Genomic DNA, 288,358 nt, shown 5'->3' with positions numbered 1-288,358 from the left:
CAAACAACCTTGTCTGATAAGAGCAAAAGTAAAAGGGTGGCATGCAAGGGACTATGGGTAGGATTGGTCTCAGGAGGCGTGTCCAGTCGGTAGCAGCCAATCACAATATAAGAGTGGTTTACCACTGCTGAATTGCTCTAATGTATATAACCTATCTTCAGGTTACTATTGCCCCACTTATGGGCATGCCTACATATCCACGAGCTTCCACAACATTATTGAATTCAGAAGTTGATGGGCATACATACATTCATTCCTATGTATAGCTGAATGAGTTCCCTGCTTCACTCCACTTTTGATAGCTCTTTTTTATTCTATTCTTACAATACTGTGGAGGGATCGTTACCACATCAAGTGATATTTTATTCATTCTCTGACTAACAAACAAAATTGATAAAAGCATCTATGTAAACAGGTCACATTTGTCATCTGATGACTGCCTGTATAATTATGCATCGAGTCCACGCTGCTGAAGATCCAGCTGCGCTGGGTGGGTCACGTCTCCAGAATGGAGGACCATCGCCTTCCCAAGATCGTGTTATATGGCGAGCTCTCCACTGGCCACCGTGACAGAGGTGCACCAAAGAAAAGGTACAAGGACTGCCTAAAGAAATCTCTTGGTGCCTGCCACATTGATCACCGCCAGTGGGCTGATATCGCCTCAAACCGTGCATCTTGGCGCCTCACAGTTTGGCGGGCAGGAACCTCCTTTGAAGAAGACCGCAGAGCCCACCTCACTGACAAAAGGCAAAGGAGGAAAAACCCAACACCCAACCCCAACAAGCATGTCTGCCTGTCCCGCATCGGACTTGTCAGCCACAAACGAGCCTGCAGCTGACGTGGACATTTACCCCCTCCACAAATCTTCGTCCGCAAAGCCAAACCAAAGAATACTGTACTGTGCATGATATATCCAAAAAATTATTTCCTCAATATTGTTTGGTTCATTTCAATACAATATAGAAATGCCCTAGCTCTAAATATCACTGATAGCTGAAAGAAATGATGGCGCTGCCAGAACTGCTGTAATGATAGCGTTGCCGCTAGTATGGACCCGCAGAGAGTGGGGAGTGGAGAGACCGCACAACCCCACAGGTAATCTACTGCCCAGAGTCCAACTGCCATCAGCTGTATACTAGCTTTAAACTGCCTGTTAAAGAAACCGACAGTAGTTTTACTTAAAACCCTGTGGCCTAAGATGGCAGTGCCTTTGTTCAGCCGCAGCTGCGAAGGGTTTCAGACTCCAAGGAAGCAGAGGACTGGTGCAGGGCACCAGAAAATGGAGACACTCCCCCCCCCCCCATTTGAGAAGAAACAGAGGAGATGATCTACAGGACAGTGACTAACAGAGGAGATTACCTACAGGCTATAGCCGTGGACCAGCGAGGGGCTCTGACACTGAAGAACACATAGGCAGTGGGCTATTGGTGACTCAAGGTGAGGACCCAATGCAGGCTGTGTGCTGCTAGCGATTTGTGCTCAAAGGGCTCACATGATGCTGCAGACTGCAGACTTCTAGAGACTGGCTCAAAGCTGGCTGAAGGGGTACCGGGTATTGGAACCGAGATGCGAGTGGGTGCCAAGAGCTTCCTGATCATGTCAGAGGTTTGGATCTGGAGCTCAGGCTGCTGATGGTTTGAACTGAAAGCTGTGTGGCTGCAGGAATGCTGGAAGTGAGTCCAGAATCACTCAGCGACTGGAGGATTCTCTTTTGCTTCTCTTTCTTTGACTGTAAGGGGCACTGGGCAATTTCTGCTGATGGTGAATCTTTGTCTGCCTTATCGTAGTCTAAAGGAAATTTAATGTAATAGTACACCTGTATTATTGAATGATAATTAAAGAATCCTGAATGTTGAATCTTCACAGCAAAAGATTTGCAGAAAATATTTTGAGGTTTAATATCTCAAGCCTTGAATAATCTTAATAAGAACAACCAGTGGTGCATGGAATTACATAAGATAAAATACTATCACATCTCCTCTCATCTGTGAAATCTGCTTCACTTCTCTTAAATATTCTTCCATATATCCTTCTTCTCCAAGTATAGATAGAAAGAGGTCATAAACTAGTTTTTTTTCACAGAGATTATCTCTAGCTGCTCAGCTGCTTGATCTTTCCCTAACACACAAGGGAATTGTTCTCTTAATGTACACCTCTTCCTATCCTAATTTATTTATTTTATTTCTTTCTTGTCTTTGAAACCACCTCTCAGTCCCTTGGGCTTATTCCACCAACTGGTGATAACATTTTCCCCTTGCCCTATATCAGATGACAGTCTTAATGGTTCTCTTTCCTACATCCTGAGATCCTACCTTTCAGATTATAACCCCATTGCTATACATTGTAACCTACTTTTCTTGCAAACTATAACTTCATGACATTCGAAAGTTCCTTTCCCTGCTCAAGTTTGCCACAATATTTCTGCCAGTGTGAATTTGTAAGCAAGCATTCTTCATTCTTCTTTATTCATTTGCAGTCTTTAATAAGAACATAAGATATAGGAGCATGAGTAGGTCATCCGGCCCAACAAGCCTGCTCCACTATTCAATGAGATCATGGCTTATCTGATCATTGACTCAACTCATCTCCATCTTCAATCGACTCCCCTGAATCTTGAGGCTGTGTCCCCTAGTTCTGGTCTCACCTACCAATGACAACAATTTTCCTGCCTCTATCTTCTCTATCACTTTCATAATTTTATATGTTTCTATAAGATTTCCTCTCATTCTTCTGAATTCGAGTGAGTATAATCCCAGGCGATTTAGCCACTCCTTGTAGGTCAATCCCCTCATCTCTGGGATCAACTTGGTGAACTTCCTCTGGGCTGCCTACAAGGCCAGTATATTCTTCCTCATGTATAGAGACCAGAACTGCACACAGTACTCCAGGTGCAGTCTCACCAGTACCTTGTACAGTTGCAGCATGACCTCCCTGCTCTTGAATTTAATTCCTCTAGCGATGAAGACCAACATTCCATTTGCCTTTTTAATAACCTGTTGTACCTGCAACCCAACTTTTTGCAATTCATGCACAATCTCTCCCAAGTCCTTCAGCACTACAGCATGCTGCAGTTTTTCACCATTTAAATAATAATTTCCTCTTCTATTTTTCCTTACGAAGTGGATGACCTCGCATTTACTAACATTGTACTCCTTCTGCCGGACCTTTGTCTACTCACCTAACTTAACTATAGCCTCTCCACATCCTCTGTACAATTTGCTTTTCCACTCAATTTAATATCATCTGCAAACTTGGCTACACTTCACTCTGTCCCCTCTTCCAAATCACCAATGTAAATGGTGAACAGCTGCAGACCCAGCACCGACCCCCACAACACCCCACTTACCACTGTCTACCAATCAGAAAAACACCATTTATCGTAACTCTCTGCCTTCTGTCAGTTAACCATTCCTCAACCAATGCCAATATACTTCCCCCGACTCCATTCATCTGTATCTCATTGATGTCTCTTGTACGGCATCTTATCAAATGGCTTCTGGAAATGCAAATATACAACATCAACCTGTTGCCCTCTATCTACCACACTCATTATTGCCTCAAAGAGCTCCAGCAAGTTAGTCAAACAAGATCTGCCCTTCCCGAATCTGTGCTGCATCTGCCTGATGGATCCCTTTCATTCTAAATGTCTCGCTATTTCATCTTTAATGACAGATATTTTGTTTCAGTCTTCATGGTTGAAGACATGTCCAGCATACCAAAGTGCATTTTCCCGACTACAGACATTGAGCTAACTGGCCGATAATTACCTATTTTCTGCCTACATCAATTTTTTAAAAGTGGCATGACATCTGCTGTCTTCCAATCTGTCAGGACCTGCCCAGAATCCTGAAATTTTGGGAAATGATGACAAACGCATCAACAATAACTCCCGCCATTTCCCTCAGTACCTGAGATGCATCCCATCAGGATCAGGGGATTAGTCCACTTCCATTCCCATCAGTTTGCTCATCACTATCTCTTTTGTATCAATTATTTTATTGAGGCCCTCACCTCCCTTCGCATTCCTAACACCACAATTTGGCATGCTGGTCATGTCTTCCACCATGAAGACTGAAACAAAATATCTGTTGAATTCCTCGGCCATTTCCTCATTACTTAATATCAATTTTTTTCTCATCTTCCAAGAGACCTATGTAGACTCTAGTCACCCTCTTCTGTGGTATATATTCATAAAAATTTTTACTATCTGTTTTTATATTTTGTGCTAATTTAGCTTCATGACCCTTCTTCCCTTTCCTTATTTCCCTCTAAGTTGTCCTTCAGTTTCCCACTACTCTTGGCTACATTGTGCAGATGAGCTTTTAATTTTATACTTTCCTTTATTCCCTTAGTTAACTAATGCTGACTCTTCCCTCTCTTACTGTCCTTATTTTTAATGGGAATATATTTTTGTTGAGCAGTGAAAAATTTCTTCAAAAGTCTTCCACTGTTCTGCCAAATAGCCTGTGATCCTAGTCCACAATGACCAATTCCTCCCTCATCCTGTTGTCGTCTCCCCTGTTCAAGCATAATACACTAGTTTTAAATTTGATTACAGCATCCTCATCTTCCATCATCCAACCAGGTGACTATAACAGCTGTCAAAAGAAGCAAAGATCTGTGCCACAAACTTCTGTCTGTCTCCCTGGGCATTTTCAGTGATTAAACTGAACTGCTCACTGTGATAGTGTCTTATTTAACTTTGAGTTACAGTTTAGGAGCTCACATCCATAACTGTCAAGACTGTCTTCTTTCATCTCCATCACCCCTTCCTCAGCTGAAGGAACCTTGCAGAAACCTTTCTCCGTGCTTTAGTCTGTGTTAAATTTAATTGTTCCAATGATCTGCTGGTCATCCTCTCAACTATCAAACTACATTAACATGCTCACCAATGGCAATGGCTTAATTTTAATATTCTCACCCTTTGCTTCCAAACCCCTCCATGGCCTTCTCAATCCCTCTCCTAAACTCCATGTCACATCTGTGGCTTTTCAGCTCTGACCTCATATAATGTAAATCAATTTGCCACCAGGGTGAAGTGTCAGGTGTCTGGGCTCAAAACACTGGGTGGAATTTCCTCACTAAATATCTTGGGTTCTCTACCTCTCTTTACTCTGCTGGATATGTTCTTGATATCTCCTTATGTAGCTACAATTTTCTTGAGAACACACCTCCATATATTAATTTGGGATGTTTTAGTCTTTGAAGATTCTGCATAAATGTAAGTTGGTATTGTTTACATTTCTCCTGATCTCTGCCATAAAATTAAAATAATAAACATCGATCATGCAGATGTCCATTATGGTGACTGACTGGGACAATGTCTAGTGTCAAAACGGTGAAGGCAAATTGAAACAAGGCTACATTCAAGAGAACATTGAAATTATTAGACAACCAGGAAATGACTGAGCCATTGCGGGATAAATAATATACATGGTCTACCGTAGCTGTCATAACATGCCATAGAAAAGCTGAAATGTTGTGACACATTCAACTGGTATCAATGCATTTATCAGTTCAATGTCATGGAGATTTGTACATATAAGTTTATGCACCCTGAACTCTTGCAAGAAAATGATTTCCAATGTCTAGCCCACCCCCACCTTCAGATGACCAGCATTCTCACGTCAAGGAGCTTTTCAGACAAACTCATTTTCTGAAATATTCATAACCCTATTCATACCATCGCCATGGTAACATTTTACTGTGTTCTTTGCTTGAAGTTAGTTTCTATTAATGGGGCGTGATTGTCACAAAATGATATTTGACAGACCTTTTGTTTGTTTAAAGCACATGACATAAACTATGTCACGAATTTCATTGAATAGATGTACCATTGTGAGGGAAATGTTGCATGACTGTTGCAGTCTCCTCTCTCCTCAAGCCATAAAAAGACGGTCAAATATTTTCCTACAAAGATGGTCCTTCTATAAAATCAAGATTAAATAGGTGAAATGATCGATGATCCTTATGATTAGCAATACTATTGTACCTGACATCTTCTATAAATAGGAAAAAGGATGGCATTTTAAACAAGAAACATTGCATATATAAAGGCCACATCATTGAAAAACAGTCTGAACCAAAATAGCTGTAAATGTACAAAGGGACAACTGCTTTCTTTGTCATCAGAGGAGGTCAATGCAAAATGAACACTGGAAAAAATGCAGCCCAATTTTTTTGAGTGAAAACCTGAGACAAATGAGCATAATTTAATAAGGGGGATTAAGTTACTTGGCTTGCACAGAGTGGAAGCAAGGATATTGATTCATGAAATATCATGTTGCTCTTTTAAGTGGAACTTTTCAGATTATCATCATTATGAGTTTTAGGGTGGATCTTAAATGGTTGTGTATATTTGGAAATTCCAACCACATTCTTTCTACTTGTGATGGTGATTTTTATGGTTTACGAAAGAGAAAATGAAGCAAGTCCCCCCCCTCTTTCTTCTCTCAAATTTAAGACAATTCAGCTGATATCTTGGTGTACTCCACCTGACCAAACATTCAATGCAAATGTTAATGGAATAACAGCACAAGTATCTTACTCACCAGACCTAATAACTCTCAGCTTCAAAATCTCCCATAAGCAAATAATAAAAATAAAAGATACAAATTGTAACTATTCATTAACTGCACAAGAATTCAAAGAGACAGTGAAATAGAACTGTGTAATATTAGTATATGAGTGCTTTCAAACAATCCATGTGCTTGCTAATTAAAGAAAATAGGTTACCGTCTCGATTACAAAGCAGGCAGATGAATATTAGATAATAACATTAATGAAGTTATCTTGGAAATGAAGAGTGAAATGTCAACAGAATAAGTTAGTACTGTTGTACATTTCTTGATTCTCCAAATATTCTGATCTCTAATATTAATTTTAATGGTCTATCTGGTAGGGCAGTGTATCTTTAACATTTGTCATTTTCATGTGCTTGGATCTGATATAAACACCAATTTCTTGCACTCAGAACCCAATATCTAGTATTTCAGGTTAAAGGTGCTAGTTGACATCACTGCATGTCAACACTCCTTGTTTCCACATAAACAGAATCTCCTATGGGGCTTTGCGAGCCCAGTCCTGTGAATGTCACATGAACATTGCAGTGAAGGTTATACATTCAAAAAAAAAAGCTGCCTAAAATGAATGAGAGAAAAATAACCCCTATGCTGCCAAATAAAATCAATAGAATTCAATATTATTGATGCTGGAAATTGATGCCATCCTGTGCACAGTTAGCAAGATTTCATTTCTTCTTCCAAGGGCATCTGATGGAAGCAACAATTGCTTATGCTAAGCTATTGCACATTTAAGCAAAGCAGAAGAAGTGTCGAATATGGATTTGCAGGCTGAATTTTTATTGTGTGAAAACCAGAGCAACAGCTCTTTTATCTGTAATTACCAGATGTAGCCACCATGCAAGGTAATCAAGCTGTGGTTCCCAACCCAGGGGCTGAACATCAATGTCAGTTTATGATGTCATTTCTTCTGGTTTGAGTTTAGAGTTGGAAGATGATCGTTGTTTGGGGGATCTCAAGATGATCATGGGAAATTGTGTATTTGAGTGCAGCTCATGCATAGTTACATAGAAAACAGGTGCAGGAGAAAGCAATTTAGCCCTTCAAGTCTGCTCCAGTTTTCAATGTGATCATGGCTTTCTTTCCATACCCCTTAATCCCTTTAGCCATGAGAGCCACAAAAATCTCCCTTTTGAATACATCCAATGAAATGGCCTCAACAATTTTGTGGCAGGGTTTTCCACAAGTTCACAACACTGAGTGAAGACGTTTCTTCTCACGTCAGTCCTATATGGCTTCTCTTTATCCTTAAACTATGACCCCATGCGTTGGACTTCCCCAACATTGAGGAAGTTCTTCCTGCATCTAGCCTGACCAGTCTTGTCAGATTTTTATGTCTCAGAGATCCTACCTCATTCTTCTGATTTCCAACAGGGGTATAACCCTAGTCTATCTGGTTTTACTTCATATGTTAGTCCTGCCATCCGAGAAATCAGTCTAGTGAATCTTTACTGCACTCCCTCAATAGCAAGAATGTCCTTCCTCAGATGAGGGGACGAAAACCATGCACAATACTCATTGTGTGGCCTCACAAAGGCCATATGCAATTTCAGTAAGACCTGCTTGCATTTATATTCAAAACTTCTTGCATTAAAGGACAAGATGTAGCAGGCCAAGTGGCTGTGTAATGTAGCAGGTTGAATTGCCACCCATGTAGCTGGCCAAATGGCCATGCAACACCGCAGGCCTAATCACTGCTTGCCCAGCTGGCCAAGTGGCCGTGCAGTGTCATAGGCCTGATCGCCGCTGATGCAGCTGGCCAAACAGCTGCGCAACACCACAAGCCAAGTTGCAGCACACAGGATGGTTAGGAATTTATCGATAAGGTGATGTGGGGCTACCATCATCTCAACTTAAAGCCCCACGCTCTTCGCATGCATCACAGGGACATGATGATGCCACTTCCAGTCCCAGGTGTGCAGACGAGAAGTGACTTAAAAAGAGAAGTGACTTAAAAACTTGCTTCCTCACTAACGACTGTGCCTGGAGCATTGATTTAGTGGCACAGCTGCAGCAGACCCCACAATGATGCCATTTTCTTTCTACACCACCTGCTATACCTACATTCCAACTTTCAATGACAACAGGTCTCATTGCTCCTCCCCTTTCCCTAATTTCTCATCATTCATATCATTATCTGTCTTCCTGTAATTGCCAACAAAATGGATAATCTCACATTTATTTACATGATACCATATCTGTCACATATTTTCCTATTCCCTTAATCTGCCCAAGTCACACTACAGCATCTTGGAATCTTCCTCACAGCACACACTGCCATCCAGCTTTGTGTCACGTGCAAATTTAGAGATGTAATGCATGATTTCTTTGTCCAGATCAGTGAGAACCGTGCAAGAGAATAGAGAACATGGACAGGACCATTTGAAATTATCATTCTCTCCAAGGTTGGGCCTATGACACAGGTATATGCCAGGGTCATGTTCCAAAAAGTTAACAATATGAGGGAGTGAAACAATAAAGTCCGCAGACACTGTGATTGTAGTCAATACACAAAAGTGCTAGATAAATTCAGCAGGTTCTTCAATGTCCATAGGAGGTAAAAATATATACCCAATGTTTCAGGCCTGAATGCAGAGCTGGAGGAAAGGAAACAGAGGGGCAGGGAAGAAGAGAGAGAGAGAGAGAGAAGTATAGGGAAAGGGAGAGATGGGGTGGGGAGATGGCTAACATAAACTGGAGAAGTCATTGTTAATGCCATCAGGTTGGAGGGTGCCAGCGGCCTCATTTGGGCAGTTCATGAGACCATGGAAAACATGACACAATGTGAATAGGGTGGGGAATTGAAATGGGTGGCCGCTGGGAGATCTCCGCTTTTGCAACAGAGTAAAGATGCTCAACGAAGTGATCTCCCAGTCTTCGTCCAGTCCCTGCAATATAGAGGAGGACACAACGGGAGCACTGGATGCAGCAGATGTCCCCTGCAGATTCACAAGTGAAGTGTTGTTTCACTTGAAAAAGCAGTTTGTGGCCCCAAATGATGCTGAGTAGGGAGGTATAGACACAAGGGTAGCATTTTTGTGATAATTGGGGTAGGTTCCCTTGAGGAGTGGATGAGGGAGCCGTGAAGGGAGTAGTCCCTTCAGAAAATAGAAAGGGAAGGAGAAGAGAAGATGCGTCTGGTGGTGGGATCAAATAGGTGGCAGAAATTACAGAGGATGATATGTTGGACATGGAGGCTGGTGGGTGGTAGGTGAGGTCAAGACAAACCATGTCCTTGTTGCATCTGGAGGCGAAGCGGGGCAGAGCAGATATGCAGGAAATGGTATGCCAGAGCAGCATGAAGCCAGTTTAAATGAATAGCATGTGCTCAATATAGGAGAATAGCATACACAGGTTGCAGACTGGAATATTGTGTAAACATCGTAACTACATGGTTTATCTTGATGGAATATCAGATGGTGATTAATTGACCAGGGATTATCTGAATGACACCTGCTGCTACATGGCTACAAATGGTGGTCATGGTGATTATTGGCCTGACATTGGTCGGTTTTCCTGAGGTAAGTGTTGGATCTGCTGGCTAAACACAGCAAAAGGGTCGGTCAGTAGGTATTAACAGTGGTGAAATCAGGTATTGACCTCAAATTAGAAATTGTTTTTGCATTTATACTCTTCAAACAATGAATATGGTGCAGGATGGGTCAATGCCTGCAGCTACCATGAGTTCCTGTCTCCACATCTTGTCAAAGATCAATGCTTGATTTTAAACTGATTTTCATTGGTTCCTAATTCATTGTGCAGTAGAGCAGGAGTACAGAGAAACCAAGATAGAGAGAGATGGAGGTAGGGGTGGGGAAGAGAGAGAGATGGATGACAGAGACAGAGGAAGAAATGGCAGCAAAGGAAAGAGTGAGATGATAAGGACAAGGAGGGAGAAAGAGAGGAGAGGGAAGGAGAAAGGATAGAGGGGAGAGAGGAAGAGAGAGATAAAAGATAAGTACAGGGAAGGCCAAGAGTAGGTGGAGCATTAGGTCAGCACCATCACACTCCATCTACTCTGTATACTCTCCCCCCCCACCCCGCCCTCCAAACTCAAGAATATCTCAACATTTTAAACAAATAATGCAGGTTAATTACACTACAATAACAAAAAAAAAATTCAATATTTAAATGCTGTGGAAAAGATTGGGAAGTCCTGTTTTAAAATCATCTTTTCAAGTCACTGGTGTGTTGTGGGCTATATATATGGATATTACACTATAAATGTTGTTTAAGATCTTCCCTACTTCCCTACTTAGTAGTGGCTGCTCTGTACACTGTCCTCTATGAAAAGATGTAAGGTCAACTGCTAGCTCAACGGTCATAGAAAATGTTTCTGGGAGGAATGCTGACATCATCAAGGATGATTTTGATTATGTTCTAGATCTGAGACAAGAGCCAAATAGTTAAATTTTATAAACCAGGATTGAGAGAAGGTTAGATCTCGCCAAACCCATTTAACTTTTTTATTGACATGCCCTTTCGGTCCATGAGCCCATGCCGACCAATGACACCCAAATGAATGGTGGAGGAAACTGGAGGACCTAGAGGATACCCACACAGACACAGGGAGAATGTATAAACACCATACAGACAGCACAGGATTCGAACCCCAGTCACAGTCATTGCCACTAGCATTGGAACATCTCTGTGCTAATTGCTATAATGGTTCACCAGTACACTAATCTTTCATCGATCTTTCAATGATCCACACTGAAGGTCCAAGGTAAACCATACACTAATGTAAACTTAACAAAGGAATAAGGATGGGTTACTGAAAGTTTGATGTGTTGAAACTGCTTGTTATCAGTACATAGCACCTTACAAGTAGCATCACAAATACATCAGGTAGTCAAAATGGCTTTTGGCACATTGGTCTTCATCAGTCAGAGTACTGAGTATAAAAGTTAGGAAGTCATTTTGTAATTGTATTAGATGTTGGTGAGGTCTGATTTGGAGTATGGTATTCAGGTTTGGTCATTGTATGACAGGCGAGATGGGGGAGGAGTAGGGAAGATTTATGATCTTATTGCCATTGAAAACACTAAATTTAGTGCACTATATTGAAAAAGAGAAGTTAAATTCTGCTTCATGTGGATAGATCGGTTGGGGTGTTGCCTATTGGAAGGGAGGATGTTAAAGCATGTGGAATTGGATGGGTTGGCATTGTGAGGAGAATGAGTGTTGATGGAAATGGAAGAGTGAACCAGAGTATCCCAAAGGAGTTCCAACAGAGTGCTGAATGTGCAATGAAGAGAAGATCCATCTAATATTGGCAACATCATGGAGTTTTTCAAAGCCATGGAAAATTATCCATTGAATGTAAACTCTGGTGGGGGAAGTAAAGTATAATTCTATCCCAGAGGAGAGAAGAGGTAAGAGTAGTTGTGAGAATTTTAAAAGAACAGGCCTCATGATCTAGTCAGTGATGGTTGAGGGGGGATGCACGACTGAAAATAAAAGGAAGATGTAGTATATTGGGAGCTCTGGTGTGGAAATTGTGTCATTAGAACAGGTCTGAGAGTGAGAAAAACTGGAAGAATAAAATCTTTCAGGAAGAAGTGTGTGGGAGGAAATATAGTCAACATAGCTGTGGGAGTGCCTCGAAAAGAGTCACCTAGACATTTCCCCACATGCTCCCCACAATCTTTGGATAGGTGGTGATTTAAAGAGTTGTCATCCTGTATAGAATACTGATCACTAACTAGGGAAGCAGTGAAAGGGAAATGAAAGTATAGGAGGTCAGTGATGTGAAATGAGAGCAAGCTGGAAATTGACTGCAAAGTTAATGAAAGCTTCTGGTTTCAGGTGTGTAACAAGTAGCACTGATATAGTAATCAGTGCACCAAAGGAAGAGGTGAGGGAAGAGACACAGGTAAGAATGAAATTAAGAATATTCCACATATCCCATAAAGTAATGAACATATCTTGGACCCATTTGGTTTCTCCAAGCAATTTGGACCATCTATAGCAAACCCATAGACCACTAATGGTCTTGAGAACAGATGTTGAGAAACATCAATGTAGAAGATACTACATTATGGCCAGTTGTTATTAAATATTGGCATTGAGAGTCATAATTAGATTCTAATACAACCCCTGCCATCTGTCTAAGCCCCTCCAATTTGTTCTCCAGTATCTTTATAAGAGGTAAATGATCATCTAAAATCTTCCAATTTTAGAATTTCAAAAACTAGATAGCAAAGCATCCATGCACTGGTGGGTAAGATCTCAGTTTCACATTTGATTCCTCTGTTGCCTATAAGAATTAAATTTCATTCAAAGAAAATGTTTCATTATAATTAATAAAATTTATCTGGATCAATGCATAGTTTATCTGTCAGAATATAATTAATTAGGAAATAACTGACAATGACCTCAAGCAAGAGTTAGGTTTTCAGTTGGTGGTATGCAAACATTGTACCGCGAGTTCTACCATATTTGTATTTCATTTGTTCAAAAGATTATTTCCCAACAAACAATTTTCTATTCTTTTGATCCCTTTTCTCTCCCATTCTCTAAAGGAAAGATTATCTATTGTGAAAGGGATTAGTTGATTTTGCGACAATATTAATTTTTGTAGTTGGTAATTTATTTATTTTTTCCTTTCTACGTGATTCTTCTTCCAAATGTTGAGCAGATGGTGCAGTACTGGTGAATTCCTATGTTGCACTAGCTTTTCATCCCACTTTTATAGTATATGTTCAGGTACCTTCTCCCCTATTTTATCTAGCTCTAATCTGGTGCAATCTGGTTTTTCCCTTGTTTGATAAAAATCTGATAGGTATCTTAATTGTGCTGCTCTATAATAATTCTTAAAGTTTGGTAGCTGTAAACCCCCTTGTTTGTACTATTCTGTTAATTTATCTAGTGCTATCCTCAGTTTTCCCCCTTTCCATAAGAATTTCCTTATTATTTTCTTTAGCTCCTTGAAGAATTTCTCTCTTAGGTGAATTGGTAGCGATTGAAATAGGTATTGTATCCTTGGGAAGATATTCATTTTAATGCAATTTACCCTTCCTCTCAGTGTTAGTGGTAAATCTTTCCAATGTTCTAAGTCATCTTGTAATTTCTTCATTAATGGCTGATAATTTAATTTGTATAGATGGCCTAGATTATTATCTAGTTGAATACCTAGGTATTGGATTGCTTGTGTTTGCCATTTAAATGGTGATTCTTTCTTAAAATTTGTGAAATCTGCATTATTTAATGGGATTGCTTCACTTTTATTTGCGTTGATCTTGTACCCTGATACTTCTCCATATTCCTTCAATTTCTTGTGTAATTCTTTTATTGATAATTCTGGTTCTGTTAAGTATACTATGACGTCATCTGCAAATAGACTGATTTTATATTCCTTCTCTTTTATTTTTGGATAGATTTATTATGATAGCCTTAGCTGTAGCAAAAAAAATGTATAATGTCAACCTGGAAATCAGAAGATAGCCTGAGAATACAGCAATGGTACATAGAAATGAATAAATGTATTCCAGTGGAAAAAATAACATATAATTTAAGAAATAACATCACAGTATTTGAACAAATTTGGGAACTGTACATGGAACACAACAGAGAGGTCCTACCGCGGACCTCCACCACCTAAAATGATAGAATGAGAAGACGAAATGAACTGACCCAGTGTGTAAAAGTAGATGACACAATTTTCTTGTTTATTTTCATTGTGTGATGACATTGTTTAATGGGTTTAATGTATATGTTGAACGTTTAGTGGGTGGGGAGGGGGGTGGGAAGGAGGGAGGGAAGGGAGGGGGGCAAGGGGAGAAAATTACACTGTGTATATTCAAGAGGGAAATGTTTATGTGTATTTTGGTCAATATGGTTGATAGTGTGAAAAACTTTTTAAAAAATTTTTAAAAAGCAAGAGTAGGGAAAAAAATTAGCATCAGAGGGATTCTGTATTTGTTCTTCCTGGGGGGAGGTGGGATAAAGGTAGTAGAAGTGTGAGAAATAGAGACATACTAGTGCAGGCTTTATCAGTGCCAGCATGGGGAAATCTACTTCTATAAAAGAAGAATTCACTTTGGTTGCTTTGGAATAGAAGGCATCATCCTGGGAATATATATGGCAAGGAGGAGGAATCAACTCAGCTCTTACCCACATCTCCTCCATTTCCTGCACAACTACCCTGACTCTCTCTGTCCCTAGAACAGGATTCCCCTTGTCCTCACCTACCACCTTACCAACCTCCACATCTGACCCATTATCTTCTGCAATTTCTATCACCCACAACATGATCCCACCACCAGATGCATCTTCCCCTCTCCTCCACTCTCCACCTTCCATAGGGACTGCTCCCTCTGCAACTCCTTGTCCATTCATCCCTTCCCACTACTTTCACCCTTGGCTCCTTCCCCTGTTACTGAGAATGTGCCATACCTGTGCCCACACATCCTCCTTCACCATCATTCAGGGTCCCAAACAGTCCTTCCAAGTGAAGTCATCTACTGCATCTGGTGCTCCTGTGGCATGGCCTTCTCTATATCAGAGAGATTGGTTGCAGACTGGGAAATCAGTTTTCTGAGAACCTTTGCTCTGTCCACATCAATTACAGGGATCTCCCAGTGGCCAATCATTTCAATTCTGTGCTCAACTGCTGCGCCAACATGTCTTCTGCCAAACTAAGGCCACCTATAAATTGGAGGAGCAGCACCTAATATTCCGTATGAGCACTCTCCAACCAGACAGCATTAGTGTGGACCTCTCCAGTTTCTGATAATGCACTCACCATTCTCTCTCTCCTATTCATCCCTCAGTTTTCTTTCCACTAGCTCCCCACTCCTTTTCCTCTCCATTCATAGAGCCAATCCCTCTCCCCTATTTGCTGTTGTACCCTGCCTCCCTTAACAATCTATTAGCTCTTGCCTGCAGACCTGTGCACTATTTTATTCGGATGCCTGCCTACATTGATGAAGGCCTCAAGCCTGAATCTTTAACTCCACCTTTAATTTCCCCAGTCATTGTCCAATTTATTGAGAATTTTCAGTTTTCTGTGTTCTTATTGCCTGTTCTTATTTATTGGTATTGACCTGAATCCAAAAGCAGTTTAAGTACTGTACATATTTGCATACTATTATTGAGACTGGCAATATTTTGAATCACATGATGAAAGATTGGTTGGGGGGGGAGTGTTGGGAAGATTTGGCTGTATGTATGTTGCAAGATTTGGCTTTGGCAAATAACTGCAGATCTGAAATAAAAACAAATTACCTGAAATATTCAATAGACAACCTTTGTGCAAAGATAACCAAAGCCAATATTTCAAGATGGATGCTGTGCATTTCAAGTAATTATTTATCTTTTCTTTATTTTAGGTCCATAGCTTCAAGCAGTTGTATTAATTTTCAATTAACATTTCAGCTAGATGGGATTTTATGGACTGAAAAAGTTGGTGGAAAAGTGCTGAAGGGGTGGGTAGAATGTCTGTGATAGAGCGGGGACTGAATAGCACAAATAGTGGTGATGCTGGCTGTGTATGAGAGCGAGAGCGAGTGTTTGTGTGCACGTGCATGGTGTGCGAAGGTGAAAAGTGTGTTAATCTGCAGATCTGTCAAGAGGAGATATAAATATAAAAATATAAATGGCAATGGAATGCAGACAAAAACTGTGATGCTGGGACTATAGGTTGCAAACTACTGCAGTTTGATTGCTTGACTCCAGCTCTTATGCCATTTAGTGGCAGCTCATATTAGGTCCATCGCCTTCCCAAGATCGTGTTATATGGCGAGCTCTCCACTGGCCACTGTAACAGAGGTGCACCAAAGAAGAGGTACAAGGACTGCCTAAAGAAAGCTCTTGGTGCCTGCCACATTGACCACCACCAGTGGGCTGATATCACCTCAAACCGTGCATCTTGGAACCTCACAGTTCGGCGGGCAGCAACCTCCTTTGAAGACCACAGAGCCCACCTCACTGACAAAAGACAAAGGAGGAAAAACCCAACACCCAACCCCAACCAACCAATTTTCCCCTGCAACCGCTGCAACCGTGTCTGCCTGTCCCACATCGGACTTGTCAGCCACAAATGAGCCTGCAGCTGACATGGACATTACCCCTCCATAAATCTTCGTCTGCGAAGCCAAGCCAAAGAGAGATATACAGCTGTTTCTTTAATCCTGCATAGTACCAGTTTGAGAACAACATTTTCTGCTGGAGAGTTGCTTTAAATTTACCTCATTTTCCAAATAATACAGAAAAAAAAATTAAAGTAAATAACATCATAATAATATTGGTAAACAATAAAGTCTGCAGATGGTGTGATTGTAGTGCAATATAAAGAAAAGTGCTGAGGAAATTCATAATGTCACACAGTGTCTATCGGGAGTAAAGAGTAACCAACATTTTGGGCCTGAGCTCTTTGTCAGCATATGAGCACAAAGCAGGTAGGTGCCTGAATGCAAGGGTAAGATGGGGAGAGTGGGGTGGGGGTGGGGAGAGGAGAGGAGAAGGGGTGGGGGTGAGTATGGTGACAGGTAAGGAGATATAGGTGGATTTGGGTAGAATAGAAAATCACAGAAGTGATCAGGGGGTGGGTTAGTTCACTGATTGGAGACATTCCCTTCCCTCTCCATTCAGAGAGCTACCTCTCCCCCATTACCTCAGCATTTTTCTCTTCTACCTATATCCACCGATGACTTTTTGTCTGTTAACCTCTGCTCCTACCCCTTGCTCCCTTCCCCTCCCCCTTTTGAATCAGGCCCCTGGTTTTTTTCACATTTTGATGAAAGGCTTAGGCCCAAAATATCAGCTACCCTTTACTTCCTGAAGATGCAGCATGACCTTCTGAGTTTCTTCAGCAGTTTTGTGTATCATAATAATATTGATCATTGTGATAGTACAGATCTATCACCAATGTATATAGTGTATATAGTTACAGTATCTAGACTGTGCTTACAGTGATTGGCTGAGAGCTTGCCACATCTACTGTCTGGGCCTTATAGGGTTGTGTCCCTAGCCAGGTCGGATCATTCCGGACTGGTCGGCCACCTATGAAGAGCTCCTGTCTTTTCTTAATAAAAGCCTTGGTTTGGATCAACAAGTCTTTGATTCTTTCGACGAGCTCTACAATCATATATTGGGATAAATAGGGAACTTGTTGGAGATGTTGGGATGCACAAATTGGTCACAGTACCCAAATTAGACATTGTTCATGTGCCAACTCTTTGCTAAGGAAATCCTACATTTATCACAGTACTCCATAACCTCCATAACCTCAAAGTTCCTCTGATTCTGGATTACCTTTATCCATAATCCCATGCCAGCTTTCCTTAATTCACTTATTTTCTCACATGCAATTTGCTCTTATTAAGTTCAGCATTGACACTGGCCACATTAACAATCCTTAATTACCCACTCAGTTACCCTTCTGTTGTCTCTCCAAACTACGACATTTTTTTCCGAACCAAATTAAGAAAATTTCAGCTTTTTCTTGACATTCCTCTCCAATACTTTGTCAAACACACCCAAAGAATCAATTGACACTGAGAGTCACTGGATACCTTTTAGCTGTTAGTCTGATACTTCTTAAAAAAAAATCCAATTTCGTAAACTACCTTTCCCTTGACCAGAACTGTGCTGCTTGTCAATGCATCTGACAATCTTTCTCTGCATGCTGAAAATGTAATTTCATAAGCCCGTTGTTTTCTCGTTACATACAAATTGGAGCTATGTTCTATCAAAAGCAAGATGTCAATTTTATGTTCTAGTTTTGTTTTCAACGTACAGCTATTTGACTTTTTTCTCCTTTCTATGTGTATTTCTGACTCACCTTCTTCAGTCTCTCATCTGAGATTCAATGTTAACTCCAGGTCCAATATTTAAAGATTAAAAAGGATTAGAATTTATTTGTGATCTATGACCACTGGCAAAATATAATTGATGTAAAACTAGTTATAGGACCTCTGTGCTATCCCAAAGGATTACTGGGCCCCAGTCACCATATGCAACTGACTAATTAATACCTGGAACAGATTCTTCCTGGACACTATTTATTCATGTGCACAATTTGCAATTTAAGTCAACTCTTTGTTAGTTTAGTGGTGGAAATACTTTGCACATATGAATAATCCTCCTGACTTATTTTGATAGTCTTTGAGACCATGATTAGAATATTCATACAATATTAATCAAAATGTTCAGACTATAAATTCCCTTGTCAGTTACTAACTAGTACAAATGTTTATTTTACACAAATTGATCAGAATTTCTGTTCAGGTCTTACTTAAGGCACCTCCACATCGTGCAATAGTCAATCATTTTAAGACAACCAGGTTGTGTAAATTTCCCTGAATTCTAATTCACAGTTTAGGCCAATATCCTGGTTGCCAAGGCATGCTTTAAGCAGTTAAGGGTGCAGAAGGTGGAGGTGTTAACTGAATGCTTTTTGGGTATTCAGGACCACTATGAGCAGAGCAGCAACTTAACCACAGGGGACCTACTCAAGAGGGTCAAGCAACAGAAGATTGTAACCAAGTAAACAGTGAACCTGGTCTGAATATAATTGGGAAAGCCAGCTCATTGCATTTGTTTTTAAATAGTGACTGCACCAGACAGGACGTCACAGTCTGCTTAAATCTTCTGGATTACTGGAGGCAAACTCAATTTGTCTTTTCTGTAGGATTATTAGTATTCAACTTCAGTGACGAATCTATTGGGAAATGCTGGTGTATAATCTGCAAAATAATATCTGTATTTTTCAGATTGTGCTTGCCCTGGACTCTTGTAAACAATACCCTGGATCTCATTAAGCATACAAAAACACATCATGTGAGTAGAACCCAAATGCATTAACCATTTCCTATTTTAAAATCAGTAAATGTGAATGACATGTTATATTAACTAACGTGATAAAATAAGTCAACAGTTTATTTTTAATTACCTGTTAATGACACAAAGGAATATGGAAGGAACTTGGTTTAATGGAGTTAAGTACAGACCAACCATATTGAAAGAGACTGGAGGAACAGGTCTGATGGGCAGAGTGGCCTACTCTTGTTTCTGCTTCTTCTCTTGAAGACATGTTTCTTGACGGGAGATAAAGTTTAAAAAAAATCATGCAAGTGTAGCAAAGTATTCTACACTGAGCTACTATTGACGTCGGTATACACATTGTGGAATTGCTTTACACATTGTTAAGTTGATGTATATGCGGTGAAGTCAATCTACATGCAGTGGAATCTAGTGCAAGATTGACACATCCAGGCTTGCATGCTGGGCTTATATAAATCACTGCTTCTGTCACATGGGCAGGAAATTACATCATCAGCCCAGACAAAAGAGCGGTGATGGATACAGGTCAATTTCCCACATCACTGCTTCTGTCACATGGGCAGGAAATTACATCATCAGCCCAGACAAAAGAGCGGTGATGGATACAGGTCAATTTCCCACATTTTCCACAGCACATCAGCCATTTTGGGAGCAATTTCACTTGCTGGTAAGTGGGTCATCAAACGAACTCCACACCCCCGCTGCAGAACCAGCATTCCTGCTGTGGATCCCCAAAGTCTATACTTTTTTTTTGGGTGCCCTTCCTCTCTACTGAGGTGCCTGAACCATGACTGGTCCATCCAGATCCAAATGGGCAGGTTTGAGGTGGTCAATTGCAAAAGCTTCCTCTTTCCCTCCAATGTCCAAAATATATGTCGATCCATTGCATCTTAATACCATGAAAGGACCCTCATATGGATGCTGGAATGGTTCTCTGTGTGCTCCTTTCTGTTCAAAAATGTACTTAAAGTCCTCCAGTTTCTTGGGTATATAGAACCTGGCCTGACCATGTTGAGATGTTGGTATGGGTGGTAAAGAACTGAGTTCTCACTGAACTTGGTTAGGACCATTGTGGGCATCTCCTCCCACCCTTGTGAGTCTGATACAAATTCTCCTGGAACTATCAGGGGGGTGCAGTAGACGAGTTCTGCTGATGAGGCACCTATATCGTCCTTAGGTGCCGTTCAAATGCCCAAGAGTACACACGGCAATTAATCAACTCAGTTAAGTCCCTGCGGATGTGCCACAAGGACCTAATTCTAGTGCCTGTGGAACCTTTCTACTAGTCCGTTGAATTGTGGGTGGTACGCAGTTGTGTAATGCAACTTGGTTCCAAGTAGGGTGGGCATTGCTGACCACAGGCTTGACATGAACTGGGAACCCCTGTCAGATGTGTTGTGTGCTGGCAGACTGAAAAGTGCTTTCCAGGTGGAAATGAGGGCCCTGGAGCAGGTGTTGGTTGTCATATCTGCCAGTGGAACCGCCTCTGGCCACCACTTGGCCCATTCCACTCCAGTGAGAACAAATCAGGAATCATGTGACATCAGCAGGGCCCTACAATGTCCACGTGTACATGGTCAAACCTCCAACACATCGGCTCAAAAGATTGTAGTGGGGCTATCGTGTGTTGCTGGACTTTGGTTGCCTGGCAACAAGTGCACATCTTCACCCAATTGCTGACCTGTTTTCAAAGGCCATGCCACACATATCTGTTGGCTACCATCCGGACAGTCATTCTAATCGATGGATGTGCTAACCCATGTACCATGTCAAATACCTGCCACCTCCAGGCCACTGGAATGAATGGGCGATTACGACCTGCCGATACATCACACAGGAGTTTGAGTTCCCCCGGGCCTACCAGAATTTCTTCCAGCTGCAGGTTCAATCTCCTGTTCTGTAATGGGGAATTTCTTCTTCTGCTGGTTGCACTTTATGAGTGTAACATAGTCCACCCCTTGGGCTAATGTCTGCACGGATTGTAAGGCTGAGCGAGACAGTGCATCTGCCATTACATTGGCCTTTCCTGAAATGTGTTTGATGGTCATTGTCAACTCAGAAATATTTGATAAATATCTCTGCTGATGAGACAGCCGTGGAGGCAAATGTAAGCGGCTTGTAGTCGTAAATGCCGTGAAATGCCTGCTTTCTAGAAAGTACCTGAAATGTCTGATAGCTAGGTACAGTGCCAACAATTATCAATCTAAAGCACTGTACTTGATAGATGCTTGCTAAAGAAAGCCAATAGTTTCTAATACCCATCAATATACTGTCAAGCACTCCTCCTACTGCCATACTGGACACAGCCACTGTCCGGGTTGTCAGGATATCTGTTCATGGACCAGCAATGCAGCATTAACCAGTGCTTCCTTGGTGTTCTCAAATGCTGCCAACAATCCTTCAACCGAAGTCACATCTCTTGCCTTGACTAACACCAGGGCGAAAAGGGGACATATGAAGCGAGCCACTGATGGTAGAAACTGGTGATAAAAGTTCACCATTCCAACAAAATCTTGGAGGCGTTTAACTGTGCTGGGCTTAGCAAATGCCTGGATTGCCTCGACCTTTGCCGGTAGTGGCTTTATTCTGTGTTCATCGATTCTATGGCCCAGGAAGTCAAATGTCGCTAAACCAAATTGACACTTAGCCGACCTGAACTCATTCAAATGAGTGAAAAGCCTATGCAGGTGAAACAGATGTTCCTGACAACTGTGGCTAGCAATAAGTATGTTGTCTAGGTATATGAAGGTAAAGTCGAGATCCCGTCCCACTCTGCCCATTAAATGTTGAAAAGTCCGCGCAGCATTCTTGAGCCCAGAAGGCATCCTTCTGAATGTCATCCGGGTGGACTAGGATTGGATGATACCCCCAGACCAGGTCTATCTTGGAAAAGATGTGGGCTCTCTGCAGGTTGGACGCAAAGTCCTATAAATACAGTACCAGGTAACAATCTGGCTTGGTAACCTCATTCAACCTGCACTAATCACCACAGGGTCTCCATCTGCCTGCGGCCTTGGGTACCACGTGGAGCGGGAGGTCCTGGAGCTATCGGACTGCTGTACAATACCCATATCTTCCATCTTTAAAACTCCTCTTTGGGCAGACGAAGTTTATCTTTGGTTGGTATGTGTTGCTGCACCCATATTTCAGCATCCCCAAGGTGAATTGCAGTGTAATTATTGTGGGGAATTCTGCCAAAAACCTGGCAAATTCATGTTCTGAAAGAGTAATGGAGTCTAAATGTGGGGCTGCCAGCTTGGCCTCACCTAGCATGAAGGTTTGGAGAGTATTGGTATGAATGAGCCTTTGTCACAGTAGATCAACCAGCAGGCCACATGCTCTGAGAAAATCAGCTCCCAGTAGCAGTTGTGCAACCATGGCCAATGTAAACATCCCCATGAACTTAGTATTGTCAAACTGAAGCGGGATCCTACATGTGCCAAATGTCTGGAGAGCACTGCAGTTTGTGGTTTTCAATGATGATGGCCCAGGTTTTCTGTTAGGTGTGTCACTCCCTGAAGAGGGAAGCTCACTGATCTCACGCCCTGTATCTACTAAGAAACACCAGCTGGAATGTCTATCCCAGACATATAAAAGGCTGCCTTGATGGCCAGCCACTGCAGCCATTAGTGATGGCTGGCCCTGGCAGAAAGCTTCTGTGCCCCATCATTGATGGTAGAAACACCAATGGGTGCTCTCTTCGTCCCATTGTCTCCTGGCAGTCAGACAATGGATTTGATCAGCCCAGCTTCCAGGTTAACATTGGAGTTGCACTGTCCTGCTGTAGTGAGCAGGATCTGGTGACCTGTCCGATGAATGTCAGGTTTTCTTGCTTTGCCTGCCATAGAATGTCAGCACGGGCCATAACTCTCCATGGGTCACTGAAATCCTCATCGGCCAGCAGCATGCAGATATCTTGTGGCAACTGCTCCAAAATAACCTGATCAAACATGAGGCAGGGTGTAGTGAACTGGGATTGACTGGTTGCTGTGCTTCCCATCTGCTCACATATATAACCCTGATTTCCCACCTAAACCCAGAACCCTTCCAAAGACTGCTGTGAAACCCTACCCATAGTTATGATAATAAAAGCATTTGTTCTCCCTCCAGTCGTGGGAGCTTTTATTCACATGACACAGGGCCTATACCCTTCCACTAGTGGCAGCATTTCATTCATGCGTGCGGAAGGGGATCTGTCTCCCAAGCCATCCAAGTGAAGTAAACAGGCCACTCGCTCACTTCATAAGAGGTCAAGGTATAGATGAGTAGGGCCTTGAGCACCATATACTTGCCCTCCTCCAGAGGCTGCTGTATAAAATTAGAAAGTTGAATTGCTATCTTTTGATCCAGGGCACTTACTAAATAGTGGAATCAGATGTTATCTACCCCAACTGGAATTGGGCTTCATCTTGGTTAAACCATACACTTGGTGGTGAAGTCCAAAACATTGACAGTTTCAGAGCCACTCCATTCATCAAAGAAAGATTTTCCATTTTGAGGTCCAAATATTATTTGGATAGTCAGACTTACCAAAGTATCCTATAATGAGCTACTATAGATATGAGGCAAAGGAGGAAAAACCCAACACCCAACCCCAACCAACCAATTTTCCTCTGCAACCGCTGCAACCCTGTCTGCCTGTCCCGCATCGGACTTGTCAGCCACAAACGAGCCTGCAGCTGACGTGGACTTTTACCCCCTCCATAAATCTTCGTCCGCGAAGCCAAGCCAAAGAAAGAAAAAGATAGATATCAGTGTAAATGTTGTACACAATCAAATGTTGTACACAATCAAGTTGCTGTATACACTGGAAAGCCACTGTGGAGTTTAGTGCAAGACTGACACCTCCAGGCTTGAATGCTGGGCTCATGTCCAGCACTGCTTCTGCCACATGGACAGGAAGTTACATCATCAGTGATGTCATAGCCCAGTTAAACACCTTGTTGGATGCTGGTCAATTTCCCAAGTTTTCCACCACATGTCCACCATTTTGGGAGGTGGTTTGCTTGCTGGGGTAAGTGGGTCATCACATAAGTATCATTATATTACTTACAAGTTGTGCATAGATACATTTAACATAATTCGACTGCATGCTACAAACAAATGAAAATTAAAAGTTCATCAGTTTAATTTTCATGAAGCAATTCTCTTAAGGTCACTAAAAGATTAATCAATATAATTTCTTTATACCCAGTCACAGATCAATTATACGACAAACCTTGGCAAGAAACCTTATGGAGCAATTTTAATCAACAAAAATAATTAGATGAGGATCAAGTGGGTCATTAAACAAGTTAAGTTTAGATTATCATTGCACCGTGGGTGCAATAGTGTTTACTTTGGCTTGGCTTCGCGGACAAAGATTTATGGAGGGGGTAAAAGTCCACGACAGCTGCAGGCTCGATTGTGGCTGACAAGTCAATTGCGGGACAGGCAGACACGGTTGCAGCGGTTGCAGGGGAAAATTGGTTGGTTGGGGTTGGGTGTTGGGTTTTTCCTCCTTTGTCTTTTCTCAGTGAGGTGGGCTCTGCGGTCTTCTTCAAAGGAGGTTGCTGCCCGCCGAACTGTGAGGCACCAAGATGCACGGTTTGAGGCGATATCAGCCCACTGCCGGTGGTCAATGTGGCAGGCACCAAGAGATTTCTTTAGGCAGTCCTTGTACCTCTTCTTTGGTGCACCTCTGTCACAGTGGCCAGTGGAGAGCTCGCCATATAACACGATCTTGGGAAGGTGATGGTCCTCCATTCTGGAGACGTGACCCACCCAGCGCAGCTGGATCTTCAGCAGCGTGGACTCGATGCTGTCGGCCTCTGCCATCTCGAGTACTTCGATGTTAGGGATGAAGTCGCTCCAATGAATTTTGAGGATGGAGCGGATACAACGCTGGTGGAAGCATTCTAGGAGCCGTAGGTGATGCTGGTAGAGGACCCATGATTCGGAGCCGAACAGGAGTGTGGGCATGACAACGGCTCTGTATATGCTAATCTTTGTGAGGTTTTTCAGTTGGTTGTTTTTCCAGACTCTTTTGTGTAGTCTTCCAAAGGCGCTATTTGCCTAGGAGAGTCTGCTGTCTATCTCGTTGTCGATCCTTGCATCTGATGAAATGGTGCAGCCGAGATAGGTAAACTGGTTGACCGTTTTGCAGCAGAAAAGGACAAGTTCTACACTGACCTGCGCAACCTCATTCAACGCACCCCTACAGCCGACAAGGTTGTCATCCTTGGCGACTTCAACTCTCGCGTCGGCAAAGACTCAGAAACCTGGCCAGGAGTCCTGGGCAAGCATGGTGTCGGCAAATGCAACGACAATGGGCGCCTCCTGTTGGAGCTCTGCGCAGAACAGCGGCTTGTCATTACAAACACCCTTTTTCAGCAGAGAGACAGCCTTAAGACTACCTGGATGCATCCCCGATCCAAACACTGACACCTCCTGGACTACGTCCTGGTGAGAGAAAGAGACAAACGAGATGTGCTCCACACCAGGGTCATGCCCAGCGCGGAATGTCATACTGACCACCGGCTGGTTCGCTGCAAGCTCAACCTTCACTTCAAGCCAAACCCCAGGAACAGTAGAGCCCCTAGAAAGAGGTTCAATGTTGGAAACCTGCAGTCAGACGAAGTGAGAGGAAACTTCCAGGCAAACCTCAAAGCAAAGCTTGACGATGCAATCCACCTCATGGACTCGTCCCCTGAAACCCTCTGGGATCAGCTGAAGACTACCATACTGCAATCCACTGAAGAGGTACTGGGCTTCTCCTCCAGGAAAAACAAGGACTGGTTCGACGATAACAGCCAGGAAATCCAGGAGCTGCTGGCAAAGAAGCGAGCTGCCCACCAGGCTCACCTTACAAAGCAGTCCTGTCCAGAGAAGAAACAAGCCTTCCGTCGCGCATGCAGCCATCTTCAGCGCAAACTCCGGGAGATCCAAAATGAGTGGTGGACTAGTCTCGCCAAGCGAACCCAACTCAGCGCGGAATAGTGTTTATGATCATGGATAATCTGTGAATATAATTCTAATCAATAGTCAGGGTTTTATTTAGTTTAGATAGTGGGGAGTTATTAAAGCCTAGCCTCCTTTCAGAAGGGAAATTTAGCGGCTTAATCTCTGATCAAGTGTTTATGTTGGATCTAGATGGAGAGTTGAAGTGAGACTGGAGGGTGGGCAGGATGAGGTAATGGACTTATTTTATGGATGGAGAGGGTGACTAAACGAGTGGTGGGATTTATCTGAATGGGATCCAAGCCCACAGTAGTGTTAATAGAATTTGTTTGTTCTGAGAATGCCCAATGAGTGACATTCCTTCCTCCAAACAACATGCTCAAATTTCTATGTCAAAAGGAATGTTACAAGGGAAGGAATTGTGCAAGTGCAAAGATGGTTCATGATTGAAAGTACCTGGTTGAATTTCTAGAGTAGCTTGAATTGGGGAGGTTACAATTTGTTACCATTCGGAAAAAAAAAATTGTCAAGGAAATATCAGCAATGAGTGCCTGAATTTAAAGGTCACCTAACATTGCATGCATTATATTTTTCTGCTTTCAAATGGAAGGTGAATACAATATGTTCTTCGAAAAGAGGAAAAACTCAGGTCTTATGGATGTAACAAAGCTGCAACAAAGTGAGTGAGTGATGAAAGACAATGCTTCAGGAAAATGTTCCAATCATTCTATATGATGGAGGTTTAGCTTTCCTTAATACACATTTGAAATTTTATCAGACTCATAAAGGGTAGTGGCATAGAAGTTTTAGAACAGTGTCATAACTGAGTTATTTCATTCTAGTGCAGCATATAAATTATAGTTCATTAACACCCAATTTTATTTCTGCCTATGAAGAAAGGATTATGTGGTGTCCAGAACTGAAGCACGGAAGAGGGGGTCAGGAAGCTCCAGTGTGATTTGGATAAATTGAGGGACTGGGCAGATACATGGCAAATGCACTACAATGTGGATAAATGTGAGGTTATCCACTTTGGTAATACAAACCGGAGGGCAGATTACTATTTGAGTGGCAATAGATTAAGAGATGGGGAAGTGCAGAGAGACCTAGGGGTACTTGTACATCAATCTCTGAAGGCGAGCATGCAGGTACAGCAGGCGGTAAAAAGGCAAATGGTATGTTGGCCTCCATATCAAGAGGGTTTGAGTATAGGAACAAGGATACCTTACTGCAGCTGTACAGGGCCTTGGTGAGACCCCACCTGGAGTATTGTGTGCAGTTTTGGTCACCTTATCTAAGGAAGGATGTTTTTGCAATGGAGGGAGTGCAGAGGCGATTCACCAGGCTGATACCTGGAATGGCAGGAATGACTTATGAGGAAAGATTGCGCAAATTGGGATTGTACTCGCTGGAGTTTAGAAGATTGAGAGGGGATCTCCTGGATACATATAAAATTCTGGCAGGACTGGACAGAATGGATGCAGATGGGATGTTTCCAATGATGGGAAAATCCAGAACCCGGGGCCATGATTTGAGGATAATAGGCAAACCATTTAGGACCGAGATGAGGAGGAATTTCTTGACCCAGAGAGTGGTGAATCTGTGGAATTCATTGCCACAGAGGGCAGTAGAGGCAGGTTCATTAAATATATTTAAGAGGGAATTAGATCTATTTCTTCAGTATAAGGGTATTAAAGGTTACGGAGAGAAGGCGGGGTCGGGGTACTGAACTTTAAGATCAGCCATGATCTCGTTGAATGGCGGAGCAGGCTCGAAGGGTCGAATGACCTACTCCTGCTCCTATCTTCTATGTTTATATGTTGACCTGGAGTGTTAGGGATGGAGAGAGCCAGACATTAAATGCCTGTTCAAGGCACAGGGTCTGCTCAAACTTTGAAAGATTTGGGGTTTTGAGAAAGTGATAGTGTCAGCCATTGGAGCATCCAGAAACTGAAGATAAGTGGAGTAGGAGAGTGTTAAGGTTGTCTATAATTGGGCATGTACCCCAATAGGGATTGTAGTATATAACTCAATTGCTCTGTGTATATTGCAACCATATTTACAAAGAAGTTTCCAGAATCTCTGTATATATAGATGCTGTTTGCTTGTTCACAAAAATAATCTATCCTACTTGTATAAATTTTTGCTTAATAAAGTGATTTGTAAGGGATGCTGATACATAGTAAATAATATTAACCCCTGGTTAAGTAAAGCAGCAAAATTCATACCTTTGCAATATCAATAGCATAATGGATTGAACTCCACAATTATCAATTTGTACTCCCATAACAAACCACATTCTATCACCCAATCTGTTTCTTTGCTTTTATTCTTGTATTAGAAAGAAAAACATGACATAATACATCCACCCTTATAAAATGTGATAGCTGATTCATGTTTAACAACACCAAGGTCATTATATTTAAAAACCAAGTATTATATTTTATATTCCAATATACACAAGGAATTGCATTTAATACTTATTTTTTCAATTCATTCAATTTTGGATAAATGCACTTTACGAAAGAGCTCTGTGGAAATTATTCCAAAGGACAGGTCAGCCCTGTTTTTTGATTAACTACGTTCAATTCCTTGTACTTTGCAATATTCTGACCTTTCTGCAGGCAGTGGCTGATATTAATGCAGAACTAAGTCAGAGAGGTGCCACATGGCTTTTATCTGAAATCACTATTCAAGCTTTATCAGAGAAAAGCTCAAATGAATTGCCAAATATCTGTGTACTCAGAAGGAAATGCAATCCATTATTACTAGCAATCCTTTCCCTTCTCAAAAAAAAGATAAGTACTAGTGTGTTAAGAATTTTAATTTCAGAATTTTTTTGTCATGAACATGTCAAAAAATTTGTTGTTTTGCAGCAGCTTTCATAGATGTAGATATTGCAATTAATTACACTTCTAAAAATTAATTAATGCAAAAAGAAGAGAAATGAGGTAGTGTCTGTGTTTTATTATTCCATTCAGATCTGATGAAGAAGCTGTTTTTGCACCATTGGTGTTTACTTTCAATACTTCCTTCATGATGAAGAGGTCATGGCCTGGGTGGTGAAGGTCCTTCAGGATAGAGGCTGATTTCTTGAGACACCGGCTCTTGTAGATGTCCTTAATGGAGTAAAGTCATGATGAGGCCGGCTGAGTTCACAACTCTGTAATATTTTCCTCGCTTGTACATTGACACTTCCACCAGACAGTGATGCAATCAGTCAGGATGCTTTCCACAATTCAAATGCAGATATTTGCAAGAGCCTTTGGAGACATAGCAAATCTCTTCAAACTCCTCAGGAAGAATAGCCGCTGGCAAGCCTTCTTTGTGATTGCATCGACATGGAGGCCCCAAGATAGATCTTCAGAAATATTGACTCCTCGAGGAGTACTAATTTGTGTGCTCTTGATTTTCCCTCAACACCTTGGCCATGCTCTTCTCGCTGCTACCTCAGGCAAATGGTACTGAAACTTGCAGTATGGTGCCTGTAAGTTCCAGACCAGTGATCAAGATCTTGAAATAAGACTTTTATTGCATTTGTAGATTGTACATGTGTGTATAATAATATTTTTTTCATTCATTCTCAATCATCATTGTGCATAATATCATGGATCTACATAAACCTTTTAATCTCAAGGTCGTGGGTTTGTGTCCCACATTGGGCACTACTTTCTAGTCGGCAACACAGTTAGCGCAACACCTTCACAGCACCAGTGACTGGGAATGGGGTTCGAATCCTGTGCTGTCTGTAAGGAGTTTGTATGTTCTCCCTGTGGCTACATGGGTTTTCCTGGGGGCTCTAGTTTCCTCCCACTGTTTGAAATGTACTGGGGGGTATAGGTTTATTGGATTTAAATTTGGTGGCATAGAATACTTGGCCTGTTACTGTGCTGTATGTTAAATTTTTAAAAATTAAATATATCTTGATTACCTTCAACATATTGTTCCTTACTTCCACAATCTCTCCATGGCTCCACCTTGACAATCTTCCATCACGTGGTAGTTGGAGCATTCTCACAAATCTTATTGTGTCTCTTGATTTTGAGGTTTTTACCACCCATTCTGTCCCTCCTCTTTTCCTCCATCTGTTTCCAAGTTAGGCTGCTTCAAGCCTTGTCACATTCCCAAACATCAGCCCATTAGTATTGGATCCAGGGACTACCCTGTGGATGAGTGTGGGATAGAACAAAAGCAGAAATTATGACTCGTGGACATTTGTTGAATAACTGCCATATCATTGTGCTTTGTTCGATTCTTGCTTCCACTTAATATCTGTCAAACTGCCTGACACTTTCTAATGAAACTGTTTAGCCACCATATTACCTATCAATATTTATGTTTGTGCCAGAAAACTGCACTGCCAAGAAAATTGTCAATGTTTTGAATAAATTGTCCAAATTATTTCCACATTTCTTCTGAAACTCAGAGAAAAAATCTTGATATCCTTCCAGAATTTCCCACCGATTACATTTTAGGGTATCCATTGGCCACCATTTTCTTTTTCCAAAGAGATTTGTTTTTCTTAAAGTTTTAGGTTTTTTTTGTGGTTATTAGTAAGAATTTGCTTGACCACCACCTCCAGCAACTATTTGATTTGCTCACTTTTCTATTTTTCTTAACATGATGTTACTAATTCATACAGTTACAGCCCCTCCATATCACCTCAAATACAAGGATAATGCAAGATTGTTAATTTCTTCTTTGGCTTGGCTTCGTGGATGAAGATTTATGGAGGGGTAATGTCCACGTCAGCTGCAGGCTCGTTTGTGGCTGACAAGTCCGATGTGGGACAGGCAGACATGGTTGCAGCGGTTGCAAGGGAAAATTGGTTGGTTGGGGTTGGGTATTAGGTTTTTCCTCCTTTGTATTTTGTCAGTGAGGTGGGCTCTGCAATCTTCTTCAAAGGAGGTTGCTGACTGCCGAACTGTGAGGTGCCAAGATGCACGGTTTGAGGCGATATCAGCCCACTGGCAGTGGTCAATGTGGCAGGCACCAAGAGATTTCTTTAGGCAGTCCTTGTACCTCTTCTTTGGTGCACCTCTGTCTCAGTGGCCAGTGGAGAGCTCGCCATATAACACGATCTTGGGAAGGCAATGGTCCTCCATTCTGGAGACGTGACCTACCCAGCGCAGTTTGATCTTCAGCAGCATGGATTTGATGCTGTCGGTCTCTGCCATCTCGAGTACTTTGATGTTGGAGATGAAGTCGCTCCAATGAATGTTGAGGATGGAGCGGAGACAACGCTGGTGGAAACATTCTAGGAGACGTAGGTGATGCCGTTAGTGGACCCATGATTCAGAGCCGAACAGGATTGTGGGTATGACAACGGCTCTGAATACGCTAATCTTTGTGAGGTTTTGCAGTTGGTTGTTTTTCCAGACTCTTTTGTGTAGCAAATACTAGAGTGCCTCAGATGCCCCCCAAAGTTCCTCAACATGGTTATCCAACTGCACGAAAACCAACAAGGTTGGGTCAGATACAGCAATGAGCTCTCTGAACCCTTCTTCATTAACAATGGCGTGAAGCAATGATGCGTTCTCGCACCAACCCTCTTTTCAATCTTCTTCAGAATGATGCTGAAACAAGCCATGAAAGACCTCAACAATGAAGACGCTGTTTACATCCGGTACCGCACGGATGGCAGTCTCTTCAATCTGAGGTGCCTGCAAGCTCACACCAAGACACAAGAGCAACTTGTCCGTGAACTACTCTTTGCAGATGATGCCGCTTTAGTTGCCCATTCAGAGCCAGCTCTTCAGCGCTTGGTGTCCTGTTTTGCGGAAATTGCCAAAATGTTTGGCCTGGAAGTCAGCCTGAAGAAAACTGAGGTCTTCCATCAGCCAGCTCACCACCATGACTACCAGCCCCCCCACATCTCCATTGGGCACAAAAAACTCAAAACGGTCAACCAGTTTACCTATCTCGGCTGCCCCATTTCATCGGATGCAAGGATCGACAACGAGATAGACAACAGACTCGCCAAGGCAAAGAGCGCCTTTGGAAGACTACACAAAAGAGTCTGGAAAAACAACCAACTGAAAAACCTCACAAAGATTAGCGTATACAGAGCCGTTGTCATACCCACAATCCTGTTCGGCTCCGAATCATGGGTCCTCTACCGGCATCACCTACGGCTCTTAGAACGCTTCCACCAGCGTTGTCTCCGCTCCATCCTTAACATTCATTGGAGCAACTTCATCCCTAACATCGAAGTACTCGAGATGGCAGAGGCCGACAGCATCAAATCCACGCTGCTGAAGATCCAACTGCGCTGGGTAGGTCACGTCTCCAGAATGGAGGATCATTGCCTTCCCAAGATCGTGTTATATGGCGAGCTCTCCACTGGCCATCATGACAGAGGTGCACCAAAGAAGAGGTGCAAGGACTGCCTAAAGAAATCTCTTGGTGCCTGCCGCATTGACCACCACCAGTGGGCTGATATCGCCTCAAACCGTGCATCTTGGCGCCTCACAGTTCGGCGGGCAGCAACCTCCTTTGAAGAAGTCCGCAGAGCCCACCTCACTGACAAAAGGCAAAGGAGGAAAAACCCAACACCCAACCCCAACCAACCAATTTTCCCCTGCAACCGCTGCAACCGTGCCTGCCTGTCCCGCATCGGACTTGTCAGCCACAAACGAGCCTGCAGCTGACGTGGACATTACCCCTCTATAAATCTTCGTCCGCGAAGCCAAGCCAAAGAGAAGAGAGTTACATAATATTTATACTTATTATAAATTATTAATATTTATGTTTTAGATGTGGACAAGAAGTTGTTACGTTTTTTTATTTGACTTGGCAGTGTTCCACAGTTAAACCTTTTTGGCTTGAAGTGGGTAATTAGAACAAATAACTGGAGTAAGATTCCCATAGGTCTCCAATGTTATTTTTACTGGGAGCTGTTAGAGAGATCAAAACTGAATATGTATCAAGTAAAATTTGTTCAAATCACCTTGGCAATAGCTAGAACATGTATTGCTATAACTTGAAAGTCAGATATTAATTTGGGAATAGATAGATGACATGCAGAAGTTCAGAGTTCCATTTGAGAAAATTACTTACATTTTAAGAGATAAATATCATACATTTTTTTGAAATATGGAGCCCATATTTACAAACTGTTGGTATTAAAATTTAAATGAATCTTGAACATACCATTTTACTTCTCAGTCTTTATAAATATTTATATATTTAAAATATTGGAAAGTGAAGTACTCTTGTTATGGTCTTCTTGTCCCTCTCCTTTTTTAATTTTTTTTTGTTTGTAGGAGGGTGGGGGGATTTATAGGTTTTTCTTTCTTTTGTATTTCTTTATTTTTTTTCTTTTTATAAAATACCAAACGTATTTGAATGAAGTTTGAAATATTGTGATATGATTGCTAAATGGTTTTATTTTAAATAAAGTAGATATAAATAAAGTACAGGGATAATGAGGTGTATAAGGTAAAAACATCATGAGTTGGAACCGGAGAAGGAGTCACCCAGTACTAAGGCGTAACAGGATGCAGGTGTGACCTTGTACGCTCAAGATAAGTGTGGCAATAACAAGAATGATGTGCAGCAGACTAACAGAGAAGGGTAGCAACAGCTTATTCATTGGACAATGTAATGGTATGATAATTTACTAAGTGCTTGTCCTGGGGTATAAAAAAAACACCACTTGCTGATATCGTTAGAATGCGCCTTCTCCAACTAACACTTTTAGTTGCAAGTGTTACAATCCGGTAATAAAGAACCTTGATTTTGACTCAGTCTGGTGTCTGACTCACTCATTCTCGAACAAAGCAGACCTAACAGGTGTTAACCAAGATAGGATGAGCTACCGTTAAGAACATTTAATTCCTGAATATTAAACATTACAAACACTGTAAAGATTTCTCACTATTTTAACAGTTCACACTATCTGACCTCAGAACAGCTAATGCTTTAAAAGTATACACGTCAGGTGCATTGGTAATGCTACAAAGCAAATATATCAGTACTACATACTGGCCCCAGAACACAGAAGAATGAAAACGAGGCAATATCCACATTGGTCTTGAAATCCACAGTTATTTTCTTGCACTTACATAGTTGGTTTGGTTTTATTAGGATTTACAGAATAGCTTTGTTAAGATTGAAGGTATTTCAGGAAGTTTTTTTTTCAAAATTATTGATTCAGAACCCATAGCAAGAATATTAAGGAGCACGCCATGTCAGTTTCCATCAAAATGTGCTCAGTAGGAGAAAACAGCAGTGAGTTTGCAATATAAGAACGACAAAAATTTCCAGATCTCAATGATAAACCATCATCAATATATCCTAATTTAAATTAATTGCATTTTTGTGCCACAATATTTATCACATTGAAATGATGTCAACAGTAACTCCAGTACTCACAATACTTGGGTTTTATAGCAGCAACAGTGTATTTGATATATTTTTGCCAAACTTCCTGCTTTGCTCTTCTTATGTTACTTTTTTTTTCATTTTAGGCTGGTAAATGCACAATGTATTCTCCCACTTAAGTTAAATTTACTGAAACATTTAAACAGAAAAATATATTTAATCTTGAAATCCATGAAGTGCATTCAACTGAGTCGTAACTTTTACAAGGCCACATTGTTCCAAGCATTCTGGGAGTGATTTAACAGTTTCCTGTTTCCCAAACTGGTAACTGTACCATGCGATTGATATCATATACACAAGTTTTTAATCACTATTTTCCATATTGTGACTTTCTGACAAAATTAGCGGACATACATTGGGAGACGTAGATGTACCATCTGTTATAGCCTTGTGTCCTTTCCTCTTTAAATAGATGATTTCCTGAGTAAATTGGCATTAACTGGTGTATTATCAATTTTGTTTTGTGAATACAATTATGCAAGATGTGCTGACTATCATAGATTCATTGATAAACATTCTGTTTCTATTGTATCACAATGTGCCTACTGGAGGCAGCTTCAGCATCTAAGTGCAAGTATCATTTTGCTGGTTTCAGATGTGTGAAATTTGCTTTTGGTTCGTTGGTGAAAATGATGTGTTAATCACTCACAGAAGCACTTGATCCTGATCGTGTGTGTGTGTGTGTGTGTGTGTGTGTGTGTGTGTGTGTGTGTGTGTGTGTGTGTGTGTGTGTGTGTGTGTGCAAGTGGGGTGGGGGGGGAGCAAAGAGGAAACCTAGAAGTTTGCAAAGTATCAATTTCTGCCACATCTGTCATTTATACCTAGTGTGAAAGTGAGTGGTGGAATCTGAATGCATTTAGTGGGAATGTGAGGAGAATAGTTGGAATAGAAGTGAGGTTGAAAGAGCTTGGGTTTTTCTCTTTGGAACATGGGGCAACATCTCGCAAGGTTAGTGATCCTCTCAGGGATAGGCGGCTGGGAAGATGGATTCATGATTGGCTCATGCACGATGATTCCCATCCCCATATACAGTTCCTTCCCTGCATTAGCTGGAGGGCAGACCATAACCCAGCAACTGAAGCTGGCCAATTATAAAATTGGAAATCAGGCCTTATCTAAGGCATTCAATCACATACAGTTCACCCACATGTCACAGCAGTTTAGTTAACGGAAATTCGGAAAGGATGAGAGGTGACTTAATAGAGTATATAAGACCATGTGGTAAACAGACAGCATCTTTATCACAGAGATGCAAGAAAAATAGAGGGTAATGGGTGTGAGGTAGGAAAGTATCAGATTGTTGAGGAATACCTTTACATAGGTCTGCACAATATAATGGGCCTAAGGGCCTGTACTGTAATGTTCTATGTTCCCCTTCCAGGCATGAGCTTAATTGATGGATTTGACTCCCTCTTGAGTGAGGAATGCTCTGGAAGCGCAGCTCACTTTCCAGGTGGGTTGGTGGCAATGTCAGGAGGAGAGAGATTAGATTCTCTTGTACAAGTTCTCAAGAGTATCCATTGCACTCTTGTACGTGGAGCAGCCTTTGGTTGCCTGGAAGGCATGGGGACCCAGCTTTGACCGGAGTAGGACCAACCTCTTCCGATCTGAGTCCAGGATGCCGCCTTTGTGTGCCTCGATGATTGCCTCGACCGCGTGCTGCCAGATCTTGAAACATGTCTGGGCTTCCAGGTGGCATGGTCGACTTCGAGGCTCCCTGCGCAGAGGTGTTTCTCCATGGCAGCCGTGGGCAAATTTGTGGATTAAATTGTGGTGAGCTGTTAGCCAGAATCAGACACACACAAGGTAAAGAATGTACAACAGGCTTTAATCCACAAAGACTTCCACAGAGGCAGGCTGGTTGTAATTGCAGTAACTCTGAGTGAGCTTTGGGAGGCCGGCGCAGGCTTGTATCCTGGACGGTGATTGGCACCCGACCGGGTGGGGCTTGATCCCTTCAGGCCAATTGATTAATAGCCAGCCAGGTGTTGACCTGTCCTCTTATCTTCCTGCAGGAACAGAGGTTTCCCCCTGCAGTAGGGCAGTGGTGTACCACCACAACTATATACATGAGAATAAATGAATTTTGAAACACTCCGAAGGTCGGACAACACCTTTAGAAAAGGAAATGGGGTTAATGTTTAAAGTCTGGGACTCTCTGTCAGGAGAAGGATGATACACCTGAAACATTAACTTGGTTTCTCTGACAATAATTCACATGTGCTCTTCTGGGTGTTTCCAGCATTCCTTATTTTTATTTCAGATTTTCACAATCCTGTAGTTTTTTATTTATTTTCAAAGACAATAATAAAAAATAATGATGTATTAAATGGTGAAAAAGTTAATGCATCAGTTACAAAATAATCAGCTTACTGTGCAAAACATATGATTAATATTTATTAATGCAGTGGATGCAAATTAGCTGACAATTTATTCCATGGTACTTTACTTAGGTGAAGAAGTTCCAACAAATTAATGCATGGCTGACTTAAGAAACAGCACCATATTTTTTCTCATTACCTGAGTCCTGTTTAACCATTGGCTCAGGCTGAAAGCAGATTGAAGATGGGTCCAAAAGATCTGTCCCAATTTAAATGGTAATTTTTAAATGAGATTTATCCAATGCTACTGTGGGTAAAAGATTGCTGAGTCACTGGTGATGATCTTTGAATCTTCACTGGGAATAGGAAAAGTAGTGGAGGATTATAGGGCTGCAAATGTTTTTCCCGTGTTCAAGAAAGGGAGTAGATAAAACCCAGGAAATTATAGACAGCGAGTCTGACTTCAATCATGGGCAAGCTATTAGAGAAGATCACAAACATTCCAAAAGGCATAATCTGATTAAGGATCGTCAGCACAGCTTTGTTAAAAAAAGGTTGTGTCTCATAAATCTGATTAAATTCTTTGAGGATGTTAAACAGAATATTGATGAATGTAGGGTGGTGCATTGTGACATATATAGATTTTCAATAAAATTCCCATACAATGCTCATTCAGAAGATAAGGATTCATGGAATCCAAATAGGCCTTACTTCATGAATACCGAATTGGGTTGCCCAGAGAAGGCAGGGGATAGTTGGAGATGGTTTGTATTCTTCATGGAGGTCTGTGACCAGTAGTGTTCTGCAAGGATCTGTTCTGAAAACCCATTCTTTTGAATTTTTTTATCAATGAACTGGATAAGGAAGTGGAAAGGTAAGTTAGTAATTTTGTGGATGATAGAAAAGTTGGTAGTGTTGTGGATAGCTTGGAGGGTTTCTGGAGGTTATAAGATTTCAGATATATTTTTTAGATTTCAAATTTATTGTCAGAATACATAAATTACATCACATACATCCCTAAGATTCTTTTTCCTGCAGGCGAGGCAGAATTGCCACTTATTCATAGTGCAAAAAGAAAAAGGTACACAACATACAAATGTAAACAAATAAAGGAATGAAAACGAATGGGCTGTGAACAAAGAGGAAAAAAATCAATAAAGTGCAAAAGAATGATTAAATGAGTTTGTTGTTGAGGAGTCTGATGGTGGGGGAGTAGCAGCTGTTCCTAAAGCTGTTGGTACATGTCATGTGACATCTATACCTCCTTACTTAGAGAACAGAGCATTTGCTGGGTGATGTGGATCCTTGATGACTACTGCTGCTCTTCAACAACAGCATTCCCTGTAGACATTCTCGAAGATGAGGAGTGTTTTGCCTGTGATATCCTGGGCTGTGTCCACTACCTTTTGTGAGCTTTATGCTTGTGGGTATTGGTATCCCCATATCAGACCATGATGCAGCTGGTCAACACACCTTCCACCAAACCTGTGTAGAAATTTGCCAATTTTTCTGATGTCATAGCAAACTGCCGCAAACTCCTGTGGAAGTAGAGGCTTTGACATGTTTTCTTCACAATGCCAATAGTGTGTTGGGTCCATGTAAAATCTTCCGAGAGATCGTGACTCCCAACAACTTAAATTTGATCACCCTCTTATTGATAGGATACAGAGCTGGGCTGAGAAGTGGCAGGTGGAGCTTAACTCAAAAAAGTAATAATTTTCATTGGTCAAATATTTAGGCAGGATACAATGTTAATGGAAGAACTCTGAGTAGTGTGGACAAAATGAGATATCTTAGGGTCCATGTCTGTAGGACACTCAAAGCTACTGCATAGGCTGATAATATTGTTAAGAAAGCACATGATGAGTTAGCCTTCATTAACTGTGGGATTGAGTTCAAGAGATGTGATGTAATGTTACAGATATATAAGACCTTGGTTGGACCCAACTTGAGATATTTTGTTCAGTTCTGGTCACCTCCTTATGGGTAAGATGAGGATGCTTTAAAGGAGATTTACAAGGATGTTGCCTGTATTGAAGAGCATGAGAATAGATTGATTGAATTTGGTATTTTCTCCTTGGAGTGATGGAAGATGAGGAGTGATCTGATCTGATTGAGGTGTACAAGATGATGAGAGGGGTTGAATGTATGGATGTGCAGAGGCTTTTTCCCCAGGGCTAACATGAGCAGGAATAGATTTAAGGTGCTTGGGAGAAAGTACGGTGGGGGGGGGGGGGGTGCAAGAGTTAAATTCTTCACACGGAGAACATGGAATGCGCTGCAAGCAACAGTGGTAGAGGCAGGTACTAAAAGATCTTTTTTAAGAGACGATTGGATAACTACATAAAAATGAAGGGTCATCCAATAGGGTAATTTCCAGCATTTGGTAGATTATTACATCAGCACAACACTGTGGGCTGATGGGCCTGTTCTGTGCTCTAGATTTATATGTGCTCTGTATATCAAACTTACCACATTTTAAGTTCTTTCAAAGCCATTGCCGTTGAAAATAAACTAAAGATCCATATTTTGTGGTAATGCACCCATGATCACTGCTGCCCTGCAAATAAAGTCTTCACTTGCTATTGTAGGTCTCCCAAAGCAAGCTTGCTTCACAAGGACATCTCCATCTTCAACAACATTATATCCATCGAACCTGACATGCATTGGACAGGAGTACAAGCAAAATGTGTTCCATACACAAAAAAAGCCCCCAGTATTAACTGGTTACAAAAATAATGAGTTTAAATCTTTTTGACATTCAGTAGCATCCAAAAACATTTCAAAGTGATTTCCAACTATCCAATTGATTTTTTTTAATAAGAAATTTAAACAGAATATAAATACACATTTAAAATGAAGCAATTCTTTCTTTAAAATGTTTATTGAGTTTAACATAATAATCCACATACAAGTTATTAATAAAGTGAAGCCCTATGATAACATATACATTGTGTATAATTAAAGTAAATGCACAATACGACAAAATTTAAATTTCATCCATTATTATTAAATCTGATTGTTAAAAATCAGTTAAATAATATTATAACTTCATTATACCTTAATATAGTGTCTAAAAAAAAGAGAAATAATGTAGGATAATCATAATTAAACCCATAAATTCAAAATGAAGCAATTATGTAAATTTAATTTGTATTTGCAAAAATTCTATGAACTAAAATTTAACTTAATTTTTTAAAATTTATTTAGACATAAAGAACAATAACAGGCCCTTCCCACAAGCCAATGCCACCCAAATACATCAATTAACCTACAAAGCCTCTATGTTTTGAAGGGTGGGAGGAAACTAGAGCAGGTGGAGGGAACCCACACAGACAAAGGGGAGAAAGTACAAACTCATTACAGACAGCGCTGGATTTGAACCCAGGTTGCTGGCGCTGTAATATCATTGCACTAACCTCTACGTTAACTGTGCCACTCCAAAATCCTTATGTTCTGCAAAAATATTGTACCTTTGAGATCCCATCGTTAGTCTATCATTTTGCCTTCCATAAAACTTAGGATATCTGTCTGTCTTGTCTAAGTCATTTATAAATGTTCTGAATAGATGCAACCTTGAGTAGAACCTTACAGGTTATAATTTAGTATCTATCTTATATCAAGGTTCAGAAAGATGTATGGTTGGAGCTAATGGAATATATTAGGATAGATAAGTTTTGGGACTTGATAAGATCTATCCCAGGTTTCTACAGAAGGTGAGGGTAGAGATTTCTGGGATGTTGACAATGACCTCCCTCACCATAGAGTGGTGCCAGAGGATTGGAAGATGTCAATGTAGTTCCCTTGTTCAAGATAGAATAAAGGAAGAATCCTGGGAATTATAGATCAGTGAATTTTATGTCAGTAGTGGGCAAAATACTAGTGAGGAACTTAGGGATGAGTGTACAAACATATAAAGAAACATAGTTTTATTAACGATGGTCATCATGGCTTTATAATGGGCAGGTCATGTTTCATGAGCCTAATTGAGTTTTCCAAACAGGCAACAAAAAAGAAAGTTGAATGGTGATGTGGTGTTTTTGGATTTTAGTAAGGCATTTGACAAGGTTTCCCATAGTTTGAAAAGTGGAGAAGTAGAGAGCATGCCCTTGTATATTGATGATTCGTCAAGACTAAAACTGATTGTGAGAAACAACATCAAGTCCTTGTTTGGCAAAGATGGTAAGACTATTAACCATTGGATAAAGGAAATGACCAGGTGTAACAAATCCTAAGAAACATTCTAAGAAATAGGTACTTGCATGGAAAAATTATTATGAAAATCTGTTTGAATTTCTGGAAACTGGATATTTTTATGTTTAAATATGCAATTTGTGAGCCATGCAGTGGACTCCCTTGAGAGACAAGCTGCATGTAACAGTGCCCCTCATTGTAATGGAGTTCTCACATTTTGCAAAGCAATAATTAAGCATGATGAAATTTGTAACTGTATTTGCATTTGTTTATCAAGTAATCTCAAGTCCACATTCAAAGTAGGCTCACCCAGAATGACATGAGGCATGGGTTCCATAGATCCGTGCCTATGTAGATTTGGAATTGGCTTACCCACAGAAGGGAAAGGGTAGAAGTAAATGGATCATATTCTGCCTGGATGTTGGTGACCAGTGGTGTTACACTGGGATCTGTCCTGGAACCCCTGCTCTTGGTGATTTTTTAATAAAATCTTGAATGGTGAAGTGGGGGTGAAGGGTGTGTCAGTACGTTTACAAATGACACAAATGCTAGAGGTGTTATGGATAGTGTAGAAGATTGTCGTAGGTTAAAAAGGGATATTGACCAGATGCAGATTTGAGTATAGAAGTGGCAGATGGGGTAAAATCTGGAAAAATATGAAGTGATGCGTTTTGACCATTTACTTTGACAACAAGCTCAATTTTTCAATGGCAGGATTCTTAGCAGTGTGGCAGAATAGAAGGATCTTGGAATCCAAGTCCATATAAGCCACAAAGTTGCCACACAAGTTGATAAGGTGGTTAAGAAGGCATATGGTATATTGGTCTTCATTGGCTGGTGTGTTGAGTTCAAGAGCCACAAGGCAATGCTACAGCTAAATAAAGCTCTGGTTAAACCACCCTTAGAGTATTGTTTAGTTCTGGTTGTCTCATCATATGAAACTTTAGATAGGGTGCAGATTTACCAGATGCTGCCTGGATTAGAGAACATATCTTATGAAGAAAGAAATTAATAAACAAGGTTTTTTTTTCTCTCTGGATCAATGGAACTGATATAATAGAAGTATACAGTTCAACTCCAATTATCTGAACTCCTCATTTATCTGAATTGTTTAAATTTTGGATATCCTAATTTATCAAATCAGAAATCTTAATTTATCCAAAAATTTTTGGAGCCAAACTGACCTCACAGGTAGAAAAAAAATTTTACTCGGCATGAAATTAGAATGACAATTGTCCTTGTCTCAGGTAACTCCCTCCACTCTCTCTTTCCATTTCTTCCTTGCCTTCCCCATTAACTGTTCTCTCCAACTCTCCCTCACAAGCTGTGCACCACTATCACCCAGCCACAAGCAGTCAGAACAATCTTTTCTACCGGCGTCATCAAGGAAAGCAGCCTCCCAGGCAGGAGCAGGACCTTGGGCTCAGTGGTGTTCCCTCCCCTCCCTCCCTCCTCAGCACAGCGGAGCTCCTGATGCTGACTCTAAACCCTCGCCTCGGCCTACTACTGCACATGCACACAGTGAGGAACTTGTATATCCATCGGGCACACAAAACCCTTAGGCCTAGGAGTCAGGACTCTGACGTTGCCGTTGGGCTGGGGAGACAGGAGCTGGCCGACTCACCAGTGAGTGTTCCACTGGCCCAGAAATCTCCCAGAGGATCAACGGCAGTGGTGGTTGAGAGGTCTCAGTAATCAGCTGCTGCATTGCAGCCAGCAATTCTTTTGGAGAGAATTAAACATTTTAATGCTTTAAAAGCCTTCCCTTGTTATTTATTGATGATTAAGCACTGCTACAAGTGATTTGCTGTTGCAACTGGGCTGTTTTTTTTTAAATGACCAGTTCTCCAAAAAAAAAACTTGGGCCTGGTCCTGACCATTTTGGATAATCAGAGTTGAACTGTATATGATTATGATAGACATAGAAAGTATGGACAGCCAGCACATTTTTTCCAGGAACAGCAATGATCAGAATCAGAAGACATCCATTTAAAGAAAATGGCAACAAGCTTAGTGAAGATGACATGTAGATTTTTTTAAAACATAGAGTACGGTGGTGAATACCTGGAATGCATTTCTGGTGGCGGTAATGGAGGTTATCCAATAGGGACATTCAAAAGATTTAGATAGAACATATGGATGTAGGAAAAGAATTGGGTGAGGGAGGGAAGGGTTAGATTAATTGTGGAGTATGTTTATACAGTATATCCATATGTATATCCATCGGGCACACAAAACTCAAAACGGTCAACCAGTTTACCTATCTCAGTTGCACCATTTCATCAGATGCAAGGATCGACAACGAGAGAGACAACAGACTCGCCAAGGCAAATAGCGCCTTTGGAAGACTACACAAAAGAGTCTGGAAAAACAACCAACTGAAAAACCTCACAAAGATAAGCGTATACAGAGCCGTTGTCATACCCACACTCCTGTTCGGCTCCAAATCATGGTTCCTCTACCGGCATCACCTACGGCTCCTAGAACGCTTCCAGCAGCGTTGTCTCCGCTCCATCCTCAACATTCATTGGAGCGCTTTCATCCCTAACGTCGAAGTACTCGAGATGGCAGAGGTCGACAGCATCGAGACCACGCTGCTGAAGATCCAGCTGCGCTGGTTGGGTCACGTCTCCAGATTGGAGGACCATCGCCTTCCCAAGATCGTGTTATATGGCGAGCTCTCCACTGGCCACCGTGACAGAGGTGCACCAAAGAAAAGGTACAAGGACTGTCTAAAGAAATCTCTTGGTGCCTGCCACATTGACCACTGCCAGTGGGCTGATATCGCCTCAAACCGTGCATCTTGGCGCCTCACAGTTTGGCGGGCAGCAACCTCCTTTGAAGAAGACCGCAGAGCCCACCTCACTGACAAAAGGCAAAGGAGGAAAAACCCAACACCCAACCCCAACCAACCAATTTTCCCCTGCAACCGTGTCTGCCTGTCCCGCATCGGACTTGTCAGCCACAAATGAGCCTGCAGCTGACGTGGACATTTACCCCCTCCATAAATCTTCGTCCGCGAAGCCAAGCCAAAGAAGAAGAATATCCATGAATGTCCACATACAAAATGATTACAGTTACCATGTTCAGTTACCTCTTCAAAATTTTCAATCCTGTTCCTTGGGTCTGAATGATTTATTCCTTGCAAATCTGCATTGTCTCTCAGTAAGCAGTTGAAAGTTGTTAAGTCATTTTATTGTGAATAATAGACTCTAATAATTTGCCAACAACAGATGTTGGGTTAAATGATTTGTAATTCCCTGGTTCTCCACTCTTACTTTTCTAAATTAGTAGAATAAAATTATGCAGCACACAGCAGATGTTGATACTTTCTGAGCCTCTCAACTTTTAAGTGTCACTGTGGTTCAGCTGATCAAATGAGATGTGGATAATGAGGAAGGTAGTTTAAACTACACCAGAATAAAGATCAGACAAAAAGTTGGAGCGTTGGCAGGTGGAATTTAATCCTGGCAAATGTGAAGTGATTCACTTTCGGAAGTTAGACAGAGGTAGGACATTTACAGTAAATGTACCGTTCTCATGGATCTCAAGTTGGGGCTGTGGGAATAAGATGTGAACAAGGGGCAGAGCATGCAGGTTCCTATCAGATAAATAGACAGCAGGAATGGTAATTTTTGTTTTGAAGCTCTCCATTGGCCAATTAGTTCTAGCCAATAAAAAGAGGAGAAACACAAGCCAGTGTGTGAGGGTAGGGATAGGATTTTGCACCAGAGGCTTCAGTGGGAAGAGGCTGAGGAGAAGGTGCAGGAGTTGAGGCAAGGCTCGGAATTTTCCAACATTTGTCTTCCTATTTCATTGATTGTGGGAACGGCAGCCAGGGCAGGGGCATGCTCCCCTTGCAGGATGTGGAATGATAGGGAAGTCACCAGCATCCCTGATGATGTCCTCTGTGAGGTGCATCCAGCTTCAGCTCCTTACAAACTAAGTTAGGGAAATGGAGCTACAATTGGATGAATTCCAGATCATTCAGGAGTCCTGGAGGCTTGTCTACTGAGGCACTAAGGGTGGATCTGAGGAACGGGAAAGGATACTGCTGAAGTCTGTTGAGCCCTATCACTCTTCTACCCACTCACTCCATTTCCCGTTCCAAAGGCGCTACTTACCCACAGAAGGCTGCGGGGTCTCTGCACTAGTCCCATCTGAAATGATTTCTTAGGAAGAAATGATTTAATGATTTAAATGTATCTCTACAAGAACAGTAAGCATGGAACCCAACATGCCAAGGACATGAAGACCTGAGTAATTTGTTTTGTCTGTGGCAGCCCACAATTGCGGAGATCAGGCCGGCACATCGTGCGACAGCTAAAGGGACTCCCAGGACAATGATCTGGCAGGGGTAGAAGCTGGGGCAGTATCAGACCAACAGCCCTAAAATGGCATTGGTCAAGTTGCCCAGCTTACTTAGCAGAAACAGGCTGGGGAAGAATGGCATTCATATGCATGGAAGTTCCCGCCCACTATTATTATACATATGGATGACTCAGTCAATCAGCAAAAATGGTGGGAACTTGAACAGTATAAAAGCAGTCTTTCCAGCCCTAATAGAGGAGTGAGCTTAACCTGCCACACTCTGTGTGTGTGTGTTTCTTTGTAGTGGTCGGCTACATGTCATCTTTCTGAACTCACTTGACAACAATTAAAATGTCAATTGCAAATTGGGAAAATAAGAAAGGATGGCCAGCTGCGGGATGTACTGATGGTATGCGATTTTACATGGAGGACGTGATACTGCTGTCTTGCGAAATGGACATTGCTCAGCACTCGGGACATCTGGTGGGAAGTGTACGCATGTGCGAGAAGGTTCCCATCTTAACATTTATCATGTCAAGACACTGGACTAACAAAGCATTCACACTTAAGTGCCACAATGAAACTTGTACTGTAATGTCTTAGAGCTGCTTTGTTCAAGAATCAAACAATGTGGGATCCCCATTACCACAAGAACCCCACATTGTAGCAAGGGTCAGCGGGACATTTCTAGGGGGCATAGGGGTGTGGAATAGTTATTGTTTGAAATAAGCAGGTGAAAGAGTTACTGTGGTACAGGCTAGAGACATGTACAGGGAGGTCTGAACCTGTCCATTTTATGCTTCCCTAATTTTTGCAGGGATAAAACAAATTGTCTTCTCCAACATATTCTCATAGGCAATTCAGTTGTAGTGAGTTTAGGACAAAAAGACAGAAAAGGAAAAGGAGCTTGATGGAGTTGTTAGGAAGAGGTTATGCAATGGGTATTCCACAGTGACGCAGGATCAGGCCTGTTCAATACTTGGATGGGAGATCACTTAGAAATACCAGGTGCCATGTGGAGTTCATGTTTGAAACAACAGGTGGTTTATTAAAATTGATGCACATCAGGAGATCAGTCAAAGCTGATTTCCTGAGTATGATTTTGGTTTAGGTTTATACTCACAATGGACATAATTACAGAAACTAGATGAACTTAGTTTTACTGTTTTGATTACAGAATAGGAGTTAGAAAGATCTAGTTACTGCAAGATAAAGGTTGATTACAGAGCAAGATGCATATTTGTGAGGAAGTTTTAGTAAACAATGGGTCTAAGTTTCTCTTTACAGCAATGGGTGCATGCTAAGATTTTACCTGAACAATCAATCCAATTTCCTATTAAAGCAAACTGTAAACACTCTAACCTAATTAATTGTGGCCCTGAAACTTAGCAGTTATCTCTGCTATATTCCCATGGCTCTACTCTTGGGCCTGTCTTCAGTTCCCTGTTAAACCGCATCAGCACGATCCACTACTAGTTATAGCCCTCACTTTTCTTTGCCCGTAACAGTACCATATGAGAACATCTGGATACAGCAACAGCCAACACTGTCAATCTATCACAGTGATCATTGTCATAGCTGGGACAGAATTATTTCTCTTGTCATTTTATTTCAGCATTTGCCATGTAAAGTAAATGTAGTCCTTCTGGAATTCAGCCAGCTCATTAGTTCATTTGTTTACTGAAGCAACAAGAACACGGTGCCAGCATTCCCAGGTAGTTTACCATCAAAGCAATGACTAGATCCAAGTATGTTCAGCTGGGTACATACAAGGGGCTTGACATCCTCAATCTTTTTACTCCCAAAGTTGGGCTCCAGTCACCATCCTCTCCTTGAACTTTGATCTTCAATGATCAGAGAGAATTTTTGATCCTCCTTTGCGTTGGTTGAGAGATTTTTCCTGCCTGATCATGCTTAGTTTGTTGTTGATATATGGATGGGTTGGGAACAAGCCAAACATGGGTGTAAAGTATTGTGAATTAATTTCTATGTCAGCATTGAACAGTATATTAGTTGGTCGTTAATTTTATTTTTGTATTTTGCAAATCGTGGTCATATAATAATGAAGAGCTGGGCTAATTATTTGCCTTCCAACTGTAAATTTCAGCAACTCTACAAAAAAGGCCATTTTTGAATTATCTGATTTTGAATAATTCAAATAGGAATTATCTCCAGTGAGAAAAATTCATAGCCTCTTCTGGCTTGCAACGAAAGTTGGCTGATATCATTGTGTACAGGGAATGATAGAGACAAAGTATTCAAGAACAGATGGGTAATGCTGTTCACATGTCTGATACAAAGTCTGCTTGATTTTGTCAGACAAAACTAATGGCAAATGGTCTTAGCATAAGATCATAGATGTGAATTTCAAAATTAGAAATTAGGAACTCAATCCTCATTACATTTTTTTCTGAGGGGATGCACATTGCTAACTCGTAACCTGAAAGCAAACAATCTATATCAATCTCAAGAATGTATTCTGCAATTGTAGTGAGGTGAACTGTATTGAAACCTTGATAATTCATGGTCTTGGTAAGAAAACAATAAGATGTCGAATAATTCAATTAAGCAGCAAAGTGCCATTTAAACTGAAATTAAATTAAGGGCAGTATGCAATTATATTTTACCAGTCACCATGGATGATACTTCAAGTACAATGTACCTTTTCCATAAAATGCTTTAGCAAGTGGAATGAGCCAAGTAAAGTGAAACAATCAATAAATAAAAGGCAAAATACTTGCATACACTGACAACATTTAGCAGGAGATCATTTTAACCTTTAGAAAGAGATGGATAACTGAGGGACACCCATTATAAAATGCATCCAAGTTGCCCTTCTATTATTTGAAAATTGGCCAGGATTAATTTTATTCATCCAATAGTTACCATATATTCTGGCATGTGACAACTGGCTTATAAGTTGATCCCCACTTTTTTCAGCCTCATATCAGGTATATGGATGAGAAGAAGATGGAGGGTTATGGGCATTGTGCAGGGAGGTGGGACTAGAGAGGGGTGTTTGGGTGCGGACTAGAAGGGCCTAATGGCCTGTTTCCGTGCTGTAATTGTTATGTTATGTTATGTTAATATCCAGCATATGTCAACCCCAATTTTCTGGATGCCTGAATTGGCCTGCTGACTGGCATATATGTCAACCCCCCAAAGATCACATGGATTGATCTGGGTGTTGACAAGAGGTGATTGCTATCATGGAGGGTCCATCAACACAATGCAACTTGTGACGAAAGTTTTAAATTGAAAGTGTAAGGAATGGCCAAGAAAAACCAACAACTGTGGTGTTGCAAGAAAAATTGATGTAAATGAGATATTGGTAAGAGGTTGGAGGAAGAAAGAAGAGACTTTAAGAAAAATACCAAAAAGGCAATGTTCATTGAGAAAAGGAATCACTCGTTGGCCAGAGTGGGGAAAATCACATTGCAGAATGGGTACATGAACTGAGGCAAGATTGTTACATAATCACCAGAAATGAAATAAAAACATTTGCACTGTAGTGGTTAAAACTGCACCCAGACCTCAGTAGTGATTTTGAGGCTACAGTAGGCTGGTGCAATCATTTCATAAGCAAGAAAAATCTGGTATTATGACAAAAAACAAAAATTGTGCAGAAACTACCAAAAGATCTTGATCATAAAGTTGCAATTTTCATCAGTTTATTATACATCACTATGAGAAACACCAGTTTGCATTGGCAAAAATAGGAAATATGGACAAAGACCCCATGATTTTTGCATGATAGGTGATAGAACAGTGGAATGGAAAAGTATTCAAACTATCCAAATCAGAATTACAGGCCATGAAAGGACCAGGCTTGTCGTGGTGTTATACATTGCCAACATGACAAAGTTGAGACCAATGGTAATCTTCAAATGCAAAATTAAACATAAAATAAAATTCCCTGTGGGTATTTTTGTACATTTTCTTAGAAAAGGATGGATGGATGGATGAAAATGGTGTAGAACTATGGATAGACAATGTGTGGAACAGGCAGCCAGGCAGTTTACACAAAGAATGGAGTTTGCTGGTCTGGGATATGTTCCATAGATACTTAACTGAGAACATTGAAAGTAGATTAGCATTACATAATACTTACATGGTGTAGCATGAATAAAAGCTCTCATAATTGGAGGGAGAACAAATGCTTTTATTAGCTTATACCTAAGGGTAGGGTCTCACAGTAGTCTTCAGAAGGGTTCTGGGTTTAGGTGGGAAACCAGGGATACATGTGAGCAGGTTGGGGGTAGAGCCAGGAGGCAGAGCCAACCATCAGCATGACACACTTCCAGTGAATCCCAGATCACTGCATTCACCCCTTCCTGTAGATTTTAGAGTCTGTGAATGAAGACCGAGATCATAGGTTCAGAAACAAATGGTTAAAAAAATATAGTTATTTACAAATTTACAGATTTAAGCAGTTCAGGGGTCTAGAGATCCTGGTGGAGTGCTCTAGCACTCCTTGAGTCTCCTGGTCCCCTTGTGAGGAAGGAGAGGAGGGCTGGGTCTCTGGCTCGAAGGTGGAGAAGGGTGCACTTTCCTCCTGAACCAGATCCCCTGAGGCCCTGACTGGGGGTGGCTTGAATGAGCTCCAGGGCACCTGATGCAATGGACTCTCTTCTCCAGGTCCCTGATGGAGATGGTGTCCTCTCTGCCATCCGGGTACTCCACATAGGTGTATGTGGAATTGGTGTGGAGCATTTTCACTCTTTCCACCAGGGGGTCAGTCTTACTTCTCCTCACATGCTTCCTGAGAAGGACTGGACCAGGAGTGGTGAGCCAGGTTGGGAGTATTGTTCCCAATGCCGACCTTCTTTCGAATGTGAGTAGGAGCTTATGAGGAGTAGCATTGGTCATGGTACATTGTAGTGACAGGATGGAATAGAATGTCATAGGGAAGACTTCCTGCCACTGTGAGTCTGGAAGGCCTTTTGACTTCAGAGCCACTTTGACAGCCTTCCAGACCGTGGCATTTTTCTTTTCAACCTGTCCGTTCCCCCGGGGGTTGTAGCTAGTAGTCCTGCTGGACGCGATGCCCCTCACCAGCAGGAACCAACGCAGCTCTTCTCTCATGAAGGATGAGTCCTGGTCACTATGAACATAGCTGGGATACCCAAACAGAGTGAAAATTGAGTCTAGGGCCTTCATGACTGACAAAGTGGACGTGTCTGGGCATGGGACAGCGAACGGGAAGCGGAAACACTTGTCAATGAGATGAAGGTGCTCCTGTTCGTGGAAGTGAGAGGTCCCTTAAAATTGACACTGAGCCATTCGAAAGGCCTGGAATGCTTGATCGGGTGCACGTTTGTGGGGAGGTAGAAGTGTGGCTTGCACTCCGTGCAGACCTGACAAGACCTAGTTATTTCCTTGATGTCTCCCACAGAGTAGGGCAGATTGCACGCCTTGACAAAATGTCCCATGTGGGTAACCCCTGGATGGCAGAGCTCATTATATAGAGACCACAGTTGGCTGGTGTGTGCAAAGGCACAGTTTCCTCTGGATAAGGCATCTGGAGGGTCACTGAGGGCTCCTGGCCGATAGGCAATGTCATAGATGTAAGTTGAGATATCGATCCTCCACCTAGAAATCTTGTAATTTTTGATTTTTCCCCTCTTGACATTACTTAGCATGAATGCGATTGAGCACTGGTCAGTGAGGAATGTAAATCTTCTACCAACCACTTAGTGTCCCCAGTGCCTCACAGCTTCTACAATGGCTTGAGTCTCCTTTTCCACTGATGGGTTCCCGAGCTTGTGGCCTTGTAAAGTCCACAAAAAAATGCAATCACCCTGCCCGCCTGGTTGAGGATAGCGGCCAGGGCTACGTCCAAAGTGTTGCTTTCCACTTGAAAAGGTATATTCTTATCCACCCCATGCATGGCGGCTATCACAATGTGGTTCTGGAGGTCGTTAAAAGCCGTTTGGGCTTCAGCTGAGAGGGGAAAAATAGAGGCTTTTATGAGAGGGCGAACCTTATCTGTGTATTGAGGGATCCATTGGGCATAATATGAGGAAAAACCCCAGGCACCTCCTCAAATCCTTTGTGGTCGTGGGGATGGGGAGCTCTAACAGGGAGCGCATCCTATCAATATCAGGCCCAATGATGCCATGCTCCACCATGTAGCCAAGGATAGCCAGACATTTAGCCCTGAATATCCACTTGTCAGAGTTATAAATGAGATTCAGGGGTTTCGCTGTGAGGAGGTTGGCATCATGGTCTTCATGGCCACAGATGGTGACATTATCAAGGTATGGGAAGGTAGCCTTCAACCCATACTCTTCCACCATTCTCTCTGGAAGATAGAAATCCCATTAGTGATACCGAAAGGAGCCCATCAGAATTGATAGAGACGACCATTAACCTCAAATGTTGTATATGGACGGTCCTTGGAACGGGTTGGTAGCTGGTGATAAGCAGCTTTCACGTCAATGGTCGAATAGACCCAAACTGTGCAATATCATTCACCATATCCAACATTCAAGGGAGGGGTATGCGTCCAGGAGTGTGTATCGATTAATAGTTTGCCTCTAATCAATTACTAGCCTGGACTTATTTTCCCCTTTTACCACTACCACTTGTGGTCTCAACAGGCTGGTCCTAGGTTCAATTATATTTTCTTTGAGCAGACGTTGTGTCTCAGACTTTATGAAATCTTGGTCTGCTGTACTGAACCTCCTACTCATGGTAGCAATAGGTTGGCAGTCGGAGGACCGATTCGGGAAGATATGTGTGGGGTTGATATTCAGTGTGAAGAGGTTGCATGTGGGTTCTGATTTTAGCAGCCCTCCATTCCGAACAGTTACAGGGTCACACTTTTAAGGTAACGCAGAGCCAACAACAATTCATCAAGTACATACAGGCGAATCTTACAGAATTCCCCCCTTCAAACAATAGATGTATTATACAATGTTGTTAAAAACGTGTTGAATGCGAATGAGATGTAAGAAATATGCAGTAATTAAAAGGATACATCTTCAGGTTGTATTTTCGCACAGTCCGTGAGTCTATGAAGCTTTCAGTAGAGCCCGTGTTTATTAGGTATTTAGTGGAATGTCCGTTTACCTTTACAGTCACCATGGAGTTGCTGAGCTGGTGAGGACTGTCCTGATCTAGGACCATCGAGGCTAGATCCCCAGAGACTCCATGCTCCTCACTTGAGTGGCCCCACCATCCTGGGTTGCCCTCTATGGGTAAGATGGTGTCAACCTCATGACATGGCAAGATGGCCACCCTCCTTCCTTCTCCAATGATAAAGGTGCCAAATTTGAATTTGGGTCACAGCAAGATGCCACTGAGCCTTTTCACGCCGTTTCCACACCACCACCCTCCATCAGCATGTTGCACAGCAAGTGGGTTCAGGTGAATTTGGGGCACACAGCTGGAGCACACTGAGTCTTTTGCCAGGCAATGAGATTGGGGATGCTGAATCTTGCCACAAAAAAAGCACTCCCTAGCACAAAGGTAGCATGAGCAGCCTGTCCTCGGAAGAAGTCGCCTGGGTGAATGATCTCACTGGCTTCGAAATCATCGTTCTCGAGCTGGGCCTGTTCCAGAGATTTGGTCAGCTCGATGTGGCTAGCCAGATCCTTCTTTCCTGACTCGAGCAGTCACTGCCTCGTACCTCAAGCGGACCCCTGCGTCTAGAGTGTCCCGAATCTGTTCTTCCTCACAAACACGGCCCATAGCCACTTCATTCTTGGCAAGAATCCACAAATCCAGTAGGTAGTCATTGATGGTCTCTCCTGGCCGCTGGCAACGTAGAGCGAGCTGGTGCTTCGCTAGGACCTTGTTCTGTGGCTTCAGGTACCAAGTCTTCAATGCCTTGATAGCAGCATCATATGTAGAGCAGTCCCCGATGATTGCATACCCTTTCGTTCCTACCCTCAAAAAGTGTGCAGACCTCCTGAGTTCATTGGAGTGGAAGATATCTCTGGTCACATTCAGGTAGGCCTGGAAGCAGTCTAACCAGTACGTGAACTCCTCAGCTGCGTTGGGGGATAGAGGATCTATCAGTAGCACACCTGGCTTGAGTAGCACTTCCATCTTCTAGGGAATAAGCTAATAAAATTGTAACGTGAATAAAAGCTTTCATGGCTGAAGGGAGAACTTACGCTTTTATTAGCTTATAACTAAGAGTAGGATTCAACAGTAGTCTTCAGAAGGGTTCTGGGTTGAGGTGGAAAACCAGGGTTATATGTGGGTAGATGGGGGCGGAGCCGGGAGGCAGGGCCAGCCATCAGCATAACAGCTCACCAGTGAATCCCAGTTCACTGCTCATAGCAGTTATCCTGGTTGGTTTGATGTCATATTGCAACCTCTCAATATCTGCTTGAACAAGCCATTCAAGTCCATGTGAACGAGGAATGGAATTCATCGATGTTAAGTACAGAAAAGTTTACAAAAGGCGGGCCAATGCATGCTGCAGCATTTGATGTACTGTATAACTTCATGCTCAAGGCATGGGACAAAGTTAAAGTAGAGATTGTGATAAAATCATTTTTATAATAAAGTGAGGTATCTTGTGCAATTGATGTCACAAAAGATGATTTATTGTGGGACACTGATGATAAAACTGAAGCTGCCTCATCAGATATTTGCTCTGACCCATATGATGATGGTTTAAATGGTGAGAGTGCTTGCCACATCTTTGCCTCAGACGGTGATAGTGAGAGTGATTTTGAGGGGCTCTAAATGTGTTGTTTTCAGACAATGATAATGATTTTGAAGAGGTCCAATTGTGCTGTTGCTTTCAATAGAAAATCTCAATGAAAATAAGGCACAGTCTCCTTTATTTTGGTTTTTCAATGGTCGACTTAAATGCCAAACTCGTTTTTCATGGGTTGACTTGTACGCCAGATCAGCGGGGATTGGATTTTGAGCTGAATGTAAGGTCTCAAAAGTATATCCAGTGTATGTCGACCTCCACCCCCTGCCTCCTTTTTTTGAGAGTTTTTTTGGCGGTTTCATGACTTGACTTGTATGCCAGTATGCTCCATACTGTCACCACTGTATCAAATTAAATATGAATGTCATCCAACATGTCATCCAACAGCATGCACACATACACATAAATGCACATGGACACACGCATGTACACACACACACCAGTCACCATAAAGACATAAGGCGAATAGAGAAGGGAGTTCTAACATTGTAGATTGTTTTCATTAAAGTGTGAGAGGTTAAATATAATACAAAGTATGTGTCTGAAACTTGCTCCCAATGAGGCACATTTGCCTTTATGTATTATTCTCCCATTCTATTTCCCTGACTCCATGAAGAGGTGGATTAATAATGATGTTTTTGTAAAACTGGTCTTCAAACTTACAGTGCATGAATAAGTTTCCCAGGCTTCCCAAAACATAACACTAAAGGAAAGACTGAATTCAAGGCTCCTTTAGTGTTATGTGCATAGATACACAAAATATGGTTTTCTTTTTACCCGTAATGATGCACAACAAGATGTTATTTGGCTCATTAAAATTTAAGCAAACAAACAATATCATTCGTAGTACAGATAGCAACATTCTTATCTGCCAGTGGTAAAGGAGTTATTGGATGTACATTCGGCAAGCGGCAAATTTGTTCATTTGAGTTATTGGTGATTATAAACATGATATCTTATTTGTAGCATAAACAGTAAATGCAATTGGTACATACTTTTCTTTGTGATAATTGTACCATCATTTCAAGATCTAAAATTCCTTTATTGTCATGTAATAAATATACAAAATTTGTCAACTTTTGCTTGCCATAAAGGCACATAAAGAGGCCACTAGCCTTGCACAAGCCAAAAAGAGAAAGCAAAAGTGCATCAATTCAGAGACACCAAATGCAACCACATGACACATTCTTCTACAAAGTGTCAATGTCACTTATGGTTTTTTCTTCCCCCTTCAGCAGTGCACATGGAATTGTTTGAAAGGCTGTTGCATTGCATCCAGGATTCTGGTAGCAGGTCCCAGATGTTCCCCACAACATTTTTGTGGTGGTTGCAGTAAGCTTCAGTCCATCCTTCTGCAGGCACTCCTGTACATTGTAATGTACACATTTTCATGCAGAATCCCTTTCATTTCATACAACTGATCAAGGACAATTTTCTGGACAGGCACCCAACCCCACCCACTTTCTGCCTATGAAGCACTCTTGTAAGTTTCATCAAGGCAGAAAATCAATATAAGCATGAACAAGCTTGTCAAGTTGTCACTAAAGTAGACAGTTCAGGACCTTTTCTGCAGTTATATTCAATATTAAACCACTTACATTTCCTAATAATCTATGGCTCTTGCCTGAACATTAAAGTAAGTGCTTTCAAAGGATGGGTGCACAGGCTTTCTGTCAATCCAAAAACTTTGCTGACTGCTGGCTGTGGAGCACAAAATAAGCTCCATCCAAAAGAAAACTAAGACAGACACCCAAAGAGCAGGAATGGTCAAAGACATCAAAAGCCAAGAATTTCTGAAAAATTCAGAACTCGGAACAAATACAAATTAACTCAAGTAATTTAAGTAACAAATGTGTCCATTGTTCCAACTGAGAGGGTTGCTCAAGGTAAATACAAAATTTTTCAGAGGTCTGTGGCAGGTTACTAGTGTTCATTACCAAAAAGAGAATCTTGGGTCATTATAGGAAGGAAATCTGGTACAAATTCTGGTTCATAGATCAAGATTGGCCAGGTCTTAATCAAAGTAGTTGGAGGTACCAAGTCAGAGAAATGTTATTTGCTAAAAATGGGATGTCCTGTATTGACTTTAGAGAGGACAGCCAATATTATTGTGGACTATGGGGTGACGCATGCATTATATGGGGGTTGGCACCACAATTGTGAACAACAAATAAAACATTGCATTGAAAGAACTACAAACAAACCCTTGCTTTCTCTGGAAGTAATATTTGAGCAGTGAGAAAGGAGAAGGCAAAAAGGTAGCTGTGGCATTTCCTGTGCACTGATGGGAAGTGCCCTTTCAATGGCCCCTTTCAGAATGATAGAAGTCGTGACAGGCAATTCTGCAGATGGAAACTTGTATTTTGTTCTATATTATTCACAAGTACAGGTATATGTTTGTTTTAAAGGCAGAAGATAGACTCCTAGAATTGTTAATGGCGTTTGAGACTTATTTATTGCCAGATTTAATTGCCTGAATGCAGTTATTTTGTTGAAGGATATTGTGAGAAACAGTTTTAGCAAGGCAATGGTTTGTGGGGAATTGGACCGATTCGATAACATGCCTTTCGGGTACACGAGCCCACACTGCTCAAATATACCCATGTGACCAAATAACATACTAACCCTTTTCATCTTTGCTACATGGGAGGAAACCCATGCAGACACGGGGAGAAAATGCAAACTCCTTTCAGACAGCAGCATTGATGGATCATAAGATTCCTTCCTGGAATTGATAAATTTGATCATTGCAAAAATTGTTCAAATCATTTACACAATCCTTTCGTCGGGAGTCGGACTTAGATATCAGATTTGCAATTTTACATGATTATGATGCAAATGAATGAGAAACAAAACTGAACTGCAAATGGGAAGATGAAGGGAAAGGGAACAATTAAGTGCTAGACCCTAAGAGTTAAAGAAAGGTCTCTTCTTTGGCTTGGCTTCGCGGACAAAGATTTATGGAGGGGTAATGTCCACGTCAGCTGCAGGCTCGTTTGTGGCTGACAAGTCCGATCCGCATCGGACAGGCAGACACGGTTGCAGCAGTTGCAAGGGAAAATTGGTTGGTTGGGGTTGGGTGTTGGGTTTTTCCTCCTTTGTCTTTTGTCAGTGAGGTGGGCTCTGCAGTCTTCTTCAAAGGAGGTTGCTGCCCGCTGAACTGTGAGGCACCAAGATGCACGGTTTGAGGCGATATCAGCCCAGTGGCGGTGGTCAATGTGGCAGGCACCAAGAGATTTCTTTAGGCAGTCCTTGTACCTCTTCTTTGGTGCACCTCTGTCACGGTGGCCAGTGGAGAGCTCGCCATATAACATGATCTTGGGAAGGCGATGGTCCTCCATTCTGGAGACATGACCTACCCAGCGCAGTTGGATCTTCAGCAGCATGGATTCGATGCTGTCGGCCTCTGCCATCTCGAGTACTTCGATGTTGGAGATGAAGTCGCTCCAATGAATGTTGAGGATGGAGCAGAGACAATGCTGGTGGAAGCGTTCTAGGAGCCGTAGGTGATGCCGGTAGAGGACCCATGATTCGGAGCCGAATTGTCATTCGGGTATGACAACGGCTCTGTATACGCTAATCTTTTTCAGTTGGTTGTTTTTCCAGACTCTTTTGTGTAGTCTTCCAAAGGCGCTATTTGCCTTGGCGAGTCTGTTGTCTAACTCGTTGTCGATCCTTGCATCCGATGAAATGGTGCAGCCGAGATAGGTAAACTGGTTGACCGTTTTGAGTTTTGTGTGCCCGATGGAGATGTGGGGGGGTGGGGGGCTGGTAGTCATGGTGGGGAGCTGGCTGATGGAGGACCTCAGTTTTCTTCAGGCTGACTTCCAGGCCAAACATTTTGGCAGTTTCCACAAAACAGGACGTCAAGCGCTGAAGAGCTGGCTCTGAATGCCCATAAAGGAAAGTATTGGGAAGCAAATGCTGGAATTGGAGTATAGAGGATTACACAGACTACAGTGGTGGTAATCTTTAATGATTAGATAGATATGTAATCCTTTCAATATATGTTGCACTAAAAATGTTATTTATAATGTTAGACAGGTATCCCCTGCTTTTCATAAGTTCACTTTATGCCACTCACTTTTTTGAAAGACTTACATTATTACCTGTTTTCTCTAACTGAATGAAATCCAAGGAGAACTTTTTGCTTTTCCGAAAAAAGGTGAAAAACAAAAATATCATTCAGTGTTTGTTTTGTAACGAGCCATTATAGAGACAGCATGCACCCCGAGCAGCGAGAATGGCACCGCCAAGCTCCTTCTCCGGGAACTACACTGAGCATCTCAACATCAAGCCACCATAACTTTGAACTGTGCCTGTGAGCATCTATGCTTTAGCTCAATTTATTTTGTGCATCAGTTAGCAAGATCTATCCTAAGGTATCAGAAAAGCCTAAAAGATCTTGATCATGTTAAATGAAATAAAGACATTGTGCATGCGCTGAACTTGGAATTCAAGCAACTGTCAAAGTTTAAAATTGGCACGCCTAACTGTTAATTCACCAATCCACACTTGAGATCCATAATCTCAAGTAACCAGAAAATTCACCTATCTAGCATGCACCAATCCCCATAGGGCTGGATACCAGGGATTTTACTGTGTGTGTGTGTATTATGTGAGAGAGAGAGAGAGGAGGGAGAGAGAGAAGTTCACACAAGACATGAAGATTGTTGGAATTATGGGCCATGTAGAAGGCTATCAAAGAGTACAAAGGAATATAGATCACTACATATATGGGCAGAAAAATGGCAAATAGAATTTAAACTGAGCAAGTATGAAGCGTTGTATTTTAGGAGGTCATATATAAAACAGAATGCAAACAGTTATGCAAGGATTCCAAAAAGCATTGATGTGCAGGGGCATCCAGTCCATAGATCCTTGGAAATGGCTGCACGTCGATATGGTGGTAAGAAGTTTTGCTATGCTTGGTTCCATTGGGCAGGGCTTTTAGAATAAAAATAAAGAAGTCATGGTACAGCCAAATTAGACTTGAGTTTTATATTGTTGGAACATGGTTATTGTGAGTATTGTGTGCAATTCTGTTCTTCCCATTACAGGAAGGATGTGGAGGCTACAGAAGAGATTTATCAGGTTGTTTCCTGGGTTAGAAGATGTGAACTATAAGGAGCATCAGAGAATGAGGGGAAACCTGATAGATGTGTCTAAAATTATATAACCATACAACAGTTTATGGCATGGAAACAGGCCATCTCGACCCTTCAAGTCCATGCTGGTTCACTCAAACAACTCCGCTAGATCCCCCCGCATATTTTCCACCTATAGCCCTCCAACCTCTTCCTATCCATGTATATATCCAGCCTCCTCTTAAATGAAATAATTGACTTTGCCTCAACTATTTCCTCCAGAAGATTATTCCATTCAGACACCACTCTCTGAGTGAAGAAACATCCTCTAATGTTTCTCCTAAAATTTTGCCCCCTTACCCTCAACTTGTGCCCTCTTGTTTCAACCTCCCCTACTCTCAGGGGGAAGAGTCTACCTTCATCTAGTCTATCTATTCCTCTTCATAATTTTAAACACCTCTATCAAATCCCCTCTCAACCATCTACGTCCCAATGAATAAAGTTCTAACCTCTTCAATCTTTCTCTGTACTCTAGGTATTTTAAGCTAGGCAACATCTTTATAAATCTTCTCTGCACCCTCTCCACCTATCTATATCCTTCCTATAATTTGGAGACCAGAACTGAACATAATACTCCAAACCTGGCCTCACCAAAGCCTTAAACAGTTGCAACATCATTTCCCAGCTCCTATACTCTATGCTATGATTTATGAAGGCTAACATACCAAATGCCTTCTTAACCACCCTGTCAACATGTGAATCCACCTTCAAGGAATGCTGCACCATAACTCCAAGATCTCTTTGTTCTTGTGCATTCCCCAATGTCCTCCCCTTTACTACGTGTCCTATTTTGATTATTTTTCCGAAATGAAGCACCTCACTCTTCTCAACATTAAATTCCATCTGCAATCTTTCAGCCCAACTCTCCAGACAAACCAAATCCCTGAAAACCTTCCTCGCTATCCACCACTCCCCCTATTTTGAATTGTCTACGTATTCACTTACCCAGTTAACCACCCCATCATCCAAATCATTAATATAAATTATGAACAACAGGGGACCTAGCACCTTGATGCACACCGCTCATCACAGGCTTCCACCTTGACAGATAGTTGTCCACCATGACCCTCTGCTGTCTCTCCTCCAGCCACCTCTGAACCCATCTTACTATTTCTCTATTAATCCCTAGTGACTGAACCTTCCTTACTAACAGAGTACCAGAATCTTTATCTCAGGTTAAAAATTTCAATTACCAGAGAACATGTCCAAAATGGAGGGAAGTTTAAAGGGGTTGCATGGAGCAAATTTTTTTACACAGTATTTTAGGTGCCTGGAATGGGATACCAGGTGTCATAGTGGAAGTATCTCGGCTGCACCATTTCATCAGATGCAAGGATCGACAACAAGATAGACAACAGACTCGCCAAGGCAAATAGAGCCTTTGGAAGACTACACAATAGAGCCTGGAAAAACAACCAACTGAAAAACCTCACAAAGATAAGCGTATACAGAGCCGTTGTCATACCCACACTCCTGTTCGGCTCCGAATCATGGGTCCTCTACCGGCATCACCTACGGCTCCTAGAACGCTTCCACCAGCGTTGTCTCCGTTCCATCCTCAACATTCATTGGAGCGCTTTCATCCCTAACGTCGAAGACTCGAGATGGCAGAGGTCGACAGCATCGAGTCCACGCTGCTGAAGATCCAGCTGCGCTGGGTGGGTCACGTCTCCAGAATGGAGGACCATCGCCTTCCGAAGATCGTGTTATATGGCGAGCTCTCCACGGGCCACCGTGACAGAGGTGCACCAAAGAAAAGGTACAAGGACTGCCTAAAGAAATCTCTTGCTGCCTGCCACATTGACCTCCGCCAGTGGGCTGATCTCACCTCAAACCGTGCATCTTGGCGCCTCACAGTTTGGCGGGCAGCAACCTCCTTTGAAGAAGACCGCAGAGCCCACCTCACTGACAAAAGGCAAAGGAGGAAAAACCCAACACCCAACCCCAACCCACCAATTTTCCCCTGCAACCGCCGCAACTGTGTCTGCCTGTCCCTCATCGGACTTGTCAGCCACCAACGAGCCTGCAGCTGACGTGGACATTTACCCCCTCCATAGATCTTCGTCCGCGAAGCCAAGCCAAAGAAGAAGAAAGAAGTGGAAGTAGATATAATAATAATGTTGAAGGGGCTTCTAGATAGGCACGTGAAGATGGATAGGATAGAGTGATATTTACTATGTGCATGCAGCAGAGTTTTAGTTTAATTGGGACATCATGTGGGCTGTTCCTGTTCATTGTCTTATGTTCTATCTTCCTATTGAGTCATTTTGGATGGCTATGAACTGGGTGCAGGTCGTTGGGACAAGTGGAATGTTATTTCAGCATGGATGAGAAGGACCGAATGCCCTGTTTTCTCTGCTGTTGGGTTCTGTGGTTCTATTCCCAACAATTACCAATCTGGCGAGAGTGTTACGATTTCCAACCCTTGGGTTTTCAGGAGAAGAAATCCTTCTGGCCACTAAATACTTTATAACTTTACTCGATTGTAGATAATATACCTTAAGAATTTCAACCAATTTAAAGTATTAAAACATGAAGCTAAATTTTGGCAAATGTCTATATTTTTATGATTTATCATGATTTAATAGCAGCAGTCCATCACTGTAAATATATTTAATATTTGTCTAAACATTGCATTCTTTGAGAATCTTCTTTCTTTGGCTTGGCTTCGCGGACGAAGATTTATGGAGGGGGTCAATGTCCATGTCAGCTGCAGGCTCGTTGGTGGCTGACAAGTTCGATGTGGGTCAGGCAGACACGGTTGCAGGGGAAAATTGGTGGGTGTTGGGTTTTTCCTCCTTTGCCTTTTGTCAGTCAGGTGGGCTCTGTGAAAATAGTGCATATTTAAGATGCACCTTACACATTTGCAAATATTCAAAATATCATCCTTTAAATATCTCAACATTTTAACTTAATTGGCCCCAAAGAAAGAACCAAAAACAAATTTGCAATAAAATGTCAAATAGTTGATGTTAATTTATAAAGAAATTTTATTTGCATTTATTTTATTGGCCAGTCAGTGTTTTCAAATAAAGAATGTCACCCTGATGCAAACCATTGGCAATAAAATTGTTGATCTCCATAACCTTTAAACTGAAATGATTAATTATTCAGAGGCTAGTGCCCATTGCATAATAAATTAGCCATAAAATTACTTTGCAACCAATGTACCGTCAAATCTGATTGGTATAACAGTTAAATGCAGCATAATGGTTTCCTGGGAGTGATTGCAAAGTGGTATTCTTTCTGAAAGGTTCAGAGGACATTATAATCATGGAATTTCAAAAGGCTTATGACCACCATCTGATTTAAGGGATCAGATTAAAAGTTTCAACCATTCTCTCACTACTGTTTGTGGTATGGATTTGCTCATTTTCCCTGTGACCATGTGGGTTCCTGCAGGCTCTGCAGTTTCCTCCCGAAACCCAAACACACGCAGATAGGTTACATAGCTATTATAAATTTACCACTAGTGCACAAGTTGCAGGAATAATTGGGAGGAATTTATGGCCACGAACAAGAGAATTTTATATTGTTAGTCCTTCCATTCAAAGAAGACTTGTTGTTGTGCAGTTCATCTGTGGACATGAAGGTGACTTTGCAGTCCCAGTCTGGAAGCGCAGTGTCTAGCACAATGGGGCACTGGAAGTCTGTTATCCAGCAAGGTGACGACATTTCAGATTCCAAAAATCAGTTTTCTTTGATTTATTTTTCTTGTATGTTGACCACCAAAGAGATGACATGTGAGCCATGGTTAGCTAGCCAGATGCTGTTGTGGGGCAGGCAATGTTTTGGGTACCTTTTCTAACACCCTTCCTCATGCAAGGGTAGGCAGTGCTGTCCTAAAAAAGACTGCCCAGTTGCCCTGGAAGCTGCCCTGGGTACAGTGACGAACAACCACTCGTCCAACGGCAGCCTATATGCAGGTTTGTGGCTACAACTGCCAGTGGTCATCTCTATCTGTTGCTTTGCCACTCCCCCATCACTGCAAGACTTGATAAGTTGGGTTAACTGAGATGAATTGCATGATAGAAACCTGTGTGTGACAGAGTTTTAAGTGGAACAGCTGTTGCACAGGGGGGATCCCACTCTCTCAGCAGAAGACACCTTGATCTAGTGGCACAGACAACATTTATGGCTGGAGACCTCCTTTGCTCCAGTGGGTGGCCAGGATGTCTAAGTATCTTGTCATGTTCTTGGAGCTCCACAATGCCTGCTGGGCCTGCCTTCTTGACCGTTGGACCATTAATTGATCTCTTCCACTCAATCCACCAGGGCCAGACTTCACACGCTAGGATAGACAAATCCCCTACCTCACCTGGTTCAGCCCGTCTACCTAGATGGTTCACAAGGGTGTAGACACTGAATGTGCTACAGCTACTTGGAGCCACAGTTAAGAGCTGTGGGACCAAAGGTGGATGAGCTGCCCAAAATGGGCACAGTAGCCCCCCTCACCTCCCCACCCCCACCAGAAGTGCTGCTCTTCCCTGGACACCCCATATACCCATACAAGAGAATAGATTACAGGCAAATGGAATTAATGGGATTACTCTGAGAATCAATGGGCTGTATGATTTCCTTCTATTTAGCACATAAATAAGAAAAAAAATGTTAATATGAATTGTAAAATTGTTTGGGCTATTATTTTAAACATTGTTTTTAAGCAATTTTCAAGGTGGTTTAAGGTCATTACAGTGATGTCAGCTGATCGAGCCACTGGCTGACATCTTCAACGATCTCGGTCAATGCAACTTCTAGTGTGTTGATAATGTGACCACATGGTTCTATTTGGCTGCTTTGTTTTACTTCTTCACCCCAAAGTCATGCTGTATGGTAGGCTGACTGACCACTACATTGCCCCTTGCGTGTAGGTGAGTGGTATAATCTGAGGACAGTTGATGAGGAGGTGAGGTTTTTTTTAAAAATGGCAGCAATGTAGGATTGTGTAAGTGGATGGCTAATGGCTGATGGTTGGTGTGGACCCAGTGAGTCAAAGGGCCAATTTCTGTGCTGCATCTCTCTCAGATGCGATGACATGGTGTTATTTCAAAATGAAGGACTGGTGAGTATATCCCAGGATTACATAGCTCTTCTGTAATCAGAGATGAGCAGATGGAATTTTGAAGTGTTCCGATCTTCTGCTTGCTTTTGGGGATATGATACCAATCTGAAGTAGAATCATGATGTTATAATGGGCATTCCCGACCATGAGAGTGGAAGGAGGAAACTAAATTTGTCTTATTTATCTTTTCATCCAATTATCATTGGTGTTTTAACGAGTTTTTGTACATTTTTTTATTATTAACATCTTAAATTGCTTATATAGGTTTTAACAGTGTTATATAAAAGAAGTTTTATAAATCCTCCCAGCCAAAGGTAATGAGGATTTACCCTCATCCTTGCTCCTGTCAAAAACTACCTGAATAGTGCAAGGAGAAAGCCATAACTCTGGAGGCCTACTCTCCATTGAGGCTTTTATTTCGCCTCACACTTCCTGTCTCTTGTCATGCTTGCAAGGTTAATAGTGAGACTGTGGGGAATGGGTTCTGGAGCCCAATCTTGATGGGAAGCCAAATTCAAATTGATTGGGAACAAGCTCAACTTCAACAGAGTGAACACAAGGGATCTGAATTAGGATGCGCCTGTTATAAAACCCACTTTATTCAGTTTCATGTCAGTTGTAAACAGTCAGCACTGGTCCCATCTGATGATAAGTTTTCGGATGATAACTGTACAAGAAAATTGTTACTGTAACTAAAGGAGAATATCTATTGCAATGGTTGAAAAATTCTTACTCTAGGATGCAATTATGTGAAACTAACACAAGTAAAGCTCAGAATTGACGGCTTTTAATTTTAGGTCATACCATGATAGTGTAAACTGATTGTTATGAGTGACCACAGTTTGTCTGTCTGTGCAGATATAAAGGACTCGAAGTCTCCTGGGTCACACTCCAAGCAATCACCTGTTGAAAGAGTACCTTTTTATTTACTCCAGAACTGTTCTGCATGCACAACAGTCTATTCTGTTGTAATTTTTTTTAAATCAGAGCTGATTGTTTTGCATGTTGACAACTTTGTTTCATGACTTTTTAAAACTTCAGAATGAGTTTAGAAGAATGTGACTTTTTAACAAATCTCTTTTTGTGACAAGAAGTTGTGTATAATATATGGGATGAGCTGTTTCTCACTGCAGCCTTCTTTATCACTTTGTTTATTATGATGCAGCCTGATTTCCATTCCTTCCATTGTACTGTTTGAGTTGCAGCCCCATTGTTTTCGAGTACACTTATTTTCAAGAAAATAAGTACAGCAATTAACATTGAATTGGGTCTATGAACATCCGTGATTCTCTCAATCAATGATGAAACTCTCAATCAACAAGGAAATTTATGAATGCGCCTTGATTTGGTTTTCTGTTAAATTCCTCTCCCATTTACAGCAGTTCACTGAGGGTACCTGAAAGAGAATTCTGAATGCAGTGGCAATTTAAAATTATGATATGTCAATGTTAAAGAGACACCGGTTATTGCAAGAATGAGCTAAACAACAACCAACCCCAGTGGCGTTGTGACTGCTCAGCACTGCAGTGTTTAGATAAACAGCTTTCCTTGATGGTTCTGCGTCAGTATTATGTTGAAGTTTATGACCTTTCCTCTGACCTTCATTTCGATTACAATAACTGCACAATATTTCTCATATAATTTACTCCTTTATTGAAGTGGTTCCATACATAGGATTAATATTTTGACATTAAAGTGAAATAATATTTTCATTATATATTTTGCAAGGAATTTTCTCTACAAAACAATAAACGATGTTTAATTTTTTTTATTACCAACATAAGCAATATTAACCATTTCAAAATAACATTATTATGCAGTGATTTAAGACATTCAATTTCAGCAGTGGAACTGAAATGTACAGAAATATTCAAATATTTCATGTTTTGCATGTATACAGGGCAAGACAAAAAATTACTTTGAAATACATTGAGACCGATCATGGAGTTGATTTTAACTTCTCTGTTTCCTATCATGTCAGGTTGGATTAAGCCAGTGGAGGCAATGAATATTTTTAAAAAGGAGCACCCACTCGCACCCAAATATTTCACAAAAATCCTGGTGTGAGGCTGCTCTGTGATCTGAACAGAGCTCTGCTCCTGTCACTTTCTTGATCCTGAAGCTTCAGTCTAACTCCTCTCCACATTATCTAATTGAACATCTTCCATCTAGATCTGATGGGCCACTGCCCTTGACCTGAAATCCCAAGTGAATATAATGTGTGCTTCCTTGTGGCCTGATGGTGTAGGATCCAGATATCACAGTCTTTAGATTTCTACTCTTTGTTCTGACAGGCTAAACTCCTGAAATTTTAATCTCCTTATTCATTGGACTCCATCCCATAATCCTGAGTCTGACCATCGATCCAGCCAGGATCTTTCTTCCCCTTCCTTCCATTTGTATGACTCCAAATTTGATTGGCTAATTTGTGAAAAATTTAATAAGAATGGTGAACTGCTGTTAATGCCAATGCCTTCACATTATCCAACTTTTTCCCTTGTACCTTCTGCACCACCCCATTAAAAAGCAAGAGCTTGATACTCATGGTTATATCGTACTCTTGGTTTCAGGGTTATCAGTATTTTCAAGACAACTTTCACTAACAACTTACAGGAGATCAATTCTGAATGCCACAAAACCTCTGAAAGAGGCACTTGAATTATTCCTGAGCTCTAAAGGTAATAGCATCAAGCTTATGTAATAAGTAATGAAATAGTAGGTACTGGAATTATTCTTTTGGTGGAATGACATGATCCTCTGGCTCCTCTGGAAAATTATTGACAGGCACTAAGTAACATGAAGAAAAGCATTTGGTAGGCCTGGTTTTCTTGAAGCTTTATTACAGAAAGCATGCTCATCTTTTATGACTTTTAGCAAAGTATCAATAAATTAATCAGCTGCAAAAACCAAGAACTTCCTTGGTTTTAGGTTAACTTTTTCTGAACTTCTTTAAATATTCACTCACATGATGCTTGCTAATAGATTTCCTCATGCAGAAACATTTTTGGCAAACAGTCTGAACTTTTTGACATCAATGCCCACAGCAAAGCACTGATCATACACCTTGTGCAGCACATTAAAATTAATATCAAACAAAATGTGCTGGCTGACCAGGAACATAATGTTTTGAACTAGACACAATGTGGACTTGTTAAACCCCATTAGCTCAAGGACAGCAGTGAGATGGCAATAAATACAGACTTTACTCTGGGTAAGGAGGGGAAGTCAGCTGCTGTGGTTATTTTCATAACAACCCTAAAATTATTAGGGAGAGCAGGTAGTATACCTGCAATAGATAGACTTGATTGTAAATTGTGATTTTTTTTCTCTCTCTGTGCTAATTGCATACTGTACATTGCTTCAAAGGCAGGAGATTTGCACTCCCTGAGGAGACAGCTGAATCAGATCCCCTGAAAAAAATATAGCGTAATTGTCCTAAGTGCATGTAAAGGCAGAAAGCCCGTTTGACCTACTTAGTGTTACTTCAGACTTTGCTGCATACCTGCCCGAGTGTCAGCTTTTAATACTTCAGTCCCCTGAGGTGTCAGTGAAGCGCCACACAAGACCTGGCATTCTCAACAGTGAGATAAATACCAGGGGGTCAAGTATGCTGGCAGGGTGAGAGGGGTAGCTTCTAGGGTAGGAAGACAACTGAAAATGAACAGGGCACATATTCTGCACAAACCAAGACTGGTATTTGTAGTCAAATATCTCCAAGATTGTAGCTATAGTGCTTGTTAAATGTCCTCACTGAGGAACTGTTGGAAATCAAATATCTGTAGCCGACTGTTCTTCCCTCCCCAGGGAAAAGTCTGTGTTATATGGCACCTCATCACTGTTCCAGATCATATAGACCATAACAGTCCAGATTGTGCAAAACCTCATGTTCCTGCTCACAGGCTGTTAGATATTAATTCTGGTGTGCTGGCTGAGTAGGAACAGAAAGAAAGATAATTGACCTCAAACATGAATCCTGCATTTCTCTGTTCACATATCCTCCTTGACCTACTGAGTATCCCCAGCATTTTATGGTTTTACAGCAACCATTGGAAAAGCCTGCCAACAGGTGTCTCCTGATGCCTCCTACAGATGGGAGGATCACCAGCAAATCAAGTAAGACATGAATGAACTTGACATCTTCCAGAGGAACACCAGGATAAGCTAACTACCATCGTTGAAGAGAACCATCGAGAGTCAATTCAACAAATAGATCTTTTATTCATTTGTCAGGATCAGTCTGGGTGTTCTTGCAAAGGAGAAATATTATGGAATCTCTCAGCTGATTATTGGTGAGCCATGTTGAAGTTGACATTGGAAGGATGGAAAGAGTTGCACTGGCTGGAATGAGGATTATGCTTTGGGTTGCTTCCCGTCATGGAATATCAGTGCAGAAAATTAAAAACAACAGATTGGAACTCTCACAACATTTGACAAGTATCTTGATGAGCACTTGGCATAGAAGGGCCAAGAACTGGTAAATGGGATTAGTAAAGATGTGTGCTTGAAGTTTGGCTGTGCATATGGTTAAATCCCGTTTCTGTGTACAGTGTGAGAGGAATGTCAGAATATCAGGATCTTAAGGGGGTATGACGAGGTGGATTTTGCAATGTTTTCACTAATGGCAGAACCTCAAACTTTTTTGGTTGTGCAGAATCATTTCAAGACAAAGGGCTGGCAAATTATAACTGAGGTATGTCAAAATTTCTTCTGACAGACTTGTGAGCCCTGAAGATTGTGGATGCTAGCTTATTAGATGTATTTAAAATGAAGGTATTAAAGTATTAAAAGATCAGAGGGAATTGAGGTCTGTGCAGTCCTGGCACAGTGAAGGAAATGAGGCTTGAGTAGATCAGCTATGACCATATTGAACCACAGGGATAAGCATGAGGGACCTACTCCTGCTCCTATTTTCTTATGTTCTTGTGCCTGTCTCTAGTAATTTATGACTCTATGGTCCTGAGAGGAGGAAATTGAGAATCAACATCCCTTTGACCTCCATGAAGAGAGCAGACCAAGCAGGAAAGCATGGCCAAAGATTTTGTTGCAATATGTCAAATATCTCATTTACAGATTCCTTGGAAAACCTAAGACTATGAACACATTGCCCTTTTGCATTCTTTGAAGAGTTTGTGGAAACAGCCTCTTAGCACATTTGTTTATATGTGTCTGTGGACTAGAGGTCCCAGATTCACCCTGTGTGATTAGTCAGTGGGTGCAGTGAACTGAGATTCACTGGTGGTGTGTTATACTGATGGCTGACTCCATCCCCATCTAGCTATATATAACCCTGGTTTCCCACCTAAACCCTGAGCCCATCTGAAGACCACTGGAAGACCCTACCCTCAGTTATAAGCTAGTAAGTGTATGTTCTCCTTTCAGTCGTGAGAACTTTTATTCACGCTACAATTTTATTAGCTCGGTTCCTGAAGTCGCAAAACAAGGTCCTAGTGAGGCATTGACTTGCTGTACATCGCCAATGGCCCAGAGAGACAATCGATGATTTCCTGCTAGATCTGTGGATGCTTGCCAAGAAGAGCAAGGGCCATTTTTGTGAGGAAGAACAAATCTGGAACACTCTAGTCGTGGGGGTCCACTCGAGGTACATGAGGCACTGACTGCTCGAGTCAGGTAAGAAGGACCTGGCAAGCCACGTTGACTGGCCAAGTCACTGGACAGGCCTAACTCAAGAACGACGACCTCGAAGCTAATGAGCTTGCTCACCCAGGTGACCCCTTCCAAGGACCGGCTGCTCCCGCTACCCCTGCCCTAATGGCTGCCACTTTCAATGATAGGGAGCACTCTTGCACTAGGGAGTGCTTTCTCTGTGGCAAGAGCCACCACCCCCGATATCATTGCCTGGCTAAAGACACAGTTTGCTCCAGATATGGAAAGCGACACTTCAGAGGTGGCCCTGGCCACTAGCCTCAAGCAGGTGGGCAGGCCGGGTGCATATTTTTCTCAGACATTGCAAGGCCATGAGCTCCGGTACCCCTCTGTGGAAAAGCAGGCTCAAGCCATTGTAGAAGTCATGAGGCACCACCTGGCTGGTAGGAAATTTATGCTCCTCTCTGACCAGCACTCTGTCACATTTATGTTCAATAACGTCAAAAGGGGGAAAATCAAAAATGTCAAAATGTCTAGGTGAAGGATCGAACTCTCTACCTAAAATTATGACATTGCCTATTGGCCAGGGGCCCCTCAATGACTCTCCAGATGCCTTCTCCAGAGGAAGCTCTGCCTCTGCACACACTGGCCAACTGTGGTCTCTGCATAATGAGCTCTACCATCTAGGGGTTACCCGCATGGCTCACTTCATGGCAAGGCGCGCAATCTGACCTACTCTTTAGAAGACATCAGGGAAATGACCAGGTCTTGCCAGGTCTGCGCGGAGTGCAAGCCGCACTTCTACCACCCTGTAAAAGCTCACCTGATCAAGTCATCCAGGCCCTTTGAATGGCTCAGCATTGATTTTAAGGGACCTCTCCCCTCCACGACTGGGAATACTTTCTTCCTCTCCTGCTTCCCGTTCGTCATTCCATGTCCAGACACGTCCACTTCGTCAGTCATAAAGGCCTTAGATTCCATATTCACTCTGTTTGGGTATTCTAGCTATATACCAGGGCTCATCCATTATGGGTGATGAGCAACATCAGTACTTGTTGACAAGGGGCATCGCATCCAGCAGGACTACAAGCTATAAGCCCCAGAGGAACGGGCGGGTTGAAACAGAAAACACCACAGTCTGGAAGGCTGTCAAACTGGCCCTGAAGTCAAAAGGCCTTCCAGACTCACGCTGGCAGGAAGTCCTCCCTATGGTGCTCCATTCTATCCAGTCATTACTATGTAACGTGACCAATGCTACTCCTCACGAGCTCCTATTCAAATTTGAGAAAAGGTTGGCATTGGGAACTACACTCCAAACCTGGCTCACAACTCCTGGTCCAGTCCTTCTCAGGAGGCACATGAGAAGAAGTAAGACCGACCCCCCCCTGGTGGAAAGGGTGAAACTGCTCCATGCCAATCCCATGCACACCTATGTGGAGAACCCGGATGGCAGAGAGGACACCGTCTCCATCAGGGACCTGGCACCCGCAGAGCTCATTCTTACCATTCTCAGTCAGGGCCTCGGAATCGGGTTCAGGAGGAAAGTGCACCCCCCTCCATAGTTGAGCCGGAGACCCTGCCCGCTACTCCACCCTCACAAGGGGACCAGGAGACCTAAGGAGCCCAAGGCCTTCCCGTGCTTTGGTGCTCAACCAGGATCTGCAGTCCCCTAGATTGCTTAAATTTGTAAATAACTGTATATATTTTAAAAACATTTCTGAATCAATGTTCTCTGTCTTCATCCATGGACCCTAAATTCTGCAGGAATGGGTGAGTGTAGTGAACTGAGATTCACTGGTGGTGTGTTATACTGATGGCTGACTCTTCCCCCATCTACCCATAAATAACCCTGGTTTCCCACCTAAACCCTGAGCCCTTCTGAAGACCACTGTCAGAACCCACCCTCAGTTATAAGCTCATAAAAGGGTATGTTCTCCTTCCAGTCGTGAGAGCTTTTATTCACAGTGGCCTACTCACCTCCAGCAATAGTTAATGCCAGTGCTGTCACCACTGAGATTCACAGTGAATGGGTCTGTCAGCAACTAAGAGCTGTAGAAAAAGGCTTCCTGTTGATTTAAGTACCATTCAAAGAAATTTGGAAAGTAGCTGAGCAGGTTGCTGTGAGGACTGAATCTGCAGAGTGAAATTTAACTGTCAAAAGTCTGCCCATTTAAGCAAACATAAATGCACAACTTAATGTATTCCTAATTGTTTGACAAAGGTCAAAAGTTGCATCCCAGAGCTCCAATTTATTGCCACAAGGGAGGAAACACGGTGCATGACCAGTAACATCATTGGGTGTATATATGTCTGACATGAATTGAGCACAGAAGCGTCTGGTCCATTATCTGAATTGTGTGATTTACCCTAGAATGGAACACCAGTGCAATGTAACACGAATAAAATCCTTCATCTACACTTGTTCCGATTAAATGTCCAATTTCAAGCCATTTACACTTGATTTTGTAAATTCAATAAGTTCAGGATTGTTGAGCCATTAGTGCAATAAATCAAAATTACTGCAGCATGAAGGGTTTATGACAAGGAAAGGAATTATGGTTCTTAATTCCTCAAACTGGGAAGAGTTACCAACCAAGGCAATATAAACCTCTCATGGAGTGAGAAAGCATGTGTAATTTCTCAAATTTAATGTCACTATTTGTTTCACACTGGATCTTTTGTTCAATTTTAGAGCTTATAAAACATTCTCAGTTTATGATGCAGAGCCAAAATGTCGAACTGTAAGAGAGACAGAGGAGCGTTTTAACCATTCTGTCTAATAATCAATTGTGGCTTGAATGTTGATAAATAAAGAGTGATCAATGAGAGATCCAAAGGAACACAGCTTTCCAGATCTGAGTGATTTAAAAGTCAGCCTGAATGTTTGATGTGATATTGGAATTGGATGCAAAGTGTTCAGAACACAAAAACCCTGCAATGAAAATAGAGGGCTGGAGCTTCCTCTGACAAGCAGTCTTTAGAACAGTACTCATATGTTGCAACAGGAAAAACAGTGAAGAGGGAGCAATTAATTCCTGTTCTTGCACTCAACCTTTCAAGCAGTGATTTCTCCTGACCTTCACTTGGCTCCACAGCCTATTTAGTAGAAAGGAGCCAAGATTTGGAGACTTCATTGCCTTCGTGTAGTTTGAAAGCCAAAGTCTGTAAAGGAAGGAGAGGGTATTGTCTCCTACTGCCATCTCTCTCTTCTAAAACCATCCCAATCCTGTGCAACACCTCCAAACCGCAGCTGGGTTATTCAAATACATTTTGATGAATGAACTAAAGATTTGGAGGAAATGTCTGGAAATATTCTTAACAATACACTAAATATCCCAGTTCAGCAAATGATTTCAATTTATTTTCAGAGTACAGACAACCCTGATATTCTTTTTCCTCTGGGCACACAAGAATATCACTAATTGGTAGTGCAAAAAAAACTATACTCAGCGTAAACATGTAAGAAAGAACTGTAAAGAGAAAATGAATACAAACTGACTGTGCGACACAGAGAATAAAAAGAAAATCAATAAAGTGCACAAACAAGAGTCCTTCAATGAGTCTCTGAGTTTGTTGTTGAGGAGTCTGATGGTGAAGGGGTAGCAGCTGCTTCTAAACCTAGTGGTGCGAGTCTTGTGGCACCTTTACCTCTTGCCTGATGGCAGCAGCGAGAGCAGAGCGTGTGCTGGGTGGTGTGGGTCTTTGATGATTGCTGCTGCTCTCCAACGGCAGCGTTCCCTGTAGCTGTACTCAATAGTAGGGAGGGTTTTGCCTGTGATGTCCTGGGATGTGTCCACTATCTTTTGGAGTGTTTTATGCTCAGGGGTATTTATGTCCCCATACCAGACCCTGAGGCAGCCGGTCAGCACACTTTCCACCACATCTCTCTACAAATTTGCCAAGGTTTCTGGCACAAACCTCAGCAAATTCCTGAGGAAGTAGAGACACTGACATGCTTTTTTTTTTAACAATGCCATTGAGGTGTTTGGTCCAGGAAAGATCCTCTGAGATAGTGACATCCAAGAACTTAAATTTGCTCACCCTCTCCACCTCTGATCCCCCAATGATCACTAATTGTATATCTCTGGCATTCCCTTCCTGAAATCAACAATCAGCTCCTTAGTTTTGATGACACTGAGTGCAAGGTTGTTGCTGGTGCTCCATTCAGCCAAGTTTTCAATCTCTATCCTGTTTGCTGTCTCATTGCCCTTCTTTATCCAACCCACTACCGTGATCTCATCAGAAAATTTGTAGATGGTGTTATTGTCGTACCGAACCCCACAGTCATCGGTGTAAAGTGAGTAGAGCAGGGGTCTAAGAACCCAGGCCTGTGGTGCTTCATTACTGATGGAGATTGTGGATGAGATGTTCTTACCAATCTTCACTGATTGTGGTCTGGAGGTGAGGAAATCTATGGTCCAATTACACAGTGGGGTGTTGAGTCCCAGATCTTGAAGTTTTCTGATCAATTTTGAGGGGGGTGATGGTGTTAAATGCCGAACTGTAGTCGATAAAGATCATCCTGATGTATTAATCTTTGCTGTCCAGGTGTTCCAGGGCTTTGTGCACTGCAGACCTATTGCTATGATAGACGAACTGGAATGTATCCATGTCATCACTCAGACATGAGCTGATACAACAGCCTTTCAAAACACTTCATCACTGTTGATGTAAGTGCTACTGGTCAATAGTCTTTAAGGCAGGTTACTACACTCTTCTTGGGCACCGGTATGATTGATGCCTGTTTGAAACAGATGGGGACCACATCCTGCTGGAGTGAGATATTGAGGATATCCATGAATACATTGGTAAGTTAGTCAGCACAGATTTTTAATACTCAGCCAGGTACTCCGATCGGGCTGGATGCTTTCCTCTCCTGAAGGCAGCACGCATGTCATTATTGGACAAGGATAGGATACAATTATCAAGGGACATGGGTGAGTGGAGGGGTGGTCCTTCATTGAAACTGTTAGCAGTTACAATGTGTAGAAAACATTGAGTTCCTCTGGCAGCAAAGCTTTGCCATCTGCTACTTCACCTGATTTGGTCATGTAACAGGTTATAGCATTTAGGCCCTGCCACAGCTGTCAGGTGTCCCTTGTTTTTTATTCCATTTTCATGCAGAATCTCCACTTTAACAGGTCATACCTGCACCTATTGCACTGATCTGGATCTCTGAACTTAAATGCCTGTGATCTGGCTCTCAGCATGTTCCAGATTTCATTGTTAACCATATAACCACTTACAGCACAGAACAGGCCAGTTCGGCCCTACTAGTCCATGCCGTAGCAAATCCCCACCCTCCTAGTCCCACTGACCAGCACGCGGTCCATACCCCTCTAGTCCCCTCCTATCCATGTAACTATCCAGTCTTTCCTTAAATGTAACCAACGATCCCGCCTCGACCACGTCTGCCGGAAGCTCATTCCACATCCCTACCACCCTCTGCGTAAAGAAATTTCCCCTCATGTTCCCCTTATAATTTCCCCCCTTCAATCTTAAACCACGTCCTCTAGTTTGAATCTCCCCCTTTCTTAATTGAAAAAGCCTATCCACATTTACTCTGTCTGTCCCTTTTAAAATCTTAAACACCTCTATCAAGTCCCCTCTCAATCTTCTATGCTCCAGAGAAAAAAGCCCCAGTCTCCACAACCTTTCCCTGTAACTCAGACTCTGAAATCCTGTCAACATTCTCGTGAACCTTCTCTGCACTCTCTCTATTTTGTTTATATCTTTCCTATAATTTGATGACCAAAACTGTACACAGTACCTCAAATTTGGCCTCACCAATGCCTTGTACAATTTCATCATAACCTCCCTACTCTTGAATTCAATACTCCGATTTATGAAGGCCAACATTCCAAATGCCTTCTTCACCACACCATCTTCCTGAGTATCAGCCTTGAGGGTACTATTTACCATAACTCCTAAATCCCTTTGTTGCTCTGCACTCCTCAATTGTCTCCCATTCAATGTATATGACCTATTTAAATTTGCCTTTCCAAAATGCAGCACCTCACATTTATCTATATTAAATTCCATCAGCCATTTCTCAGCCCACACCTCCAGCCTTCCTAAATCACCTTTTAATCTAGGGCTTCTGTTTGCGAAAAACCTGAATGATTTGGAGGGGGTACACCCATCCACAGCTGTTTTAATAAAGTCTGTGACAGCCTTGGGTAACTCATTCAGATTCTCGGCAGAGTCCTTGAACATGGCCCACCAACTCAAGGAAGTCCTATAACCATTTTTCAGCCTCCTCTGACCACATTCTAACTGTGCTGATCTCCAGAGCCTCTCTTTTTAGGCTCTGTCTGTATGAAGGCAGAAGGAGCACAGCCAGGTGATCATATTTGCCACAATTTGGCCTCAGAAAAGAATAGTAGGCCTTCCCTTTCTTGGTGTAGCAGGGATAGAGTATGCTGGGACCTCTGGTATAGCAGGTTACATGCTGGTGGTAGTTAGGCAGGGTTTTCTCAACCCTGGCCTGGTTAAAGTCTCCAACTAAGATTTGTAGTGCATCGAGCTGGGCCATCTCTTGTTCACTGACCACATCATGCTTGTAATCGGCATTGGGAGGGGTATAAACTCTGGTAAGAATCACTGATGAAAACTCTCGGGGTAGATAGAAGGGTTTGCATTTAATCAAGGTTTTCTCTGAGACAGTAGAGCAGGAGATCAACTTAACTCTATTGTCCATGCATCACCCTGTATTAACAAAAAAAAGCACATTCCATCTCCTCTCCCTTTTCCAGAATTCGAGTTCCAATCCAGTCTAGCTAGATCTCAGTGATAAAGTAGCCTTGCCCTCAGGTCATCAATTTTATTCTCCAGTGACAGGAAATTTGCCAGTAATATTGATGGTGGGGGTGGTCTCAGACCCTTGTGCTTCAGATATCTGATGCTTTAGCCTTCTTGCCTCCATCTCTGGAGCAGAAATTCAGTTGGAGGATCACACCACAGATGATGAACTATGACTTGAAATTAATGGGGCCTTGGCAGATCTAAGGGATAATGCTGCCTCAGGAAAAATCATCTCCCACCCATTATATCTCCCACCACAAAGAAGCACAATCAGCTGCACAGATATTCGCATAAATAGATCAAGTCTTGAGCCAGACAAGGCTGTCCTTCATTCTCTGTCCTGTCTTGTTGTTTTGTATTGACCCTTGATGCCCAGGCAGCAAGGACATGCAAGTCAAAGCCTATGCGTGCTAAGCATAGATCTCCTCTGCTCAGACTCACTGCCAATTTAAAATCGATCAGCATCTACAATCAGTTCTTTGGTATCTGGTTTGAACAATCCTTTTTATGTTATATAACAATTTTTTAACAGATGGAATGTTTTGGACTGAAAAGTTGTTACTATAATGACATAATGCAAACATCATATACAATTATAAAGCTGCAAATGTAACATTCTGCATTGTAGAATGGTATATTTTATATATTTTTGGAGAAAAATAAAATGACGCACAAGCAGTAGATTTTGTTCCTTTTTTTTAATGGAAATTTTTGTATTTCTTGGAAAATGTACCCTTTAAACTTGCATGTGACAATTATTGTAAAATTAAATTGATAATCTATTTTGGGCACAAGGAATTTTAATTAGGAGCAAGCCTCCTCTTTAAAACTGTCAGGCCAAGGTTGGGCTGCAGTGCAATGACAAGCCAGATTTTGGACAATGTGAGGAAAATGGGTTACTGCAGCAATTATGTTAAATTGTTAAAACTGTTAAAAAGAACAGATTTGAACTTGATTCAGAAAATTATATGCAATGTTTTCCACTTTATTACATAAATTATGGCTAGAGGAAGTTCTGTTGCAGTGAATGGCCAGACTAAGCTTTGATGCGCCCTTTCCACATGTTGCATGATGGCTGTCGACCCTATGAGAGGGTTTGTCCGCCCTTTGACAGATCTTGTTTTTCGTCCTGCAGGGTGTCAAATTTAACATGCAGCAATTATGTTAAATTGTTAAAACTGTTAAAAAGAACAGATTTGAACTTGATTCAGAAAATTATATGCAATGTTTTCCACTTTATTACATAAATTATATTATTTTCTGTGACATTTCATTGAGGTGTGTTTTAAAGCTGATTATCTGAACTTTAGCAGAAAATAATGGGTTTTTGGACCTGTTTCTTCAATAGAGCAGTCTTTGAATTGATCAATAAATAGTTCTAAGATGAAGCAGTAGCTGACAAGGATTGGTGATTCAGGTAAAAAAAAGGATAAGACTTTCTCCTTTCAGAACTGCAGCAGAATTACATGGCGTAGCAGCTGTTAGAGCCATGTAGAGATGAGATGCAGATTTGACTCTGACCTTGACTGCTGATTGCGTGAAGTTTGCACATTCTCCCTGATATTGTATGGATTTTCCCCCAAGTGTTAACATTTTTTAATTTAAATTACATTTAGACATCTTCTGGCTATCCAGCCCATAGAACGATGATGGTTCCATTCAATCAGTTTTCTGAGTTTTCCTCAGAAAGGAGCAGCCTGTGCGTGAATGGACTTACATGAGTAGGGGGTTGCATAGGTCCAGTCCCATCCTTTCAACATGACCTCCATGATCTAGTGGCATGGTGAGATCCACGATGGCTAGAGGAAGTTCTGTTGCAGTGAATGGCCAGACTAAGCTTTGATGCGCCCTTTCCACATGTTGCATGATGGCTGTCGACCCTATGAGAGGGTTTGTCCGCCCTTTGACAGATCTTGTTTTTCGTCCTGCAGGGTGTCAAGCCACCTTCCACACCAGGCAAGCCTGGTGGGGGAGCCAGTTTATTTGCCAATCACCTGACCATGAGACAGGTAGAACTGGACCAGCTGGAAAAATGGGCTGAAACATGAGAGAATTTAATGCAGATAAGTGTGAGGTGTTGCATTTTGGAAGGACAAACCAAGAAAGGATATACACAGTAAATGGCGGGGCACAGAGAAATGTGGTAGAACAGAAGGACCTAATAATACAGATACATACAGTACAACTCTGATTATCTGAAATCAGGTTCTACCAAATCCTCATTTATCCAAAATTTTTTTAGAGCTGAAGTGATCGGGGTGTCAGGCTTCCAGCACCAGCAACAGCAGATCTCGGGCTCCCAGCACCAACAGCCATGGATCTCAGGCTTCCAGCACCAGTAACAGTAGATCTCAAGTTCCTGGGCAGGAGCAGGACGCTTGGGCTTCCAGCATAAGCCTCGGTGGGGAAGTGTTGACGATCAACAGTGACCAGCAGTTTTTTGATGAGAATTAAACTTTATTTTAATGTTTAAAAAGCCTTCCCTCATTGTTTGTTGTTGTATAAACACTGTTACAAGTGATTTGCTGTGGCTACTGGGCTGTTTTTAAAAAAAGAACTAGGTCTCCGAAAAAAGTTTATCCAAAATGGGCCTGGTCCCGACCATTTCAGTTAGTATCACCGTGTTTTGAGGTTGACAGGCCAGACTGTCCCTTTAAGATTTCTTGAATTTTTTTCATGGTTTGATGTTCAATTGTACCGCGCAGATGCGAAGCAGTTTTAAGTTTTCCACTGCCACCATCTTTGCAGGTCGACGCAAAGACAGCCCTGGCAGATGTTCCTTGACCTGGGTTATCACCGGTGGTTCCATAAGGTCATTTGGCAGCCTGCTTCAGAGTCAAGGTAGGCCCAGCTTCTTTCTTTTTCTTATCTTCAGGTCTTGTAGTCGTAGTTAATTTAGAGGCTTTTTCTTGGTGATATAATTAAAAGATAATTAATTATTTTAGAATTACTTTAAAGTATTTTGATTTTTTTTAAACTTTGCTAATTGGGAATTTTTAAAATTAAATCCAATGGGAGTCATGAGGCTGTGTGTCATCTCTCACAGCATCACGTGACATGTTCCCCCCGCACCCCCCCCCCCCCCCCCGGTCCTGACCATTTTGGATAATCAAAGTTGTACTGTAATTCTCTGAAAGTGGCAGCACAGGTGGATAAGGTTGTAAAGAGAGCTTTTGGCATATTGGCCTTCATAAATCAAAGTATTGAGAATAGGAGTTAGAATGATTTGTTAAAGTTGTACAAGACATTGGTGAGGCCAAATTTGTTGCATTGTGTACAGTTCTGGTCACTTAACTACAGGAAAGATATTAATAAGATAGAAAGAGTGCAGAGAAGATTTACTAGGATGTTGCCTTGTAGAGCTCGTCGAAAGAACCAAAGACTTGTTGATCCAAACCAAGGCTTTTATTAGCAAAAGACCGGAGCTCTTTACAGGTGGCCGACCAGTCCGGAATGATCCGACCTGGCTAGGGACACAACCCTTTAAGGCCCAGACAATAGGTGTGGCTTAGCTCTCAGCCAATCGCTGTAAGCACAGTCTAGATACAGTAACTATATACACTATGTACATTGGTGATAGATCTGGACTATCACATGCCTGGAATTAAGGAACTGAATTATAGGGAAAGATTATCAGGTTCGGACTTTATTCCCTGCAGCATAGAAAAATAAGGGGAGATTTGATAGAGGTATTTAAAATTATAAGAGGGATATACAGAGTAAATGTACACAGGCTTTTTCCACTGAGGGGAGGTGAAATACAAACCAAAGGACTTGGTTTAAGAGTGAAAGGGGAAAACTTTAGGGGAATGTGAGGGGAACTTTTTCACACAGAAAGTGGTGGGGGTGTGGAATGAGCTGCCATCTGAGGTTGTGAATGAGGGCTCATTTTTTACATTTAAGAAGAATTAGAACAGGTACATGCATGGGAGAGGTATGGAGGGCTATGGGCTGGGTACAGTTCAGTGGGACTAGGCAAAAAAATGGTTTGGTACAAATTAGAAAGGTCGAAGGGGCCTATTTCTGTGCTGTAGTTTTCTATGGTTCTGAGTTTTAATATGCAGATATTTTAGGCTAAAGAAGAAAGGAGGAAGGCAAATGTTACACTCACCTTTAATGCATGAAAATGTGATCATTTTAAATTATAACTTGATTTATAATTTAGAGAGACATCTCAGTGGCGAGTCCTTCTGGCTCAAGAGCCTGCACTTCCCAATTGCATCAAGAGACCAATTAACATTAATCCGTATGTGTTTGGAGTATATGAGATACCAGAGCTCTTGGAGGAAACCGGCAACTTACCAACTCCTTAGAGACAGCAGCACATTCAAACCCAGATCACTGGCGTTATAATTGTATTGTACTAACTGCTAAATATTACTTCAAATATTTATGGTGTCGATGGTGGTGTGCAGATTGAGTCTTCTTACCTAAAGAATGATAAACTTAAGATAGAGAAAGGCCAGTAAAAGTTTACCAGATTGATTTCCCAGATGAAGGGTTTGCATGTGGGGAATGGGTGAGTGCACTCTGAAGTTCAGAAGAATGAGAGATGATCTCAATGAAAAGATTTTTAAGGACCTTGATGCTGTAGATGTGGAATTGTTTTTTTGTTCCCTGCCTGGACTTTCTAGAACTAAGGCTCGCAGTCTCAAAATAAGGGGTTATCAATTCAGGATGAAATTAAGAACCTTTTTCACCCAAAGGGTTGTGAATTTTTGAAATTCTCTAATCAAGAGAGGTGAGGCAGCTCAGTTGCTGAGTATATTCAGAACATAGATTGATAGATATTTGGATATTAAGAAGGTCATGTTTGCAGTTGAAAAGATCAGAACTTTAATTAAAGACAATTAATTGTTATAACGACTGTAATTAACAGACTCAGAGCCCTATGCTGTAATATTTTGATTAATATAACGCTAGGGTAAATTAAGTCAAAAGAATGAAAGGCAAATCAGCAGTGATGGGAAGGGCAGTAATGCAGGTACAGGAATACTTAAAATCGTCAGGGGCAGAGCCAGGTTCTAAAGTTAGGGGGAGCGAGCACATAAAAAAGGCGCCATGACGCATACCAAATAATTTTAAATTCATTATATATTTTTATTTTGACTTTAACATCAAAACACAAGAAAGAAACAATTTGGTGACTCCCAAGAATCTAAATTTTCTCATCCTCTCCATCTTTGATCCCCCAATGATCATTGGATTCTACACCTCTGGTTTTCCTTTCCTGAAGTCCTTAATTTTCTGAAACTCCTTAATTTTGGTGACATTGAGTGCAAGGTTGTTGTTGGTGCCCCATTCAGCCAAGTTTTCAATCTCCATCCTGTATGCTGACTTATCACCTTCATTTATACAGCCCACTACCGTAGTATTTTCAGCAAAATTGTAGATGGTGTTATTGTCTTCATTCTGGATGGGAGACCAGCATTGGTATGGTTTGAAGCCAACCTTGATTGAATTCAAAAGCTACTTGAACCATTTCCAACTAATGCCATGTATCAGCATTATTATGCAATTAAATTCAAATAAAAAGAATAGTTCTCCAACGTCCTACATGATACAGCAAATCTGAAATTATCTTAGTGTTCAGCTTGAAGTTCAGGAAAAAATGTGTTGTCCTGTGTTAGAGCTATAGATGGAGACAATGATTCCTTTGGTCTACTCTCTCCATGCTGACCATCAAATACCCATCTACACAAATCCCATTTACCAGTACTTTGTCCATGGTCCTTGATTACTTGCCTCCAAAATGCAGCCCAAGTTTTAAATGACAACATTATAAGAGCTTCCTCTGCTTTCAGATGCATAGCCACCAAAGGAGCATCTGTCCACAATGTATGTGCGTCCCTCTGGGAAGTATGAAAATCATTAAGCTTCCGCAGCATTCCACAAAAATTGATGCTACCCATCTGAAATTCAGTCTGCAGATATTCAAAGACTGAGCAGATCACTATATCAGAATGTTTTCCAACATATTACTTTGCAACAGTGGCATTAAGATCACACAATTCCATTCCTCATTGTGGTTGTCATTTCCACAACAGAACAGGATCCACAAGTGAATTGAAAGTGGTGCCTGGAATGTCACTTATTGGAATGTCTTTGTTATCCCATGTTGATTTAAAATAATTAGGAAGAAATTGGGGAATTGATTTATTACAAGAAATGGAAGTGGGTCAAGTAGCTTTTGAATTAAATTTAGTTTGGCTTCAGACCCTCCCGGTCCAGACTGAAGATGCATGTCAGTTTGGAGGTGGGGAAAGGTCATTGGCTCTGCACTGCATTTGTGGAGGAAGGGGACCAACTCTGTGCTGTGGGAAATCAAAGCCTACACTGTGGGCGGGGTTGGTCTGAAGGGATTTGGGGATAGTGCTGTGGTTTAGGTGGGTGGTAAGGAGTCCACGCTGCTGAAGATGCAGCTGCGCTGGGTGGGTCACGTCTCCAGAATGGAGGACCATCGCCTTCCCAAGATCGTGTTATATGGCGAGCTCTCCACTGGCCACCGTGACAAAGGTGCACCAAAGAAAAGGTACAAGGACTGCCTAAAGAAATCTCTTGGTGCCTGCCACATTGGCCACCACCAGTGGGCTGATATCACCTCAAACCGTGCATCTTGGCGCCTCACAGTTCGGCGGGCAGCAACCTCCTTTGAAGAAGACCGCAGAGCCCACCTCACTGACAAAAGGCAAAGGAGGAAAAACCCAACACCCAACCCCAACCAACAAATTTTCCCCTGCAACCGCTGCAACCGTGTCTGCCTGTCCCGCATCGGACTTGTCATCCACAAACGAGCCTGCAGCTGACGTGGACATTTACCCCCTCCATAAGGCACAGGGAGAGCAGCGGCGGCCCCGGCCCCGGTCTAGGCAGAGGGTAGGCTGCGGCGGCCCTGACCCGGGCAGGAGCAAGGGGGAGGCCTCGGTCGAGTGAGGCAGGTGGAGGGCCCGGTCTGGGCAGAAAGTTGGAGGCGGCGGCCCCGGTCCGGGCACAGGGAGAGCAGCGGCGGCCCCGGCCCCGGTCCGGGCAGAGGGTAGGCGGCAGTGGCCCAAATCCGGGCAGGAGCAAGGGGAGGCCCCGGCCTCAGTCGAGTGAGGCAGATGGAGGCCCCGGTCCGGGCAGAGAGTTGGAGGCGGCGGCCCCAGTCCGGGCAGTATGGGCCGACCTAGGAGGGGAGGCAGGCCCCTCCAGACCGGGTAAGAAAACTGCATAGGAGAAGGCCACTCCGATATAAAACCTACGACCCAAGGACCTCGCTGCCACGTCCCAGCTTGCTTGGCCACGGCACACGAACCATGGGTCTAAAGGGTGGGGCCAGTACTGCGCACACTGCACTCCACCTAAAAGCTCCTTTGCGCAGGCCCGAGGACAGGTCCACGTCCTCCCCCTCCACGTCCTCCCCCTCCACGTCCTCCCCCTCCACGTCCTCCCCCTCCACGTCCTCCCCCTCAAAAGATGCTCACAAACTCAAGCTAGCATGCTGGAACATCAGAACCATGCTAGACAAGGCTGACAGCCACCGACCTGAATGTCGGTCTGCCCTCATTACACATGAACTCCTCAGACTTGACATCGACATAGCCACTCTCAGTGAAGTCCGCCTGGCAGATGTAGGCAGCCTCCAAGAACGCGGCGCAGGCTACACACTCTACTGGTCTGGCAAGCCTTTGGATGAACGATGCCTCTCTGGTGTAGGCTTCATGGTCAAGAACTCCATTGCCTCCAAACTCGAAAACATCCCGACAGGCCACTCGGACCGGATCATGTCCATGCGACTCCCCCTTCAAAACAAGCGTCGCATCACCCTCATCAGTGTCTATGCTCCAACCCTCCAGGCAGAACCAGCAGAAAAGGAAAAGTTCTACACTGACCTGCGCAACCTCATTCAACGCACCCCTACAGCCGACAAGGTTGTCATCCTTGGTGACTTCAACGCTCGCGTTGGCAAAGACTCAGAAACCTGGCCAGGAATCATGGGCAAGCATGGTGTCGGCAAGTGCAACAACAATGGGCGCCTCCTGTTGGAGCTCTGCGCAGAACAGCGGCTTGTCATTACAAACACCCTTTTTCAGCAGAGGGACAGCCTGAAGACTACCTGGATGCATCCCCGATCCAAACACTGGCACCTCCTGGACTATGTCCTGGTGAGAGAAAGAGACAAACGAGATGTGCTCCACACCAGGGTCATGCCCAGCGCGGAATGTCACACTGACCACCGGCTGGTTCGCTGCAAGCTCAACCTTCACTTCAAGCCAAACCCCAGGAACAGTAGAGCCCCTAGAAAGAGGTTCAATGTTGGAAACCTGCAGTCAGACGAAGTGAGAGGAAACTTCCAGGCAAACCTCAAAGCAAAGCTCGACGATGCAATCCGCCTTACGGACTCGTCCCCTGAAACCCTCTGGGATCAGCTGAAGACTACCATACTGCAATCCACTGAAGAGGTACTGGGCTTCTCCTCCAGGAAAAGCAAGGACTGGTTCGATGATAACAGCCAGGAAATCCAGGAGCTGCTGGCAAAGAAGCGAGCTGCCCACCAGGCTCACCTTACAAAGCCGTCCGGTCCAGAGAAGAAACAAGCCTTCCGTCGCGCATGCAGCCACCTTCAGCGCAAACTCCGGGAGATCCAAAATGAGTGGTGGACTAGCCTCGCCAAGCGAACCCAACTCAGCGCGGACATTGGTGACTTCAGGGGTTTCTACGAGGCCCTAAAGGCTGTGTACGGCCCCTCACCCCAAGTCCAAAGCCCGCTGCGCAGCTCAGACGGCAAAGCCCTCCTCAGCGACAAGATCTCCATCCTCAACCGATGGTCAGAACACTTCCAATCTCTTTTCAGTGCCAACCGCTCAGTCCAAGATTCCGCCCTGCTCCAGCTCCCTCAACAGCCCCTAAGGCTGGCGAGGTCCTCACCCAGGATGAGACATATAAGGCAATTGAACAACTGAAAAGTGGCAAAGCAGCAGGTATGGATGGAATCCCCCCAGAGGTCTGGAAGGCTGGCGGCAAAACTCTGCATGTCAAACTGCATGAGTTTTTCAAGCTTTGTTGGGACCAAGGAAAATGGCCTCAGGTCCTTCGTGATGCCATCATCATCACCCTGTACAAAAACAAAGGCGAGAAATCAGACTGCTCAAACTACAGGGGAATCACGCTGCTCTCCATTGCAGGCAAAATCTTCGCTAGGATTCTCCTAAATAGAATAATACCTAGTGTCGCCGAGAATATTCTCCCAGAATCACAGTGCTGCTATCGCGCAAACAGAGGAACTACTGACATGGTCTTTGCCCTCAGACAGCTCCAAGAAAAGTGCAGAGAACAAAACAAAGGACTCTACATCACCTTTGTTGACCTCACCAAAGCCTTCGACACCGTGAGCAGGGAAGGGCTTTGGCAAATACTAGAGCGCATCGGATGCCCCCCAAAGTTCCTCAACATGATTATCCAACTGCACATAAACCAACAAGGTCGGGTCAGATACAGCAATGAGCTCTCTGAACCCTTCTCCATTAACAATGGCGTGAAGCAAGGCTGTGTTCTCGCACCAACCCTCTTTTCAATCTTCTTCAGCATGATGCTGAACCAAGCCATGAAAGACCTCAACAATGAAGATGCTGTTTACATCCGGTACCGCACGGATGGCAGTCTCTTCAATCTGAGGCGCCTGTAAGCTCACACCAAGACACAAGAGAAACTTGTCAGTGAACTACTCTTTGCAGACGATGCCGCTTTAGTTGCCCATTCAGAGCCAGCTCTTCAGCGCTTGACGTCCTGTTTTGCAGAAACTGCCAAAATGTTTGGCCTGGAAGTCAGCCTGAAGAAAATGGAGGTCCTCCATCAGTCAGCTCCCCACAATGACTACCAGCACCCCCACATCTCCATCGGGCACACAAAACTCAAAACGGTCAACCAGTTTACCTATCTCGGCTGCACCATTTCATCAGATGCAAGGATCAACAACGAGATAGACAACAGACTCTCCAAGGCAAATAGCGCCTTTGGAAGACTACACAAAAGAGTCTGGAAAAACAACCAACTGAAAAACCTCACAAAGATTAGCGTATACAGAGCCGTTGTCATACCCACACTCCTGTTCGGCTCCGAATCATGGGTCCTCTACCGGCATCACCTACGGCTCCCAGAACGCTTCCACCAGCGTTGTCTCCGCTCCATCCTCAAAATTCATTGGAGCGACTTCATCCCTAAAATCGAAGTACTCGAGATGGCAGAGGCCGACAGCATCGAGTCCACGCTGCTGAAGATCCAGCTGCGCTGGGTGGGTCACATCTCCAGAATGGAGGACCATCGCCTTCCCAAGATCGTGTTATATGGCGAGCTCTCCACTGGCCACCGTGACAGAGGTGCACCAAAGAAGAGGTACAAGGACTGCCTAAAGAAATCTCTTGGTGCCTGCCACATTGACCACCGCCAGTGGGCTGATATCGCCTCAAACCGTGCATCTTGGCACCTCACAGTTCGGCGGGCAGCAACCTCCTTTGAAGAAGACCGCAGAGCCCACCTCACTGAGAAAAGACAAAGGAGGAAAAACCCAACACCCAACCCCAACCAACCAATTTTCCCCTGCAACCGCTGCAACCATGTCTGCCTGTCCCGCATCGGACTTGTCAGCCACAATCGAGCCTGCAGCTGACGTGGACTTTTACCCCCTCCATAAATCTTCGTCCGCGAAGCCAAGCCAAAGAAGAAAGGAGTGTGGAAGAAGAGATTGGACCCAACACTATTGTTAAGGGGGGAAGGGGTGTCATGCAGGCAGTTGGGAGGATGGGAAAAGGGATTGCAGGCTTTGCTGAGTGGTAGGGGTAGGAAGTTGAGGGTGGAAGGGGAAATGAAAACCTGTTAAAGTGAAAGGAATGCTCAGAGCCTTTGCTATCATTTGAGGGCAATGGTAGGGTGGGGGGAGAGTGTGGAAGAAGGGATTGAAGCCTAACTTATGGTGTGTGTCAATGGTAAAATTGAAAGGGGAAGAAAGGAGGTATTAGATCCAATGATAAGGAAGAATTTCTCAGGACAGAATCTCATTTGAGGATTGGAAGTAACAGTGTGGTGAGTGAAAGGTTGTAGGGATCATGGAGGTTGGAGATAAAGAACTTCATCATGGCCCTGGGTGTACTATGCGCCAATAAGGTCTCAAAACCCAGTAGAGCGTGGGTTCAGGTGATTGAGGTAACATATTGAGATTGGTGTGATATGGATAGTGAGTACAGTGTTTAGGTGACAGCAGAATAAAATTAAAAGTGTGTGTGAGGCATACCTGAAAGTGATCCCATTTATTGTATTGAGAGGGGCTTTATCTCTAGGAGTGTCAATGTTCCTAGCCAGGCAACCTATTCCATGTGTCCCTCCCAACAAGGTGTAAAATGGAGCAGTTCTGAGGGAAGGTTATCACCTGTGGGATTAGAAATCATGTATTAGATTATAAATGTTCTCATAATAATCATGATGGCATTTACCTAATAAGTATTGCTTTCCCATGCAGTTATATTAAAAAAGCACATTCATTTGTCTTAGTCATGAACAGTTCTATAGATTTTAATAATTATCAGGCCCTCTCAAGTCGAGTTGAAAAATAATGAACAGTGAAATGATTCACTGAATTGTATCTTGTGCTAACTTTAGCCTATTACAGCCATACATAATGTTGGATTTCTGTCTTGCTTTAATGCAGCATGGAAATTCATTCAAGATGTTTTGAGTTATTTCCTCAAGGCAATGAATCAAACATCCTGGAGAGTTCTTTTAAGAACACTGAAGACAGCAGCAAATGCAAGCTGCATTTGTTATACACAATTCCAGTGTGCCCAAAAGGTTTATGTGCATTGAAATCATTTGATATATCAGCTTGTGATGTGGTTATGTTTGCTCCATTTTTTAATGGAGCAATCGTGAGTGGAATGCACCTCAGACTGATTCAGAGGTACAGATCTTTGTAGGTTGAGATGCATATTTTATTTCTGGTAGATTTATACTGGAGAATTGTTTGAAGACATGCTTTCCCATTTTGCTGAAGGGGTGAGTTGGTTTAAAAAAAATGGCCTACACTATATGTAATATGGGTCCCATTGTGTAAACATCAATTGTGCAGATACAGTGATTTAAAGATGTGGTTTGCATTGCTGAGTGATACATCACCTGTGACCAGGACAGGTGGGTGGACACCTGCTGGTCAGCTTGGTCCAGGAGACATTTTTTGACAGGATATTGTGCTTATACATGATGAACATGCTCTCCAAATGGTCTTTGGGGAGGGAATCAGAAATTCATTTGAACTGTTCTACACAGACCTCTGTAGTGCAGTGCAAATCAATAGGTGGGAAACAGATACCTTCCCCATCAAGTCTGGATTAAGGATGGATGTCCACTCTCCTTTGATTTGTTTACTTGCTGTATCCATCAGGGAGGATGCAATCAGAGGTAGAGTGACATTTCCAGACAGTGGTCCATCCAAATCAAAAGTTCCTGTACATGCACAACATCACCATCATCTGCTCAAATCCAATGTCAGTCCACAGATTGATTGGCATTTGTTACCAGTTTGTGTTGTCATTTGGTGCTAGAGTAAACTGCAAAGAATGAGGCCATGCTGTTTAGCAATTGGACCAAAAGGTCTGCCATCTTCTTCACTGTTGGGTTCAACTAGCCTGAAAGTACTGGGGATCTGGTTTGGACGAACTGAGGTATGCAAAAATAATTGGCTAGAGTGGATAAGCAAGATTTGCAAAAGTTGGGGATGGTAGGAGTGGAGCACCCTTTCATGCTGGCCCATTCCCTGTGCCTCTTCCCTGGATGTCACCAGAGCCATCTTCTGGTTTGTCTGAGGATCCAGGATGGTGGAGGTCTGATGAGTTGCAATGTAGAATGGGGGCAAAGATCTACCTAACATAGCCATCATCCTGATAACCACTTTCAAGTGTGATTACATTAGGTTGGGCCTTCCCCATTAACACTCAAGGTCCTAGTCTGCTATTCTCGTGACAAATTTTTTCAAGCAATTTTTTTCAAGGCAAATACTTTGACCACAAGTTCATCAGGCAGTGGTCAGCATAGAACATCCGGCAGTCACAGAGAGACAAGGACTCAATGGATATTGTTGGGTTATTCCCCAAGCACTGTGTCCAAATCAACCAGCAGAATGCTTCGTTGCCAGAACTCACCAACAAGCATCCAGACCTTCCTTGACTGGTGGTGAGTGGAGACCTCCCTGTTAGTTCCTTCCTGTAAAACTGAAATATCATCCCTACACAAGTTGCCTCGAGATGACAATAGGGAGGAGACAGTTGCCTACCTCTTTGCAGACTAAAGATTTGCAAAGAGGATATGGAGAAGGGTTCTTGTTACAGTTCATCCCCAGCAACTGCACAACAAGTGACTCTGATTTATGTCACCAGGGACACAGCCAGAGATAGACATCCAGTGTTACTGGAAGATTATGGACGGTGAAAGCTAATCTTTGATCTATCTAAAACTTGTTGGTCTTCTAGCACTGCAAATTGTCAGAGAAAGAATATTGTTGACTGGCATATTTCAGACTGCAGGAGTATGAGCTGAGGGATGCACTGATGTAGCTAACACAAATGCTTTGCAGAGAATTACCACAAGTTAAGCTCCTCTTGCAGGAATTGAAGGTCTGAGATCGGTGGGGAAGCCCATCAAACAATGGAAGGGTGTATTAACCCAGGGGCTATTTGAGTGCCAATGGTGCTCTATAAGAAATTGCATTACTAACACTCCAATGTACACAATCTGAATGTATAGACTAAATGGCAATAAGAAGTTTAGAGCATATGACACTAAGAATGCATAAAGTTCTTCCACTATTCTGCTTTGAATATATCTTTCTAGTGAAAAAGGTTTATTTCTGAAATATGAAAAACATATGTATGCTAGTCATGTTAAAGAACAGATTATGAGGCCTAAGATTCTCAGCAGACCAGCAACCGGAAACAGACACGCATCAACTGTCATCACATTTTCAATGGTGTCAGTCACAGCAGCACTTCCTCAAAAGGTCAGACTGAAGTCAGGCTCCATGCCATTCCTCCATCAAAATTAACGTGGGAGATCAAGAGAACATTCTTGGAAATTAATGTCGTAAATGCTCAGAAATCACAAGTGGGATGATGTGTATTTTTAAAACATTGAAATAATCCTCATCTGTGTTTATCATACCCTGAACACATGATCTGGCCCAGAAGATTGAAGTGATTGGGTAGTGAAATTATACATGTATAAAATCCTGACATCCTCCCCTATTTGTTTTAATTCTGCAGGCTCCAATCAGATTAAAAGGAGAGATGAATGCATGCTTAACCCAGCAAAACCCAATTAGTTGCTGCACCTAAGTTCTGCTCAATGGAGAAAGGATGCCAAAAACCAAGAGCCTCTTGCAGCTCTCCTCATGGGCTCAGAGGAGAAATGATAACTTCCTGTCTTCTTGGGGAAGATTTCAGCTCCAAAATGATTTCTTGTCATGTGACAGAATATAGATAGGTTTTTTGGGAGATAAATTGGGGTGGTTATTTTTAGTGTAGGTTGCATACAAACACTTCAAAACAGATCTTCTTTAAAATATTGGAACTCTGCTAATTATAGACATGTTGGCCCCAGAACCTTTGCAGAAGCTTTGGAGAGTGCGCAAGAGACTTCACTAGTGGATTGTTGCTTACAAAAAGGCAACAGAAGAAAGAACTTGTCGGAGCTGCATTCTGTCTGGAGTGGAACTTGCTGTTCTATGAGGATCATGTGGTTTTGCAAACAGGTTTTTTCTCTGTGTGAGAGAGAGAGATACATAGAACAGAGATCAGTTCTACAGTTTTACAGTCAGCAGAGGCAGCAACTGGGATTGGAAAGCTGGAAAGCTTGTGGAAAACCCCATTTGGAAGATGGGCTGTGAGTGCTTAGTTCAGCCTGGACAAAGCCAGTGTGGTTCATGCAAGAAGAGAGCACTGGGTGTCTAGTGTTTCACTTGAAATAGGAGAAAAAAAAGGCACTCTGTGGTGACCTGAAAGAAAGAGGCTATCATCTGGAGAACCCTGAGGGGGCAAGTTTCATCAGCAAGACAGTGAAGTGGGTGATGGAAGTAAATCAGTTGTGGGTGTCCAGTGAACAACAAATCTCTCTCTGAAAATCAATAAGAACCTTCCTGAGCAGTAACCATTTACGTTTCAAGCACCAAAGCCTGGTGAACTTCATAAATGTTCACAGTATAAGAATTGCCTACAACCAATAAACTTGGAGGAATGAGAAGTGAGATTGGACTATAAATCAAAGAACTTTTCTGAACTTACACACACATTACATACACGTGTGCTTAGAATTAGAAGGGGGTTAATTAGGTTAGTTAAGTCAATAGTGATAAGTTAGCGTGTGATTCTGTTTTCATGTTTAAAGATAATTAACAGCAACTTTTGTCTTGGTGAATATCTATTGCTGCTGGGTTTTGGGTACTCTGGGCTGGTAACAGTAGGTCCCTCCCATATATCTCATCTACCCTATTGCCACTTTTTCCTCTTCCTTCCTGCCATCTCCCTCACCCCACCACCCCCCGCATTCATATTTATCTGATGTTGCTGCTCTATCCTATCTCTTATGTCCTTGGCTTCCCTGGACAATGCTTGCCCTGTTCTCTTCAGTGCACCAATCAGAATTGATCTTTGACCAGATACTGATGCGGATGGGGTGGAGGAGTGGTCCAATCGGAATAGAAGGAACTCAAATATATTAATGTGGACCTACCTTTAAATGACTTTCCGAGCAGGCAGGATTTTTTTCTTTCATTTTGTTGAGTACAAATATTTTCTTATAACAAGATGGGTTCTTCATCAAGGTAACACTAAGTATGCCATGTATCTTCATAATTATCCTGACTGGACCCTTCAAGCAATGTAACAGAGGCACTGATTTTTTTTTGAGGATTTAAATGTAAATTATAATGTAAGGTAATAAGGTGATGAGATTAAAGAATCACACAATTGATATTACCTTGACAAGAACCTGTGTTAATGTTGTCTATAACATGGCAGAATATCCCAAGATGCTTCACTGAAACATTATCAATCAAAATATTACTCTGATGGAAAGCCACAGTGAAGAGGTAGGATTTTTTTAAAGGAGAGAGAAAACCTGAGAAATTTAGGAAAGGAATTCCAGAGAGGGCTTTGACAGCCAAAGCCAGTGGTGAAGTATTAAATCTGAGGATAAGTAGGGGGTTGCGTGGTGATACACCACTGTATACTGTTACTTGGTTACTGACACTGTGTATATATATGGCCATTATGTATGGTTGGCATACCTTCCCTCAGTGACTCCACCCCCTGGAATCCCCTAATAAAGAGATTATTCCCAGTCCCTCCCTCAGTTTGAGTCCTGGGATTGGGCCAGAACTTCTCCCAGCCAGTTCTATTGTTTTATTTGCTTTTATATGTCAACAATATTTCCACTCATTAAGTAGAGGCCTTTAGGGAAATTAAGTAATTTCTGTTGTAGGCATTTGAACCTTTGGAAAATTAATATTTTATTCAAATACATTATTTGTATGCTAAACATTATTTTGTCTGCTTTGGAAATCATGCAAAAGGACAAAATTCATGCAAACTAGAATCATATTTTTTGTAAATAACATCACGATTTTGGTGTTGTGATAAAGCTGGAGTTTAGGTTCTCCATTTGAACAGGCAGGGTGTCATGTGTCTACGGAGATTACAGGAATGCAGAGGCAGTGGCATTGGAGAAGCTGGTGGGATCGATGGCACTCAAGATCGATGAAAAGACTCTCTTTTGCTTCCCTTTCTCTTCTCAGTTGAGGTGCCAATCTAGTAACCTCTTTAAATGCCTTTACAGGCAAACAAAAGTGAACACAATGTGTGTACTATGTACATGACCTGAATCTGAACTTGAACCTGAAGTACTTCTTGCTTATGCATTGAATTCAGAATTTGTTTCTTTAATTGTACTCCTATAAACCTGTTCTCTCCCTGTAACTGAATGACATTTTACCCATCTTGGATTATTTCTGAAAAAATATTTGTTTTTGCCATATTCATGCAAGTTTTCAATATACAAATTGGGATCAGACAAACTGTGAATGTTTTATCAAGGATTCTCATGGCAGAGCAAAGGGGTGCCTCTCCTCCAGCGGTGATGTCCTGCAACCCCCTGCCCCATTCACACTGGGTGAACTGGTACACCGATTCAAAATGAATCGGCGATGATACTACCTCGCTAGGCAGTTCATCTCAAGGATGATTTGACCCCTGCATGCCGATTTGGGAGCATTCACACTGGCATGTTAACTGATAGATTGGCGATTTATTACTGGGTTAAAGTGCCAGTGTGAAAGAGGCTATAAACTATAATTGTAAACAAGTTGAATTCAATTCAATTAAAATAAACAATAAATACATAAGATAAATGGATAATAAATTAATCCTCGTGCAAAAAAAGGTGAGTGCAGACAATCCTTTTGAGGTGTTGGAGCCATCAATGATGAGTTTACCAAGGAGAGGTTCAAGAGTCTGATAGCTATTGGAAAGAATTTTTAAAAAGGGTCAGGCCTGTGGACTGATTTAACATGGAGTCCTCATAATAATCCTTTTTGTTTTAAGTGAAATACAAAATCAGTATTAGTAATTTTGACTTAAGGGAATTTGTTTAATTGGACAGATCAGAGTTAACATGCATCGATATGTATCCAAAAACAATTAAAAATGAGGGCTAAAAAGAGAAAAGAAATGTTATGTTTTTTTAAAAATTAAGGTTTTTGATCATTTTCCAATTAAATATTTAATGTTCAGATAATACACCATGATACTGATTGTTCCAAGAATTAAATAACACTCTTAATTGATCTTCAACCACAAGGAATTCATGCAATGATTGTTGGGCAAATTTTGACTGAACAATAGAAGTTAGATCCTTTACAGATTGATTCTGTTAACATAATTACATTGAACTGAATGTACACTATGTTCCCACAGCCCTTTAAAAATGTTCCTTTGCTGTCGCCACTTTCAGGATCTAGAACAGGAGTTTCCTATTAGCCTGGCAGTTTTACAGTAGCATTCACAAATGACTTAACTTTTGAGTATAGTGCCAATTCTGCCATTTTATGAAGATAGAATAAAGAAATTAGGACAAAAGTATAGATTTAAATAAAATAGAGAATAATTGATTGTTATCTGATGTATTATATTGAAAGAAATTTTGTTAGTTTCATACAGGGCACTAAAGCAATCCAGAGAAAGCATGACAATTGTAAACTGGATGATGACTTCATCATCAATCAACAGGAAAGGAATGGATGATGGCACTGATAGTTCCAACAAACTGTATTTTCTTACTGTTAGCACAAAATTGGTATTAGTGAGCAGGTTTAGCCAAGATGATCTGGTTTCAGACCTTATTATATTCTTGGCCCAAGCATAGACAAGAGATTATTATTGCAGAAGAAAGGTGACAGTGACAATATGGAATCAGGCCCTTCAGCCCAACAAGGTTGTGCTGACCATTAATCACCCATTAGCACTAATCATACATTAATCCAATTTTTAATTCTCCTCACATTCTTATCAACTAACCCCAGATTCTACCATTCACGTATTCATGAGAGGCCATTTAGATGGCCAATTAATCTACTGACCCAAAACATCTTTGGCATATTGGAGGAAGTACTTAGAGGAAACTGAAGTGGTTAGAGGCAGATGGGGAAACTTCCACCCAAACAGCACCCATGACCAGGATTGAACTCTCATCTCCATTGCTTTGGGGTAGTGGCTCTCCTTTAGGAATGTGGCATCACACAGTCCCAACAAATCTAAAGTTAATGGGAATCGAAGGGAAAACACTGTACAATCTCATACAAAGCAGATTTAACCTCAGCTCCATTATTTTGCTCCAGATCTTCCAAAATGTAAAGCTAATCATATTCCTTTGTTTGGTGACTCTCCCTCCATGAATTGGATTGAAAATTGGCAGGTGGAGTTTGATCCAGACAAATATGGCCAAATGGATTTTTTGGAGGATGTAACATAAATAAAATTCTTTAACTTTGTCTAGCATAAGGAAAACAGAGAGTCACCACATTGTCAAGCACCCCTCACAGATAAGAGGCCTCAGTGAGGAATGAACTCATGGCCCCTCATTTACAAAACCAGTGCTCTAACCACTGAGCTATTGGATTAATGAAGCTAGAACAACCACCATGTCTTAGGGAGTATTGAGGAACAGAGAGACTTTGGAATACAAGTCCATGTGGAAATATGGATCGATAATGTGGTCTGGCAGGCATATGGGATACTGGCCTTCATTTGTCAGGCACTGAGTAGAGAAATAGGAAGATTATTCTCCAACATTGTAAATCCTTGGTCAGACCTCAGCTGGAATATTGTTTCTAGTCATCATGCTATAATGTGACAGTGCTGGAGATGATGCAAAGGAGATTCATCAAGATATTGCCTAGGATGGTGAAGGTCTAACTGGAGAAACTAGGTTTGTTCTCTCTGCGGTAGAGGAGGTTAAGATACGTAGGCAGCAGGGAACTTTTCATGATATCGCAGGGAAATAAAAGGAAAGAACATTCATGTAAGGTTAGGGGTAAGAGATTTAGAGGGAGTATGGGGGGGATATTCATCTGGAGAGTGGTAGGTACTTGGAGTGTCTGAGAGAGTGGTTGAAGCTGGGTCACAGACAGCACTTAAGAATATTTGAATTGCTGAGGCATTGAGAGGTATGGACCAAGCACTGGACAATCGAATTTAAATGGATGGGTCCACTGTTCATCATGGACAAAATGGGCTGAGTGACCTGTTGCTGTGCTCTATGTTTATATGACTATTATAAGATCTAAAAAATGATCACAAGTAAGCCAAATGCCACTTAGTAGCCTCATCAATTAAGTTCTAGCCAGTGACCTTCTTCACTATGGAGTCTAAGTACTCACAGAAGTACCATTGTCAGATTCTCCATCTAAATTCTAGGGCTCTGACCAGAATGATAACTAAGCCAGCCATATAAAGAGTGTGGATACATTGGCTGGCCTGAGCAGGGTATCCTGTGATGAGTGTTTCCCTCTGGACATCTGCAGCCTTTCCATTGTTTACCACACGTCCAGAATGAAAGAGTCAACTCTCAACTTTTTTTGAATGAATACAAGCTAAACACTGAGGAAGCTCAACACCATTCCAGAGAGAGCAGCCAACATGATTGATACTCAACCAAGCAATCATTCACTCCCTTGGCCATAAGCCTAGCAGTGTGTATATAAAACAAAATACATGGCAGCGGCTCATTATAATGCTTCCAAAGTAATAACATTCAATATATAGAAAGACAAAGACAGCAGATGAATGCACATCCTATGTCCTGAATGCTTCCTCCACATGTACTCTATTTTGACTTGGAAATACTTTGCTGTCCATGGCTGGACCTCCCTAAGGACACATTCTGGATTCGCTGTCTCTGGAGGAACTATAGCATTTTATTGTCAAGAGCACACAGGGATGCACAATAAATGTTAGCCTTGCCATCGATAGAATCAACCCATAAATTGATAGAAAAAGATAAGCAAATGAAGAAAATCTGGAAAATATTTGACCAACAGCTAAATCAAGCTGATAGTTTTACATTGCAAACTTTCATTCATAAAGCAAAATAAATTCAGCTCTGCAGAAGATGTTGCCCAAAACAATGGCATAGAATTGTTTCTGGAGATTTTAGAGCATATTCTTACCTACTAATCTGGAAATTGAACCTGTTTAATAGCTCTGCCATTCATTTTCATTGTGTCTTGGAGTTACCTTTACATAAAGGAAACAAGTGTGTCAGAAGGAAAAGGTTCATATGAGAAGTCCTAGTGACTCAGAAAACTAAAAGGTTGTCGCTTACAGAAAGCTTTCAGCACCTGCCTGCACTAATTTACTGCATTATCTCATTGGTTCCAGATTCTCCAATAACTTCGATATGAAGCTCTTCATGGCCTTGTCCTGCTTTGTCTTTGTATCCAGTGCTTTATTTCACCTCCCACAACTATTTCTCTTCCGATGCTGTGCTTCTGTGCACTTGACGATCCAAGCACTCTGCCTTCAGCTATCTAGACTCCTCCATACCAGAATCTTGAAGTAAATCTCTCAACTTCTCCATTTAAAATTCCTTCCTTATGATCCATAAAACTCAGTCTTTTGAAAATGTCTTTGGCCGTGCTTCCCAGCAATTACAACTTGCAAGTAGTTAAGTGGTGAAAGGTTACAGGTGCTTCGTAGGAATACTTTGTTAAAACTTGGGGCAACTGTTGGATGTCTAATCCTTCGAACCTCAGACCCACCCCTTCAGCCTCTTATTGGTGACTCAGAAGATATTACTGGCATATTGGCTAACACCTCCCATCTTATATCCCCCTCGAGAATGCCCATTCACTTATGAACAAGGGCCTTGCTGTTTCTGATTGTTATGTCACTGGTCTTGACAGAAACCTACTGTTTATAACTTGTTAATTGCATATTCCTTCCCAGCAGACCAATGGAGTGGCATTGTACCTCCTATTTTAAAATCAACCCATGGCTTATGGGCATATACCTTGGGCATATTCCCTTTTGAGCCATTTTGTTGCATCATCCTTGTCTATCATTTAACTTCATTCTGCTCTATTTCCTGTCTAAATATCATGGCAATTTTCTCTCTGAGACATCTTGACTACATTCCCACCTCTGCCTGCTCAGTGGACAATGTCAATTACACGTCATTGTGTCCTCTTCCTTTGTTCATTGGCCTCCATTCCACTCTTCAACTCTCTACATTCACCCTACCCAACATAAGAGACAACAGATGTATGAATTTCAGGAAAAATCCTCTCTCTCTTCTTCTGAGCTACTTCCGTTCTTCTCATTTACCCCACCATTTTTATTCACCCACACATCATCAACAGGATTGCAGACCCCCACCCCATTTCCATCTGATCTAATTTGTCCTTCACCTCTCCCCTAATAGTTCAAAGTTCAGATTTTTTATCACAGTACATGACATAACATACAACCCTGAGATGCAAGACAGGCTGAATTTATACTTATCAGTAGGCAAAAAATTGTGCTCAAGGAAAGATATGTATACAAAAGAGAAAAATTTAAACAAATAAAGAAATGTAACAAACTGTTCAATACAGAAAAAAAAATAATAAGTATTCACTAATAAATAACGTGCATAATTAGTCTCTGATTGAGTCTGTGGTGGAGGGGTAACAATTGTTCCCAAACCTGATGATATAACTCTTGTGACACCTCTACCTCTTTCTTGATGGCAGCAGTGAGAACAGAGTATGTCCTGGGTAGTATGGATCCTCCTGCTATCTAAAGGTAGAGTTCCATGTAGATTTTCTCAATAATATTTTCTCAAATATTTTGCCTATGATGCACTGGGCTGTGTCTGTCATGATAATGAATATGTATGAGATATACCGGAAGTCACGTGGTATGAGGGAGAGATAAGAACACAAGCAAGAGAACAAAGGAAACGGGAGAATAAAAAGACCCAGAGAAGTTCACCTGATAAACTTGTGTTTAATGTTTTATTAACTTCACATTTCGGGCCACAAATGTGACATGAAAGAAGCTTGAAGAAAATTAAAGACTAAACAAGATTACAGAGGATTGCAGACAACTTCAAGGTGATAAGAATTTTCTCTGTGACTCAGTACTTTTGGGGCTGGAATATTTCCTCATGGCTGGGGCAGACAGTGACTTTCTAACACATAGTGGAATTGCTCATTTTGACCCGACTGGTGATGCAAGCACTGTAAGTGTGAAGTGGAAGGCATGGCTGGAAGAATTTGAATCCTACGCCGACAGTCGTGGCCTATATCTAGATACCGGTACAGTTGAACAAAAAGTGCAGAGAAGGGCGTTACTTCTTTTCACTGCTGGACCTGCAGTTCGGGAAATGTTTAAAACACTTTTGAATACTGGAAGAAAGGATGAGTACCAGAAAGTGGTAGATGCATTAAATGCACACTATGCAGTGACACCGAATGCTACATTTCAACGCCATTTGTTTCGGAGAACGAGACAAGAAGATGGCCAGACAATTGCTCAGTACGTGACGAGACTACGCCAGCTAGCTGTTGGATTCAATTACATGCCAGCTGATTTGGACAACCAATTACTGGATCAAGTCGTACAGCACTGTAGATCAGATAAACTCAGAAGACGTCTACTGGAAAGAGGGAGTGAGTTGGAACTCACCGATGCTTTAGCTATTGCTGCTGCATTAGAGGCTGTTGAAGGGCAATTTCATACCATGACCCTGAAAGACAACTCAAGCCAGCAAATTAAGAGGCTCTCACATCGCCATAATCAGCCAAGATATACGCCGACACATGACGTGGAGTGTTATCGATGTGGAAACCGAGGTCACTTTGGAAAAGACCCATATTGCCCGGCCAAAGGCAAAGTTTGCAGAAAGTGTGGAGGTAAAGACCACTTTGCAAAGAAGTGCAAAAGCAAGCCCAATGCAGACCAGAAGAGGAAGAGTACAACTTCCAAAGGCAAATCCTGGGGGAAAGGAAAGTATCCTGGAAAGAAAGATACCATTCGCCAGATAGACGGTGATGATGATGATACCCAGGAGGAACAGAGTTGTAACCAATTTACGTTGAATGAAGTACATCATGAGAAAGTCCCAGTGATCATTGGTGGAGTGACAGTTCAGGTCATTGTAGACTCAGGCAGTGACAGTAATGTGATTGATCGACATTTATGGGAGAAGTTGAAAAGGAAAAAGATCATCTGTACCTCAAAGAAGTGTTCCAAGAAACTGTATCCATACACAGCAACCAAGCCATTGCAGACCATTGGATGTTTTACTGCAACTGTTGAAGCTGGAGATAAGTACACCGAAGCAGAGTTTATGGTCATAGAAGAGAGGGGAGACCATTGCTGAGTAGAAGCACAGCGCAAGACCTGGCAATACTTCATATTGGAGCTTGTTACAATTCAGTCATACGAGGATATGAAGCAAGAATTCCCCGCAGTCTTCCAAGGAGTAGGAAAGCTGAAAAGTCGACAATTGAAGCTAGCGGTAGATGAAACGGTCAAACCCAAGGCACAACCAATGCGCCGAACTCCATTTGGACTTCGTGGGAAAGTCGAAGCCAAAATTAAAGAATTGATCGAACAAGACATTATTGAACCGGTGGAACATTCGACACAATGGGTCAGCCCAGTAGTGATTGTGCCCAAACCAAAGGGTGACATAAGACTATGTGTTGACATGAGAATGGCCAATGAAGCTATAATTAGAGAACGACATCCTATACCAACGGTGGAGGAAATACTTCAAGAACTAACTACCAGTAAGATATTCTCAAAAAATTGATCTGAAATGGGGCTATCATCAATTAGAGCTGGATCCAGGTTCCCGAGATGTGACAACATTTGTGACTCACTGTGGATTGTATCGTTATAAGAGACTATCATTTGGAATTAATGCAGCTTCGGAGATCTACCAGTATGAAATCCATCGAGTGATTCAAGGCATTCCTGGAGTTGCCAACATTTCTGACGACATCATAGTCCATGCACCAACAAAGGAAGAGCATGACAAACGGTTGAGGCATGTACTATCTAGGCTACAGGAGGCAGGCCTTACCGTGAATGGAAACAAGTGCCAGTTCGGTGTGTCAGAAATTGACTTCATGGGACACAGACTTACACGGGAAGGACTAAACCCTGCAGAGGCCAAGGTGAAAGCTATTGAAGAGGCACGTGCACCTCAGAACACAACAGAGGTGAGGAGTTTCCTGGGATTGGTCAATTTTTGTGCAAAGTTCATTCCTAATTTCGCTACAGTGGCAGAACCACTAAGAAAACTAACCAGGAAAGGTGAACCATTTCATTTTGGATCTGAGCAGAAGAAAGCGTTCACAGCGCTGAAGCAAAGCCTGACAGATGCAAAAACTCTTGGATATTACGATCCGGCGGCATCAACCAAAGTCATAGCGGATGCCAGCCCGGTTGGTTTAGGAGCCGTGTTGGTCCAGATCCATGATGGAGGACCAAGAATTATTGCCCATGCCATGCGGAAAGAAGATACTCTCAGACAGAGAAAGAAGCACTCGGACTTGTATGGGCCTGTGAGAGGTTCCATGCATATTTATACGGCATTGAATTTGAACTCATCACAGATCATAAGCCATTAGAGGTGATCTATGCACCTAGATCCAAACCATGTGCCAGAATAGAGAGATGGGTACTCAGACTACAACCCTACAAATATAAAGTAATCCACATTGCAGGGAAAGCAAACATTGCAGATCCGCTGTCCAGATTGGTGAAGGATGGATGTCCACATTCCAAGTCAGAATTGGGAACTGAAACAGAGAGCTTTGTATGCTTCGTAGCTATTCAAGCGACACCGAAAGCTGTGACTACAAAGGAAGTCGAGAGAGAATCCGAACGTGATCCAGAACTCATGGAAGTAAGAGAATGCATACAGAGTGGACAATGGGACAAGTGTACTCACAAGGCTTACATTCCCATTAGAGACGAACTTTGTTGCATCGGACAGTGTGTATTGAGAGGTTGCAGATTGGTGATACCGCAAAGATTGAGACTGAAGATCGTATCCTTAGCGCATGAAGGACACCTAGGTATTGTTGGTACCAAGCAAAACCTCAGGACCAAGGTATGGTGGCCAAGTTGTGATAAAGACGCCGAGAAATTTGTTAAAACTTGTCACGGATGTCAAATCACAAGTAGGAGTAATCTGCCAGAACCGATCCGGAGTACGCAACTTCCGACAGGACCATGGATCGACGTAGCTGTTGATTTTCTTGGACCTTTACCGACGGGTGAAATAATTATGGTAGTGATAGATTACTACAGCAGATAATATGAGTACATGGTGTTGAAGTCCACAACCTCTGAAAAAACAATACAAGCGTTAGCAGAGATATTCGCAAGATATGGATTACCTGTTACATTATACTCTGACAATGGTCCACAATTCATTTCAGAGACATTTGCGGAATACATGAGGACCACAGGTATCCACCATCATAAAGTAACTCCAAAATGGCCGCAAGCCAACGGAGAAGTAGAGAGACAAAATCAGTCCATTGAAAAACGATTGAGGATTGCACATGCAGAAGGACAAAATTGGCGAGAAGCATTGCTATCTTATGTGGCTGTCTATCGAGCAACGCCTCATGCAACCACTGGAAAAAGTCCTGCAGAAGCATTTTTTGGGAGAAAAATCCACACAAAAATGCCAGAAATAAAGGAAATCCGAGACGACCAGGAGATGAGGAACCACGATGCTGAAAAGAAAGGTGCAGCAAAGCTGTACACAGATTCGAAACGTGGAGCCAAGTATTCAGACATCATGCCAGGAGATAATGTTCTAGTGAGGCATGAAACTGGTGGTAAGCTAAAAACACCTTATTATCATCAACCCTATACTGTCGTATCCAGAAGTGGCAGTATGGTGACAGTCAAGTCTCCGACTGGAGTCCTGTATAAGGGAAATGTATCAGGTGTAAAAAGGTACCAGTCCAGAGATACATCGAGCGAAGAGGTTGAAAGGCCAATACGAGATGCTGAAACTGAGAGACCTGATGATGTTCCAGAGGCAGTTACCAACACTCCTGATGAAGTGACTAGAGCGCCAGAAACACCCAAAGCTGTGGCGAGCAGTATTTCCGACGCTGAGAGTGAACAACCGAGAAGCGACGACAATATCGCAGGCAGGCCGAAACGAAACCGGAAAGTGCCCAAACGATACGAAGACTTTGTGCCATAGTTTTAATAAGAACTTTGGGACAGTATTTTAATCTTATATCATAAAGTGCATGTATGAGTGCTGTAGGAAGTAAATTTTATCTAGTTGAGTTATAGTATTACCATTAGTTACGATGTTTGTATGTTTCCGAGGGATATTGGTAATTGAAGGTAAAGTTTATTTCTGATTAAAGGAGGGATGTCATGATAATGAATATGTATGAGATATACCGGAAGTCATGTGGTATGAGGGAGAGATAAGAACACAAGCAAGAGAACAAAGGAAACGGGAGAATAAAAAGACCCAGAGAAGTTTACCTGATAAACTTGTGTTTAATGTTTTATTAACTTCACATTTCGGGCCACAAATGTGACAGTGTCCACTAGCTTTTGCAGGGCTTTTCTCTCAGAGGTATTGATGGCCCCATACTAGGCCATCTTGTAGCCATCATCACACTTTCCACTACACACCTGTTGAAGTTTGCCGAAGTTCCCGATGTCATTTCGAACCTTTGCAAACTCCTGAGGAAGTAGAGGCACTGACGTGCTTTCTTCACAGTGACATTAGGATGTTGGGTCTAGGAAAAGTCCTCTGAGATGGTGACTTCCAGGAATTTATATTTGCTCACCCTGTGCACCTCTGATCCCCCATTGATCACCGGATCATACACCTCTGGTTTTCCCCTTCCTAATGTCCACATTCACTTCAATGCTGTAACTATACATCTTTCAGTCAAGTTTTCAGTCTCCCTCATGTTTTCTGATTTATTGTTCCTTTTTATAAAGCCCCTTACCATTGTGCCATCAGCCAATTTGTAGAGGTGGTGTTGTTGTACTGAGCCACACAGTCATAGATGTAAAGTGGATAGAGCAGAGGGCTAAGAACGTGGCCCTGTGGTGATCTGGTGCTGATGTAGATTATGGAGGAGATATTCTTGTCAATCCTCACTGATTGGGGTCTTGAGGTGAGGAAATCCAGGATCCAATTACAGTGGGAAATTGAGGCACAGGTCTTGGAGTTTGTTAATTATTTCTGAAGATACGATGGTATTGAATACCAAACTGATGTTTTCATCTTTGTGTCCAGTTGTTCCAAGGTTTTGTGTAGAGCCATTATAGCTTCAATATAGCACTATTATCACCTTCTCTATTTAAAAAAAGCTTCTCTATTGATCATACTTCTGCATTGGTAGCCTTTAGCCCCTTTCAAGCAAGGAAAACACCCTTCTATAAAGGCAGAGGTTCTTCGCTCTTGCGCCTAAAGACTTCCCTCGTTGAATCTGCCATGGCCAGCCCTGAGGCACTGATTCCAACCCTTCTCAGAGAAGGATAACTGGCGGAGCACTGCGCTCCGCCTCCTGACCTAAATATACTGCCACTGCAAGCAGCTGGTTAGGGGTGGGCTGATGATGCCATCAGCCCGCAATCCATCTCCCCATTCACCCCTCTCCTGCCATGACCCCCTCAAGGCAAAGGCAAATGGCAGGATCCGTCAGGGCAGCAGGGACTGGCGGGAGCCATCAGGCAGCAGGGGCCAGCGGGAGCCATCAGGGAGCGACTGCTCAGGCTGTGACAGCCTCACCAAGCTATTTCGGCCTTTCGGCTACACTCTAAGCTCAAAACACAGCAGAGCAATGGCTGTCTTCTTTACCCATAATCCCCCACGCAGCTGGAACTGTTCTGGGAAACACAGAGCAGTTCCAGCTGTGTGGGGGATTATGGGTAGGGAAGATGGTAATTGCTCTCCCATGTATTTATGACAGGTGGCACTACGACACCAGTCACCCTGCCTCCATTGGTTCTGGAGGGTGCTATGAGACGCAGCTCAATATGAACGCTGTCTGAAAGGTAAGTTTTAAGTTTCAATCTACCCTTGTAGCCAGCCTCCAGGCAGAAGCCTGACATGAAATGTACTAATGTCTCCACACATACCCCTTTAGCCATCTCCTACTTGATGCTGCATCTTCCTCCATCAAAAACCTTTATCTTTCTTGCTTCTCTCACACTTTGTCTTGCACACCTGCCTCGACCTCATTTGTCCATCATCCTTCACTCTCCCTGGTTAACCAATCACCAATTGATCCCAGTTCAACCACTCCCACCATGTGCTCATTATAATGAATATCTCCTCTCTGCACTCTCAGTCTTACTGATGGATACTAACCTGAAATATCGACAATTGGTTTTCTCCTTCAAATGCAGAATTTTTCCAGCAATTGACTTTGCTCTATTTTCATGACGGTTTTCTTAACTAACAATCTTATATAGTTTTTCCTACCATCATCCTCTCAACCAGAGTCAAAACATTGACTTAATCTTGTGAACTGTGAAATTTTAACCTAAACAGCGTTAATCCTTCAGGTAGCAAGAAATAATTTGATACTGAGCATCTGAGATTAAAAAATTGGAAAAAATGCTGGATGTCAGCATCTATGAAAGGAGCTGAGGGATAAATGTCTTGGGTCGAACCTTTTCTAAGTAGTCATAATGATGTACACTCAAAATAACTTCTCTGTTTGTATTCATTGACATATCTACTTAGTTTTTTATTTCTGTAACAATTTTTTAAATAATATTTCTTTGAAGAATATTATTGTTGGTAAAAATTAATGGATTTTTAATATCATCCTTTTGCCAGTCACTTGACATCCTGGAAAAAAAATCAATTGTACATGTTGAAAACTTCACAAATTCTGCATTCAGAAGGTCATTGCCAGAACCATAAGAAGTGTGTATGCTCTGATATTGTATCCACTTTCAAAAGGGATAACTGTAAATTTCTGATCAAGTGCTTAATCAAATTTTTAAAGGTAGTTTAATAAGTATGATCTTAAACTTTGGAAGTGGATGAGGGAACTCAGTCAAAAGGACAGAAAGATGTTTGAACATTTCTGGACTTTGTTTAATAATTCTTTGGTGACACAGGATATAGCAACAACTTTAATTACTTTTTGATTTGATATTCAAGATGCACATCAACTTATTTACACTGAGGTTCTCATTAGTATCTACCAGCTAACTTGTCTGATTGAAGAGCTGTGTTATTTTTCTGATTATAAGGCACACTAATATTCATTCAGAATCAAAGCAAGGTTCACCGCAGACTTCAATCAATGATAAGCAATTATATAAAGTCAAATTAAAGCAGTCTTTTGTGTGGCCCCTGAGAAATTTGTTTAGCTATACATGACAGCATATCATTGATTTATACCACTGCTCATTTCAGCATCAGGCATTATCTCATTTAACTGAAGCAATTAATATGAAAATGAGAAATCCCATTGTCTCACGCCTGATAATAGGAACAAACAAGCATGGACATGATGTGTTTTCACCAAAGAACAAACTTCACAGAGGTGCAAAAATGAAGATTTTGAAGGTAAGGTCAAAGACTGAACAACTGCAAACTTCTTGTATGCTTTAATGAACTTGGACATTGGCAGTTTAGATCCAACCTTGCTTTCTCTTATCTAACTTCTATTTACTGAGGTACATTTTCTGTTGGGGGGTTTAATTAAATACTTCTCTATTTAAATCATCAAGGTACAACTAATACTTGTCTTTCTCACAATTGAGATGATAAACTATTTCCCATGGTTTGTGGAAGAAAAGTGGCTTTTTAAAATAATCTGCAGAGGTAAATCTTGCAGCAGGTGTTTTAATTCCCTGCACCATGAAATACCAATAATGTTTTCAAGGAATTAGTAAAATAACATACTTGTCAATCCAAGTGGGCTGTCTGCCAAGCAGTTTGTGTTACTGCTCCTCCTTCATGCAACTGGTCCATCCTGGCAGAGGTTGTATCATAATTTGTGGCAGACTGCATTTGAGCAGAATTTCCACATGGGACTCTGCATAATAACAAAGTGATATTTTATGAAGCTTGCCTTGGCCTGAAATCTGCAAGCAACCTCATAAATAGCCTCTGTACCTATAGTGGCAATGGGTTGGTGCACTGCTTGCTGGAAAACCAAGGGTTGTCCCCTAATGGAACATGGAAAAAAAAAACAGATTTTATTCTCACACATATTCAGGCCCCCAAAAATACTTGGAAATAAATTGTTTATGATAAAATAGTTGTGATTTTAAATGTTTCTCACCCACCAACTTTTTCCAACCACTAACCAATTAAGAAATTCTCTTAATTTATGACTATACCTAACATATGAATCGAAGCTGAAGTACTGAAGCACAGAAGAACGTTTTCCTGAACTGGTTTAAGAACATAAGGAATAGGAGTAGAAATAGGCTATCACGTCTATCGAGCCTGATCCACAATTCAATATGATCACAGCTGATCTGGCTGTGGACTCAGCTCCCTTTTCCTGTTTGTTCTCCATAACCCTTCATTTCCCTACTATTAAAGTATCTAGTTGTGTTCAATATATATAATATATATAATTTAACAAGGCAGCCTCCACTGCTTTCTTGGGCAGAGAATTCCATATATTCACAATTCTCTTGGAGAAACCATTCTCTATCTTAAATTTACTCCCCCAAATCTTGAGGCTATGTCCTCAACCAGTGCCAGTAAAACCAACTATTCTGCTTCTATCCCATCTATTCCCTTCATAGTTTTATATGTTTCTATAGGGTCCCTCCTCATCTCTAATCTCCAATAAATACCATCCCTAGCTATTCAGTCTTTTTTCAGAAGATAAGGCCTCATCTCTGGAATCAACCTGGCCAAATTCCTTTGCACTGCCTCCAAAGACAGTATATCCTTTTTCAAGTAAGGAACCATACTTTGTTAAACCATACTGATAATAGTGTCTTCCTTTTTCTTAGCCAAGCAGCTTCTTTCTTAGTAGTGGGTTTAGATTTTCCTTTTATATAATAAAATATCAATACAATATAATCTGTTTTATTAAAATGTGGGGTACCTTGGATGAAATGATATGATTTGTGTAATGTATCTTCTTGACTTTTAACATATTATCTGTATGTACTCTGTATTTTTGGATGTTAAATTTCAAAAAAAATTTAACATCTAAAAAAAATTGAAAAAGAATTAGAATTGCACAAAATAACCCAGTTGCTGCCTCACCAGTAGATTAGATTAGATTCAACTTTATTGTCATTGTGCCAAGTAAAGATTAAATGCAATTAGCATTTAAACAAAAGTTCAAAGAATAGTGCTATTTATAAGTAACTGTGAATAAAAACAAGTGCTCTGGCAAACAAATAAGTATAAAAGTACTGACAGTACTAATATGGGTGCAATACTGCTCAGTGCTGTGATATAAGGTTCAGCAGGGTCACAGCCTCAGAAAAGAAGCTCTTCCTGAGGCTGGTGGTTTAGGAGCGGTGGCTCCTGTAGCACCTACCGGATGGAAGGAGAGTAAAAAGTCCATAATTAGGGGAAGATGCATCCTTGATAATGTTTTTTGCCATGCCCAGGCAGTGTTTCTGTTAAGTGTTCTCAATGGTGTTCAGTTGCAGCAGTGCGTCCCTGGTCTTAAATGTTCCCTTGCCCTGACTGGTTGCGGAACTCATGGGTTTGGGAGGGAGCCTGGGTATCAACTGCACTGCATTTTGTAGATGACCCACACTGCAGCCCCCATGGTGGATAGGATACCAATCAAGTGTGTTTCTAAGTTCTGACAGGTTTCAAACTCCATCAATATGAATAGATTAGCCTTAAAGATGAGAAATTTGAGAGGGTTCAGGATAAAATCTTCAACTAATGTGTTCTTTATTCTATATGGACACTTCATAGTAAACATTGGATAGTATGAATAACTGGAAACCCCATCTGATTATTTCCCTCTCTCCCCCCCCCCCCCACCCCCTCATGTCTTCCCTGCTGAGTGGAAATGCTAATTTTAGAATTTCACCACTAAACTTTCTGGTAAAAACACAAAATGCTGGAGAAATTCAGCAGGTCAAACAGAGTCCTTTATGTAGCAAAGGAAGAGATACATAACTGACATTTTGGGCTTGAGCCCTTCATCAAAGAATGAGAAAATTTATCTCTGGCTTTGCTACATAAAGGACACTGTTCGACCTGCTGAGTTTCTCCAGCATTATGTGTTTTTACTTCAACCATGGTGACCACAGAATTTTGTGTTTTACTACTAAATCTTCTAGAAATGGTGGTCAATATGGATGTCTGGATCTTCAAATATGTTCTTTTCTATTGCCCACATCTACTCGAGGCTTTCATTGGGGAGTGCTATGAACTTGTTTTATGTGTTTTTTAAAAAAAAACATTTTTACTCAATTACAAAATCTTATTTCTGGAGATAATAAGCAGCAGGTCAAAAAGGACATGGAGAACTATAGGTTAATTTTTATCGAAACCTCCATCCAAGTAGTTTTCAGATGTGATGCAACTGCATGTGGATTAATGAGCTACAAGAGTGAACTATGAATTTTGTTTTTTAAAAACATAGGCTGTTGAGTTCAGAAGTGGGTGAAAATTGCAAAACAAAGCTCGTGATCTGATTTTGAAGGAGGTCAGACATAGTATTGATACTATGGAATATTCCAACTCTGTCCAAGTCATTTTAAAAATGTGCTGACCAGTGATCCGGTGCATGCGATTTTTAGTCTGTCCTCCAATTTTCGTGGACTTTGCCAATGTTTATACAAAGAATTACTCAAAATTCATTTAAGCTGCATGACCTTGCCATGCCTGAAGAACATCAACCTTTAGTTAGATTCCGATAAAACCATGTACATTGTGCAATACAAAGCTTCAATGTTATTAACTTCTCTTTAAATTCCCATGTCTGACCATTCTTTGGGTATGTTGTACATACATAGTACAAAATATTATGCACCCTTTCTCTTTATTTTCAACATTCTTCATTTATATGCCATTTTCACAAATTCTTTCATGCTCCTAAATTAACTTTGTCTTCCTTACCCAGACATGTTTCTAGATTCCACAAATAAATTTGTGAGATTGGCAACACTTAACATTTAAAAACATCCTTGTAATTCAAGGACAAATCAGGACAGATTTGTTTTATATCCTTGTCCTAATGAATAATTTTGTTTAATGCTTGAAGAACTCTAAAACATTAATGGCTAACTCTCTTTTAGCAAAGAGTATGGCACAGGGCAGCATGCTTAGCATCATGCTACTTTAAGAGGTTTGTACGTCTCCCTGTGATTTGATGGAGTTTTCCCTTGGTGTCCCAATTTCAGAGTTCATATTTTTTGTCAGAGTACATACAATCCTGAGATTCCTTTTCCTGCAGGCGAGGCAGAATTACCAGTTATTGGCAGTACAAAAATAAATTCACTCAACGTACACATGTAAGCAAATAAAGACATGTAAACAAACACAGGGAGAGCAAAGAAAATAAATAAAGTGCTCAAGTAAAAGTCCTTAAATGAGTCCTTGATTGAGTTTGTTGTTGAGGAGTCTGATGGTGGAGGGGTAGCAGCTGTTCATGAACCTGGTGTCCCCATACCAGACCATGATGCAACAGGTCAGCCCATTTTTCACCATACATCTTTAGAAATTTGGAATGTCATACCAAACCCCCACAGACTCGAGGTAGTGGAGACGATGACGTGCTTTCTTTGTGATACCATTTGTGTGTTGTGTCCAAGAAATATCTTCCAAAATAGTAACTCCCAAAAACTTAAATTTGCTTATTCTCTCCATGTCTGATCTTCCAATGATCGTAAACTTCTGGTTTTCCTTTCCTGAACTCAACAATCAATTCCTTGGTTTTGGTGACATTGACGGCATTTGTTGTTAGTACAGGTACACAATCCTTTATCCAGAACCCTTGGGGGATAGTGTGTTCTGATTTTTAGGTTTTTCCAGATTTCAGAACAAAAGCTAGTTGCCTCAGATTTAAGCCCACCCAAATTGTGCTGCCACATCCACCCCCTCCAGTTGTGCTGGTGTCTCTCTTCCCCTCTCTTCCCCCCCCCCCCACCCCCCACCCACCCGATTCAGGCTGCCGTCTCTCTCTCTCTCTCTCTCTCTCCCTCTCCTCTCCCCCGCCCACCTGAGTCATGCTGCTGGACTTTTTTAAATCTAAGTCTCTGAAATGTGATTGTCTCCACTATGCCGATTGTCTCCATTATTCCAATTGTCTAGTTTTTCATATTTTACTGTATTGTTAACATTTTTTTTAACTCATTATGTAGTTTCGTGTACATGTGTTTTAGTCGTGAGTAGTTTTTATCTTTTGTTTGGTCTGGAGCAGAAATGGTATTTTATGTAGGTAGCATTGTGGATTCAGGAGGACGTAATTTTGTTTTTTACTGTGTACTGGTTTTAAGTGACAATAAAGGCTACTTCTACTGATTGTGGGTTATAAATTTTTTAAATTTTAAATTATTTTTTAAAAATGTAAACAAACAATAACAGCCCATTTCGCCCCATGTGTCCGTGCCACCCTATATACATCCAATTAACCTACATCCCCCGGTAGGTTTTGAATGGTGGGAGGAAATTGGAGCCCCCGGGGAAAACCCATGAAGACACGGGGAGAACATACAAACTCCTTACAGACAGTGCAGGATTCAAACCCCGGTCCTGGTCACTGGCGCTGTACAGGCGCTGCATTAAACACTACGCCAACCTTGCCGCCTCCAATTGGGTGTAATTGGGTGTCACAGATTTCAATGGCCAGAATCAGATTCTACCGTGTCTTAAATAAAATTTGAAAACAAATTAAAATTTTTAAATTTAAAGCAAGCTGCTGGAGGAAATCGGTGGGGTCAGGCAGCTTTTGTTGAGTCAAAGGGGTGGTGGATGTTTAAAGTAGAGACTCCGCATCAGGATTGAGACCTGTTCAATTCTTCCAACAAATTGTGTTTTGCTCCAATCTTTTTTTTACACTGAAAAGCCACCTTAATGCTGTGTACACGTCCCATCTCTGGAAGCCGGTTTGCTTGTTCACACAGAACAGAAGAAAAGCCAGGTTGGTGAAGCCTCTTACACAGCAAGCCAGCTTCCCAGTGAAAAAGAAGTGGGATGTGTAGCACAGCAGTTTAGGTGCCTAGTGTGATGTAAAACATACGGCCCAGGAAGTGGCATTGCTCTGTACACAATAATGACGGCGGAACAGCGGGGACGTTTGCTAGCCATGTACATTTTGTGCAATCTTAGAATGCAAACAAATCTTCTATGCGTCGTAATCAACTTTATTAAGCATGCGATGTCACAATCATGAGAACGACCTTTTTGTGTGATCAGAAAAACTTTTGAGGAGAATTTGAAGAGAAGCAGAGAGCAATTTGAGGCAGAAAAGCGCACTGACCTTAGTCACTGTAAACAGACATTTAGTTCTTCTGACTCCATTTGTGCTGGTCTCTGATAGAAGAATATGGAGGAGGGTGAGTCCACTCGGGCCTGTGTTCTGGTATAGTATCCTCAACAATTATGATGAATATGATGGCAGAGTCACTTTCATATGTCTCGGAACACTTTTGCACTTTTGACTTTGTTTTGGAACTCATTGAGCTTCACCTGAGGTGCAAGACCACAAACTGGTGACAGCCTCTGGAACCTTGGCTTAGACTCCCCCTTGCTTTGTGGTGGTATGCGATCCCATGTGAATCTCGATCCATCAGTTGTATTTTTGGTGTCGGTCTCACCGCAGTGGGTATGTTGGTACATCAGGTTCCTGCGGTCCCTGAGTTGAGTGGCCAGCCTTTCGAAAATCAGGCCATCCTTCACCATGCCCATTAACTGGTAATTTATTTCATCCTGTGCCCTGAGTTTTAGGACTTCACAGACCTCGTTATCTCTGCAATCGCAAGACATGGTGAGAGCTGAAAGTATCCTGACCATTGCCATGTAGGTTGGTGTCGTTGATGTTGGTTAACTTTGAATTTCCTGCGCATACATTGCATGCAAAAGACATCATCATGGCATCATTTTCCCTTTCCACTTCGACCCAACAATGCAGCTCACCTTTTTAGACTGGTCCTGCTTAGCAAAGCTCCACCTCCGACATTACCTACCTTGGTGGATTAAAGCCGGGTAAGTTTAGACCTCCCCTCCAATTCACCCTCAATGCATTCACACAACTAGGTGAAGTGTTCAAAAGGTGGATAATACCCAGCTCGAATCCTCTGCATAAAAGTGTTTCTGCCTTTTTAAAAGTCTTGATCAATGAGTGGTCCAAAAAGAATTTTTGTCTCAACTCTTGCTTTGATTCTCATTGCTATATATGTGAAATGCATAGGTCAAATTATGAAGACATCTTACCAGTGTTGATACCATATTGGAACTAAAAACTGATTTGATATTCTAGACATAACTTTATAATGTGCGGTGATACATGCATGACCAAGTTGAATACAAAACAGCTGAATTTGTGCCATGGAAACTATAATTGAAGGAAATATTTTTTACACATTTTCAACATGCCAGTGGTATGTGACTGCATTTCAAAAATTGAGCCATACTGTAGCAGCATTTGATTTTTTATCCATTAAATGTTTCATAAGCCTCTCACCAGAGCTCTAAATTTCTAATATCTGATATTGTGTTAACAGCCTCTCAGACAAAAAAGAACAAATTTAATAATAACTTTCACATGGATTGAGCTTTCCCAAACAGAAACACCAGAAGGATAATCCAAAGTAAATTACAACAGATGCTGAAAATCTGAAATAAACAGAAAAAGATGGACATCCTCATCTAAGTCAGGTGACCTCTGAGTAGACACTTCTGGCCTATCAGCAGATCTATCTGTAATTTATCTGTTTCAGGACCACTCAAAGGAAACATCCAGGAGTGCTGGAACCCCAAAGGAAAGAAAAGGGCAAAATCCTGAAAAATGATACTTCTGTGATAAGAGCTGGCACCCCAGACAGAAGTGCCCGGCTTGATTTGCTACCTGCAGCTATTGTGGGAAACTTGGCCACTTTGCTAAAGCGTGTAAGGCGAAAAGTACTCCCACTAATAAGAAGATGAGAAGCACCAAGAAAATGCATCCTGGAGCTGCAGGAATGGAAGACAACTGTGAAAAGGGGGAATCTTCAGACAAGCAGGCTGAATCGACTTCAAGTGACGGCGAGGTGAGATCCCCTGTGATAGCTTAATTAACTCCAAAGTTTGGGGGATGTTACGGACTGGAACGGTCGACTATGAAGGGGGAGGTGAATGGTGAGACTCTTGATTGTCTAATAGACTCGGGGAGTACTGACAGCTATATCCACGAGAGAGTTGCCAGAGCCTTAAATTTGCGGAGATATCCAGCGAACTGAAAGATATCGATGGCTTGTAGTGAACTTACAAAAACTGTATGGGACAAGTGTAAAGTTACTTTAAATTTGTTGGGACATTGCCTGGCTGATGTGTGGCTCTTTATCTTGACAGAGCTTTGCACCCCTGTGGTACTGGGGTTAGATATTCAATCTCAGATGAACAGTGTAGTGTTAAATTTCGGTGGGCCACTACCCACACTTACTATCCCCCGCACTAGTTACTGCAGTCAGTCCGCATTAAAGATTAAAGCTCCTTCTTTTTTCCGTGATTTATCCCCTGAGTGTCAGCTGATTGCCACTAAGAGCCGTTCTTACAGCAAAGAGTATTGTGAGTTTATCAAAGCTGAGACCCAGAGACTGCTTAAAGAGGGAGTAATTGAACCTAGTAAGAGTCCGTGGTGGGCCCAAGTGGTAGTCGTGGAAAATCACACTAAGAGACGAATGGCTATTGACTACAGCCAGAAATCAACCGTTACACGAACCTGGATGCCTACCCCCTGCCACGCATCAATGAAATGATTAATCAAATAGCACAATACAAAGTGTACTCCACTATCGACCTCAAAACAGCTTATAACAAAATCCCAATTAAGAAAAGAGAACGACCCTTTTCAGCTTTTGAGGGTGATGGGGGGGGGTTATACCAGTTTAAAAGGGTACCTTTTGGGATCACTAATGGTGTGTCCGTGTTTCAGAGGGAAATGGATAAGATTGTTAGGACGTATGAGTTCCAGGGTATGTTTCCCTTTCTGGCTAATGTCACTATCTGTGGGAAAACATAGGCTGAGCACGACAACAACTTAAAGAAATTTTTAGCAACAGCTAAAGAACTCAACCTTACATTTAACGAGGGCAAATGTGTGTTCAACGTGACAGAGCTACCCATTCTGGGCTACTTTGTCCGCCCCGACCTGGAAAGAATGGGTCACCTTAAGAAGTTACCACCCCAAACTCAGCAAAAGCCTTTAAAAGATGTATGGGATTCTTTTCCTACTACTGCAAGTGGGTTCGGGACTACGTCACGAAGGCATGCCCTCTGTTTGATACTAAATATTTTCCTCTCTCTCCAATAGCCTTGAAGGCTTTCGAGAGAATTAAAGCTGATATTGCCAAAGCTACACTCTCATCCATTGACAAGGATGTCCCATTCCAAATGGAAACTGATGCCTCAGATTGTGCCTTGGCAGGAACTCTTAATCAAAATAGAGAGAGTGCAGAGAAGGTTCACGAGAATGTTGACAGGATTTCAGGGTCTGAGTTACAGGGAAAGGTTGTGCAGACTGGGTCTTTTTTCTCTGGAGCGTAGAAGATTGAGAGGGGACTTGATAGAGGTGTTTAAGATTTTAAAAGGGACAGACAGAGTAAATGTGGATAGGCTTTTTCAATTAAGAAAGGGGGAGATTCAAACTAGAGGACATGGTTTAAGATTGAAGGGGGAAATTATAAGGGGAACATGAGGGGAAATTTCTTTATGCAGAGGGTGGTGGGGATGTGGAATGAGCTTCCGGCAGACGTGGTCGAGGCGGGATCATTGGTTACATTTAAGGAAAGACTGGATCGTTACATAGATAGGAGGGGACTAGAGGGGTATGGACCGGGTGCTGGTCAGTGGGACTAGGAGGGTGGGGATTTGCTACGGCATGGACTAGTAGGGCCGAACTGGCCTGTTCTGTGCTGTAAGTGGTTATATGGTTATATATGGTTAAAAGGGCAGACTTGTGGCATTCTTCTCTCGCACGTTACATGGACTTGAACGTAAACATCCTGCCATTGAAAATGAAGCCCAGGCTATTACTGAAGCTGTTTGCTACTGGAGACACTTTCTAGCTGGCAGAAAATGTACTCTTTTCACTATAGCCTACATGTTCAGTACTAAACACAAAAGTAAAATCAAGGATGATAAGATGGCACACTGGCAAATAAAACTCTCAACTTATAATTATGAGATCCAGTACAGACCGTGCAGGTCTGTACAGACGCATTGTCACGATCTGCTGCTGGTGCTCAGCTGGGGGGCTAAAAAAGATCCATAGCAGACTGTGCCACCCAGGAGTCACGAGATTCTTCCACTACATAAGGGCTAATAGCCTTCCTTATTCTCTGCTAATAAAATTGAAGTGCCAGTTGATGAAGTAGACAAAGACGATGTGGTCAAACAATAATCATGGCTTTTATTAGCAGAAACTCATGGTACAATAATGAAAGACAATAGGTGCATATACAGTTATATTCAAGGGGAATGTCCTTAACAGTAGAGATAATGCACAGCCAATGTTAGTATAGCAAGGCTTGCCAGAGGGGAGACAGGCAGCTTGGCAGACATTCACCACAATAAGATCATTCCTATGCAGACTTTAAATGTTGAGTATGTAGTTACAGAGAGGAATCTCGCACAAACAGGATGTTATAGGCAGTATTTTGAGTTATATCATATTTAATATTGTATATAGATATGTTTTTGAAGGAGATAGATTGTGAGAGTAATGTAGGTCACAACCACAAACACTTTACAAAAGAGATTCATTTAAAATGCAAGAGCTCTGCTCAAGCCAGACAGTCCAGTGCCTTTGCAAAAACTTTAAAGAATGCCTATAGAGACTTCACAAGTAGGTGTTAATTGGGCATCCTGTGGAGTAATAGATTATTGTTTTAAAAGCAACAGATGAATGGATTTAGAAGATTGGGTCCAGTGCAGCAATCTGTCTGGTTGCGGTTTGCTGTTCTGTGAAGGTCATGTGGTTTTGTAAGCAAAGAGAGAGAGAGGAGACCAAACAGGCTTTCCCTAAGAAAGAGAGAGAACTGTTTTCTGCAGCATGGCAAGCTGGCAGCTTGTTTAAAACCCCCATTTTAAAGATAGGTTGTGAATTCTGAGTTCAGCCTGTTGAAAATCCTTGTGGTCCATACAAGAGGAAATGGTTGGCTAGAGTCTTTCACCTGAAATAAGGGAAACAAACAGAACTGTGTGGTGACCTGGAAGAAGAGTTTATCATTTGGAAAACCCCTGATGGGGCAAGTTCCTTCAGTAAGACACTGAAGTGGCTGATCAGAAGGAATCAGTTTGTCTCCAATGAGCAACAAATCTCTCTCTGAAACCGATAAGAACTCCTGAGCAGTAACCATTTACCTTTCAAGCACCAAAGCTTGGTGAAATTCATAAATGTTAAATTCTGTGCACAGTATGAGAATTGCCTGATACTGGTGAACTTGGAGGAGTGAGAAGTGAGATTGGACTGTGAATCAAAGAACTTTTCTGAACTTAAACACATTACATACACGTGCGCTTAGAATTAGAATGGGGTTAAGTTCATAGTAATAAGTTAAAGTTTGATCCTGATTTTTTTTTATGTTTAAAGAAAATTAATAACTACTTTTGTTTAAGTAACCATTCATCTTGGTGAATTTCTATTGCTGGGTTTTGGGGTCCTCTGGGTCCATAACATCTGAAAGCATAAAAAAAGGAACATCCTGAGCTGCTTTTGGAGCAGTGTGTAGTATATGGCTATGGTTCGATCATTCAATGACATTATAGCATGAAATATGCTCCAATCTTACACCTTTGTACATATCAATCAGAGTTGTGCAGCAAGTGAACCTATTATTTTTAATTTTTCTTTAATTTGGACACACTATACAGTAACAGGCCCTTCTGGCCAATACCATCCAAATAAATTAAGTGCATCAATTAACCTATAAATCTCCATTCTTTTTCTTTGGAATGCAGGAAGAAACGTGAGCATCCAGAGGAAACCCATGCAGACACAGGGAAAAGGTCAAACTTGTAACAGACAGTGCTGGCAAACTCGTGTCGCTGGTACTATAATAGCCTTGCATTAGCTGCTAACCATGCCACCCCACCACCAAAGAAAGCCCCTTTGGAAAAGAAATCAGCTAGTCATACACTTTAGTGAGCACAGATAATAGTCAACATTATGTTAGAGGTTATTAATGCCCTTCTAATGCAAATTCTGGCTAATTAATTTTATTCCAAAATATCAATGAATATAAGTGTACGTAATTAATCTCAGCTGAGAAGATGGTTCAAAGCATTAAACAACTGTCTGATTTTGCAAATCAAGGATTATTTACTATTTTGCAGTTGCATTGGTATTATACAATGAAAAATTGAATGCAAATAACATGAAGATCTGAATGGAGATATTACCTGCTATGCATTTTAAGATGGACATTAATTTTCTGCAAAACATTTTCCAGTCTGTTTTCTGACTGGGTAGATGTGCTTTGATACCAACATGATATTAACTCTGCAAATGTGACCTTGTTAGAAGGAAGTTTATTTGAAAAATGTGATTGCTGTATAGATTGCTGAATTCTTCAACAAAAGGAAATTTGAATCCAGTGCTTGGTGAAATTCACATTAAACAGCACTGCAAATCAAAAACAAATAGCTATGCTGCAAGCCAATTTACACTCCACTGAATACCCTGTAGCATAGATAGAGCACACCAATGATTTACCTCCTCTCTTTTCGCTCTACACCCAAAGACATATTTTACTCTATTGTTTCTGGCAAAAAAAAACAAATGTCCAATGTTATTTATGCTCTTGTTTAAACATTCAAGTTTGCACAAATATATGGAGACAGGTTCAATACAGAAAAATGCTTTCAGAAACTCAGCAGGTCATTCAGTTATCGTTATGCAGCAAAGATATGTAGCTAATGTTTCGGGCTTGAGTTCATCATCAAGGTATAAGCAAAAACAAGGCAAGCACCTGAATAAAATTGTGGGGGAGGGGCAGAGGAAGGAGCACAGACACACAGGCACAATGTCATCGATGATGGGGTTGGGGAGAGAAAAATGGTGGGAAGTGTTAGGGAGAGGGGATAGGACTCTGAATGCAGATTGGAGTTGGACTAAAGGAGACAGGTCCTGGTTAGAGCCATCCTCAGCCCCAGATCTCAATCATTGAGCCAATAATCATTTTGCAGTCAATTGAAATTAATTAGCTGGAGGAAGAGGTTGCTGAATTTTCTGATGGCACAAAGATAAGTTGTAAAATAAGCTGTGAAGAGGGCATAACAGACACACAGGCAGCTCACCGAGTCAGATGGCTCAATGACTGGGCTACCAACAGTAATTATTACATTAGTTGCTAGAAAGGAGTAATAATATTGGCCAGAAAAATGGTGCAGGGGTGGGGGGGGGGTGGGGGGGGGGTGGGGGGTGGGGGTGGGGAGGGTGGGGGGTGGGGGTGGGGGGGGGGAGGGGGGTGGAGTGGAAAGTTGGAAAATCTGGAAGCAAAAGAAATTGGGTAGTGCCCAACTACAACTGGAAAGGATAGTCAGAGTTGATAAAGGTGAAACATCCCCTCCATGTTCCCTACCAAGACCCTTTAGACCCAATTTGCATCTCGGTCTTGTGAACCCCAGTAGATATGTGTAGTCTGTTGAACCTTTTCTCCTGAGACAACTTTCATTAAATTCCTTCCTTTAATAAAGAGAGCAATAGTGAACACTCTTGATGTGGTCTACCCAATGTCCTATACGAGTAAAGCACATACTCCCAACTTTGCATTGAATTCACCAATATTTTGTTAGTTTTCCTATTAACTTGTTGTATTTATGCTAGCACTCCTCGGTCCTTTGCATCTTAGAGATCTGCAAGTTCTCACAATTTGTATAATATTATTTTTTTATTTTTCCTGTTATAAACTGACAGTTATATTTTCCAACATTACACTCATTGGCCAGATCTTTGCCTTTTCACCTAACTTCTCCAGGTCCCTCTGCAGCATACTTGCATCTTCTTAGAGCTTAATTTACTCCCTGCTTTGTGTGGCCAGCAAATGTAGCAAGCATACCTTTCATGCCTTCATTCAAGTTAAATAAATTGCAAAATCTGAAGCAAAGTCATACCATTCATTATGTTTTGCCAGCCAGAAGACCCACGTATAATCTTCCATCCACATCAATGTGTTATCATCCACACCTTATCACTTCTTAAACCTAATTGTGGTATATTTATCATTTCCCCTTCTTCAAAAAAATCTGATTTCCTTTTTCCCATTATTCTGCAACCTCTCTTTTCATGGAGTCAGAGTCATAGATGTATACAGCATGGAAACCAGCTATTGAGTTCGACTTGTCCATGGAAACCAAGTATCCTCTCTGAGCTTGTCTAAGCCTGTGCTCGGCAGACATGCACCTGTCCATGTGTCATAATTGCACCACTTCCTCCAGCAGCTTGTTCCATATAGACAGCATCCTCTGTGTGAAGTATTTTCCCCACAGGACCCTTTCAAATCTTTCCTCCCTCACCTTAAACCTATACCCTCTAGATTTAGTTTCTCCTGGCCTGGTGATAAAACTATTATTGTTCATCTTATATATATATGTATATATATATATATATATATATTTATATATACATATATATATATATATATATATATATAGCTCCTGTGATGTTGTATACCTCTGTAAGGTCAGATTCCTATGTTCTAGGGCAAAAGGTCACAGCCTGTCCAGATTCGTTATAACTCAAGCCCTCCCATCCTGGTATCATCCTTGTGAATGTTTTCTACACAATTTCCAGTTTATTCCTGTATTTACTAATTTCATTGAATTTTTCTAAATAACTTACTTTAATATCTTCAATCATAGCTCTCCCTATGAAATCTGTGCTATCCCTCACAGCAATCTGATCAAACCCATCCATTGCTCCTTCCAGCCACCTACATTGGGAGCAATTTATAGAAGCCAAATCACCTAACAATCATGCATATTCTTTGGAATCTGGGAGGAAGCTAGAGCACCCAGAGCAAATACTTGCAGTCACGGGAAGGATATGCAAGCTCTCACAGACAAAGCTGGAGGTCAGACTCTAACCCAGGTTGCTGGAGCTAAGATCAGCCGCATTATTTCAGGGCCACTGTGTCACGCGTCGAAGAACCTGTGATAGTTCAGACTACACCACTGGAATCTTGGATGTTCTGATAGGGACTCCACGTATGGCTCAATTAAATGCAGGCAAATATTAATTGCAAGTGGAGATTCCACCTGGGTATCTCGGCCTACATAATCCAATATTTTGAAAAGTGACAGTTGTTGAATGTAGACTCAAATGTCTTCCTGTTATATTCTGCAGTGAGTGTTGCTGAATTGACTGCTCCCCCATGTCCAAGTGACTTAGCACTGTTTCCATGGTAACTACTCCTTATAACGCACAGCTGACAATATGGCTAGAGTTGACATGAAAAAGACTATGTTTTAACTGCAGGAGTCTAAAGTAGAATGCTTTTCTCTGTAAAATGATATTTTATTCCAAAACTATATCAGAGTGTGTCTATAAAAAGTTAGTTTGATGTAATTTTATTAGGATTCATGAAGGATGTGGTTTATTTTGAAGGTGAATGGAGGGTTGGTGTTTAATTGGTTGAAGCCTGCTGGAGAGATTAGAAATGCTTCACTTGAGAGCAACAGTACCCAACAAGCCCATCCATCATTAGATTTCATGCTGACTTCAGTGCATGTTACTCCCATGTTACTCAGAATGTTGAAGATCCATTGCAGAGTTCCATCTGTTAGAATGTGAACTGACATCTTCACCTGTGGGGAATTACAAAGATTAAGTGCATCATGCCTGTGACTCTAACCATGTTGCACAATGAATTCAGTGGCAGATCCTTCCCCTCCTTTGATGTCTCAGCATGTTTAATTCCATTTTAGAAGACAAACATAGCTGAGTAAATTAAAATCAAAAACACGACACTTGCTGAAAATCCCAAAACAAAGCAGAAATGCTAGAAAAACTGCAGGTCAGGCTCACCTGGTGAAAAAGACACTGATAGTGTTTCAGGTCAAAGACCCTTCATCAGAACAGTTTCTCTTTCTGTAGATGCTGCCGGACCTGACCGTTAGCTCCTTTAACAGGCTCATTAAAGCTTGCATGGGGCCATTGGCATCAGGACCAGGCAGTCGGATTTTACAGAGCACCGCTATGTCTCCTCTCTCTGCTCTTCCGGGCTCATGCCAATGGCAGGACTGCCGATACAGCACCTCTGGCAGTCCCATCACTTTTGGATTGACCTGCAGCTGACGGAAAGAAAGAATCATGAAGAGAAAACCCCATTTAAACTTGTCTTCAGTGATCAACATCCTGCAAATTCATCACTTCCCCACTGCACCATCCCACATTACCAGATAGAATCCCATTTCTTGTCAATGAATTCAGCCCGCAGAAGCTAGGATAGAATGGTCCGATTTCAGGATGTGGGAAATCTGGGACAGCACAATTGTCCCTGATGATAACACCTGCAAAAGGTGCATCCAGCTGCAGCTCCTGGGAGACCATGTTAAGGAACTGGAGGTGGAGCTGGATGAATTCAGGATCATTCAGGAGGCAGAGGCAGTGACAGAGAGGAGCTTCAGTCACCCCCAAAAGTCAGGAGGCAAGGTAACTGGATGACTTTTAGAAGACAGAAGGGGAAGAGACAGACAGTGCAGAACACCCTTGTGATCATTCCCTCAGGAATAAATATACTGTTTTGGATACTGTTGGGAGGGACGATCTATCTGGGACAAGTCATGGTGGTCATGTCTCTGGTGGTGAGACTGGCCCCTTGGCTCAGAAGGGACAGGGGAGAAGAGGAGAGCTATGGAAATGGGGACTGATTGGTTAGGAGAGCAGATAGGAGGTTTGGTGAACAACATTGAGGTTCCAGGATGGTATGTTGCCTCCTAGGTGCCTGGGTCAGGAATGTCTCTGATTGAGTTCATAGCATTCTGGAAGGGGAAGGGGAGCAGCCAGATGTGGTGGTCCACGTGGGCACCAATGACATAAATCGCAGTAGGGATGAGGACCTGAAGAAGGAATACATGGAGTTAGGAAAGAGGTTAAAAGCAGGACCTCAAGGGTGATAATCTCAGGATTGCTGCCTGTGCACTAGAAAGGGTAGGAATAGAAAGTTGTGGCAGATGAATGTGTGGCTGAAAGAGTTGGTGCAGGGGGCAGGGGTTCAGATTTGTGGATCTTCTGGGGAAGGTCTGACCTGTCCAAAAAAGATGGGATGCACCTGAACTGGAGGGGGACCAATATCCTGGCAGACATGTTTGCTGAGGCTGTTGGGGAGGGTTTAAACGAGTTTAGCAGCGGATTGGGAATCAGAATGTGAGTGCAGAGATTAGAGTAGAAGAATGAAAGCATGATGCTAAGTGCTCTGAATTGGTGAGGAAAGACAGGCAGGGGACAAAACATAAATGTTGCCAATCAGAGGGATTGAAATGTGTCTATTTCAATGCTAGGTGTATTAGAAATAATGTGGATGAACTTAAGAGCGTGGATCAGTATGTGGAACTTTGATGCTTGTGGCCTTTACTGAAATTTGGCTAGAGGAAGGGCAAGATTGGCTGATACAGATACTGGGAGTTAGGTGCTTTAAAAAGAAATAGGATGGGAGATAGAAAAGGGTGGGGGAGTAACATTACTGCTCAGGGATAGTATCACGACTATAGAAAGGGAAGACTCTGAAGAGGGAATGTCCACTGAGTTGATGAGAATAGAAGTCGGAAATACATGTGGCGATTTTGCATAGTTAATTTGAAACTCTCACATTTGTTTCTGATCATTTCAAACAACGAACTGAGAGGCTAATATTGAGAATTTTTTAAAAACTCTGAAGATGGTGGCGCTGCCATGAGTGCAGACCCGCAGAGTGCGAGGGAGCAGAGATGCAGCGCTCCAGCGCGGTCCAGCAGAATGCTGTCAGCTCCATGCGGGCTTTGAATGGCCAGTTGAGGGAGCCGACAGTGGTTTTAGTTAAAATCCCACAACCATGGGTCCGCGCCCAAGATGATGCCACCTATTAATCAGCAACAAACCACGAGGGGCAGCAGACTCTGGAGGACGGAAAGATCACACACTGTTTGAGAGGGGGAAGCAGAGGAGACAACCCACAGGAACGGTGATCACAGTGGTGAACAAGTGAGGGGGCTCTGCGACTGGGGAACCAATGCATGCAGTGAGTTGCTAGTGACTCGAGGTGAGGTACCTGTGGAAACTGTGGACTGCTGGAGACTGCTGTTCGGAGACTTGTGCCAAGCTGCAGACTGCTGGGGACTGGCTGGAAGGGCATCAGATATTGGAAACGGAATGCGAGGAAGTGCCGAGGATGTTGCAGGTTCCCTTACTATGTCGGAGGTTCAAATCCGGAGCTCGGATGGCTAATGATTTGGACTGGACTCTGTGTAGCTGCGGGGCTGCGAAGTGCTGTAGGAGAATCTACGGGACACTCAGTAACTCTGGGGGGACTCTCTTTTGCATCTCTCTCCTTGACTGTAAGTCTGACTGTAAGAACTGTAAGTGGCACTTAGGCAATTCCTGCCTGTGGCAAATATGTCTGCCTTTCAGCAGGCAAAAAGAAATTTCAAGTAATATGACACTGCTTTATTACTATGACAGTAAATCAAATCCTGAATCTTGAAAAGATTACAGAAAGACAAATACAAGAAGAAATAGGATGAAAATAATGAACAATCTAAATAAGCAAACTTTTAAAAATCTTCTTCTTCTTCTTCTTTGGCTTGGCTTCGCGGACGAAGATTTATGGAGGGGGTAAATGTCCACGTCAGCTGCAGGCTCGTTTGTGGCTGACAAGTCTGATGCGGGACAGGCAGACACGGTTGCAGCGGTTGCAGGGGAAAATTGGTTGGTTGGGGTTGGGTGTTGGGTTTTTCCTCCTTTGCCTTTTGTCAGTGAGGTGGGCTCTGCGGTCTTCTTCAAACTTTTAAAAATAAAGTAGCTTTATATCTACAAATAAGGTCAAAGTGAGACCATGACAACAGACCAGCAAGAGGCTCAGCAGATGAAGGACCCACACAGGCTGCAGGCGGTCAGCGATGTGGTCGAAGGACCCACACAGGCTGTGGGTTGCTGGAGACTGGCTCATGAGATCCAAGGATCAGTATCAGAACTGGGATTCTTGAGGGTAAGAAGGGCCCCCAAAGGGCCTTGCATGCTGAAGGTGACCTGATCATGTTAGAGGTTTGGATCTGGAGCTCAGGTTATCAATGGATCAAACCGGGGTCTTTGCAGAGGCTATGGGAGTGCTGGAGGTGAATCCATGGACAGTCAATGTCTCCGAAGGGACTCTCTTTTTCCAGTCTTTCTCTCTTACCGTAAGGGATGCTGGAAAATACTAATGGTGATTCCTTGTTTGCCTTAGGGCGGGAAAAAGGAAATGTCATGTAATATTACATTTTCAGAATTATTACATGACAATAAATGAATCTTGAACAAGACTGGGAGAATAGTTCCACTAAACATCAGAAATGATTGTGAAAAAATGTTGATTCACCAGAACTGAAATTATATGTGAAGTGAAACATGGAAGTCTGCAAATGCTGTGATTGTAATCAAATTACAAAAATACTGGAGGAACTCAGTGTCCATAGGAGGTAAAGATATATTACAAATGTTTCAGGTAGAATTAAAGGCTGAGGAAAGAAAGGGGATGAAGATCAAAAGACCAAGGTGTTAATTGGATATGATAACAGGAAACATGAGGATTAATTTTTAGCTCTGTGAAAGGAAACAAAGGGAAAGCAAAAAAAAGAGATACAGACAGAGCTAGAGGAAAGGAGATGGGAGAAGAAGATGGGGAGGCAGTTTTAACGTTAGCCGGAGAAGTTGGTTAATACCATCCATTCGAAGGGTGCCCAGATAAAAGTATGAGGTGTTGTTGCTCCAAATTGCGGGTGGTCTCAGTCTGACAGTGAATGAGACCATGGACAGACATATCAGGAAGAGAATGAGGCGGGAAATTGAAATGGGTGGCCATTGGGAGATTGCCCCATATCTGTGTGGGTTATCCCTGGGGGCTCTGGTTTCCTCCCACCAATCAAAATGTACTGGGGTGTAGGTTAATTAGTTGTAAGTTGGGTTGAAATGTTCTGTTACCGTGCTGTATGCCTAAATATAAATGTTATAATTTTCCAGTCTCTTTTCTGTATTCTGCCTCATTTATTCAGCTAACAATGGTGGTACCATCAGCAAATTTATAGATTGCATTGGAGTTAAATTTTGCTAAGCAGTAGTGAGTGTACAGGGAATAGAGCAGGGGACTAAAGCGTGTAAGGCAAAAAGTACTCCCACTGAAAAGAAGAAGAAGAGAAGCACCAAGAAAATGCATCCTTTAAAATGTAAGTAAATCCTCTCAAAAGGTCTGGTTGCCTTGATGAGAATGGCCTCTGGAGTTTGTGCAGAATGCAAACCACAATACACCAGTATCTAGCAAGCAATCGAAATATAATGAGACGTTTTATGGTTGTTTACAAATTCGGGTGCTCCTTCTCAAAACAGGTGGCTCATTTGCAACCTTGGGAACTGGAACAGTTCCTGGGTCTACAATGTGGGAAGGACTGACATTGTACCCTTAAGAGATCTGGCCTCGGCTGGTTCGCCCCTTCCTCACACCCCTACTCAGAATGAGCCTGGGAGATTGGGCTCACCCCGCCAGCCTGCAACCACTAGTAAGCTTTCAGATGGCAATGCTGAGGCTTCACTGCCTCACGCTGGCGATTCTGGAGCGGGTCCAGAAGTCATTCCTATAGGTTAGTGTAACAGTTGATTGTCTGGCTGTAGTCAATAGCCATTCGTCTCTTAGTATGATTTTTCACGACTACCACTTGGGCCCACCATGGACTCTTACTAGGTTCAATTACTCCCTCTTTTAGCAGTCTCTGGGTCTCTGCTTTGATAAATTCACGATCCTTTTTGCTGTAAGAACGGCTCTTAGTGGCAATCAGCTGACACTTGGGATAAATCACTGAAAAGGGAAGGAGCTTCGATCTTTAATGCAGACAGACCGCAGTAACTAGCGCGGGGGATGGTAAGTGTGGGTAGTGGCCCACCGAAATTTAACACTACACTGTTCATCTGAGATTGAATATCTAACCCCAGTAACACAGGCGCTCAGAGCTCCGGCATAATAAAAAGCCACACATCAGAAAAGCAATGTCCCTGCAAATTTAAAGTAACTTTACACTTGTCCCATACAGTTTTTGTAAATTCACTACAAGCCATCGATATCTTTCAGTTCGCTGGATATCTCCACAAATTTAAGGCTCTGGCAACTTTCTCGTGGACGTAGTTGTCAGTACTCCCCGAGTCTATTAGACAATCAAGAGTCTCACCATTCAGCTCCCCCTTCATAGTCAACCGTTCCAGTCCGTAACATCCCCCAAGCTTTACAGTCAATTAAGCTATTACAGGGGATCTCACCTCGCCATCACTTGAAGTCGATTCAGTCTGCTCATCTGAAGATTCCCCCTTTTCACAGTTGTCTTCCATTCCTGCAGCTCCAGGATGCATTTTCTTGGTGCTTCTCATCTTCTTCTTATCAGTGGGAGTACTTTTCGCCTTACACGCTTTCGCAGTGGCCGAGTTTCCCAAAAAAGCTGCAGGTAGCAAATCGAGCCGAGCACTTCTGTCTGGGATGCCAGCTCTTATCACAGAAGTATCATTTTTCAGGAGTTTGCCCTTTTCTTTTCTTCGGGGTTCCAGGACTCCTGGATGTTTCCTTTTCGGTTTCTAGCATTTCACTGGACCGCATGGCACTTCTCAGTGTTTTGGCTAGAGTCACTGCCCAGTCGTAAGTTAAGGGCTCCATCTCCAGCATCCTCTGTCAGATGTAACTGGAGTCAATTCTGTTGACAAAAGCATCCAGCTTCAAGGGATTGCGGTGTTGTTGCACATTGATTGCCCTGACATCACATTCATTTGCCAGCAAGTCGAGGGCCAGTGCAAAGCAGCATCACTTTCCCCGGGTTTCTGGCATCTAGTCAGCAACTGGTGTCGAGCAAGCACCACATTCCGTGGCGCTGCATTGTAAGCAGTCAGACGTTCCCGGGTTATAGCCAGAGTGGTAGCTCCTTGCATTACGGTGACAGGGACCTCACCTAGCAGAGAATTCAGGTGACCCTACTGTATCGCCTTATTGACCACGTTGTTTCGAGCCATGTAGTAATCGAAACAAGCAATCCAGTGGTTGAAAATTTCTCTGGTCCTCGGTGCAGACTGGTCGATTATCAGCCGCTCTAGCTTGAGTTCTGCATCCATTTCTGTTAATAAAATTAAAATGCCAGTTGATGAAGTAGACAAAGACGATGTGGTCAAACAATAATCATGGCTTTTATTAGCAGAAACTCATGGTACAATAATGAAAGACAATAGGTGCATATACAGTTATATCCAAGGGGAGTGTTCTTAACAGTAGAGATAATGCACAGCCAATGTTAGTACTGCAAGGCTCACCAGAGGGGAGACAGGCAGCTTGGCAGACATTCACCACGCTAAGCATGCAGCCTTGGGGTGCCCTGAGTTGATAGTCAGTAGACTCTTTCAAATTGCAGTACCCGGGTACCCCTCCTGGGATCCAGGTGAGATTACTGGGTAGTGTGTGCCTCCAAGGAGGAGGTTACATTGCTGATCCATACTGATTGGGATCCACTGATGAGGAGGCCAAAAATTTGGTGCAGAGGGATGAACAGAGTATCAGTTCTCTTAGATTTTCCAGTAAGATGGTGAAGAATTGGCACCTTCAAATTGCAGCACCTGGGTAGCCTTCCTGGGCCACTTGTGTGATTACTTTCAAATAGCAGCCTAACCTACCTGTTAAATTGCCAACCCGCCTCTGTGATGGCATGGTGAGTGACATCTCATGCAGTCACAGGCAGCCCCACAGGGAATCCCTTCTAGTTTAAAGTAAAGTTATCCTAAACAACTACCCCCCCCCCCCAGCCCCCACCACCGTCAGTCGCCCCTGCTCCCGGCTGTCTGTTGCCCCTGATCCCAGTCATCAGTCATCACCCACTCCCGGTTGTCAGTCACTCCCTCACTCCCAACCGTCAGTTGATCCCCACTCTCAGCCATCTGTCTCCCCCCCTCCCAGTGATATACCACTGGTACAAACGGGTGGGGTGAGGGGTAGCTGCCATGACCGGGGGATGCTGCAAACATGCCGCTGCCATGAATGGGGGTAGCAGCTGTGATTGGGGGGTGTGTCATGACATGGCGCTGCCAGAATGGGAGGCTACCACAAATGGGAGGGGGGGTGCTTCCACAATCGGTGGGGGTGGGGGTTGCTACAGTGACATGCTGCTCCAGTTTACAGAGACGGCTTAATGCAGGAGTGCGGGAGCAATGGCCGTCTTCTTTACCATAATCCCCCAAGATGCTGGAACTGCTCTACCTGCACCTCTGAGGTCGGTCGGGGACCCAGTTGGGTTTTGATTGGGTTGACCCAGTTGGACCCTTTCAAACAGCCATGTTTCTGGGTTGTCAACCAAACAAATTGCCTGGTTAACTACATTTTACATGGCAATTTGAAAGGGCTTAATTGTGACTCAAGCTCCATAAGAGTGCCAAATTTTTAATATGTACAAAAGTAAATTAGTCAAAATTTGCTGAGTTATTTCATGCAGTATATATAAATAGTAAAAATGATTTAAACACATCAATATCTGATGAAATTATTAAAATATTAACATTAAATAAAATCACTAAATTAAATTGCTTTCTCTGCCCGTTTTACAAGCTGAGAATCTCATTTCAAATGAATGGGGCCTCTAATATTATGCCTGAATATCACCAAAGTGATTCCCAGTAAAATAATGGAATTTCCAGCGCAGTTGGATTCCATAGTTAGAATCTGTATGGAATCTAATAATGAAGGTGCATCAGAATCTGTCACTCAACTCATCCCAGATATTAATGGGCCTGCTTGTGTCCAAATGGATTTGTTTGGAAGCAGCAGGACAGAACTAAATGCCAGAGCCAACAACAATTTGACCAAACGTGTTACCTTAAAAATAGTCAACAATTTTGAGTTCTTGCATAGGATGACAGTGCAGCATGGTAGAAAACTATGGGCTTGTTTTTTTTTTAATGATCTGTTTGCAGGATTCATAAATCTCCTCCAAAATATATTCTTAAAATTACTATGCTGGTCATATCTCAGCATTATTTTCTTTTTGATTGGAGATTTACACCATTAAAATTGCCTTCGCCTTAAATGTGCTGATACCTGAACCATCCTTCATCATCCATTACCACTTGTTCATTAACTCAATATAATTTACAGTTCTATGCAAAATAGACCAGCTGCTCTGTAGAATTAATCCATAAGTGGGTTTTCATAAAATAAGAATTGCTGAAAAGATTCAGCTTTACCATTTAGAAAATTTGCTGTTTAGGCTTTCCTCTGGCATAGAAAAATCACATTTTACATGAGGGCTGAACTTAATGAACTTAGTTTGGTTTGACTCTATTCATAAACATGCAGTTTTTACTGAAGAGTATGAGATTTAGTAATGAAGGATAATCTTGTTCTTGAAATGGGATGACAATCTGGAGAACATTGTGGGTGAAGAAACTTTTCATCCTGAGGACCTATGCTGTGCAACTTGCTGTCACTTCAGCCAAACTCATTCAAAACTGTTGCAAGCTGACCTTTTACTAACAGTGTGGAAAATTGACCAGGTATGTTCTATACTCAAAAAGTAGGACAATTCCAATCTGGCTAATTATGATTGTATTAATCAATCTTCACTTTCTAATAGCCAATATAGGTGCTGTCAGGAGTTCCAGAACTCATTATCCCCTTAATCCAAATGTGGCCAAAGAGCTGAATTCCAGAAGGAAGATGACAGTGACTGCCCTTGACATCAAAGCAGCATTTGCTCAACAGTAGCATCAAAGATCCCTGATAAAACTGAAGTCAATGGGTGTCCAGTAGTTGGAGATGTATTTCCAACAAGGAAGATGGTTGTGTGTCAGGGTTAATTATGCTAATCCCAGGCTGTCAGAGTAGAAATGCTTCAGGGAGGTGCCACAGGCCCAAACACCTTCAGCTGTTCCATCAGCAACCATCCTTCAATCATGAGGCCAGCCAGAAGAGAAGATGTTTATTCCATTCACAATTCCTGCAATTGTTAGGTCTGCTTTGTTCATGAATGAGTGAGACAAACACCAGGCTGAGTCGAAATCAGGGTTCTTTGTTCTTTATTACCGGATTGTAACACTTGCGACTAACCATGTTAGTCGGAGAATGCATTCTGCCGTTATCAGCAAAATGGTGATTTTTTATACCCTTGGATATGTGCTTAGAACATCATCATATCATTACTTGTCCAATGACTAAAACTGTTGCTATCCTTTCCCTGCTAGCTTCCTGCCTCTCAATCCATCAATGTCTCTCTTATCTTGTAAGTACAAGGATGCATTCACATCTTGTTACAGCCCTGCACATTCCCATCTCATGATGTTTTACCTAACAGGAGTACAAGGACACCTCCCCTTCTTGTTACAGCCCTGTACAGGGTAACTCCTTACACATTCCCATCTCATGATGTTTTACCTTACACAAGTGAAGAGGCAATGTCTGCATATAGCAAGACCCAGAGATAATTCAGGCACAAGTTGCGAAGCAGCAAGTAACATTCACATCACTGAAGTGCCAGACAGCAACATCTGTTTGATATTCAATGATACCTCAGCCAATTTTAAAGAGAATCTGGAACATAAAATAAACCAAAAATAGTTGAAGATTTTCAGCAGATCAGGAAGCAAAGAGAAAAACATTAATATTTCAGGTCCAACACCCTTGATCAGATCTGAGAAAGAGAAGCTATCTATGTCGTTGAGAGGGGGGTGGGTGGATGTTGGTGAAACAAGTGCAATTCTTCCATCATGGTAAAGTAATGAAGGACATTTAGGGCCTATCTGTGTAATGTGCTGCTAATGTTGTAAATCTATCATGTGATATAGAATGAACGGTGAGAAGCTGAAGGGAATCAGTGGGTTTAAGCAGTATCCATGGAGGAAAATGGTCAATCAATGTTTGAGGTCAGGACCCTTTGTCAAATCTTTTTAATTTGTAATGTAATCTAGTCTATGGAGATAAACTTAGCAAGTCAGAATATGCAAATAGAGCAAAGGGAAGAGACAAAAATGGTCCTTCATGATTTAAACAAAAAAAGAGAGTAAGTTACCTGGTGTTAAGTATTGAATTCTGCAGATTGCGAAATGTCCGGATAAAACAGGAGGTGTTGATTCTCAAGCTCACCCTAGGCCTCACCCTAGAGGACAGACAGATAAGCGAGAATGAAAGTGGCAGAGGGAATTAAAGTAGGAGACAATGTGAAGGTCAGAATTGTCCCTTCAGATTGATGCTCCACAAGACCATCACCTAATCTCCTTTTGGTTTCTCCAGTCTAGAGGAGGCCACATTTTGAACACTGACTCCAAGGGCAATGGATTGATTTCACCAACAGTGGCATCAAAGATCCCTGCTAAAATTGAAATCAATGGGTGTCCAGTGGTTGGAGATATTCTTCCCACAAGAAAGATGGTTGTGTGTCAGGGTTAATTATTCCAGGGCCAGGCCGTCAGAGTAGAAGTGATTCAAGGAGGTGCCATTGTTTCACTGCTAGGTTAGCTGTAAAGAGTATTTGAATCCCTGGACAGTGGGAAGGGAAAGCAGGGGTATTTTACTGTCTTTGGCTCCAAGCAGAAGTGCCCTATGGCAGGGAGTAATAGCCAGAGATGGAGGAGCAGATCATGGAAATGTGATGGAGGTTGCAGCAAGTTATAATATTCATGGATTGGATAGATGAGAAATAGTTCTTGTCTTGATTAACATCATTCATAATTATGCAAAATTCAAAAATATTTTCCCATTATTGTCTGAAACTGGGAGGTGATATAATTACTGTTCATCCACCTAAAAACATTTTTCATAAACTATCCTCAAGATAGTATGAAAGTATGATCGAGGGAGGCGGAGGAGGCCTGTGGGACTGGTTTGAATCGGTGGACTGGACCATATTCAAGGAATAATCTTCAGGATTCAAGAATTCAATGGCAAGGAAGGTGTTATCTCACTTTTTTCTCTCTTTTGCACTAATTATTTATTTTTAAATATTCTATTTATGGCAATTTTGCACCTGTAATGCATAATGCTGCTGCCATTAAACAACAAATTTCATGACAGAAGTTCAGAATAATAAACATGATCCTGATTCTTTTTAAAAAAATGAATTTATGACAGATATGTCACAACAAATCATAATTTACACCTGTAATGTGGTCCCTGCATCACCAACGTACACCCAGCATCTGATCCATTGGATTGATGATGGCTAAGAGAGGCCCTAAAATTAATTAAATATTATTGAAAAATAAGTTAAATTTGTCAGGAATTATAAAAGTTTAGGATGACCCTAATGTTAATTTAAACAAACATTTTGTACTAACTAAAATTTAAAAAAATATTTGCTGCATTTAATGACATTTTTTGACCTGTTGAGCTTCTCCAGCATTTTGTGTTTTTTATTTCAACCACACGGTGTCTGCAGATTTTTATGTTTTGCTTTTTATTCAATATAATCATGTTCAAGCATTCATTGGAAGCTGCTTAGTTATAAGTTTATCACCCATAATGATATCTGAAACTACCAAATGATGAAAACTGAAAGTTCATGTAATGCTTTCTAAACACTTTCAAAGCAAAATTAAATGAGTTAATAGACAATATAAAACATTACAGCTGAGTACAGGCCCTTTAGGCCACAATATGGTGCTGACCTCTCTAAATCTACTCAATAATCTAAACCTTTCCTGCCTCACTCTTTTTTTTTTGCAACCCTGTCCCTGTCTGAGTCATTTAAATATCCCTATTGTATTGGCCTCCACCACCACCACTGGCAATGCCTTCTAGACACTACTCTCTGTGTTAAATATTTACCCCTGAAGTCTCCCCTCAACTTTCCTCCCTTCAGCTTGTACAGATGTCTACTGGTGTTTGCTACTGATTGCCCAGGAAAATGGTGCTGGCTGTCCACCCCACCTATGCCTCTCATTATCTTGTAGACTTTATTAAGTCATCTTCCATCCTTCTTTGATCCAAAGAGAAAAGCCCTAGCTCTGTTAGCCCTGCCTCATAAAAACCCTTCTCGAAATCAGGCAACATCCTGGTAAATCTCCGCGGCACCCTCTGCAAAGTTCCCAAACCCTTCCTCCAATGAGGAAACCAGAATGAATTTCAAATATGATCTAACCAGAATTGTATTGAGCTGCCATCTGATGTGTGGTATGGTGCAAGCGTAACAATTTGACTCTCAACATGGACAAGACAAAAGAGATGATCATGGACTTCAGGAGAACCATGAATAACCACCCTCCATTACACATCAACAACTCTGGAGTGGAGAGAGTGGAGAGGACCAAGTTCCTTGAAGTTCATTTAACTAGTGACCTATCATGGACACTCAACATCTCCTCACTTGTCAGGAAGGTGCAACAGTGACTACACATCTTGAGAAGCCTGAAGCAGGCAAGGCTACTGGCCACAATTATGTCAACCTTCTACAGGAGCTCTGTCGAGGGTGTCATGCCTGGATGCATCACAGTACAGTACAATTGTTGCAGAGAAATGGATCAGAAGTCATTCCATGGGCATATAAGAGTTCCAGGGAGGATCACTGGAGTCTCCCTCCCACCTTGCCCTCTCCCCATCAACATGATCAACTGTGAATGAAGGATGGCACTGGAATTACCCGTTCTCCGGAAGAAGGTGCATGTTCCCAAGAAGTGGACCCCGATTTGGAAACCCTTTTGATTTCAACAGAGGGAGCATGCAGGAAGACGACTCCATTGTTGGAAATGCATCAGGTAGCATTTCAATCTGAAGAAATCATTTTTCTTCGTGAATTGATGAAAAAACAACGAGATACGGGGGGAGACCAGCGGCGACCCCCTGAGGAAGTCGGGGTGCCGTCGCTGGGAGTCCAGACCCGCAGTAAAACTTTTAAAATGCCTTCTGTTGAGTTGCAGCAGGAGGTGCAGTTACCTTGTTCTGCCACTATGTCAGAGAGAGCAGAGCTGAGCTTTACTGAATCACAGTGTATGCAATTGAATGCTATTGTTCAAGCTGTTATAAAACCTGGAATGGATTTGTTGACATCTCAAATGAATGAAATGGTTCAAATGAATGCTGGTATGAGTTCAGAATTAAATATTGTTAAGGCACGTGTGGATGCATCTTATGAAGAACTTTTAAAAATTTCAGACTGCTTTTTTGGACTGTAAACAACAAGTAACTTCTAACACAGAAAAAGTGTTGAAGGTGGAAAATTCAATCATAGAACTCAGAGAATGTGAGAAGGAGCTAGAAAGAAAAATAGATGACTTGGAGAATCATTTGCCAGAAGGTATAGAAGGACAAGATCCTCTTCGTTTCTTTAAAGACTGGATTCCACAAATATTAGGGCAAGAATTTTTCTCTGGGGGATTGGTACTGGAAAGAGCCCATAGAGCTTTAAGAAGAGCACCCTCAGCTGATCAACCACCAAGACTGGTAATAATTCAATGTTTGAATTATTTGGACAGAGAAGCAAAACTTTGACTTGCAGTACAAAATCCGAGAAAACGACAAACCCCATTATTGATTCAGAATAGCAGAGTCTATTTTTATCCTGATTTGAGTCGAGGTCATTCAACGTCGACATCAATTCAATCCAGTTAAAGAAGTTTTGTGGCATAAAGGTTATAAGTCTACTTTTCATTACCCTGCAGTGTTGAAGGTGTTTTATGGAGACCATCAACTTTGGTTTTTTGAAACTGATCATGAAGCAATGATTTTTGCTGATTCATTACCAAATATAAGAGGACAAAGGCGTAGTCCACCATTATCTCCTAAGGAAAAATCTGGTTGCTCTGGAAACGGAAGAAATGGCAGAAATGGGAAAAACGGGAATGGAAAGAGTCTACCTCCTTCTGAAATGGGATCTTTGAGATTGGAATCTTCTGGATAAAAAGAAGAATTTTCTTATTCTATTTTTTTCTTTTGTTATTATGATATTTTGATGTTATTGACTGTTTGGCTGGGGAGGGAGAGATTTGCACTAAGTTCTTTACTAGTCATCAGCCACTGGTGGGTGACCCACACCCAATTTTTGTTTAGGGGATTACTACCTTTTGGTAGTTTTTTTGGGGGATTTTCTTTTGTTTTCTTTTTTTTTTAATTTTAATTTTATTTAGTTTTTAATTTGTGATTTTTTTCTATTGGAGGGCCTATATACATTGATTTGAGTTTTAATATAAAGATATTCTTGGTATTTAGTAATAATAGTAGATATGTCAAAGTTGAGGTTTGCTCTTTATATAAATTAAATTATGCTCCATTAATGAAAAAATTAAAACTGATTTGATTAAATGGAAAGATTTACCTATTAATTTAATGGGAAGGATAAATACAATTAAGATGAATATCTTTCCGCGTATACAATATTTGTTTCAATCTATTCCGTATCTACTTTATTTTTTATTTTTATTTTTCACACTATAAACCATAACGACCAAAATACATACAGACATTTTTCTCTTGAATATATAGTGTCATTTTCTCCCCGTTTTCCCCCTTCCATTCCCTCCCTCCCTCTCCCCCCTTCTCATTTATTCAAAGTTCAATCTATAAAATACATGGAGGGGTAAATTTTCGAGAGTAACTTTGAATAAATTAACTTGGAAATATTAGTTAGAGGGACTACGTTTACCACATTTTCAAAATTATTATGAAGCAGCCCAGCTTAAATTTATTAGTTCATTGATGGATTTGGTACGGCCTCCTAGTTGGGCTAAAATTGAGATGGCAAGTATTTCTGAATTTGAAATACATCAATTTTTGTTTGGTGGAATATAAATTTGTTACAACAATATAATGTGCCTATACTAAAACATTTAATGAAGTTATGGATAAAGAAAAATAAAATGATAGGCTCTAGGCATAAATTATTGGCTTTGACTCCGTTGTCTTATAATCAACTTATTTCTTTTTCAATACATAATCAAAGTTTATTGCATTGGAGATTCAAAGGTGTGAAAAATTTGGGAGATTGTTTTAAAGAGGGTAAGTTTTTATCTTTTAATCAGATGAGGGAAGATTTTGGTATTGATAAGAACTCTTTAGTTCTTTATTATCAAATTTGATCTTTGGTAAAATGTATGTTTGGTAGAGATATGATTTTACCTAAAATGACTAAATTTGAGACTTGTCTTATGAAGATACCAGAGAAGAGTTATATTTCATCTATGTATCAAATATTACAGGATGGTATAGATAAAAAGGGATGGGATAGATCTAAAATTAAATGGGAAGTGGATGTTGGTTTTATTTTTTCTGAGATAATTGGTTAGATATTTGTTGTGATAGTGTAACTAGATTGATAAATGCATGTTATGCAATGATTAATTACAATTTTTTACATCAATTATATTTGACACTTGAAAAAATTTTAAAAATATGGTTTTAATTAATCAGATTTGTGTTTTAGATGTGGTGATACAGTTGAAACTGTATCATGCTGTTTGGTTATGTATACATATACAATCTTTTTGGAAGAAAATGCAATCACTTTTAGAATACCTGTATAAGATTAAAATAGTTTTAGATCCAACAGTATTTTTATTGGGTAGTTTGCAACCTCTGAAAGGTTTGGGATTAGATAAGTTCCAGCTTGTTTTTGTATATTTAGCTTTATCCATTGCGAAAAAATGTATTGCTAGTATGTGGAAAGATACAAATATGATTGATATTAATAGATGCCATAATGAGATGAAATATTGTTTAATAATGGAAAAAATTACATATGTTTTGCATGATATTTATAATTTTTTTTATTAATAAGAGGTTGTTATACTTGGAATATTTACATTTCAATTTATATTGACTAGATTTCAATATGTATATTTAACTTTTTCTTTAATATTCTTTCTTTTTTTCTTTTTTATGGCTCTCCTTAGGAGAGTTGGCTGAAGGGGGGGGTCCTTTTCTTTTCTTTTTTTTCTTTTTTTTCTATATATATATATATAAAAATCATTCATGTTCATGTTTCACTGTTGCATATGTCATATATTATTTGATTTTTGAATGAATAAATAAAGTTTTTAAAAAACATGATCTACTGTGATTGCTGTCTGAAGAGGGCACACAAAATCATTAAGGACCCTTTCCACCCTGCACACAGCATCTTTCATTCCCTCCCATTGGGGAAGAGATACAGGAGTATCAGAGCCAGCACCTCCAGGCTGAGGAACAGCTTTTTCCCATGGGCAGTGAGAATGCTGAAAGACCAAAGAACTGCTCACACTAACCATCCGATACTTTCATACTTAGAAAACAAAATGCATTTATTTATTTATTTGTACACAAGAGTATTTGTCCAGCATGTGTATTGTTTGATTGTATGTGTGTTATATCTGGTTGTGTATCTGCATGGTTTGCACCGAGGTCCGAAGAATGCTGTTTTGTTGGGTTGTTCTTGTGCAATTAGACTTGATTTGACATTATCATATGTCTCTTGAACTTAATCCCCCGACTATTGAAAGCCAGTATGCCATAAGCCTTCTCAACTACCCAATCTTCCTGGGTGGCAATGTCTATACTTCCACACTGTAATAAACCTGGCATTAACCATGCACTCCTCCTTCAAGTCTGACCTTCCAAAATTCAGCACTTCACACTTATCTGGATTGAACCCCATTTGCTACTTTTGTACTGAACTCTGCACCTTGTCTATATCCTACTGTAACAGCAACCTTCTAAATTATCTACAATACCTCCAATCATCATGTCATCTGCAAGTTTACTGATCAATCCCTCTACTTCTTTATCAAGTCAGTTATAAAAATCACAAAAAAGCAGGAGCCCCAGAACAGATCCCTGCAGGTATCAATAGTCATTGACCTCTAGGCAGAATCTGTTATATATATCTTTGCATTCTGCAGGTAAGCCAATTCTGAATCCACACAGCCAAGGCTCCAAGGATCCATGATTCATTTGTTTCTGAATGTCTACCATGGTGCTGAGTCAAATGCCTTACCTCGATCTACATACACATCTACTGCCCAACCTTGATCAATTTCTTTTGTACTTCCTCAGAAAATTCAAATAGGCCTGTGTCCCTCATGAAGTCATGCTGACTATTGCTGAGATGACTGTGCTGACCTAAATGCTCATAAATTCTGTCTCCAAGAATTCTCTCCAATAGTTTGCGCACCACTGACCTAAGTCTATAATTATTACCATTTTTAGGCAAGGGACTACATTTGCCATTCTCCAATTCTCTGGCACTCCCCCTGTGGGTTTTCAAAATTAATTAGCTTCCTGTGTTCTCTTGGAAAATTTCAAAAACATTGTACCCTTTCTACTCTGAATGTTAACCAAGTCCATCTCTTAATTTCAAGTTAAGAAGTTCAAGTTCAAGTTTAAGTTTATTATCATCCAACTGAACAAGACAACAATACCATGTACTTCAGTCTTTGGTGCAAACACACATCCATACATGACACACTCATAGAGAGAAATGATACACTGATGTATATGCCGTATCTGTGTGTGTTTGCTATATATATATGCATTTTAAAAATTAATAAATATTGTTTCATAAATACTAGAGTCCTGGAGGGTTTGTACGAGCAGTTCATTCAATTATTCAGTAGTCGTAGGAAGAGAGTTGATGCTCAGCCTGGTAGTGCTGACTCGGATACTCCTGCATTTCTTTCCTGATGGGAGTAGCTGGAAGATGCTGTGTGCAGGGTGGTAGGAGACCTGAACAATTTTGCAACCATCTTCAAACAAAACTCCCGGTAGATCACATTGATGGGGTGTTGATGAGGGGAGAGAAACCTCCGTGATCCTCTTTGCCACTTTTATGGTCTTGTGGATTGACTTCCGATTCCATGCTTTGCAGCAACCACGCCACACTGATGCAGCTGCCCAAGATGCTTTCACTCGAGATCCTGTGGAAAGTTGACAGGAAGGTGGCCAGCAGGCTTGCCAGCCTCAGTCTTCTCAGGAAGTGCAATCACTATTGAACCTTCCTGGCAAGTGAGGAGATGTTATGTATCCAGGATAAGTCACTTCCTGAGTGGACTCCGAGGATCTAGGTGCTGTCCACTCCCTCCATTACTGAGCAACTAATGTGCAGGTCCTCCTGAAGTCCATGATTGTCTATTTCATCTTGTACATGTGAAGACTCAGGTTGTTTCTCTCACCCCCACATCACAAGATTTTTCACCTCTTCCCTGTTGTGTGGCTCATCATTGTTGGTGATGATGCCACTACTGTCGTGTCATCTGCAAACCTGATGACTCTGTTGGAGGTGGATCTGGTGATACAGTCATGGGTCAGTGTGTGACTGGAGCCGGCCGAGCACACAGCCCTAATGTATACCAGTGCTCAGTGTGATAGTACTCAACATTCTGCTACTGACTCAGACAGACTGTGGTCTTTCCATTAGGAAGTCCAGACACCAGTTACAGAGAGGGGTGTAAGGGGTAAAAAGAAAAGTACAAAAAATATGCATACAATTTATAAACATCTGAAGAAAACATACGTAGATAGAAACTCTCACATCCTAAAATAATTGCTGTTCAAATTTAGACATCTGTAATATATGCATTCATTAATTTAATGCAGGAAGACAATTTTGACAATAAGAAATGGCTGCATATTGAGTTTAGTGTTGTTTGAAACTCGTGCATGAAGATAAAGACACATTTTTCTTTGAATGACACCTAAGATGCTCCTCTACTTACGATGGTTTGTTTTATGATTTTTCAAAGTTAAGATGGTATGATAGCAATATGTATTCTAATGAAAATATCTTAATGTTGTCACTTGGTATTGTAGTTTCACAATTCGCTGCATGATGGTGTTGATATGCCTGTCATTATTGGTTATTGTCCAACAGCTGATGGATGTTTTGGCTGGCGTTATATTTTATGATTAAAATTTTTTTTTCAATGTAGAATAAAAAGTATTCAACATTTAGGTATAATATAGGCTTTGTTTCAGATAAATTTTCCCAGCTATAGACTATACTAAGTAGTCTGAGCACAGTTAAGGTAGGCAAGGCAAGGGAAGGCTATGATGTTCAGCAGTAATGTATCCTTTTACAACTTACGATTTTTTGACATGATGGGTTTATAAGAATGTAACCCCATCATACATCAAGGAGCATCTGTATGTCTACCTGAGAAATGAACCTGAGCTTTAGTGTAATATTTTAGTCTTGTATGCTACCTCTGGCCAAGCAGCTTCATTTTTAGAGTGAAGTGTCTGCTCAGGCTGTATCTCTGGAATGGAGATTCACCATACAAATTTTTAAATTAAAACTGAGGTAATATATTTAATTTATTCATCTCAGAACATCAGGAAAAGAAATGGGAGTAGGCAATTTAGACCATCGAGCCTGCTCCACCATTCAACAAGATCATGGCTGATTTGGCTATGAACTCAGATCCACTTACTTGTCTTTTTCTCAATAACCCTTAATTACCCTGCTATGTAAAGATCTATCTCTTTGTATCTTAAATATATTTAGGGAGGCAGCCTCTACTGCTTCCTTAGGCAGGGAATTTGACTGATCCACTACTCTCTGGAAGAAAGTTCCTCTTCATCTCAATCTTAAGTGTACTCCCTGAATCTTGAGGCTATGTCCCCTAGTTTGTGCAAATTACTTTTTTTCATCAATCTTACTTATTTGTTTCATAATTTTGTTTGCTTTTGAAAAATTCCTCTCATTCCCCAAAACTCCAGGTGACTCAATCTCTCTGCATTGGCTTACCCCTCCATCTCCCAAATCAACTAGTGAATCTCTTCTGAGATTTTAATTTTGCTTTAGACCTTAAATTACATAGATCAGGAGATAGAATGGTGAAAAATAAGGTAGCAAGTATGGTAATAGATTTAATGAAAGATATGGATATTTGGAGAAAAATCCATCCAAATGAAAGAGATTATTCCTTTTATTCTTTTTGATTTAAAACATATTCATGGATAGATATGTTTTTGATTTCTACATAATTTCAATATAAAGTATGAAGAGTGGAATATCAAGTGCAGATTCTATCAGATCATTCACCTTTAATTTTGTCTATTTTATTGGAAGAACCAAAGGTAGGTTATAGATGAAAGTTAAATACAACTTTGTTGAAGAAAAGGAATTTTCTTATTATATGAGGCAACCGATATTTTTTTTAGACACTAATAAAGATTTAGTTGCAAATAAGTTTGTATTATGGGATTCTATGAAGGCATATTTGAGAGGTCAAATAATAAGTTATACTTCAAAAATTAAGAAAGAATATACGAAAGAAATAATACAATTAGATAAAGAGATAATGAAATTGGAGAAGGAAATTCAAGTACATAAAGATAAGGAGAAGAGAAAATTGCTAGAGTTAAAGAAATTAAGACTCAGTACTGTTGAAACTTATGGAGTGGAGAGATACATAATGAGATCATGACAAAAATATTATGAGTTTGATGAAAGGGCTCATAAAGTTTTAGCATGGCAATTAAAAATGGAACAAATCTCATGAACAATAATTCCAACTAAGAAATCATCAGGTCAGATAACATAAAACACAAGAAATAAATGATAACTTTAAAGAATTTTATGCTAAACTATATCATTCATAATCTATGAAAGATAATAAAATAAGAGATTATTTGAGACAAGTTAAATTGCTGGTGTTAAAGAAGAGTGAAAAGTTAAGATTGTCTGAAACCTTTTCAAAATTAGGTCTATGAGACTCTAACATCACTAGAGAATAATGATACACTAGATAAAGATGGTTTAAGGAGTTATAAATGTCTGCATTAAGGAAGGTATTAGATCAAATGAAAGAGGTTCATAATTTACCAAAATCTTTTTAAAATGGCATTAATAACTGTAATTCCAAAGAAAGGAAAAGATTGTTTACAACCTTCCTCATATAGACCTATATCATTATTGAATACAGGCTATAAAATTGTATCAAAATTATTAGCCAATAGATTCATTGAATTTTTGCCAAGATTAATAAATTTAGATCAAACTGGTTTCATTAAAAATAGAAAAGCAGCAGATAATATAGTTACATTTTTAGGTTTCATAAATACAGCTCAAAATAGGAAGACTCCCATGGTAGTGATAGCATTAGATGCAGAGAAAGCATTTGATCGATTGGAATGGGATTTTTAAAATTTGAAACACAATATTTTTATGATTCCAAATATTTTTATAAATTATATAAAGGCATTATATGATCAATCAAAACAAAAGTGATTAAAAATAAACAAATATCACAACCTTTTTTTGCTAGAAATATCTTCTAGACAAGATTGTCCATTATCACCCTTTTTCTTTACATTAGCCATTGGCAGAAGTAATTAGAAATGGCAATGAAATTAATGGATTTGAAGTTGGTAATAAGGAGCATAAAATTAGTTTACTTCTCATGATGTTATAGTATATTTAATGAGACCAGAAGTGTCTTTAAATAAGTTGTATGAGAGATTAAAAGAATATGGGCTAGTATTTGGTTATAAGTAATTTATTTAAGTTAAATTATCTGCCATTGTTCAAAAAATTGGAAGAGGATTTGAAAAGATGGAAAGATTTATCAATAATGTTAACAGGATAAGAGAATTGTATTAAAATGAATATTTTTCCAAGAATGCAATATTTATTTCAATCTTTGTCCATTCATGTACCAGAATCCTTTTTTTGAAGTTTGAATAAAATAATACATGAGCTTTTTTGGAAAGGTAAGATGTCAAGAATAGGTTTAGAAAAATTAATGTGCAAATTTGATTAGAGTGGACTAAGAAAGCCAAATTGTAAGAATTATTTTAAAGCAGGTCAATTGAGATTTTTATCCTCCTGTTATCAAAGGGATGAAAAACTAGCTTGGGTTCAAATAGAAATGAATAAAATTGGTAAAACTATTCCAGAGCAAATTCTGTATAAATGGAATTGTGAGTTGTTTAAAGGAACTGAAGATCTGTTAGTATTCAAATATATATCAAAAATATGGAACAGAATTCATTTCGAGAGAGGAATTGAAAATGTTCAATTACCAAAAATTTTGTTAAAACAAAATCAATTTCTTCCTTTTACTTTGATTCATTCTTTATTTGACAATTGGTATAGTATAGTAAAGATCTTAGGATCTTTTTTTCTAACCTTTGATCAATTAAAAGATAAATATAATATACATAATAATACAATTTTTGCATATTATCAATTAAAAATGTATTTAAAAAAGAAATTGGGAGCAGATTTGAGATTCCCTAAATAAAGTCAATTTGAAGATATAATAACAGATACACTTATTGCTAAGAAATTTATTACTAACATGTATATAAAATTACAAGAAACTACAAAGAAAAAAGATTTCTATAAATCAAAAATGCGATGGGAAAAAGATTTAAATATACAAATTCAGGAGGAGATTTGGTCTAAATTATGTCAAGAAAGTGTTACAAATAAAGTAAATGTTAGATATCAAATGGTTCAATATAATTTCTTCATCAATTATATTATACTATATACGTTAAATGGACTTAATTCTAATTACTCGGATAAGTGTTTTCGATGTATGAAAGAAATAGGGGCTTTTTTGGATTTGGTATGGTTGTGAAAAAGTGGAAAGGTTTTGGAATGAACCAAGTCTATTATTAGGGCAAATTATGAAGATAAAGATACAAAAGGATCCAAGAATATTTTTACTTGAGGGTATATATGAAAAGGATACAAAATTGAAATTGGATAAATATCAAGAAAAATTATTAAGTATTGCTATAGCAACTGCTAAGAAATGTAAAGCAATATTATAAAAAGATGATAAGGAACTGCTTTTTAGTAGATGAAATGGTGAGATGGGAAATTGTATACGTTTAGAAAAAAATACATGTAGTTTAAGGAATCGAGTTGAAATTTTTTATAGTATTTGGAAACCATATATGGATTTCATGAATAATTTTATATCCACCTCTTCTACCTCATCCACTCCTCTTAATTAGAAATCATATTCAATGATAGTATATGCTAATCTTTGGCTTGGCTTCATGGACGAAGATTTATGGAGGGAGTAAATGTCCACGTCAGCTGCAGGCTCGTTTGTGGCTGACAAGTCCGATGCGGGACAGGCAGACATGGTTGCAGCAGTTGCAGGGGAAAATTTGTTGGTTGGGGTTGGGTGTTGGGTTTTTCCTCCTTTGTCTTTTGTCAGTGAGGTGGGCTCTGCGGTCTTCTTCAAAGGAGGTTGCTGCCCGCCGAACTGTGAGGCGCCAAGATGCACGGTTTGAGGCGATATCAGCCCACTGGCGGTGGTCAATGTGGCAGGCACCAAGAGATTTCTTTAGGCAGTCCTTGTACCTCTTCTTTGGTGCACCTCTGACACGATGGCCAGTGGAGAGCTCGCCATATAACACGATCTTGGGAAGGCGATGGTCCTCCATTCTGGAGACGTGACCTACCCGGCGCAGTTGGATCTTCAACAGCGTGTATTCGGAGAGGAGTCACGTGATGAAGTAGTGGCCGGATGGTGAACTCCAGCCCTCACCAGAAAAGTCGGGAAAAACAAGAGAAAATACAAAGGCACAGAAATAAAAGTTAAAGAAAAGTGAGTATAAAGGTGGAAAGAAGATGGCGACAAAAAAAGAAAAATCAAAATCAACGGTAAGAAGAGAGGAAAAGAAGACAACGGAGGAAGAAGGAGAAGGCCTTACCTGTCCGAAGAGGCCCGCTGTGGAGAGAGAAGCCCGCTTCCTCAGGTCGGTAGAAATAGGACTACAAAAATGGCTCGCAGAGCCGAGTAAAAGTGCGCAACCGCGCATGCACGAGGAGTCGCGCATGCGCGATGCGCATGAAAAAAAACACACTGACGGGAGGGGGGACCAGCTGGGGAGTCGATCTCCACAGCCGGCAACGACAGCTGCAGAACACCTGCAGCAAGAAGAGACCACAGAAGACAATGAAAACAAGAAGAGAAGAAAAGGGCAACAAAGAAACAACAGATGGCCAACCCAGAGGAAGAAGAAGAGGAAGAGTACAGTGAAATAGAAGAAGGGAAAGGCAAGGTAAAGGATATACTTTCTCTTGTTAGAGGATACATGGAGTCCTTTAAAGAATGGCAAACACAGGAATTTAATGATTTAAGAAGAAGAATAAACAACACAGAAGAGAAAGTGAATAAAATAGATATGACCTTAACAGAAATGGGAAAGAAAATGGACAAGATGGAAGAGCGGGCAGTAGCAGCAGAAATGGAGGTAGAAGACTTAAAAAAGAAATTGGAGGAATCTAATAAAAAAACTAAAGAGACACAAGAACTACAAGCTCAAAAAATAGATATAATGGAAAATTATAACAGAAGAAATAACATAAAGATAGTGGGCCTTAAGGAAGATGAAGAAGGCAAGAATATGAGGGAGTTTATAAAAGATTGGATCCCTAAGACCCTAGGATGTCCAGAACTACAGCAAGAAATGGAAATAGAAAGGGCACATAGAGCATTGGCCTCTAAACCACAACCACAACAAAAACCAAGATCTATTTTAGTAAAATTCCTAAGATATACTACAAGAAAAAAGGTACTGGAGAAGACAATGGAAAAAGTAAGAGAGGGCAACAAACCACTGGAGTATAAAGGGCAAAAAATCTTCATTTATCCAGATATAAGTTTTGAACTCCTAAAGAAGAGAAAAGAGTTCAATACAGCAAAGGCGATTTTATGGAAGAAAGGGTATAAATTTATACTAAAGCATCCAGCGGTATTGAAAATATTTATTCCAGGGCAACAAAACAGACTATTCTCGGATCCAGAAGAAGCACGAAAATTTGCAGAACAATTACAAAAATAGACTGAGGGATGAAGACGGGTAATGAGAGTAAAAATGATCACGATTGATATGTATGTGGGTAAAGACAAAAATAGACTGAGGGATGAAGACGGGTAATGAGAGTAAAAATGATCACGATTGATATGTATGCGGGTAAAGAGGTATAAGAGTGAATAGAGACAATGTGCATACGTGAATGTATCTGTACTTAGAGGAAAATATAGATAGTATAGACAAGAATTAATAAGGGAAGGTAAAGGAATAGAGAGAATAAGGAGGGAATTAAAAGAGTGACCTTTGTGACATATAAAAAGTGAAATCTTTTCTGGGGGGGCTGGGTGGGGGGAAATAGCGGCCACTGCAAAATCAGTTGACGCTTGCGAGTGGATTCGCAAACCCAAATGGAGAGGGGAGATGTGGTTGTCCGACAAGGGATAAAGGACAACTCAGGAGGGGAAGGGGAGATTGGGGATAAAGAAGATATAAATAGGAGAATAAGGAAAATGTTGGATGTTGTAGGAATGTTGTCTTATAAAGAGTTGAAAATAAGAAAACAGAAATGGAAAAGGAGGAAAGGTAATGATGGAAAAACGGAAAGAGAAGATAAACAAAATATAACATGGCTACGCTGAACTATATGACTTTAAATATTAATGGAATACATAACCAAATTAAAAGGAAGAAACTACTAAATTTACTGAAAAAGGAAAAAATTGATATAGCATTTGTCCAAGAAACACACTTAACTGAATTGGAGCACAAGAAATTAAAGAGAGATTGGGTAGGACATGTAACAGCAGCATCGTATAATTCAAAAGCAAGAGGAGTGGCTATATTAATTAGTAAAAATGTGCCATTTAAAATAGAAGAGGAAATAATAGATCCAGCAGGGAGATATGTTATGATAAAATGTCAGATATATTCAGAGCTTTGGAATCTACTTAATGTATATTCACCTAACGAAGAAGATCAAAAGTTTATGCAAGATATCTTTTTGAAGGTAGCTAATACGCAAGGGAACATACTAATAGGAGGGGATTTCAACCTGAATTTGGATCCAAATATGGATAAAACGGGGAAAAAAATTAACAGGAAGAACAAAGTAACCAAATTTATAATTAAATCAATGCAAGAAATGAAACTTTTGGATATATGGAGGAAACAAAACCCAAAAGAAAAGGAATACTCATACTACTCGGCTAGACATAAAACATACTCAAGAATAGACCTATTTTTGTTATCAGCTAGTATGCAGGATAGAGTAAGAAAAACAGAATATAAAGTGAGAATGCTATCGGACCATTCACCCTTAATATTGACAGTAAAGCTAGAGGACATCCCTCCAAGAATGTATAGATGGAGATTAAACCCCATGCTACTTAAAAGACAGGATTTTAGAGAATTTATTGAAAAACAATTAAAAATGTATTTTGAAGTAAATACGGAATCAGTGGAAGATAAGTTTATACTATGGGACGCAATGAAAGCATTCATTAGAGGGCAAATAATACGTTATGTAACCAAGATGAAGAAGGACTATAATCAGGAAACAGAGCAGTTGGAAAGGGAAATAGTAAACATAGAAAAAAAATTAGCAATGAAAGAAGATACAACTAAAAGAAGAGAATTGGCGGATAAAAAAATAAAATATGAAACATTACAAACATATAAGGTAGAGAAGAATATAATGAAGACAAAACAGAAATATTATGAACTAGGTGAAAAAACGCACAAAATCCTAGCATGGCAGCTTAAGACAGAGCAAGCTAAGAAAATGGTATTGGCATCAAGGTAAAAAGACAAACAAATTACATATAATCCAAAAGAAATTAAGGAAAACTTTAGAGAATTCTATGAACAATTATACCAAACTGAAAACGAAGGGAAAGAAGGGAAAATAGATGAATTTTTGACTAAAATTGAACTACCAAAACTACAAATAGAGGAACAAAATAAATTAACAGAACCATTTGGAACAGTAGAAATACAAGAGATAATAAAAAAATTACCAAATAATAAGACACCAGGAGAGGATGGATTTCCAATAGAATTCTACAAAACATTTAAAGACTTATTAATACCGCCCCTCCTGGATGTAATCAACCAGATTGATGAGACACAAAACTTACCAGATTCATGTAAAACAGCAATAATTACAGTAATACTAAAACAAGGGAAAGATCCACTCTCACCAGTGTCATATAGACCAATATCTTTGCTAAACACAGATTATAAGATAATAGCTAAACTATTAGCAAACAGATTAGCAGAACAGGTACCGAAAATGGTAAATTTAGACCAAACTGGATTTATCAAAAAAAGATGCACAACAGACAATATTTGTAAATTTTTTAACTTAATTCATGCAGTAGAAAGAAATAAAGCACCTACAGTAGCAGTTGCTTTAGACGCAGAGAAGGCCTTCGACAGAGTAGAATGGAATTATTTGTTCAAAGTATTGCAAAAATTCAGTTTACCGGAGAAGTATATTAATTGGATTAAAGCATTATATAAGGGACCATTAGCGAAAGTGACAGCAAATGGACATATATCAAAGCAATTTAACTTAAGCAGGTCAACGCGGCAGGGATGCCCACTATCACCTTTATTGTTTGCGCTAGCTATAGAACCACTAGCAGAATTGATAAGAATAGATAATAATATAAAAGGAATAAAAATAAAAGACGGAATATAAAATCAGTCTATTTGCGGATGATGTACTTAACAGAACCAGAACTATCAATAAAAGAATTATATAAGAAATTGAAGGAATATGGAGAAGTGTCGGGTTACAAGATAAACGTAAATAAAAGTGAAGCAATGCCTATGAATAATGCGGATTTCTCAAAATTTAAGAAGGAATCTCCATTCAGATGGCAAATGCAGGCAATAAGATACCTAGGTGTACAAATAAACAAAAATCTAGGCCAATTATATAAACTCAATTACAATCCACTAATGAAAAAATTACAGGACGATTTAGAGCATTGGAAAGATCTACCACTAACACTGATAGGAAGGATAAACTGTATTAAAATGAACATTTTTCCAAGGATATTATACTTATTTCAGGCATTGCCAATACAACTGACAGAAAAATTCTTCAAAGAGTTAAAGAAAATAATAAGGAAATTTTTATGGAGAGGGGGGAAACCGAGGATAGCACTAGATAAATTAACAGAATGGTATAAACAAGGAGGCTTACAATTGCCAAACTTCAAAAATTATTATAGAGCCGCACAATTAAGATACCTATCAGATTTTTATCAAACAAGGGAAAAACCAGACTGGACGAGATTAGAACTAGATAAAATAGGGGAAAAGATACCTGAACACATATTATATAAATGGGACGAAAAATTGGTACAACATAGAACTTCTCCAGTATTACATCATCTACTCAATATTTGGAAGAAGATTCATGTAGAAAGAAATAAAACAAATTATCAATTACCAAAACTAATATTGACGCAAAATAAGCTACTCCCTTTTACAATAGATAACCTTTCCTTTAGAGAATGGAAAAAAAAAGGGATTAAAAGAATAGAAAATTGTTTTTCAGGAAGTAGATTCTTATCCTTTGAACAAATGAGAGATAAGTACAATATAACTGGAGATACAGCGCTGGCTTATTACCAACTGAGATCCTACTTGAAAGATAAATTAGGAAGCAATTTGAGTTTACCAGAGGGAAGTAACCTTGAATATGTGATTACAGATACAATGTTAATCAAAAGATTTATAACAAATATGTATATTAAACTGCAAGAAAAGGAGAATGAGGAAACAAATGGTAAAACTAAGCAAAAATGGGAACAAGATTTAAATATAAAGATAAAAAAGGAAACATGGGAGAAATTATGTTCTGGAACGATGAGAAATACAATAAATACGAGGCTACGTATGATACAATATAATTGGTTACACAGACTATACATTACACCGCAAAAGTTAAATAAATGGGACCCAACAGTATCTGATAGATGTTTTCGATGTAAAAAAGAAATGGGAACAACAATTCATGCAATCTGGACATGTGAGAGAGTAGAAAAATTTTGGGATGATCTCAATCAGATATTAAATAAAATAACAGAAAACAATATACCAAAGAATCCAGAGATCTTTCTCCTAAGTAACATAAAAAACAAAGAATTTGGAATTGATTTGGAGGACGCACAAAAAGGATTTGTTAAGATAGCCCTAGCCGTAGCAAAAAAATGTATTATGTCAACCTGGAAATTGGAAGATAATTTGAAAATACAACAATGGTATATAGAAATGAATAAATGTATTCTATTAGAAAAAATAACATATAGTTTAAGAAATAATATTGAAATATTCGAACAAGTATGGGAGCCTTACATTAAATACAATAGCGAAAACCTACCGGGGACAAACATTACCTAAGTTGATGGAAGGAGAAGGAAAGAAAAGAAGGGACTCAGTAGAATTTCTGGTGTATTTTTGTTGAATGACAACATTGTCTGACTGGTTTAATGCAACCTAGATTGTATACCTAAAATGGATGAGGGGGGGGTGGGGGGGTGGCTTGGGAGGAGGGAGGGGGGGGAGAAAAAGTCACTGTATATGTGTGAAAAAGAAAAAGTGTATATCATGGCTAATGTGATTTATGGTGTGAAAAATAAAAAAATTTTTTAAAAAAACAGCGTGTATTCGATGCTGTCGGCCTCTGCCATCTCGAGTACTTCAATGTTAGGGATGAAGTCGCTCCAATGAATGTTGAGGATGAGCAGAGACAACGCTGATGAAAGCATTCTAGGAGCCGTAGGTGATGCCGGTAGAGGACCCATGATTCAGAGCCGAACAGGAGTGTGGGTATGACAATGACTTTGTATACGCTTATCTTTGTGAGGTTTTTCAGTTGGTTGTTTTTCAAGACTCTTTTGTGTAGTCTTCCAATGGCGCTATTTGCCTTGGCGAATCTGTTGTCTATAAAGCAGTAGGTGTTTTCTTATTTCCTTTCTTTCTTTTTCTTACTTTTGCGAGGGATGGGGGGTTGGGGAGAAAATTTACAAAGTACATTTTGTATCAATGGACATGGACATTTGATTAATGTTTTATTCATTTTTTTTCTTTTGTAATGATACAAATAGATAAAATTTTCCAAAAAAAATCTCCTCTGCACTGCCTCCAAGCCTAGTAGATCCTTTCTCAAGGAGACTAATACAGAACACGATAGTCCAGGTGAGGCCTCACCCATGCCTTGAACAGTTGCTATGACTAAAACTTTATGAGGAAACAAAGCTGGCCAGTACAGGAAGTATGAATCTTACCAGAGTGCTGCTTACCCTCCTCACTGAAGCCTAGCATCCACCAAAGCCCAGACTTAGATAGCCAGAAGCACTTGGACCTGACGGCAGCCCTTCTCAAAATGACTGCTTCTCTAGAACCCGCCTTACTTTTATGTTTATACAAATCTAACAAGCAGTTACCTTAACTTCCATATTTTAAATCTGCTGCTCAGTTCTGTCTCCTTGTTTCTTCTGAAATTGTCTGTAGAAAGGTAAACTAAAAATCCATTCCTATTAAAAAAAAAACCATTTTCTGTAACACACAAAGTAAAATCCATTCACGAAAGTTAGGACTTCTGGGTAGATTACTCCCACCTATGTCCAAGTCAAAATTGCAATAACTAACCCCTTTCATTTTCAGACTTCCCCTGGGATATTCCTTCAAACACTAAAAACTTGATCAAGATGCAGCACTTGAGTATAATACATTATCCATTTACTCTCTTAGTAAATTTTTGATTGCAATATCACAGCAATGTTTGTGCTACTTTTATAAATTGCTCCATTATGATACTTCCCCATTATACACAATTGTTCAAAGTAAAAATGTACTCCAAACCAGGGTATCACAAATATGATCATGTTCAGAAACTGGCAAAAAGATGCCTCGATATCATTTTCAAAATACCTTACAAAAATCATTGAGGTCAAACTCTGATATTTTTTTAATCAGATCTGAAGGTGAAAAAAGTATACATTTAAACAATCAAATACCCTTTACAAACTCAAAACGCGATCTAAAGCTCAAATGTATTTCATTTGACTGACAATTATTCTGCACAAAAGAATTGCAGAAGTATAGAACAGTAAGTGCAGGTAGACACTTACTATTTCAATATATGAAATGAGCTTCTCCCTCTGTGACCTCTGTGTCAGCTACTTGAGTTATTTGGTAGAGTTAACATTTTGTGCTCAAAATATATCTATGTAACTAACAGATAAATCTAACAGATATCTAAAGGTTTGAAAGTCTGTGTGAAACATGTTGGTTGATTTAACAGAGATTCTGAAAGCACGTAGCAAGTCTGGTGATAGCTGTTTGCAAAAAAAAAAAGTTGAGTTAATGTTTTAGATAATGATCTTTCCCTTTATCACTCTTCATATAATCCTACATAATAAATACATCTGGTTTATTAGGATTACTGCCATGTCATTTTAAATTACTAGTTTATATTGGTTTTAAAAAACTGAGATGTTTAAATATTAATGGAAAATAAAACTACTAATCAGGACCGATTCAATCCATTGTGCTTTTAGCAGCAATTCTCAGAACACATCAGCTATGTTGAATAAATTACTTTTGTCTATATTTCATGGTCTGAAGTAGTTCAGTTCATGATTCTATAAATAATATGTATAATGTAACAAATAGATATTTTTTAAATATCACAAATTACTCTTAAAATTAACACATAAACATTACAAATGCCCTCAAGAAGATATCTCTGTGCAGGCATCTCTCAAAAAGAATTGCTCAGTTGACCTTGTCTCCAGAATGTGGGATTCCAAAAACAGGCTAATGCTGTGACACATATTATATTAATGTGTAGGCCTGCCTATATTGCTGTTTAATCCAACCAGTTCCCATCAAATGTAATTATACCACCCAGGAAAGATGGATCTGCAAATGTGAGTTGGTATTCCTGTTGAAAGTTATTGCAAAAATCACTGAAATGCTGGAGGAACTTAGCCAGTCTTTTTAGCATCTAAAGGAGACAAAAATATATTGCTGAGGTTTTGGCCCTGAGGCCTTCTTCAAGGAAAATTCAGAAAAGGCAGAAGCAGGATATATCAGAAAGTCTCAGTATTCAAACAATGAGGGAGGAATCCAGATCAACAAAAAGTGTTAAATGAATATAAGTGACTAGGTAGAATTTATCATGTCTGTGCGACAGGGAAAGGAGAGATGGCAGGGGAAGAAGGGGGTGGAACTGACAGGTGGCCCATTTTACAGTCAATTCATTATTTCTTTCCATGGAGGAAACAATTGGATTGTGTAAATCAGACCATCAATTTGCTCTAATTCCTTTGCACTGTTGTGGGAAATGAAATTCACCTCTCCAATGTGATGGCATGTGGGTTTACATCAAGAAAAGGTCTGTTACTTTCCTGATAGTCATTTTATTCAACACGTTTTAAATACAATTTTTCAGCATGTCAGCTCGAGGAATGATTTCTCAGTCCTTCACTGCTCCAGTTTTGCTGTATATATTTAAAAGATCTAACAGCTCCATCGCTATTCTTTGATCTTCCTTGCCTAAAGAGTCTTTGGATCCATATTGTCATTCTTTAAACAGTGTAGAATAGAAATTCAAAATTGCAATGATACTCCACACCTTAATGTAGTTCAAGTTAACACAATAATAAAAAGGAAAATCAAAATGCAGATACTGGAAATCTGAAATAAAAACAAAAATTGCTGGGAAAACTCAACATATCAGGCAGCATCTGTAGAAGAAAAAAAGAGTTAACATTTCAAGTCAAAGGTATTTTATCAGATTTTAAAAGAGAGCAAACAACTTAGGTTCATGTTGCAGAGTTGATGAGGCAGGGATGGACAAAGCAAAGGGATTAGTTTTAATAGAATTGCTGTGAGGATTTTGTAGAGATCAACTGTTGATAGGTGAATTGGGCCAGTTAGAGAGATAAATAGCATCTTGATGAATGCATATTTACTATCCAGATGTTATCTAAATTTATTAACTCCCACCCAAACATCAAGTTTGACAAAGATCCTTTTGTAGCTTAAAAGGGTAACTCAACAACAGCAATAATAAGTGTGTTCAATCACCTAATATTGTATTATCTTTCCTTATATGAAGTATGTTTGATTGGATATGACATTTTAATCTGCAATCCCCAGCTTCCCTCTTCTCTAAATTAGTTCAAAACATTTTATTGTTTATTATATCAATGTCTTGTCAATGTGTGTGTGTATGTGCATCTGTGCATATGAATGCCCACACGCACTCGTGTGTTTGTGTGTGTGTGTATGTGCATCTGTGCATATGAATGCCCACACGCACTCGTGTGTTTGTGTGTGTGTGGGTGGGGGGGGGGGGGTGTAGCACTGGACATGGTGGTATCCAGGTCTGTATTCATGTCTGAGCCAAAAGTCAGGACCTCTTACCATTGCTTTAGCCTGCAGTTTTAGAATATATAATATATTACCATTATTTTGCTTCATTTTTAATGCTTGGACTTTGAGATAATTTTATTTCTAATGCACTGGTGAAAATGATTCTTGGATAGATGACAGACTGCCACAGAGCTATTTTAATAAAGTCCTTTGCGCTTCATTGACACTTCAAAGGTCTTAGTACAGACATTAAAGCTGGTGAGTGCAGCTACCCCATGGACTCATTCGTTATCAATTGGGTCCAAACTGCACCAGCTGTTAAGGGTTCATTAAACATTTAAATGCACAGTTGATAAGTGGTTTGTCATTTCTTATGAGACCGTAACAACCTGATAGATAGCCATGGAATCAAAAATATTTCATCATTAACAAACCTTTTGGTGTGTGGATGACAATATTGTAATTGAAAGAGGATAAAAATCACAATATTTGGATAATCTTGCTGCTGCAGACTGTTTATTCTGTTATGGCCCACAGCACTAGAGATGGTTACCCTTTAAAGACAAAACTTGGGAGGAGGGAGGGGGGGGGGTGAAGAAAAAGACACTGTATATGTGTGAAAAAGAAAAAGTGTATATCATGGCTAACGTGATTTATGGTGTGAAAAATTAAAAAAAATTTTTTTAAAAAAGACAAAATGTGTTGTAAGATTTACTAGAAATGAGAAATTCCTTCTGCTCCTCCTGTTACAATTTTGCTTTTCATGACATTGTTAATTCATTGCCTGCTTAAAAAAAATACTTGGCTGCTTTTAATTGCTTCTCTGTGGCAAGGCAGCGGTTACATGGCATTCAACCAAACCATTATATTACCCTTTTCTAATGGTGAGAGCTCAGGATGTTTGCAAATGCTGCATTTACTGTGGATTGAAGAAAAAAAAATCAATTTGCAGCACCTGTCTTCCTCATTATCCTATGCCCTTCCTAATATTAATTACATTTACACCCATGGCCATTTTACCACTCATTTAGCAGTATATTCTACTTTGGCAGCACCAGCTCATTTAAGAGTTTGCTTTTGTTTAACAAATTTAAATTACATGTATAGCTGCAGTGTGTTCTTCCTGTTTATTTACTTACAGTCAGTTTGCAGCTTCAAAATAAAATGTCTCTTGTGTTATTTCTGGACAGTGAAGTCATATACATAACAGCAGGCCTGATGATGCTTCAGTAAACCTGAAACAAACTTGAAGACATTGTTGATATTAATTTAGTAAAGTGAAACAGTACTTTGTGCAAGTGAATATAAAATTCTGATTTCTTGGACACTCCAAATGAAACTGTTCTGCATTAGTGTAGTGCAGACACGGATCAAAAAAAAATTCCTCCCAATTTGGCATTAATCCAAACAAAAATCTTTGGTCCAAAAGGATAGTGATTGTAATTTGTCTAAACAAGCTAAAATGTCTCCAGTACAATAAAATCCTTTAAAAAATAATCCTATGACTCCAAAATATATATTAAAAAAAAACAATGTTATGAGTAAAGGATTGTACCACATGGAAGCAGGCCCTTCAGCCCAACATCCATGCCAGCCAAGTCTCCTAACAGAGCTAGTCCCATTTAGCAGCATTTGGCCTATATCCCTCAAAACCTTTCCTACCCATGTATCTTTAAAATAATTCAAACCCACCTCTACCTCTTGCTATGGCAGCTCATTCCACATATTCATCACCTTTCTTGTGAAAAAGTTAAATTTAAATTTTATTTACAGCATGGTAGAAGCCAATTCCAGCTATTTAAACCCATGTGGCCCAACTACACCCAAATTAACTTACAACCTCATATGTTTTGGAGGATGGCAGGAAATTGAAGTACCCAGGGAAAACCCACAGAGACACAGAATAAAAATTCAAATTCCTTACAGAGAGCACTGGACTGGAACACGGTTCACTGCCACTGTAATAACAGCACAAACCACTACTCTAACTGTTCCAAGTGTGTCAGCTCAGATCCAAGATTGGCTTTGTGGCATTTTGTTTAAGAAATTAACATGCAGCCCTCAAGGCTCATAGAGCTTACTGAAGATTTCTGACTTTCCATTACAAAAACAGCATTCCAGGATATTTTTTATTTAGTTGCCAAATCTAGGAGTATCCAAGCCTACTGGGAAAGCACTGCACCTGGTTACTCCTGGAGTAGGAGTTGGGCCACATGTCAAAGTAAATAAGTTTTCTAACAATGCCCTTTCTGTACATTGTGATGAAATGGTTTGAAAAGCTGGTGATGAAGCATTGGTTTGAGCAGTGACATGGATCTGTTCCAATATGTCATCCGCAGCAACAGGTTCTCACTGGCTCTACGCAAAGCCCTGGACTACCTGGACAACAAAGATGCAGACAACAGGATGCTCTTTATTGACTACAGTTTAGCATTCTGCACCATCATCCCCAGAAAATTCCAATACCTGGGCCTCAATAATTAGATCCTGGATTTCTTCAAGTCCAGACCAAAATCAGTGAGGATTGTAAGAAAATCTCTCCACAATCTCCATTTTGTACCAGAGCACCATAGGTCTGCATTCTTGATCCCCTGCTCTACTCGCTGTACACCTATGACTGTGTGCCTTGGTATGACAACAACACCACCTAAAAATTTCTGACAATACCACAAGAGTGGGTTGTATAAAAGGGAGGGGGGGGGGAAGGATGAGTCAGTATACAGGAGGGAAATTGAAAGCTTGAATGAATGGTGCACCAACAACAACCTCACACTCAATGTCACCAAAACCAAAGAGCTGATTATGGTCTTTGGGAAGGGAAAACCAGAGGTGTCTGATCCAATAATCATTGGGAGATCAGAAGTGGAGAGGGTGAGCAAATTTAAATTCCTGGGAGAAACTATCTCAGAGGATCTTTTCTGGACCTGACAAACAAATGTCATATCATAATGAAGAAAGCATATCAGCACCTCTTCTTTTACAGGAGTTTGTGGAGGTTTGGTATGACATCGTAAGCCTTGGTGAACATCGAAAGATGTAGAGTGGAAAGTCTACTTAACCAGCTGCATCACGGCCTGGTATGGGGTGGGGGGGGGGGCATCAATGCCTCTGAGCCTAAAGCCCTGCAAAAGGTAGTGGACACAGCCCAGTACATCACAGACAAAACTCTCCCCACTGTAAAGAACATATAAGTTGAACGCTGTCGTCGGAGAACAGCAGCAATCATCAAGGATCCACACCACTCAGGGCTTGCTCTGTTCTTGCTGCCATCAGAAAAGGGGCATAGGTGCCACAAGATGCATACCACCAGGTTCTGGAACGGTTGCTACACCATCAGACTTCTGTACAGCAAACTCAATCAGAGATTCATTTAAGATCTCTCACTTTGCAATTTTTAATTACTGAATATTTTTTAAAAGTTTATTGAATGAACTTGTACAAGTACAACCTGACAAAACAATATTCTCTGGTTCTTGGTGCAAAACATGCAGACACACAACCAGACATAACACACGTACAGATAAACAATACATATGCAGGTTAAGTATTTAATCGATACAAATAAATAAATAAATAGTGCTTTGCACATATGAGAGTCTTGAATGGTTAGTGCAAGCAGTTCCTTTGGTCGTTCAGCATTCTCACTGCCCATGGGAAGAAGCTGTTCCTCAGCCTGGTGATGCTGGTTCTAATACCCTTGTATCTCTTCCCTGACGGGAGCAGTTGAAAGATGCTGTGCGCAGGGAAGAAGAGATCCTCAATTATTTTGTGCACCCTCTTCAGTCAATGATCCTGGTAGATCACATCACTGTAATGGAGGAAGGCTCCTGTGATCCTATCTGCCACTCTTTTAGTCCTGTAGATTGACCTCTGATCCATTTTTCTCCAGCAACTGGACCACACTGTGATGCAGGTTATTATCTGTATTGCACAGTCAGTTTGTTTGCATTATCCATTCAAAAATCTGATGGTGGAGCAAAAAAAGCTGTTTTCGTATCGTTGGGTGTTCATCTTCAGGCTCCTGTATCTCCTTCCTGATGGTAGCATAGTGAAGAGGCCATGGCCTGGGCGGGAGGTCTTTGAGGATAGAGGCTGCTTTTTTTAAGACACTGCCTCATGTAGATGTCCTCGATGGAGTGTGGTCTGGTGCCTGTGATATCACAGGCCAAGTTAACAACCCCCCCTGGAATTTATTCTTGTCCTGAGAGTTGACACCACCATACCAGTCAGTGATGCAACCAACCAGAATGCTCTCCAAGGTATACTTGTAAAACTTTACGAGAGTCTTTGGTGACATATCGAATCTCCTCAGACAATGGCGAGTCTTCTTTGTGATTGCATTAACATGAAAGCTCCAGAATAGATCCTCGGAGATGTTGACACCCAGGAATTTGAAGTTCTTGACCCTTTCCACTACTGAGCCCTCAATGAGGACTGGGTCGTGTTCCTCTGACTTCCTCCTGAAGTCCACAGTCATCTCCTTGGTTTTGCTGACGTTGAGGGCAATATTGCTGTCAATAAGCTGATCTATCTCTGCTGCCTCTTTCTGGCAAGATTATGAATATCTCTTTCAATTTGTGGGTGGTGCAGTCCCAAGTCTGAATGGGTTTTCTGTGGATTCTTTAGTTTTCTTCTGTCCTCAAATACATACAGGGATTGTTGTTTAATTGGTGTATTTGGGCAATGCGAGCTCGTAGGCTGAAGAGTCTGTTACTGTGTTGTATCTCCAACTTTAAATGAAATTAATTTAAAAATCTAAAAATTCTTTGTGATACTAATAAGCACTAAGAATAATCCTGATGCTTGATGAACAGTCCTACACATTACCTTCCCTGCATTACTTATCTCAATGTGCCAAACAAAAGCTAACAGAATCTGTAAATCATTGCATGCTACATTGATGATCTAAACCACACATGTCAAACTCTGGCCCGCGGGCCAAATTTGGCCTGCAATATAATTATATTTGGCCCGCAAGATCATTTCAAAAATGTATTAGAGGTGGCCCGCTGGCCGCCGCGCCAGTATAGCGCATGCACAGTAATACAACAAATCCCAGAATGCATTGGCGTCAGCCCGCTAATCGCCCACACCTCCTCTGTTTACGTTGCAGGGTCTAACCGTGGACTCTGGTTTTGGGGCCTGGCCGGTGTCAGGGGAAGCTAAGGCCGCTTCCCAGCGCCGAGAACTGGAGGCCTCGGGCTTGACCTCGCCAGGACCGTTGCCAACTCCCCCTCCCTGCCGCAGGCTGACCCGCAACTCACGGTGACGGGGCCGCTGATCCGCCGAGATTCCGCCCTGCAGCGAGAGCCGATGCCCCCGCTCTGTCATTGTCCAACCCGATCGCCCGCAAACCCCCGCCCTCCCGCACACAGGCCTGAGTAAGTATTATGAACTTTAATCTCAGGATAAAATGATCTTCCAATAGTTTCATGTCACAGTGATAAATATATTCCTGGTTAAAAATGGTCCTGCACCTGGATACAAGCTCATTAGGCATAAAACTTGAAAAGTGTGTAAATCAAAGGATATCTGTACCAATGGAAAAAGGGCATGGCAAATAACCCTGCTAGAGTTCATGCCCATTTGATTGTTTCAGGAATCATGTTATTCTCCCACATTCTCAATAGCCCTCAGATTTTACTATTCGACAGCACACTAGCAACATTTGACAAATCCTCTATAGAGAAATATTATTTATTGAATATTTTATTTCTCATTTGTTAATGCTTCTGGAAAGAGTTTATCCAAAACTATTATTAAACATTTATTTTAGTAAGAAAAAGTTTAACATTACATATGTTGAAAGAAGAGAAAACATGCAGATGTTGTTGAAAATTTTCAATAAATATTTAGTTCGGCCCTCGACTTAGTCCAAGTTTTTAATTTTGGCCCTCTGTGAATTTGAGTTTGACACCCCTGCTCTAAACTGTGAGTGAGGTTGATGATGCAGCTGAGTGGAGATGGGCACAAAAGGCATGAGTAGTATTCAGCCATTTAGATTCTCCATTTTCTTCCATTTATCTTGATAATAGGGATCTTCTTTTGGTTCAATCAGTGCAGCCCTGAACAGACTCACAGTCTTCTGTGATTTGGCAGAAGAAGCGACTTTAACAGATGCAAAGTCGTGATTCTGGACTTTAGCACCCATCAAGGTTTTGGAAAGCTTTTGATACACCTTGTCATCCACAGTATACAAAGTCTATTGAAAATAAACAATATTTTGTTGAAGTTCCATTTTTATTATAAAGTACAGAAAATAAATCTTCTGCAATAAAAAAGGCTTTTGAGTTGATAAAAAATTACTACGTTTTTTTTTTAATTACACATCTTGCATGCTTCCTGACAGGTGTAATATCACCATTGAAATGAATGGAATTGAAATTAGCCTGCACACAGGATCTATGAATGATTTTTTTTCATGTAAGTACTGGGAAATATCAGCAAGTATGGGCCGTGTTACTGAATTCCATGGGGAGTTGAACAACTCAGCATAAATTTTATCGGTTATATATCTGCTAACTTCTGCATCTGGATATGCATGACCCAAATTTATAGGGTTACAAGCCAATATTTCTCTGTACAACTACTGTCATTTAACACAAAATTTATTCCACGGTGTTTGAAGATGCTTTCAGTCAGCTTGTTCACTTTTATGAGGCTACTGCACATGTTAGGCTCTCCATAATGATTCTCAGGGTCTACTGGCTGCTGTAGATCCCCACAACTATCTCCTCATGGTGTGTGTCTACAGGATTTTCTGAGCCCCTTTAAAAATAGGATGCCTCTCCTCCTCTGCTGTCATCCATGTGGAATCCTTCATGCAAAGCAGAAAAAAAAAAATCACCCAGAAAATTATTCTTCCCATAATCGTTCAAAGGAGAACAAAGGTTAGGTGCTACATTAAGAAAACAGGAAGTATAATGACATCTAGGTGTCCTTGTTCATCAGTCACTGAAAGTAAGCATGCAGGTACAGCAGGCAGTGAAGAAAGCTAATGGCATGTTGGCCTTCATAACGAGGGGAGATGAGCATAGGAAAAAAAAAGGTCCTTCTGCAGTTGTACACGGCCCTGGTGAGACCCCAACTGGAGTATTTTGTGCAGTCTTGGTCACCAGGTTTGAGGAAGGGCATTCTTGCTATTGAGGGAATGCAGCATAGATTCACGAGGATAATTCCCAGGATGGCGGGACTGTCATATGCTAAAAAATTGGAGCACTGGGCTTGTATACACTAGAATTTAGAAAGATGAGAGGGAATCTGATTGAAACATAAGATTATTAAGGGATTAGACATGGCAGAGACAGGAAATATGCTTCCTATGTTGGGGGAGTCCAGAATCAGAGGCTCTAGTTTAAGAATAAGGTGTAGGCCATTTAGAACGGAGTTAAGGAAAAACTTTTTTCACCCAGAGAGCTGTGGACCTGTGGAGTGCTCTGCCTCAGAAGGCAGTGGAGGCCAATTCTCTGGATGATTTCAAGAAAGAGTTAGATAGAGCTCTTAAAGATAGTGGAGTCAAGGAAAATGGGGAGAAGGCAGGAATGGAGTACTGATTGTCGATGATTGACCATGATCACAGAGAATGGTGGTGTTGGCTCAAAGGGCTGAATGGCCTACTCCTGCACCCATTGTCTACTCTCTATTGTCTATTCCAGAAGAGTTATATATTTAGGCACAGACCTTTTATTTCCATATTGCATTTAGCTCAACAGCAAAGTAATGAAGCATTTCAAGTCTAAGGCCTTCTCTCACCAGAGTCAAGATGATGGATTCAAGGCAGGTATTGTTGGCCACAACTGTTTCTAATTGTCCCAGCTTGCATTTTCACAATGAAAGTTCCCTTCCTGAGGAGAGTTTGGAATCAAGGTCCCAGTATAGTTTTTTTTTCAGTTGGTGTCTCCAATAAATCAGATGCTATTCAAAGCAACAGGTTTCCTTGAACATTTCACCACTTGGAAATGATTTTTGTATATTTTCCACTTTTCTGTGTCCTTTAACAAACTAATGATGAATATGAAGTAAAAGCTTCACTTTTTGAGGGGAAGGAAATAAGAAAAAAAATATTGTTCTTATGGGAACAAAATCCAAGACCTTTAAGAGGGTGGAAGTGGAGTGCACTGGTTCCCCAGAAGAAAACCTTTACACCTTCATCAAATTTAAATTTTTTAATTTAGATATTCAGAACGGTAAGAGGCCCTTTAAGCCATGGGCCCATGCCACCTAATTAACCCTGGTACGTTTTGAACGGTAGGAGGAAACCAGAGCACCTGGAGATAACCCACAAAAACACCGGGAGAATGCACAAGCTCCTTATGGAAAGCGCGGGATTCAAACCCTAGTCCTAGTCGCTGACACTGTAACAGCATTCCACTAACTGTGCCACCCTGCAGCTGGAGAATTCGTCAGCCAAATTATGTTAAAATCTTAGGTTTTCTTATTCCGTTGTTGAGTTCAATACATCATGATAATGGGAGAAATTAAAAATAATGCAACATTAATTTCAGTCAAAATTATTAAAATGAGCTTTGCTGTCTTGGTCAGTTTGTCCTTCTAAAGCTTTCAATTTTGTGCAAATGCTACTTACTAAATTCATGTTGCTTCAGTATATGAAGTTGTGATGAAAAATTATCAATCTGAAACTCAGCTGTTTCTTACTCTGTAAAAGCTCCTTGAGTTTCATTGGAGTTAAAATAACATAATTCTGGCAAAAGAAAGAAATGAGCTCAGAATTACAGAGGAACAAATGGTTCAAAGTCTCACTGACATTTTAATAATGTCACTATCAGGAATCTATAATTGACTTGAATGCCACACACTGCACTGATGTGCTATCATCAAAATCTTCCAATATATTGGATAATTTTACTAATTTCTCATAATGAAAATAATTATTTGTTTTCATGCTATTTATGTACTGGATTGACTGGTGAGAAAATTTTGTATAGAGCTATAACTAGGCAGATTTTTAATGTTCTCTGCTGCCTTAAATGGACACGTCCCAATCAAACCTTTCTTGTGAATTCCATCTCGCTAAGCTGCATAAAATGTTTGTTACATGGACCCAAAAACCTAGCCAAGATGGAATGTTTCAAAGAGCTTCTAAAGGGACACAAGGAAGCAAGATCAGAGCCTTAGGAAGAGTTTAATGGAGCCTGAGAATTGGGGAAACACAAAAATCCAGTAATTAAGTAATTTCAGAAGGCTAAATGAAGTACATATATGAAGAGGCAAAGCAATAGAGCAGTTGAAATGTAATTCACAAAAGAGATGTAGAAACTCAGCAGGTCATGCAGTGTTCTTTATGTGGCAAAAATACATCATCAATGTTTTGGGCCTGAACCCTTCAACAATGTATGAGCAAAAAGCAGGCAGGCGCCTGAATAAGATAGTGGTAGGAGATGCAGAGGAGCAGCACCTGCCCACAAGCTGGAGGTCATAAGTGGATATGGATGGGTTGCCGGGCAGAAAGAGTAAAAAGCTAGGAAGTGATGGGGGAGGGGATAGCTCCCTGAATAGAGAGCCAATAGGTTGGGGATCTGGAAAAAGACATAGGGACGGGGAAAGAGATAGATATAGGAGAGGGGCCTATTTGAAACCAGAGTAGTTGATGTTAATGCCATCTGGTTGGAGAGTGCCCAGATGTAATATCACGTGTTGTTCCTCCAATTTGGGGTGGCCTCACTTTCACAGTGCGTGGACAGAGATGTCAGCATGGGAGTGAAGTGCAGAATTGAAATTGTTAGCCCCTGAAAGGTCCCCGAGAGGCCACAATGGGAGCATCAGAGTAGTTGATGACCCTTGCAGTCATGGCCGACATCATGGGGGGGGAAAACACATTCACGGGCTATGTCCCCCAAATGAGTTATTGCACCCCCCCCCCACTCACCCACATGCAGGCCAAGCCTTTGGTGTTAACTAATTAATTTATATTATCATATTAAAAGCAAAAAATTTTTTGCTAAATTAAATAAAAACAAAACTAAGAAAATTTAAAAAAACATGCTTATGACATCAGAAAGGAAGTTATGTTGTAATGCATAGAACATGTGGCGTCATAAAGGGTGTTGCGTCGGAATTAGGAGTAGTGTGTATGCCATGTTAAACCTGAATAACGTGTGCTTACTGTTCCTCCATTTTGAATCAATTCTTAATGACACATACACAACAGAAATGGCTCCACTTATCTGCTTCTTCAAGCCTCCTTCAACTCCACCAATGACGAGGGACCAAATGCGCTTGCACCCAGCAAGGCCACCTCTGAAAAGCAAGAGTCTCTATCTGCGAGTAGCCATGATGCACCTGCTAAAGTAAGAGCTAGCTGTGGAAGACAACCGACAGCCATAGATAAACTCGTGACTGACCAACCCAACCAAATTGTCTTATAACAGAACCCTACCAGCATTTTCAGTGGTAGGAAGCATTCAGTTGTCTCTGTTTGGTATCACATCCAAGACTGGCTTGAATACAGCATCAAGGTCGACGCAGCATTTTGTTTTTGCTGTCAGCTATCTAGTGCCGCTCTGACATCTTGGACACTGGATGCCTTTGTAAGTGTGGGCTTTTGTAACTGGAAAAGTGCTGTGGAGAGAGATCGGGGATTTCATAACTATGAATCTTCAAAGGAGTATATCTCTTGCTACACACTGTGGAAGGAACTGGAAAGGAGATTTCAACACTTTGTCAATGCAGACCAACTACGAAAGAATAGGTATTATGTTTTCTCTCTCATCAAGATGACCAAGCCCAGTTTCTAATTCATTGCCAAGTTAGTGCACACAGTTCTTGCCCTGTTGGACCCACCAAACAAGCTTCTATAGAAAGAGGACACACTGACTTGATGACAGGTTTAAATATCATGGCGAGTGAAACAGCTTGTGTACGGACACTCCATTGTGATGAGGAGTTTAATAAGGTATGGGACATGGCCACAGCTGCCAGTACATCACTGAGACCCACGATCACCAAACAAAGATGCAAAGTGAACACGATTATAGATGATTATGTTGTTATGGGAACTACGGGACACAGGGATGACAAAAATAACAGAACATCAGAGACTGAACTACAACATTATTGATTCAGTGCTTGGAGAGATAGATCACAGATTCAGTGAGTGCAACTCACAGTTGGCTCGTGCACCTGTTGCACTGAATCCAGAAAGTGATATATTTCTTGATGGAAAGGCTGTGAAGAATATTACGGACCTGTCACGATCACCCATAATTGAGACAGAGTATAAAGTTGCTAAACAGTTTTTCAGCTCACAAAACAACCGCAGCCAATCGAGGGGGATTGGACTATACAGCACATCCTCTCAAAGTACCACATATATCATATCACACTGACTGCTTTCAAACATGCCTTAACATTTGGCGCCTCCACGGCAATGTGCGAGAATTCATTCTCCACTCTGAGAAATGTATTTTCGGACCACAGACGTGCAATGCTCCACAAAAGAAAGGTCCAGTTGGTTCAGCTAGCGTTTGAGAGGGACTTAACCTGAAAATGCACAAAGAGCAGAAGGACACCATTCTTAGGAGATTCAACACCAACACTCATGTCCTGCAACTCCTGTAAAGGATAGCCATGCATTTAATTCACTTTATGATGCCAGCCTAAGCTTTCATGATTATTACTCAAAACGTTGAATGATTTTTGGGACTGTGTGCATTTATTTAGTAAGAGTGGAATATATAGTCTATTTCAAATTATGTTCTAATGATGTGCCCAGTGCAGTGTGTGTGAAAGAGTGAGACTTTGTAGCAGGTTTTTAATTTGAAACTGGGTTGGTGTGTTGGTTGTTGATGGCAAAGTCTTATTATATCAGCAGCTTGTGTGTGGATAGAAAAGGAGAGTTTCCGGCCAGTTGGACCCACAACTGAGAACTGAGACTAAGGGGAAACCCTTTCAAACAACATAAGGGGGAGTAAGGACATGAAGCCATTGTGGTGGTAATGGTGTAAATAGAAATGAATATAACAATGTACAGTGAAGGAAATGTATGGATACAGAACTGTTTACAGTTTTCCTTTAGTATTTAATTTATTGTGAATAAAGTTTAGGTTTGGTTAAAAAAATTCAATGCTAGAGGAGCTCAGCAGGTCAAGCAACATTGTATCATATCAGCATCTGTAGTTTTTGTGTTTCATTGAAGTTCACGTTCATCTTATTTATAGCATTGAGAAGATGATAAACACATCTGAAGTACAAAATGGTTACTTTCAAAAATAGCTTTATTCTATGGACTTTGGCTACAACAGTCGAGTGCCGGAGTACAGCTTGAACCCAAAGTTTTAGGTCATTAAGCTGTTGGTCCAAGTGCAGAAACGAGCTAAGACATACAGTATTTCATTCAGTATTTGTAAAGAATTTGCATAGGATTGGTCAAATGTCAATCCAGCAGTAGGGTTATATATATTGACCTCTGCTTATACATGGGCTACCATTGTGCCCCCAACCCAAACACAAATGGTGAACGGCACACAAAACTGCCACATGAATGGCAGTTTGTGGCTCCCAACACCCGCCCCCCCCCCCCCACCCCGCACTGCGGTCACCTGAATGCCTCTGATTAGATTTGTTCTGATGCCGACCGTGCTGCAGATTCACAAGTGGAGTGTTGCTTCACTTCGAAGGACTGTTTGTGGCCCCATATGGTGCTAAAGGAGGAGGAGTGATTACAAGTGTATTTGAAAACACAGGTGGGAATTTTAAAACCAAAATATTACAAATATTGAAAAATATAACCATGACCATATTGATGGTCAAGCTAACAAAGGGCATGAATTCCCTTTAAGTCAGCTTGACCATCAATATGGTCATGGTTCATCCACGAGCCTTGATTCATTTGTGCCAAAAAATGTATCTTCTTCTTAACTATCTTTAGTCCTCTCAGCCCTTGGTGGTAGAGAATTTCCTATGTTCTCTGCAATTTTCTTTTGCATGCTCAACCTCTTATAGCAAAAGCCTTTCAAAAATCCAAATCTGACAGCTCTCCCTTGACTATTCCATCTTTGTGGAACTTCCCTTTTGTCTAATCTTGTTGCTGTTTCTTGTAATGGACACTACCATTTCCTGACTACTGATATTGGACTAACTGCTCTGTAGTTCCTTTTGTTTTCTCTACCTCTTCTTTCAAATACCAGAATTGGATTTGCCAGTATGCAGGAATAGTTCATGAAAGATGGCAACCAGTTCATCCACTACTCCTATGGCCTTCTCTTATAGTGCCCTGGGATGAAAATTATCAGGAACTCTTTCCACCCCATTAATGTTTTCATTACCAGTAGGGCAAACATTTGGTACAGCATGTAGTACTACTAAGTAGTGACCTAACCTGGACACACATCTTCTCACATGTCAGGAAGGCAGAACTGTGACTGCATTTCCTAAGAAAACTGAGGTAGGCAAGGCAACTAGCCACAATCCTGTTGACTTACTACAGAAGCTTCTTTGAGAGTCTTGGCCGGCTGCACCACAGTGTGGTACAGTTGCTTAGAGCATTGGATTGGAGGTCAATCCACAGGACCATAGGAGGAGCAGAGAGGATCAATGGGGTCTTCTTCTCCCCCCGCCATCCCATCAACGTGACTTCAAGGGGGCTTGAAAAATCATTAAGGACCCTTACCAACCTGCATGTAGCATCTTCCAGCTACTCCTGTAAGGAAAGTGATACAGAAATAACAGAGCGAGAACTACCAGGCTGAGAAACGGTTTCTTACCACGCCCAATGAGACTGCTGAACAACTGATGAACTGCTCATCCAATCCCCCTGAGAATCTATTATTATTTAACAATATTTATTTATTTTTAAATATGTACTGTATATAAATTGCTTGTAAATACTGTATGTGTGCTATGTCTGCATAGTGTCTGCATGCTTTTACACCAAGGGTCAAAGCATACTGTTTCATCCAGTTGTACTTTATAATTGTATGATAATAATAAACTTGCATTTAAACTTGTTACTTCATTCCTCCTGCAAACAGCGTTCAATCCTTACCTCCAGCGCTGTTTGTGTGGAATTTAAACGTTCATGTGACCATGTGGGCCTCAATTTCTTCCACAGCATAAGAACATGTTGGCTCGTACATTAAATGACTGCTGTAAATTACATCTAACAAAAGGTATGTGGTAGGAGAATCGGAGCAAATTTAATGGGCATCTGAGGGAGAAGACATTGTAGTGGAATGGGAGTAGTAAGAGTGTTCTGATAGCTAGCAGTGACATAATGAGTTGATGGCTCCCTCCTCAGTCATAAAATATAGCATGTTTTCCTTATAATAATTTCCTTTAATTCCCCTTTTCATTTGACAATTGGTTCCCTAACATTACTGGCAACTTACCTGTCTTCTATTCGTGAAGACCAAATCAAAGTATTTATTTTATTTTTCTGCCATTTCTTTGTTCCCCAGTTTATTTTTCCACTTTTTGACTAAAATAGATCTACACGCATCTTCACTGATATTTCCTTTTCACATCCTTTTGCACTTACTCATGTTCCGTATTTTGTTTTCTTAATCAATTTCTTGGTTTCTTGTGGCTTAATTCAAACTTTGTCCAAATTGTAAGGATGCTACTTTTTCTGGAATCTTTATATGACACCTCTTTGGATTGAATAGGGTTTCTAAATGTGCTTGTTGAACATAGTTTGGTCATCTTTCCTCTTGCAATTTAGATGGAAATATGACACTGAAATAGCCCCCTCTATCCCAGCAAGTCTGTGGCAACATCAACTTCCCATTTACTTTAATTTTATATTAATATTTATTTTATTCTCTCAGCATTCTTTTTAAAAATATTTTATTTATAAATTTTAAATCATATGACTTTAATTATAACATATTCATACAGATATATAGTTGAATGAACCCCCCCAACCTCCCTCATCCACCCCACTTACACCCTCCCTCCTCCCCCTTCCACCTACAAAGAAAGGAGAAAGGAGATTCATCACTAAAAAAATGACAATAATTAACTTTTTCGCTTTGGAGACTGAGACACCTATCAGAGCGGGTTGAAAGATTAAATTTTCAAACCAAGGATTTTTAAATATGGGCTCCACACTCTTACCAAAAAAATGATATTTATCCCTCAAATAATATGTTATATTTTCTAAAGGAATACAGAGTTTCATTTCAGTTTGCAATTTTGCATTCCTAAAACTAAATCAGATTTCCAAGTAATGGCCAAACATTTTTCTTAGAAACGGCCAAAGTTAAACATAAAAATTCGATTTGATTCTCCCCACATTCTCATCAACTCCTCCAAGATTTCACACATAAGGGACAATTTACAGTGGCCAATTTACATCCTGCCAATCAGGATGTAGGAAGAAACCCAAGCACCCAGAGGAAATCAATGCAGTCACCATGAGAATAGTTGAGATAGTTGTGCAGGCTTATAATGGATAGTTTGTCACTAACCTATTCACTGAAGTGTTGAGAGGGAAAGATCCAGAGAAGATGGACTGTGTAAAAGTGAGAAGAGGAAGGAAATTAACACTGAGATTACTTGATGTGCAAATGCACTCAGTCAAATGAAGGGGGAGAAAGGGTATATTAATGCAGAGAAATTAGTTTAGTCCCCATTCATGGAAGAAATAGAAGGTCCTCAAGCCATTCAGCATTTTTTTGCCCTAGATCCTCTTTACCAGAGCACTTTTTCATTGATATGCAGTCTCTTCCTGAAACAATTTGATTATCCATATCCCAATTAGTTTTTCTGCATTGCTTCTTGTCTTTTCATTTTATTTATGTTCTGCAATTCTTTCACCAGGACATCTCCTCTCCCTACCATTTAGTGTAAAGCTCTATCAACTCTTGAGTTATATGAATTGACAGATCTCTGGTCCCAGCACAGTACAGATGTAATCTATCCTAATTGAATAGTTCTATCTTTCACCAGAGCCCAACAAATTGAAACTCATTTATCCCACATCAGTCTTTGAGTCAAGTTTTCACCTCCCTGATCCTATTAATCCTGTGCCAATTCACTCATAGTTCACATAATAATTCAAGGGTTATTATTACCTTTGTGGTTCTGCTTTTTAATTTAGACCATAGGTATTCAAGCTCTTCCAGCAGAACCATTTTCTTAGCCTTTATACAACCATGATTCCTCAGTGAACCATAACTATATATGAAAAGAAAGTCATGTTTGACTAAACAACTAGACTTCTTTCAGGATGTACCTATTTAAATAGATAAGTGGGAACCAGTGAACAGTGTTTTCAGATTTTAGAAGGCTTTCAGTGAGATCCCACAAAGGACGTTGGGTGAGAGCAAATAGAATTGAGGGTAAAAAAAAAATGATTTGGATTGAGGACTGATTAATCAGACAGAAAGCAAAGAAAAGGAATAAATTGATATTTATGCAGTTGCCAAGCTGTGATTCATGGTGTACTTCAAAGACTGATGTTTGGCCCCATATCTGAGGAAACAAAATGTTATATATTTGATATATTCAATGTTTACTATGAATTTGTACTCAAATATTTTTAGGTTCAATGGAATTTTTACATCAGATTTTATGATAAATACTTATTTAAAATGTTTTAGACAAAGAACATTCATTGCAGGAGGAGAGATTATGCAAACAAGGCCTGTAGTTTCTTGAGTTTAGAAGAAAAGGAGATGATCTCACTGAAATGCACTCTAATTCTTATGGGAATTTGGTGTCCACTAACTGGGATGTCTAGAACCAGGGACACCAGTGGATGGCCAATCAGGCTAAGAAAACAGGATTTTTTTCTACCCAAGGGGTGGTGAATAATTCGAGTTCTTTTCCCAAGAAGGCTGTGGAGAATCAATCACTGAGAATATTCTAGACAGAGTTTATCATGTTTTTTATTATTTTACAAATAAAAGGATCGAACACAGAACCTAAAACATTACAGCACCATGCAACAGATACTGTGCTGACCTACATAAACCTACTCACAAACTGAACATTCTCAATCTCACATCCATAACCCTCTATTTTTGTTTACATCCACATTCCTGTCTTAGAGTCCTCTAAATGTTCCTATTGAACTAGCCTCCATCGCCACCATTGCCAATGCATTCCATACACCCATTATTCTCTTTGACTCCTAAATTTTCCTCCTTTCACCTTGTAGAGGTGTTTACTACTCCTGCCCTCGGAAAAAGGCTTTGGCTGTTCACCTTATCTAACCCTCTGACTCATTTCAACCTCTATTAAGCCTCTTCTCATCCTTCTGTGCTCCAAAGAGAAAAGTCCAAGCTCTGCTAAATCTGCCTCATAAGACTCGTTCTCCAATTCAGGCAACATCTTGGTAAATCTCCTCTCCACAGCTTCCACACCTTTCCTATAATGAGGTGACCAGAACTGAACACAATAATCCATGATGCCTAACCAGAGTTCTATCTCAAAATATTACTTGAACTTAATCACCCATTTAATGAAGCCCTAGCATAACAGAAACTGTTTTAACTACCCTAACAACCTGTGCAGCAACCCTGAGAGACCTATAGATTTGGACCACCAGGTCCCTCTGTTCTTTCACACTGTGGCTTCAGGTTTAACCTTCATTGTGTTTAAATGCATAGCGTTTTTATGAATAAAATTAAGCACATTTGGGAGAGCGACTTACAAACTATTCTTTCCAAAGATATATGGACCAAGTGTTTAAAATGAGTCCATTCCAATTCCTTTTGTGCACATCATTCACTTATTCAATTCAAGATGGTACATAGAGCACATTTATCCAAAGATAAATTAGCTAAGATTTTTCCTACTATCAACCCTGTATGTGACAGATGTCATAATAAGATTTCTTCCTTATTTCATATGTTTTGGTCCTGTTCAGCATTAGATCACTATTGGAAGGACATTTTTAATGCATTTTCCCGTATTCTCTCTGTTATTATTCAACCACATCCCATTACACTTTTATTTGGTGTGGTGATAGAGGACAGTCAATTATCGGTATTGGATGCCATGTAATAGCTTTTGCCACTTTAATGGCTAGAAGACCTATATGCTAAGATGGAAAGTCTTGATCCCTCCCAGTTATGCACAATGGACAACCCAAACCCTATCATGCTTGAACCTTGAGAAGTTCAAATGTAATGTTTTGAAAACTGAAGTTAAGTTTGATAAAATGTGGTACACTTTCATGGAATATTTTAATGTTTACTCTTTTGTATCTAACATACGAAATGTTCATAATCTCTTCCTGAACTTATTTATTTCTTCTTCTTTCTTCTTTGGCTTGGCTTCGCGGATGAAGATTTATGTAGGCAATTCACCAAAGTTACCCTTTTTGGTGGTTTAAAGCATCCCAGCAGCTTTTTTCTTTTTTGTTTAGGGTTCATAGATTTAGGATAAATTAAGTACAGTTTTTTTCTTTCTTTTTCTGCAGAAAAAAAAGTTTTAAGAAACCAAAATGGTTGATCTTCCAAAATCCATCACTTCACACTTGTCTGGATCAAACACTATCTGCCACTTTTCTGCCCAAATCTGCATCTTGACTACTTTTTATTGTAACCTACTGCAACCTTTTACATTATCCACAACATCACGTCATTTGCAAACCTACTGATCCATCTCTCCACTTCTTCATCCAGGTCCTTCATACAAATCACAAAGAGCAGGGGTCCCAGAACAGATCCCTGCAGAACTCCACTATTCATTGACCTCCAGGCAAAATGCATCCATCTACTACAACCCTTTCCTTAAAAAGAAAATTCCGTTGTCTTTATTACATATAAATTGGGAAAAATCCCCATTTCTTTTCAGGAGAAATAGATAATATAACTATCATTCTGATACATGTGTTTAAATTGCCAAGATGCCTAGCAACCAATCAAATTCAAATATGTTATTTTCACAAAATAAGCCAGAATGGTTTGTGGGCATGGAAAATTATGTATCACAAACCTGATCCATTTTTTTAAGGAGGTAAGAGGATTGTTGAGAGCAGACATTAGATGTCTATGTGGACTTTAGCAAGGTATTTGACATTAGTAGGCTGGTCTGGAAGGTCTCATTACATTGGATCCAGAATAAGCTGGCCAATTGGATACAGAATTAGCTTGATGGTAGGAAACTGAGGATGGTAATGGAGAATTGATATTCAAATTGGAGGCCTGTGGCAAGTAGCGTGCCATAGGGATCAGTGCAGCGCCCTGTTGCTTGTCATCTATTTTAACAATTTGAACGAGGATATATTTGGCATACTTGGTAAGATTGTGGATGACACCAAAACAGTGATGAAGTTTATCTGAAACTACAACAGGATTGAGATGAACTGGGAAAGTGGGCCAAGGATGGAATTTTATTCTCAAAAGTGAGATGTTGCTCTTTGGTTGGTTAAACCAGAGCAGGACTAACAGAGTAAATGGTAACGTTGCAGAACAGAGAAGCCAAGGAGGAGAAGAACGTAGGCTCGTGAAAGTGCTATCAAAGTCGACATGGTGGTGAAGAAAGCATTTGGCCTGTATACCTTCATCAGTCAGAGCATTTAGTAGAGGTGATGGGATATCATGTTACAAATGTACAAGATGTTGGTGAGTCCACACTTGAAGCTTTCTGGTAGTTCTAACACTCAAACATAGCAAATTATCACTAAGCTGGAATGGGAACAGAAAGGATTCACAAGAATGTTACTGAAACTAATGGTCTTGTATTAGAAGGAGCTGCTGGATAGGCTGGGCCTTTTCTCTCTAGAATGTGATAGGCCTAGATAAAGTAGCCATAGTCTTTATCCCAGAGTAGGGTGGTCAAAAACTTGCAGGCATAGATTTAAAGATTTAAAAGAGACCTGAGGGGAATCTTTCTCACTCAAAGTATGTGGAACAAGCTACCATTTTATTTATGAGAGTTAAAACAGATTTCCACAAATACCTGTAATTTATCCAGCATGGTTGGCATAGCCTTTATACCGCCAGCAATCAGGACCTGACCAGGGTTCAAATCTCATGCTGAATGTAAGGAGTTTGTACTTTCTACCCGTGTTTGTGGGGTTTTCTCCAAAGCTTCTGGTTTCCTTCCACCATACAAAACATACTGGGGGTGTATATTGGGTGCCACGGACTCGTGGGCCAAAATGGTCTGTTTCAGTGCTGTATGTAAATTTAAAATGACATGGCTTATACGTATTTTACCCAACTTCAGCCCAATCTTCATGGTTTCCTTGATGGAACATACAAAGACGAAGTAGAATACTTTAAAAGTAAAATGCTATTAGTGATGCACAATTTCATTATGAAACAATAATCCAATGGCCATTTCCATGCAAGTCCCAGCATTGCAAACTTTAACCCAAACAACAGAATCAAGGGTAATGGAGTTGTTACTTAGTCCTCATGTTTCTGGAGTCTAGGGATATGAGGAATGGGATCCTGAAGAATCTAGTGCAGGACCGTTGAGAAATTGGAAGAAAAGAGCCAAGGAATTTTGGGAGTATTGGGTAGTTTGCTTAAAGACTGAGGAGTGGGTTTCCCAGAGGATAGCAGACTGCAATGAAAACATGGATTTTAGGGATGAAAAACATTAACAATGTCCCAGGGCAAAATTGTCTATTTTTCCTTGCAACATTCCATTGAATATTTGAACCATCTGAAACTGATAACTGATGTGCAAGTATGACTCACCATTAGCTAAATTTGCAAAAATTTTGGGAACAATCAGAAATGCTTGTAATCACATTTCAATCAGTCTCGAAAGCATTTTCAATTACCGGTACATTTTGCTGAAATAAGTGGGACTGCAATTTGAATTTCTAGCTCAATAACTCTAATGTATATGTTATTAGTATGAAAAATAACCCAGCAATGTGGCAAGCAGGAATTGCAAATTGCCCAAAAGTTGTTGACAATTTACATTGTTCTACATAACCCTTGCAAAAACTGAAGCTGCCTCAACATTATTGTGAATATCCAAAAATAAAATATTTGGGACAGAAGTAACAAATAAATGATGCAGAATATTTAATAATATGACATGTCATGTGGAGGGACCTCTTATGGAAATATTTGTGTTCTATCAATCTTTGGTCCAAAAAAAACAATTAAAGCATTGGGATTATTTTCTCACAGTATTAAATTGTTGTTGGACAATTTCATGTCACTTTTGCCTTTTTCTTCTTGCTTTCTCTTAATCTAATCATTCTTTTCCTCATATTATGACTCTTTCATCAGCTGGCATTTCTAAAATCACCCATTTCCTTCCTTGAAATTGTTTTCTCTCCAACTGAGACCCTTAATTTCATTGGGAAAGAAAAGACTTCTTTAACTGAGATATGGATCAATATCTTTTTTCTTTTAAAAATATTTTTGATTTTAATAAAGAACTTATACAAACAAAAAGGCTACAATTCAATAAGATGATATGGAAAGTTACATAAACTAAATAAGATATTCCATATATCATCTAATAATATTAAAAAAGAAAGAAGAAAATAGTAGAGGAGAAAAACTCAAACCCCTTACCTAACCACATTGCTATATGCTATATATAACTAGTATTAAAAGAAAAATGAAAATAAAAAAAATATAAGGAACGTGAAAAAGATACAAGTCAGACTATTTAATTATATTGGAGTAAATTATAAAGTAAGATAGTGAGTCATAAATGACCCCCATAACTTCTGGAATCTTATAACTGAATTATTAATTGAATAATAAATATTTTCCATATTCAAACAGGACATGATGTCGTGCAACCACTGATCAAAAGTAGATGGGGCAGCATCTGTGGATCAATATCAATATTCATTTGCTACCCTCTGGAAAACATTTTAAGTTCAACTGACAATTCCTTGAGCATATTTTGACTTCACTGGTCATTCAGAATTTTATTCCTGCAGAAAGAACATAAAACTCCTTGTTTAATAAAAGCCTAAAAATTGTAATTAGTGGTAAGCTATCCAGACTCATGGTTGACATATAATAGATTTTGTCTGAAACGTTGGATACCCTTTACTTTCTGTAGATGCTGAATGAGCTGCTGAGTCTCTCCAGAACATTTGGATATTGTATCTGATTCAAGTTCCCAAGAATCTCACTCAATTTACCCCAGCAGGAAGTGGCAGAAGTCATTTCAATCGTTAGAGGTAAGATACTGGATGGTAGAAAATTTATTGGCAATGTAAGTAGTGGCATTAGCTGGAGAAATTTGTTCACAAAACAAATGGGGAACCTCATTTCACAAACCTAATAGCAGTAAATTATACTCTTGTGGACTTCCACAATAATTAGTAGAAAATCTCCATAATTTGGTGTTTCTATTTTGGACTTCACCCAGAAATCTCTAATTTTCAGGTGCTTCAACTGGTGAATACTGGAGTTAAGTGCCAAAATGTTGGCATTTCCATCTGTGCCCCTACTTTTGTCAGATCCAGATTCTTGAATCTGATAAATAATGTAGAGTATCAAATAGTAGTGTCTCCCATACAATTGTGCATCTATATGGACAACAGAAGGACCTTTAGCATCATAGGAACCCCTACTTGTTGTCTTGCCAGATCATTCGGTCCCTTCCATACATCCTTTTTGTGTCTTGATCTCATAAATATTATTTGGTTGATTGGTTGTTCTTGATGATATGATCCATGTTTTGTTTTCAGGAAAAGAAGTTCCACCTGGTTTTCATTTATTACTCTTAAATGTCTGAGTGCAGTTTGCCTGTCATTTGTCCATGTAATAGTTAGATTCCCCCACATCATGGTGAAGGATCATAGACCTGCTTTGCCATGTTTCTACTTCTTTTATATCATCTTTTGTTTTCATTTAAGGGGAAGACAATAACATAGAAAAAAGCAAGTGTAGCAGTATCTGAGATTTCATGAAAAATGCTATAGTTGAGTTTCATTAATTCCTGAATGGTGCTATTATCTGATTTCACCTGCATTGAATTCGTCCATCGTTATTGAATGAAGATCTACCAGGACCAATGCCTGAAGAGGGCGCACAAAATCAGTGAACCGGTGCGGACTCGAAAGGCCAACATGGCCTGTTTCCGCTCCGTAAATGGTTATATGGTTATGTAGAAACAGATAACCAAGGTTATCTAACTAAATACCCATGCCCCTGGCTTTCAAAATGACCAGTGCCATCAGAATGTCTTGAATAAGAGACGTTAGTAACATATGCAGTGTATAAATGTTGCCACAGACCACATCATTGTAAGAGCTGGGGAATTCCTCTATTTGAGTTAACAGAAATAGAACTGTATAATAAAGCCCAACAGAGCCATATTTTAATTAAGTGAAGGTTCCCTTCTTGAGGTACAATAAGAGGCACAGTACTGGATCGTTCAAGATTACTGCTGAAGTGCCCTCACTTTTAAAATGAATGATATTTACTGGTGCCAATTTTCAATACTGTTTATCCTGCTTGGTTTCCCTTGAATCCTGTTGAAATACTGTCCCCAGATTATTTTTGGGCAATAAAATCTGACCCTTTGCTTCTACCTTCAAGTCATCAGAATGGAAGCTGAAAAGCAGGATGTAAATATCCTTCAGCTTAAGCAGTCATAAAATGATGGGAGTCTTGCGAATGAGGTTTCACTGCATTCACAAGATGCTTTGCAATCTGCTGCCCTGCAGTTGTTCTCCACATTTGAAGCATGAATGTTTTGATCACCACTGCATTACTTACTTTCCTTTGCAAATGATCAAAGCCAATCCTTCAAGGTGCAAATCTGCATATCTATGTTCCATCAACACTTGAATGCATTGATATAAATTAGTGCTTCTTGCCTTCAATTGCAACATTACATACAAAGTAATGAAGTCTTGGTATTAGGATTGATCTGGTTTTCTAAATTAGCTTATTTTTTTCTACTCTCAAGGTTTTATTCATGGATGCCTCCCAAAGAATGAAACACAAAAGAGGCTGGCTGCTGTTTCGGAAAATAAAGCTCAACGGACTAACTTCTTGTCAACAGGGTTTAGTGCTGAGGAGATATAACAGACTCCCTGGTCCACCAGACCTCATCTCCTAAATGCAATTGGCTTGAGACTTTAAGAATATAGGCTAAATGACTCACCTCTAGTGTGATCTAGAGAAACACAACACTCATGAACTACAATTCTAGATATCGTGGCATCCATGGTGCTTGAAAACCACAATCTGTTTAGTGTATCTCCACCCGGGGTCCACTGAGCTGAAGTTTATGATTTCATTGAGGATGATCAACTAATAGGTTTTAGACCACTTCTGATATAGGCTATGACCACGAGCTCCCACGAAGTTGCTTTTTACAATATTATTAATGAAGAGAACCGTAGAACACAGAATCTCAATCAGTTGCTATGTATCCTCTAAAACAGTAAACAGAACTTGAACATAATTTACTTTTGGCTTTGGTTCAAACTCTGCTCCCTGATTCTCATGTAAGCATTCAAACAAAGTGGTTTTGTGGGCAAAACTATGGCAAAATAGTGCAAAGGACCTTCAATTCATCTCAGGGATGGTGAAGAAAGAAAACAGTTTCATGATCATTTGCAATCACTCCAATAGCATTAGAGTCCCATGACTCAGCCACTGCAGCAGCCTTCTCCACAGACTCCACTGGGAAGCTGGCACATCATTACCCAATACTTCCTGTACTTGCTGAATCATGAGTTACAATTCCATGCTGAGACATCGTGATTCTGCATTGCTTCATTTTGGCTTCAAGACAATGTGAGGAAGAAATTCTGGTGAGATCTTTCTATGCTAATTGGAATGTTTGTTATAAATATGCATTGTCTGCTTTCTGTTGCGTGGGAGAACTTTAAATCTTTGCTATCATTGCAGAGGGATAAAACATGCTGTCCTGTTTTGTGTGCTGGATGATTCTCAGCAGTGTGTCTTGACATTAAAGTAGCACTCAGACAACACCTGTCAGAATTGTTCAAGCACAATACAATATACTCTACACGAATCTGTCAAGTCATAATGATGGTTTACCTCAAGTATTTCAAACAACTGCCATGATTGTTCAGTTGTGTAACTTTCAAAAGATGATTAGCCAACAGAGAGCACAACCACAGGATGCAACGAGTGCCTCAAATTTATGCTTGTATGTTTCCAGTTACTTTCAATTTTAATTATGACCTTGTATCCAATTGAGTATAAAATTGCCTGCTTCCTCAGCAGTCCCTGGGAAGAATCAAAATGGCTTTGCTCCATTCTGGAGTGACTATCTCTGACAAGGGCTGCTGTGTTCAACTGCTGCGTGAGAATCAGGAAGCAGATTTCAGAGCAATGCCAATTTGTTCCAGGCATCACTTTAAAATTGATTGAGAAGTATTTAAGGTGTCAGCACTAGGCCTGTTACAGGCTACATTGAATAAAGAACTTCGTAAATTTTCTAATGCATGTTGTCTGGTCATTATTTTGACCTCTGCCAAGTATTTGGCTGGTAAATGCCTCCCTTTCTAAGAATCTGTTTGAGAGCCAATCTCCCACTGACGAGCATTGCATTTCCGCCTTCACTTAGAACAAAGCTCTCATCTAAGCTTCACCTTTTTGCTATTACTTTCTCTGATGCTCAATAGGAAAACCTGGCACCAATAAGGTAACATCCACGGAATTTAAAAAATCTATTTTTGTTATCAAGGTCAAATCACCTTATTCACTCCTCCTAAAATTGGACATGTATGGATAAAATTTTCTCTGTGATACATGACATGGTCTCCCTGTAGTCCCTGAAAAGGTTTACCATTGCTAAAGTCATAACACAGAAGCAAACTTTTGGTGTGGTGTGCATTGTTCAACATGCCAAAAACTGGGAAAGGAAAATTGTATTCAAATTGATAAATTCTGTTCTATTCTGAAGAAGAATCCTATTTATATCCAGGCCAGTAGCAGAATTGCAAAAATCTGCTTCACTTCTTCTGGGAAAAAGAGGAAATAAAAATTGAGATGATGAGCCAGATTGACTGAACAGCCATATTAAATGTTTACACAGAGGGTGGCAGATGACTGGAATGCATGTCAGAGGTAGTGGTGGAGGCTAGTACATTAGGGGCATTGTAAGGACTCTTAGATAGGCACATGGATGTAAGAAAAATAGAAGGCTATGAGGTTGTGGTTAGGAAAGAGTTTGATTATTGTGGAGTAGGTTTATATAGGTCAGCACATCATGGGCCAAAGCTATGTTCTACAAATAGCAACATTTTTAGTGTAGCCAAAAATGAAATCCCATCAAACCTATCCTCGTTCTCCTAGAATTCACAGAGCATTCAGTAAACATAGCACCTGTGGCTGTCAGGTACTATGAAAATGGATTGGGCTACTGGTCCTGCTAGCAAGCATTCAAGAGAGCTAAATAAATAGGAGCTATGAGCTGTGATCCTTCTGTTCATGTATTTATAGTTTTGCAGGAGCTTGGGGTTGTTCCCATGGGCTGAATGGAGACTCACTGGGTATCAATATTAAAGACAGAAATTAAATTACGGACAAATTAATTGGATTTCAGTAAGAAATAAATTACTTTCTTCGGTCATTACAAGGCATGATATGATCATGAGGATGGGAAAGGAGCTAGTGGAGAAGCCCAACAATTTTCACCCTCTAATTTATGAAAGAACTAAATTGGTGAGCACATTCATGGTGGATATAAACGTGCATTCATTTTTTCATTGAAAATATTGAAGATCTGCTGGAATGCCATGGAAACAATTAAACTTCAGAGATGGTACAAAAGATTTCTAGAGGGCATTTAACATCTTGATGGCTAGCACATGAATATCACCCAGCTCCACTTTTCCGCCATTTCTCTCTCAACCATTTCGCTGTTGTCAATTTATCCAATGTGAAGCTAGACTGAAAATTACTCCACATAAGCAATTGAATGTTTAAGATGAGTGGAGGAAGATGTTGGAGGCTTTTCTTTTTTTTACAGTGTGGTGGGTACCTGGAATGAACTGTCAGGGATAATAGTTTAGGCTGATACAATAGGGGCATTTAAAAGACACTTAGATAGACACATGGATTTTTTAATTTAATTTTTTTTAAATATTAAATTTAGACATACAGCACGGCAACAGGTCATTTTGGCCCATGAGTCCATGCTACCCAATTTACACCCCCGGTACGTTTTGAACAGTGGGATGAAAGAAAACCCCTGCAGACACGGGTGGAACGTACAAACTCCTTACAGACAGTGTGGGATTCGAACCAAGTTCAGTCCTGATCACTAGCTTTGTAATGGCATTGGACTAACCACTATGTCAACTGTGCTACCCATTGTATGTGGATGTAAGAAAAATTATGTGTCATAGACTGTGAGCGAGGAAAGAATAAGATTGATCATGGTTTATGTGGGTTGTAACAACATTGTGTGCTGGAGGGCCTTTACTGTGTTATACTGTTCTCTGTTCTAAGAAGACCAAAACAATTATCCTCAACTCCTCCAGAAATCCTAGAAACATACGAGTCCATCATTCCCTTTGGCTAATAACTCGGACTCAATTCAAAATGTGTGCAACTTAACCATAAACAGACCACAACATAAACTTTTCATTATAAATTCTATGCTTGCTTAGTGAGGCAGCAATATTTACCTGAACTACTTCATGTGCTTCTGCTCTCATAGTCAATGTAGCAGAAGTCAAGTTGCCTTTCCAGAGAGTGAACTCACAGAAAACAACAAGGCCAAACAGAGTCTCTGGACAAGCCTAAGAGCCCATTCAAATTAGCTGGTGGATGTACTCACAGATATCTTTACCATATCTCTGCAGAAAGCCATGCTTTGCACCTGTTTAAAGAAGGCCACCATCATACAGGTACTGAACCAAAGCATAATAACTAATGACTGATGGCATTGACATCCACCACCATGAAGTATTAGTCATGGCTCACATTGCTGTAGCCTACCAGCCATGTAGGTGCCATCTTCCTCACCTTCTACCGGCTCTGGACCATTTGAACACCAAGGACACCTACGTCAGATTACTGTTCATTGATTAGAGCACTGCCTTCCATATTAATTGTCCTCCGAAATCCTGAAACTTCAGGACCTCAGTTTTAGCAACCCCATCTGGAAGTGGATCCTTGACTTCCTGTCTAACAGACCACAATCTGTGAACAAGGGTAGCAACATCTCCTCTGCAATAACACTCAACACCAGGATTCCACAAGGATGTACACTCAGTTTCGACTATACTCCCTCTGACTTTACAACCAAATACAATTTCATCTGTATATATAATTTTGTTGAAGACAAACCAGTGATAGGTCAAGTATTAAATAATGATGAGACTGAATGCAGGATGGATATTGTGCCTCTCATGGTATAGTGTTAAGGAACAACCTCTCAATGGCAGTGAGACAAAGGAGCTGATTATAAACTTCACAAGGCGGGCGAGACCCCACATCCCTGTCCACATGAATGGTACTGAGATGAAGAAAGTAGATAGCTTCAAGTTCTTGGGAGTAAACATTTCCATTGCCCTGACCTGGATCAACCACATTGAAGCCATAGTCAAGAATGCTAAGGAAGTTTAGCATGTCCTCCATGACCTTCAGTAACTTTGACAGGTGCACAGTCAAAAGCATATTGTTGAATGCTTCAGAATGTGGCATAGAAACTACTCTACCAAAGATTGGAGGTTGCTGCAGAAGGTGGTGAATGCAGCTCAGACCTCCCTCCCTCCACTTACATGCATGCAAACCTCCCTCCCTCCACTTACACCTCCTGTTACCTCAGCAGTCAACATACAACCCCACTCTCAACACACCCTTTTCTTCCTCCTCCCATCAGGGAGAAGGATCAAGTATGGAAAATCATGCATCAACAAGGTGAATAGCAGTTTCTTCCCTGCAGCTATCAACCTGTTGAATAGACCTCACCACAGTGCTCTCATCTTGTCTTTTGTGTGCACTAATTAATCTATACTCTGGAATTGTGCTGTTGCTCCCCTACTTTGTATTTTTGGCATAGAGGTTAGTGCAACACCTTTACAGCGCCAGCGATCGGGACCGGGGTTCGAATCCAGTGCTATCTGAAAGAAGTTTATACGTTCTCCCTGGGGTCTCCAGTTTCCTCCCATCGTTCAAACCATACCGGAGATGTAGGTTAATTGGGTGTAAATTGGGGGACTTGTGGGCCAAAATTGCCTGTTACCATGCTGTATGTCTAAATCAAATTGTATGATGTAACTGCTCTAATGATCTCCTGAATATCCTCCAAGCTCTGTAAATGTCATCTTGCCCAATGTTGTACTGCCTGAATCCTATCTGCACTCATTTGTAACTCAGGCACCTCTCTATCTTTGCAAGCTTGATTTATTTCTCAGACTCTCAGAGCTACCATTTGTGAATATTCATCCCCCACCTAATTTTGTTTAAATGTATTCATTGCCTTCTCTTCCCCATTTCTGTTACATATTTTTTTTTAAATAGATGGGATACATTCCAGTGGAAACTGTAAACTTGTGTATTGGTTGATATTTTTTGCAATCATTCCAAAATACTGCAATGCTGACCAATGTTAGGGTTGAGCAGCCACAGTTATAGATATTTATGGCATTGAAAGAGCCCATTTTCCCAAATTATCCAGCCAGACAAAAAAAAAACTATCCAGATGCCCCACTTTCAAGCTTGTGATCTGTATCCTGGTAAGTTGCAAGAATTTAATTGCATACAACACTTAAATCATTTAGCACTTGTCCCCATCACCATTTCAGGCAATGAATTGTGCATCAATCCTGGCTTGATAAAAGCTCTCTTCATCAGTTATCTAAACCTTCTGCCAGTAACTTTAAATATTCACCGAATGGATATTACTATCTCTGACAATGTAAGGTGTTTTTTTCCCCCTTTCTACTCAATGTAGCCTTCTATTAGTTTATGTTTCACTATTAAATCTTTCCTTGCCTTGTCAAAAAATTCAAATTCAGAGCATCATATTTTTCATCAAATCTCAAATTTTCCTCTCCTGACATTTGTATGTATCCTTTCTTCTCCATGGATTGTCACCTTGTCGTTGTGGAGAAGCTTGTGTGGTCCTGTGATCCTGATAGTGATGCTGTCTGAAGCTATGCTTCTGATAGGGACACCCATGGCAGTAAAGTTAAGGGGGAGGTCACTGACAAAGAACAATCCAACCAAGACCTCAAAGGTGGAACAGGCGGACAAACTTACTCTGAACTCAATGGCTGTGAAAGCAGACGAAAGCTGCAACAAATCCATCAGCTCCAATCATTGTAGTCTTCATGCCATTGAAGTTCTTGATTTCCTACCATTTATTATGTTTTCACATGCCCTGTCCACCTCCCCCCAACATATATTATCTCAACACTCTTTTGAATTAATCCTTTTCGAACTGTATCCAGCCTGTCTAATTAATCCATTCTGATCTTCTGAATTCTGCAACTTTTCTTCCTTTAACTACTACCACCACCACCACCTGCAGATGCCTTAATTACACCCCTAAGATTTAAGTTTAAATCATTAACCTATATTAGAATAAAGGAAATTTGCTCAGTCATGTGAAATCCCATTGGGCCCCAGCCTGCAACAACAAAAGCATCTTTCAGTGATTACCATTTGCTTCTAGCCACTGTTTAATTTGGTTTGAACTTATTCCTTCTTTTAGATGCCATGATATCAAGGCAGGCATAATGACAACATTTAAAATTTGGGCAGGCACACAGATCTGAAAGGGTTAGAGATATATGGATCAATATTGGGAAATGGGATGAGCATGAGTGGGCACCTTGATTGGCATGGACATAGGCTGGAGAACCATTTTCCATCTGGATAACTCTAAGGGACCATTGTCACCAATAGATGTGAGGCACTGTTTTCCTTTATTCATGGAAGGCTTAATCCCAATTGCTTTTCTTTGCAAACTCATGAAAATAGATGGAATAGTAGTTTCAAGTTTAGCCTGCAAAATTACCTAAACACCAACAAAACTGTAAACTCATCAAAGCAGGAAAACTGTGTGGTAAGCACAGGAATAACTGGACCTTAAAATTATTTCTAAATTATCCAGCAGATGACAGAGTCCAATTACAGGTTCTGAATTAAATTAGAACAGAAAGATCAGATCTTGTCATGATCTCTATAATCCAAGGATTTTGTCTGTACTGACCTGTAGACTACATTTTGTTCTATTGAGAATTAGTCCCTTTTTTATTGTTATAATGGCCATTTGACCATTCAGGACAGATATTCATGAAGAGCTATAACATAGTTTCCAATTCTTTGGTGAAATAACAAACAGAGTGTACAGAGATACACATGAGAAACAAGCAAACAGCTCCAAAAGAAGATCTGTCTGCATCGACTGCACCCGCTGGTCTTATGGCCCTTATGGTTCCAAGAGATATTCACTTCACAAGCAATTCAGACATGGACATCCTGCAACAACTCCGCAAGGGTATTGCTAACAGCAAACCATCCTCTACCAACTGGCATGCCAAACCTAGGCAACAAGTGCCCCAATCACTATTAAACACTGAATTTGTATTCATATGAAGAGTTTCCAGGGGCACCGTTACTAAAACCATATGAAGGACCATTTCGGGTGATTAAGAGAAATGGAGTGGTATATACATTAGTCATCGGAGGGCATCTGCAGCTATTCAGTGTGGACAGACTTAAACCTACCCATATGGACTCTATTTCACCAGTTCAGTGCCCTCATCCCAGCCGACGTGGATGTCCGCCTAAGTCAAGCTTATTTGGCATCTTAAGTTAGGGTGACGATTTTGGGAGGGGGCGGTGATGTAGCGGGTGCACAGTGCAGTATTGCGAACCTCCACCGTCAGTTCAAAGACTTACCTGACACATCACGGGCTAGCAGTGCTGGCCACCAAAGAACAGCGTGTGGATCAGATGAAGCCCCTGCCTAAAAGCGCTAATGGCTCATAGCTTTAACCTGCTGGTCTTGTGGACCAGCAGCTGTTCACTAACGAGCTCATTAACAGGAAGGTCTGTGTATGTCTGCAATAAACCAGTCTTGAGTTGACTACGTTTGTGTGTGTTTGCCTTTATTTAGTAGCATCTACCATAGTAGCCGCTACACACTCATAATTTATTCAAAGCTTTCTTCAGTGTTGCTTTATAATTCCACAAACCCACACCGTTTATTCTGCTTTGAACACCACAATAATGGATGACATCCAATAATTTCTGCATTTTATCCAACCCACAGATGCCATAAGATACCTGTTGTAGGTAGTCCTTGACTCCAAAACATAAAAAACAGCAGGAAACACTGTTGTCCAAAAGTCCATGAACTTTCTGATGCCTTCAATATCTTGATCTTCTAATATTCTTTGGATGGGTACCAGTTGTACATGTACACTGGAGGTGATGACAAATTTTACCACTGCTTCCTTCACTAAGATAGTTCCTAGGGTATAGAGTCATCCATGTTTTACCACAAAAACCATTCCCGATTATCTACTTTGTGCTCTCAACAGATATTTTAGTCAACTCTTCTTCTACTTGAGCCTTCAGCATATTTGCTACTGGTCTAGGATTACAGTAAACTGGCATGGAATTTGGTTTATATGCATGTGGCCATTGTGCACGCTTATGTCAGTATATGGATCCTTGCAAATATCTGCATATGAAACTCCCCTGAAGCATTCATATTTAAACTGATGTTAATTCTTTGAGCTTGCCTTTTCTGAATAGAGCTATTTCCTAGTCAACCATTATAAGCTGTAAGTAAACATTTCAGCATTTTGAAAAAGTAGACAGCGTAGATTTTCAATTTTAATATGCTTTTCATTCAATTTATTGGTAAATATATATCCATTCACATCTGAACAATCAACTGAGCCACCAAGAGATTAGCATACATCTTTCTTTTTGATCTTTGGCTTGGCTTCGCGGACGAAGATTTATGGAGGGGATAAAAAGTCCACGTCAGCTGCAGGCTCGTTTGTGGCTGACCAGTCCGATGCGGGACAGGCAGACACGATTGCAGCGGTTGCAAGGGAAAATTGGTTGGTTGGGGTTGGGTGTTGGGTTTTTCCTCCTTTGCCTTTTGTCAGTGAGGTGGGCTCTGCGGTCTTCTTCAAAGGAGGCTACATCCTGGTGCGAGAAAGTGACAAACAAGATGTGCTCCACACCAGGGTCATGCCTAGCGCGGAATGCCACACTGACCACCGGCTGGTTCGCTGCAAGCTCAACCTTCACTTCAAGCCAAAGCCCAGGAACAATAAAGCCCCCAGAAAGAGGTTCAATGTTGGAAAACTGCAGTCAGACGAAGCGAGAGGAAACTTAGCATACATACATATTAACATACTGGTGATCATGCTCAACACATTTTGCTGGAGGACTCAATGTATCAAACAGAATCAGTGGGAGTTCCATCTCGTCTCTCTTTCTTCCACCATTGTCACATTCTCATCAGATTCCAAGCACTGCCAGTTTTGTCTTCTAATCACCCACTCCTCTGTGTTTAACTCATCTTCCTCCACCCAACCTTTTTCCTTTGCTAGCTTCTCTCTCCCATTTTCTGGCATCTGCCAATCTTCTGTATGTGTCCATCATGCTTTACCTCTTCTTGGTCCACTAATTCCACATAGGCCCTTGTCCTGCTCCTCCAACTCTCTCCTCTTTACACTAGCTTCTGTCTTTGTGTTTTCACTCTTCATGATGGGCTCCGGCCCAAAATGTCGGCCATTCTTTTTCTCCCACTGATGCCACTCAACCTGTCGAGTTCATGCAGCAGACTGAATTTAGTCTCAGATTCCAGCATCTATAGTCTCTTGTGAATCTCCAAATTACTGATCATAGTATTTTACTTTGATTTTAAAGTCTCTGCATTTTTCATTACTGAATTGCCACTGGTGACACATTCAATTATAAGTTCCACTCTCCACATAGATTAAATACTGCATAAATCTCTCTTGCAGCAAGATCTCTGGGTTTTTTGGTAATAATATCTGGTTTAGATCTTCCCAAAATTGCATGTATTGTTGTTTCCGTTTCCTTTTTACAGCGAAAACATCCGTCTGATACTGTTGGGTCCCATTTATTTAACTTTTGGGGTGTGATATATAGCCTGTGTAACCAATTATATTGTATCATGCGTAACCTCGTGTTTATTGTATTTCTCATAGTTCCGGAGCATAGCTTTTCCCATGTTTCATTCTTTATCTTTATGTTTAGATTTTGTTCCCATTTTTGTTTAGGTTTACAGTTTGTTTCCTCGTTCTCCTTTTCTTGCAGTTTGATGTACATGTTTGTTATAAATTTTTTAAATATCATTGTGTCTGTAATCACATATTCAAAATTGCTTCCTTCTGGTAACCTCAGACTGTTTCCCAATTTGTCCTTCAAGTAGGTTTTCAGTGGGTGGTATGCAAACCTTCTAATTAATATAAGAAATAAAGAATTTGGACTCGATTTGGATGGAGCACAAAAAAGATTTATTATGATAGCCCTAGCTGTAGCAAAAAAATGTATTGTCAACCTGGAAATTAGAAGACAACTTGAGATTACAATAATGGTACATAGAAATAAATAAATGTATTCCATTAGAAAAAATAACATATAATTTAAGAAATAACATCACAATATTTGAACAAATATGGGAACCATACATGAAATATAATAGAGAAATCCACCACCTAAAATGACAGAAGGAGAAGACAACGAAATGAACTGACTCAATATATAAAAGTAACAGACAAAAATTTATTGTTTATTTTTATTAAGTGACGACATTGTTTAATGGGTTTAATGTATCTTATAGATTGAACTTTGAATAAATGGGAAGGGGGAGAGCGGGAGGGAGGGAAGGGAGGGGGGAAAAGGGGAGAAAATGACACTGTATATATTCAAGAGAAAAATGGCTGTATGTATTTTGGTCAGTATGGTTTATAGTGTGAAAAATAAAAAAAATAAAAAAAATCTCTCTTTCAGCTTTCTGTTATCTATATTCCCTTACATTGAGAAACTAACTTAGCTGATATAATTTTGTATTGAGTAAAGCTAAGGTTCCTCACTTATCCTACTGATATATTTCACAGATTTTGCAAAGATAGTATTGGTGGTACCTCTCCAGAGATTGTTATATAGGTAGTCCTTTTCTACAAAGCATGCAAAACATTAAGAAACACTGCTGCCCAATAGATCATGAGCTTAGTAATACCTTTAAAATCTTAATATTTGAACATTCTTTACCTTGGATGATCAAAACTTGTGCATACACACTGCAGGTGATAAAGAATTTCACCATTGTTTCTTTCACTGAGAAGGTAGCATTCAATACATCCATGTATAAATGATCCATGTTTTACCACAAGAACAATTCCTGAATATTTGTTTAACATTCCCAACAGCTATTTTTGAATGGTGACAATAGTGCTACTTGAGAACATATGTAGCAATATACATTAATAAAAATGTATGGATATGACATTAGCATATGAAAAGACTTTGAATAGTTTATTTTTGTATATTATTGTGAATAAAGATTATTTTTGGGAAAAATAAAGTACTTCAAAATGCAGTTAGTGGCTGAACTCAATTGGATATAGAAAATAATGTACCTATGTCAAAAATCCAAATAAAAATATTGATGAAGCAAAACTAATCATTTACTTGACCTGAAACTTCTGAACTGGGGTTTAGTGAATTACACCACTGCCATCTACAGGAGAAAAACTGGAATAAACTTTGACAAAAGCACAAACAAGCCTGAAATTCCATTAACCATCTATAAAGTTAGCATATTTGGCAATTCTCCTTTGTTAATTTTAATTTGTGGCAGATTTTTTGAATTTTTACACCTATATTTACTGCTAAATTGTAAAGCATTTGATATTAGATGTACAATTATAAATTAGCAGGAGCCCTCAGGTTTGTCTTTACTTATTTGGTTATTGCATGGTTTTAGAAATTAGGACACAACTGGGTTAAAGAAAATAAATAAGGACTGCAGATGCTTGAAAAGTGGAGCAACACAGACCAAAGTGCTGGAGGAGCTCAGTGGGGTCAGGCAACATCCATGAAAGGCAATAGATTGTTAGCATTTTGGGATGAAACCCGTCATCAGGAACTTCAGCTCAAAATATCTTCCTCAAGCATTTTTTGTTTATCGTGAAAGAGATACTTTTTGGTGGAAACCTGAACCTTGGAATGATAGGACCTTGTCGGCATTCAGGGGACAAATGGTGGTCAAGAGACCTCTCATTCAGGATTTATTTTATTCATTTACCTTTCACTGAATCTCACTTTTTTTTTCATCAGTTCATCTGCTTGTCTTTAAATTAAAACAGCAGATTTGAATTTGAAAAAGTGAAGATTCCATGTTTAGTTTTGGTTGGCATAATAACCATTTTAGTTCTGTATTTTTTCAATCTGTATTAATCTATGTTCCAGTTTGCATTGTCTATAGCTTCTTAAAACATATATTTCAAAATCTATAACCCCTTTTCCACTGGCACCTTGTCCCAGGAATTAATGGAGATTAACCAGTTAAGGGTCTAATGGAAAAGGAAAATAATCGGCATGCCAGCGTCAGATGATGTAAAATCACGCCGGGGATTGACCGCCTCTACCCCACTCATATCCCTTGCATCAGCTGATGTCAGCATACTAATTAAACCAGTGGAAAAAGGACAACTTGCATCCATTCCATTCCATTCCATTCAAAGGTAGATGATCTGATCCCTGGGGTTGAGTTGATTTAAGTGAAAAAACAATCAGTGTCCTGGTTAAAGGTGGCCTAGTGGAAACAGCAAAATGGCTTCCTATCCTGAGACACTGCATGGCCAATTAACCGGGATGTCAGTGTAGCACAAATAAAAGTTCTCATGACTAGAGGGAGAACAAATGCTTTTATTAGCTTATAACTATGGATAGGGGTTCACAGTAGTCTTTGGACAGGTTCTGGGTTTAGGCAGGAAACCAGGGTTTTATGTGAGCAGATGGGGGTGGAGCCAGGAGGCAGAGCCAGCCATCAGCACAAAACACTACCAGTGAATTCCAGTTCACTGCATTCACCCTTTCCTGTAGAATTTAGGGTCTGTGAATTAAGACAGATAACATGGGTTAATAAAAAAAGTTGAAAAATATACAATTATTTCCAAATTTACAGGTTTAAGCAAACTGGGAGGGTCTGGAAATCCTGGTGGAGAGCCTTAGAACCAGAGGGGCCTTGGATTCCTTGGATCTCCTGGCTCCCTTGTGAGGGAGGAGAGACAGGCTGGGTCTCCAGCTCAACAGTGGAGGAGGATGCACTTTCCTCCTGAACTGGATCCCCCAAGGACCTGACTGGGGGTAGCGAGAATGAGCTCCATGGCTCACAGGGCACTTAAGGCAACAGACCCTCTGTTCCAGCAGGTGCCAAGTCCCTGATGGAGATGGTGTCCTCCCTGCCATCTGGATACTCCACATAGGCGAACAGGGGATTGGTGGGAAGCAGTTTCACTCTTTCCACCAGGGGTCGGTCTTGCTTCTCCCTACGTGGTTCTTGAGAAGGACCGGACCAGGAGTGATGAGCCAAATTGGGAGTGTAGTTCCCAATGCCAACCTTCTTTCGAAATTGAATAGGACCTCATGAGGAGTAGCGTTAGTCGCGGTACATAGTAGCGACCGGATGGAATGGAATGCTACAGGGAGAACTTCCTGCTAGCATGAGTCTGGAAGGCCTTTTGACTTCAGGGACAGCTTGATAGCCATCCAGACTGTGGGATTTTCATTTTCAACCTGTGCATTCCCCCGGGGGTTGTAGCTAGTAGTCCTGCTGGATGTGATGCCCTCACCAGCAGATACTGACATAGCTCGTAAAGGATGAGCCCCAGACGCCATGAACATAACTGGGATACCCGAACAGGGCAAAAATGGAATCTAGGGTCTTTATGACTGATGAAGTGGACGTGTCTGAACATGGGATGGTGAACAGGAAGTGGGAGTACTCGTCAATGATAGAGAGGAAGAAAGTGTTCCTGTTTGTGGAGGGGAGAGGTCCCTTAAAATCGACTCTGAGCTGTTCGAAGGGCCTCGATGACTTGATTAGGTGTGCCTTTGCGGGGTGATAGAAGTGTGGCTTGCACTCCTCGCAGTCCTAGTTATTTTCCTGATGCCTTCCATGGAGTAGGGCAGATTGCGTGCCTTGACAAAATAAGCCATGCGGGTAACCCCTGGATCGAAGAACACATTATGCAGAGACCACAGTTGGCCGATGTGTGCAGAGGCACAGCTTCCTCTGGATAAGGCATCTGGAGGGTCATTAAGGTCTCCTGGCCGATAGGCAATGTCATAATTGTAGGTGAAGAGCTTAATCCTCCACCTAGCAATCTTGTCATGTTTGATTTTGCCCCTCTTGACATTATTAAGCATGAATGCGACAAAGTGCTGGTCATTGAGGAGCATAAATTTCCTACCAGCCAGGTAGTGTCTCCAGTGCCTCACAGCTTCGACAATGGCCTGAGCCTCCTTTTTCAGCGATGGGTTCCGGAGCTTGTGGCCTTGTAATGTCTGTGAAAAAAATGCAACCAGCCTGCCCGCCTGGCTGAGGGTAGCGACCAGGGCTATGTTCGAAGTGTCGCTTTCCACTTGGAAAGTTACATTCTCATATACCACATGCATGACGTTTTTTGCAATGCAATTCCGGAGGTAGTTAAAACCCGTTTGGGTTTCAGCCGAGAGGGGGAAATTAGTGGCTTTTAAGAGAGGGAAAACCTTATCAGAGTATTGAGGGATCTACTGGGCGTAATATGAGAAAAAAACCCAGGCATTCCTCAAAGCCTTTGTGGTCCTGGGAATGGGGATCTCTAAGAGGGGGCACATCCTATCGGGATCAGTGCCAATTACACCATTCTGCACCACATAGCCAAAGTTAGCCAGACGTTTAGTCCTTTACACTCACTTGTCAGAGTTATAAGTGAGGTTCAGGGCTTTCGCCACATGGAGAAAACTCTAGAAGTTGGCGTCATGGTCTTCCAAGGTGTGGCCACAGATGATGACATTATTGAGGTAGAGGAAGGTAGCCTTCAACCCATACTCATCCACCATTCTGTCCATCTGCCTCTGGAAGATAGAAACCCCGTTAGTGATACTGAAAAGGACCCTCTGGAATTGATAGAGATGACTGTAGCCTCAAATGCCATATTTGGACAGTCCTCAGAATGATTTGACAGATGGTAATAAGCAGCTTTCAGGTCGATGTTCGAATAGACCTGATATTGCGTAATATCATTCACCATTTCCGAAATTTTAAGGAGGGGGTATGCGTCCAGGAGTGTGTACCAATTAATAGTTTGGGTCTAGTCAATTATTAGCCTGGACTTGTTTTCCCCTTTTACCACTACCACTTCTGCACTCCATGGGTTGGTGCTAGGTTCGATGATATCTTCGTCGAGCAGACATTGTGTCAGACTTTATGAAATCTCGGTCTGCTCTGCTGTACCTCCTGCTCTTGGTGGCAATAGATTTGCAGTCATAGGACAGAATTGGGAAGAGAGGTGTGGGTAGTTATTCTGTGTGGAGAGGCTGCATGAGGGTTCTGATTTTAGGGGCCCTCCATCCCAAAATATTACAGGGAAAGGGGACGAGAATACTCCAAGGTCACGCTTTTAAGTAAGTCCAGACCCAACAACACCAAAGCACACATTTTATCAAGAATATCCAAAATAGGATGTATGCAGTGAAGGGAAGGGCATTGAGGAATGCTGAGGAACAGAGGGATCTTGGAATAACGGTTCATCATTCCTTGAAGGTGGATTCCCATGTAGATAGGGTGGTGAAGAAGGCTTTTGGTATGCTGGCCTTTATAAATCATAGCATAGAGCTGGGGGTGGGGGGGGGGGCGGAGTGATGTTGAGACTGTTTAAAGTATTGGTGAGGCCAAGTTTGGAGTATTGTGTGCAGTTCTGGTCTCCAAATTATAGGAAGGATAAGGTTGAGAGGGGCAAAACTTTAGGAGTAATATAAGAGGATGCTTCTTCACTCAGACAGTGGTGGCTTAGTGGAATGATCTACCGGAAGAAGTAGTTGCAGCAGGGTCAATTCTGTAATTTAAGAGGATGTTAGACAAGTACATGGATGTGAGGGGATTAGAGGGTTATGAAAATGGGAGTGGGGAGGTGGAATTAGTGGAGTTTCACATAAATCGGCTCAGACTAGAAGGGCCGATATGGCATTTTGCCGTACTGAAAATTCTTATATGGTTATACAGGCAAAATTTACAGAAATCCCCTCTTTCAGATGACAGATGTACTATACAATGTTGTTGAGTGCATGTAGAAGCTGAATGGGATGCAAGGAGTATGTGATAATTGGAAGGATACATCTTTAGGTTGTATTCTTTCACAGTCCATGAGTCTAAGAAGCTCTCAGTAGAGCTTGTGTCAATTAGGCATTGAGTGGAATGTCCATTTACCTTCACAGTCATTATGGAGTTGCTGAGCTGGTGAGGTCTGTCCTGATCTAGGACTATCAAGGCTAGGACCACAGAGACTCCATACTTCCCACCGACCTGGGTTGCCCTGCATGGGTAAGATGTCAAAATCGTGGCATGGCAGGATGGCCATCCTCCTTCCTCCTCTGAGGATGATGGCACCGAGTTTGAATTTGGGTCGTGGCAAGATGGCTGCTGAGCCTTTTCGCGCCATTTCCTCACTGCCACCCTCCATCAACATGTAGTGCAGCAAGTGGGTTTGGGTGAATTTGGGGCAGATGGCTTGGGGCTGGAATCGGATCCAGGAGCAGTGCAGACCACGGACTTCCCCAGCTTCCCCTCGTGCAGCAAACCCTTGCCCAATGCCATTTCTTGCCACAGCTGGAACACACTGAGTCTTTAGCCTGGCAATGAGATCCGGGGTGCTGGCTCTTGCCGCAGAAAATGGCCTTCCTAGTATGAAAGAGCTCCCTAGCACCGGAAGCGGCAGCTGTTAGGGGCTTGGGTAGCGGGAACATCCAGTCTTTGGAAGGGGTCACCTGGGTGAGCGAGCTCGCTGGACTCGAGATCATCATTCTCGAGCTTGGCCTGTTCCAATGATTTGGCCAGTTCAACATGGCTAGCCAAGTCCTTCTTTCCTGACTTGAGTAGTCGCTGCCTCATGTACCTCAAATGGACCACCACGACTAGAGTGTCCAGGATCTGTTCTTTCTCACAAACACAGTCTGTAGCTGCTTCGCACCTGCACTTCTTGGCAAGTATCCACAGATCCAACAGATAGTCATCGATGGTCTCTCCTGGCTATTGGCGATGTAGAGCGAGTTGGTGCTTCACTAGGACCGCCTCAATAGTAACGTCATATGTTGTCCAGCCCAATGACTGCATATCTTTTCATTCCTACCCTCGAAACGAGTGCGAACCTCCTGAGTTCATTGGTGTGGAAAACGTCTCTGGTTGCATTCAGGTAGACCTGGAAGCAGTCTAGCTAGTATGTAAACTTAACAGCCGTGTTAGGGAATAGAGGGTCTATCAGCAGCGTCTCTGGCTTGAGTAGCACTTCCATCATTTAGGGAATAAGCTAAAAAAAATTGTAGTGCCAATAAAAGCTCTCATGACTGGAGGGAGAACAAATGCTTTTATCAGCTTATAATTAGGGGTAGGGTCTTTGGAAGGGTTCTGGGTTTAGGTGGGAAACCAGAGTTATATGTGAGCAGATGTGGGCAGAGCCAGCCATCAGCACCACACACTACCAGTGAATCCCAATTCACTTCAGCCAGTGGAAAAAGAGCTTCTATCTTGCAGCCTCATTCCTCTCAGCATGTGGAGGTGGAAGAATAGTGTTCTTTAGTTAAACTGCTTACACCCACTCTTATCCAAAATCACTCATTGTGACAGGAGTCTGTTCTAGGTTAGACGTGCAGCACAGCATAACTCTTATTGTTATTAGCAACATTTGTCAAATCAGTCAGTTAGCTGAATCACATGACTAACTTTCCTTGACAATGAAGGCATTTATCACTTGATCAATGGCATTATCCTAACTTTGGTCAGAATAATTATTTGAAAGCACTAATCCTAAGAGTATAAAATAGAGTATATGGTACCCATATCTCTCTGCTTCATGCCTAACATTGACTTTAATTCCCTGCTCTGAAACTTCTCTGTACAGGCAAGCCAAACCCCACCTTATTGAGAGCTGACAAATGATACACGTTGAAGCATTTAATGTATTTGATTATATACCAGCCTTGAAATACTCCTGCACATCTAAACTTGAGATTCTGGATAGACTTATTTGCCATGAAGTCAACAATCATCACAAGGTCAAAAATATGCTGGGAGCCTTTACTTACTTATTCAAACAAGTGATTTTTGCAAAATTAGATGTTGTCCTTTGTAGTGTGATCTAGCAAGGATTAGTCAACTAATAATTCCAACTGCAAATTACAGGGGAAGAATTGTAGAAGCAAAGTTATTTCATTCACTTTATTCACTGAGAAAGGAGAATGAAGCAGAATAATCTTGGCAACATGTAAATGTTCATGCAAGATTCTGCTCTGTCACCATGACTGTATATTTCCATTCTCAAACCTTGCTTAAACATAACCCGGCATTAGCACACCCACTTATGAAGCTCCTGCTTGTCTTTGTTGACTGTAGACACGTCTATCTAATTGTACTCAGGGGCAGCTTCCTCTGTTAATTAACTTCATACAAAGCTCTATTTCAATTTTAACTCAGACTGGGCCATTTAGCCAAAATGTGCTCAATAACCTTTACTAATATCTTGTTCACAACATCTTGATATTCGAATTCTCATCTTTGGCATCTGTAATTACCAACTACAGGAGGCACAATAACTGAAGTCCACACAGTTAATGCCAATAACAGAAAAAGTTTTCTGAAAACACCCACGTGATATTTAAAAAGTCCCAACGCCCTTCCGGGTTCCCAAAACCTGCCCCTTGAGCTCTGGCTGCCCATCACCATTCCCAGAGTCTTGATGGGCAGATTCCCCGAGTCTTGATGGGCAGATTCCCCGAGTCTTGATGGGCAGATTCCCCGAGTCTTGATGGGCAGATTCCCCGAGTCTTGATGGGCAGATTCCCCGAGTCTTGATGGGCAGATTCCCCGAGTCTTGATGGGCAGATTCCCCGAGTCTTGATGGGCAGATTCCACGGAAATCCAGCCTTCCACCTGCAGCCTGCGTTTGTACACAGCAACACTGACTCCCCAGCACCATTACCACCCCACACCTGTCCCTGCCGACTAACTTGTGTGGAGCAATCCGCTGCACATCCTTTTTTTTTATAAATTTATTCCTCTATATAATCTCTTCTGAGATTTTGTTCTCAAATTCTGCAAAACTAAAACTTTCATCACCCAGCCTTGGGCAACCATGCATTCAACATCCAGGTTTTAATGTTCTAAAATTCCTTCCCTAAGCTTTACCATGTGTCTTTGCTCCTTTACAATCTTTCTTGAAATCTACTTCCCTAATTTTTCAGTAACCTGCTCTAATATGTCTTGGTATATCTTTTTATTTAATCTTATTTACAAATTTACAAAGTCAAACAGTGAAAAAGACAAAATAAGTTTCTGAAAAAAATAGTAATATACATCCATTAATAGTTATTGCATGTCTAACTATAATTATCTGTACTGTCTTTGGGAACAAAGTTCAAACTTATTGTCAGAGTACATGTTTGACATCACATCCTACCTTGAGATTCTTTTGCAGGTCATGCAGAATTTCTACTTATTGGCAGAGTAAACTGTATTCTTGGTGTCGGTGCTGCGCAATTGTTCACCAAAAGGAGGTATAACGCACTCCTTCCATTCAATAGCCTACAGCTCACCCATGGGCAAGATGATGTATACGGAGTTCCAGTGACAATGATAATATATTTTCAAGTCAAGGTGGTGAGTGACTTGGAGATGATTTCCTGGGGATGGAATGGTTGAAATACAACAACACCACTGACATCTTCCTTTGTGTGGCATATTACTCTGGTGACTGGGGTGTTCTACCTTTGATTCCCATTAACTTGAATAGTTTTTTTTTAATTTTTTATTTTTCACACCATAAATCACATTAGCCATGATATACACTTTTTCTTTTTCACACATATACAGTGACTTTTTCTCCCCCCCACCCCCCCCCCCTCTCATCCATTTTAGGTATACAATCTAGGTTGCATTAAACCAGTCAGACAATGTTGTCATTCAACAAAAATACACCAGAAATTCTACTGAGTCCATTCTTTTCTTTCCTTCTCCTTCCATCAACTTAGGTAATGTTTGTCCCCGGTAGGTTTTCGCTATTGTATTTAATGTAAGGCTCCCATACTTGTTTGAATATTTCAATATTATTTCTTAAACTATATGTTATTTTTTCTAATGGAATACATTTATTCATTTCTATATACCATTGTTGTATTTTCAAATTATCTTCCAATTTCCAGGTTGACATAATACATTTTTTTGCTACGGCTAGGGCTATCTTAACAAATCTTTTTTGTGCATCCTCCAAATCAATTCCAAATTCTTTGTTTTTTATGTTACTTAGGAGAAAGATCTCTGGATTCTTTGGTATAGCTAAATTGAGTCAAATTATTTCTTGTTATCAAAGACAGTAACTCTCGTCTCACCTCTGCAAATCCAGTTCTATGATCAATCTTTGGACTGCACCTGGTGAAATGCAACTGTTTTTTTAAAGAATAAGTTCTGCCTGAAACCTTTGTTGAAGGCACACTCCATCATGATTGAAAGTTGATTAAAAATAGACTCTTGCATTTGTCCCATTTTTTATGAACAGGATATAAACTAAGAATAATGTAAAGGATGCAAAGGGAAGAACTCAATACAATCACTAGAGGGCATAAAGGTAGGTAAGTCCAAATGGAATGCATCCCAGAGCACTGAAATAAATGACAGAAGTTATCATAGTTGTGGTTGTGATAATTTGCCAAAATTCTCTGTTCTTTGGGCAGATCCCAGCAGATTGCAAGACAGCAAATGCCACAGCACTGTTTAAAAAAGGTATAAGCAAAAAGAAGATAACTATAGGCAATTTCATGTAATGAATCAGGAAAATGTTTGATGCAATCATTAAAGAAAAAAATAGCAGGATATCTGGCTAAAAATTGCTCCATCAGGCAGACGCATCATGGATTCAGTAGGGGCAGCTCCTGTTTGAAAGATTTAGTGGGGTTGTTAATATGTGTAATTCTCTGTCCAAGGAAGTAGTTGAGGGTGCCTCATTAAATATAGTTAAACCACATATAGATAGATTGGTTTTCATAGCAGGGGATTTAAGAGCTATGGGAATAAAACAGGTTGATGGAGCTGAGTCAAAGGTCAGATCAGCCATAATCAATTTGTTTGCCTGAGCAAGCTCAACAGGCCAAATGATCTCTTCCTGATCCTATTGCTTATGTTTGGATATCACTTGAAGCTAGCTAGGAGTCTGTCTTGAGAAAATACTAGTTTACAATAAGATGACCAGTCAGGATTAATGCTTGCACAGTACTCAGTACACTGCAAATTACATTCTTCGATGAAACTTGAAAGATAGTAAAATGCCATGGTGAAGCTAGTCAGATTTCCAAAGAAGTTTGATATATTACCATCAATAATGCAGCTATAACACACTGTTTACTTTCAATGAACATATCAGCTTTGTCTGTGTATTATGTGATGTGCCTGTGTACGATAGTCTCATGATCAAACAGCACCGAAACAAGCCCAACATGCTAGCCCAACATCAACCAATCAGTACTGATCTATGCTAATCCCATTTACCAACATTTGTAGTTAGTATACGCCAGGAGATCTTCAGATACTATTAAATGAGGGTTATTGAATAGAATTGTGAGAGCTGCTGTGATGTGAGGAACATTTGATGGATCCAAGAAGCAACAATGTAATACCTTACAGTAATTATTTGACTGTAAGGAAAATTCACCACGAGGAGCTACGCTCACTCACACACACTCAAAGTTCATAATGCAATCGTATCGGACGCAAATAAGCAACCTATAACTATGAACTGCTCTAGATATAGATTTACAGTAGAGAAAAATGCAACAACAGTATCCATCACATGGAATCATATAAATGAGCCAACGGTAAAATGTGCACTAATGGGTGGCACCTTCCCAGGGCAGGTGTGCCACCAACATTAAATAAGGAAAAAATAAGCACAGTATGATGATAATTAATCAGTGTGCACCACAAAGCCCCGCATTCCTTGTAGATGCAGAGCAACCGTGGTCATCAGATGTTTGATGAGGGCAAGGGTAACCCAGGAGCTCTTGCGCCAATTGCAGTCAGAGGTGGCATTGTAGACCATGGTAATGAGCATTATTACATAATCACTTTAGTGCTTTACTTTAGGGTGCTCCACTTACCTATCCGCCATCCCCAGGTCGAAAGCTCCCACATAAGTAGAGAAGTTGTGATGGTACAAGCAGTGGTCTGGAACACCGTTACCATGCACTCCCAGAGAGATGTGCCCTGGTCGATCAACTCAAAAGAATCCTGTAGGATACTTTTGAAGGCATGTTGGTTGGGCAACCAGCCCAGGGTGCTTTCCACCTCATGGGTCAGGTTCACCTTGGCACTACCCTGATCTTAGTCAGAGCAGCCATGTGGACAGGCGTTTCCCAAGCTGTTGACTGTACACAAGGACAATTTCTATCCAGATATCCTGTCTCTCCTCAACACTTTTGTTGGATGGGGGGTAATCTGTGGATTGTGGAGGAACATGTGGCCTCTCTGACTGGAACATTGTGGATTGCGGAGAGTCACATTACCTCCCTGTCTGAAACTTACTGGAGTGTGCATCACCTGTCAATCAAGGCTGGATTCCTGCCACCCATTAGTGCACACCTTACCATTGGCTCATTTAAATGATTCCATGTCATCATTGGGCAGATACCCAGTTCAGAACAGCATAAAACATCAATAAATACCACATTTCCTTCTCTCTGCTTCTTGGTCCAAGTCCTAGACATCGTTCCATGCCAGGTCGCTACTGTAAACATCCCTGGAGAAGTCGTAGGTAAGGTGTGAACTACACTTAAGTTGAGCCATAGCACTCCAATGGATCAGTTGGTACAGGGAATCAGGAATGTTTTGAAAGGCCCTGTGTGTGAAATGTGTACATGTGTGGGAGCATGTAGAAGACAGGTGGCCACTGGTATCAGAGTCCAAGCTGGGTCCAATATGAATGTCTATATATATCTGTTTAGTAGTAGAGTAATTAAGTATTGTTTGACACCTTCCCCTATTTGTCTCCTGTGTGTTCAATAAAGTTGCCTTTGATTGAAACATTCAACAAGCACCAGGGGTTCAGCCATCGACAGCATGGCTGGAAAGCCATGTTATGCCGGTTGACTGGATGGATAGGATGGGCCCTCACAGAGAAAAGATAGGCCAGTACGTGTCATCCCACCTTGAGAAATTGGGATTTCCAGAGGCTGAGGGGAGTCATGGAGGGGTCCTCTGGCTTATAGTGTCTCTTCTGAGACACCAATGTGAAATTGCAGGAGAATTAGGCCAATTGGGTGCACAGAAAGATAGGAAAATAGAATCCTTCCAGGATCACTGTTTTGCACTGCAGAAGGCAGTGGAGACTGCCCAAGTGTGAGTGACCAACCTAGAAATTAAAGTCATGGAGGCAGCTTCCAAGCTGATTGAAACACAACAGCTTAAACCAGCTCACTGGAATGTAATAAAGACAGTGCAATATCACATGAAAATCTTAGAGAAAGAGAAGCAAAAGAGGGTCCCCCAGAGACACTGAGTGTAAAACAAAAGGTAAAGTGCCAAAACAACCAGCAGAGGGAAACCTCTGCATAAGATATTGTCAATGGTTTTTGTGCAGTTTCTTTGTTGGACACCTTCCACCACTCCAGTAGGATCAATGCCATTTAGATTTTAACCTTTAACTGTTCTCTCAGCCCTGACGACCTAAACATTTGTAGCTTTTAAAAGAGAAAGTCAAGCAAGGATTTGCAGTTAACAGTCCATTTCTAAGAATTTCAGTTGTGTTCATTTTATTCTACATCTTAAAGAAGAAGTATTTTTAAAATTTCTCAATATACGAGTAATGGTTCTGATTTCAGATGAAGCTTTATAACCAGTGAAATTGAAATCATACTGGAAAACAGACTCAAATCAGCCATTTTTGGAATTCCATAATGTAGTTAAATTAGACAACACATGAATAATCCTTAGGGAGGCTGCCTGTTAACTGCTTAATTACTCCAATGTTTCAAAATATTATGATGTGAGATCCATTGATTTTCTGGGCTTCTTAAACTCACCAGTGAAAGTGATTGGTGTGATTTAGGGATGGTAGGTTAGTGAAATCTGCCAACAAATATATGATTATCACAACTGCCTTTTTACCTACTTCCTTCTGAGTTCTCAAAGAAGGTGCACAAGGTCAAATAGCTTATTCCTTTTCTAGTACTGGGAATGGTTTTTTTTCTGTTTTCTTCTTCAAAGCCAGCTTACTATCTATTCACCTGCTGAATGCATGCATTTCCAATTCAAGTACATGCTCATTAATATTATCCCTTCCATATTTTTACTGCTTCTGAACCAGGGCAATAATTTTCCTTCAGTTAAACAAACATCATTTTCTGTTTATGTTGACTTTTATCAAATAAGTTCAAAAAATCTATGTAAACTATGATCGTTGAAATTCTTTAGTTTAATATGTCCAATTGGCATAATTAGAGGAATTTTTTTTTCTTGATCAACTCAAATTTTTCAACAGTTCTCTTTAATTTTAAATTCTGGAAGAAGATTAGGCTTTTTCCCTTCAGATTCTCTTGCCTGTCTGGATTTGTATTGGTCTAAACCACGTATTACCCAACACGTGTGAGAATATTGTGAGTATTGACTTCCTGTCAAACTATTTCTGCGAGAGAAATGGTACAAGGCAGAGTTCCCAACCTACTGCTTTTGATACTAATATTCAGAGATATTGTGACTTTAGCAATAGTTCATTAGAAGTTATTTTTTCATACTTGATTACTTGGTTCCAATTTAGGAGGCTTAAAGTGCAAAAAAATTATTTGCTTTATTTCTGTTATTTTTATACCTACTTAGGAACACTGCTAAGTGCTGCAGGCCCTGCTGTCGACTCTAACTCAGTTGCATTAGTAAGGCTGGCTGGTGGTCCGTGGATTATTCATTAATACAAAAGGAATTTTTTTCTCACTAACAACCTAATGGCTTCTAAGCAAACAACATTGACTTCTTTCTTTTGTAAACAAGCTGAGGAATACAAGAGGCTGATAGTGACAGCAGTAAAAGTGACAAAAACTAGTTCAAATTTTCCAACTGGGTCCAAATACAGTTCTAAAAGTAATGGTGCTTCGAAGTCAGGCTTGTATCCCTGTTCAGATGTTTGGGCTGAAGAAATGTGGAAGAAAAAGGAAAATTATCCCCAGATTATAAATTTGGGTGTACAGTATGTGAAAACATAAGTAATCTGACACCATTCACTTCTAAGATTTGGAGGTTGTCAAATAAATGACAGATGTACCAAGTATCCTTTTATGGAGCCGATTGAAGTACATGCTTGACGACTCTCAGAAAGAAAAATTGTTGATCACAAACTAACAAAAACTCACACTGCTACTCTGCGTGTTGAAAATATAGCTCGTGAAGATGCTCTTGGAAAATTATGTGACACCATGAATGCTTCACATCTAAAGGGTCCAGGTAAGGAAGAACAGCAGAGGTATTGTAGGAGAAGGAAAAAGGCTTATTCACAAAATTTTGGGAGTGGAACAGCAGTTGATTGAGGAGGAAAGGGATAGATGCTTTGATGGGGGAGGATGGTAACAAATAATAGTGTGGATGGCAGAGAGGGAGTTAGACAGAAGGTAACATGGAGGAAGTCTCTGCGATGCATTTACTTCAATGCAAGGAGTGTTGTAAGAAAGGAGAACGAGCTGAAGGTGTGGATAGATACTTGGCAGTATGATGTGATGGCGATTAGTGAGACGTGGTTGAAGGAGGGTTGTGACTGGCAGTTAAATATTCCGGGATTTTGCTGCTTTAGGTGTGATAGAATTGGAGGGTAAGGGGAGGATGTGTGGCATTATTTGTCAAGGAAGATATTATAGTGGTTCTGAGGCGAGATAGATTGGAGGGCTCGTCAAGGGAGGTGGCGTGGGTGGAATTAAAAAATAAAAGAGGTGAAGTTATGCTTATAGGGGTGTATTATAGACCACCAAATGGGGAGAGGGAACTAGAAGAACAAACGTGTAGGGAAAAAGCTGAGATGTGCAGTAAGCACAGGGTGCTGTTAGTTGGGGATTTCTATTTTCCGAATATAGATTGGGAGACGCAGTCAGTGAGTGGGTTGGATGGCTTAGAGCTTGTAAAATGTGTTCAGGATTGCTTTTTGCGTCAATATGTTGAGGTACCCACTAAAGAGGGGGCAGTGTTAGATCTACTGTTGGGGAATGAAATAGGGCAGGTGACGGAGGTGAGCGTTGGGGAGCACTTCGGATGCAGCGATAATAACACCGTTTGTTTTTGCTTAATTATGGAAAAGGATAGGTCTGGTCCAAAGATGAAGGTCTTTGAGTGGGGGAAAGTCAGATTTGAAGAGATGAGAAGGGATTTGCAGGGAGTAATTTGGGATGATCTTTTTTTTCTGAAAAGGACGTTGAGGAGGATTGAGGAGCTTTTAAAAGAGAGATTTTGAGAGTGCAGAATCTTTATGTTCCTGTCAGGACAAAAGGGAAGGCCAAATGTTCAAGGGAGCCATGGTTTTCCATAGAGATTAGGAAGTTGGTTCAGGATAAGAGGGTGACCTATGTTAAATACAAGAAGCAAAGGATTGATGAGATGTATGGATTGAAGATCCATGTATAGATTGTAGAAAGAACCTTGAGAGGGTAATTAGAAAGGCAAAAAGAGGGTATGAGGGAGCTATAGCAAATAGGGTGAAAGCAAATCCAAAGTGTTTTTACAAATATGTGAATAGTAAAAGGAAAGTTAAGGATAGAATAGGTCCACTGGAAAATCAGAGCGGAGGTAGGTGTGAGGAACCATTTGAGATGAGGAAGATATTGAATACATTCTTCTTGTCAGTGTTCACGAGGGAAAGAGTTGTTGAATTGTGTAGGATAAGAGAGGCAAAAGGGTTAGTTATGGAAAAGATAGGGATTAGTAAAGAGGGGATTTTAGAACTTCTCGGGTGTATAAAGGTAGATAACTCTCCTGGTCCTGATGGGATTTTCCTCAGGACCTTAAGGGAGATCAGGGAGGAAATAGAGAAGGCTCTGACAATGATTTTTCAATGGCCACTTGAGGAGGGTGTGGTGCCGAGGGATTGGTGAGTTACAAACGTGGTTCCGCTGTTTAAAAAGTACACAAGGTGTAAGCCATGCAACTATAGACCAGTAAGTTTGGCATCGGTGGTGGGGAAACTAATGGAAGGAATTGTTAGGGATAATATGCATAAATATCTGGATAGGCAGGGATTGATCAGGGACACCCATCATGGGTTTGTGAGGGGAAAGTTGTGTTTGATGAATCTTACTGCATTTTTTGAAGAGGTGACCAGAAAGGTTGATGAAGGTAGAGCAGTTGATGTGGTCTATTTGGATCTTAGAAAGGCTTTTGATAAGGTTTCGCATGGAAGGTTAGTAAAGAAGATTCAATCTCTAGGGATTAATATAGAGATAGTCAGATGGGTTCAGCGGTGGCAGGAAGATAGGCACCAGAGAGTCATGGTGGACAACTGTCTCTAAGGATAGAGGCCGGTGATGAGCGATGTGCCTCAGGGTTCGGTGATGGGTCCTTTGTTGTTTGTCGTTTATATTAATGATTTGATGACAAGGTGGAAAATTGGGTGAGTAACTATGAGGACATTACAAAAATAGGGGGAGTGTTTTCATGGACTACAGAAGGATTTGCACTGTTTGGAAAAGTGGGCTGAAAGGTGGCAGATGGAGTTTAATGTAGATAAATGTGAGGTCCTTCATTTTGGGAAGAATAACCAAAATAGGACATATGTAGTGAAGAGGAGGGCATTGAGGAATGCTGAGGAACAGAGGGATCTTGGCATAATGGTTCAGCATTCCTTGAAGGTGGATTCCCATGTAGATGGTGGCGAAGAAGGCTTTTGGTCTGCTGGCCTTTATAAATCATAGCATATAGGAGCTGGGAGGTGATGTTGAGATTGTTTAAGGCATTGGTGAGGCCAAGTTTGGAGTATAGTTTGCAGTTCTGGTCTCCATATTATAGGAAGGATATAGATAAGGTAGAGAAGGTTTACAGAAATGTTGTCTGTTGAATACAGAGAAAGATTGAGTAGACTGGGACTTTATTTATTGGAGCGTAGAAGGTTGAGAGGGGATTTGATAGAGGTATTTAAAATTATGAAGGGAATAGATAGAGTAGATGTGAATACGCTCTTTCCCCTAAGGGTAGGGGAGATTGGAACAAGGGGTAATAAGTTAAGGGGGCAAAACTTTAGGAGTAATATAAGAGGATGCTTCTTCACTAAGACAGTTGTGACTGAGTGGAATAATCTACTGGAAGAAGTAGTTGTGGCAGGATCAATTCTGTCATTTAAGAGGAGACTAGATAAGTACATGGATGTGAGGGGATTAGAGGGTTATGGGCATGGGAGTGGGTAGGTGGAACTAGTGGAGTTTCATGTAAATCGGTATGGACTAGAAGGGCCGATAAGGCCTGTTCCTGTACTGTAAATTGTTATATGGTTATATGGTTCAGTTTTCCATGCTGCATATTATTTAGCTCAGAATGACAGACCATACTCTGATCACTTCTGCTTACTGGAACTTCAAATCAAAAATGTTATTTACATTGGAAATGGACTTCATTCCTGCACTATTATTACAGAGATAATTAATCATATAGCCATTAATATGAAAAAGAAAACTTGCCAGCATATCAGATAAATGGCAAAATTTCTGTTCTCATTGATGACTCAACAACTCTGAGCATTTTGACTCCCCTAATAGAAAGTGATAAGGAAGGTGATCCCCATTTTATGTGTTTAGATCTAATTGAACTAACTGCCTGATAAAAGGCTACACTATTGCTAAGTATCTACTGAACTGTCTCAATAACCATGGCTTTGATGACTCTTACTTGAAACAGAACCTTGTAACATTTGCTAGTGATGGGGCGACCGTAATGCTTGGTGTCAAATCTGGTGTTGCTACAATTCTCAAGGAACATTACTCTGATGTGATCATTTGGCACTGACTTAATCACAAAGTAGAACTTGCAGTAGGTAATTCGGTGAGAGGAATTAATGGAATAAATCATTTTCAAAAATTTATAGAAACATAGAAGATAGGAGCAGGAGTAGGTCATTCGACCCTTCGAGCCTGCTCCGCCATTCAACGAGATCATGGCTGATTTTAAAGTTCAGTACCCCGTCCCCGCCTTCTCTCTGTAACCTTTAATACCTTTATACTGAAGAAATAGATCTAATTCCTTCTTAAATATATTTAATGAACCTGCCTCTACTGCCCTCTGTGGCAATGAATTCCACAGATTCACCACCCTCTGGGTAAAAAAATTCCTCCTCATCTCGGACCTAAATGGTTTGCCTATTATCCTCAAACCATGGCCCCGGGTTCTGGATTTTCCCATCATTGGAAACATCCCATCTGCATCCATTCTGTCCAGTCCTGCCAGAATTTTATATGTCTCTATGAGATCCCCTCTCAATCTTCTAAACTCCAGGGAGTACAATCCCAATTTGCGCAATCTTTCCTCATAAGTCATTCCTGCCATTCCAGGTATCAGCCTGGTGAATCGCCTCTGCACTCCCTCCATTGCAAGAACATCCTTCCTTAGATAAGGTGACCAAAACTGCACACAATACTCCAGGTGTGGTCTCACCAAGGCCCTGTACGGCTGCAGTAAGGTATCCTTGTTCCTATACTCAAACCCTCTTGATATGAAGGCCAACATACCATTTGCCTTTTTAACCGCCTGCTGTACCTGCATGCTCGCCTTCAGAGACTGATGTACAAGTACCCCTAGGTCTCTCTGCACTTCCCCATCTCTTAATCTATTGCCATTCAAATAGTAATCTGCCCTCCGGTTTGTATTACCAAAGTGGATAACCTCACATTTATCCACATTGTAGTGCATTTGCCATGTATCTGCCCAGTCCCTCAATTTATCCAAATCACAATGGAGCTTCCTGACCCCGTCTTCCGTGCACACAACCCCTCCTAGCTTAGTGTCATCTGCAAATTTGGAGATATTACATCCAATCCCCTCATCCAGATCATTAATGTAAATTGTGAACAGCTAGGGTCCCAGTACACTGGTCACCGCCCGCCACTCAGAAAATGAGCCATTTATCCCAACTCTCTGTCTTCTACCTGCCAGCCAGTTCTCAATCCACATCAATATTTTGCCCCCAATCCCATGAGCCTTGATTTTGGAAGCCAGTCGTTTATGCGGGACCTTATCGAAGGCCTTTTGGAAGTCCAGGTACACCACATCCACTGGCTCTCCCCCATCTATTTTACCTGTCACCATCTCGAAGAATTCCAATAGATTTGTCAAGCACGATTTACCTTTTGTAAATCCATGTTGACTCCGTCCAATCCCTTCTCTGCTAGTCATATGCTCCGCTATTACATCCTTAATAATGGATTCCATCATTTTGCCCACTACTGATGTAAGGCTCACCGGCCGATAATTCCCCGCTTTTTCTCTACCCCCCTTTTTAAATAGTGGGGTAACATTAGCTACCCTCCAATCCATGGGTACTGATCCTGAGTCTTATCGAGTTCTGGAAAATAATTCTTAAAGCATCTGCTATCTGAATGGCCACTTCCTTGAGTACCCTAGGATGTAGATTATCAGGCCCTTGGGATTTATCTGCCTTCAATCCCATCAATTTCCCCAAGACCATGTTCTTAGAGATACTGATTTCTTTCAGTTCCTCCCTTGCATTAGTCTCTATGTTTCCCAACATCCTTGGGAGGTTATTTGTATCCTCTCTTGTAAAAACAGAACTAAAGTAAGAATTTAATTGGTCTGCCATTTCCTTATTCCCCTGATTCCGACTGCAAAGGACCTACTCTGGATTTCACCAATCTTTTCCTCCTGGACAAATAGTACTGTTTACTGTAAATCACCTCTCAATCAAAAGGAACTGTCTGAATGTGCCTCTCAATCAGAACAATAAATTTGCAAAATAGGCCCTGTTCTGGACACCAGGTGGGAAGCTAGCTCGTTTTGAACAGTTTTAGCAATGCGGCAAAATTATGAAGCACTGTGTTTTCATTTTGAAAAAAACAATGAAAGTTGAAACATTTGGGAGTGACAGAAAAATCTATGAAGGTCTGTTGCAAAAGACTCTTCAGAACAGTTTCTATTGGACTTAGCTCTAAAGTATGACACATAGCATGAACTTTGTTTACTGTCAGAGTGTTTACAGAAACCACTTCTACGATTGTTTATGCAGATAAAGTGATCCAACGGAGCATAAGATCACTGTATGGATTGAAAGAGCAACCTGGTACAAAAAATCTAGAAGCTCAAGAGGCAGTTGAAAAGGGGAAGTTTTGAGAAATTATCTTAACAAGCAACAACAAAATTGTCTCCATTATCTGGAGGATGTGGAAAGATGGCATAGGAAGAAGACGTGAAACCACCGTTCCCCAGCTGAATAATTAATGCCCGAAAAATAAGGACATTCAAAATATTTAAAACTTTTTCTGAGAAGGTTTAAGTGTCAAGCACAGCAATAATGAATAAAACAACAGGCCAAATCATGAAGAAACTACATTTTAAATGAGCTGAAAGTGCAGAGGAAATGAGGCCTACCTTTCAGAAAGATCCACGAGTGTTGAGTGTTGAAGCTCCAAAGCCGCAGAGGACTACTCAGGCGAGGTTCTCTAAACACCGGTTTAGGTTCTCTAAACAGAGGAACTACACCTCCGGGCCCTGACCAGAGCATGCACACTACGCCCGATCGGGCCCAGATTGCAGGAATGACTGGCTGACAATGTCGGCTCGGTTTGGGTGGGGGGGTGGTTCAGACCCGCAGCCAAGTGGCACGAGCTGAGATAGTCACTGTGGAGCAAGAAGAGAAGGAAGAAATGTTGACAATGATGGAGGAAGAAAAAGCAATATTACAAGTTTCAAGAATTATTGAAGGTAAGCCTAAGAGATTTAAATCTCCTCCATTACAAACTTTTAAAGCTTCAGTTGCTGAAGGGAATGCTACTTTATCTTTATCGTAAGATTTTATGCAAAGAATGGGGAATGGAAATGGAAGGAAGAATTTGGAGGAGCAGAAATTGATTGAGATTGGAGAAGATGATCAAGCTGTTGGTGCCATGAGTCTGTGGGATGAATGTCTGAATATGGAAAAGTGTTTTTTTTTTCCCAACTGTCAGCTGGGGGGGTGTGGGGGTGGGGGTGGTGGACTCTCAATCTTCCGGTCATCTACCACTAGTGGTATTGATCACACCCAGTTAATAAAAGGGGGTATCACTTAGGTGGGTTTTTTTTTGTTAGGGGTTTATCTTTATTTTTTTAAATAAAGGGATTTTTTTAACTTTATTCATTTATTTTATAATTTTTATATATTGGTAGTTTTAGAGGGTTTTTTAAGGAGCTTATATTTTGTGTAAGGGTTAGTTGTGTTGGGTGCCATTTTAAGGGCATTTTAATGAGTAATTTGAATTTTGCAACATTTAATGTTAAAGGGCTTAACCATCTGATAAACAGGAAACAAGTATTGGATAATATTAAGATGAGAAGGTGGACTTTGCATTTTTACAAGAGACCCATCTGACTGAGAAATAATATTTGAAGTTGAAATGGGACTGGGTTGGTCATGTGATAGCATCTTCTTTTAATTCCAAAGCTCGAGGAGTAGCAATTTTGATACATAAAAAATGCCTTTTATTTTGGAATCTTTCTTTGTTAATGCAGGTAGAGTGTTGAAGGTTAATTGTAAAATATTTTCAGAAGCCTGGATTTTGATGAATGTGTATGCATCAAATGAAAATGATGCAGAATTTGTTATGGATACATTTTTGCACTTGAACCAATCAAATGATAATATTATAGTGGGAGGGGACTTAAACTGTTGTTTGGATCCATTGTTGGATAAATCTCCAAAAACTGTGAAGAAAACTAAAATGGCTAAAAGAATATCTGAGTTAATGGGGGATCTATATTTAGTGGAAATATGGAGGCAGATGAATCTGACTGAAAAAGATTTTTCATTTTATTCTGCTCGTCACAATTCATTCTCAAGAATGGATTTTTTTTTGGTATCAGCACACTTGCAAGGTAGAATTGGTCATGCTGAATATAAGAGCAGGATTCTGTCTGATCATTCACTATTGCTAATTTTATGTAATGGCGCTGAGGTGGCAGAAATCACCTATCGTTGGAGATTTAGTGAGATGTTAAAAAAGCCTGAATTTATTAAATTTGTAAGAGATCAGATTAGCTTTTATTTAAGAAACGAATGAAGGTTCAGTTCAGAGTAAGTTTCTTTTATGGGATACTTTAAAAGCATATTTGCGAGGCCAGATTATTAGTTATACAGTGAAAGTGAAGACGCAATATATGGCAGAAAGTCAGAATTTAGAAAAAGAAATTGCAATACTAAAGAAGAAATTTCAGAAAATTTCAACAGAGGATAATAAGGTACAATTGTCTAAATTTAAGGTACGTTATAACACTATGCAAACTTATAATTGCAAAAACATGATTCAAAAATTAAAACATTATTATGAGTTGGATGAAAGAACTTAAGGAGGCATTACAATCTATTCCGAGTGGGAAATCACCTGGAGAAGACAGATTTACAATGGAATTTTATAAAGAATTTTATGATATGTCACTTCCAGTATATACAGATGTACTTAAACAAGTGACTGATAGAGGATTTCTTACCAAAATTAGTACATGTGGATCAAGCAGGATTTATTAAGAATTGGTATTCAGTTGATAATGTTAATAATTGATTACAATAATTAATGCTTCAAGACAGCAACTCAACCAACCAATGATATTAACACTAGACGCAGAAACAGCTTTTGACCATGTGGAATGGATTTTTTTTAATTCAAGGTTAGAAAGATTTAAATTTGGACCACTCTTTACTGGTTGGGTTAAGGCATTATATACTAATCCCTCTGCTCAGGTGATGACAAATGGGTAGATTTTGCCAGTATTGAATTTGTTCAGATCAACTAGACAGGGCTGTCTGCTGTCACCAGCCTTATTTGCATTAGTTATAGAACCTCTGGCTCAAGTAATTAGACAATAAATTAATATTAAGGGAATTACAATTGTTGGACAAGAGTATAAAATTAATCTGTTTGCAGATGATGTATTGATATATTTGTCTCATTCCAAAAGTACTTTAGAACTGTTACAAAATTTGCTGAAACGATATGGGGTAATTTTGAGGTAAAAAATAAATTGGGATAAAAGTAAGATATTACCAATATTGGATGAAGATTATTCAGATTGAAGACAGCTTATGAAGTTTAAAGGTCCAATAAAATTAAGTATTTAGGAGTAATAGTGGATAAAGAATATCAAAATTGACTATATGCCTCTATTAAACAAGATTAAATTTGATTTAAATAGATGGAAGGAGTTACCATTAACTTTGATTAGATGAGTTAATTGTATTCAAATGAATATATATCCTCGTATTCAGTATTTATTTCAATCTATTCCGAGTGCAGTACCAGGAAATTTTTTTAAGGAATTAAGTAAAGCAGTCGTTTGTTTTTAATGGAAAGACAAGTTGTCAAGAGTCTTTATGCAAAAGTTGACATGGAGATATGATTTAGGTGGTTTTCAATTACCACACTTTCAGAATTATTATGAAGTGGCACAATTAAAGTTTATTAATAGGTTGTTTGATATTGATAAACCTCCAGTATGGGCGAAGGTGGAGTTGGACCAGATTTATGAGAGAAACATACATCACTTTATATATAAATGGAATCCATCACTTATACAGCAGTATAAACTGCCAGTTTTGAAACATTTGATGGGTGTACGGCATAAATGAAATCAAATTATAGGGTCGAAAGGGAAAATTTCAGCTAAGACACCATTATATCAGAACCAGATAATCTCATTTTCTTTGAATAATTCTTATTTGAAAGATTGGGAATCAAAAAGTGTGATACTAATGGAGGATTGTTTTGAAGCAGGTCTATTTCTTTCTTTCAATAGATTTTGAGAGAAGTTCAGTATATTACCAAACATTTTATTTGCTTATTATCAAGTACGAGATTTATAGTTAGAAAGTCTTGGTAAAGAGTTAGTATTACCTGGTCAAACAAAGTTTGAGAAACTAATTGTTGATAAGGGAAAAAAGAGATTTGTTTCGGAAATGTATATGTTACTACAGGAAAAGATGATGAAGGTTGATATATATAAAACGAAAGATAAATGGGAGAAGGACCTATTTATTCCTATATCTTTGAAAGAGCGGTCTAATATGTGTGTTGACCGTGTTACAAAGTTAATTAATGTATGATATAGTTTGGTTAATTATAATTTTTTGCTTCAGTTATATTTAACCCCTGAAAAATTGAATAAAATATGGATTCAGTTCATCAGACTTGTGTTTTTGTGTGTGGTGAATAGACAGATACTTTTTTACATTCAGTATGGGAATGTACAAAAGTCATACCTTTCTGGGAAAAAAATTATTAAATTTTTGCGAAATTTATTCAAGACATATCTATATGTTGATCCATGAGTATGTTTATTGGGATATATGAATACATTAACAACAGGTTTGCAACTGGAGAAACCTCAAATTGCATTTATATGTTTAGGGCTGGCAGTAGCTAGAAAATGTATAGATGTCACTTGGAAAAATGATGTTGAATTGATTATACCAAGATGGCATAAAGAAATTCAATCATGTATTTACCTGGAAAAGATAACTTATAATTTGCGGAATAATTATTGTTTTTTTTTGTTAAAATGTGGAGTTTGTATTTCAAGTGTATGGGTTTGCATGTTAACTAAATGTTTTTTTTCAAAGATGTAAAAAGATGGCACACCACATAGCAACCTGTTAAAACCCGATATAATCGTTTATTTGGGGGGGAGCTCTGAAGGGGGGGGTGGGTTGTTAGGGGTGGATTAGGTGGGGGGTATTTTTTTTAAATGAGTATATTGTATATGTTTATTTTGTAAAATTCATAAATAAAATTTTCAAAAAAATATTGTCTCCATTATCTAGTTTCTTACTAGTCTTATAAAGAATTTGCAGCATTATATGTTCACAACAATATCCTTAAAAGGTTTTCAAACTTCTGAACCTCAAAGTACGTTTAAATCCCTGTTAAATTAAATGTGTGTCCTTGATAAAGGCTACTGGCCCCCTGAAATAAGATTGTGGAGAAGCTGTAACATCATCTCCCTGAAAGAGGTTTAAGCCTTCTACTTCCCCTGTAATAATTGCCTTCAGAGATTATGTGGAGGATCATAGACATCACATCCTCCAAGATTTACACCCATTACTGAGCTGTTCACAAGTTATTCCTATTAATACTGCTGAATGTGAGAGGGGATTCAATCACATGAACTTGATAATAACAACCACCCATTCAAGAAATCTCATAAATCATGAATCAGCACTTATGTTTGTTAAACAAGACTTTTTAGTTCAGTGGAATCCTGAGCTATATGCCACATCATGGCTGCAGTACCACAGATCAGCAGATGGCACCAAGATGAGAGTTGTTTCAGATCCCCGTAAACATATTACATCTGCATAGCAAATATGTCGCAGTGCAAAATGGAGAAAATGATCAGACATAGTCGAGTCAAAGTTCAGTAAAAGTCATTCAGTCATTCAGCTGCAGCTTTTAAAACCCTGCATGTTCCAAATGACATCATCGCATTGTGATGTCATGATGTCACTCGGAACCTCCTGAGCCAGTTCAATTAAGCTTCCAGTGAGCCACTACATGCCCCCCACAGAACTGGCGATGGGAGGCTAAACCTCTGGTGCGATTACTGTCCACCGGTCTTGGGTGGTTGTCCGTGTCTTTGCATCAGGGGTCGTGACAAGGGCCGATCAAGGTCAAGTTGAGCGGGCTTTAGTTGGTCAAATGTAAATGTTTCTGTATGCCCCCCAATGTCCAGTACACAAATTGTACAATTGTTTCATTGCACTCTGAAGGGGTCCTCATATGGCCTCTGTAAGGGTTGCCTGTGTGCACCTCTATGCACAAACAAAAACTCAAAGTCCAGGTGTTCCTTTGGGATGAAAGGTGTCATTGTTCCATGCCTTGACATGGGAACTGGGGCCAATTTTCCAAGCCGCTCCCCCATTCTGCCTTAGACTTCAATCATTGGGCACCTCCTGTCCACATGCTGCAGGCACGAACTCCCCAGGTACAATGAGCGGGGCTCATAAACCACTCGGCCATGAGGAGGCGAGATCCTCCTTGGGTGCTGTTTTTATTCCCAGGAGGATCTAGGGCAACTCATCCGCTCAATCTGGTCCCTGGAGGCAGCTTTCATGTGCCTATGGAACTGCTCCACCAGGCCATTCGACTGCAGGTGGTAGGGTGTCGTGTAGTGGAGCTGTATTCCCATTAGTCATGACAAAACATCCCAGAATGTGGAGGTAAAGTGTGGGCCTCTCTCAGAGGTGACATGTGGGTAGGCAAAACTGAGATACCCAGGCAGAAATAAAAGCTCTGGCACATGAATCAGTTGATGAGTCCATCATCGGAACCATTTCTGGCCACCTAGTGAATCCGTCAATGACCATTAACAAGTACCTAGACCCTTGTGACATCAAAAGCAGACCAGCAATGTCGACATGCATATGGTCAAATATGCTGCAGTGGCTGGAAAGGCTGAAGTGACCCCTTCACATGCCTTTGAACTTTTGCAGATTGGCAGTCCGTGCATGTCTTTGCACAGTACAAGATCTTTTTTTGAGTCCATGCCATATAAACTTGTCGGCTATCAGGCGGTCTGTCACTCAGATAAAGAGGTGAGACAGTCTGTGAATGGCATTGAAAATGTAACGTCTCCACACAGCAGGGATGATAGGGCGAGACTGACCTATGGAAACGTCGCACAAGAGAGTGGTACTTTGCGGCCCAAAGGCTACATCGTTGAGTTGCAGGCTCGTGACAGCAGTTCCATAAGCTGGGAGTTTGTCATCCTGGAGCTGAGCTTTGGCAAGTGCCATGTAGTCTATATCCTGAGAGATGGCACATACTGCTTGAACGATGGAGCAGGACAGGGCGTCAGCCAGCACATTACTCTTACCAGAGATATGTTTAATCCTGGTTTAAAACTCGGATATGTAAGATAGGTGGCGTTACTGGAGGGCTGACCAAGAATCTTAGGCCTTCATGAAGGCGAATGTTCACGGTTTGCAGTCAGTAAAAACTGTGAAGCCACTGCCTTCCAAAAAATAGTGGAAGTGTCTAACCGCTAGGTACAGCACCAGCAGTTCCCTATCGAATGTGCTGTATTTCGTTTCCGGAGGGCGGAGGTGCTTACTAAAAAAAACACTAGAGGCTTCCATTGTCCACTGGTGTACTGTTCCAAGACCCTGCCTAATGTTGCATCAGACATGTCTATTGTCGAGGTTGGTGCATCCATTTGTGGATGGACCAGCAATGTTGCCTTCGTTAGGGCGTCTTTGGTTCACTGGCATGCTAACATCGTCTCTTTGTCCACTCGAGTTCTTTGGCATTGCTGGACATGAGGTCGAAGAGGGATTTCATAATATGAGCTGCAGAGGGCTTAAAGTGACGATAGAAATTGACCATCTCCACAAATTCCTGGAGTCCTTGGATGGTATCGGGCCTCTTGTATTTGAGGATGGCTTCCACATTGCTAGGCAGTGGAACGGCATTCCGCCTTCTGATCTGATGTCCCGAGAACTCGAATGAGGACTACTTGAATCAGGACTGCCTGAATTTGCCCTTAGCTGGGTTCACAATTAGCCTGAACTCCTGTAGGTGGCAGCAGAGTAAACATAGATCTGCAGGTGCTCTTTGTGGGAAAGGCTGGTGATGAGTATGTTGTCCAGGTATACAAAAAGGAAGACCATGCCTCGCTCCTCTGAGTTCATCAGTTGCTGGAATGTTTGCTTCACATTTTTGAGTGCAAAAGGCATTCTCAAAAATTCAAAGAGGCTGAATGGTGTTATGATGGCGGTCTTGGGCACATCCTCTGGGTTTACAGCTATTTGCTGGTACCTGCACACCAAGTCAATTTTAGAAAATATCCTGGCCCCATGAAGATTAGCTGTAAAGTCTTGTATATGGGGCACAGGGTAGTGGTCTGCAGTGGTTGAGACACCTGTAATCCCCACAAGGTCTCCAGCTTCCTGTGGCTTTGGGCACTCTATGTAGCGGGGAAGCCCACGGGCTATCAGACCTGTGCATAATTTCCAAGTTCCTCCATTTTGTGTAACTCTTGTTTTGCAAGCTGAAACTTGCCAGGCAGTAGGCGTCAGGCTCGGGCATGTAGAGGAGGTCCTTGTTTAGGGATGAGGTGTGTAACTCCATACTTGGGTGTGGCAGTGGAGAACTAGGGAGTGACAATTTCTGGAAACTGCTAGAAGTTTCGCCAATTCATTGTTAGAGTACTCCATGGTGTCTAGGTGCGAGGCGGGTAGTTTGGCTTTTCCAAGGTGGAAAGTCTGGAATGTTGTGGTATTCACCAACCGGCACCCTTTTAAGTCCAACATCAGTGAGTGGGCTCTGAGGAAGTTGGCACCCAGCAATGGCTGGGACACAGCAGCAAGAATGAACTTCCATGTGAACTTATTGTTGCCAAATTTCAGGGGTATAGTCCATGTATCGTACATACAAATCGAACTGTTATTTCACCACAGTGGCATTGGATCCATGCTCCTGGTATGTGTCAAAATCTGAAGGAGGAAGGACACTATGTCGACTAGAAATTTGCACTGGGAGAGTTCGTCCCATACGTACAATAGGCTGTTACAGTGGCCAGTTGCCATAGCCATTAGCGAAGACTGGCCATGGCGTTTCCTGGGAAGACAAGGGGATTGGCAGCAGTGAGCTACAGAACCCCAATATTGATGGTAAAAACACCAGGTTGTCACAAAGTCATGCTTGTCTGGGGGAACGTGCAGCCTCATCATTGTACTCGTGGGCCTTTGGATGTGACACAGTATTAATTTCTGTGAGCCTTGTGCCTTGCTGTTTCGTGCGCCACAAAATGTCTGCATGGGTGGCCATTGTTTGAGGGTTATCAAAGTCTTTGTCAGCCACCATGAGGCAGATGTCTTCTGGCATATGCTGTAAAAACAACTGCTCAAAGAGCAAGCAAGGCCTATGGATGTCTGCCAGTGCCAACATGTAGTTCATTAACTCCAAAGTGGCGTGGTCCCCAGGCCATCAAGAGCCGTGCAGCTCGCTTACATCATGAGAGGCCATAAATCCAGAGAAGGGGGGCTTTTAGGGCTTTGTACTTGCTGAGAGCTGGTGGGTCCCAAAGGAAATCTACTACTCAACCAAACGTGTCCTGATCAAGGGCATTTACCACTGTTACGAGCCCAAAGGACCCCAAAGCCCAGCAGCAATAGATATTGACCATGACTTAGTGGTGCCCACTTCTATCTTACGAATGTGGAACTGCACCTCAGCCTGCCCAAACCAAATTTCAGGTTGAGTGTTGTTAGGTCTGCTTTGTTCATGAATGAGTGAGACAAACACCAGACTGAGTCGAAATCAGGGTTCTTTGTTCTTTATTACCGGATTGTAACACTTGCGACTAACAATGTTAGTCGGAGAATGCATTCTGCCGTTATCAGCAAAATGGTGATTTTTTATACCCTTGGATACATGCTTAGAACATCATCATATCATTACTTGTCCAATGACTAAAACTGTTGCTATCCTTTCCCTGCTAGCTTCCTGCCTCTCAATCCATCAATGTCTCTCTTATCTTGTAAGTACAAGGATGCATTCACATCTTGTTACAGCCCTGTACAGGGTAACTCCTTACACATTCCCATCTCATGATGTTTTACCTTACAGTGTCCAAAAGACAGTTTGAGTGAAACTGCTGCATTGTCCATATTGAGTCCAAAATTTGTTTGGACCCATCGGCATCACCTATGTAGCAACTGTGTAACAGAGCGAAATGAAGAATGAGAAAATGAACTGACGTCGTCGAGTGAAGTTCAGTAAAAGATGTCACTCAAATAGTGACCTGCAGCTTTTAAAACCCCACATGTTCCAAATGATGTCATCACATTGTGACGTCATGACATCACTCAGAACCTCCTGAGCTGGTTTGATTAAGCCTCCGGTGAGCTGCTACACCTGACCCTTTGTGGAAATTATTGTGAAGCTTCTCATTGGTGGCTTTTGGTAAGTAGGTAATTAGTTTAAAATTGGTAAAATACATTATTGCGCTCTTTGCTTGTAATAATATTTTATGATAATTAGTGAGTGCAACCATGTAATACTTTGTCATATTATTAAATTAGGTATTATATGTTTTATTGTACCAGTTATACATTGAAAAGTGGTGACAGGCTATAATCTTGCTAATGTCTTAACTATCACTATATTTCTGTGGAGCTCTGGAATTCATATATTCCTTTAATCTTGGTTTTGTGCTTGATGTAATAAAATTTATATATAGTGTGTGTGTGTGTATATAAAAAAAAATTTAAACCCAGTTTGTGAACTTGCTCATTTCATGTACTGGGCAACTTCTTTCCCCATTAATGTATTAAGCAGGTGCTTAAATTAGGTGCGAGAGAGACAGAGAGAGAGAGAGAGAGAGAGAGAGAGAGAGAGAGAGAGAGATATAGTGTGATGAATCCGCCCCGCACTGTGACTCTACCCATGGCTCCTCCCTCTTAACCCTGTATAAAGGCTCCAACACCATAACCCCTCCCCAGAAAGCCAGAGTCGCAGCACAGGATGACCTTCAAGTTTATTATAACTTCAGTCTTTCGAGTTATTGATCACATATCAATTTTATTTACAATAATTTTTTTTCCAATGATGGAACAATTCTTGAAGCCTGATAAGCTGGAGATCGACCCACAGTTGCCAGAAGCTTCAGACTGCTTTGAGGTCTTTCTGCAAAATTCCTCTGGAATCATGGCCACAGATGCAAACAAGCTGTACCTACTCTTCTCCCAGGTCATCTATCGAGTGTTCCCGATGATCAGGGATGTCTCAACATACACAGAGGCAATGAACATGCTCAAGGAACAGTACAGGGAGAAAGTCAATGAGGTATATGCCAGGTACATGCTGGCTACCCACAGACAGTGACCGGGTGAATCGAGCAATGAATTCCTTCAGGTCCTGCAGGGACTCACACGAGTGTGCAACTTTCAGTCAGTGTCAGCTGCCCAAAGCACAGGAGGACATGATCCAGGACACCTACATCACAGGCATTCAGTCAGACGGCATGTGCCAGAGGCTACTCGAGTAGAGCAAGTTGGACTTAAAAGGGGAGATCGCCCTCCATAACTTGGAAGCTTACGTGGCGAATTATGGGAGCATGGGTTTACAGGACAGCAGTCTGTTACCATGTCCAATAAGCGAGCCCACCATAGCCACGGTCTCCCAGGAGCATGCAAAGTGCTACCTTCGTGGCCAACCCCAAAAATGCTGCCCAGCGAAAGATGTAACATGCTCAAAGTGCAGAAAGAAGGAACACCATACAAATGTATGTCGATCTCAGCTGACTTCCAGTCCCATCGTCGCTGCGTGTGCAGCATGAGGATTGTCATCTTGACCACCGACATCTTCCAGAGATGATCACGCCAGCATATGTGGGGCTGCCATCTTACTTGGTGCTGTTATGAGCCCAGAGGACCCCAAAACCCAGCAGCAATATTCACCAAGACAAATGGTTACTTTAAAAAAGTTGCTTTTAATTATCTTTAAACATGAAAACAGAATCACACTTTAACGTATCACTATTAACTAACCTAACTCCCAAATTCTAAGCGCACGCATTTGTAATGTCTATGTAAGTTTAGAAAAGTTCTTTGATTCACAGTCCAATCTCACTTATTATTCCTCCAAGTTTAATGATTGCAGGCAATTCTTATACTGTGCACAGAATTTAACATTTATGAAGTTCACCAGGCTTTGGTGCTTGAAAGGTAAATGGTTACCGGTCAGGAAGGTTCTTGTCGGTTTTCAGAGAGAGATTTGTTGTTCTCTGGAATTCAAAATGAGAGTGCAGAGAATAGGACAGTAGGGAGACAGGGAATTACAACAGCGAGAGAAATAAATAGTGAAGAGTTATTCAACAACAATAGAAAGAAAAGCCAAGTCCCCTGACAACAGAGGCCCAGGCAGCCTTCTGCATAAAAGAAGAAATCGCTAAAGCCACAATATACACTGTAGATGACTCTGCTCCGTTTCAGGTGAAGAGCGATTTCGCCCTGGTCGCCACCTTTAATCAGACAGGTCAGCTCTTGACCCTTGGCCTCCAAGGCCCTGAAATCTGACTCCTCCATCGAGAAGGGGGTTCAGGCAATAGTCAAGGCAGTGCGGCACTGGAAGCATTACTTGGCCAGCAGATGTTTTACTCTGCTCACGTAGCAATGGGTCAAGGCATTCATGTTTAACAACAAACACCAGGGTAAGATAAAGAATGATAAAATTTTGAGGTGGAGGATTGAACACTTCACCTATAACTACGATTTCCTGTATTGGCTGGGGAAGCCCCAGATGCCCTGTCCTATGGGACTTGTGCCAGTGTACAGATAGAGTGCCTCAAAACCCTCCACAATGATCTCTGCCACCTCAGTGTCACAAGATTTTTCCACTTCTTCAAATCTCGTAATCTGCCGTATTCCATCAGGGTTGTCAGACATGATTAGGGACTGCACTTCTACCAACCAGATAGGGCACACCTGGTAAAAGCTACAGTCTTTCAAATGCCTGAGTATGGACTTCAAGGGCCCCCTTCCCTCCACTAACTGCAATGTGTATTTCCTCACGGTCATCAATGAGTTTCCCCTGCCTGAACATGACCTCCCCCACAGTCATCAGGACACTGCATAACTATTTACCTTGTTCAGGTACCTGTCATATGTCCACAGCAATTAGGGCGTGCACAGGGGCACCTAAGGAGCATGCCCACCAGGCAATACTTACACCTTTCACGGACACAAAATACATACCATTGCACCTTAACCCCATCCCCACCCCAGCCACTCTGGACGACTTGCCACACCCCCAGCAGATCGACACAGTGCTGGAGGCCCAAGACTTACCAACGACCCCAGCTGCAGCACTGCCAATCACAACAGAAGACCAGGCCCACCGGACAGGCTTAACCTGTAAGACTTTGTGCCCCACGTAATCCTGCTGGGCAAAATAAAAACAAGGGGTGAATGTGTACTCATTAATCTGGCTCCGCCCCACTCTGTGACTGTACCCGTGGCTCCTCCCTCTTGATCCTGTATAAAGGCTCCAACACCTTGACCCTGCCCCAGAAAGGCTGGGTCACAGCACAACCTTGAAGTTTATTGTCATTAAAAACCTATTGTTCTGCAACTCCAGACTTTTGAGTGATTGATAGCGCATCATGTGGAGAGAGAGAGAGAGAGAGAGAGAGAGAGAGGATAGATGGCAGGCATTTTGTCAGCACCTAAAATATTATCACTGGACCTTTGTGCTGCACGACCACTATTAATTGTGCCTGGCCCACAGGAAAAAAGCATCTCAGGGTTGGATGTATGGGATGCCCTCTGACAACAAATCTGAAAATCCACTGTGTTTATTACTAGCAGCGGCTGTCGGCCTTTCTTCTTCCCTTCACTCAGCTTCCTCTCTCTCTCCCCTTACTTCCTCTCTTCATTCACTGTCTTCCTCATCTTCCCTCCACCTGCTCCTACATTCACTCTCGTCTCTCCTATTCCTCGCCCACGCCTCACTCCCTCCTTTTCCTTCTGTTTTATTCCAGGTCGCTCTTTGCTGACTGTCTCGCCCGTTCTACTCGCCGCCTCCATCACCCGTGGGGCCTGCGAGGAGAAGCTCGTCACCTGACGCCCCCGGCGCTGGCAAAGGCGTCACGCGTCCCATGATTCCCCGCGCGGTGTTTGCAGCTGAGCGCGCGCCGCCCGCGGTCGCCGGCTCCTGAGCTGGCCCGGCAAACGGCCGATACCGTTCGGCGCCATGGCCGCCCTGGCCCCAGGAGATCCCAAACTCATCTCGATGATCGTCAATCACCTCAAGAACCAGGGCCTCTTTGACCAGTTTCGCCGCGACTGCCTGGCGGACGTGGACACCAAGGCAAGTGGAATCAACCGAGGCTTCGCGGCCTCCGGCTGTTCGGAGAGCTGGAAGGGACCCCGATCTGCGGACAATGGCGTCTCGGCTCTCCCTGGCCTGTGCCCTGGCACTGGGCGCCGAGCCGCGGTCGTTTCAGGGGTGGCGGGAGCTGCAGTCCGCCAGAGAGTCTCGGCCTCTCTGCTTGCTTCTGCCCCCCCGTCTCGGTGTGTGGCCAGGCTCTTCTCTGACCAACCGGGATAAGTCGCTCGCTGGCTCCATGGAATAGTGTTATTGTAGTTCAATGGTAACGTCAGGGAAGTTTCACTGAGCAACGTGGAGCCTGGGTAAATCCGTGCTTTTGAACAGAGCTGAATACAATGATATCCAGTTATGAAGGAGTGTGATTGTTGTAAAATCCTTAATAATCGTGAAAGAGCTTCAATCCAGTGGCAACAAAATCAAACGAGAGGCCACGAAGATCATTCATAAAACAGTATAAGAGTATTTAGCCAGCAGAACAATCCCATACCTCCTTTATTTTTAGACACAACACAGTTACAGGCCCTTCTGGCTAATGAGAAAGGATTTAGAATGCGTGGATTGGGATAAATTGTTTTTGGGCTACAATGTGCAAGGTAAGTGGAGGGCCTTCAAAGGTGAAGTTTTGAGAGGACAGAATTTGTATGTTCCTGTCAGGATCAAAGGCAAGGTTAGAAGGCATAGGGAATCTTGGTTTTCGAGAAATATTGGGGATCTGGTTGGAAGAAAAGTGGAGTATACAACAGATATAGGCAACATGGAGCAAATTAGGCACTTGAGTATTTTTTAAAAAAAGTAAGGAAAAACCTCAAGAAATAAATCAGGAAAGCTAAAAAGACATAAGGTTGCTTCAGCAATGAGAAGGAAAATCCTAAGGGTTTCTACAAGTATGTTAAGAGCAAAAAGATACTAATGGGCAAAAGTGGTCCCCTTGAAGATCAGTGGTTGGTTTTGTATTGAGCCAAAAGAGGTGGGTGAGGTTTTAAATGTTTTTTTTTCCATCAGTATTCACTCTGGAAAAGGGCACGGAGTCATGTGAAGTACGGAAAACAAGCAGCGAGGTCCTGGAACCTATGCAGATTAAAGAGGAGGAGGTGCTTGCTGTCTTAAAGAAATAAGGGTGGATAAATCCCCAGGGGCTGACAGGATATTCCCTCGGACCTTGAGGGAGGCTATGGCAAAATATTTAAAATGTCCTTAGTCATGGCTGTGGTGCCTGAGGATTGGTGGGTAACTCAGTGTCCTGTTGCTTAAAAAAAGGCTCCAAAAGTAGCCCTGGAAATTATAGGCTGATGAGCCTGACGTCAGTGGTAGGTAAATTATTGGAAGGAGTTCTAAGAGATCAGATATACAATTATTTGGTTAGCCGTGGACTGGTTAGGGGTAGTCAACATAGCTTTGTGAGTGGTAGGTCATGTTTAACCAATCCTGTAGCATTTCGAGAATGTTACCAGGAAAGTTGTCGAAGGAAAGACTGTGGATGTTGTCTACGTGGACTTTAGTAAGGCCTTTGACAAGGCCCTACATGGGAGGTTAGTCAGGAAGGTTCAGGTGTTTGATATTTATGGTGAAGTAGCAAGCTGGATTTGACAATGCTTGGATGAGAGAAGCCAGAGAGTAGTGGTGGATGATTGCTTCTCAGACTGGAGGCCTGTGACTAGTGATGTGCCTCAAGGATCAGTGCTGCAACCATTGTTGTTTGTCATCTATGTTATTGACCTGAATGATAATGTGCTAAATTGAATCAGCAAGTTTGAAGATAACATTAAGATTGGAGGTGTTGTGGAGAGCAAAGAAGATTTTCAAAGCTTGATCTAGACCAGCTGGGAAAATGGGCTGAAAAATTGAAAATGGTATTTAATGCAAACAAGTGTGAGGTGTTGCATTTTAGAAGGAGTGCGGTAGAACAGAGGTTATATGGGGATACAGATACTTGTACATAATTCCCTGAGAGTGGTATCATAGGTGGATAGGGTTGTAAAGAGAGTTTTAGGCATATTGGTCTTCGTAAATGGGGGTATTGAGTATAGGAGTTTAGGTGTTAAAGTTATATAAGACATGGTTAAGGCCAAATTTGGAGTATTGTGTGTAGTATTGGTCACCTAAGACAGAAAGTGCAGAGAAGATTTACTAGGATGTTGCCCAGACTTCAAGAACTGTGTTATAGGTTAGGACTTTGGTCCTTGGAGCATAGAAAAATAAGGGGAGATTTGATCAAGGTATTTAAAATTATGAGGGGGATAGACAGTAAATGTAGATAGGCTTTTTCCACTGAGGGTAGGTGATAGGACATGGGATAAGAGTGAAATGGAAAAAGTTTAGGGGGAACATGAGGAGGAACTTCCTCACACAGAGAGTGGTGGGAGTGTGGAACGAGCTGCCAGCTGAAGTGAATGTGGCCTTAATTTTAACATTTAAGAGGAATTTGGACAGGTAAATGGAAGGGAGAGGTATGGAGGGCTATGGACTGGGTGCAGGTCAGTGGGACAAGGCAAAATAAATGGGTTGGCCAAGGAGGCCTGTTTCTGTGCTGTAATGTTCTGTTTCTTTGAGCCTATGGCACTAAATACTACAATCCCTGTACGTTTTAAAGAGTGGGAGGAAACTGGTGCACCAAGAGAAAACCCACACAGACTCAGCAAGAACGTACAAATTCAGACTGTGCCGGATCATTCTTCAGCTTTTTATCTCTTGCATACTGAGTGACTAGTTTTATTCTTTTGTTACTTGCATTTAATCTTTTTTTTAAAAATAAATTAACCCACCAGCCTGTGGGAGGTAATTGCATCTGTTGGAAACCCACCTGCTTCAGGGGAGAGTGTACACACAACACTCCAGATCCCTGAAGCTGAGGGGGCAGTGATAACTACAGTACTGCCATGAATATTTTGTGCTTCAACATGAGTTATGTTGACTGGCTGTTTCTACCCATGGATGTTAGGTGACCTACTGAGCTCATTCAGTATCTCATTGTTTGCTTAAGATACTCACATCTGTAGTTTTGGTCTTTCTATCAGTTTACTTCCCAAATCACAAAGCATAATTTGTGGTAACTATCTCTTATAAAAGAATATCGGAATAGCTAAACCTGCATGAAGAAAACAGCTGAAATGTGACTGCAGCTGTTTACAAGTTTATAACTTGGTGGGACCATTCACCCAGTCTTGTGTTTGTACTTCATCAGTGTAATATCACTCTTCTCAATTGATTCTCTTATTTATTTGGAAACAAATAGATCTCTTTATGACTAGATTTTGCATAGAAAATAAGAATAGGCTATCAAGTAGCATTGAATATAATAGCTGTCCATTCAAATTCAGTACCCGATTCCAGCTTTCTTCCTATATCCCTTGATCCTAACAACAGTATCCAACATGGATATATTTTGTGATTTAGCTTCATTTTCATTTTGTGACAGAAAATTTCACAGGTGCACTGCTCTCTGGCAAATATATTCTCCTACGATAAAAAAAAAGTACCTTTTCCTTAAATTGTAGTTCCTGGTTCTCGACTCTGCCACCATATGGAGCATCCTTTCAACATCTAATTTGTTGAATCTTGTTAGAATTCTGTATTTTTCTGTGATATCCCTCTTATTTTAATTTCTAGTGAATATTAACCTCATGGATGTAATGTCTCCAGTCCTGACATTGCTATGACCAATCTGGTGAACATCTGCTGAACTTCCTTTGTGGCATGACTATCCTTCCTTGGATAAGGAAATCAATATTGCACATTGCTTAATGAGTAGTTTCATAATGGCCCTGCAAAATTGTAGCAAGCCATCTCAGCTCTGCCCTCAAATCCTCTTGCCATGAAGGCCAGCCTTACTATCTACTTTATCTACATGTTTGCCTTCAGAGAAGGTGCTAATTATTGCCACTAAATTAGGGAACCTCACATTTATCCACATTGTCGTACACCATACAAATTAACTGAAGCTTCCTTGGAACCTCCAAGGCCCATACTTCCATCTTGCTGTGTCTCCACAAATGCAGAGATAGTGCATTTAATTCTATCATCAAAATCATTAATGTCTATCATTAATTGCAAGGGTCCTAGTGCTGATTCCTTTCTATCCGACTAGTCACTAGTTATTGATGGTTTTTGTTTCCTGTCAGCCAACCAATTCTCTACATATCTGTACCTTGCCTATGTTAATTTTACTCACTATAATCTTTTAGGTGGTTAGATTCTCAAACATTGGTTGATTTCTGGAGTGTGTTTTTTCTCTCCCTTCCCCCCCCCCTTCTCAAAATCATTTTGACTGTCTAATCCTGCCTCTTCTCCATCTAATCCTGCCTCTTCTCTATTATACATTTTGTAATAGTTTTATGTCATAGTTACAACCTAGTAATTATTCCAATACGGCATTTTCCCAGTCTCTCGTTTGGAGCCAGTTTCACTAATATGATAGAGCTCCTTATTACTTTGCTGTTTGTACTCCCCTCCCTGGTATCACTCCTTCAGCTTCATGTTCATTTTTATAATCTCTTCAGTGGTTTGATTCTGTCAATTAGATATACCTTTTAGCCCTTTACCTTTTACACCCTATTAGTGGAATGTCATCCTGATCTTGTAGATCACAGCAATTTCCTAATTCTACCTTTTCCAGCTGGTTTGAATTGTCTCTTACCTTGGTAGCTGGTACAAAATATACCAATTTATGTCTTACTCCAAAAAGAAATTCATCTAATTTTAGAATTCACTACAATCCCATTGTATGCCTTGACACTGGAGCGATTCCTACTTCTTGATGACTTGGTCAGTATTATCATTCCAAGGGCTTGCTCCCTGTGTCATTAAGGCAGAAACCATGTCTACAGGATGTCCTTTGCTACCTCACTATTGTTTGGGTTTCCCAGCTGTAAAGCAGTCACACTCTCCCATTCCATCTGTACTTTTCTCTAGTGTATGATTATGAAATGGATTAAATTGGTCAGAAATCTTTTACCTTCTATCTGTTCTTGTGTTTTGTAAAATTTGTAGTCATGCACCTACAGGACTTTGGTGTTGCACTGCCACATTTTCTGGACTAGTGATTATCAATTCTACTAACATACTTTTAATTTTTATGCTATTTATGCATAGTATAATTTTCCAGTTAAACAGGTGTAGGGAGCATGAGAAACTGGGCCCATATTGAATCATTGGGATTTCTGACAGGATATTGGCATTTTATTGTACCTAACCTGAGATTCCAAAAACCAGCTCTGTCCAAAGTATTTCAAAAGATATTTATACAGATGAAGAAATCTATCCACTAGTGCTCCTAAAACTTTATGTAATGTATTAGTTCTTTACCCAAAGCTATTTCTTGAACACATTTGTCAGCTAAACTTACGGTGGATTTAAATTAGTAATGAGATACTGAGTAATTACTTGGCTGTTTATTAGTTGTTAGCATCTTTTACAATTTAGCTAATTTTCTTTGATTTGGAAGCTTTCATTGATCTTAAAAATCCAATACATGGATGTTCAGATACTACCACAAATCTAAATTCAGCATTAGTTCTATTTGTATTACTTCTATTTCCTGCAGAATTATTATTTACTTATTGTATCTTGATTGAAAATATTTTCTTTCACCTTCTCATTATGGTCTAAATTCTCACTCAATTGTTTTTGCTTTGCAACTGGTATATTACAACCATATAACAATTACTGCACAGGAACAGGCCATTTTGGCCTTTCTGGACCGCACCAAACTAAGTACTCTCCTCTAGTCCCACCTATCTGCACCCTGCCCATAACCCTCCATTTCCATCCCATCCAATTTTTCATTGAATGACAAAATTGACCCTGCTGCCACTTCTTCTCCTGGAAGCTCATTCCATACAGTCACTTCTCTCTGAGTAAATAAGTGCCCCCTCATGTTACTTCTAAACTTTTGCCCTTTAATTCTTCACTCATGAGGTTCAGTCCCTCCTACTCTCAATGGAAAAAGCCTATCCACATCAACTCTATCTATCCCTCTCATAATCTTAAATACCTCTATCAACCTCTCAATCTTCTATGCTCCAAAAAATAAAGACCTAATTTGCTTAATCTTTCTTTGTAATCTAGATTCTGAAACCCAGGTAACATTTTCATAAATCTTCTCTGCACTCTCTCTACCTTGTGGATCTCCTTCCTATAATTTGGTGACCAGAACTGCACACAGTACTCTAAATGTGGTCTCATCAATGCCTTGAACAGTCTCAACATCACTTCCCAACTCCTATATTCTAGGCCAGCATACTAAAAGCCTTCTTCACCACCCTATCTGCATGAGATTCTACCGTCAGGGAACAATGCACTGTTATTCCTAGATCTTTCTGCTCCATTGCACTCCTCAATGCCCTCCCATTTACTATGTATGTCCTGTTTTGATTATTCCTACCAAAATGAAGCATTTCACACTTATCAGCATTAAACTCCATCTGCCACCTTTCAGCCCACTCTTCTAAGCAGTTCAAATCCATCTGCAATCTTTGAAAACCTTCATTGTCCACAATTCTACCTATTTTAGTATTATCTGCATATTTACTAATCCAATTTACCACCCCATCATCCAGTTCATTAATGTATATGACAAACAGCAAAGGGCCCAATACAGATCCCTGAGGCACACTGCTTATCACTGGGCTCCATCCTGATAAATAGTTATCCACTATGACTCTCTGTCATCTCCTTTCCAGCCACTGTTGAATCCATTTGATTATCTCAAAATTAATACCTAACAGCTGAACCTTCCTAACTAATCTTCCATGTAGAACCTTATTGAAGTCCATAGCTCTACTCTCAACAACATTCCGAGTTACCTCTTCAAAAAAAATTCAACAAGATTGGTCAAACATGACCTTCCATGCACAGATCATTGTTGTGTTCCTGATCAGACCCTGTCTCTCCAGGTACTTGTATATACTATCTATAAGAATGCTTTCCATTAATTTACTTGCCACAGATGTCTTTTCTGCATAGCTTGTGTATGGATTAGTCTGATAATTTTGTCTAGATTATGAAAAACCATTTGAGATTTTGTGTCTAGATTATGAAAAGCCATTTGAGATTTTTTTTAACTTTTATTCAATAAAAAGGTTATCACCCTTCCCCAATGTAATTTGCTCTGGCTATTCCAGAGCAGCAGCATCTACCATTCCTGTGATTTTACAAACAGATTATTGTTGAAAATCTCTTCAAAATTTGAAAATGCTAAGATAGATGACCTGATAATGGTATTGTTGAAAAATCAGGCTCTAATTGTTTTTAATAATTGCGAGATGATAGTGAATTATAATAAATTGTTTTCCTTTATTGGTCTAAATGTAGATTAAAGTATGACTATCAACCAGTATTTGCTGTTTCATGAATTTTTATTACTTAATAGTTTTCTAAGCATTAAAATCTACATGTAGACAAAGCAAAATATTGAATTGGTTTTCGTTATTTTTAGCCTGCTTATCAGAATTTGCGACAGCGAGTGGATAATTTTGTGTCCAATCATCTTGCAAGTCATACATGGAGTCCTCATCTCAACAAGAATCAATTGAGAAATAGTCTTAGACAGATGGTGCTCCAGTAAGTTTTAATGTTTTCTTTGGGTTTTGGGGAGGAAAAATACTGTGGAAAAGTTTAATAAATTTACCATTTTATCTGAACTTCCTTGGAGTTTACTTTTGAGCTGTTAAATTGATAATGGCATAATTTCAAGACAAGTTCAAAATTAGTAGTTTAGAATTTTTTTTTACAAATAATTCATGTTGTAGATGTCCACAAGAAACATGGGTCAACTGTGTTTTTATTTTACTCATGTAAAATTGAATAATTCGATATGATATTTAGGGCAATTACATTATTAGAAGTGCTATCGTAATATTGGGGATGACCTACCTGATCACCTGGGACCACAGTAAAAGTCCTAAAATCCGGACTGCTCAAGGATTGGATCAGTCCAGATTTTCTGGTTTTCTTTCCCCAGATTCTTGGGTAGTAATTTTAAAATTAAAATTTAAGGAGAATATTACAAAACATTTTTTCATATAAAATACAAAGTACAAAAAAAGCAGATATTTTTTCTTGCATTTCAGCGACTTCCATGTCGTTGTTTTTTGCTACTGTGAGTCTGTTGCGCTTGCAGGCAAAAGCTGAGAGTTTTTGAGGTCTGTATTTTCAGGTGGTATGGATTTTTGGCATCTGGATTTTTACTGAAAAGAAAATGTTTTGCCTTTCTGGCTAATATTCACTGTACACTGAGGAAGTTTGTTTCTCAACATTTCCAGAAATTAGCCCCTATGTTTTTGCTTAAATAATTAGAATTTAAAAGCAACTTGTTTGTAGTAAAGTATTTTGTATATTTTAGAGGTTATGCTAAAGGTGACAAGTTGTGGGTGTCACCAACCTTTTTTCCCCACCCATTTAATTTGATGGTTTGTACTTCTTTAACTTAACCAAAGTAGTACAAGGTAGGAAATTTCAATCCCTCAATGAAAATCCATGCTGCTGTTCCTCCTGGGCTCACTCAGTCCTGAATGCATTTCTAATTTTGCCCTACATAAATTTGTGTTCATTCCAAAACACTGTTCCAGCTTAACTTGCACCAGGTCTTGTTCACCTCCTCCAACTTCTACTTGTTGACATGCCATGATTTTTTTTTAAACTCTTAACATTGGCCATAATTAAACTAATGGAATACATAGAGTCCATATTTCGTAAACCTTTTCCTGGAACCACCACATTGATGCAACCCTGAAAAAGGCACACCAAGACCTCGACTTTCTCAAGAGTCTGAAGAGATTTGGCATGTTGTCGAATGCACTAGCCAACTTATTTTGTACACTCCCCAGGAATGCAGAAGGTACCGAACATAACCAGGTCCATCTCAAGCTCTGACCTCCCATTTGTTGAATGGATCAACATGAAGTACTACCTCATAAAAGCAGTGAGCAACAAAAAGTACCCCATCACCCTGGTGGTGTGTGTGTAAAACTAGTTCAATGGGTCCCAAGGGCAACAAATCCGAACACCGGCCGGCTGATTGAACAGTGGTTTTTATTTACGTGTGTAGTGGAGTCGCAACAGGGATAATTGACACACACACACTCAGCTGATTAAACACACTTACAACCACTTGCAGATAGAAAGCTTTATAACCAACTTAAAACATATGATGCCTGCCATCTGTTGATATTTCTAGCAGGCACGGCTCTTAACTAAACTAGGGTCAGTACTTTCGAGACACACAATACTACACTTCCCAACACTTTTCTGTGCACACCTTACCAATGACTCTCCAGGGTTGCCCGCAGTTCCCAACCTGGAGAGGACCTAGGGTTATTATCCAGAAGAAAAGAGGAAGATGGGTCACACGTGGTGAGCTTTATAGTGCCGTCAGCTGGAGAGAGTGGCCCAGGTGTTAGAGGCAATTAAAGGAGCCATGGCCTGCTGTCCATTGACCTGTGAGCAAGCCTTGACCTTGATTGGCAAGTGAAGTAGCTTCTGAGTTGGTTCCAGGCAGAGAGGTCCATGACCCTCTGCACTCTACATTCTCACCAGGTTTCAGACAGAGATCACATGACCCTCTGCAATTCACACGACCTGATCACAATCTTACCTTCAAAGAGAACTTGCAGAAGTCTGAAGACCAACACCTCCAAGTTCAAGACAGTTTGTTTCTGGCATCTAAGGGGCTCTTGAATCTCTCTTTGTTAAACTTATACAGACTGTTCCGATACCACAAAAGGGTCACTTTTTTTGTACTTAGATTACTCTGAATAGTTATTATCTATCTTCTATCTCTCTTTAATTTAATTATGTACACTATTGTAATTGGTTTTTTTTTTACTTTTACAAAGTACATGTTTGGCTGCAACAAATAAGAATTTTGGTGCATATGTACAACATATAATGCATATGGCAATAAACTTAAACCTCAAGATTAATGATAAAATCTTTAAAAATTTATTGGACAATTTGCATAAAGTCAGATTTCCATAAATCTTCTATACTCAGCCTTGGAGTCTTGCTAATCTTTAGAAGATTAGAAGTAATTTGAAAAATCTTAACATTTTATCTTGCCTCCAAATCTACTACTTTGTGCATTCATCTACAAGTGTGGATAAGTGTTCTGTTCACATTGTTAGATTCTCCACTTAAATACATGTTAATGTCATTGCTGCCACTTAATTAAGTTTCTATCCTTCTGTCATGCTATCTCTTCCATGGTTGTGGCCTCACTTTAAAGCATCATTCAAAATCAACTCCTCGGACAACACTTTCGTCTTTCTTCAGCACTGTGCCAACCCTGGAGGAAAGCAATGAAACTGCAGCTGACACTGATAAATACTGACCTAGTTAAAGAAAACCTACAAGGACTATATAGAAGTAAACTGCAAATTTGTGGATAAATCTTGAACTTCTAAACGTTACTTTTGTTTCTCCTTGCAGAGAAACATTTTGATACTTTTTTCATCACTTATCAAATCAGTAATTTGAAGCTTCAAATGTTCAATTCATTTTAAAAATAAACTCTTTTTAAAATAATATATAACAGTTTTTTTAATTGAATTGCAGATCAGGTATGCTGGAGGCAGGCGTCGACAGGATAATTTCTCAAGTTGTGGATCCAAAGATTAATCATATATTTCGGCCTCAGGTTGAGAAAGCTGTTCATGAGTTTTTAGAAACTGCAGATCGAAAAGAGGAACCTGCTTCGGTAAACATATCTCAGAACTCTGAGAAACAAGAACCAACTACTCCAGGTACCATTTGAAATTAGTTCATATGACACGCCTGTCCATGGCCTAAACCACTATCAAGTTCAGTCTACCCACAAGTTGTATTCCCTCTCTGCAATATCCAACCAGATGACGCTAATATAGACCTCCATTTTTCATTAATATCGCCCCTCCTGAGATTTCTTCCCTATTCCTTCCTCCAGCTCCTCGCTCCCTTCCCTTGCTTTGATTAAAGAGCTATCTTTCATAGTTCTCTGCCCACTATCATTCTCATATTCCTTCTCTTCTATCCTCCCACATGTAACCAGGCATGTCATCTTACTTTTGCTCTAGCTGCTTCATCTCAACACCCCTCCTCTTTATTCAGGCATCTACCTGATTTTATTTGCATTCCTGAAGAAGGACTTGGGTTCGAAACATCAACTGCCTTTAGGCTTTCTATGAATGCTGTGTGACTTGCTGAGTTTCTCCACACTTTTGTGTACTGTCCTAGACCCCAGCATCTGCATTTTCTTGTTCATCAGGATTTGAAGTGGTGTGCCAAATGGTCTGTTTTTTTGCTGTGCATTTTATAATCGATGCCGGACACCCATATCTATCAGGATATATTTTCTACCCTTTGTACAAGATACTGATCATATGTCATTTGGAACAGAAGAATTTAATGTAAGCTCTTCCATATAGAAGAGAAAGCATTCTAAAAGCAAAAATGCTGTAAAATATAAGGACTAGTCCATTTTTTAATTGGTTGTTTAATGGCATAGAAGATGAAATGGGCCAACTTTGAGAGATCAGTTTGTATTTCTAATAGTTTCAGGTTCAAAATCAATATTTTCCAAAAATGGTATTGTTAGATAATCTTAATCTTTTTTGTATGTCATGATCTTGATCTAATTACATTTTTAGGTGTGACAAATCAGGATTTTGCAATAAAATTAAAGGAAGCCATCAGCACTCATTATTATTAAAGAGGAAATTCAACAGGCAGCAACCATCAGCGCAGCTTAACTGTGGAAACTGAGAAGTCAGTGAAGGAAACTAGTTATTCATTCTTGAGATGCAGATTTTGTTGGCAAAGTAAATATTGTGTGTAGCCATGACTACCGTTGAAGTCTGTTTGTGTGGGAAATTATTCCCGCAGCATTCTTGCTTCAGGAGTTCCCATTTTTAGTACATGACTTGAGTTTGGAGGTAGTGATATCTTGGCTGTTTGAGAATGTTGCAGTACGGTATTGGCCCTTTAGCCCACGCCTTTGTTCTGGCTGATGTAAGTCTCCTACACGGCAGTCTCTTCTTCTTTGGCTTGGCTTCGCGGATTTATGGAGGGGTAATGTCCACGTCAGCTGCAGGCTCATTTGTCCGACGCGGGACAGGCAGACACAGTTGCAAAGGAAAATTGGTGGGTTGGGGTTGGGTTTTTCCTCCTTTGTCTTTTGTCAGTGAGGTGGCCTCTGCAGTCTTCTTCAAAGGAGGTTGCTGCCCGCCGAACTGTGAGGCGCCAAGATGCACAGTTTGAGGCGAGATCAGCCCACTGGCGGTGGTCAATGTGGCAGGCACCAAGAGATTTCTTTAGGCAGTCCTTGTACCTCTTCTTTGGTGCACCTCTGTCTCGGTAGCCAGTGGAGAGCTCGCCATAGAACACGATCTTGGGAAGGCGATGGTCCTCCATTCTGGAGACGTGACCTACCTAGCGCAGTCTAATCCTTCGCTAACTCACACCCATAAACCTCCATTGTTCTTACATTCATGTGCCTATCTAAGAGTCTTTTAAATGTCCCTATTGTATCAGTCTCCACTACCACCCCCCAGCATGCATTGCAGGCACTCACCACTCTGTGTGTTTATATTAAAAAAAAACTCATCTTGCTATTGTTGCCCTGGGAAATAGGTTCTGGCTGTCCCCCTATCTATCTTCTCATCTTATCCGTCCTCTTTCCAAAGAGAAAAACCCAGGCACTGTCAACCTTGGTTTATAAGACATATTCTCCAATCTAGAAAACATCTTGGTAAATCTCCTCTGCGCAGTCTGTAAAGCTTGTATGTCTTTCCTGAATTTGGCAGCTTGGTTAGTATGGCAGTTAGTGCAAAGCTATTATTGATCCAGCTGCGCTGGGTGGGTCACGTCTCCAGAATGGAGGACCATCGCCTTCCCAAGATCGTGTTATATGGCGAGCTCTCCACTGGCCACCGTGACAGAGGTGCACCAAAGAAAAGGTACAAGGACTGCCTAAAGAAATCTCTTGGTGCCTGCCACATTGACCACCGCCAGTGGGCTGATATCGCCTCAAACTGTGCATCTTGGCGCCTCACAGTTTGGCGGGCAGCAACCTCCTTTGAAGAAGACCGCAGAGCCTACCTCACTGACAAAAGGCAAAGGAGGAAAAACCCAACACCCAACCCCAACCAACCAATTTTCCCCTGCAGCCGCTGCAACCGTGTCTGCCTGTCCCGCATCGGACTTGTCAGCCACAAACGAGCCTGCAGCTGACGTGGACTTTTACCCCCTCCATAAATCTTCGTCCGCGAAGCCAAGCCAAAGAAGAAAGAAGATTATTTTGGCAGCGACCTGGGTTCCAATCTGGCATCAACTGTAGGGAGTTTGTATGTTCTCCCCATATCTGCCTCAGTTTTCTTTAGGTGTTTCGATTTCCTCCAACCCTCCAAAACGTATGGCGTTGTAGGTTAATTTGGGTATAATTTTCTCGCACCAACCCTCTTTTCAATCTTCTTCAGCATGATGCTGAACCAAGCCATGAAAGACCCCAACAATGAAGACGCTGTTTACATCCGGTACCGCACGGATGGCAGTCTCTTCAATCTGAGGCGCCTGCAAGCTCACACCAAGACACAAGAAATACTTGTCCGTGAACTACTCTTTGCAGACGATGCCGCTTTAGTTGCACATTCAGAGCCAGCTCTTCAGCACTTGACGTCCTGCTTTGCGGAAACTGCCAAAATGTTTGGCCTGGAAGTCAGCCTGAAGAAAACTGAGGTCCTCCATCAGCCAGCTCCCCACCATGACTACCAGCCACCCCACATCTCCATCGGGCACACAAAACTCAAAACGGTCAACCAGTTTACCTATCTCGGCTGCACCATTTCATCAGATGCAAGGATCGACAATGAGATAGACAACAGACTCGCCAAGGCAAATAGCGCCTTTGGAAGACTACACAAAAGAGTCTGGAAAAACAACCAACTGAAAAACCTCACAAAGATAAGCGTATACAGAGCCGTTGTCATACCCACACTCCTGTTCGGCTCCGAATCATGGGTCCTCTACCGGCACCACCTACGGCTCCTAGAACGCTTCCACCAGCGTTGTCTCCGCTCCATCCTCAACATCCATTGGAGCGCTTACATCCCTAACGTCGAAGTACTCGAGATGGCAGAGGTCGACAGCATCCACGCTGCTGAAGATCCAGCTGAGCTGGATGGGTCACGTCTCCAGAATGGAGGACCATCGCCTTCCCAAGATCGTGTTATATGGCGAGCTCTCCACTGGCCACCGTGACAGAGGTGCACCAAAGAAAAGGTACAAGGACTGCCTAAAGAAATCTCTTGGTGCCTGCCACATTGACCACTGCCAGTGGGCTGATAACGCCTCAAACCGTGCATCTTGGCGCCTCACAGTTTGGCGGGCAGCAACCTCCTTTGAAGAAGACCGCAGAGCCCACCTCACTGACAAAAGGCAAAGGAGGAAAAACCCAACACCCAACCCCAACCAACCAATTTTCCCCTGCAACCGCTGCAATCGTGTCTGCCTGTCCCGCATCGGACTTGTCAGCCACAAACGAGCCTGCAGCTGATGTGGACTTTTTACCCCCTCCATAAATCTTCGTCCGCGAAGCCAAGCCAAGATAGTTAAATAAAATTTCAAAAAAAAATTAGACCTGAATGCAAAACTCCAAGTATGGTCTAACTAGGATTTTATAAAGATGCAACATGATGACAGCTCTTTAATTCAATCCACCGTGTATTGAAGTCCAGCACACAATATGCCATCTTATCCACCCTATCAACTTGCATGGCAACCTTGACGAACCAATCCCCAAGATCTCTGTTTCTCCCACTGTTAAGAATCCTTCTATTAACCACGTACTCCACCTTCAAGTTTGACCTTCCAAACTTATCCAGACGGAACTCCATTTGTCACTTCTCTGCCTAAATCTTCATCAAGTCTGTAATCCTGTTGTAACCTGCGACAAACCTCTACACCAGGGGTGTCAAACTCAAATTCACGGAGGGCCAAAATTAAAAACTTGGACTAAGTCGAGGGCCAAACTAAATATTTATTGAAAATTTTGAACAACATCTGCATGTTTTCTCTTCTTTCAACATATGTAATGTTAAACTTTAGGATATAACTTTAGGAGGATAATGTTACAAGTCAGGAGTAGGTAGCTCAAGTTCACCCATTGCTTGACCTGAGGGAAACATATTTGGTCCCTGTGGAGATGTAGTCAGCATTCACAGGCTGTGTCCATTTTGGCCTGCATCAGGACTCATCATTTCCTGCTCACTCCTCAGGCTCTAGGCCTCTATTCACCCTCAACCCACCATCCCTCTACCTGACCAGTCCTTTACCCAACCTTTACTCACCCCTCACTCTACTCGTTCTGCCTCTACCCACCCCAACCTATACACGCCCCTCTACTGCCTCTCCCCTCAACCTGTTCCTCCCTCTACCCATCTCTCACCCTCTAATCACCCCTCCCCTACTCACCCTGCCCCTCCCCTTTTACCTCTTCCCTATCCATCCCTCCTTCTACTCATCCCTCCCTCTAACTGCCCCTCGCACCACCATAACTTTCCCTGCCCATTACTCCTCACCTACACCCTCTGCCCACCCCTGCTTACCCACCCACTCAGGCCCAGCGCACTGCCGATCAGCCTTTGCAGACAGCCACCATCTCTCTTCATGTGCAGGGCCAAACCAGCTGTCCCTGGGGTCCGCGGGGGTGCAAGCGCTGAAGTCCGTGGCGACCGGGAGAAGTGCGCTCGCGCTGTGGAAGGGCCGTCCGGTGCCAGTCGCGCGGGGCCCGTGCTGCCCGGGGGCCATGCGCTGCCCGTCGCGCCGACAGGAAATCACAGGCGCTCGCCCATCCGCCGCACCGCTCGACAGGTGGGAGAAGTGACTGGTTGTGCGGGGAGCCTTCCAACTGGCTTGCCGGCTGATGACATCGACAGACTTCTCGTGTTACAATTTCTCGTGTTACAATGGGGAAGGATGTGCAATGAAGGGGGAGGATGGTGGGGGTGACATTACCAAAAAACAGCATCGGCTCTCGCTGCAGGGCGGGCCACCTCTAATACATTTTTGAAATGATCTTGCGGGCCAAATATAATTATATCGCGGGCCAAATTTGGCCCATGGGCCAGAGTTTGACATGTGTGCTCTACACCATCCACAATGCCTCTAACCTTCATGCCATCTGAAAACTTACTGACCCTCCACTCTACTTCGATTTTGTTGTTGAAGATGGTAGAGACCCCATGTTTGTAGGGTGCTCCCAAAGGAGCCTTTTCAAGTTGCAGAAGCACTCTTTGGATACAAACTGATGCACCCATGTTGTTCAAATAAAGCATATTCCTTTGATCTTGATGTTAGGTTGTTTGAGTTTTTTTAGAATTGCAAGTGCTGCATATTTCATGAGGCATCTTAAGCCGCTTTCAGGTGGAATCGTCTGGAGAATGCGGCTCTGAAGCGGCTGCGGCGTTCCTGCAAAGGAACATTCAGTTGGCAGCGCTGAAGGGGGTGTTCTGCCACCTGAAAGGTCTGAAGCTGGGAGAGGGACTGTAAAGCACACGCCGGCTCCTGAGTCCGGGCAAGGGCAGCCGTCTGACAGCTGGCCTCCCCGCAGTCCGTCCGCCCCAGCCCCGCAGTTCCCCCGCCAAGGGACTGTCAGGCAGTGGGGAGTTGGGTCGCCAGCTGACTGTCATCAGCCCACCCCCTGCTCGGCATCTGAAAGCTGCTAGCAGCTTTGCCTGTGCTGCTTTCAGGTGCAATGGGGGATTCTCGGAGCAGGATATGATACCTACAGGAGCAGGGTTAGGTAGGTAAACCCCCTGGCCTGGTTCTCCACTTTCAGGTGGCCATCCGACAGCCACATAGGAGTACAGTAGGCGGCTTTACAGTCGGGTATTTGGCCACCTGAAAGTGGCTTCAGAGTTTGAGCTAGTTTGAATGCCAAGGATTTACGATTAATTGCCCTCAGCAAGATGCCTCTGACCTATTTTTGAAATTTGTATTTACTTGTCCAGTTACATTTTTGGTTCATGTTATTTGCTGTGTTATTGCTGGTAATTCTGGTGATGCTGTTGAATGTCAAAGATAGTAAATATAAGTCTGAATTTTAGATTCTTATTGTGTGTCTGTTGTGTGGCATATATAATGCATGCCACTTAATTGGCAAAAGCTGAATGTCCACAGGCTGTGCTATATACAGACATACTCCATTGTCTGAGAAGTTACAAATTGCTGAAACACAAAAGGCCTGATATTTTTTGTGTGCATTTTAGTCGAAAACCTCACTGGTTGATTTAACAGTTCTGTATTAGAATGAAAGAACGATACAAAGTCATCAGCATATATTACCCACTTCCAACACATCAACAACATAACCGTGCAGTGATATTTTGGGAACTCATTGATTAGTGGAGCTAATCAATAGATAAAAATTCCTCCATCTTTTCAGAGACTTCAATTTTACTTTTTGAAGCTAAATTTCATCTAAGGCTACTTTCATGTCAACGGTAATCATAATTCAGCTTGCATCCAATATTTTGTAGGGTTTTTTGGAACTTTTGAATCAAGACCCTGAAACTGTTGAGGGTCACGGAAGCTATTGTGTAGAATCAACGTTGAAATTATGCATATTAGAATAGTGTAATGCAGTATATTGATAATTGTTTAAAATTCTTTTCCAGGAACAGCAGTACCGTATTTTGATATGGTTACATCACACTTTATTTTCAATTTGCAGGCACTTCTTCCAGTTGCCCTAATGCAAGCAAAGCTAATGATGCTCTTTCTATCCTGGATACAATAACCTCTCTTAATCAGGAAGCTAGTGCTGCTAGGTCTACAGTCGAAAATTCATTTGGTAAAAATTATGAAAAGAATTCTAAGAAGACCTCCACAACAGAAATCAAATCAAGTTTTGATCTTGGACTAGAGCAAGATCACATTGCTGAAGATACTGAAAAAATTGTATTAGAAGTCAAAATGGATGATCCAAAGTTTTATTCCAAGTCAGAAGGATCAATAAACGTTTTGACATCTTTGAAAGATTTTGAGGATAGGCATGAAAACATTGAGACTGTTATGGAAAATATAGAAGATTTGAATGAAAGAAATGATAAAAGAGATAAAGATATAATAAAAAATGAACAACTTTCAAAGAATGACAGAAAAGGAAAAAGAAAAGACACTGTATCTGTGCGACATATCTCTGGAAATCTAACTGCGGAACAGGCAGCCAAGGAAAACTTAAAGAAAGGTACTGAGAAAACTTTGTGGGCCTAGCTTTAAGTAAGCATCTAGTCCTAATTACTCAGTGATTTTGTGCAAAGGATGAGAGGTGTGTTTTTGATGGAATATGAATTATTTCAACAAACAAGCTGATCAAAATGCATTGCATATTTTTTGTTTTCAAGAATATGGAGATTATTCTTGGCTTTGATTGGAGTTCAACTTTTTTAATTGTTAATATTGTACAGTAATTGTTCTGTATGGTTCTTAACCTAGTTAAATATTTGAGTCTTTCTTTATCTATACTTCTAAAATGCCCCGACTTTTGTTCTGTAGTATGATATAGATTTTAAATTCCTTCAGCAAAGCTGTGATGTGATTTGTTTTGAATATCTTAAAGACAAGAGTCAGGGTGTGAGATGGGCAAAAACTGTGATGCGTAAATAGAAATAACATTTTGGAATATACTACTTTTTGTTTAAAGATTAAGGTGTACAGTTTTAAAAGTAGTGTGACAAAAGCTTGAATAGGAATGATGATTAGAGGGCAGAAAACAAGCTGGTTGACTGTTTTGCCATGAGTTGTAATGATGACGTAGTCCAACTACCATTTTTAGAATTCTATTTAGATATAGGTAAGCGGACTGCAAGGCAGAACAATATATTGGATTGCTAAAGAGTTACAGACAAACGGACAATTGTATCTTTGGGGAGAGATTGAAAGCAAAAAAGTGAAACAAAATGCATTGGAGACTACTCAAATTGTGGCAGTGATTCTGACCTCCGTATATTCCCTTCCATGTATCAATCTTCAGAATATTTTCTGGAAGATTCTGACTTTGAAGGCCTGAGTGACATCACTGTTAGTTCTGTCCATACCAGTGATCTTTCCTCTTTTGAGGAGGAGGAAGAGGAAGAAGAGGAGGGCGAAGTTTCAACTTCTGAAAGCACTGATGAAGTCGAAGAGCAAAGTTTTGAAGGTACTACATTATTTTTCAAATTTGTGCCAGATCCTAACAATAATATTAAACTAACATTTTAATTACACACCAATGTAATCTGAATCTGCCACTGTATAAGGAGTGTGTCTGTTTTCTCTGTGTTTGTGTAGGTTTCCCTGTGCCTATGTGGGTTTGCTGATTTCCTTGCATCTTCCAAAGATGTATGGGGTCAATAGGTTAAATAGTCACATGGGTGTACTTAGGCTGCATGGGCTTGTGGGCTGGAAGGGTCTGTCACTGTGTTGTATCTCTAAATTTAAAAGTTGTCTCGTGAATACTTTTCTCCCCATAATTCCTTGTAATATCACTTTAGCAATAAGATTTAGTGTCATACAGTGCATATTTCATTAAAAGTACAATAATGCATCTTGAAGTTTACAGGTGCACACTGTACAGCTATTCTTTTGAACACAGTATTGATCTAGTTGTCCCTTGGCACTATCCTGATGTTGACTTAAATGCTCGTCATTGAAGTAGTGGATAACTGAACTTGTACAGTTTTGCTATATTCTTTGAGGTACTGTATCTGGTGTCAATGCTGCACAGTTGCTCACCAAAAGGAGGTGTAAGGCTCCCCTTCCATCCGATAGCCTGCAGGTCATGGTGTAGAACCTGTTTAGCCTCCCAATCAGGGTCACGTAAAGACATGGATTGCAGATGGTGGATGGTTTTAACAAACAGATTCTACAAATTTGAATTTATGATTGTGAAATTAAAATCGCTGGGCAGATGAATGAGGGATTCCTGGAAGGGAATGGGAAACCACTTCAATATTTTTCCCTTGTATAATCATGAACTCATCATCGACTACAGTTGACGCCTTCATCAAAGGAGAACGGGGGAGGCAACAACTACAATTCAGAAGGTCAGAGATCGTAACGGATGGAGAGATATGATTGCCCAAGCTGAATGGCAAGGCACCTGAATGAATGAGCACTGTTTAAATCTAGAAGCCATTGTAATTGCTTAAAAAAAGCAAGTATATGAACAATAAATAGGTAGGATTTTAATTATTTCTTGTAAAATCTAGAAAAAACTTTGACAATATAATAATGTTTTCACGTAAGACAAAACTTTTAAAGTTGAGAATTCTTGGTTCCTGAAATTAATATTTTCTAAAAGAGGCCAGACTCCAGAGTCATTTTTTATTGTCAGCAAAATTATGTATTAGTTGGAACTGAGAATATTAAAATTTAAAATTGTTCAGTGGAATTAAACAGCATGTTGTATGTGTATATATGCATGATTGGGTCCTTCTCTTCATTGCTCAAACCAATATACAAAATGTCATCATCTCTGACTTCTCTTCCCTACTAATCCATGTCTTTAACCACTTGCATAAGCTGATGCCAACTCTCCTCTCATGGAACTTACAAACTTTGCTTGTAATTTGTCCATTACCTTTGCTGCTTCCCATTTGCTGCCTTTGAGTTGCAACTCAAACTTATTCTAATGCTCTTTATTTCCTGCTTTGCTTTGTTGAAACTCTTCATGTAAACTATGCTCCTGCTTCCCCTTCATACAATCAATCATCCATATCCTCTCAATTCCATCGATCCTTGTAAGCTTCTTTTCCACTGCAATTCAGTCTTCCTGTCATCCTCCAAAAAAAATAAATCAGTGTACATGGTTTCTGCATTTTCATGTTTAAATCCTTCAACTGGGTTTTGAAGCCATCATACTAATAAGATGACAAACAAAAAGGAGAGCACATTGCGCTGAAAGTATTGGGACCTCAAGCTATAGTAGGGCTAAGTGAGTTGGCTGAGGTAAACTGTGTTGAGGTGTGTAGGAATTTCTTCTGGCAGAAGCTGGTTAATCTGAATTTTTTTCTACCCCAGGGGTGGTGAAGGCTGGGTCATTGGCATATTTTATTATTTTGAAATTGATGGCTTTGGGAACTGGAATAAGAGATGAGGCCTGGAGCAGATGAAGTAGGTATGAGGAGCTGTGTGGCTTCCTGTTTCTGTTTACTTCTTTCAAAATGGTTTGTAACAGAGCCATTGGATATTGTGTGACTGTGTTAATGATACACTATGTCATTCATCTCTGGTTGCCTGAAATCTTTTATAGTTGACTACATCATCCTCTACAAGCATTCTGTCATTCATCTAACTGGTTGGAATTGTCTTTGACCAGATTCGATTTTGTCAATCAAATTATAACCACTGAATTATCTGCAGTGGTTATTCCTTCTTGCAAAGTTGCCTTGAGTTGTCCCAAAATCATTTTTTCTGTCTCGTAACTATTTCTTATTAATGTACTGCTTTTGGTGGCATCAAAAGCACAGGATTTTTCAGTTTTCCATCACCTTCACTGTTATTTCTGCACTTTTCTGACCTGGTTGCCATTTTTCACATAAAGATGAGGTTATTGAAAGCTCAACCTTGTGCTTTGATTTGAATAAAATTTTCCACTTGCTGAAATGCACTGACTCTCAGCCCCACTGTGTTTCACCTCTTGTACTTTTTGCTGCATATCTTCTTTGCCGTACCTTATCACGATTAAAGAATTCCGAATATTTGCTTTTATCATCTCTCCAATTATATTCACTGCATTATCCCTATGCACCATGTATGTATCGCCTTCAAGGTATTATACTTCCTCCTGTCCATTCTCCCAGTTTCTCCTTCTTTGGTAACTGCTCACATGACCAGACTTTATGTACAAGTGGCTCTGAGATGCCCTTCTTAAAATCATGATTGACAGGGTATTTTACTCTTTGTTTATTTCCTGCATCTACTCTGGTGTCCAAGCCATGGCAAAAATAGAAATCTCCTGTTTTTTTTTTTACCTTCCACCCCACCAGCCTTCACAATATCTGATAAATTCAACTAGATTCCGCTGTAGCTCGTGTTTCTTACCGTACTCTCCTTGAGATTGCTGACTTTCCCTCATTCCGTACCTGTTTCCTCAGGTTTATGTGCAGGTCTTCAGTGACATCTTATGCTTAATGTTAAGTCAGCAATGCAAAAAATGTTGTGCTGTAGCTGTAATTGCATACAAAAAGCAATTGTTAGGAATGTATTCAATATAGGTTTCTTCTAATTGAATAAAAACTAAATATTTCAGGTTGCAAGTCTAAACCTGATGAAATATCTATTTAAACAGACCCATAGGATTGGCAGCTCAACTTAAATATACCAAAAAGTTTGTGCTTCAGCAAAATAACAGTAAATTGTGTTCCAAATATAGAACTAAGAAAATAGACTGAAGAAACTAAAGCCAAAATCTAGTCAACTAAGATTTTTATTAAACATTTACTCTTTTTAGAAACAGATACAAATTTGGAAAGTAATGCAGAAGAACAAAAGGAAGGTAAAGCAAGACCTGGGCGTCATCCCTATGTCCACAAGCCTTTCCTATATTCAAAGTACTATAATGATTCGGATGATGAAGAAACTGTAGTTCAACATCGACAATCAGTTGTAAGTTGGAGCTGTTTTCTTACTATTCCTAATGTTCTGATGTTTTGAATTTCAAATTTGGGTGTGGAAATTATTTAAATTGTGTTGGAGATACTAGTGTATTACCAAACTGGCTTGGTAAAATGATTTTGTCATTGTAAGATTTAAATTTATTGCTAGCTGAAAGTACATTGCTAATTTTCCATTTCATCCTTTGCTAATTATTTTACTACTAGGTTAACATTGCTACTAATTTAATTGATACCAGTTAATAACTTACTGAACATCACTTGTTGTAAGACCTATTCCTGGTTACTCTGTAATAGGGAGAAAGGGTTTTGGGACTGTATACACCAAAATGTCAAAGGATAGATTGAAATGACTCATTGTTTTATAATACCATAGAATTGATCAAATGGTACCTGATTTTTGTTCAATACACAAAGTTAGCTGCTGAGTAGAACCATTGAACATTACAGCAAAAAAAAAGGCCTTTTGGCCCTTCTAGTCTATGCCAAACCATTTCTTTTGCCTAATCCCACTGTCCTGCACCCAGTCTATACCCTTCTGTACCTCTTCCATCCATGTACCTGTCCTAATTCTTCTTAAATGTTAAAATTGAGCATACATTCACCACTTCAGCTGGAAGCTTGTTCCACACTCCCAACACTCACTGTGTGAGGAAGTTCCTCCTCATGTTCACCCTAAATTTATCTCCTTTCACTCTTAACCCATGTTCTCTGGTTTGTACTTCACTTGCCCTCAGTGGAAAAATCCTATCTACATTTACTCTGTCTACCCCCCTCATAATTTTAAGTATCTCATTCTTCTATGCCAGGGGTGTCAAACTCAAATTCACGGAGGGCCAAAATTAAAAACTTGGACTAAGTCGAGGGCCGAACTAAATATTTATTGAAAATTTTCAACAACATCTGCATGTTTTCTCTTCTTTCAACATATGTAATGTTAAACTTTTTCTTATTAAAATAAATGTTTAATAATAGTTTTGGATAAACTCTTTCCAGAAGCATTAACAAATGAGATATAAAATATTCAATAAATAATATTTCTCTATAGAGGATTTGTCAAATGTTGCTAGTGTGCTGTCGAATAGTAAAATCTGAGGGCTATTGAGAATGTGGGAGAATAACATGATTCCTGAAACAATCAAATGGGCGACTGATTGTGGGCATGAACTCTAGCAGGGTTATTTGCCATGCCCTTTTTCCATTGGTACAGATATCCTTTGATTTACACACTTTTCAAGTTTTATGCCTAATGAGCTTGTATCCAGGTGCAGGACCATTTTTAACCAGGAATATATTTATCACTGTGACATGAAACTATTGGAAGATCGTTTTATCCTGAGATTAAAGTTCATAATCCTTACTCAGGCCTGTGTGCGGGAGGGCGGGGGTTTGTGGGCGATCGGGTTGGAGAACGACAGTGCGGGGGCATCGGCTCTCGCTGCAGGGCGGCATCTCGGCGGATCAGCGGCCCCGTCACCGTGAGTCGCGGGTCGGCCTGCGGCAGGGAGGGGGAGTGGGTAACGGTCCTGGCGAGGTCAGGCCCGAGGCCTCCGGTTCCGGGTGCTGGGTAGTGGCCTTGGCTTCCCCTGACACCGCCCAGGCCCCAAAACCAGAATCCACGGTGAGACCCTGCAACGTAAACAGGAGGTGGGGGCGATTAGCGGGCTGACGCCAATGCATTCTGGGATTTGTGGTATTACTGTGCATGCGCTATACTGGCGCGGCGGCCAGCGGGCCACCTCTAATACATTTTTGAAATGATCTTGCGGGCCACCTCTAATACATTTTTGAAATGATCTTGCGGGCCAAATATAATTATATCGCGGGCCAAATTTGGCCCACGGACCAGAGTTTGACATGTGTGTTCTATGCTGTAGGGAATAAAGTCCTAACCTGCTTAATTTTTCCCTGTAACTCAGTTCTTGAAGTCTGGGCATCCTAGTAAATCTTCTCTGCACTCTTTCTATCTTATTGGTATCCTTCATGTAATTAGATGACAAAAACCACACAATACTCCAAATTTGGCCTCCCTAATATCTTGTATAACTAACATAACATTCCAACTTGTGTACTTTTTGATTTACGAAAGCCAGTATGCCAAAAGCTCTCTTGACAACCCTATCCACCTGTGACATCACTTTCAGTATTCCCAGATCCTTCTATCCTACCACACTGCTCATTGTCCTACCATTTTGTGTGTATGTACTTTCTTGGTTTGTCCTTCCAAAATGCAACATCTCATACTTGTCTTCATTAAATTACATCTGCCACTTTTCAGCTGATTTTTTTTTCCACTCCTCCCCCCCACCCAAAAAAAAGCTGATGCAGATCCCTCTGCAAGCTTTGAAAATCTTCTTTGTTGTCCACAACACCTCCAACCTTAGAGTCATTGGAAAACCTGCTGATCCAATTTACCACATTATCAACCAGATCATTGATATGGATGACAAACAACAATGGTCCCAGCTCTGATTCCTGAAGCACACGACTCATCACAGGCCTCCAAACATCCTTCGCAACTCTTTGGCTTCTCCTGTCCAGCCATTGAACTTTCCTGACTAACCTCCCATGCAGGACCTTATCAAAGGCCTTGCAAAAGTCCATGTAGACCACATCCACAGCCTTTCCTGATACCTTCCTCAAAAAACTCTACAAGATTGGTTAAACACAATCTACCACACATAAAGCCATGTTGACTATCTCTACTCAGTCCATAGCTATCTAAATAATTGTATATCCGATCTCTTAGAACACCTTCTAATAATTTACCTACTATTGACGTCAGGCTCACCGGCTTATAATTTCCAAGGTTACATGGGAGCCTTTTTTAAACAATTAAACAACATGAGCTTCCGCGCCCCCCCAAAAGCTCTGGCACTATACCTATGGCTAAGTATATTTTAAATATTTCTGCAATTTCTACACTAGCCTCCCTCAAGGACTGATATTTTCTCTAATGAGCAATGCCACTCCTCCCCCTTTCATTTTCCCCCCCCCCCAATTCTATCACGTCTAAAACAACAGCAGCCCACAACATTGAGCTGCCAGTCCTGCCCCTCCTAAACCAAGTTTGACTAATGGCCACAATGTCATAATTCCACATTTGAATCCACACTCTAATCTCGTCTGCCTTTCCTACAATACTCTTTGCATTGAAATAGATATATCTGAGAAAATTTCCACCACATTTAACCTGTTGACTTTAACAGTGCTTGCAATTTCAATAACATCTTTCCCTCCTCCACTCCTCTGTGTGCTCTGGCACTCTAGTTCCCCTCCCCCTGCAAATCTGGTTTAAACTAACATAAGCAAACCTTCCCATAAGGATGTTGGTCCCCTTCCAGTTCAGGTGCAAACCATCCCGTCGGAACAGGTCCCACGTTCCCAGGATGAGACCCCAATGATCCAGAAAAGCGAACCCCTCCCTCCTACACCATATCTTTAGCATGTTAAGCTGCATCATCTTCCTATTTCTAACCTCACTAGCATGTGACATGAGTAGCAATCCTGAGATCACCACCCTGGAGATCCTGTCATTCAACCTAGCACCTAACTCCCTTAACTCTCATTGCAGGACCTCCTCACCTTTCCTATCCACATGAACCAGAACATCTAGCTGCTCGCCCTCCCTCCTGAGAATGCCGTGAACTCGATCTGAGATATATCGGACCCTGGCACCAGGGAGGCAGTGTATCATCTGGGATACTCCATCTCTTCTTATAACTCTGCTGTAAACCCATCATCTCCAGGGGATTTTCCATTTGGCATAGTCTGTATAGCTTCCTTAATTTCAAAATCTGTAAATGGGGCCTCCAATTCCCTCACATCCTCATCCTCTAAAACCGGCAAACCTAAAGCAGATTAAAAAGACTCAGTAGAAGCATTTTCTTGAACTCCTTCAGAGGTATACAGCTTTTGGTAAAATAAATGAAATTGATCATTAATTTTCTGAGTTTTATAAGTAACCATCGAGTTCTTTTTTTACAGCATTAATTGTCCTCTAAGCCTGCTCCGCCTTCAACTGCCAACCTAACCCTTTATGGGCTCTATCCCCTAATTCATAATAGCGTTGTTTAGATCTCGGTATTAATCTTTCATATTGATACGTTTGTAATGTATTATAGCGAAGTTTCAATTTGGACAAAGCTACTTTTTTTTATCTTCAGTAGAATTCCTTTGAAAATCTTTTTCTAAAACTAATATTTCCTTCTCCAAAGACAGGCTCTCTGCCAAAAATTGCTTCTTAATTCTAGCAGAATAGCTAATAATTTGACCTCGTGTCCTGGGTAAACTTGTACCTCTCACTTTGTTTGTTTTAGATTGGTCACAGTGTTTAAACTACCGAAAGAAAATAGACACACACACCGAGAGCAGTTCAGTTTATTATAAATGTTTATTACAAATTCAAAAGCTGATTTCAAACTACAATATGCTAGCCCTTCCCAATTATACTTATCAATGCCTGGACTGGTCCCAACTGCCAAAGCAGGGCAATGACCACACACTTGTAGTAGGTTGTCGGGGCGCCGGTAGCAGCTTCTCCACCTCCCTCGACCGGGACGTTAGCTGGACTCTAGAAGTTCTTCTTCTTGCTGAGAGATGTTGCCACCTCTCGGAGAGTCTCAAACTTCAGTAGCGGGACCGTGGCTTATATTACCCAAAAACTGCTTACCCAAGGACCTATTCACAGCACAGTAAGAAAGATAAGCGAGCAAGCTAGCATGCCTAGGCTTCTATCGAATAATGTAATTTTCATCTTATCATTTTGAATACAATGGTTTATTTTGCATCAAGGTTAGGCCTCTGACAGTCTGTGACCAAAACAAGCAGGAAGATTAGATCTTCTTGGTACACAGATGTCCTTTCGTGTCGAGATAAATAAAAAGAAAAATCTTTTTCTGTTGGATTTAACCTTCTCCAAATATCAACCAAATTCAAATGTTTCATCAAAGCAGCCATTTGTACAGCTGTTTTAGATTTCTTTATACTCTTTGGAGATTTATCCAATAATGGATCCAAAACACAATTAAAATCTCCGCCAATTAAAATATTTTCATTGGCCTGATTCAAGCTCAAAAAAGTTTCAGATACAAACTGTTTGTCGTCTACATTAGGTGCATAAAGTCTCTGTGCCTCAGCAAAAAATTTACAATTCACCATCAATATTCTGCCTGCTGTCGCAGAGAATAATTCCAATTCAAACTGTATCTTTTTATGTATCTAAATTGCCACTTCTCTAGTGTTAGAATTAAAGGATACTCCATCTCTTCCATAGAACCTTTTATTTGTCCTGCTAACTATGGAATCACCTGTCACTACAACTCTTCTCTTCCCTTAACCATAGGCCAGTCTCCATGCCAGAGACCTGATCTCCAAGGCTTGTCCCTGGTAGGTTGTTTTCCCCCCCCTCCCCCCAACCTTAACAGTATCCAAAATTGTATACTTTTTACTGAGGGGGAAGGCCACAGGCGTTCCCTGCCCTACCTGCCTGTTCCATTTCCCTCTCCTGACTGTCGCCCATCTACCTTCTCCTCCTGCCTCCTTGGTGTGATAGTGTCCCTGGATCACCTGTCTAACACCCCCTCTGCTTCCCGAATGATCCGTAGTTCATCCAACTCCAGCTCCAATTCCTTAACTTTGCTTATCAGGAGCTGCAGCTGGATGCACTTGTCACAGATGAAGTCGTCAGGACTACTGTTGGTTTCTCTGACGACTCACATTTTGCAAGAGGAGCATTCCCCTGCCGTGGCCGCCATTTCCACTGTCCATGACTAGATGAACAAAGTATGTTATCTTAAAAAAACCTGCCCTTACCTGTGCCTACCTACTGAATCCTTTTTGTTCCTCGAATAGGGTGGCCCTTTCTGACTTCAACTCTGACTATTTCTTGCCAAAGCCTGTTGAGCCAAAGCCTCACCACTGACTCTGCCCACTCCAATGATGACCATTCCGCTACACAGTCCCTTGCTTTTGTAGGGATACTCAGCTCATTGCTCCATTCAGCTTTCTTCTGCTGCCTCACCCCTTTTTAAATTCTAACTGCTGCCACTCGTCAGGTCACCTGAACTCTTGCTCCAATCAGTTTCTTTTTCCAGTACTCAGCATCCAAAATTTTGGGTCTGAACCCTTTTTCAGGAGGGTGCTATGTGACATGGAGAGTTTCTCCATCTCTTCTGTGGCATGCACTAGACCAGTGGTTTTCAAACTGCCACCTTAAACGCACATTCCACCTTTGGCATAGGGATTGCTTAAGGAGGCATGTGAGTGGAAAGAAAAAGTTTTGAAAACCATTGTTTTAATCGTACCTAATTGACTCGTTATGTGCACGGTTTCGTAATTACAAAGGAAATAGGCCACTGACACATTTTCGCAAGCAAAATATTTCAGGAACAATTGTGTCTAGAGCAGTGATTCTCAACCTTCCTTTCCCACTCGCATACACCTTAAGCAATCCTTTACTAATCACAGAACACTTATGACATAGGGATTGCTTAAGATGGAATGTGAATTTAGCGGGGCAGTTTGAAAATCACTGCTCTAGACCCAAGCATCTGCAGATTTCTTGTTAACTCATTTTTGTTGTTGTTTCGATCTAATTTATTTCTTGGGTTCCAGCCCCCAGCAAAGTGCTATTAATTTACCTTGGACTATGGAATACAAACTCAAATGCATATATAAAAGAATGTCTCATTCTGTCCATTTATTGTATGAATCATGTAATTATTCATTCAAAATCAATGTAATAAGAATCATTTTGATTGTCAGCCAACATTTTTATCAGGAGACACACAAGAGGCCGGAGATGCCGGAAATTGGAGCAACAAATAATCTGATGGAAGAACTAAGTGGGTCGAGCAGCCACAGTGGGAATAAAAGAACTGTCAGTATTTCAGATTGGAACCCTTCATTATCTGAGATGTTGACAATTATTTTTCTGCCACTGATGTTGTTGAACCCACTGAATTCCTCCAGCAGATTCTCGGGTGCATTTCTATCAAATGTGCTAAGAATAATAAGTGATAGTATTACCATCTTTTTTCACAGGCAAAAGAAAAGGCAGAGAGATTACTCAGGCGTCAGTGGAACAGGGAAAGGATAGAGGACAACCACAAACAATCTGAAATTGAGAAAGGCAGACCACAAGAGATTCAAAGGAATGAACAAAATCTTCAAACAGTGGAAAAAGGTGGTGATTTTTTAATTTCACAATTATAAATGTATCCCACTGGTCTTGAGGCCTGATGTTTATTTCCCTAGAAAGTTTCGTGTTTTCTTTATTTTAACTTAAATTTGCATTTCCAGCAATTAAACAGTTAGCAATCTGGGTTCAAATCTGGCACTGATTTTTAAGAGACATTTACGTTCTCTGTGTTTCCTCTGGGCACTCCAGTTTCCTCTCGTCCTCCAAAACCTTCAGGTTTGTTAGTTATTTGGTCATTTAGGTGTCATGCACTCATTGGCAAGAGGGCCTGTGACCGTGCTGTATCTAAATTAAAAATTAGATTTTTTTTCTCCTCTTCCCCCTCACCCACCCCGCACCCAGCACATACACTTTCACATATCACTTGTTTATATTCTTTAGAGAATTCAAGAAACATAGGAACTTCAAGTTAAATAAATCTTAGACTTCTTTATTTAAAACTTTTTTAACTGGTACAGATCAAATTTCGCCAGTTGTCATCTTCATTATTTAACAATATGGACAAAGGCCCTTTTGTCCACTGACTGGTGATCATCAAACGTCCATTTGCACTGTTCACCTTATTCTCCTGCATTTTTATCAAACACTTGCTAATGCAAAGGCTAAATTACAGCACTTTATTTGCCTACCAACCTTCTTTTCATTGGAATATTGGAAGAAAGCAGAATATCTGGAGGATACCCAAGTAGTCACCAGGATGAATTAAACCAAGGTTTTTGGAGCTGAGGCAGAAGGTTTACAAGCATCACTACTGTGCTTCTTGATATAATGTGATTAGCTACATTTCTTTATCTTCCAGTTATTAACAAATTTCGATGATGAATCTACATGGGGAAAATGCAACAAGCAACAGCCATAATTTCAACGGTTAACAAAGCAACCTTGAAAGAGCAAAAATTCTTGGGGGAAAAACTCTAGATAACATTGTCCTGTCTAAACAAAACATGTTTTGTAATGAGTACTTTTAAGTATTTGAATGCAACTATATGTCTGTTCAGAACTGTAAAGTTAATCTGTAATATTTTACAGACTAAGAGCGAGAATCTTGTCCTCTGGATTGTGACCATTTAACGCATATGATGCAAAATCCCAGTGTGATCTATTGCCTAAAGACTGAACATCTTGTTTTATGTTCCCTTCTATCTTTATTTCCATTCCAGATAATAGCAGTAATTTGGATGTAGAAACCAATTCAAGAAAAATGCTGCAGCCAACAGCCTTAATTTCAAAAGTTAGTAAAGCAGCTTTGAAAGAACAAAAAATCTTGGAGAAAAAAGTAGCATTGAGAAGAAAAAGGAAAGGAGATTTAAGGTATAATTGTTTTACCTGCTACTAACATAACTTTGAAGCAACTTTCCTTTTAATTTTTTAAAATTTAGACATGCAGCACAGTAACAGGCACTTGCTGCCCATGACCTACATACCTCGATGCGTTTTGAATGGTAGGAAGAAACTCGAGCCCCCAAGGATAACCCATGCAGACATGGGGACCATGGGGAAAATATGCAAACTCCTTACAGACAGCACAGGATTCGAATCCCAATCGCTGGCGCTGTAACAGTGTTGCATTAATCGCTGAGCTAACTGTGCCTTAAATAAATGGATACAGAAAACCGCATCTATTTGTTGTTTTGCCATGCCAATTCACTTCTCTCGTTAATATTTTTTTGTAAATCTGATGTTATCCAAAACTGCCTGTGTCCTCACTGGGTGGTCCCATTCTTTCAATATCTGTATCTTTTCTGGTCTACACACATTCCTGGATAAGAATCCCTCTTTGCGGGTGATGGGGAACTCATCCCTACTTTTCTACCAGACCGATAACCGTCCCAGAAGCATCTTCTAATCCTCACAATTAGCTCAACCCCAAACTTAATTGATTTGACATTGACATGATGAAGCTTTCAAATTCCCTCTTGAAAACTGTCTCACTACTTTTGTTTTCTGTGCTGTCTTGGTCATTTTCCATGACATGGCCTATAATGAAGCTTTTCTTTTGCAATCGCCCTCATGTGAAGCAGCTTCCAACATCTTTTGTCATGTTAAAAGCATGATATAGACTGTTAGGGAACCAGTGAAATGATCTGTGCTCTGATAAGGTCAGTCAGTAATATATATGTCAGTAATACTTGTATGTATCATGTAATAAATGGAAAAGTTCTGGAATCAGGAATTTAATTATTGTCCTCTTATTTTTTAAATTTCATTGGAAATCACTCAATTGCATAATTTACTGAAAGAATTATAATAAGCTTGTCTTTGCTATTGAATAGCATGTTGAGATTTTTTAATTACAGTAAAATTAGATTACATTTTCTACAGAGATCATGCATGTTGTGTACCTGAAATGCATAAATATCACCAAAAATTCAAGATTTGTTTACAGTCATGTAAGAAAACATATGTAATATCAAATAAAATTCTATTTAGTTTCCCTCAAGACAAAGCTTCACCGTCAGCAGAAATAAAGAACAGCAAAGAGAGTCCCTCCAGTCGTTGAGTGTCCGTGGATTTGCCTCCAGCGCTCACACAGCCTCTGCAGCCACCCAAACTTCAGTCCAAACCATTGGCAAACCGAGCTCCAAATCCCAACCTCTGATATGATCAGGAAGCCTTCAGCACACGAGGCCCCTCGGAAGCCCCTCGCACTCTTGACACCCTCTCTAATCCTGGTTCCGATAGTAGATCACCAACAGCACTGTGGCCTGTTGGGTTCCTCGTCTCAAGTCGCCAATGGCCAGATCCCTGAATTCTTCAGCCACAGAGCCCCTCACTGGTCCACTGCCATGATCATCATCCTATAGGGTCGTCTCCTCTACTTCTCCTTAAACAAATGGTATCCTCCCTGATTTTTGGAGCCCAGAACCGGCAGTGGCATGATTTTAAAATAAAATGCTGTCGGCTCCTTTAACAGGCCATTTCAAGTCTGCACTGGGCCACCAGTAGGAGGACTGGACAGTTGAACTCTGGAGGAGAACTGTCTCTGCCCCCCACTCTATGGTGGCACTGCTCTTATGGAAGCTCTGCCAGTGCCACCTTATTTTTTAAATTAATAAACTACTAAATTATTCATTATCAGGTGGCAATAAATAACATTTAATACTACTTTTGAAATAACTTTCCCTATCAACTTTAAAAACTAAATGAATGTCACATGGCAATTAGAAATTGCATCAATGCTGGACTATAAAGATAATTTATCCAAAATAAGTCATGTTTTTTCATAACGTGATACAATTTTTGTATGTAAAGAGAACTTGAGTGTATTGATTTTTTTTTAAATATACAATGTTCATGATTTGTTAAAATTGGCGTACAATAAGCCAAGACTAGTATTATACTGAATGATATATAGGTATTTATATTTTTACCCCCTCCATAAATCTTCGTCCGCGAAGCCAAGCCAAAGAAGAAGAATATAGGTATTCCCAATTTGATGGATCAACAGTTTTAAGATTGGACCTGTGTATTACATTAATGTAATTTGTATTGATTAGAATATCATAAATCATAGTTGTGTGGTCCAACTTATCCATGTTTTACAGAACCTTACCAGGGGAAATTGCTTTGCACCAAGAAGATCGAAAAAGAAAGCGTGAACAGCCAGAAGAATTTAAAATGATTAAAAATGAGGTACATAAAATTTATAAACAGTCATTTCAGCTTTTTAAACTCCAGCATTAACATAACAATTACAGCACGGAAACAGGCCATTAGGCCCTTCTAGTTTGCACCGAACCAAACTACAATATTGAAGTATATTGTAATTGCTAGTGAATAGCAATTTTTAAGACCTACTTGCATCAAGGTGTGAAAAAAAAATTAATTGATTTTGATAGAATCCAAAAATAAAATAAGTTGATTCTAAAACCAATACATTTCAGTGTGCAAAATTATGTATATTTTGAAGTTGTACTTTTTGGATTTTTTTCCTAGAATATCACTTGACAAATTCAGTTTTGATTTACATAGTGATTCTGTCAGAGTTATTGTCCAGGGTACAGAATACATTGTCATGGTACCCAGCAAATTTAAGATGCACCTAATTTAAGTTTACTACCTGGTGCATATTACAATGATTATAAAAAGTAATACATTGTTTCATTCAGTTCTTGTAAAAATAAAAAAATTTGAAGTAACCCATTTACTAACAAAAAAATATTCCTGAAGTTTATTTTTCAGAACAAAGAAAAACCTTTTACTGGTTCTACTTTAAAAGATTCTAAGAATGCACAGTCCTCAGATCATTCACTCAAATCTATTCAGATACTTTCAGAATTTAGCCAGTCTAATGGTGAAAGCAGTAACCACTTAAAAATTGATGATGAGTCTTGTCAAAAGCAACCAAGAAACAATGATTCCAATATGAGTGGATTGGAAATATCTGGAATTGATCAACTTGATGGTTTTGGTTTCGAAGAAAATCTTAAAGATTCATCCAGACACAAAGATGAGATGAGGCAAGTAAAACACAGTGAAGGGGAATTAGTGGAATTTGAAAATGATTTTTGGAGATACGATATTCCTATTGATGCTGAACAGAAGTTGGGAACTTCTTTAGAGGAAAATCAAAATGTCATGATCAATTGCCATCAGGTTATCCATTCAAATGACAGCAAAACTCGAATGTCTTCTACCAATTCTGCAGAATTATCAATAGTGGAACAGAGCCAAGATGTCAAATCTAAAGATCACTCAAAACTCAAGGAAGAAAAGGGGAAAGAAAAGAAATATGTTGCTGAAGGTTCTTTGCCAAAATCCAAAGAGAATACACAAGAAGATGCAAAAAGTCATGAGAAAAACAAAGAAAAAAGAAATGAATCTGAATGCACGTGGCCAAAATTCAAGGAAAACTCACAAGATGACCTGAAATCCAGTGAAAAAGGGAAAGAGAAACGAAATGATTCTGAGAACCCATGCTCCAAATTAAAAGAAAATATGTATGAAGATGCTAAAAGCAGAGAGAAGAAAAGTGAATCAGAATCTGGTAGGACAAAATCTCGAGAAAATAGTCTGGATGATAAAGGCCAGGAGAAAAGTAAAGACAAGAAATACATGTCTGAACGCTCACGGTCAGTATCGAAGGAATGCTTACAAGAAGATGTGAAAGGAAAAGAAGGGAGAGGTGAATCTGGGAACTTGCGATCAAAATCCAAAGAGAAAATCCATGATGATACAAGAAGTCATGAGAAAATCAAGGAAAATCAAAATGAATCTGGAAGTATTCGGTCAAAGTCAAGGGAAACTGTGCAGGAAGATGTTAGAAATAAAGATAAAAGGAAGAATTTTGAAAATTCACGATCAAGATCCAAGGAAGAGATACAAGAAGATAAAAGTAGGGAGAAGAGAATAGAAAAGAGACGAGAATCTGAAAGTTCTTTATCAAAATCTAGGGAAAAAGTTGATGGCTCTCGGTCAAAAACAAAGCAGAGCATTGAACTGCTTCGATCAAAGTCCAAAGAAGATAATGAATATAATCAAAAAGGAATGGAAAAAAGGCATGATTCTGAAACTACTCGGTTGAAATTAAAGGAACATTCAGAAATCATTCGACTAAAGTCCAGAGAAAAATTGCAGGGAGATGTTCCATGTGATGAGCAAATAGACAAGAGACGTGATTCTGAAACTACTCGGCCCAAGTCTAAGGATAACGACAGCTCTCGGTCAAAATCCCGTGAGAAACTGCGGGATTCTGTTCAAACTGAAAAAGGAATGGAGAAGAAGCATAGTTCTGAAAACACTGGCTCAAAACCCAAGGACTATTCAGAAAGCTTGCATTCACGAGTCAAGGAAAAGGTGCGAGATTCTGCTCAAGGCACCTTGAAAGGAATTGATAAAAAGCATGATTCTAAAATAAGACATTTTGAAAAATCTCATTCAAAATCCAAGGAAGATGATGTGAAGAAGTTGGAGAAAAGGTGTGATTTTGGAAGTACTCGATCAAAATCAGGGGAACACTCTGAACATTCGCGGTCAAAATCTAAGGAATATCCTGAAAGTTCACGGTCAAAATATAAAGAGAGAACACAGGAAAATAGTCAAAATAATGAAAAAGTGTTTGACAGGAAACATAAAATTGAAAAAACTCTTTCAAAATCTATGGAACTTTCTGAAAGTTCTCAGTCAAAATCCATTGAGAAAGGGAGGGCAAGCAATAAGGAATGTGAAAAGGGGAAATTAAAGAAGAATGATATTCAAAGTGTTCAATCAAAATCTAAAGACTTTCCTGAAAATGTGCAAGCAAAGTGCAAAGAGAAAACACAAGGCAGTGAGAAAGGATTCAAAAAGGCTAATTTTGAAATTATTCAGTCTTATTCTAAGGATAAAGTGCAAGATCTTCATGTTAATGAGAAATTGGAAGAACAAGAGATCAGGTCTTTAACCGCTTTGTCCAAGCCTAAAGTAAGCAGTAATGAAGATGTACTGAGCAGAGAAAAGAACAATAATTTGAAAAATGTGGCACAATATGAGGAGCAGATAGAAATTGACAGAAGTAATAAAATAGATGAGAGAAATAAAGTGGAGACTGATCGATTGGGATCTCAGGTGGAGACTGATCAGTTGGGATCTCAGGTGGAGACTGATCAGTTGGGATCTCAGGTGGAGACTGATCAGTTGGGATCTCAAGGGGCGACTGATCAGTTGGGATCTCAGGGGGCGACTGATCAGTTGGGATCTCAGGGGGCGACTGATCAGTTGGGATCTCAGGGGGCGACTGATCAGTTGGGATCTCAGGGGGCGACTGATCAGTTGGGATCTCGATCTCAATTTAACCTGCAAAAAGATATGAAAAGTAAAGAGACAGTAGAAGAAAAAGATGCTGAAAATTTAGAATTAAAAGAATGGCACTTTGAAGAAAATGGAATAAGTGATTTAAAAGAAAAACCTGAAACCCCACTGACAAACTTAATTGAAGGTCAAAATAATCAGAATGATAAAAAAGGAATCGATATTGAAAGTTCCCAGTGGAACTCAAAAGAAAGCATAACAGAGACTAAGGAAATTGCAGACAGCACTTCAGGAAACACGATGGAAATAGAAAATTTGATCAAATATGAAGATAAATTAGAGGAGAGAACAGAAACTATTGAAAGTGAAGCTGAATGTATAAATATAATGGGAAAAAAGGAACATGAAGCTGTACAAAAGACTGGTGAATTTAAAACATCTCTCTTAAGTAAAGAAGAAACTGGAAAACTAGCTCATGACCAATTAACAAGACCAAATGAGATAAATATTCCTCTGAACATGGAACAACATAGATCTTTACATACTCCTTATGAGGCTATTTCACCTAATACTCCAACTATGAATGAGATAGGGCTTCTCCCTCCAATTACTGATAAAGCACAGTTTGTTCTTTATGATCCTTCTTCACCGGCTACTCCCACACTTGATGAAGATTTTTGCTATGAGCCATCTTCTAGTACTCTCAGTTCGGTTGTATCTTCTTTGGAAGGTACTGGGAAACCAGGAGCTCATAGCTCAGGAAATGTTGCAGAAGAATTGTGCCACAAATATCGAGTTGAAAAAATGGACCCCAAATGTGAGCCATCAGAAGAGGAGCCACAAGGTAACAAAAGAGGTGCTTAATCATAAAATATTTTGAGCATTCATAATTTACAAAAGATAGGGTTAATTTGCTTTTGAATGTACTGCGAGCAGCATGAAATCAGGACGATGTACAGCATTAGAATTTCTGTTTTGGACTTCTTTTCCCTTCATGCTTTTGAGGGTGATCTTTCAATTTTAGGCTATTGTGCTGTCTGTGATCTTTCCCATCATTTTAAACTTACTGGTTGCTATTTTAAAAGGAGAACTTGAGTGCAAGAATGGTGAAAAATTGCAGCATGCTGCTGGGCAGTGTGACCTGGGAGTGCTCATTTATTGAAAAAAGTTAGTTTACAGGTAATCAAGGAGGCGTATGGGATGTTGACTTTCATCGCTGGAGGGATAAAATATAAGATCAGGGACTGCGCAGGATAGTGGTGACCACACCTGGGGCACTGACTGCTGTTCTGATCTCCTGACTTGAAAAAGGATATACAGTATATTTCCGATTAACTGAAAACCGAACAACTGGAATTCTGAATAGCTGAATGGTTTTTTTTGGGGTGGGACATGATGTCACAATTTTTAAAAAGTTGAAAATGAAAGCAGAGAAGTCAGTTGCAAATAGAACTAAACAGGAAATAACTGCTTTGTACATGGATCTGGTGAAAACATTGCATCAAGTAAGGGATTCAAACAAGCTAGAAAATCAAAATGGATTCAGCTTGGGAGAGACCAGTATTTAAGTACTTTTTCAAACCAACATACTTTAAGGAAGCTCATGATTACCACTTACTTGCCAAGCAAATGAGTAATAATTTGCTTTGTTAAACTGCACAAGGGGTTCAAATGCTGAATGCTAAATTAAAAACAAACACCAATTTTCCAAATGATAACTAATAAGAAACTATGAAGTTAAGGATTAAATCTAATGGCTCATTTCCCACTCACACGGCTGAGGTGCTGATTCATACTTGCAGCCACAACAGAGCTGTAAACCTTCAGGATATATGGCTAGTTCCCACTCAACCTCGTGATAGTGGTGCCCAGCTCAGCAGAGCACAGGACACTGAAGGTGGAGAAGATGCCACACATGGTCCAGATACTGAGTGAGAAGCTCCAATCCCGCCCCCTGCACTCTCTGTTGGTGTCAATAAAGATGCCCAAACCAATAATGGTGTCTACGATGATGGCTACCCCATTCCTCAGCGTGATCGTTTGCTTCAGGGTCATGTCAGCTGGCTGCCCCTGCTCTGGGGCTTGGTCCCAGCTCAGGCTCACCCCTAGCTCTCCATTCACACTTGCAGCCAACATCCTCTCCTTCTGCCCTGGCTCCACTGAACCTTGCTTTTTTAAATTCAACACGAGGTCATAGATTCTGTCTCAACCTCTAGGCAATTACAGATACTGTACTGGCAATCAGGTGGGTGCCAATAGTTTTGTTTGCAGGGGCACTGCTCCTGATGCTACTGGTGTGCTTAGAGAAAATATCTGAACTCCGGTCCCAAGCATTTTGGATAATTAGAAGTGTACTCTATGCACTTTAGAGGCAGGGCAGAGGACATCACCAGATTGATTTTGGAAATGGTTAGCTTATGAGGAGTGCCTGAAGGGACTGGGACAATACTCACTGGAGTTTAGAAGGATGAGTGGGAGATCTTGTAGAGACAAAAAAAAATGAAAGAACCAGGAAAATTTATTTCCACTGGCAGGTGAGAGTAGAACTAGAGGATAGAGCCTCAAGATTTGCGGGGTGGGGTGGAGTAAATTAAGGACAGATATGAGAAATGTCCCAGGAGTACTGAATCTGTGGTATTCTTTACCCAGTTAAGCAATAAAAGCTGCCTCCTGAATGTATTTAAGGCAGAGATAGTTTTGAAGAATAAAGGGAATTAAGGGTTATGGGAAACAGGTCAATTGAGCTGAGTTCATGGCCAGATCTTATTGAATGGCAGAACAGGATCAATGGGCCAGATGATCCCTTCCTGCTCCCTTTACTAATGTTCTAATTATGGAGAAGCATCCATATGACTTCCACAGCAAAGAATGAAAAACTGGTAACTAGAAACTAATTTCAAGGCTCTAATTTTGAAAGGTTTAAAGGTGTGCCCATAGCTTGGGTTAAGTGGCCTTTCAATCAGTTAAATGTTGTATATGTGTATATTTGTAGACTTTGATAAAACTGCATTGTTTCTTTGCAGTGTTCCTCCAGGTAGATGCCTTCTATATGAAATTGTAGTGAGAATGACAAATGATAATGCTATCTTGAAGTGCTTTCCTTTCTAAATGACTTTATCCACTCGTGTAGAATTACCAGTTCAGCAGGATGTCGTATCAGAAATAAACACGAGTACCATATGTAAATGGAAAGGTGAAGATGTGGTAAGTAGCATTCTGGAAAAGTAAATGTCGATGGAAAATGCAGAATATTGTGGTCCAGCTACAAGTGGTGACTTGAATATGTCTCCTCTATCAAGCTGTGTCCATCTTTGACAAAGTTTTTGGTGTGTTGTCTGCTGGTGTCATAGAAACACAGATATTCAATAATAGGAGGCCGTTTGACCCACTGTGGTAGTGCTTTAACTGAAGCTATACTGTTATCTGTCCTGTGTCTTTATTATATTTTCCTTTTCAAATATTTAACAATTCTCAATTCTGCAGTTGAAAAATTGAATTTCCAATCAGTGAAATCAGTCTCTGTTATTTCTAACACTTTAATTTTGAAAAGCATATATTAATCACCACTTCTATTCTCCAGTGGGAAGAGGAAATAATCTTTGTAATTTAAATAGGAAAAAATGCCTCCTATTGACAATTTGTTGATAGTTCAAATTTCCAATTAATTCAAATTTGTTGCCCCACGAAATTTGCAGTAAAATATTCAGCTTAATTTAAATTCAACCTGGTTTGAGCAGGCCAGAGCAACTAACATCCCTGGCCACCCAACCTCGCCTTGCAGGAATGGGTGAATGAATTCACTGAAGAATTTGACACTTTGGGCAGCAAGCAACATTTCCACAGGAACCATCAGAAATTGGGTAAGTAATAAAATTAATGAATTGCCAACTTGTAAGCCCAAAGACATCCTTAATCACAGTGATTAGACATTATCTAACAATCTGGATTCATTTTTTTTTAAATTTTCATCCAAAATAACAAATGGTAGAAATTTGAATAGCAAATTACCATTGCAGTTTATGCTGAGATGTCTGGGGAATAAAATAAGTTGTTTCTGATGTTTTAACGGTATTGGCTCTTGGTCCTTTGCACTCTATAGAAACAAAAAATACTGTCTATAGAAGTGTTTTTTGAGGAATGGTTTTGATGTTTTGTCCTAACCCTATTCTGAAGTAGAGAAGACGTGATAACAGCTTTTTAAAGCAATGTCTAAGTTGATCTGCCAACTACATTTGACAATGATGGATACCATGTGTGTATGGGAGACTTTTTTTAAAATCTGAATGAGAATTCTCATTTGCAATGATGGGAGGATATTTTGGGTTCAGGTTGTCAGTGCATTGGTACACTAACAACAGCAGCTTCAACTTTTCTTATGGGAGAGAAAATTGCTAAGTGGGGTCAATGTGACCCCACTGATCTGTTGATTTGATGATTCTCTAGTGTTGCTGCCAGTCTCATACCATGATACCAAGTCTACCATAGATATCAGCATTTCAGTGAAATCTCCTGATCCTCGATTGGGCAGTTCCAGCAAAAGTCAGCGGATCACTGCCATGGCAATAAGAATTAACTTTCATCTGTTTTTGTGACCTTCATTAATATGATTGGAAGATCAACGTGCAGTGGACAGTCTTTGTGCCCTGGTTTTAGTTGGTATATTTTGTTGTAACCTGGCTGACTTGCTTAGCTCTTGATTGTGAATCTTTAATCTGAATTCAAGTTTACTCTAATGCTATGGCAAGTAAAATTAGACTGACACAGGATAATGAGGGAAAGGACTGCTGAACTCCATCAGAAGTTCAACATTACATGACATGAGTTGTGAATCAAATGGTCCAGTTGATAAACAGTTATTGATGCAGTGCAAGAAGTGAGATGTTATTGCAGCTTATGCAATTGAAAAGTGGCTCAGGCAAATGGAGGTAACGTGAAATAATTTTTCTTTACACAAGTCCATTTTTATTTTTGATTTCTATTGATGTCTGCATTGTTCTTGTGAAGGTGAAACTGGGTGCTCGATCATCTTGCATTAAAAATCAACTGTGTTAAAAATCAACTGTGTGGACCAGAGTCGTGCAACAGGCTAGACTGGATAAGGATGGCACACTCCCCACACTACAAAGGATCGTATCAAACCACCTATGTTTGTTAGGCCAGTTTGGCATCATTGTTTACAGCTGACTCAATTTAACAAGTTGTGTGAACTTGTAGTAGTAGTTGTTATTAGCTGAAAATATCATAATTTTTCAAAATGAATTTTCATTGTGCCTGCTTATTCACCTGCTTGGGTTTTAATCATTTTAATTTATTGTTTGAATATTTTGATCTGGGAATTTGTCAAATTTGGCTGGGTCTTCCTGGCCTGATGCCCATACTTGCAGTCTGGACGCAAAGCTGAAAATCCCTTCACAGCCACTCTTTCATGATGTAAAAAGTCAAATGAGCTGACCCATTGTCCAGTCTTTGTCAGGCTTAAGTTTTTAAATACAGTACAACTACGATTATCCCAAATCGGATTCTCCGAAATCCTCATTTATCTAGAATTTTTTTTAACATTTTGGATAAATGAGGCTATCTGAAACAAATCAGAAATCCTCATCTATCTGAAATTTTTTTGGAGCCAAATTGACCCCAAAGGTTTGGGAATTTTTTTTTGCCTGATTTGAAATTAGAACAATAATTGCCCTAGTTTCAGGTAACTCTCTCTTTCCATTTCTTTTTTGCCTTCCCACATTGACTTTTCTCTCAAACTGTGTGCCACTGTCTCCAAGCAGCAAGCAGTTGGAAGAATCCCTTGTCCCGGCATTATCAAGGAGAGCTGCCCCCCGGGCAGGAGTGGTACCTTGGGCTCAGTGGTGTCCCACCACACATACACTCCCCCCTAGGGGAGGATTCAGAGTTGGGACTCGGGCATTGGGAGCTCTGGTGACTGGGAAGACAGAAGGCCTCCAACTTGCCAGAGAGAGTTCCTCTGGCCCAAGAGACCTCCTCAGGGATCAACGGCAGCAGTGGGTTCGTGTCAGGGATCGGCAGCAGTGGTTGGGTGGTCTCTGTAATTGGCAGTGAGTGTTGCAGCCAGCATTTTTTTTGGTGAGAATTAACATTATTTTAATGCTTAAAATGCCTTCCCTTTGTTGTTGTTTAAACATTGATACAAGTGATTTGCTGTTGCTACTGGGCTGTTATTTTAAAAAATGACCAGTTATCCAAAACAAAAAGTTTATCTGAAATATGCCTGGTCCTGACCATTTCAGATAATTGGAGTTTTACTGTACTGTACAGTGTTCGGCCAACACAACTAAAACAGCTAAGATAGATTAAATTAATTTGAAATGTATTGTTTCATTTTAAGATTAATTAAAAGCAGATTAAAACTATAACATTAATAAACAATAAATAAAACATTCCACAGATCATTGATAAAATCAATTTGCTTAATTGCATTTTGTTTCACAGGAGTATGACATTGAGCCCATTGCATCTTGTCAACTGTGAGAAAAGCAATCACGTTAGTCCTATTGCCCCTTCTTCAATTTTACACCACTGGAGTTTTACAATCATCAATACTCCCCTTTGTTTCCTTTTTGGCCCTTGGACATCTTAATTTACAATGGTCAATGGACTTTGGAATATGGAAAGAAATGGAGCACCTAAGAATAAACACTATGAAAATTCCACACAGACATTACCCAAAATTATTTTTGTCCCTAACTGCAGTGCCAATAAGCAACTAAATGTTAACGTATTCTTTACATAATCAAATTACTCATTCTGTTTTGGGTTTGTTCCAACAATGTAGTGGTCAGTGCCAAGCACAATACAACCCAGAGTAGACCAGCTACAAAAGAAACTCATTAACTTCCATCTTTTCCAAGAAATCTTTCAATTATTTTGCATTATTTGATACATACTCAATTCATATCAGACCTCCAAACCTATGTACAGATGATTTGCATAGAGTGATTATCCCATTCAAAATTAAAAATACAGTGTTGAATACTTTATTTTGCACTTTAATAACTTTGTTCATGGTTTGCAGCCATGTTTCTTGAATGGTGTGTATATGTTAAAAAAATTAGAGCAGGAATAGTTGATCTGTCCTTTTGAATTTGCTCTGCTATCCATCTAGATCTTCTGCTCTATACCTATATCCTTTGATTCCATTCATGTCTTGAATTTTTTTTATACTAACACAGCTTCCACAACCTTCCAGTAAAGAGCACTCTAAAAATTTGTCACCTGTGTGAAAAATTTTATCCTTACCTTGGTCCAAAATGGCCTATCCCTTATTCTGAAACAATGATCCATAATTCTAGTTCAGTGGTTTACAAACCCTCCCCCCCCCCCCCACCCCGTCTCACATTCCACTTTAAATATTCCCTGTGCCATTGGTGCTCTGTGATTTGTAAGGGATTGCTTAAAATGATATGCGAGTGGGAAGAGTGAGAATCACTGCTCTAGACCCAATTGTTACTGAAATATTTTGCTTGAGAAAAAATGTAATTGGCCCATTTCCTTTGGAGTATGAAACCGTGCACATAACGAGTCCTTTAGGTACAATTAAAACAGTGGTTTTCAAACTTTTTCTTTCCACTCGCATACCACCTTAAGCAATCCCTTACTAATCACAGAGCACTTATCGCAAAGGGATTGCTTAAAGTGGAATGTGATTTAGGGGGGCAGTTTAAAAACCACTGTTCCTTTGCTTGGGAAAACAACCTGCACCTCCTCTGTCAAACTCATGATGGCTGTCGTCATTTCTTAAAATTCTACACTTGCAAAATGATGCAGTCTTTGGCCACCATTGTAAATTGTTTTGTTGTTGTGCTTTGTGCAATCAATGCAGTGAATGGTTTACTCCAATTTAATTGATGCTAGAAAATCAAACCCAATTTCCTTTTATAAATATTAGTGTTCTGGTTATTTTTTTTAAATCAGCTATTTTCATTCTTACATTGGCAATCCCAGGTACTCTGGTCCAGCTGCTTCCAACTTTCATTATCCTCAAGGCAGTGGCCCTAGACCAAACTTTGTAGTGATTTTATCACCAATATAGCTATCCCTATTGCCCTTCTACCTATTAATGGCAGCAGCAATTAACAGCAACTTTCTGTAGGCTGCAGAGACCCTTTCTACCTTTACTTTTAAATACTTGTCGTCTGTACTCCTTGCACTGCAATTGGAAGCATGCAGTCTTCTTAATGACCAGCTGCCTGGCAACAGCTGAGTCAGGTTGGCTGGAATGCAGAGACTTTAAAGGGCCAGGTCACCTCCGAGGTCAAGGCCAGAAAAGTGGCTTGAGGTCCAGGATCGAAACGAGACTGAAGCACAGTGGGATGTGACTTCCCCTACTGTCCATACTACTGGCAAATGGCCAGTCATTAGAAAATAAAATTGATGACCTCAGGGCAAAGCTGCTTTATCAGAAGGCCTTTCATACATTCAAAAAACTAGTGTGTAAAGGCGGAGATTCTCTGGCCTTACTCGGGAGACTTACCTCCATGAATGCACTCTGACTGACTCTAAGGCACCGACTGCAATTTCCCTTGCAGGAGGGTCAGTGACAGAGCGCTGCGCTTCACCACCCTGTATGGAATACTGCTGCTGCAAGTGGCAAGCTAGGGGCAGGCTGATGATGTCACATTGTTGTCGTCAGCCCTTGACCCATCTCACCTCACCCATCTCCCTCCATGACCCCTTCAGGACAGGGGCAGCCACTGCAGGTTGTGAGAGCTCCGCTGGCCGCTCTGGCCTTCAGGGCCGCTCATCAGTGCCAGCAGAGCGGTTCCAGTTGCATGGGGGATTATGGATAGGGAATTGCTCCTCCACATATTTATGACGGGTGGCGCCATGGTAACAGTTGCCCTGCCTACAGCGGCTCTGGATGACACACCAAGGCGCCGCTCTCCTTAAAAGCAGCTCATGAACAGGTAAGTTTAAAATTTTTATCCTCCTTGACATCCAGCCTTGAAGCAGAGTCCCAGCATGAAAACACCTAGAGATAGGTGAGACCAATTATTTACTCCAATTCTGGCAAAGAGAGAGGAGGTGGTGTGTGTTTTTTTTTTGTGTTAGTAAATACCGACTCGTGCACGAACATTGTGATCATGTTGACCTTCTGGTCTCCTGCTTTAGAGCAAATCTCGATTAAATGCAGACCCCCAACGACCCCAAGAGTTTTCAACAGCAATTCTCACCGGAATTTTTTATGCCCACCCCATTGCACTATGGATTATAATTGGTGACTTTAACCAGGCCTGTCTCAAGAAAACCCTGCCCAACTACATCCAGGGTATAACCTGCTCTACCAGAGGACCCCGCACACTTGATCACTGCTACACCAAGACCACATTTTGGCAAGACTAATCACCTGACTGTGCTCCTGCCTTCAAGCAGAGTCTAAAAGAGAGGTTCCAGAAATAAAAGACAGCCAGAAGCTGGTTGAGGGAGACTAAGAATGGGTACAGTGGATTTTGCTGTGTTCAAGAACTCCGCAGAGGATCTGAATGATTACACCAGGCCCATTACAGACTTTAGCAAACCAGCTGTGGTCTACTGTGTCCCCACCAAATCGATCAGGGTTTTCTCCAACTAGAAGCCCTGGATGAACAGTGAAATCTGGAACTTGCTGAGAGCCAGATCACAGGCTTTTAAGCCGGGAGATCCAGAACATTACACAAGGAACAGGTATAATCTATGAAAAGCCATCTCTTGGGTGAAGTAGAGATTCTGATGTGAATGGAAACAATGAAGGATACCAACGGTTGTGATAGGGTCTAAATGACAGAGCTAAAAACCAAATCCGGTCCAGTAAGAGACAGCAGGCCTTCACTCCCAGATGAACTCTATGCCTGATTTGGCCACAAGAGCAAAAATGAACCACTGCACAACTTTATGTTCCCTGGCGATTCTCTACTGCAGTGCTTTTCAAACTTTTTATTTCCACTCATATACCACCTTAAGTGATCCCTTACTAATCACTGAGCACCAATGGCATAGGGATTACTTAAAGTGGTATGTGACTGGAAAGAAAATGTTTGAAAACCACTGTTCTATTGTCAGTATCTAACGATGACATACGGGCTACCTTCAGGAAACTGAATCCATAGAAAGGATCTGTTCAAGACACAGTACCCGACAGAGTTCTGAAAGCGTGTGTTAACAAACTTTTCAGTTTATTCACTGAAATCTTCAACATCTCACTCCAGCAGCACATGGTACCCACCTGTTTCAAACAAGACTCAATCGTACCTATGTCCAAGAAGAGTGCGGTAACCTGCCTCAATGACTACAGACCAGTGGCATTCACATCCACAGTAACAGTGTTTTGAGAGGGTGATATTGAAGTATATCAGCTCCTGTCTGAACAGCAACATTGATCTGTTCCAATTTGCCAAACACAGCAACAGGTCTATGACAAATGCCACCTCAATGTCGTGACACAAAGCCCTGGAACACCTGAGCAGAAAAGATGCATGCATCAGGTTGCTCTTTTGCAAACTACAGTTTGGCATTCAACAACACTATCCCCTCAAAACTGATCAGCAAACTCCAAGACCTGGCTGTCAATACCCACTGTGCAATTAGATCCTGGATTTCCTCACCTACAGAACAGAATCCGTGAGGATTGATAAGAACATTTCCACAATGTCCATCAATACCAGTGCAGCACGGGGCTGCATTCTTAGCCCCCCACTCGGAACAGCAATAACTTCATCTGCAAATTTGCTGATTGAAAACTTGACTGAATGGGGTACTTATATTCAAATTAACCAAAACCAAGGAGCTGGTTGTAGACCTTAGGAAGAGAAAAACAGATGTGTATGATCCAGTGATCATTGGGAGGATTGGAGCTGGAGAGGGTGAGCAAATTTAGATTACTGGGAGTCACAATCTCAAAGGACCTTTCCTGGAAACATGCAAATGCCATTTGTGATGAAAGCACATCAGCACCTCTACTTCCTCAGGAGTTTATGAAGGATTTGTATGACATCAAACGTTGGCGAAGTTTTGCAGATGTGTAGTCAAAGGTGTGCTAACCAGCTGCATCACAGCTTGATCTTAGGGCACCAATACCTTTGGATGGAAAGCCCTGCAAAAGGTAGTGGACACAGCCCAGTGCATCACAGGCAAAAATATCCCTATCACTGAGAAATGGAATGCTGCTGTTGGAGAGCAGCAGCATTCAACAAGTTTCCGCATCTCACAGCTGCCATCGGGAAAGGAGTATTGGTGCCACAAGACTTATACCGCCAGGTACAGGAACAGTTGCTATTCTTCCACCATCTGCCTCCTGATTGTGTATCAGAGACTCATTTAAGGACTCTTACTTTCACATTATTTAGTACAGAATTAGTTTTTTTCTTTGTTGCATGGTCAGTTTATTTACATTTGCATGGTCAGTTTATTTACATTTCTCTCTTTTGTATATGCATCTTTTTCTTGAGTACAGTGTACAGTTACTGACAAGTAGAAATTTTGCCTGGCCCGCAGGAATGGGAATCTCAGGGTTATATGTGATGTCATATATGCACTGACAATAAATCTGAACTTTGAGTTTCAGTTGTGCATTTTTTGTCTAAACCTTATTGTACTTTGTCCAATTACTTGTGAAGATGTATCGACATATTATTATATTTTAATGACTATACTTTCTAATGTACTTATTCAATTTAATAGATATACTAGTAAGTGAAACCTTTAAGGACTCTAGAATGGTGATTTTCATGGCATTTGTATTTTGGAACCAATGTATCTTGTTTTTAAAAGAATTGTGTATAAAAGGGCAGCATGGTTGGTGTAGTAGTTAGCGCAATGTCTTTACAGTGCCAGCAATCGGGACCGGACCTGGGTTCGAATCCCACTCTGTAAGGAGTTTGTACATTCTCCCCATGTCTGTGTGGGTTTTCTCTGGGGGCTCCAGTTTCCTCCCAACCTTCAAAAACTACCAGGGTTTAGATTAATGGGGTATAATGTTGGCGGCAAGACCGAATTGGCCTGTTATGGTATTTTATATCTAGTCTAAATTTAAAGATATTAATGCAGCCTTTCCTTCCAAAATAGACTGGAGAATCTGTCAAAGTTGCAGAAGAGCAAAGTTCCTCTAGAAGAGAAAGAAAGCCCAAGCGTCCGTACAGTCCAGTAGAAAACACTTCGAAAAGGAGACATCTTCATTCAGGTATATTAAAGTGTTATCTCAGATTTTCATATTTTGTGTGGTGGAGAGGAGAACTGAGGCCCTTCATTGTTATATAAATAAATATAAACCTTTAATTACAAATATTAAACAATTTTCTTGTGCTTTTAATGACAGAAGAAGAGAAATCCGTAGTGGATGAAGCAGAGCTTCTTCAAATTCAAAATGAGGAAAGACCACCACAGTGTCAAGGCAAAATTGCTTCAAAGGCTGAAGAGAAAACAAGGTAGTTTTCTGATCTTGCTATCATAATCTAAAGGTTTGCCTTGAGTTTAAAAAGAAAATAATGTCTTTTTCAACTGACATTTGTAATTGAACTTTTTTTTTAAATTGGCACTTCTATTGTTAATTGTTCAATTGGAAAAATATTTTTAGTTCTAAAGAGCTGATGTTATGAGATGTGGCATGAAAACTGGGTATCATTATCTTTGCTAAATTACATTTGGCTTTTATTATAGAAAATATTTTGTATCCATACTTTAGGAGAATGTTAACTCAGTATCTCATACAGTGGAACCCCAATTTAATGCGAACCCGGATAAATTGTGATCAGCCAGTGGACCCCTATTTTACTCTTTCCGGAATTGAAATTGTTTTCAGATCAAAATGGAACATACAGTTAGAAGACAAATCTTGTTAAGTGAAAGATAAGCTTCATGCACTTGATGCAGTCAAGAATAAAAGTCAAACCCAAGTTGCACATGATCTCAGCATAACTGAATCAACATTTCGTGCCTGGAAATCTCAGGAAGTTAAGTTACATGTGTTGCTTTGTAAAGTTGAGGAAGAGGCGAAACTAAAAAGGCCAAACTCATCAAGACAGCCAAAGATGTCAGCCTCGATAACTCCCTTAATTCAAGTACATTCAGTAGGCCTTCCAATTTCCGTGCCTATTCTCAAAGCTCAAGCGGAGAAGTTTGACCAGCTGATTAACGGAGAAACTTCACAGTTCAAAGCTAGTAATGGATGGCTAGACCGGTTTAAATGCTATCGCAGGATTTAGTGCTAGTGTCTGGAGAAATTCGCTCAGCCAACAGTGCCGCTGCCAGCAAATTCGCGGCAGAATTAAAAACTCTCTTAGAGGAAGGTGGCTACATCAAAGAACGTGTACAACTATGATAAAACAGGCTTCTGCCACAAGATGATCCCAGACCACACACTGTCTAGCAAAGATGATGCCCCTTGACGTAAGGAGTTCAAACAATGCAAAGATCATGTGACATTGTTTTATGTTAACAAGACTGCAACACAAGTTTAAACTGCTCACGATTGGAAAATTTCACTCACCCTGCTGTTTCCACCATGTCAACATGAAGTCGTTAACATTTGATTACACACAGAGCAGCAATGTTTGGATGACCAATGTCATCTTTGAGGATTGGTTTTGCATAACTTTTGTCCCTGCTGTCCATGCTTATTTGCATAATCAAAAACTAGAAAGCAAAGCTGCTCTTTTGCTTGATAACTGTCCCGCCCACCCGCCATCTGCCAAACTATTAAGCTGTGATTGAAAGATCAGTTTCTTACCTCCCAAAGAACACTACATCTAAGATCCAGCCCGAGATCAGAGGATCGTCTCTGTGTCCAAGCAGAATTACAGCTGTGAATTAATTTATAGAATTGTAGATGAATTAACAACACTGGAAGACTATCTGAAAAGCATGAACGTTAAAGAAGTTCGCCACCTCGGTGGGAAGGGCTGGGTAGCAGTCAGCTCCTCGTGTGGAAAAATGTTGGGAGAAGGGTCTGTGTCCGGCCTTTTCAACATGAAAATCCACCAAGGAAGATGATGAGCAAGAATTCTACAGCTTCACAGATGAAGAGGTGGGTGAGGCGCAGAGGCTGTTTCAAATTAGTGGAGGATTTTCACCAGTGGTTCTCTGCCGATGACAAATGCCCCGACATGAGCACCTGACAGACTCCGAGATCATCCGGAACATTACTATAACACCAGTTCCCAAACCACCCCCAAAAGTGTGTGAAGCCATTGAGTTTTTCGAGGCTAGCCAATGTTGGCTGGAGACCCAAAATGTGGACTACATGAAAATCTTCCAGCTCAAAAGCATTTTAGATTTCTCTTGCCTCCAGCAGCACGCTGCATTCAGACAGCGAACACTCGATTGCTTTTTTTAAAGAAATAAAATGATGATTGTAAGAAATTTTAAAAAAGGTTATTGCAAATACAGGTATTGTCCATGTGTTCTTTATTTATTTTTTTTTTTAGAACACTTTTTTATGACTCCGATTTAGGACGACCCCACTTTTTTCGCGATCCGATTTTTTTTTTGTGGACCTTGTTAAAAATGATATTTGCAGACGTGAAAGTATTATGACAATAGCAAAAAACAAAAAGTGTTTTAACTCACATTTTGAAGAAGACTGCGCATGAGTTTGTAGTGGCCATTTCAGTTCCATACAATGATCAGATCCCCTACCTTTCATGTTTTGTTTATGATCGTGAAACGCAACAGGAAATAAGCACTACACCTAGATTCAAACTGGAGGATTAGACAGATTAGTTATTGAGCAGTCTTATATTTTACTTCCCTTATGGCAAGATTTGCAATACTACTTAGGTGGAAGGATGCTGCTCCACCCACTCATGTTCAGTGGTTATGTGAAATTATGTCTTGTTTTAAACTAGGGAAAATCCAATGCTCTAACTGACATAAATATGAATTTTCAAAATTCACCATTTGTGAGCTATTTTCAGAATTTCTAGAACAATAACAATCTTGATGATAACTTTGTTCTTTCACACTTTCTTTTTCTGAAGCAGGGTACTAAACTTTTTTCACCATACAACTCTGGTCTAAATAGTGAGTATAGATGCTATATAATTAAATATTTAATATTATTCTTTAATTTGGTCTTTAAAAGTGATTAGTGATATGGATTCTGATGATAGCTTTGTATCAAGTGTTACTTTCTGTACTTGCTATATATTCCATATAAACTATGTTTATATGTTTCATTATTATAAAATCAATAAAAAGATTGAAAAAGAAAGAACTCGCTGAAGGAAGTGAGCCAGGCTGCAGTAAACCGCAGAATATATCGCTCGAGATGCAAGGGAGGACATTGGAAGCACGGTGCGAGAAGGCAGAAGTGTGGAAAGCGAGCTAGCATTGGTGTCAGACTTGTACTCCTGATAATCTTACTCGCAAATGAACGATCATGAGAGATGAAAATTAATTACCTGAGACTGCATTTGAACTAAAAAGAACTGCAAGGGTCCTGTGCTCTGGTGATTATAGATTCGTGGCTCCAGGACACCATTCCAGATTCAGGGATCTAGCTAGATGGCCTTCTCTGCCTCAGGGCAGGGAGAGACCCTGCTGCTTCTGACAAGTCTTGAGAAAGGTTTCTGTGTATTTAAATCAGTATTTAAATGTCTATTTTAAAGATCTGTACATGCTGAGATAGAGTACATGATGGTGAAATGCAGACCCTTCTTCCTGCCTAGGGAATTCATAGCCAAGCTGATTGGCAAATGAGGGTGAAGAATGAAGGAGCTTTGACATGCCAACTGAAGCCCAGATGTTTGTCCCTGACAGTTACATAATTATAGCTGGCAACTTCAATCATGCCAACCTGAAAACTTCTACCATGGTTTCAACAGCATGTCAACTTTGCCATCTGAGGAGAAAGCACACAAGATCAAATGTCACACAAATGTGCCTGTGGTGCACAAGGCTGCTCCTCGTCCCCACCTTGGATACTTGAACCACATATCTCTCCTGTAAACTCCATCATGCAGGCCACTGGCAAAATGGACAAAGTCAGTTCACAGGATGTTGCCGGGGCAGGATTGGGGGCACAGCAGAGCTACTGAATTGCTTTGAGTCCATGGACTGAGGCAGTTTCAGGGCAGTGGCCCCATACAATAGATATGTAGACGTCGATGAGTGCACGAGTTCATTAACAGGCTACATTAGCAAGTGCATTGAGGATGTCACGGAGATCAAATGCTACACCATTAGAGCTAATGGTTGGACCTGGAGGTCTTTGCACTTCTCAGAACTCGACATGCAGCATTTAGGACAGGTGACGGCAATAAGAATAGCCAGATCTGAACTCTCCAGTGCAATTGGGAAGGCAAAGTGTGGGTACAGCATTGGTGACACGAGGCACATGTGGCAAGGTATCAAAACAATAGCCAGTCACAAGACAACCTTGCAAGTCAATGATAGCAATGCCTCCCTTCCAGATAGACTGAACATCTGCACAGTGATATGAAGAGCAGGCTGATGCCAAAGAAAGTCTGTCTCCCCTGGTCTTTTGCATAGCCCCGGCCAAAGGGAGGAGAATCCTATCCAGGGTGAACCCTCGCAAGGCAGTGGACCAGACAAACTCAGATGAATACTGAAGGACAGTAAACCAACTTTAACATGTCCCTGCAGCTGCCCATCATTCCCACAGGTTTCGAGGTAGCCACCATCATCTTGGTACCAAAGAGGGTGGCAATACAAGTCTTAACAGCTCTTTCCCATTGGCACTGCCCTCCACCATGATGAAATGTATCGTCCATCTAGTGGTGGAACGCATCAAAGCGCAACTTCCTCAGAAACAGTTCAATTTGCCCACAGTCAGAACAATGTAGTCTTGTCCCTTCACTCCATCCTGATCCACCTGGAGAACACCACCTTATCTACTAAGCTGCTGTTCATTGACATCAGTTCCATGTTTGATACAATTATACCCCAGAGACTGGTGGAGAAGCTGTCCTTGTGGGATTCAACACCCCTCTCTAACTGGATTCTGGACTTCCTAACAGAAAGACTGCAGTCTGGGGTTGGCAGCAGAACATTGCGGATCATCGTGCTGAATACTGGCCCACCTCAGACTGTGTGCTCAGCCCGCTCCTGTAAATTCTGCTAACCCATGACTATGATGCCAGATCCAGCTATAACAGAGTCTTCAAGTTTGCAGATGGCATCACAGTAGATGATCTCATTAGCAACAATGATGAGTCACAATATAAAAAGGTGGAAAGTCTCCTGAAATGGTGCGACAAGAACAACCCGCGTCTCAACATGGACAAGACAAAAGAGGTGATTGAGACTTCAAGAAGACCATCCACTACACATTAATAGCTCAGTAGTGAAGAGCACAAAGCTCTTCGGTGTCCACTTAAGAAGTGACCTATCCTGGACACATAACAGCTGCATTTCCTCAGAAGACTGAGGTGGGCAAGGCTGCTGGCCACCATTCTGTTCACATTCTGCAGGAGCTCTATTGAGAGTGTCCTGGCTAGCTGCATCGGTGGGGTACAATTGCTATAGAGTCAATCCATTGGACCATAAAAGTAAAAGGGGAGAGGCATCTTCCTCCCCTCATTGATGCAATTTACTGGGGTAATTTTTTAACAAGGGCTCTCAAAATCTGTGAAGACCCTAACCACCCTATTCACAGCTACTCCAGTCAGGGAAGAGATGCAGAAGTATTAGAACCAGAACCACCAAGCTGAGGAACATCTTCCCATGGGCAGTAAAACTGCTGAATGACTATTAAACTGCTCAAACAACTCCATTTATTTTAATATATCTGTCTACAAGTTCTGTGTATGTACTATTTGTATGTGCGTTTGCACTGTTCAGTGCTGTGGATCAGAGGATGATATTCCATTGGGTTGTACTTTTACAATCAATAATAAACTAGAACTGAATATTGCTTCCACACTTGACCTGTAGAATCATAAGTATAAAGTGTAAATATTTACTGTGGGTGGTGAGTACATAGTCATAAAGTTCTACAGCATAGAAACAGGCCCTTGGAACTAACTTGTCCAGGTCTGATTTTATCTTATCTTTAAGGAACCAGACTAATGATGCCAGTAGCCAAAGTAAACCAACTACTCGTGCAGCCAAGAAAATCAGCAGTCCTGAGCATTTATCAGTAGCTGACAGAGAACGACGTTCATCAACTTCAGCAAAAGAAAAACAACCAACTGATTGGAAGGCAGGGAAATCTCTGGCACCAGTGACGGTCACAAGGTAAGAGCATTTCAATTCTGAGCACCAAGCTCAGCATGTATCTTTCTGACAATATTTTTTAGATAGGAAAGACACAGAAATAATGTAAATGCTGAGTTGAGTGTCAAAACAAGAACATGCTATTGATTTTGTGTTAAGAGTCGCAGAGATGCAGAAGCTGGACAATACAGCACAGGAACAGGCTCTTCAGCCCATCATGTCTGTGCTGAGTATGATGTCAAATGAAACTAGAGCACTTCTGCCTGTACATGACCCTTGCCTCTTCTTTCCCTGCATATTTATATCTATCTAAAAACCTTAAATGCTAATATCATATCAGCTTCCACCACCAGCCATGACGGTTTATTCCAAGCCATGTGTGTGTTTTAACAAAAAAGGTGCCCTCACACATTCTTTAAACTCTCTTTCCTCCACACCCCTTCTCTTCACATCTTAGCTGAGTGTCCTATAGTCTTTGATGCTTTAACCAAGGGAGAAAGATGTCAATTTTACCCTATCAATGCCTCATAATTTTAGAAGCTTGTATCAGGACTCCCCTCAGCTTCTGACACTCCAATTTGACCAACCTCTCCTAATACTCTCACCCTCTAATTGAAGTAGATCTCTTCTTTATTTCATTTGTACATTTTCCATAACTTCTATGTTCTTCCTGTATGGGCGACCAGAATTGCAAACAGACCAAAGTTTTGTATAGCTGCAACACAACTAGACAGGTTCTCCTCAACTGACAATGGGGTTACATTCTAATAAACCCATTGTAAGTGGAAAAATCATGTCGATAAAGATACAGTACCCCACCTACCGAACATCATAGCCTACCTACTTTAAACATGCTCAGAACGCTTACCATAGCCTACAGCTGGGCAAATTTATCTAAAACAAAGCCTCATTTAGAATTAAATGTTGAATACCTTTTATTTCACACTGAAAAAAAAAATTTAATCATAAAATCTAGCGATAACGACCATCGTAACTTCAAAAAATTGTAAGTCGGACTATCATAAATAGAGGAGCATCTGCACTTTTGTACTCATTGTTTGGACCAATGTAGAGCAGCATCCCATCCACCTCTTTTAACACCCTATCCACTCGTGTGGCCACTTACAGGGAGCTATGGCATAGACGAGCAGCCTGCAAGTGTCTATGAAGAGACGTTCAGGTGGCAGCACTGAAGGAAGTGTTCTGACATCTGAAAGGGGCCACAGAGCAAAAGCCGGCTCCTGAGTCCAGGCAGGGGCAGCAGTCTGACAGCGGGGGAGTGCAGGGCTGGGGCGGCCAGCAGGGAGAGTATGGGGCTGGGGCGGCCGTCCCCGAGAATCCTGACTTATCGAAAGCTCTCACCTTTTAAAATTAGCAGGATTTTCTGTGCATGCAAAAGCACCGTAGTCCCCCACCGGCCGCATCAGCCCCGTAGTCCCACGCCGGGGGACTGTCAGGCAGTGGGGAGGGTAGGTTTCAGCACTGGGACTGTCAGCGGGTCTCCAGCTGACTGTCAAAAGCCTGCCCGCTGCTGGGCACCTGAAAGCTACTTTCAGGTGCAACGGGGGAATCTTGGAGCAGGATATTATACCTACAGGAGAAGGGTGAGGTAGGTCAAACCTCCTGGCTGGGTTCTCCACTTTCAGGTAGCCACCCGACAGCCGCATAGGAATACAATAGGCTGCTTTCCAGTCGGATATTGTGGCCACCTGAAAGTGGCTTGATGATTTGCCCAGTTAACCCCAGCAACAACATTTCTTTGGAATGCAGGAGGAAACCCAAATAGTCACAGAAATAATGCAAAGGGCATTCAGACTGCACCAGGGATTAGGATTGAACTCCGGTTCTTGGAGTTGTAAGGCAGTTGCTTTCCAGCTTTAACACCATTTTTAGACCACTTTGATAGAAATTGCAAACCGTTCGGACCACTCAGATATAAATTGCAAACATTTTAATTCCAAAGTGTATACAGGCCAACACAGCGTTACGCAATTAATTCATCCAATTTTTACTCGCGCAAGGTGAATTTAGGTGGTGTGATTAATAGAATCAATGGGAATAATTACAGTGAATCCTGTCCTCTCAGATTGTCCATCTAGACTTACAGAAATTTATTTAAAACCGTTAAAGTTAATAAAAATAAATGTTTTGTGTAGTATTTCATAATTACGTTATAACTAAACTATTTCTTTGTAAAATATTTATCCAAAGGTGACTGCACAGATTTTGATTTTTTTTTTTCTCATGCCTAATAAGTTTGGTAGAGTTTGACTGCTAGTCCCTTTTAAAGCATTGGGATTCAGAGTACAGTACACTAGCATCGGCTTAGATTTTAAGTCCCCTTCAGCATTACCTCCTAGTAAAAGGGTAAGTCATTCTTTTGAAGCTTTATATCCTGATTGAGATGCTTCATCCTTAGCTAAAAAAGTGTTTGCTGGCATTCTTTTCCAGAATAGGCCCGTTTCATCAACATTAAATATTTACCTATCATTGTAATTGCCTTCAATTTTTTGAAAACCTTCTCTCATTTTGCAGTACTAGAAGCTTCCCCTGTAATTCTTACATTGTGTTTAAAGTGGTCAAACCAACCTAAACTTGCAGCAAAAATTCTGTATCCCCTTGAAATTTATTTTCTTTAAACATCGTAAGGATGTTTAAAGCTTTGGTTTGAGTGGTTTTTGTATAAAGTGGTATTCACTTTTGGTTACAATCTTCAATCCAGAGGTGAAGTCCATTTCAATCATTAATGGACTTCTGTTTCGAGTAATTTGCATGCTTAGAGAAATTGATGCAACTTTACCTTGTTCTTTATATCTGTGCTTCTTACTTAAAATTGTGCGTACCATTGGCTCACTGTCACCCAGATCGTGTCCAATATTTCATATTGCTGGCACCGTCCTCATGTCACTCAATAACCAAATTTTTTTAATTGCTTTTCTTTTCTTTTTTATATCAGTCAGATTCTTTTCCACATTTTCTTTTATGCATATTTAATAAGGGGCACAAACTGAGTCAGACTGTCATTTGCGCATATTTTATTTAAGGCTGTTCCATTCACACAAACTACTTGTAACTCGAGTTTTCCAGAAATTTCCAGAGAGATCTCCTGGTAACTGAGATCTTATACACGTAAGACCAGAAATGGTCAGTTTTCCAAATCACGGTAACTGAATTTCGTGTTGATTGTAGCAGCATATAGCGGGGTTAGCCTTTATTAAATGTCAGAGCAAATAGAGCATGAAATTTAAGTCAAAATGTATTAATTTAGTTATTCAAGTTTCACTATTAACAGAAGTATACCCAGGTTTCTTTAAATGTGTCCATACCTTTCGGGTAATGTGCAGTCTGGTCTAATTAAAGCCCAAATTGAGATTTTTGACTGACACTGCTCATGAATGTATTTGGGCTGGGAATTGCTGTTGATACCTCAGTCATTCTTGTTGAAGTGATTTAGTTGTTCATGGTAGCAAAAAAAGTCACAGATATTAGTTCAGCAGATTGCCTACATCTCCATTGAAAACCCTTAATTTTTTTCTTTTTAAGTTAGGTTTGAAGAAGGAATTTTACAATGAAAGCTAGTTCAAATGGGCAAAATTGAAATTGTTCCATTAAAGTATTTGGATGTAAAGTTTAGAACCATGTTGAACAGAAGTTGGGAGAGTTGTATTCAGGAATAAATTCCAAAATTAAAACTCAGAATTTAAGTCATAGAATTTTGTCATTCAACAGATCAAGAAATCAGCCATCTCCTGTGACTAAACAAGGACGTAAAAGAGAAGCGAGCCCTGAACGCAAAAAAAGACAACATAAAACAGAGGTGCCGCCAAAGAGAACCAGGCGCTAACTCTGAATGCATGATGTTGCCACATGGAACCAACAAAATGAAAGTATTTGTGTACATTGTATATTATAAATTATATTTGTTGTAGTAATCCAAGGGAAATTAAGTCAGTATTGAAAAGTTAAACTCTTTTTACTGTTCTTTTGTTGTATCTGAGAAAGGCAAATGTTGTGCTTTTACCTGTTGTAACATGCAATTTTAAGTACAAAGTTTTCATTCTATGAATGTATTTTATTTTTACCAAATCCAATTTAATAAAATTGCTGAAAGTAAGCGACTGAGGAATGCAGCTACTCACAGTATAATTTTGTGCATTCCTTGATGTTCCATGTGTTATATTCTTAGAGTGAGTGACCAAACTATTTTGTACTTGTACACAACTTGCTGAGCATATTCAGTTGGTTTATAATAAAAAGTACTGTATGTTCATCTTGTGCTTTATCATGTAGAACGCCTGGACTTGCTTGACAACAGAGCTAATTTCAAGAAATAATGGCTGTTACTTATGTGAAGACTGTAGTGAAGATCAAATTTGAATCCGAAAACTTTCATAATACACGTTCTGACTGTGCTGCATATATCAAGCTTGCCCTCTGTTCCTTGGTTAGCAATGTTAGAATTTGCTTCGTTGGAGCTACAATTACCAAGTCTATAAATTTTCTCAGTTCTCTTGAAATTAAAATTGTTTACTACATTTGAGGTTTGTGCTGTTTAAATTGCGAGTAAATTCTAATATTAAGTGCATTATGGGGGAATTCTAAATATTTTGTAACTAAAATGTGTATGATAATGCTAAAACTCAGTGGATCAGGCTAACAGGATCAAAAAATTACTTTGTACCAAACATGTATGTTTGCAGATTATCTGTATGAAGTTTCAATCAACATATAAAAGATTACAAATTGATAATTTTATGTAGTGATAGGAAATATCAGTCAGGAGTTTTTAGGAAATTTCTGCAAATCCAGGCTCCTCTCAAATCAATATTCTATTTATACATGATAAAACATGAACACAAGCTCAGTTGCTCATAGGCTTTATAATCAAAGAATAAAGACATCAAAGTTTTCTCTTTTCCCCAGGATGAAAGAGATGGGCAAAAAATACACACTTAAATCTTGTCTGTCTATAATATTGATAAAGTTGGCTTTGTAGCTAATAGTTATTTTGGATGTCTTTATGGAAATTGGCTAGGCTTGGGAATTGTATTTGCTTTCTCAAGTTTAATCTGCAGCCATCACAAGTTTAATCTAGAGTTAAAATGGTGATTGTTTTGTCCATTATGCCTTTTACAATTTTATAGTCCTTGAGGTCAGCAATAACATTCCATTGCTTTAGTCATCCCACGGTGAAGTTCAATAGATGGTAGGTGGTTAAAATTGACTAATTTCTGGCTGACCTCCAGGTCTCAGGGTGCATCTTCAAAGATTTTCAAGTTAATTGGCAGTGAGCAAATTTCACCCAAACACAGCTCAAGTTCCAAATGTAGAAAGGTGTGTTACATATTTGTATTGTTTTAGTTATAATTCAGTAATAGAACTGCACACTTTTATTAGTGATAGAAATTGTAGTTGATTATGGTCAGAATGTGACCTGATCCATTTTGACTGGAGGAGTAACATGTGGGGAAACCTTAAAAAAACAAAATTAACTCCACATTGCTTTTTAATGAAGTCTGAGGAGATTTGAATGAAACTTGAAAATTTCAGTTGGATACTAGTCAACAGGATACTGTTGAAATGGAATCCATAATAGTTTTTAAAGAATTTGGAAAGATAAGCTGGGGGGTTGAATGCAGCAAGAGTGTTGGGTTTGCACATGGAAACTAGGTACAAAATTGTGCAGTCATAGGGACGTGCAACATGGAAACAGGCTTGTTGGCCCACCTGGTTTATGACAACCATACAGCACTCATTTACAGGGTGAATCATGAAAGTCTGAAGACACTGGTTGTAGTAAAACTCAAAAATGCTGGAGGAACTTAGCAGGCTACGCAGCATTCATTGGAAGTAAAGATATTTTACCAATTTCTCGGGCCTGAATTCTTCAAGATATGAGCAAAAAGCAGACAGGTTGGGGAGGAGCAGAGGGCAATAGGCCATAAATGAATGTGGATAGGAGGGCAAGAGGGTGAGGATTGATCAGAAGAGGTGGGGTCGTGCTAAATACAGAGTGAGGAAAGGAGAGAGAAAAGAGGCGGAGCTTGAGGAAAGGAGAGAATGCTACAGTATATGTTGAATATAAGTACATTAAAAGTAAAAGATTAGTGAGGGATAAAATTGGACCCCTTGTAGATGTGAGGGTAGGCTGAGTGAGAAGTCTGAGGAAGTGGGGGAAATTTTGAATGATTTCTTTGCCTCGGTATTCACTAGGGAAAAAAATATTGAACCAGTTGAGGTAAAGAAAAATAGTGGGGAGGTAATGAAGCATATAAGGATAACCGAGGAGGTAGTGATGGCTGTGTTGAAAAAGATAAAGGTGGATAAATCTCCGGGACCGGACAAAATATTCCCAAGGACACTCAGAGAGGCTAGTGGACAGATAGTGGGGCCATTAACAGAGATATTTAGGATGTCACTGGCCACGGGGGTAGTGCCAAAGGATTGGAGGGTGGCCATGTGTTTCCGCTGTTTAAGAAAGGGTCTAAATGTAAACCTGGGAATTATAGGCCCGTGAGTCTGACGTCTGTGGTGGGCAAGTTGATGGAAAGTGTCTGAGGGATGGTATTTACAAATATTTGGAGCTACAGGGATTGCTAGGGGGTAATCAGCATGGTTTTGTCTGGGGTAGATCATGCTTGACAAACCTGATTGAGTTTTTCAAGGGGGTTACAAAAAAGTTTGATGAAGGGAAAGCTGTGGATGTTGTCAATTGAGATTTTAGTAAAGCTTTTGACAAAGTTCCCCACAGGAGGTTAGGAAAAATGGTGGAGGCATTAGGTAGAAATGAGGAGGTAGTGAAATGGATTCAGCCATGGTTGGATGGGGGGTGTCAGAGAGTAGTGGTAGAAAATTGTTTGTCCAATTGGAGGCCGGTGACTAGTGGAGTTCCTTAGGGATCGGTCCTGGGTCCACTATTGTTTGTTATATATATTAACGATCTGGAAGTAGGGGTGGAGAATTGGATAAGCAAGTTTGCAGCTGATACAAAGATTGGTGGTGTGGACAGTGAGGAAGATTACCGTAGATTAAAAGGTGATTTAGGAAGGCTGGAGGTGTGGGGTGAGAAATGGCTGATGGAATTTAATACAGATAAGTGTGAGGTGTTACATTTTGTAAAGGCAAATCTAAATAGGTCATCTGCATTAAATGGTAGGCTATTGAGATGTGCAGAGCAACAAAGGAATTTAGGAGTGATGGTAAATAGTACCCTCAAGGCTGATACTCAGGTTGATGGTGTGGTGAAGAAGGCATTTGGAATGTTGGCCTTCATAAATCGGAGTATTGAATTCAAGAGTAGGGAGGTTATGATGAAATTGTTCAAGGCATTGATGAGGCCAAATTTGGAGTACTGTGTACAGTTTTGGTCACCAAATTATAGGAAAGATATAAACAAACTAGAGAGAGTGCAGAGAAGGTTCACAAGAATGTTGACAGGATTTCAAGGTTTGAGTTACAGGGAAAGGTTGTGCAGACTGGGGCTTTTTTCTCTGGAGCGTAGAAGATTGAGAGGAGACTTGATAGAGGTGTTTAAGATTTTAAAAGGGACAGAGAGAGTAAATGTGGATAGACTTTTTCAATTAAGAAAGGGGGAGATTCAAACTAGAGGCTATGGTTTAAGATTGAAGGGGGAAAATTATAAGGGGAACATGCGGGGAAATTTCTTTACGCAAAGGGTGGTAGGGATATGGAATGAGCTTCCGGCAGATGTGGTTGAGGCGGGATCATTGGTTACATTTAAGGATAGACTGGATCGTTACTTGGAGAGGAGAGGAGTGGAGGGGTATGGACCGGGTGCTGGTCAGTGGGACTAGGAGGGTGGGGATTTATTACAGCATGGACTAGTAGGGCCCAACTGGCCTGTTCTGTGCTGTAAATAGTTATATGGTTAATTAATTCACCAATATTTTAAGGTGGGAACTTGAAAAATTTTGACTTAATCTAGAAAGAAGGTGAGTAAATATATTTACAAATCAGAATAAATGCAACTTGGTGAAAAGGGTGATAATTTTATGTACTTGCTGCCCTCATTGGTCAGCACAATTAGCACTGGGTCCCAGGTTCGAATCCACCACTCTCTAAGGAGTTTGTCCATTCTTCCCCCATGACTCCATGGGTTTCCTCCCACATTCAAAAGATTTATGGGGTTAGTAGATTCATTGGTCATTTGGCTGTCCGTGGGACCTGTTACCATGCTATATCATTAAAGCATCATCAGTAGAGGTTATATCTGTGGTATTGATAAAGTTGCTGCTGTACATCTTGTTGATGGTACACACCATAGCCACGGTTCGCATAATAGAAGGAAGTGTGATCAAAGCAAAGGTGCATGGGTGGTTAATGCCTTGGGTGATCTTGAAGTCATGGAAATAACAGGAATGGATCTGGATTTTAGCAGCAGGTGAGCTGAAGTGTGATTGAGTCTGGGCTTGTGAGGGAATGGCACTAGCTGGTCTTCAAGATAAGGTAAATACAAGTTGCTCAGCACTTGATGCCCTGCTTTTTCTTTAACACAGTCAAAAGCACCATAAGGCACATGGTGCAGAGAGCTATGAATACAGAAATAGGAAAGCCTATTAATATTTAAGAGAGAAACAAT

The 288,358-nt window shown here is 40.7% G+C and overlaps 1 protein-coding gene and 3 long non-coding RNA genes across 17 annotated transcripts; 2 read left to right on the top strand and 2 right to left on the bottom strand.

Annotated features, from left to right (window-relative positions):
* Positions 1-92,558: 92,558 nt before the first annotated feature.
* On the bottom strand, positions 92,559-97,617 carry LOC138756321 (uncharacterized). Its single transcript, XR_011352989.1, has 2 exons — positions 97,549-97,617; positions 92,559-92,696 (listed from the first exon to the last, which is right to left on the bottom strand). It is a non-coding gene; the product is annotated as an uncharacterized lncRNA (long non-coding RNA).
* Positions 97,618-116,926: 19,309 nt separating this feature from the next.
* Positions 116,927-225,206, bottom strand: LOC138757911 (uncharacterized). Of its 7 annotated transcripts, none has more exons than XR_011353982.1 (7): positions 223,992-225,206; positions 211,550-211,798; positions 166,248-166,429; positions 164,436-164,552; positions 156,991-157,096; positions 152,914-153,003; positions 122,392-122,825 (listed from the first exon to the last, which is right to left on the bottom strand). It is a non-coding gene; the product is annotated as an uncharacterized lncRNA (long non-coding RNA). The 7 variants fall into 7 exon arrangements; XR_011353983.1 differs by lacking the exons at positions 164,436-164,552; positions 166,248-166,429 and adding exons at positions 132,146-132,301; positions 132,780-132,866; XR_011353984.1 differs by lacking the exons at positions 164,436-164,552; positions 166,248-166,429 and adding an exon at positions 116,927-118,212 and having other exon boundaries at positions 122,560-122,825; positions 223,992-225,202.
* On the top strand, positions 177,783-181,178 carry LOC138757912 (uncharacterized). Its single transcript, XR_011353987.1, has 2 exons — positions 177,783-177,929; positions 179,669-181,178. It is a non-coding gene; the product is annotated as an uncharacterized lncRNA (long non-coding RNA).
* Positions 221,037-284,294, top strand: bod1l1 (biorientation of chromosomes in cell division 1-like 1). Of its 8 annotated transcripts, XM_069926009.1 has the most exons (17): positions 224,347-224,454; positions 224,684-225,012; positions 232,466-232,590; positions 235,582-235,769; positions 242,732-243,247; positions 244,034-244,198; positions 247,493-247,647; positions 254,700-254,841; positions 256,017-256,167; positions 258,402-258,489; positions 259,027-262,441; positions 264,716-264,789; positions 273,652-273,766; positions 273,902-274,010; positions 279,601-279,780; positions 283,489-283,646; positions 284,050-284,294. In XM_069926009.1, the coding sequence occupies exons 2-16, from the start codon at positions 224,896-224,898 to the stop codon at positions 283,601-283,603; spliced, it is 5,655 nt and encodes a 1,884-aa protein (XP_069782110.1). In that variant the 5' UTR covers positions 224,347-224,454; positions 224,684-224,895; the 3' UTR covers positions 283,604-283,646; positions 284,050-284,294. The 8 variants fall into 8 exon arrangements, 6 of the variants coding, with proteins under 6 accessions (XP_069782113.1, XP_069782110.1, XP_069782111.1 ...); XM_069926010.1 differs by having other exon boundaries at positions 273,905-274,010; positions 283,489-284,294; XM_069926011.1 differs by having other exon boundaries at positions 224,348-224,454; positions 259,027-262,429; positions 283,489-284,294.
* The last annotated feature ends 4,064 nt before the right edge of the window (positions 284,295-288,358 follow it).

This window comes from Narcine bancroftii, chromosome 3, assembly GCF_036971445.1.
Source record: "Narcine bancroftii isolate sNarBan1 chromosome 3, sNarBan1.hap1, whole genome shotgun sequence".
NCBI classification, from domain to species: Eukaryota; Metazoa; Chordata; class Chondrichthyes; order Torpediniformes; family Narcinidae; genus Narcine; species Narcine bancroftii.
This window is presented reverse-complemented; position numbering and strand designations above follow the sequence as displayed.

Excerpts from the sequence above, each read along its gene's own strand:
- bod1l1 (XM_069926009.1), top strand. The coding sequence starts at position 224,896 with ATGGCCGCCCTGGCCCCAGGAGATCCCAAACTCATCTCGATGATCGTC. Across the intron at positions 235,770-242,731 it reads ACAAGAACCAACTACTCCAG|GCACTTCTTCCAGTTGCCCT; the intron begins GTACCATTTGAA and ends TTCAATTTGCAG. Across the intron at positions 273,767-273,901 it reads AAGGAGACATCTTCATTCAG|AAGAAGAGAAATCCGTAGTG; the intron begins GTATATTAAAGT and ends TTTTAATGACAG.